The sequence below is a fragment of the Cygnus olor genome, chromosome 10 (assembly GCF_009769625.2).
Source record: "Cygnus olor isolate bCygOlo1 chromosome 10, bCygOlo1.pri.v2, whole genome shotgun sequence".
Classification (NCBI taxonomy): Eukaryota; Metazoa; Chordata; class Aves; order Anseriformes; family Anatidae; genus Cygnus; species Cygnus olor.
The window spans coordinates 15,175,790-15,464,147 of NC_049178.1; the positions used below are offsets into that span (position 1 = coordinate 15,175,790).

The 288,358-nt window shown below is 47.8% G+C and overlaps 2 protein-coding genes and 2 long non-coding RNA genes across 11 annotated transcripts in view; 1 reads left to right on the forward strand and 3 right to left on the reverse strand.

Annotated features, from left to right (window-relative positions):
* Nucleotides 1-10,830: 10,830 nt before the first annotated feature.
* Nucleotides 10,831-108,645, reverse strand: PRICKLE2 (prickle planar cell polarity protein 2). The gene is given in 11 exon segments (XM_040568627.1): nt 10,831-11,866; nt 21,200-22,054; nt 24,511-24,610; nt 24,612-24,698; nt 26,327-26,530; nt 26,850-26,987; nt 28,673-28,717; nt 28,719-28,787; nt 39,247-39,430; nt 108,129-108,214; nt 108,515-108,645. Coding segments are annotated over 11 exon segments (2,679 nt in total). The 5' UTR covers nt 108,557-108,645; the 3' UTR covers nt 10,831-10,997.
* On the forward strand, nt 63,479-65,491 carry LOC121075409. Its single transcript, XR_005822955.1, has 2 exons — nt 63,479-65,116; nt 65,264-65,491. It is a non-coding gene; the product is annotated as an uncharacterized LOC121075409 (long non-coding RNA).
* A 10,217-nt stretch (nt 108,646-118,862) lies between the features above and the next one.
* Nucleotides 118,863-195,987, reverse strand: ADAMTS9 (ADAM metallopeptidase with thrombospondin type 1 motif 9). 8 transcript variants are annotated; one of them, XM_040568614.1, is made up of 40 exons: nt 195,707-195,987; nt 195,171-195,577; nt 193,644-193,803; nt 181,148-181,434; nt 180,151-180,234; nt 179,927-180,048; nt 179,510-179,550; nt 179,283-179,388; nt 177,484-177,630; nt 176,472-176,613; nt 176,086-176,190; nt 171,988-172,133; nt 167,209-167,390; nt 166,981-167,117; nt 166,533-166,650; nt 166,178-166,273; nt 163,193-163,359; nt 162,954-163,083; nt 162,250-162,376; nt 160,467-160,677; nt 159,588-159,752; nt 158,297-158,461; nt 157,367-157,486; nt 156,492-156,596; nt 156,177-156,344; nt 155,699-155,983; nt 154,881-155,042; nt 154,170-154,346; nt 141,443-141,600; nt 136,267-136,450; nt 131,180-131,350; nt 129,687-129,881; nt 127,663-127,795; nt 127,332-127,426; nt 127,080-127,174; nt 126,851-126,984; nt 125,570-125,661; nt 124,033-124,137; nt 122,224-122,318; nt 118,863-121,791 (listed from the first exon to the last, which is right to left on the reverse strand). In XM_040568614.1, the coding sequence occupies exons 1-39, from the start codon at nt 195,798-195,800 to the stop codon at nt 122,229-122,231; spliced, it is 5,808 nt and encodes a 1,935-aa protein (XP_040424548.1). In that variant the 5' UTR covers nt 195,801-195,987; the 3' UTR covers nt 118,863-121,791; nt 122,224-122,228. The 8 variants fall into 8 exon arrangements, 7 of the variants coding, with proteins under 7 accessions (XP_040424548.1, XP_040424543.1, XP_040424542.1 ...); XR_005822950.1 differs by lacking the exon at nt 141,443-141,600 and having other exon boundaries at nt 126,885-126,984; nt 136,267-136,440; nt 176,086-176,193; nt 195,707-195,986; XM_040568609.1 differs by lacking the exon at nt 141,443-141,600 and having other exon boundaries at nt 136,267-136,440.
* Nucleotides 195,988-284,463: 88,476 nt separating this feature from the next.
* LOC121075613 overlaps nt 284,464-288,358 on the reverse strand; it is a 5,180-nt gene continuing 1,285 nt past the window's right edge. Inside the window, exon 3 of the long non-coding RNA XR_005823072.1 lies at nt 284,464-287,213. This is a non-coding gene — a long non-coding RNA (uncharacterized LOC121075613). The remainder of the gene's footprint in view (nt 287,214-288,358) is intronic.

Sequence of the window (288,358 nt, forward strand, 5' to 3'; positions counted from 1 at the left end):
GTCAGGGGAGGACCAAACCAAAGGCATCATTTTCTCTGCTCACCACAAAAATATCTTTAAAATACAGCATTTACTTCCTGAGATGCGGGCACTGCCGGGGTCTCCCTTACATTTCTGCCTCCCTGGTCCCTCGCAGTTCTCCCATGAGCCGAAGAGGAGGCAATTAGTGTAATTAGGGCTCGTTCGAAGTTTCGCCTTGCCTGCATTTTGCTCATGGCTCATTTTCTGGGGAAGCGTTTTGCAGCTGGAAAAAAAGAGACAGAGCCCTGCATGGGGTGAGGCTCTAAAATGGGGATCTCTCCCTTAATAATAATAATAAAAAAACACCCACTTTTAGAGATAATTAATTCCTTTTCCTCCTCCTCTTCCTTATCGCACCTCTGAACTGGCCAGGAGCAGCAGCAGCCAGGCCTGGGGTGGCCGCGGGCTGTGAAGCTGCTGCCTGGGTTTGCCCAAATCCTCCCTCAGAGGAGGTGAGGCTCGGGCAGGGCAGGGAGCCCAGGACATCCTCCTCACCTGCGATTTCACCACTCTCACCCTCAGGTGGGTTTTCCAGGGCTGGTTCTTTCCCAGGCCATTTCCCTCTGGAATTTTGAGGATTTGGAGGAATCGTTTCCTCCTAACATTCCAGGGAATAAATTTGCCTGAGGAAAAATTCCGGTATTGATTCATTGAGGTTTTTATCCATCCGCCTATTTCCTGCTACCTCTAATTTCATTCTTAATCCATCCGTCACCAGGCACAAGGCTTGCAGGACTCCAGCCCTGGGCTCCAGGTCCTGCTTCATGATGCAGCTGAACTGCAGCTGTGGCGAGGCTGGTTGGTACAGCCACGTATCCTAAGACCGTCAACCGGAAACAAAACAATAAGCTTCCATCTCATAAGCTCCTCCTTGGGTCTCTTACATCCGAAGTTATTTGTCTGTGCTCCTCAGTTTGGTTTATGTTCATTTGCATGCACGATGTATGGCTGGAGACGGTGAATTCTCCTGGTACGCTTCCACTCTCGTAAGAAATGTGATGGGAAGTGGAAGATGTGATCATCTCTCTCCCTAGTGGCACCAGTAAATATCACACATATCAGATTAAACCCCTGACATTTTTCCAACAGTGTGAAATTTGCTTGAAGACGTTGGAAAATGAGTTATAGATGTGAAAGCAAGGCTCGGGATATGAATGCAAACACGTTAACCCCAAAACCCAGGTAAGTTGCTCTCCCCAGTGTTCTGGAGCACGGAGCTGGATGGGGAGAGCTCCCGACACGGGGGCAGAAGCGGGGGGGTACATGGGATGAGCTCTGAGACAGAAATGCCCCTGGCACTTGAGCAGCAGTGGGTGGTGAAGTCCTGCCCTGGGGTGCTCGGGGACGGACGCCAGCAGCGCCAGCACCCCAGCATTCAGTGAGCAGCGTTAGCAGAGCAAAACCCAAGATAAAGGAGAAATACTGAGCATTTCAAGGAAGAGGCTGATCTTACTGCAGAGGAATCGTGGCAGCAATTACAGTACTCAAAGTAGCTTGATGCCGCTCATTAATTTCCTAATCACTACCCTGTTGGCCTTTCGGAGACGACCAAGACAGGACCCGATCCCAACTGCTCCTTGTGAGTGTGCTCACGAAAACTGCGGCTACTTACAGTGCCTGTGAGCATCGCCGGAGTTTCCATGGCGATGCCCAGGCTGGCTGCAAGATGCCTTCCTTAACCACCTCACCGTGCTTCCCTCCCCGGGGACACGGGCTGCGCAGCACCTCGCTGGGGCAGGAGGAAGCAAGGGGCTCGGGGGAGGCAGTGCTGCTGCTCGGGGGCTGACAGCGAAATCAGAGCGTGTACCGGGTGCTGGGTGGGTTGGGAGGGCACCCGAGTGCTGGAGGTTTGGGAGGGAGGGAGCTGAGCCCGGACCTACACCTGCAAATGGAGCTGGGGGAGGAATCTGCCATGCCAAAATTCAGGCCCAAATACCCCTGCGGGGTGCTCGCGTGTTGGCCTTGCTGACCTGGCCCGGAGCTGCTCACGGGTTTTTGTGTCCTCCTCAAAGAGGAGGTGGTTGCTTGGCAGGTGTGGAATTACCATAAATTATCAGAGAGCACACTGATGGGTGGCACCGTAAAGGTCGCCGCGTGGCAGCAGGTGGCTGGCTTCCGCGCAGCAGATATTCCAATTTTCTAAACAAACATCCCCCAGACAAAAACGTGAGGCGGTTACACACGGCTAAGCTACTCGTAGATCTGGCACTTGGGGAAACGGGTCCGCTGCTGCTGTCTGACGGGAAGCGTGTGCCATCTCACGGGCGGGGAGGTTTCACTGGTCATAAATCCTGCCCCTCACCTGAACGCAGGATGACTGCGTGTCCGCCTGCACGCCCGGCCCCTTCGGCTTTGTGTGCTCAGCCACTGCCTGCATTTGGCATGTTTAGGTTTGCCAAAGAGATCCAACAAAGATAACACTTGTCTGGACGGGCTGAGGCACTGCACAACGTCGCTGCATCGCTTCTCCCACGGGGCATGTCTGCTCTGCCAGGCCCTGCTCCAAGACCGCAGCCATCCATCCCCCTGACACACAAAGTTAGTGCAGTTCCTACCAATTCCAGTCCTCGGAGTGAAGGTCAAGAGTACCTTCTTTTTTTCTTTTGAGAGCAGTAATGGAAAAAAATCTTACCAGATATGGAAACGGGGTCAGAAAGCCATGGATAAGTGGAGCAGAGCATCAAAAGAAATGACAGGAGACCTAATTATGGGATTGAAGGTATGGCATGAAGGAGGTAAAAATCTCACAGGAACTTGTGTCTCCTTGTATTTTTTCGAGAACATGAAAAGCTCTTTCCTCTTCTTGCCTCAGCCTTTGAGAAATCAGTACATTTTTAGCTGAAAGTTGAAGACGGGGACCAAATGGCCTTGGAATTAAACAGCAGATTTCAGTTGTCTAGGAACAGCTGGAGAAGTGTTAGCATTTTCTTCTTCATACACAGGATGGGATGACTGACCTTGAAAATGTAGATGAAGTCAAGGGAAACAGTTGGGCTTTTTTTCCCACTTTTCCAAACTGGAGTTTGCAGGCACCACCACCACATGTCCAATAGTGCTTTCTCCCAGCTACCCACTCCGTGTGCTTAATTTAGAAGGACAAAGTTACGTAGCACCGAGCTATTATATCTTTAATGCCTCAGTAAGTTCATCCTCACTGCTTGCCCTGCTGGGCTGGCACGGGCCACGTTTGCAGAGCTGTATTTGCAGAATCACAAGCAGGCACTCACGTTCCTGCCTAAGAGCTTGCCCGTCCCTAGGTTCAAACTTGCTCGTGCAAATGGGGCAGCACAGCGGGGGCAGCCAGCCGTAAACCCCCCGCCAGAAAGTCAGCCTTCTGAAAGCCTCAAATCCAGGGACCCAACATCTGAGGGAGCAAATGAAGAATGAGGTTGTGTTGAGAAAACGTCCTCCAGACCGGGCTCTGGGGGAAAGCATAAGGAGCGTGAGCAGCATGGGTGGTGCAGAAGGGTCCAGGCGCCTTTCCCTGATGCAGGGAATTTCGGTTGTGGATGCTGCGGTGCTTCCTTGAGCTGCATTTCTGGTGTGGCTGCGAGCTGGCATCAGGCCCTTGCTGCAGAAGTAACCGTGGAGCACCAGCGAGAGGAAGGCATTAGGCTGCGGTATGCGGTCCGCTCCCACTGTTCGTGAGGCTCTTCCTTCCCCGAGGCACCGTGAATAAATAGTGCGGGATGAAAATGAAGCCAATGTGGTTATCGGGGCTATTAGATGAAAGCACGTCAGGAGCTGATGTGGCTTTAGATATCCCGGCTGCAGTTCGATGCAGTGGGTAATGGGGAAATCACTACTCTGGAAGAGCACGCGTGCCGGTGGGAAGAGGGTGCCCCGCAGTCCCCAGGCCTGCCTTATCTTTGGGAACGAGTGCTGTGGAATCTGGCTCCGTGTTGGTGAAACTTGATTACTGCCTTATCAGCCAGACCTCGAGGGATACAGGCATGCTGTTATTAAAATACGTTATTTCCTCGCAGCTCCTCATGTAAATGATAGAGGCTGCGATGCAGAACTGCCTGTGTGTCTGAGAGCGCATTGAGCTCACCCCTGCAAATGAAAACCCGTCTGTTTCAGAGCTGGAGGTAGGTGCTCACTGCAGGGCACTGCCTGCTTTCTTTGTCTTTTGCAGCGAGCCACGGTCAGTGACGGGGTAAAAGGCACATGCACTAGAAATAGGAAACTTGCAGTAACTCTCAGGACAGGTAAGTGGCTCCTCTGGCACCAGAAGACAACAAAAAGGCTTCCTGCTTTCTTCCAGCGCCCCCCGGGATCCCAAAAGCTGCCCGGTTTAAGCAGCTCAGGGTCCCCTGGAGATCTCCTATGTTCTGCAGCACGGCGTGTTGCTGCTTCCATGCAGAGGGCGCTGAGCTGGGACCAAGCAGCCCGGTGCTGGGGTGCCCCCGCGCCCCGCCAGCCTCATCCCAGCAGCCTGTGAGCCTCAGGCTGGTCCCCGAAACCATCCTGCAAACCTCAACACACCCAGGGGCTGGCCACCAGCCTCAGGTTGGTCCCCAAAACCATCCTGCAAACCCCAGCACCTCTAACGCCAACAGGCAGGAACCTGCTGGTGGTGCTGGGGAGGCCCCAGGCACTGCCTGAATATCCCCAGACAGTAATTTCCTCAAAGAGGAAAATGGTTTAAAACATTTTCATTTTGCTCGTCGTGTCTCTAAACTGCCTGCAGATTCCATCAAGGATTTGGGGTTGTTTTGACCTGGAAGAATCAAAGCATCTCCGTTCTGACAAGCTGGCGTACTTTGACTGATGCCAGCTAAAATCAGCTCTTTCAGACTAAGAAATTTTGCAGCATCATTTGCATACAAACAGGGATCCAGACAAGCACTTGAAAATTTCTTGCACATCCTGACACTTGAGACGAATAAAAGGAATTTTACACCGAGAGCCCAGCGGATGCTCAGCAGCATTGACGTCCTCATCAACATCAGTTTGAAACTCTGGATTATGAAAGTGGTACCGGGATAATTCCACCTTTCCTTCCTCCCCCCTAGCCAGGCTCTCCCGACACCGTGGCTGTTATCAAGCAAGCAGCACTAAAGCTGGAGGCCTCGGGGGCTGCCATAAAGCCTCCACAGGGAGCAGTGCTTGTTTGCTCCAGTTCTCCGTGCATCCCAAATCAACTTCCTCGCTTTGCATCTTTCACCGCCAGCGATCACCTTCATAAATATGCAAAGAGCTGCTTCCTCTGAGCACGGCCCTCAGCCAGCACCACCGGGCCAGGTGGTAGAGGCAGGCGGGGAAGCCAGGCGTGCTCACTCCCACCGTTACAGAGTCTGAAGCAAACTGTTGGAAACGTCCCTTCCCTTCCCTTCCCTTCATTTGGCCCCCCAAAAATGGGGATTTTACACCAGCACTCACTTGGCTCCCATGTCCTGCCCCTGTAGCCGCACAGCTGGTGCGAAACACGACGTGCAAATATTTCGCTCAACATTTTAAAACCATTTTTACAAGGTTCTATGAATTTAGCAAAACTCCTTAAATATTCATAAACCACTCACCAGCCACACCATCTGATGAAGGATGGAACAGGCTCAAGGGGCGGGAGGGAGGATTTACTATTTTGAAGAGTCATTCCATAAATTATTCAAGAGCTCTAATGTGACCAGCTGTATTTACTATCAGGGGCCAAGAGCTCCCAAGGCTGCTGCCTCCCTGCTCTGACCAGAAACCTCCCTGCTTCGCCCCTTGGCTTGGCGTCAAGGGGCGATCGAACCCATCCGGCCGGGGCAGGAGGAGGCTGGGGGGCTTCTTCTGATTCCTCCCAGCCTGGTGGTGAAGCCTTTTGCTCAGCACCTCCTCCCACGTGCCCTTCAGATGCCAAAAACAAATACACAAGAAAGAAGAAAGAAAAAAAAAAATAAATAAAATCACTTTTCCATTAGAAATGATGTCATTATATTTAATTATTTTTTTTTCCAAATGATGAGGATCATGAATGAGCAAGACAGGGGCACTTCCAGCCCCATGGGGTACCGTGGATGGGGTCCTCCCCCAGCCCCCACCCCAGCAGACCCCCTCCATTTGGCTCAGCAGCCACACGGCCCCTGTCCGTCGCCGTGCCCTGTGGAGCCCCTGTGCCTTGCGAGCAATCAGTAACAATTGCAGCACCTCCAGATGTTTTGCGTATGCTTCAGCTTTCATTTATTTGTTTTCTGGGCCGAGTTACTTGGGATACTGGAAATGTAAATAATGAATATGTGATGAGCAGCAAGAATGGATGTTGCCCCTGCCTCGCTGTTCCAAAAATCCTAATTAAACCAAGTACCAAAATAAAAGCTGCTTCAGCCTGCTCCAGCATCAGCCATAAGAGTACTCGTGAGCAAATAACTGACAATTAGAGACCAACTTACAGGAAAGAATCGAGGATTTAAATAATCTAGGATTTTTAAGCTCCTTGTGGGTAAAGACATAATTGTGCTGAAGCTTTGGAGTTGGGGAAACTGAGGCACCGAGCCCTGGCAGAGCCAGCAGCTGGGCAGGGGTGGCTGGGGCCAGCTGGCTGCAGGGCTGGAGCTGTTATCAGTCCCTGCGCGTGCTAATATATATATATATAAATATATTTATACATAGCCTAATGTACACACAGCCCAGCCGAGGGCCAGCATTCCCATGGGGGTGAAGCTGACGTGGGATCGCGTCCCGGGGGACGGCGCGCTGGGCTGCATGAGTGATGCGTGTGTATATCTGGGTGCATACAGGCACGTACGTGTGTGTATATGCTGCGATGTGATGGGCGCTCTTCAGAGCTTAATGCTTTATTTAGGCTGAATTAGCTCGCTTCACAGGGCTTTGTTTATCCATTTTAATAAATCAGTTCTTTCAGCTAAATCTCACTTTAAGAACTGATCGTATCCAGAGCCTCCAAGAGCGCAGCAGATATAAATATTTGCTTTTACAACGGGAAAACTCTCCTGAGAGTGCTTTAGCAAACGACTGCGGTTTTTGCCTAAAACAGGGATGTCGGTAATTCGCTGTGTTATTAATAAGGAGGGGAGCAGCAGCAGGGTGGGGCAGCAGGCAGGAGCTCTCGGGTCACTGCTCCCCCCAGGTGGAGCAGCACGGGGGGACGCACCCAGCCCAGCAGGCCCATGCCGAGGAGCAGAGACTTGAATGATTGAAACTTCTTCCTTTCTTCTTTTTTTCTTTCTTTTTTTTTTTTTTTTTTCCTGCTTGGAGATGCAGACGGGCATTCTTGGCACCAGCTGTGGCTCCAACAGTGTCTCGATGATTAGCAAGTGAGTGTCAGCATCCAGCAGTACCTGACTGGGAATAAAAGGCTTTTTTTTTTTTTAATGTTAATTTTTATTTTTAGTATTGTAGAATAGAAATACCTGTGGAAAATAGCTGGTATTTCAGCGTGGTGGCTCGCAGATGCTTTTGGAAACAGGTGCCAGCTCTCTCGTGGCTTGTTCGTGGCCCTCAGCATCCCTGGCCACCAATTCCCCTTTTCCCCTTGTACTCAAACAGGACCTGAATTCCTAAATAGATTTAAGGACCTAGGCTGAAAGTAGGTTGCACAAAGTCTCCTCTTTATCATCATGTCAGGTGGTGTGAGCAAATGGGATCCCCCACCCCCTACAAAAAAAGAAAAAGGGCATTTAGTCTTTAAAATAGCGCCCTGGAATTGCTCTTAGCTAATGAGCTTCCCCCGGCCGCGGAGGGTGGTAACCAAATAGGTGACAGCAATCTGCAGGAGAATGAGGACAGCCCAGATTCAGCAGCAGCACACAGCTCCCCAGGCTTCCCGTCCTGAAGCCAGCCCACCCGGGGGGTTAGCCCCAAGGCAGGGCAGCGGCTGGCACGAAGGCCTGGGTAGAAAGGGGGAAATGGGGAAGGAAACTGCTGGCTTCAAGTGGCTGCTTCCGAAAGTCGAGAACATTAAAAAAAAAAAAAAGAAAGAGAAGCCATTAAAATTAAAGTTGAGTGCTCCTTTGGATACTGCATCTATATGGGGGGGGGGGGGGGGGGAGATCTTTTATGGCAGAGAACTGTGGCAGCAATAGGCCTAAACAGATTTTTTATTTATTATTTTCTTGTAGCAGGGTTGACGCTGTGCCAGCCCGACTCTGGTAGCACAGCTGGCAAGGGCTTCCTTGGCAAAACCCCTACATCAGCAGCATCCCCGGCTCCCCCACCACCTGGCGCTCATCTGCATCAGCTGGGGCCACGTTAACCAAATTCTGGGAGATGGGGAAGACAGAAATAACTGTGAAGGTGCCCCAAGGTGCCCCCTGCTCCCCAGGCCGCCGGCGACCCGCAGCCAGTGGGTGCACGAGGGTAACCCAGCGGGACCAGATGGCGAGGGAGCGGAATTTCACGGGCTTGTAGCTCCAGCCCTCAGGCTCAGTGGGTTTGTCAGAAATGGTTAATCAAACCATGAACAAGGGGAAAAAAAAAGAAAAAGGAAGAAAGAAATTTTCTTTTTCCCCACGTGCAGAATCGTATGGGACTTCTGGAGCCCATATGAAGAGTAAAAATGATTTTGAAGTTGGGTTTAGCTGGTTTACGCTTTTATTGCTGAAATTCAAACCGACTTGGGGCTTTCTTCCTTCCAAAATGCGGCGTGAGATCTTTATGTTGGGCTGGCAGAGGGGAGCATCGCCAGAGCTGCGCTTATAGCAATAGCACGGGAAAAGGTGCAGCCCTGCTGACGGTCAGTAACGCTTTAACCCTGGTTGGGCACCAGGCAGAAGTACTGCTCTAGTTGAATCTTTGGAGAGGCAACAAGCGGTTAAACAAGCAAGCGAGGGATTAGTTCTCTGTCATTTGCAGAGCAATTCAGGGTTTGCTGTACAAACAGTCGTTAGTCCTCAGGCAGCTCAGCTGCACGAGGTACTTAGGGCTGATAGACAAGATTCATTGTGCTTTTAATCAGTGACAAAGAATTAAATGGTACATATTAAAAGCCAATTATATAATAACCTGTAGTTAGTGTCATACTTGTCACTGAAAGCTATACCCCTACCCTCCTTACCAGGCCTGTTTGGGAAAACATGCAAAGATCTGTGATCTTTCTGAGGAGAAGGCTGTTATTTATAAATTACAGGTTGAAGTCTTGCTCAGCACAAACCAGAGCTGTGCTGAGGATTTCAGCTGAGCTGCGCTGGCTTGCCCCAGCTGAAGATCTGGGATTCTTAAACACCAAGCCAGCAGTGGGGGCAGCAGCCCTGGGGGGCACGAGCCTCCTGCCTTGGGTTTCCCTGCCCGCCAGAGGACTCAGGGATGGGATGGAGTTGATCCTCATGCTTTAATTGTAGCACTGGCCTGGTGGAAATACAGTCTCGTACTCCCCAATTAACCATCACACCTTCAGAGTAAAATCATACACGTGAGACTCTTCCCTTTGGCTGAATACTTCCATTTATTCCAACTGGAAAAAAAAAAAAAAAACATTATTTTTTTAAATATACTTAAGTGTCATTTCTTTTTTTTTTTTTTGTTTTCTTTTTAAAGGAATAATAATTATCACATTGTCCTTTACAAACGACAAAAAAATTCCTAGCAATAGTTTGTGGTGTGGAGACATCCATCTTCACGATTTTCCTGCAGCTGCTGCTGTGGGCAGGCAACGTCGGGTCCCCACGCTCTGCAGGGATGCTCCTGCAGTGGGGAGGAGACGGGGCCCCTCGGTCCTCCTGAATTTCCACTGGGAAGTGGTGAGGATGCCGGGGACCGCTGCCACAAGCAGCATCGCCTGCGACCCTGCTGCTACCCCGATGGTTGAAAGCACGCAGAGAAAAACTCGTGTCCACCAGAACCCAGCTGAGCCCCACTGACGTGACTCTCGACCAGGGCGATGCTGTCGGTGGTCGGCCAGGGCAGGAGCAGTTTGCAGTCGGTCTCTGATGTGTTAGGCAGTAGGCAATACTGAGACTTCCACTTAGTAATGAACAGCAGTTAACATAACCCGGAAAACTAGAGCACCATAAGACAAGTCTATATTCAAAACAACGTCATGCTGACATCACACAATTGCACCATTTACACTTTTATTTACTCCAAATAATAGTTCAACATTTAGTAACTTCAGCATTCTCTACAGAGATGTAAAATTCCTTCTCCAGCTTTGGTCATTTACAACTTTGCAGACATTTGGTAGTTCTGTTCCTTCCTATTTAACAAAAAAGTCACTTTTGCAGCTGTCGGGATTCCTGTATTTGACTGAGAGTGTACCTAAAAACCACAGGTGTGAGCAGACTTCAAAGTGCCACCTAGGCCTCTTCAAGATTTAATGAATCAGCAAATGTTCTCTTTATTTACCAGGAACAAAACAAACAGAGAGAAAAAAAAAGGAGTTTTAAAAATAAAACAACTACTCAAACTCTCACTGATATGCTTAAGAGATTTGATGATGAAATGAAAAGTTGAGGGGGGCTAAAGTACTGTTTGTTCAGCTCTGGTGGGATACAGCTATGGATGTGCATGCATCTTCCCAGTGACTCCTAAGATATAGAAATTCCTCTGATATTACAAAATACAAAAATATTTTCTCCAAACTCTCATTTACATTGCATTTACAACAACCATGGAAATAACTTAGGCTCCCACACTGTCTGAGAGAGACAAAGACGTAACAAATTGGGTAATGGGAAATGATGGCATGGTGGAAAGCAAGAGCTACCAGCAAACGGATGGTGAAAGCCAACAGTGGTAACAAAAACGTACGGGCAAAGAGAACTCAACGGGTGGCGGTACTCGGGAGAGAGAAGAGAAACTACTAGGTAAATATTACAGGCTAAAGTGAACTTTTTTTTGTTTTCAAAGTAAGATGTGCAAAATATATTCACTGTGCCCACGATTATGACTATTTATAGAAGCCAGTCTACAACCTTCTTACAAACCCCTACTCCTCAGGCCTTTTTGTTACAATAAAAGCGCTTACATGGTCTAGAACAGTGCAAGTTTGTGAGTTAATCTACATTCTCCGAAGGTGCCCGGCAAGGATGCCATTAGGATATGATACAGTTTTTGCTCTTCTGTCTTTTCCGGCTGTGCAACTGTCCTCTGCCGCCCAAGGTGGAAGACTTGGGCATGCTGTAGGAGCCGTACTTGTGCAGGAGCTCCTCGCTGGTCACGTACCGGAGGCGGGCGGGCTGGGGAATCGGCTCCCCGAGGAAATAGCCCTCGTTGTCGGACTCCGAAGAGGAGGAGCACGTCGAGCACCAGTCGTACTCGGCGAAGTAGGGCCCCCAGCGCTCGCCCAAGTGGTTCTGCAGGGCGAGGTCCGACACCGTCCTGGGACAGTGGCCGTAGGCGTCCCTGCGGGGACCCTGCTCCAGGCTCTCTCTGCAGCTCCGCTGGTGCACGAACTGGTCGTAGTCATCCCTGGCTCGCAGCGAGGGCCTCTCCTTCAGCCGGCAGCACTGCTCGCTGGCCAGGTGCAGGGCGTTATCCGAGCGGGAGCGCCGGGAGCGTCGCGAGCGGTGCGGGCGGTAGTGCCGGTCATCGTCCCGCAGGGTAGTTCGCCGGCGCGTGCGCTCGCTCATGGGGGCATGCCTCGCGCCGTCCTGCGCCCCCAGCTTGCCCCCGGGCACCCCGCTGCCGTAGTCGAAGCTCTGGTGCAGGCGGCCGTGCGCCGGCCGCTCGCGGTAGCTGATGGGGCTGGCCAGGTCGTGGAGGTTGGGCTCCAGGTCTTGGTACTGCTGCACGGAGAGCAGGCTGCGGACGGATTCGGCGCTGCGGAACTGCACGGAGGAGTTGAGGGTCCCCATGTTGCTCAGCTTCTCCGAGACGTTCATGCCCGAGTCTTTGCTCAGGTCGGGCATGGAGAACCTGGAGAGATGCTCCTGGCGCTTGGCTCCGCCGTCTGCTGAGAGGCCTTGGTGGGAAAGGGGAAAGAGAGGGAAAAAGAGAGATCAGGAGGAGAATTTCCTGTCATCGGAGATGCAGGGAGAATGCTGGTTTTGGCCTGAACCTGTGGGTTTTTGCTTTAAAATAAGCTCTGTTTTACATGGTGTCCTGAAGAGCCCTTCAGGAGGATGCTTTCTGTTTTGTTTTATTTTTTAAGAGGAGACAGATCCTCCTTTGGGGAAATCACGCCAATTTAAGGTGTTTTGAGTAGGACTCCAAGGACTGTTAGATGCTTTTCGCGACTCCCTTCCCCATATGTCTACGCTGTCTGCGACTTGATAGGAATAACCAGTGATGCCAGCAATGAATTCATGCGTCAGAGGCAACCCGAGGCCTCCGGCACGCTGAGATAACTAGGGTGCCATGATCCGGCACCCACACCTTGCTCAACGGTGACATGTTTTGAAGGACTGGGCAATGTCAGGAGCAGCCAGAAACGGGGCCGCCGACCAATTCAGGCCTGTCACCGAGCTGTGCTGCGATGTCCCCAGGCGGGGTGGCAGGCGCAGCCTTGGCCATGCTCAAGGTGCTTGCCTCCAGCCCCGAAGGCTGCCGCAGAGAAGTGGGCTGTCTGCTCTGTACCATCTCACGGACAAGAAACTCGGCGTGCTCCCTGGTTCCCTAGGCCCTGGCCTGTTTTCTGGGTGTTTTCTGACTATTTTCTGACTGCCTCCACGTTGGCTTGACAACTGGCAGCAGTAAGCTCTTGCGTTACAAGCTAAGGACAACATATTTCGCAAGCTGTTTCAAAGGAAATACATTTCATCCCAAATCAAATGCAGAGTGTTTGCTTTGGCACTTCTCTCCCCGTCACTCTCCGACAATCTCCCCGTGCAGACCGAACTGGGAGCGCTGTGCACCATCAGCAGGATTTTCAACATGACGCACGCCCCTTATGCAATCGCCAAGAATTTACGACTTGGTAAATTAATTAAAAAAAACAACAACCCAGGCCACAATTCAAGAGTAAATTCTTTCTCCCTTCACAAAAGCTGCTTGCATTTCGTCAAGAGCTCGGCCCCTTCGGCACTACCCGCTGCCTGCCAAAAATGAGCAAGAAGAAGGGCTGCTGTCACTAACCCCGCTCACAATCCGCTTCGTCTTCTTTGGGACTTGGCCTTAAAAAGACCTACAGATCCTGCAAAGTTGGGCAAGGCTTTCCTGAAGTGCCCAGCCCAGCTGAATCCTATCCTTGGGGGCACTGGCAAGAGCTTCAGCACTCGAGCACAACCGGCTGCCAGTGTTTCAGCCCGGGTCTGGCACTGCCTGGCTTTGCTCCCCGAGTCCCAGCCGCCGGCACCATTTACGAAGCGAGACTCTCTCCTTGTTTGCTTTCCTGCTTTTAATTGGGAAGCTTCCAGTTTTTATCCCAGCAGAGCAAAGCTAAGCAAAGGCAATGCCTGAACGCCACGGGAAAAGGGAGAGGCTGGGCTAAGAAAAGCAAAGCTGCATTTATTTTTGAGGACGCACTTTGCACACCAGCTTCGTGCCTTTATTTTTTGCTGATCTCAGGTGAGTTAAACCAACCCTGCCGGCTCCTGCAGCTGCCCCCCGCCTCCTCTGTTTGGAAGCAGCCCTGCACGAGGCTTCCCAGCCCTGCTGCTGCCTTTGCAGCACCGTCTGTCTCGTGCCACCGGAGCATCTGCCTTCTGCGCTCTGCTCCTGGTTATGCCGTTTGTCGCATTATTCGCTTCGCCCCGGTCCCCTCTGTGCCACCGCAGAGGAGCCGGCGAGCCCCCCGTGAGGGATGAGCACCCTCACAGCGTGAGCAAAAGCCTCTCGAAAGGCTGGAGGAGCAGCGGGGTGGCCGGCTGAGCCGACCCAAGCGTGAATCACAGCTGCCGACAGCCGAGTTTGGCCTTAATCAGCTGTGTCAGACAATAGCTGATGCCAAAGGAAACGAGCCCTCGGTGACATTCATGCAGCCCTTCATTAAGAGAAGCAGCGCAGCCCCGTAATGAGGAAGAACGACACGGGTGCTTTGCAGAAATACAGCTCTGAGCATCGCAGGATGCTCCGCCAGTGGCAGCAGATCCATTTTGGCAGCAGCGTTCGCAAGGGGCCGGTCTCACCCTGCTCTGCTGGGACAGAGATTTGTCCCGGTGCACAGCCAGCCCCTGCCACAGCACCTGCACTCTCGGCTCCTCTGGGTCTGCATCCAGCGAGAATAACCTGAGCGTGCATGGAGAGGCTCCCGAGGCATGAGAGAGCTGAGCAGGATTTCCAAAACTAAGCACCACGGCACCGGCAGGAGCCCTGCACGCAGGAAAAACAACCAGCAGTGCTCAGGTTGAGTTTCTGGAGGACCCCAGCCCCTTTTTGGAGGTCTCCAGCCCCTTGCAGGCACCTCAGTGGGAACAGAGCCCCTTCCTTCCCCTCTTCGAAGCGCTGGTCAGCACTCAGGGAAAATTTTGGACAAGGGGCTTGCGCTACATGCACAGCTGAAGCTCCCAGCATAAGGTTCAATCAGCAATTATTAGGCCCAGGGGATGGTTTTGGCTGTTCATCCGGATGGCCTGAATATAATTAAGCGCACACATTATGAGGTCTTTAATCACTGGGAAAGCATTGATTGTACCAAGGCTGAACGCCGAGCCGGCTCTGGGAGGGAGCGTGGCCCCACCATGCAGACAGGGGAAACACCCAAGAGTTTCAATTCTGAGATTACCAAGCCTAAGCTAAATTTGCTTAAAAAGCACCATAAATATATTTCCCCACTCGGCTGGAGGCAAAGCACAACGGGTGCCTGCCCGTGGTCTGTCCATGCTCTGAAACAATCCTGCCCTCCTCCAGGGAGCCGCGAAGCCTCAGCGAGCCGGGAGCACTCCAGCCTGATTGCAGGGAGTCCAGGGGACAGCAATAACAAACGGTCTAAATGTTTGATCTGGAAAACGTGACCTAGGAATAAAGTTTGAAAGACCAGGGGTTGTTTAGTCTAGAGAAGAGGAGGCTGAAGGGGAATATAATAACAGCCTCCAAGCGCTGACAAAATGCTTGCGAAGAGGAGGGGAACGCGTTGCTCTCCAGGTCGGCCGAACTCCTGCAAGGAAAATTTCAGCAGTAAAAGTGGCCAGAAACCTGCAAAATGGGCTGCTGGAGGGCTGCTGAGCACAGGCAGCTGCTGCCGGTCCTCGCACCCCACGCTGACGGCTGCGGGTCCCTGGGGATGCTGCTGTGGTCCTGCGCTGCCCCTCCCTACCCCTCCTGCGGTTGTTTAGCTGCAGTACTGCAGCGAGGCCCGAGCTTCTTGAGTTACCAGCACTTATTTACAGCCACTGCAGCTCCCCCTTAATGAAGTGTTTCATCTGGGAACGCAGCTAATAATCCGATCGAGCCCTAACCTGGAAAAAAAGGGAATGCGAGAGGGGGACCCTGCCACGCGGCGGGTATTTTTCCAATAAGGAAACCCGAGAATCTGTTTCACGGGGCTGCGCGGGAGCCTCGCTCTAGCCTGCGGTGTGAGCCGGCTGCTTCTGTACAAACCTCTGGCCCCCTTCCAAGGGTGCAAGCCCGGGGGTGACACAGTAACCCAGAGACGGCTCCCGCGAGGCTTTCCTTCTGCGAAGGCACGAGTCCCCAGCAGTACGTGCAGCAAATGCACAGCGCGGGGCTGGGGGTGATGCAGAAATCCCAAATGTCATCAGGGGCTTCTCCCCACCATCCGTCACACCCCGAGGCTGCTGCTCCTGCTTTGCTGATGCCGACCGTGGCCAGCCTGAGGGCTCTGGCTCAGGCAGGAGGCGATGTGCCCGGCTGTGAGCGCGGTGCCGCTGGCGTGCCCGTCCCTGCAGGCCGTGCCCGTGGGCACAGCAAGCTGTCCTGCTGCTGCCCGCCGCTGCGTGGGGCTGCCAGGCTCAATATTTCACGCCGAAGCCATGGAAACGCACGCGTTTGGGATGAACACAAGCGAAAGCTGCAGCTCGTCTGCGGGCACGCGATTTAAAGCTCGGGCTGGCTACGGCTCTGGGAACACAGAGCGGGTTTCTGTTTAACATTAGGGTTTGCTAGGAACACGCTGTACGATCCCCACCCTGACTGCAAAGGCTGCGTCTATCCTATCGGATGCTTCCAAGGAAAATATAACGATGGGAGAAGCAAACCAACAGCACGAAGTCCAAAGAGCTGATGTTCCTTGTACGCATCACCTCTAAAGCCTCGCCACAACGAAGCTCCGCAACGCGCTCACGTCTCCCCGGCTGCGCTGTGCGCTCTGCTAAACCAGGGCTGCATTAATTATGGATTATTAAAACACCGAGCAAATGACAGCGGAGGGGCTACGGCGAGCACGTACGCTTGGTGTGAGGCTGGGAACGAGGCACCCACGAGGGGAGGCAGCTCCCGGCCCCCGTTACGCTGAGCTCCCCGAGAAGCTTGGCTCACGCAGGGCGGCACGGCCGCGGCCAGCAGCCCGTGCAGAGATCGCATCGTCTGTCTCTGCACGGGGAGGATGCAAAGTTTGTGATATTGCGAACAAACAGGGCTCTCCTTGCCTTTACATTTACCAGGGTGCAGGCATTTACCCGCACATCGCAGTCCTCAGCACCCCAGCCTCACAGAGGTGCCTGCACCAAAACCCCGGGCCCGGACAGGAGAGCTGCTGTGTGACAGGGACACAGCCACGCAGGAGGGGACGGCGTGGCATCCCTCGTTCCCCCCCGTCACAGCCTTGTCTCTCCCCTAGCACCAGGCAGGCACGTCCTCCCTGCCCCTGAAACAGGATTTATTTTAAGTTCAACCCCCAGAACTAAAAAGGGACTTAAGGAGAAACAGCCTTCCTGGGGATTTGTTTATAACTCAGCCTCGCTTCGCTTCTGACCGGCCTTGGGGTGGTGCAGAAATAAAGCAGAGCCCTTGTATAACTGGAAGTCACAGAACGTAAACAGGGCTGCGAGGGAAAGGCCAGGAGCCCTGCAACTCGGGGGGAACCACAGCGCTTGCCAAGCACATCATGGACCCGATGAAATCTTCCCATGTTGGGCACATCCCTCCCCAGCTGAGCGGGGGGAGAAGCGCCCAAGGGATGCAGCGGGGGGCTCTGACATCCCCCTGGCACTGAGGGCACAGGGATGGGGACCAGCCCCCAGCCCCTGCTCGCCACAAGGACCATGCCCACCATCCCCAACAGTGTGGGGGACGAGGTGTTTGGCGCCGGGAGCAGCACGGTCAGGAGCTGCTCCCAAGCTCTCAGTGCAGGAGATGCTGAGCCACTGAACTTTTTTTTTGGGAAAACATCCCCCAGCCCTGGGAAACAGCTTTTTTTTCCCCCATTTCCCGCTGCTTTCAGCCTGTCTGCACAGGGGTTGGACGCAGGCCGTGCCAGCAGCGCAGCCCTGCAGGGGCCAGGGCTGGCGCACACGCACGCAGGCATTTTCTCTCCCCACTTTCTGGCTATATCACAGTTGTTGTTTAGTCCTGGGAAAAAAGAAAAAACAAAACCAAACAAAAACAAAAACGAGCTGTTTGGGGCCTTGGAGCATCTCATAACCGAGGAGGTAACAGAAACGTGTGCCATACACGTGCAGTCACACTGCACCCTGTAACGGCACCAGTTTTTTCTTTTTTTCCTGGATTTATGCCCATGACAGATGAGAGGAGGAAATGAAGCTCGGCTGTTACCCTCACCCAAACATGTTTTCCCAAGAAATACTTCAAATCCCTTTCTCCTTTTGCACAGAGCAGCGTCACCGTTCAGCGCAGCTCCCCTCCGCAGCACTCGTGCTCCCTGCACGCAGCTCGGCTGTCAGCGCAGAAAAACATTCAGCCCGCAGGCCCTTGCTGAAGTGGGCTATGTGACCAGCTGGCATTGCGTGGAAACGACTGCTGGGGATCAGCAGAGATCAGCTCCTGATTTCTGATTCAGCTGCTAGGCGCACACGGCACTTGCAAAACCTTTTCAGAGGGCGATGCAAGCACCCCACGACTAGCAGCACGCTGGGCACACCGTGAACACCGGGGTTAGGGCCGTAGCGGACCGAGCGCCTTTTGGGAAGGGACAAAGCTCTGGTGGGACCAGATTCCTCTTCACGAGAACAGCTTCCCAGCCAACTGCGCCTTCGCATAGCCCCGGTTGCTTATGAAAGGAGCTATGGGGTAATCACTGCCGCAGCAGCCGCTGGTTTGCACAGTTGCTAATGACATGAATAAAAAAAAAAAAAAAAAAAAAAGCAACCACAGGAAAACAGATATAAAGGGTAATATAAAATACAGCAAAAATGAACTTGGAGAATATGCTTTCAGATCTTGGCTGAACATCCCGGAGCAGGCACTGGCCCCAAATCTCACTGGAAAACCCCCGTGACCCTCGCTGCTTCTCCCCACCTCTGCCTCTGCTGGCACCTGGGCCGGGGCAGGACCTGGCTGCCCAGAAGGGGCCGTTCAGTTCAGGTCTGTCGCAGCCTTCGGCTGAGAGCAGAGAGGGATTTCCACACTACAACGTGGGAGGAAGGACGAGATGAGCCCCAGCAGCAGGAAACTCTCCCCTTTGCCAGTGCTCAAATCCCGTCAGCATTCACGGGGATTACACAAGCACAAGCAGAGGCCAGCAGAGAGGCTGCCATCTAACTCCAACCCAGAAACAAAGCCCAGGGAAGGCTGTGCTACCTCCGACACTCGGGCACCTAACGGGAGCCTGCTGAGGCACCACGGCGTGGCCACAGGGCACAACGGAGCCATTTCAGGGTGAGTGCTCGGGAGCACGGGATGACCGTGGTGCCGCACATCCCAGCTAAGCCATTCGGGATCTGCTTTAGGGCAACTAAGCAGTGTCTGGTTCATAAGAGGATCCCCAGGACTTCAGTTCGCTTCTGTCCAGAGGACAGGAACCACCATCAGACACCAGGTTTGTTACCCACCCCTACTGACATCTCCGGCTAATTACTGGTTAAGTCATAATAGAAACGTCACGGCGAGAGCTGCTGCCAGGGAGGAACCAGTCAGCTTTTAATACGCACTCTGCAGGTCAGGGACTGTTTGCCCTTCAGCTCCCCATAAAAAAAGAACGTTTCCAACCATGCCATAAAATATCAGATGGATTCAGTGCTAATTATTTCATTTTACAAGGTGGAGCAATGTGCAGAGTTAGTAACTCAAAGGGAGCTCGCAGCTGGGCAGGAGAGAAGCTGCCTGCAGAGGCTGGGGCGTGCTTCACAAGGGTCTGCAAACCCGAGGAGTTACCGGTGGCCCCTGCCTGACTTCCAAACATAATTTACAAGATGTGCATAGGGAAAAGCATACTCTGGCACAAGCGGCACCGCAGCCTGGTTTGCAGTTGTATGGTGTTTGCCATGGAGCTCGCTTTGAGGGGACCAAGGAAAGGCAGTGGCTGTGCCCTCTTGCAGAATTTAGGCTTTGCACCTGGGTTCAAAATCCCACTCTCCCACAGACCTTGGCCAGGTCACCAAGGCTGTCCTCAAAACGCTGCCGACGAAGTGGGATAATTCTGTCTCTGTCCCCGATGCTCCCCGCCAGTGAGCGCAGCCCTGCGGAGCTGCGGTTATTAGCACAGTGCCCCTGAGCCCGAGCTGAGCCAGGTCCCAGAGCAATGAAAATTACTAGATCTTACACATTAATAAAAACGTTATCACCTCCCTCTTCAGAGGTACCGCTCACATTCGTTACAAGCCTCATCATGCTGAGCAACTTCTCCGAAAAGCAGGAAAGTAGCGAGCAGTTTGCACTGCCTGCAAAGAAACACACTACAACCACACGACGAGGATGCCTCTGGAAGATCTCTCTCCCAGGATTCCCAAACGAAATACAAAACGAGTTTTCACTTTAATATGAAAGATTTTCTACGTTTCTCACCTCTTGACGTGTATCTCAGAAAATTTGTTACACTTCAGCTCCAAAGCAGGAAGCAGTCGCTTCAGTATTCAGATATTGCTCACTGGAACTCGGTGTTACTCAAGACTGTTCGCACTGGCAGGGTTTACACAATATGGGTTTTCAGGAACAGGAGCAACTTTTGAAATACGGGGCTTTGTTTTGGAGGGCAATTCCCAGCTGCCTCTCCATTTCACATCTTATTTTCCTTTTTTTCTGAGGCTGTTTGAGCCCTCTCCATCTCATCAGCCTCTCCTCTCCCCCCATGCTCTTAACGTTTGCTGTTCAGAGGGATCCTGGCTCATTTCACATCTTGCCACGGGGCTGGCAACTTCCCTAAACGAACACACCAAAACCCATGAATAGGGCAAGGGTGTACCAAAGCAAACCTGCCCGTCCGGGCTGGGTGAACACAGACCCCAGGTTCACCAGCACGGGCTCCCCAGGGCCAGCGATGCTCCCTGGGGGGAACCCCTCAGGACCAGGCTCCTCCGGGCTGCTCATGGATGGGGGACAGTGAGGGAAGGACTCGATTTTGCAAGGGCAGGAGCAGGATGAGCCTGGCTCCAAACAATGCTTGGCTGGAACAGAAACATGCCGGGGGAGTGGTGAAGAAGGAGCAAGCCAGCATCTCTGGCAAGCAAACCAGGCTTGGTATTTTCTTTTCTGAGAAGTTTGCTGCTCAGGGAGTCCGAAGCAAACGCCAGCCGTGTCTGGTTTGGGATTGGGATGTACTGGGGAGAAAAGGGCTCGACACTCATGCGAGATGGGAAAAGCATTTTGCCTGGCTTTTTCCTGCAGTCGCAACAGTATTGGAAGAGGAGAAAGAGAGCTCCATAGAAATGAGAAGGAATTTGTCTTAACTAGCCGCGAGCTTGATGGCTGCCTAACAAGCAAAAGGGGTTGCAAAACTGGGCCTGTTTCAAAGCATTTAAAAATATTTTTAGCCCACAACGGCAGCTGACAGCAGTCCTCAAAGTGCTGAATGCTAGGATCTGTCTCTGCTTTAGCAGTTGGCCTTGATTTTTCCTCCCTCTGCACAAAAGGGAGGATTAAAGAGCTTGAAAACATTTGTTTTGAGCTATGCAGAAAAGCCAACCAGCTCTAAAGAGCTGCATTTGCTAAACAAGCAGACCAAGTGAGACGGGGCTGCCATGCACACCGGGGGCCGGGCAGGAGGCCGGTGGCCCCCCGTGATGCCCCCAGGCTGCCACCCACACCAGTGCCAGCACGTCTGGTGGCTGAGAGCAATGGGATTGGGACGGGAACACTTGCACCCCACATTAATTACAGTAACAGGCTGTAACGAGCCCAGCTGCTGGGCCGTGCCCACCCCCATGTGTCTCAGCCCAGGGTGACCAAGCACTTTGCGGGTCCCCGGGTCTGCTTCAGGGGGAGGAGATATGGAGGACACCCGCCGTGGTGACCCAGCACACAGGTCCCATCACACGGAGGGGGACAGGAGCCCGGGGTGACGTACCTGTGGCATTTGAAAGCGCCAGGGACTCCATGGAGCCGCGGGGAGTCTGCTCGGTGGGCGTCAGGTCCTCCGTGAACTTCAGGGCGTTGATGGGATGCCGGGTGCGGCACTGTGGCGTCGGCATCCCACCTTCCTCCTCCTCTTCGTACTTGGGGACTTTGAGGCTTCCTCTGGTCTCGGGGAAGCTCTGGTTGGACATGTCGCTGTAGCTCTCCTGCGAGCGAAGCCGCCCCGAATAGTAGTCCTCTCTGCAGTCCTGGATGAAGCTGCCGCCGTGCCCCTTCATCGCCAGCGAGGAGCTCCTCTTCGGGTTGCTGAAGTGCTTCGCCCATAGATCTGGCTGAGAGCCTGGGACCTGGCCGGGGTTGTAGGAAGTCCTGATATTGCATTGGCTGAGAAGCTGCAGAGGGCTTTGGGACTGCCCCTGCTCCATTTTACTCCCGTAGTGGTAGAGCTCGTCCCTGCTCCGCCACACGTGCTCCCTGTTGAGGCTCGGCGTCTGGCTGGCCAGGCTCAGCAAGTCCATCTGCAGCGAGAGCGGGTCCACGTCGGCGGAGAGGCGGCTGGAGGTGACCTGCAGCTGGCTCAGCGCGCCCTCCTCCGCCTTCCCCTTGTTCTTGCCGATCTTGGCGCTGCGGCGGGACTCCTTGGCCCGCGCGCTCTGGAAGGCCGAGTCGGAGGAGTCGGAGCCGTTGGGGTCGTCGCCGACGCTGCAGGCCCTGGAGCAGAAGATCTGCCCCTGCTTGGGCAGGAAGGGCCGGCCCAGGAGGGACTTCTTGCACTGCGCGCAGCAGAAGCAGGTCTCGGTGGCGTGCCAGTGCTGGCCGTCGTACGTCATCTGGCCCTGGTCGATACCTTGGGGGGAACCACACAAAAAGTCAGCCCTGAGCCCTTCCCAAGGCCTGGTGTGCTCACCGCGGAGCGTGGCACTCAGGCAGGCCGAGCGGCCGTCCCGCGCCAGCAGCACCTATACCCGCGCTCGCTCTCACAAACCCTTCGGAGGAGTTTCTCCAGCGTGTGAAGTTACACCCGTTCCTAATTCTTTGCAGGTTGCAGGCCTCTGCTAGGGAGTTGCTCAGTGCTGGGAAAGGCAGCGGAGTCGAGCCTCAAGCTATTTCACATTAAACGGGGATATTTCCGATCATAAAGCATAGGAATGCGAGTTCTCCATAAAGGCCTTGAAGCCAAAGCAATAATACGCTGCCTATTTAAAAAAACAAAAAGCCTCCAACCGAACCATAAAGAGGGATCTGTGCTGCCTCGGTAAGTACGTAACAGAACAGATCACATCCCTGCCCCTCGCTGCTCTGCTCCCGAGCGCCTTCCCAGCCTGACTTTATTCTGGCTGCTGGGGCCCCTTCCCCAGATCGGAAAGCAAAGAGCCTGCCCAGGGGATCTGAGCGCGTCCCCTTGCCTCTCCCCCAGCCAAATTTCCTGGCTTGCCCCTGCCAAGCCCCTTGGGATAAGGACTGAATGCACTGGGGACTGACAGAGAGCCTGTCCCCAGCCAGCGACACCCCGGGGCTGGCTGCAGGCACCGGCCAGAGCCGCTGCGGCACGTTTACTGGTATAGATGCAGCGCTCAGGCAAAGCCATGAGCAGAGCTCCCGAGGCTTCAATTATAGCATTTATTCGCCTGTTTAAGCTGCCGTTCTGGGTAAAAGCCCCCGTTACCTGAGAAACTGCTGCACAGGGCGCAGGCCGGCCAGGGCAGCAGTGAGCCACGCTGCATGTGTGCACAGCTCATGTTTGCATGCACGTTGCAGCCCCTGCTTGCACACACTGCACAGCTCGTGCCTGCACACATGCTGCAGCCCCTGCTTGCACACATACTGCAGTCCCTGCTTGCACACACACTGCAGCCTTGCTGTTGGAAGGGCCCAGTGCCCTCAGAAGATTTCCAGATTAACAGCATGTTCACAGTCCATTTTACTCCAAGCTAAATTTGCTTTAGCCTAGCTGTTTTTTTTCCCCTCCCCTTATAATGAACAAAATGCCTTTATAGAAAGCGCCCTTGTAGACAGAAGAGAGAAAAGACAGCGGGTGGGATTTTATCAGCTCCTTTCTCAATGCTCCAAAGCCACCTCTCAGAGACAGGGGCACAGCTTCCGTGCTCAGTTGCTCTACCAAACAACCCAGTCCTTCCAATTCTCAAGCACATGCCTAACTCTAATATATGTGGCTGCTAAGCCCAACAGCGAGCAACTACTCAGAGCGAGTCGCAGCAAAATGGCTGCAGTCCCTTGTTGCTAGAAACATGCAGATATGCTGCAAAATGGGAACCGGAGGGTAAACCTGGCAGCAAGCGGGCTCAGCGCCGATCCACCGCGCTAGCCCTAAAGAAGGTGAGCCCTCAGCCCATGCCAGGTATTCAGCTGTCACATTTACCTGTTACAGGCACTTTTCTTCTATCAAGGCCTGGCAGAATGAAAGCACGTCTGCCACAGGGAAGGGGATGCGAACGGCCAGCTAGCCAGGCTCGGTCCATGCAGGGCACTGCGGTGGAGCCAGCGAAGGGGATGGAGGGGAAAACAGGCAGCAGATGGGGGAAGCACGAGGGAAGGGAGCGTGAGAGGCGTAACAGCTGCTTCTTCACTGCTCCGCAGCTGAGCTTTCGGGAAGGATGTGCTATAGGTCGCAGCAAACACGTCCTCCAAGTGTTTTGTTGAAGCCCCGTGTCTTCCCCCGTGCCATCTGGCCACCGCACAAGAGCAAAATGTTTTTTTCTCTCCCTGCAGCCCGTGGATGATTCGAGCGCTGCACAGACACGTGAGCTCACCTCCACGGACAGATAAAGGGCCACCCCGTGCCGTGCTTCCAACTGCAAGCAAATGTTCAGCCAAGTGGCAAAGTGAGCACGGAGAGCAAGGCTGTGACAGCCCGGCTTGCTGCCCTGCGGCCATGTACTGGGGTGACAGCTAGCCCCAGCGTAAAATGCACCCTAAATCACCTCATCTCCCTGTGCTAGGAAGGCAGGTCAGCTCTGATCCATCACTTCTTTCTGTCTGAGAACATCTATCTGTGGGTTAATTAAAAACGGCAAACACAAACAATAATGACGCCTAATGAGCAACCATCTTTCCCATCAGTAGCTCATTAACTCGTGCGAGCCTTCAGCAAGCTCGGCTGGGCAGAAGCTGCAATTCAAAGAGCCAGGCTGCTGACAGGAAAATGAGTTTTAGAAGAAAAATGCACACGTTAAATTCAGCCAGAGGAAGCTCTCACTCGTTCCAACAGCTCCTGGGGCTGCTCTCCAACAGCCCTCCCGCCACAAAGAGGGATGCAAACCCGTCCCGGGGAGGAGCACGTACCGATGTGCTGGGCGCAGGTGTCGCAGTACTCGGCGTAGAGGGACTCGAAGCAGCTGCAGCAGTAGGGCCGGCCGTCCTTCATGATGTACCTCTGCCCCCCCCAGCACAGTCTCGCACTCGAAGCAGCAGAAGTGCTTCATGTGCCAGTGCCGCCCTTCGGCCTCGGTGCACTCATCGGCAAAAATGATCTGGGAAACAAAGGTGGAGAAGAGTTAAGTCAGAGAAGGGATCTGGGATGTGGGCACCAGTCTTTCCGTCTCCTGCCTGTGTGATTTGGCTGTGCCCCTTTGCTCACACAACCTCTGAATTTTACAGCTAAACACTCTGGCCCCTGCAGGGCTCCCTGGGTCTGGCTGCAGGCAGGTGCACCCATCGGATCCAGCACCCAGGGGAGCCTCCTGTTACAATGCAAATACACCAGGAGGGTGTCAGTGCACGGACCAGAAAGCGTTAACACCCAGCTTGCAGCAACGCGTCCTGGCGGTGCTCATAAGCACATCCATCAGCAGAAGGGGTCGATCGGGGTAATAAACACACTTATATACAACCTATCGATCCGGGGGACTTTTGAAGAACAGAACAGCCACTTATTAAAACACATCTACCCGTCTCTCAGACAGGGGCCTGAATACAAAGGATGATCAAAAGGACAATGAAAAGTGGCAAGTCTCTGGAGGGAAGGGAAGAAGTCGCGACCTGGCTCCTCACCATTGTCCTTCCCACAGCTGCCACCTGCTTGTGCCGAAAGCTTTCCCCTTTCTGAGTTTCTTTCTCACATGCTTCAGCGGAAGAAGCGTGTGTGAAAGAAGAAGCTGAATGAAGGACTTGTATGAGAATTTGCAAGGATAAGAAGTACATGAAAAAAAATTACCCAGCCTAAACCACGAGGAAACGGGGCCAGTTGCATGGTTAGGAGTTGTTTTTTCACTAGTAACATTACAAATTTAATTGGATACATACGTCAATGTTCTTTATATTTGAAGCGCATATAGCCTTGGATTTTTACTATTACACGCTTGCATAGATGGGACTTGCTATTTTATAGTACACATGGTTTTCCACACTACGGTTTTCATAACTTTAAAAGCCAGAACAATTTCCTTCACCAGCCTTTTAAACAGAGATTGACACTTGAGAAACGTTCAGAGTCAACTCTGCATGGTTTTCTATATTCGTTTTGTATTCCATTTGTTCAGCTTCCTATATCCCTTTAATCTCCTCTCTGAAAGCCAGTTTCAGGTCGGCGTGCACTCAAACACCACTACTTGTAAGAAACACAACACTCATCCTACCAGAGGCTTCTTTTGGGGGGGAGAGAGGAGAAGAACGGCGCACGCACAACCAGGCTAAAATTACGCAGCACGGGTGGGTGTGTTGTTACTGGAAACGCTCACGGAAAGCCCTCCCCGGATGCCTGTGCGTAAGTGAGGACCTATCTCAGAACAGCCCCAGGCAGATTTCAGCTGAAAATCTCACAGTAACCCCAGGATGCCAACTGGAAACCCCTGGAAAAGCTTGTATGAACCCTTGGCAAAGCCATAGCATCGCGTTTCGTACGTGCTCCCCATATGCACAGGGGGAAAATAAGTGTTTGTGCCATCCCCCTGGGCAGTGTCCATACCGGGGTGCATCTTTCAGTGGACAGAAGTGGGATATTCCCCTTTGGTCCACTTCTCAGCTCCCAGGTTCAAACCACTGCCCATCCCAGGACTTCGCTTTATTCTCAAGAATCACTCAAGAAAAAAGCTTCACACCTTAGAAAAACACGGTACAGGGGTGGGCAGCTGGGATTTTAACAGGGCTTGCGGGCTCTTACCTCGTCGCACGCTGCGCACCGGGGCTTGAGGCACTCGGCGTGGTGCCTGCCGCAGTAAATCTTGCCGTCCTGGTAGAAGTAGATCAGGTCGACCAGCAGCTCGTTACAGACGCTGCAGATGAAGCAAGGAGGGTGCCAGCAAACGCCGTGCCCAGCTCGCGAGGCAAAGACGGCCATGTCCCCGCCGTTGATCTGCCCGCCGCACTGTTGGGAAAGCCAGGGTATGACATGGGTCCGACGAGCCCGCTGCCGCCCATCCCTAATGAGTTGTTTTTCCACAAGTGGGAGAAAGTGCTAATTCACTGCTCAAGGGAATATCCCTCTTTTTGGTGTCTCTCCATCCCTTTTCACCCCCAGGATCGCAGCAGCTCCCCTCACAGGAGGCCAGGGGCTTTGGGATTAGCCAAAGAGACTGCTCTGGTCCCCCAAAACTATGGGGTGCTCATGGCACATACCTGGCTGACCCCAGCTGTGGTTATTGGGAACCCGCCCTGCTCACACTGCTCCGTCGGCCGCTACCCACCTGCTCACAGATGGCTCCCGTCATGGTTACAGGGAACGGCCGGACGTTGCCTCTCCCTAAGTTTTCCCTCTTCCTCTGATTGCTGAAGAGTTTGAGCTCTCTCTTCTCCTCCTCATCCAGCGAATTGCAGTAGCGGACCTAGAAAACAGGAGCGACGCTCGCTGTTCCGAGCCGCGGTCCCATAGGCTCTGCAAGCCTCACTAAGGAACCCAAGAAAACACAGAGCTACCTCCAGAGGTGGGATTTCAGCAGGAATCCAAACCCTTCCCGCAACTGCTTCAATGACGTATAAAAGAAAAACAACCAAAAATGCACAACCAGGCCCAGGATGCCTCTGGTGAGCAATAACTGCTGTGACTGTGCCGGGCTGGCGTGCCGCACAGCAGGTCACACAAAGGGACTTGGTCCTTGCCATGCAGGAGGTTGCTCTCCAGCTGCCAGGTTTCTAGGAAGGCTTGGAAGTCTTAAAAGTCGTGTCCAGACCCGGCAATCGGACCGATGGTTTCCTGCTTCCTCCACCAGCCACCTTATGGCAGAGGTTTTACAGCGGCTTCAAAATATTTTGTCGGTGTTTCTCGAGCACAGCCCATGTTCCCTACGTAAATGATGGCGTGCCAGCTGTTCAGGCCCTACGACTATTATTCCGATATAGGGTAAAGTTTGCGCGTTTGCAAAACCTCCTTGGAAAGCAATAAGTAAAATAAAAGGATATAAACAATGAATGTTGCAATTTCCCCGAAGCTTATAAAGCTGTGAGTTTTCTCTGGATATTTTCACCCCGCAGGCCTAGTTCTTGGCTGATCAGATCTCAGCTGAGAACACGAGCAGGGTCCCTCACGTGAGCACACCGCGACTCTTCAGAGGAGCAAAACCGAGCACGAGGGGGTACTGGCTGCAAAACCTGCCAAGGTGCAGCGAAGCAGCGCAGGCTCCGTGTTTATTCCGACGTCTTCCAGCTGCGGGAGGCCGTGGGTGTCCGCGGCTGCCAGGGAAGGCAGGCGGGCAGGTTGGGGCCCGAGGGTGCAGGCGAAGCCCCTGCCCGCTGCCTGCAGCTCCCCTCCGCGCCGGCAGCGCCGCCGTGCTCCCGTGGCACCCGGCCACGCATGGGCAAACTCGTTAACGTCTGACCTAGATGCAACAAGCTCCCTGCCTGCATTTCCCAGAGCGGATTCTTCAAAAGGAGCACGAAAAACTTTTTTGTTGTTGTTTATGCAGGGAAATTTCGCGGGCTACCCGAAGCCAGTGATGTCACTGATGGAGGAGCACGTCAGAGACCAGACCCTTCTCGCGTGCCTCTTGCGAGAGGCACCGAGGTGTGTTTGCTCTGCTGGTGTTGACTCAAACCCTGACTTCCCAGGCTCACAGGCTCCCTGCTCACACTCGAGAGCCAAACACCTCCTCGCTGCATGCGCTCGTGAGCTGGAAGCAGCGTTTGGGAAGGGCTTCTGTAACTTTGGACCTGGCCCTGACTGATCCAAACAGCACCCGGAGCCGCTTTCAGCGTGGCTTTGGCCTCCACGGGCTGAGAAAGCTCTTTTGTGTCAGAGACGTGAAGAAAGCCCGTTTCAACAAAGAAAGCTGAAACTTTAAAAACAAACAACTCCCAGCCTCCAATGGAATCCCACCAGGTAGCAAACGTGTCTGTTTAAACAGCAATGTCACGGAAATCCAAATAAATCCCCCCAAAAATCAGAAAGAGCTGCAGAGAAGTCCAGCCATGCCTCCGACCAGAGGGACCCCAGGAGGAGCACCCCGTCCCCTCCTGCCACCCCGCCACCGCCACGCTGTCCCCGCGAGGACACTCACCCCCCTGGGCCACTCACCTCATTGTCGTGCGGCGGCAGCTGGTGCAAAAGCTGCTTGATGCGAGATTTTTTCTCCCGGGCTGTTGACGTAGGGGACCTTGTCTTCTGGGAGGCAGCTGTAGTACTGGTGCACCTAGGGAGCAACAGAGGGGACTGTGGTGACGCTCCCGGCCGAGCCGTGCCCCCGCGCACGGAGCAGCCGCCCCCGAGCGCAATGGTTATTTCTCATCAGCTCAAGCGGGGCAGCCGCGTGCTGCTTCGTTTTTCCTGCCTTTTTTTTCCTCAAAAGAGGGCTCGGGAAGGGCAGCAGCCCCAGCCGCGGCCCCGGTGGCTCGTTACCGTTTGCTCCGTCAGCCTCCATAGCGTTAGCATGCTTCGCCGGCTGCGGGGATGTGTCGGCACCTGCCTCGGCAGGGGAGGTTAAAAAGGCTGCGCCCCGGCAGCCTCCGTGTTGCTGGCTATCTCAGCCTCCACCTCCATCAAAACCCTCCAGGCCTTTTCTGCTGCAATTTGTGGAAATAAACAGCAGATAAAATCTGTTGGAAGGCTCGCTTTTATTTATTTATTTTTAATTTTTTTTTCCCCTTCTCTTTCGTCTCGGAGCGTATAATTAAGATCAGTTACTGAAAATGCAGCACAGTGGGGCACGGCATGCCCCGGTGCAGGAAGAGCCCGGTGGCAGCCCAGAGAGGAAGCACACCCTGAACTCCAGTGACTCTGCTCCAGCTGCCACACCTGGGATGTGCGCTCTAGGGCTGGGATGAGGCTCCTGGGCTCAGGATCAGCTCCAAAGCAGCCACGGTGGCGTTCAGGCACTTGGAGGAACCAGGAGAATGTCAAGGTAAGGGAAAGCTCTCACTGCTCGGCTGCGCTCGGGTCTGTGCAGCCTCGGTCACCTCGGGACGCTTGGGCAGGAGCAGGGGGATGGATGCCTTCCTTAAATCTGCTCTCGGCTAGAGAGACACAAACTGCTTTCCCAGCGCTTGCAGCTTTCTGCCTTTGCCACGCTGGATGAATCCCCCGCTACGTTTCCCCTGCTTTTGAGCACTGCAGAAATTCATTTCAGAGCATCTGCACTGCTGGCAGATTTCACAGCGCTTTTCCCAAATGACACACGCTTTGCAGTGGCTTCACGTGAGCTGTTGTGCTACCTGCACGGTTTGGGCTTTGACCTGGGCAGCACCACCTGGGCTGGGCTTCCCCAGAGAAGGTTGTTCCTCTGCTGGCACAACCACACAGCATCTGCGGGATGTACAAGCTACAGCCGGTCACCGAGAGGGACAGGGCTGGCAGGAGAGCTCACCCACGGGCTGGCAGGCTTTGTTCATTTTTATTCTACGCTATATGTCCAAACCCAGCATTATTCTGGAATAATTACTCCGCATTCAGCTCTGTTCTCATTCAGAGCTACCTGCAGGCAGAGCTGCAGTGGTGCTTGCAATTGTTCTTCTTCTCAGCAGCTCCATTTTATGGCTCTTCTCTGAACCAACACTTAGATACGACTGTCCCTTCATTGGATTTTATGAAAAAGGAGATTTTTAGCAGATTTCTGCCCATAACTCTGCAGTGCTGACAAAGAAATTGCTCCTGCCATGAAACTGAGGAATGCACTGAGCGTGTGCCACTGCAAACCCCTGAATTTGCTTTGCTAAAGCACGGCAGAAACAGACCCACCAGCTATGGAAACCCTCAAAGCAAGAACGGCTGCTAAGTATTTTGTTATGTTAAAAGGGGAACAAACTACATACGTTAGAACACTTACTTTGCATTTATAGAGCATCCTTCATCCACGGACATCAAAGCACATTAAAAACACTTAAATTCTTACGGCGCGCTACACGAGGGAGCAAATACATCCACTGCAGAGCATTATTTGGGGCATAATGACATGTAACGGGCTGCCCGAGTTCATGCACCTAGTCCACAGTGGAGCTCGCAGCTGAAAATCTGTTGGCGATGTCCCCCCTGCCATGTCTTTTGTCTGGCTGCCAGGCTCCAGCTCTTCCCCGCTGGGCCGTCCTGGGCGCCCCAAACGCCTGCTGCCTTCTCCGGGCCAAACTTCCCACGTGCGGGTGGATGGGCTGCTCAGGTCGCTGGGTTGGTTTGTTTTCCTCGTGACAAAGTTCTTTCCCCCGTTGAGTCCTTGAAGTTGGCGGAGACCAGAAACGACTTCTTTTTGAAGAGCTGCCAAATTACATCAGGCTGCTCTGGTCCCTACAGTAATGAGCTGTACGACGCGCACCCTAGGCGAAAAAAAGCAGGGATGTGTGTGTTTTTTTTGTTTTGTTTTGTTTTTTTTTTTTCCATTGGCAGCCCAAGCAGCCAGGAGCAGCCTTCCTGCAGCCCGACACGGCGCTATGTGTGTGCACGGCTCCTCTCCTGCTTCCGCTGGGAAGTTTTCCATTTAATCCCATCAGGTCTGCGGGAACTGGCTCCCATCGCACCATCAACATAGCTCGGCAGGGATGGGCGATTTGGTTTGAAAAGCAAAACAAAATAAATACTACAGGCTCCAACCTGCGTTTCGTTGCCCAGAATAACCCGAAAAGTTTGCTTTGGATCCGCATCAGCCAGCGGGACCTTCTGCTCACGGAGGGGCTGCAGAGGAGGTGGCTGCCGGTCCTGGGGCCACGGATGGCAAACAAGCCCCACGGCCGCTGGCCGGGACTGCGGGCACGTGGCTGGTGCAGATGCTGGGTGACAATAATCCAGGCTCCTGCCAACAAAACCTCTCATTTATTGCTTCCTGGGATGTCCCTGATCCATGGGACAGGGACATAAGCTGCCAGCGAGCAGCCAGCGGTTGGGCTGGCACAGCCCTGGTGTGATGCTCAAGAATAGGGAAAAGTAAAGGAAAGGGGGGGATTTTCAGATAAATCTGGCTTTTCAGAGAGGAAGGCCTGCAGAAAATGTTAACTCACTGGAAACTAAAACTGCTCCGTCTGCACTTTGCTTTTGTACAAAAGGTCGGTATTTTCCATGAAAGTAACTGCTGCTCCATCGGTGCCGGTTCAGAGCACACACACAGGCCCTCGGAGCCACCACGGCCAGAGGGCCTCATCCAGACCCCCCAGGAATCAGCGGACGGCTCGTCGCTGACCTCGGGGGCTCTGCAACATGAGCTGCACCCAGATAAGGACAACAGCACGGGGCGATGACTCAGGATGGATAACATATCCCTTTTAAGTCGTGCGGTATCCAACTGCTTTATTATTAAATACTTGCGCTGTACAGCACAGCAGCTCAACTTCCTGCTATTTCCCCTTGCAACAGGCCTATTTTGTCCAGGATTATCCTCACAAGCAGCATTAAAACACACACACCACGTGAGGGGCCCAGCTAGATTTCCTCCTAGGCTTCCTCGCTTGCCCCTCTGCTCACATCTGGATGGGAGAAACCCTGGAGGAATCTGGAAAACATCAGAGCAAGTCAAAATAAGACTTCAGAGTGGGTCGGGGGCCTCAGATGCCATCGGGATGTGGTGGTAGGGTGCAGGGTGAGCCCCCTCCTGCCACGGGGAGGTCTTGGTTGTCCCATGAGTGCTCGGACACGCTCCATGCCGTGAGTGTCTGGGCACATAAGTCGCTCACCTTCCCACCCATCCTCCCCATCCCGGGGTGTTATCCTCATCTTCAAAAAGAAAAAGAAGTTATCCAAGTGCCCTGTGTTTTAACGAAGGCATGAAGGCATGGCTAACAACTGCTGATACACAATTTGGAAGTTAACAGCTCCTTCAAGCTAAAAGAAGGTGGGGGGCAAGATAGAAACCAGGAGAAAGGAAAGAACATAACGTAAAACGAGGGTAGGGAAAAGTCTTTAAAGTGGAGCCAACATTATTCAAAGGCACTGAGGAAAGTAATTACATTAGTTTACAAATGCCTTTGTATTCTGCAGCCTTCCTAGGTTTGGGGTGTGTTTCCAGTTTAACTTTTACAGTTTAGAAACCTACCCTGTCCCTGCTAAACACGGGCATGGCTGCGGCTCCTGCTGGCGGTCCCACAGGCTCCTTGCCAAAGACAGAGCACGCCCAAGCACCTTCGTGGGCAAACCCCACTGCACCTTCTTCAGGAAGGAAAAATTTGCAAGTAACCTGTGAACGTAAGCCATTGACGAAGGATCCCTTTGATAATGAATTAAAGGGGGGTGGGGAGCAGGGATCACATTTGTTATTCCGTGAATTGTTGGGAAGCAGCGCTGGGCATAGCCCCTTGGCAAACACCACAGTCACCAACAAGAACACACCTCTCTTACAACACCCCTACCCCGAGCACCCACCCAGCAGGGCTGTTCGGTGTGACTGTACCGCTGGATGGACCACAAAGGAGCACGAGGTGTCCTGGCACGCTCCATATAGGTAGGTGCTGAGTCGCTGAGCCACAACAGCTCCGGCACAGCCAGCAGGGCCGTCCCGCCTGGCTCTGACAAAACCAGCCCTGCGAGGGCAGGAGGCAGCAGCCTGAGTGCAACGGAGCACCAGGACGTGTCCCCAAAGGGTGACCCTGGTGGGGTCAACAGGGCCATGGGAGATTTGGGGAGATGTGATGAACTCTGGTGAAGTGGGGAGAAGGCAGCAGGCGGCTCCAACAAGCCCGTGCTGGCCTGAGCGAGCGGGGCTGTGCCGCCTGCCCGCCCGCTCCTGCCCAGTGTGGGTTTTTAACAGCACCGAGACATTAAATCATCTTTTACACCGAGCACCTAAAGCTACAAAGGAACGAAGCTGATGTCTTCGATATTTCTACCAACCCCGCTGGTCTGCCATGGAAAAACAAGGTGAAAAAAAAAAAAACAAACAAACCATACAAAAATAACTCTCTGAAAGCATCTGCAAAATTTTGCAAGTGCTTGCACACAGCCCTCACAAAAGAGCTCTACAGATCGCAGACGTGTACAGCTAGAAAACAGGTTCCGCTTGGCCCAAACCTGGCACGTCCTCCTTTTCTGTGGCCGTCAGGATACAAAGCACTTATTTCTGGGAGCAAAACAATCCTCGCAGTGAGGCCAGGCGCTCCGAAACAAAGCAGAGAGCGGGCACTGCACGGCTGGGGCTGGCTTGGGGATGCAGCTGGGCACGTCCCGGGACAGCCGGGCACCCCATGGGATGACCGGGGCAGAAAGGCTGCTCTCCATCTTCCTCCTGTGCCCACAAGCAAACTACTCTGCAAACAGGGAGCTGCTGTTGGGACACAAACCATTAAAAGGAATCTTTTTATGCTTGTTATTATTTAAAACTATCTGTTCCCTCTTATAACTGAGGAACCCCCAGGGAGAGTGTACAGGCCTGTGTCTCCAGGACTGGAAATTGTGCTGGCAGCTGATAAGCACCACAAATGAAGAGAGGTGTTGGGAAAAGCACACAAAAGCCTCAGGTGGGAGAAGATCTTTATCGCTCCCCAAATCCGTGATCGTGCCTGCGTGCTGACAGCAAAGACCATCCGCAGCGCCAGGCGGCCCAGCATCCCGCCGTGCTGTCCCCGCGCCTGCCGCTACGGGTTTGCTCTTGCAAACCCACTCCAGAGTCATAGGGACAAAGGCAGAGAACAAAGAGAAACAATTCCCATAAATTCTGTTTGTTCTGGCACACTTTGCAGCTCTCCGTGTGCTTCTCTCCCACAGCTAATGGCAGTGGATCCATTTGAGTGTTGCTGTTCCTTGGTTTCTTGTTGAGAATGACATCAATTTCTGTCAGGCTTTTGGAGCAGTTCTTGCTCTATAAAAGATCCTGCAGAGACATTGCTTCCTGCTGGCATTAAAGAAGAACATTTGAATCAAGGACGTACATCCACAAGTTTTAGACTTGTGAAAGCGCATGCCATGATTTTTCTTTTTCTAAGCAAAAATGGAAATTGGATTAAGCAGTCAGAAGCAGTGCTTTCAAAAGCTTTTGATGGTGGTCTTTTGGCTGCTACGTGCTGACCAGCAGCCCTGCTCCCACACCACTGAGTCCCTTGGAGCACCAGCAGTTATAAGGATCATCTGCTGCATTGATTGTAGCTGATAATTCCTCTGGGTATGCCACTTAAAATGCTCTTTTATTTTTAAGTTGAGGGATAGCATACTAGAATAATTCTGTATCAAGTACAAGCTGTAATTGTACGCTGGAATAAAGCTCCAGGACAAGAAAGGGTGAGAAGGTAAAATGCACTTGATCGTGATACATAGGCACAAGTGAGGCACACGTCCCCCAGAGATAAACGGCCCAGATAACTGTCTTTCTTTTACCACTGAGGTGGTAGAAGTTGTTATTTTTAGGTAAGGTGTAAAAGGGTGCCCACTGCAGGTTTGTCTCCACTGCCCTTTGCTCACTAACAACCTGAACAGCAACTCATAGAGCTTGGAGGTTTTGTAACTCAGGTACGTGCTATAGGCCTTGCAAGAGCTCCAGAACAGGAATCAACACGTACATTAGCCCCCGAATAAATTCCCCTGACACCTACGGTCTCACACCACACTGCAAAGCTCTTGAGCTCTTATCTGCCGGTGGCTGCCTTAGAAGAAAATGGCGCCCTGAATCATAATGCTACTAATATTAGAACAGATGAGATTTTCTTAACTTTTAAGGAATTTGATTTGACAAACCGTGCTGTCAGCAAGAGGGAATTACGTTCTTATGGCACATACGAGGGTCTTGAATGTTGGCGTGTTGAAGCCATACGGGAAGCCATACCACAGCTAAGGCAAGGCACATCTTTTGTTCAATTTGAAATCTGTGCCTGTAGCCAGCTGCTCCTATTATGGAGACACAATAAAGACAGAAATCCTCAAAAATCCCTTGTATCCAGAAATTCAAGTTGGCACGTTATAACCTCTTTGGATTTCTCCAAACCACAGGCCCGAGGAATTCAAGGCTGCGCATTCACATGTATTTGCACATGCCTTGCCTAAAAAAAATGTGAAAAACACATTAGAGAAGTGCTTATTTTCAAGCATTTGCCCCAGACTGGGTGTCAGCGTGAGGAAGGCCCAGCTCGTGGGCCACCAGCCCCAGCAGACACGCCGGCTCCTGCAGCCGCCCTCGCAGGCCTCACAGCCAGGCCCATCTTGGGGTCACTGGGATGGGTTTCCATTGCTGTCTGCCAATTTCAAGACTTTCACACTTTATCTGACCAGGGAACTGCAGGCAGGCAAAAAGAAGAATTTCTTCAAACCCTGAGCTTCTGTTTCTTCCTTCGTACAGCCGTATTTCTCCCATTTGCATCAGCGTCTTCCAGAAGAGAGCTTCCTCCTCTACCACAAGACGATTTTTCATCAGGGTCCTGATGCAGGTGGGATGAGAGCTCACAACAACCTCCCGGCCACCCTGGGTAGCCAACTGCTATTGCAAGAAACCACATTTTCTGAACACATTGTAATTTATGGAGCTCACTCTTGGGTTTTTACTCTCCGCCTTCCCTGTTGGCAGGTTGCCGCTGAGCCTAACACCTCTGATGGTTTGAAACCTCTTCCAATTTCCTGCCTGAATGCATTCAGAGCCAGTTTATATCTATGTTCATGTGCCAAAGTTTTAGCTTGAATAACTGCTCTTCCTCCTGTAATACATAGGGAGTGATAACAGCCTTTCGACTGGGGAGGCTGAGCAAACCGAGCTCTTCTGGGCTCCACAACACAATAACATTTTCAATCTCCTTCAAGTTTAAATTTCTTTCCTGAGCATAGGTTTCATAAATTTTAGCCCATTTTCCAGATGATTTTTTACCATACCTTATGCAGTTGTATTTTAACATTTTACATCACTATCCTTGTTACAAACATGCTTAGAAATATATAATATTTATAACTGTTGTGTAAAGCACTTTGTAGTCCTGCAGGCTAATCAGCTGTAATAAAAGGGATAACTTGCAGCTCTGCTCTTCAGTGCAACAGCTGGTTCATGATCCAACGGCTGGATCTGACTTGACCAATGCTTTTTTTCTGTTCAGTAATGGGCATTAAGTAATCAACAGGATTTTTCACACAGCTGGCATGTACCATGGACCAGCTGATCACTCCTGAATTAGCATCCAGGAATCCAGAAAGACCTTGCATGCTTAGGTTGATTCCCCTTCAGATTATATTTAATAAATATTTTAAGCTACAGATAGAAGGGACTCTCCAAATTCTGAAATGACCTACTGAAACTGCCAAAAACCGATGTCATGTTTGTTGGCCAACTTCCCCCACTGAAACCCTGTAAATTGCTGCGCTGAGTGAGACGTGAAAACCGTCTCCCAAGAACTGCGAGGTAGGAAGGCTGTTGTCCAAGTATAATAAGAAAACTGCATTAGTCTTTCAGGGGACTACTTACCTCCCCAGCTCATATGCTGCGCGGCGATTTTAATAAAGTAGAATATTGCAGAAAAAGTTGTTTCATTTCATCTGTTTCATGTCAGAGAAATACGACAGCAAGTCAATGGAAGGCAGAGAAAAATTCATTGCCTGCGAATATGCATTTTCACCCCAGCCTGACAGCAGTGTCCCCATCCTGCAGCCGGGCCCACCACCAGCTGCTTGACTGCAGCTGCAGGCTTCAGGCACCAGCCTTCGAGAGGCTTTGCATCACGTACGCACGCTTGACTCATCGAGCAGAAAGCCACATGTCTGTCTGCAGCCCTGTACAGCTCCAGCAAGTCACTGCAGAGGTTCCTGCTCACCGCACCGCGCTGGGCTGTGCAGGAGGCCAACCTCCCCGGCGCCCCAGGGCACCTCCAGCACCACTGTTATCTACAGGAGAAGCTCAGGGTGCTGCTCTCCACCCCAGCACCACCACCACTACCTACAGGAGAAGCTCAGGGTGCTGTTCTCTATGCAGGGACAATGCCTGACCCTTTGTGGCTCTTCTGAAACCAAACCTTGCTTTTGTCTCCCTAGAGGCGAGATCCCCAACGGGCTGATGGATGAGCTATGCTGGAAAGATTTCAGTGCCTGTCTTAGGCTCTGCTTATGGCTGCTCTTCATCTATCTCCATGGTGATTAGAGACAGGCCTGAAGTGGTAAATCTGCTGAAAGACCCAGCAACACAGACAGAGAAGTGTAGTTAGAAAGCTCGTGTTTGTATCGAGGAGCACAGTGACCTCTGAAAGAAACAGGTGCTGGAAGAATCTAAAAATACATTAACTTGGGTAACGCATCAGACGTCAGTACCTACTGCTAGGACCAATGGCCTTATTTTCTCCTGAGCATCCCAGACTCACTGAAGGGAAATAATTTCTTAAATATCACCTCAGGGATTAAAGAAGCATCTACATCTACTGGGATATATCACCACTGTGCTGGAGATGGGTCTCAGTTGCTGTCCATGGCATGCTGCAATCATCAGATAACATGTCTACGTGGTCAGGCGTTGCCCGTTGCTAAATAGCTGTATTTCTACCCAAAGCTACAGTGACATGGGCCAGTGTGGGCTCCAGAAGCCACTGGGCACAGGGCAATGCTGAGAGCAGGAGCCTCCAGCTTGGGTACGGTCCTGCAAGGAGACTTCTGAAACCCGCCTGGTTCGTGTCCCCTCAGCATGAGGGACAGGCAGAGCTACTCCAGGACCATCCGAACCTGGCCATGCACCCAACCTCGCACCTCCTGGGAGGCTCAAAGGGAGCCTCCACCACCGGGAAGGGGACAGAAGACAAGGCTGCTGCCTGACTGCCACGGCTGGTTGGCACCAAATGGTGCTGCAGAGCTGAAAGCAAGCACTAAGCCAGGCTTGTAAAGACAAGAGGGGAAAAAAAAAAAGAAAAAAAAAGAAACCTAAACAACTGGATTTTCTCTAATCAGACAGATAATATTTACAGCCTATGGGTGGTGCCAAAATATTTCAGGAAATGCCTAAGCCCTTTGAATAAATCTCAGGAAAACACAGGATTTAAAGACAGTAACTGTAACAATAAGAATGAAAGCCTTCCACCCTCTCCCAGCCTCCTTACATGGTTTAAAATGATTGCCATAGCAATTATCAAGGCTAAGCTCATTTTGTAGTCCCCACTGCAAATTAAGTTCTGAGCTGAACATGTAAAAGATCAGCATAAAAACTAAACGAATCGTGTAAGCTGCAAGGAGCAGAAATCAGTGCACTTTCCACGCAGACAGCATGCTGAGGTCTAATCCGTCCTGTCAAAGTCCTACACAGAGATACTTGAACTTCATTGGAGAGATTCTCTCCAGTAAGTGAAACTTCTTGCCCGTTTTTAGAGTGACCTGTTGGCTTTGTCCGTTTGTCCTGGGCTTACTGCAGGGGCACGGTGGCCCAGGAGAGCAGAAATGTGTGCCAGCTGCCCCAGGCACACTGGTGTCCCACCACTTCTTCCCCATGAAACAGTAATATGCATGTCTGTACCTGTTCCTTTCCACAACCACAACAAAATCCATCCCGAAAGTATTTTGTTTCCCCCCCCCTCAGTTGCCAGTTACGCCTACAGACGCAGAAAAAGCCAGGTCCCACGAGGACCGCATCCCGACGTCATTACATTTGTGCATTCAGACCAGACCTGCATCAGAAAGTTTCTACAGCACACGCAGAAACAGAATTGTACGCAGCAAGTGCTCACTCCCCTGAAAAATCAGGGCAATTATTTCCAAAGAGCAGATTCCCACAACGTATTTTGGCATCTCGGCGTTACGGTTACCTGCTCGGGTTTCAGGCCGGGGGGCACCCACGCGTACTCCTCCAGGGCACAGCCCGAGTCGTCGTCGGAGGTGGAATTCCTCTGGAAGTCGAACATGAGCTTGGTGACGGTCTTCTCCATCTCCAAAGGCATAACTGTCACGATGTGCTCTTCCTGGGAGCACTTACAGTGAAGGCAAATCTTCCTGCAAGGGGAGGAGAGAGCAAAAAGAAGAGGTCCCCTGGTGAGCTGCACTGCAAACGGGAAACAGCCGAGATCCCTGCCAGCCGCTGGCCTGCAGCTACTGAGCTCAGCCACTTTTTTTTTTTATGCTCAGGCATTTTCTAACAAAGCATTTGTCTCTCTTGCACGCAGGAAATAAAAAGTCCGTGTTTGCTGTAACAACACTTGGCAATTCAGCTGAGTCAGACTGTCAGACATTTGGGGCTATGTAATTGCTCGTCCCTTTGCTGCTCTGCAGAGAGCATTTCCAGGGGCCACGCGCCCGCCTGGCACGGACCGGCCGGTAATTGCGGAGCACTTACCAAAATTAGGACAGCCAAGCACTTGGCTAATGCATAAAATGGTGGATTGACCGGGAAGCTGTGAATGACGAGTCCTTTTAGCATGCTGATAGCATAAATTTGCTTATTAAAGTAGCATAAAAATTGATTATAGTCTGAACATATACAGCTAAATTAAATTAAGGGAGGCGACACAAGCTACAGGCGCACGCCAGCGGGATGCTAACGGCCCAGCTCGATGGCACACGCCTCAGCTCAGCGGCACGTCAGCTTGCACACTGCCCAAGACACGTGCAATATTATAATATAATATATTATAATAAGAAGTACAGAGAGAGCAACCAAAAGGTTGCCATTTGACACACGTTAGCATAACTCAGTGCAACTACTACCACTTAACGTTTCTTTTAAGTGTTTCTTCCTGCAGCTGGTGGTCCAGGGGAGATTTTTTTCATGGGCATGGACCCAAGTATCCAGCTGCTCTGCTCCTAGAACACCCCAGCCATTCACCAGGGGTGATAGCGAAGGACAAACCAGGCTGAAAACACTCCCCATGCTCCCAAACTGGGGTTAGAGGGCTGATAAATTGCTTTCTATTTCTGAAAACACAATGCTCTTCCACAATGTGGGTCAATGTTATCTATTTTAAAGTAATCGCGCAGGGTTCTGAATTAATTTGAGCTAATCAAACACTACTGACTTCCGAGGAATTGGGTGTCACTTCACGTGGGCAGCAGAAGGGGGAATCAGGCCCACATTTCAGAAATAGTAAGGTAACAGACAAAAAGCAGGAGAAAAGTTACTGCGACCATTGCAGCTCTTTCTGCTATAATTTCCCTACCCTCCAAAGAAAACTGGAGAGCAGGAACAGTTAAAGATCAGGGGCTTTAATTTTTCAAACACCTTTCCTTCTTTTTAAGCGCCGCGCAAAGGCCAGCAAAGCATACCAGTGCTCAGATCCAGCTTTGAGTCTAAGTTTCCACTTGGCCATTACAGCACAAAAAATGCACTCTAGCAAAAGTCAAGAGGCTCCGTTCAGCCAAGCCAGGGAGATTTGCCAGATTTTCCCATTTCCTGCCTTTCATCAGATCTAACGTACACACAGACCCAAACGCACCCCCAGCGTCTGGTTTGCGTCCAGCCAGAGAGTCTCGGCATCGCCTCTGGCCGTTACCTTAAAAAATAATCAAGGCACAATTTCACGCGAATCCTTTAATTAATCAGCTACTGTGGAAAGGCGCTCCGCCACAGCAAAGCTGCTGGTTTCTTAGCCGTTTCCATCTCATTTCACAACACGATTAGAAGCAGCTCGATATGCAACAAGATGTTAAAAATAATTAATAGCTCCAGAGCCTCGGATTCGGGGTTTGCGACTTGGGCAGTTATCCTAACGGAGTTTAGGGCTCCTTTGCCAAATTTAATTTTCGGGACATCCATCACGGGCTTCAAAGGGAGACAGCCCAGCAGCGTGTGTGCTCGGAGAGCTAATGAGAGAAATTGTGGTATCAGGTGGCAGGGTGGAGAAAACGGCACGGGGAGGGAGGCCGAGCGCAGGCAGCCTCTGGCCCGCTGCCGCCGGGATGCGCTACGTGCCAGCGGCCACGGGAGGATCAGGAGAGCAAAGGATGAGAAGGACACACGGAGCCCCTTGGTGATGTCCCCAGGCCGGGACAACGGGCTCTGTAAAAACTTTGCACCGTTAAAAATTGAGCATCTCCAGGCATGGGGTTCCTGCGGCCTCCCTGGGCAAACTGTACAAACTTCAAGATCTTGCCCTGGAGATGTTCAGTACTCCTCCTTTCCCCTCGTTAGAAACGGAAGATTAACAGTTTTAATTACAAGTATTTTCTTTATGTTAGGATATGCTGTTTCATGGGAACAATACTCAGCGTCCTAAGAGTATCTTTCTGCTCCTATGATATGGTTTCCATGACTTCTTCACATAGGTCTCACTTATTCAACTTCACTCGATCGTCTCCCAGCTCCCTATAATTAAAAATAATTCCCCAGAGTAAAAACTTAATATAAAAGTGTACATTTCAAACGTGAGATGAAACTGCAAAAGCAATATCCCCAACCACAACTCAAAGCAGGAGGGCGTTAAGTGAGTTAACGCCGGTGCTCGATCGTGTGAATAGTGACCAGAGCAATAAGATGCTGGCGCTGCTGATGCCCTGGTGCTGAGCTGATGGGTTTTGGGGACACGTGGGGCCACCAGCCCGCCCGGCAGCTCCCTCTACCACGTTAGGCATTAGTGCGGCCACAGGATGAGCGTCCGAGCCCGGAGCAGCTCAGCGCCGCCCCGGCGTGCTGCGTGCCTTTCCTTATACAGGGTGCTGAGCTGCACGTCCTGCACAGGGACAAACCCTCGACTTGGCCAGCCACCAGCCTCAGCTGAACGCCACCACCTTGTCTGGAATGGCTGCTGCTCCCCAGCTCGGCTCGCAGCTTCAGCCAAAGAACACGATGCTGCTGGGGCTGAGAGCGGGCGGTTGTTTTCTGTTGGTTGGGTGGTGTTTTTTTTTTTTGTTTTGTTTTGTTTTGTTTTGTTTTGTTTTGAAAGCAAGCAGGAAATAAGGCCAATCGCTCTCTGGAAATGCCATCTTCATTCCTGAGCCCTTCTGTCCTGCTCTCAGCCACGCTGGGGTGGCTCGTGCTAGTCCTTGAGAATGCAGAAAGGATCTGCAAGCCCCTCTTGGGGAAGTCCTGCCCCAGAGAGTAACGGAGATGCCCAGCAAGGGAGAGGCTGGAGATTTCGGTGCTGTTCCTGGAAGCTGGGAGCATCCCAGAACCTCACCCGACTCCAGAGCTGAGAACCAGCAAAGAGAAGGCCAGCGATGCTGTGTTTCCTAAGAAAGCAGGGAGAGCTGACAGCACTGCCAGCCTCAGGCGTGGAGAGCAAATCCAGGAGCTGCCAGCCGAGAGCAAAGAAGAGAGGGAAGGTGCTGAGGGAGGCACGGGCTGTGGAGCATCCTGGCACGTCCGCTCCGCGGGGAGCTGCATGTGGGACAGCCTGCAGCTGGGCCGGGAGGGAGGGAGGGGAGAAAAAACTGGGAGAAAATGACGTTTCCTGGTTTCAGATGGAGCTGGAGAGAGGCCCGCCTCGAACTGACTGCACATGGCACGAAGCAGCGTTGGCTTGAAAACAGATCGAAAAATTTGTTGTACTCAGGGTCAGCAATTCGTCGGGCGAAGTTACAAGACGGACGCGTTTGATTTTGCGACGGCTGCGTGATGTGGTGCTCCTGGCACCGGGGAGGCTCCAGCCCGTCCCGTTACCTCCCCACCCACTGCTGGCACACGCTGCATCCACCAGCCCTCACCTGAGCCCTCTTCTTTCTGCAGCCAAAACCAGACACAAAAGGGGAACGTAAAGGAAACAGGGCCAAACAGATCAAGTGGAGAACCTGGCCGCAAAGTCCCTCTTGCTTGGGATGCAGAAGCACGCTTCCAACCTAGGTGCACATCTGTGAGGTTCAACATGAGTCAAACTGACCAACAAGGTCTCTGGGACAAGGATCTCTCTTGTTACACATGGCAGTCAGCAAATAACGCAGCAAACGGCACCAAAGCGACCCGTGCCCAGTTTAGGACACTTTAAAGCTGTGGCAGAAACGTTAAAATTCCTCTTGGACAAAGAAGGAGCTCGACAAACTGCTCTTATCATCTACCCGCGCTGCTTATCTCTGTTCCTCACTCGTTTCTTCCGCGATGGAAATAAATGGGTTGTACCAGGGAGCGATGTGAGGAACAGAGCCTTGTCCGCAGCCGGGCCACGAGACGCCTGTGCTCCGCTGCCATGAAGGACTTGCGTGCATTTGTGAGCACGTTAGCATGCAAGGTTGGGAATCCCTCAAAAAGCAATCCTCTGCTCAGCTCGGATGTGATGTCTGAAAAATAATGGGACGATTCCCTTGCATCGTGGCGTAGAGCGATCTTTTTTTTTTATTTTTTTTTTCCAGGATTGAGCCATCATTCTGATTGCAATCAGACTTTTCGGTCAGTTGTATGTCACTAAACCACAAGGCTTCATAGGAAAAGGGAGAGGCTGCGGATTTGGGGCAGCTCATGTGACCCCTGAGCCTCTTAACAAGGGCTTCTTAATGTCTCTGCCTGTTATCTCCTCCCTTCGTTTGAGAGCTAATGAGGCATCCTCCCACCCCGAGCGAGCTCCAGCTACACAGACCCATCTCTCCAGATCCCACAGGCAAGGCAAACGTTTGTCCTGACTGAAAAACAACCGCAGCCCTTCACTCCTGCACCCAGCGCCCTGCAGCTCTCCTCCAGGGCGGGCGCTGCTCTCCCATTTTACAGATGGGGAAGCTGAGGCACGGCAGCAGAGCTCTGCCTACAAATTCACCATGGCAGGCTGAAAGAAGAGTCGCTGACTGGCACCCCACGTTGGAGCTGAAGCTCTGCATCCTCCTGCAACTTCTCTAACACCATGTTTACCTTACACATTACCCCAGGCAGCTGCTGCCCAGAGGTGCCCGGTGCCCACAGAGCTCAGCTACGAAGTGGCATCTCTCTGGACAAAACGGTTCTGCCACTTTACACTCTTCTAGACTCACTTCAGCCAGGAAAAACAAACACAACTATCAGCAGGAATGAGCCGCAAAGACTTTGCGAGACTCGGGTTGAAAAGAAAGCTTAAAAAAAGCTTTTATCTGCAAAACCGGGGTGCGAAAGGCTAACAGGGGTGAACTAGCCATGGGCATTTACAGTAGCAACAATCCAATGTCTGAGGACAAGGTGCCCTTGGTGGCCTCTAAGTACAGCTCAGTTGACCCAGGATGCTTGGATCAAGCAGTTGGCTTAAGAGATCACCATAAGGCAGCAGCAAGAGAGCAGGTAGCACAGTAATGCCACGAAACTAAGGAAGGGAGAAATAATCCAGCAACCAAACTGCTCCTACAGCTGCAGCTCCTCCTGGTCTCAGTGCTGACAGCCAAGCATGCACAGGCTGCGCACCTCCAGAAAGGCTTGCAGCACATTATTTTATTTCCCTCCGACCTTCACGGTGCCAACAGCAGCAATTGCTAAGGCACTCAGGTTGGTGTTGAAACTTTTATGACAAACCCCATTTCCACTCCTGGAAAAAATTCTCCCCTCCTGGCTGATGCTGTCCATGCTCGGATTCAGACTGGAGACTAATTTTACTTTTAAGACTTGGTAAAAATCCTTTACCACTGCAAGATTTGTTCGTGCTTAATTAAGCAGAAAAAAGAACTATCCCCACTATTGCCAATTTCAGCGAAATATGAGCAAACCAGCCTAGGATGGTTTTCCACTTGGTCTGCCTTCATGGTGAGTTGAAGCAGCAGGTGGAGCATCTGCCTGTAGGTCCCCACTGCTGTCCCCGAATCCTGCTCCCCTGGGGCATGGCCCCAGGCAGCCTCCAGTTTTGCTGTCTGTCGTCTTCAGCCCCACGGGGTAGACAAGAACCATCAACACACAAAGCTGGGCACCTGAACGATGAGACCAAGGAGTTGGGGCAAAAGAGTGCACGGTTTCCCGGGGGAAAAAAATAAAACCACCACCACCAAATCCCCAGTCTGGGTTCTCTTTGTGCATTCCTAGACAGGCAAGAAAGCAGGACTGCATCCAAAACCATGGCCAGAGCTCTCAGCGGCACCACAGGACGGATTAAAACACACCAACCTTCCCGTGCTCAGGTGCCACCCTGTGGCTAAACCCAACCGGAGGAGCTGGGGTGCTTTGTGGGTGGGCTCGTGGAGCCCAGGGGCGCCCCGGCTCTCTCCGGTAACACCAGTCCCCTCCCGAGCTGGGCGAGAGCCCCGTGGTGCTGAGCACGCTCCTGATCCAGATCCAGACTGCTCCCCCGAGCTGCAGCCCCCAACGCTGACCACGACAGATCCAACGCGTAAAGATAAGATGCTTACATTAAGGAGTACTAATAACGTGGCAGACCTCAGACGAAGTCTATTTGGAGTTCTCAAGATATTTTGCAGAGGATGCAGCACTTTTATTTCCCATAACATAGGACAGACAGGGGCGGGCTCCCTGCTAGCCGGTGCGAGCTGCAGACCAAGCCCGGGAGAGAAGAGCACGATGCAGCGAGCCCCATCCCTGGCCAGGCAGGCCAGCAGGAGGGAAGGTGTCCAACAGGCTGCTCTGACACATCCTAAACGACGGAGGCAGCCTGCCAGCTCAGGCTCACATCTCAACATATCTGTGTTTTTTTTTTTTTTCCCCTTAAAGGTCCAGCTCTTAGAATACAGAAAGGAAAACAACCGCCTATTTTTCCCCAGTCACAGAGATGAAATGCAAGCGTTAGTTTCCAAGTCAGAGAGCACAATAGGCTCAGTGACAACCCCAAAGCTGGTAGGGAACCAATCCTTACGACAATCTCATGATTTTGGGAAGGGAGCCCCGGGAAGGGGGCTGGGGACACCTGGAGGGGTTTGGTGTCCCCTGGGGCAGGACAAGCCCAGCCCCAGAGCTCAGCTCTGCCTGGCAGGGACCGAGCCCTCGCTCCGGGCTTTGCTCAGCATCGCTCCCTGCCCAGCTGCCCAGCACTGCCCTACGCCATGGGTTATCTTGTCGGATTTTTAATTACATCGTTCAGCGGCTTTGCAGCCCAACGAGACACAGAGCTGTATCTCAACGGGTTTCTTTTTTCTTCTGCTTAACTGTAGGAAGAGAACTGCCTCCAACCTCAGGCTCTAGCAAGATGTAGGCTCTACCTCTAGATCCAGAACCAGCTCTCCACGAGCCAGGGAGCAGCCCGGCTCTGCTCAGCATGCAGATCCTCACAGTCCTGTCTGCCTAACACCGGCCTCTCCATGAGCAGGATTTATCCCCCCGTCTCTCTCCCTTCACCCACCAGTTCCAGCTCCTGCAGTGTCCCCCCCCTGCAGTGGTCCTTGGCCAGCAGCAAGGCTGGAGCAGGAGCGGCGACGTGCCCCGGGGCTGTCTGTGCTGGCTAAAGGGACTTCACCCGCTCCCATTCGCAGCACGACAAGCAGAAACCAGGGGAAGCAGCGAACCCCTTTCAATTTCAGCACGTCCTAGGCCGCGTGTCCTAAAGGAAAAAAACCTGACTGACAGGCAAAATGCTCAGACGCGGGATAAGCTACGCTCGAGACTGTAATTATTTCAATAGTTGAGGCTCAGACAGCGTCCCCTGAGAGCGGCAGTGCTGACCCAGTTGTGCAAGCGATCGCTGCCGGACTGCTCTGTGTGTGTGTGTGCCGGCTCACCCCGAGCCGGGCTGCCACCAGCGAGTGCACGAGGCTGGGTCGTTTTGTTCAGCTCCATCCGCCTGGTATGAAACAAGCAGCGGGAGAAGATTAAAACGCGAAGCAAAACGTAATCTGGTTAGCTGCAGACAGTTTTACTTGACAAATCTTTATCACGGGCTCAAGCCGGCACCCTTATAAACACAAGGAATTAATGCGAGACGTTCGAGTGCTCCCACAGCAGGTGAAAAAATAGCGGAATAAAAATAAGTCAGATAAGTTACGAGATAAGGGAGCTAAAACTGAAAGGATGACACTGCATCTGGTGCGAATAATTATTTTGGCATTATTCTGCCCAGCGCTAATCCTCAACAGCTCGAACAGATTCAATCACTGTTTAACCAAGGAATCACGACTACAAAACAAAGAGTAACTGGATTAAAACCTTTCCATGGTCACAGGTCACGTCTGTGTCACATCTGCTTAAAATGTTCCTCCAAGGAATAGAAAAAAAAAAAAAGATTTGACTTTAAAAGATTGCATTGAAATACACAGCCTCCAGGTTTCAGTTCTAGCTTGGTTTGTACTTAGACATTCTGGCATTGCAAAGAAGGACGCATTATTACTTTAAAACTGTTCTCAGGAATCCAAACCCAGCACAATAAACATCCGAACAGTAATGTCATCATCCACAATACCAGCCTGCACACAGCCTGCTCAGAAAATGTCCAGAGAACCCAGGCTTCCTGAGGCTGCGCTTGCCAAAGCAATAAAATTAGCACTGAGAGATGAGGGTTTGTTAATACTTATTTAAAGCCAGCTGAGCCTTTCTGATTATTTTTAAAATGAAAAATCTGTTCGAGTGGCATCACCGCTGCTGACTTCCTGCAGCTGCAGCGACGCAATTTAACCATTAACCTTTTACATCCACAAACAACGAGAACAGCAAGGGCTGAAAAAAAAAACCCACGGCCCCTCTAAAGGTCGCCACTAACTAACGGTGCGTGGAGCAAAGTTATCAGGCAGCTACGTGCACGCACAGAACACCGCTCATCCCTCCTCCCTTCTGCTTTCCATTCCTCCCAAAAATGCACGACGACTCCGAAGCTGTTGCAAAAAGGCGGCCTCTTACCTGTCCCCGCCGCTGACGGTGGCTGCGCTAGTTGTGACAGCTCGCTTTGGGCTGGCGAGCTGCTCCCCGGCACGCCGCGAGCACCGCAGTGCAATAAAGCATCCTGGATGCTCGCAGAACAGCGCAACAGCCCGGCCGGGGCGATGGTGAGGAAGGCAGCGGGGCTCTGGCCGCTCAGAGCAGGCTCGTGCTCGACGTGGTGTAGCAGCGGGGAGAATCACCCCTGGAAAACCGCGCCGCCCCTGCCCCGCGCATCAAGCTTTTGCTTCCATCGCCTCGCTCGAATCGCAGCTCCGGGGGGGTGCCCCCCTCTCTGCTCCCAGCCAGCTGAATCCAGCAGCCCCCCGAGCTGCCTTCCCCTCAGTGACCCTTGGCGGTGGCAGTGGGGTGTCCGACTTGCTCTGCGAGCGCCGGGCACTAAGGAGCAGAGATGCAGCCCACGGAGAAGAATTGCGGGAGCGGCGCGGGGCTCTGCTGTTGCATTGCTCTCCTCTGCTGCATGCTAATGAGCAATGATGTCAGCCAGCCAAAGGCACCGCATCCGGACCGCGCGCCGCCACGGCCCGGCCACCCTCGCATTGATTTACATGGAAATCAGCCCGCTCCTATAAATCAATAAGCCCTGCGGGCTGCTTTGGGAAAGGGAGAGCAAATCCTTCCCTCTGGCTCGCATGTGCGCCTTTCAAAGAGTTGGCTCCGCACCAGCCGCCCAAATTGAATGGTGTGAAGACACTCATTATCCTTCCCCAACCACCGTCTCATTTGATGCCAACCCAATCGCAACTTGCTGTCAAACTTAAGGCACGGCTTCGTAGGTAAGCGGGCTATTAAAGCAACGATCTGCTGGCTCTGAGCAACGGATCATTTTTCTCCTGGCTTTCAGTGCCCTCTTAATTATTTTCTGCAGTCACTCGCTACGATTCCCCACTGGTTTTTCAGACGCAGCCTGTTTGCGCACCGGCAGGGCTAAATATTCTGGGAAACGCGAGTTATTAGCATGGCATTTCGGTTGCCGCATATTTTAATGCATTTTCTCTGCTACGGCCCCCAGAGGTGCCCCGTTCACACCTTTTCTGAGCGCCTCGGGCAGGCGCTGCAGCCCCCGGGGAGCAGCTGCCCCAGTGGGGATGCTGAAGCCTCCTGCCCCGCTCCTCCGCCCCGCGGGGGAAAAGCAAGGGCACGGAGGGATGGAGCTCCGCTGCTGGGAGCTCTCAGCTCGTTGCTTGGGAATAAGGTCGCAAACGAAGCTGTGGTGTTCGCAGAGTGAAATTTCAAAACCTCATTTCCGTGTTTTGGGATGATAAAAGAGGCAGATAAAACGTTCCCAACGTGCACTGTTTCCACGGCGTGCTCCTGGCTTCCAGGGCCTAGCTCCAGCTTTGCGAGCCCTTGCTTTTGGCAGTGCTAACCGTGTTTACAGAACACAGACGGGTGCAGAAACTACAGCTGCGAGTCTTCCTCCAGCCTAAAAATGCCTTAAATTATCATTATTAAGGCTCGTAAATTAGGTTTCACTACAGAGCATTATGCTCAAAGTACGCAGGGCGAGCCCTTCGGCTGGGACGCCCCAGCCCAGCGCCGCCCAACGCACCCGGCCCAGCACAAGGCGCAGGACAGACAGACAGACAGACAGGGGACGTGCAGAGCCCTCACCCGGCTCAGGCATCACGTTAGATGAAAGGCAATAGTCATGGCTATTAATGAAATACTTGAACACTTTCTTACTCCCCTCTCTTTTTGAATTAGAAGCAGCAAGTGCAGGAGTTGATCCCTGAATCTGTTCCTGTGCCCAGCCGGGTCAAAGCTTCCCCTGGTGGCAGCAGCACCACCACCACCTCTGCTGAGCGATGCCGAGGAAGATCCCCTCCAACCACACTTGCAGGAAAAAAAGCCCCCCCCTGCCCTCCAGCCTCCTAAGCTGCCACATTTTGTCCCCTCCAGCTTTCGCCGGCATTGCAGGCAGGCTGTCAGCTCGCCTCTGTCTGGTGAGCATGCCAAGGCCCCAGGATGACGTATTTTCCTCTTAACTTCAGAACATGTTAATTAAAATACAAAGGAAGTGAGACAAAACTGAACGGGGCAAAAGCAAATAAAGAAGCCTGCTTGTAAAATGATAATGTAGAGCAGAAACTCTGCAGAGCAGAAATTACCCGTGTTTACTGTAACCTTCCCTGGAAGTATGTTGTTAAAAGCACACAGCAGTAACAGGGGCTGCGGCTAGCACAAAGAACACGCACCACTCAATATGACAGGTCCTGTAGGTGCTAATTTTCACTGAATACATGAGTAAAACGCCTGCCTTTATCTGCATTAACTTCCAAGGAGCGAAGGCCCCGAGCTATAAACACTCGGGAGCAAGGCGTCAATTAGTGCGCGAGCACTAATAAAAAAATAAAAAATAAAAATAAAAATAGTGCTCGAGCAGGAGCCCCGCCGGCAGGGTGCGAGCTCCCGAGCCCACCTCTCCTACACGTGCTCGGCGTCACTCGCCCTGCAGCAGCTTGGAACCCCCAGAATCAGCCTGGCACAGCCCCGAGGGCAGGGAGATGGACGTGCGAGCCCCGGGCACCCAACCGGGCATCCTACAGCAGAGCTGAGTCCTGCAGCACGTTTCGCTTGGCTGTCTTGGCCAACTGGGTCATCCCAAAGGAAGGGATCGCACCAGAAACTGCAAACTTTTAAGCGTAAGCTGATGCACGAAGACGAAACGTGGGTGAGAATCATGAGCTGATGTAAAGGATCAGCCAAGCCACTGCTTAGAGCATCTCAGCTGCACGGCTACGAGCGAGAGCGGGTGGTGTCTCCAAACAGCAAGTCTAATCAGTTCCTGGCAGACTTCCTGCTCTGATGCTCACAGGCCTAAATATCCCCCAAATCCAATGGACGGGCTATTCTGAGACAAGAAATCAGATTACAAGATGCCACTTGTGGACACACAACTGTCTTCGGAAAGTGGAAATGAGCCTTCCTGCTCTGAGAGCTGCCAGCGCGTTGGCAATTGCTCCGTATTACTGCTACCTACTCAGCGCCTGTGAAAAGGTCATGCGTTGGAATAACTCCAGGAGGCACGCGGTATTTCTTGATGGATCCTGCACATTACGCAGGTGAAATGGGCGTTTCGTTAAGCAGCAAGGTGAGGACTGAGCCGGCAGAGCATATTTCTGAAGGTCACATGAAGGACTTGCATCATTACAGGGATGGATGCTGACAACTACCCGCAGGGAAGCGAATACTCCGAACGACCCGAGGTAAAACCTGAGCTACTGAAATAGAAAAGCAATTGCATCAGAGCAGGAAGCCATGCTCAGGTTCACAAGTGTGTGATGGCCAGCTCTGCTCGTAACCACAGCCACTTCGTTCTGCCCTTTGCTCCAGGTTTTAAAGGCAAAGACCCAAGCTTTAAACTTCCTGACATTTGCACAAACTCATCCCTACAGCTGGTATGAAAAGTCGCTGTAAAAGAGCCCACATCTTTCAAGTGCTGTCTTCTTTATCACCTTGGCGTATCGATCAGCCGCCAGGCTCCACGTGATGCTGTCTGTGATCACAGCGAGCTACAAGGCACGGCCACGTGCAGCCACAGCAGCCTGGCACCCTCAAGGTCACCGGCTGCTAAACCTGACAGATGTCAGGTCAAGTTGCCTTTCTGAATTATTTAGTGAACATCCTCTGCTTGTCAGGGACGTGCTACCTCGGGATGCTGTGCAGGCTCCAGCTTCTGCCATCCCAGAAAGCTGCCCGTGGTGCAAAGGCTGTCCCCTGCTCTCCTGGGCTGCTCAGGGACGGTGACACAGCAGGTCAGCAGCTCCCCTTCGCCAAGCCTGGCTTTGTGCACAGCAACAGCTTACTTTCCCACCTCTCTTTCTACCCACAGAAATGCAGAACTGGATATGTGCAGTGTTTTGTTGTTTTTCTTTTTCCCCCCTCCGTTCCCATACTCGCCCTGTAATTTGCACAGCAATCTCCGCTCTCCCAGCCAGCGCCGGCTCCGACGCCAGGACGGGCTGTGCTCCGCGCAGTCCCAGCGCGCTGCCTGGGGCTGGGGACATCTGGGGCACGAGCAGGGACACCAGCAGGACCTCCTGCCCGAGGCCACGGGGCAGCAGTGAACAGCAGAGCAAGCAGCTCTGCAAACACCGGGGGGGAACTCCAAGGTGCAAAGCAGCAAAGCCTCCTGCGGCACTGCTCCCAGGGGAGCCAGTCCTGTTCCACCCAGCCAGACGCTGGCTCTTGAGGAGATGCAGAGCATGCGGGGCTGTGCCCAAGGTGCATGGAAAGCTTTTTGGAGAACCCAAGCCATGAAATGCAGGTCAGACCTTTAAATTAGATTCAGCTTTTTCCTTTTCCTTTTTCCTTTTTTTTTTTTTTTTAAGTGAGGCAGCAGGCCCCCCCATACCTCTCAGCGCCAGAACTGGGGATGCCTTATCTCCAAAGAATTCTGAGCTAAAACGGGGTAGAGGGAGAGGCAAAGGAACTAGCATCCGATGCAGACTGTTAATCCCCAAACCCCAGCCTGCTCGGCTCTTCCCCAGGACTGCCGTTCGTACCTTCACGTGGCTGCTGCCATGCGCGAGACAGACACGTTCCTCCTGCTGTTCCTGCTGCTGCGCTTCACTTATTTTTGGCAGACGCACGGGTGAGGATCCGTGCTGTCAGTCTGCAAGGAGGAATTTAGTTTTTAAAACCGTATCGAGCCCAGCAGCAGACGACACAGAAGGAGAGGTACAGCCTGTAAATACCGCAGACGATTTCAGACAGCTATCGGTGCTCCCTGCTAATTCAGCCAGCGAGACAGACCCGATCCTCACTGCCGCTACCCTTCACATGCAGCCCACGTGCCCTGGCGCCCCTGGAGCACACAAACCTGCGATTTCAGGTGGCTGGTGACGAGGTGGGAGGACCTGGCACCATGCACACGCAGCCCAGCGAGCACACGGCCTGGGTGCACGCACACCGACAGCGCGCCCCGGTGCCAGAGCTGCAGGCTGGATTTCCATCCATCGCCGTATTCCACCGCCCCCCCCCTCCCCTTTTTTTTTTAATCACCTTAATGCAAGAAGCTTTACACAGCTTAGCAACAATAAGGCTTTTCATAGCCTCCGGCTTGAACTCTGTACTACTACGTTTTTTACTTTTGTACGTTAAAATCAGATTTGTAACAGAATGTGAACAACAATCTGCATGCTCATGTTTTGTTTCTTCCCCCTTTGCTAGCCTGACAGCATTCTCATCTGAAGGCTTTTTAATAGTGTCCCTTAATAATGTCTACAAAAGCCTCATTAGAGCACTGCGTCGAAACTTAGGCTAAAAAATAGAGCTTTGAGTTTATTTAATTAAATATTTTTCTTGGGGCCTTTCCACGAACAATAAAGCACTCAGTGAAAATATGCTACGAAGGAAATCCATAAATCTTCAGCTTATCTTGCGGTGCATTTTCTAAAGATCTAAACCTTTGATCAGTTACACGAATTAATTTTCCATTTACAAAAAATAGAAGCTGCACGTACAGGATAACCGCGCGCTACCACGTACGTCAGCAGCAGCTCGGGGCTCCCTCGCTGCAGCCCTTCTCACCACTACCTGACACTGTCAGGGTCGCTGTCACTGCAGATGATTTTTTATTTATTTATTTTTGCTTCAGACCTGTCTGATGGGGTGTTTTGGGTCACTGGTTGTGCCCTGAGGGTTTCATGTCTTTGCTCACAGCGCTCCCCTCAGCGCCATGCACGAGAAGGCTCTGCCTCCGCCCACTCCCCCCAAAACCCCAGGAAAGCAGTGTTTTCCTTTCCCAGCACGTTCAGCTGTCTCCACGCTCAGCAGCAAGTCTCGAGCCAGCCCAGGGCTCTGCCCAAGCAACACGAGCAGGGTTTGTACCCACCGAACCCCAACCGCGCCAGCCTTCCCTGGCTGGCGGCTGGATTTCGGCACTGCCCCTTGCCCGGGCTGGTCACGGCCCCGGGCAGCACGTGTTGGCCAAGCTGCCCAGAAACACCCAGTGGTTTAAGATCGCTGTGTTTCTGCTCTGACATGGCCAGCTAGGAGTGCTTGCTCTCGGCCAGCTAGGAGGAAAGACCTGCTTGGTCCCCAGCTGCATTAAATGCAGCGAGGTAACGCCAGCACGTTTTAGATTCATCTCCTGCTCCTGTAACATATCACACACCTAGGAGGAGAACGTGTGTATGTCACCAACATAAATGGGCTTTCATGATGCTGCGAGTCTTTTACATTTCCAAGTGCATCTGCAAACGCAGGGAGATCGGCTGTGGTCAGGAATGCGGTGGGGTCCCCACGTCGGGTAACGCACAGCCTCCTTAATGCTCAATGGGAAGAGAGGTGCCAAAATGGGCTTTGATTTCCTACCCTGACATCAAATTAAAAAATAAAATAAAATAAAATAGTGGCGACTCAACTCAATTTCACTGTCCCCAGCCCATTCAGGACCATAACCCCCATGCACCCTGCCTGAAGTGCACAGGGCAGGTCAATACCTTTTGGGATACTGCAAGGCTTACAGCCTGCCTGTCCTGGTACGAAGGCTGGATGTCCCTGAGACAGGCTGGCACTGGATACAAATGACAATAGTTGTTTGCTATCCTTCCCTTTGTTTTAATTAGGAACAACAATTTGTTATCGTGGCTTGACATTTGCTCACACTCAGGAATAAATTGTTTCCTCGAATGATATGCTGAGATTACAATGGGTTTTGCGTGTTTGTATTGGTTTTAGTAGCTCATAACAAACCATGAAATTCATTAGTCTTGCCACAAGCACCCATGAGATATGCCAACCAGGGTGTGATTTATACAGAGCTTGACTCTGAAATTAACAGGTTTTAGTGTTGCTTGCAAGAACTCAAGGATTCAAAGTTTTATACAGCTGAGTTACAAAAAAGTCTCGGGCTCAAGCTATTCCATTGTTTTATCTGCCTAAGGAGCCTGAGCATTAAAGTCAGGGTAAAAACAATTCACTAAATATTAATTAGTTTAAGTGGATAATTTGAACAGTCTTTTTAGCTATAAGCCTTCTGGCCTGCAAGTTACTTCATTATCCTCTTTAACTGCTTAGATGCTACATACAGGAAGATACTTAACAGCAAAACTTCTCTGCTCCAAGATAATTCGGCAACAACACCGAAAGAAATCGCTGGAAAACAGCCCGTGCCTCAGCATCCTTAGCAGAAAAGGCCTGTCAGTCATCTTCCAGCCCCGTTTCTCAGCGCCACGTCAAGCCTCGTACATCAAGCACAATATACAAATCGCCAGCCCCATCAAGACCATTAGAGCTGCTCAGCCCGTCACGGAAAGGTCAGGCTGGCGCTGCCGGCGCGGGATCAATCACAGCCCTCATCAAAGGCGGCCACGGCCGAGCCCGCGAGAGCGCGCAGCTGGAAACCCCAATCCCTCCCCTTTATAAGCTGTCATCTTCTAAACCGTTCTCCCTTATCGTAAAACATGGCCAAGCGTTTATCTTATCGCAATCTACAGGGAAACGCAGCTAAACCAGCTGCCGAACAAGCGGGGGAGAGCAGGACTCCAAGGGAGGGATTAAGACCGTATCAGGCCTGGGTCGAGCAGGGACGTGGCCCTAACCCCAGCGCAGCTCCCGGGGAGGCTGTGGGGTCCCAGCTCTCCTTGCTGCCCCTTGAGATGGGCACAAGCAGCGCACAGCCCTCGCTCCAACCACCCTTGTGCTGCTAAGCCTGGTCTTCCAGGTGGTGCGTCCCATGCAGGAGGTGCCCTTGGAGCATCCCTCCACGCCTTGTCCCCACTCGCCCTATATACCAGGCTAGAAAAAGGTCAAAGCCACCTTGCGAGGAGGTGCCGGGTGAGGCCACGATGGCAACAACGAGGCACAGGGTGCAGTTGTCCCCAGCCGGGGGACTGCACGAGTGCCCCACACCCGTGGAGGAGCACGGGGAAGACACAAACATCACCGCGCCGGGGTCCCCAGATGGGAGCCTTGGGTGCAGAGCTTGAGGGCACCACCAGCACCGGCTCACCAGGACAGTAAAACTCCATCTCTCACATTTAACGTGGAGACAACAGCAATACTGACTGCTATTGCTCCCACCAGCCAGCACAGACTGAAAACCACAGGCCATTTCTTCCCTTCCTTTTTTTTTTTTTTTCCCCTACCAAACCCTGCTGCACGCAGCATTATCTTCAAAGGGTAACGCAAACATGTTTGCTAAACATTAGCAGACTAAATACATCAGCCCTTTAGAACCAATTATTGCTGTTAGAGATTTAGTGAGTCTCATTGTTTCGTGGCTCAGAAAGCATTTTCCAGGCTGCTTTGGAGCAGGCCGATCTTCAAAGCGAATAACCCCCCGACTCGTCCCCCAAATAGAAACCAGGTGGGCATCCAGAGGAGCCGTGATTTCTTTTTTGTTGAGATTTAACTTGCATCGTCTCCTCGCAACAAAAGAACAGCTGCAATTTGGGGGGTCAGGGCGCTCGAGTCCGAAACCGGGGATCAAAACCCTTTGCTCCACTGTCACACAGGAGGCAGAGCCAGCCACGCTGCCATGGCACAGGACCTGTGCCACATCTCACCCTTCTGTGCCCTTATTTCAGGGCAGATCAGCAAATCCCCAACGTTCCTCCTACGTGCCGAACAGGATTATTCCCCCGCAGCAGCACGGGGAAGCAGAGGGGGAGGGCAGCCGGGCTCCCCGCGGAACAAAACACTTCAACTGTACCTCCAAAAGACAGTCCCCCTCTCAAAGATGAGCAACCACGGATGGCCAAGCAGACAGATGGGGGAAGGAGAAGGGAAGCTCACGATACCGGTGAGACTGTTGTAATTAGCGTAATAAGCAGCAATCACAGCTCAACAGCTGCCTTCCCCTTGCTGAGCGTCTGCTCCACGCACCAGCACAAACCCACGGCCAAGGAGGATTTTGACACTCCCTGTACTCCGAACATCGCCGCTTTGAGGAAGTTTTGACTTGACTGGAGTTTTCTTTCCAGGTGAAACGCCGAGGGAAGCAGCCTTCCTGCTCTCCCAGCCCCTGCCCACCTGAGCAAGCGGCACCCCGTGTTACAGAAGGGTCATGAAACCAGGCTCGGTTTTGGTGTTGACTGACTTCGCATGGGGCTTACAACAAGACCTCATCGCCCCTAAGCTGAGACCAACCTTCTGAAGTCCAAAGAGCCCCAGAGAGGAACCATGATACAGAAAACGGCAAAACATGGCAAATCATTTACTGTAGTTATGCCACCAGCCTTGCCTCCAACCAGTTTTAGGGGCTTGCTGGATCGCAATCGCAGCGAGCACTGGCACGGCAAAGATGCTTGTGTGACAGCTACGGGTCCCAAAGGGCAAAATATGTCGTGGCTTAGACGCAGGCTTCCTCTGAGTCCCTGGGCACATTGTGAACACATTCCCAGGGAGAACTGCTCCTTCTTGCTGCCTTCTGCCAGCCCTTTGTCTACAGGGATGGTCAACGGGAGCTGTCAGATGCTCGGGCCCTAACGGATGTTTTGGCAGGAGTTAAGCACGGAGCTCTCACTGATTTTTAGTGGGTGTTAGGCACTGGTTAAGTGTCTAATGTGAAGGTGTTCGGAGGTGTGAGCTCTAAACTCTTTATGCGAGGGTCTGTCTCCCACACTGTGGGTCCTACAGTGCTTCAGAAAATGAGCGCGCTGAGAAAACAAATAATGACAAGCTCGGAAAGCAGAAAATGTTTACACCAAGGAAATTTAACCCCTCCTTTAAACAAGCTCCAGACCAGGCTGGGCAGGAGAGCCGAGGACTAATTGCAAACAGGCGGCGAACTGCTGGAACCAGCATGTCAACAAACAGCGCCGAAGGGTTAAAAAACATGCAACGCGAAGCCAGAACAAAGATTTCTTTAATTTCCCCGTGCAAAGAAACAGGTTTGTATTTTCCCTGACAAGCGGCACGTCAAAGCAACAAAAGAAGAGCAAAAGAGCCATTTGTTGTGACTTTGATCAGCCCCAGCTCCCCAAAAGCTTAACGAAGGCTAACACGAGCAGCAAGGTGAGCCCAGAGATAATCAACGCCGGCTTACGCAGCGTGCGCCAACGCCTCGGCTTATGCAGGGTGACAAAACACGACACGGCAGCAGCGGTGAGCGACGCCGTGTCATTTTCCTGGCGGCTGCGGGGAGCGGCACGGCGTGGTCCTCGTGCGCGGGGCGGGACGAGCCGTGCTGTCGGGAGGCAAAGAGCCCCGGCACGCTCGAGCCTTTCGGTTGCAGCTCTGCTGCAAGGCACCAGTGGAAATTAACGGGGCTTTCAAGTGCATAAATGGATGGCGGAGTCATCCACAGTGGGTCTGTTAGGTAATTAGTTGAGATTGGCATTTATTTTATGCAAGGGGCATTCAGGTAAAGCAGACATTTTTCTTATATTCGTACATGTGCCATTTACGCTTGGCAAATAGTCCACCAAACCCATCTCCTGATGCTCTGAGGCTCACACCAAGACACACTCTTTCCTCCCATGCAGACAGCTACAGCTTCGCCCACGGGTGCAGCCTGGGCTGGGCACATCTCCTCCTGGGGCAGGTGGCCCACAAAGCAGGGAGGAACCCCCCATCTGGCAGACCTTTGCAACCTGTACAATCCAGAACAAGGTATCCCAAGACCTGACACAAGAGCTTATTTCAGAGGAACGTTTAACCTGCCAGGCTGCTGGCGCTTCAGCCCTTGCATCGCTGTGGGAAGTCAACGTCCTGTGCCCTGATCCCCTACCCGAGGACGCAACAGCCAGCAAACAAATGCAGCTCGCACACTCAAGTGGCTTCACTTGCAAAACCTAAGTGACGCTTCGGATTTATAGCGCCGGAGTAATTTGATGCCTCCTAGCCTGTTAATGAAGCAAGCCTTAATACCATTTTATCATCAGATTTAATCTTCCTGGCACCATTTCACGCCCACGGATAGCGCACTCCCTGTCTTGGTACCTTGGCGGCTGTCGGACACAGCCCCCGAGCAGCAGCTGACTCCCAGCCCCACTGAGAACTCAATCTCGGCTAATCCCGTCCCTTTAAAGCAACTCAGAGTTGAGCAATCTAAAAAGGAGACAAATGAAGTCACTTAGGCTTATCTCTCTAATTGCCTGCCTGTGAATTGGGAGGGCTGGCGTCAGCCACCTGCATTCACACGCAGCGTGGAGATGAATTAATGCCGGGCAGAGAAATCAGGCCTAAAATATTTACCGTGAGCATTTTCAAACCTGTGATTGGAAGTACTGAAACGGTAGCGCTGCTGCAACGCCAGATCCAGCCCTGGCCGCGAGGAATGCGGCCTTGCCTTCCCTCTGCTCTTGCACTGTGACAGGGCCTCGGCCACTCTCGACAGCTTTCCTACACTGCTCAGCACCAGAGAGATGAACATGTTAATGAATACGCCCCGTGAATATTTAATGCACATTTTCCTGCAGGTCCTGCTGTGATAAATGGCCACCTCACTACGAATGCCCACCTTCCCTTCATTTGTATCTTGGCGCAGAACGCCTACAGTTGGAACTACGTACGGGCAGCTGAACCGCTGGAAACATCAGCGGATAAACCAACACCAAGAGGGCAGAGCCCAAAGACAAACTTCAGGGGAACGTGAAGAGAAATCCAACCTGTTCAGAGCAAGCATTTCATCTCTGCCACCTCCCAAGATGCACAGAGAGAGGCCAAGGGAACAAGCCAGCACCACGCTTTCTTTTTAGCGCAGTTATTTGTCCAGTTTTATCATCCCTTGGCTTTTTCAATTGCACGTGAGGTCCCAGCCCCAACGGGGGCGTGCTGCCCATGCCGCACGGACACAGCCATACGTGGGTACCGTGCCCACGGCTGGCTCTGCTCCGACACCTCCACCCAAAACCAGAGCTGGGCTGCTCTTCCCACATCTGAAACCTGGGAGCGTGTCCACGACCGGTCCCAGGTTACACAAGCAAACCAGGAGGGACGTGGGGAGGGACTGGGGATTGCCCCACGCTCTCCTGGAGGCATCACCATCACTTTGAGGCATCACAACACTTGCCACGCTCAGCTGGGGCACCCAAGATACAGCCGACCACGAGGACACACCACCACGCTTGCACTTGCGGTCGCAGCCATAACCATTTAGGAGTCCTGATGTAAAAATACCCCAGGGCCACGCCAAAGGTTTGTTAGGGGAGGGGAGTCACCTGGCCCGAATTCACACCACGAGGCTACAAATACAGAAGACCCAAGGGAATAAAGCTGGGGTATGTTTGAACTGTCGGTAATTCTTCCCAAATATATAGTTTTGTTGGCACGGATGCTAAAAATTACCCAGAGGGCAAGCATTTAGCTCTGTTTTAGCTGGAGAGTCCCAGCTGATGTCTCTCCAACGTACACATGGAAGCAGTCTCGTTACTCAATCCACGTTTGGGCGAGTTCTGCATCAGGGGAGGCGTGAAGATAAGGCTAACGAGGGGAGCGTCGTTAACACACAGCACAAAGGCAAGAACAAATAGGCTCGTCTGAAGCAGGGGCTGCTGCTGCATGGGTCACGAGGAGCCTCCGAAGTGCCAGAGCTGAATCTCTCTACCCTGAGAGGGCAGCAAGTGGCGGTGGGGGGGCAACACCGGTGAAGAACTGGCACCAGCTGGTGGGGCTGCACTCGCAGTGCTGCGCAGGGATGCTGGGTGGTCAGGGCAGCGCTGGGAACATAAAGGAGATAAAAGATGCTTTCTGGCCTCCCGACCCAGCAGGGAGGCAGAAGTGGAGGCTTCAGCCTCCCGTCTCCTGAGCGTCCTGCTTTAGGCTCACCAGGATGCTCGCCCTTGTGTCGCGGGGTGCGAGCTTTCCCAGAGGAACACTCATCCCTCCCGCTCGCAGAGCACACCCCAAATCTCCACCGTCCTGCAAAGTGAGGAGCCTGTGACAACCCCACTGTTTCGAGTACTTGAAATATCTGAGCAGGTTCTGAGCATGAGCCCATGCGTTCAAGAAGACCACTTCTACACATTGCTTTGTCTACATCACCCCGTCATCAGGAACAAATGCGTATCTACACCCGGGTTTTAAATTCCCTGCTGCTGGGGGAGCAATTCCCCGAGAAGCACCGATGCCCACCTCCCAGTGTCACACCACCGAAGGCTGGCATCACTTCCACAGCCAGCCTGAAACAGCCGTGTGGGTTTCTAGGTCGCCAGCCCCCATCTGTGCCTTCGCTCTATTGGGAACCCCATCGGAGGACCCCAGCACAAGGGGTTTCGCAGGGGGGAGCCCAGCAAACTGCCCCCCAACCTAGGAGAGCCTTGCTTGGGCTCGCTTGTGCACCCAAGTGAGCTGGCAGCTGCCTTTTGGAGAGGAAAAAGACCTTTTGAAAGGGGAAAAAGAGAGAAGTGTTGTGGTTTTTTTCCCCTTCTTCTTTCTCTGGGTGCACAAACAGACTCATTTAAGGTGTAAGTAGATCAAGTAGCTAATTAAGAAAATAACCGATAACTTAATCAAGATCATTAGAGGAATCAGCATGTTGCTGCCACTATTTAAATGGTGCCAGAGCAAAAATATGCCGGCACAACCAGAGCTTTAAAAAAAAAAAAAATCAAACCCTGGGGAGGCCGGCTCTGCCAAGAGCTGAGCACGGGGAGACTTCCACGTAACACTGCTCGCTTGTGTTACACCGAAAGCTGCGCACCATCTGAGCCTGCTTCAGGAAAAAGCTCAAATCTCCTGGTAATTTCCTGCAGACAGGACATTTAATCATCCCCCGGCCTCCACCGCAAAAATGGCGAGTCAATGATTCACACTTGCAGAGGAATTCACCCCAAGAACAAGCGCAGTCTTCTGCTGCGGGACGCAGCCCCGGCCTCTCCCCGGTGGGGGGGGAAGTGACTTTTTAACAGAAATACAGCTCGACACGTCGGGCCCTGGGCATTCCTCTCCTTCGGCATCTTGTGCTGACTCTACTGCTCGGCGGGCTCCTGGCAGGACGGACTCCGCACCTCCACGGGGACGTGGCGATGCACCGACTCCCCGGACATGCTGCACCCATCCTTTTTGCATTCATTCCCACCGAGAATTTCTTTCCACGATGACACACAAAACTAGAAACATCCATTTTTCGACACCCAAACTCGCCCAATTCCTTCTCCCGACCAGCGCCACGCTCCTGTGTTCTGCCGCCCAATTATTTTAAGGCTCACTCCCCCCACGGTGGGTGTTTGCTCTGCGCTTGCTCAGCACCCTGCCTCTCCCTCTAATTACTCCACCAGTTGCACGGATAAAAACATTCGCTTCGAGAGAGAAGCACACAAATAATTTGCATGGCCTAAACAAACAGAGGATGTTGGTAAACAGCCCCGCAGGGGCAAGCAGCCCGGGTCCAAATTCCTGCTCCTCCTTTGCATGAATCCTTTTTTTTTTTCCCCAACCCAACACGTTGTTTGTCACTAACTGGCGGGGCTGTAAAACACAGCTTCCTCTCCGCTTAATTCCCGTAGTATTTGAAAGCAATTGAATCCAGCAAGTTTGATTAAGGGCTTAGAAGTCTTTGTTTCACTTAAAAGAAACCTTTGTTTTGCCTCAAAGAAATTGGACGTTTTCTCTGGAATTTACAATAACACAGGGGAAAAAAAAGAAACATCCAAGAGGTAAAAACAACCCTTTCCCCTCTATTAAACACAGCTGCCAAAGATTCAGGATTTGCGTTTTGTCATGCCACACAAACCCCTGCAGCAGCTGAGAAGACACACACCACATTTGGAGACCGAGGGCTAAAGATAAGCCTCAGACTCCCACAGGGTTTCGCACTTTGGATTTTTTAAACGGGGTTAAAAAAAATAATAATAAAAATAAAAGCAGGAGCAGCTCAGAAGGAGCGCTGCAAAGCCCCGACTGTGTCACCTAAAAGCTTTACGGTGTCCGTGGGTTCAAATGTGAGTACTGGGGTATTCCTGGTCCCTGCTCTGCCCCGGCACATCGAGGCCGTGCCCGGCAGTGAGCATTAAAAGCCGTGGGTAACGCAGCGCCGCTACCCCGGCAGCAGCGCTCGCGAAGGCAGGCAGAAACCCGAGCTGCAAAGAAAAAATCATTTCCCAACGCAAACATTTGTAGAGCATTAAAAGGGCTTATCCTTTCATACGCTATAAATCGAGCGTGATTACTTACCCGGGCTAAACGGGCACGCACTTCACACGCCGAAACGCCCCCGGGTGACGGGCAGTGGAAGGGGGGAAGCTGGGCAGAGGCGAGGCGAGCGCCTTCGCGCCGGGACCGGGGCGCATCCTGCCGCGGTGCCCTGCCGGAGGCTGCCTGCGAGCCACCAACTGGCTGAGGTCATCTGGGGAGTTAAAGCTCCCCGGCTGCCTCCCCAGCTCGCAGAGTGTGACGCCCACCGGAGTTTTAGCTTATTGGTGAAAATTGTAAGCCCTAATCCAATCCTGTCCCTTTACCCAAATTTAGCTCTCCACGGAGCCAACATCCCTTACGGTTTTGACTAGCGGTCTGAAAGCGAAGTTACCTCGCCCGGAAAATAAATCACGTCAAGAGAAGCAATAAAAAGCCCACGCTCAATTTGCTTCACCTCTTTCTCCCCAAAGAGCTTCTCGTCTACCTACTTCGGGGGGACCACAACCTCGCACGTGCCTCTGCAGGGCGCCAGCAACCCAGCCTCTCCGCACGCATCACCTGAGCGCAAGTCAACGAGCCGAACACCGCCGTGCCAGGAAAAACGAGATTTATCACAACGCCTAACCAGATGCTGACACATCTGGGTCACGACCGCATCACGCACGGGGAAGGTTTACAGAAAGTGCACAGTTCCCGAAGTCGTACCGAATTTCACAAAGGGAACTGCTGAAACATAAAGGGTTCGTGGCGAGTAACAGCCCGGCGGGCGCACACATATGGTTTTCCTTTCTGCCGCCTGGCGCAGACGCACGGCACGGCGCACAAACCCAGACCTCGGCTGCGGCGACAGCCCGGGGAAGCGGGGCCGAACCGGGGACTGCTGGAGGAGGCTCGGGAGCCACAGAGCTGCCCCCATGCACGGGGGCTTCCTCCTGCGGGCGGTGACCGGGGACCTTCGGCTCTCTTGCAAAAAATGGGTGGCGGCAGATGAAAGGCGCGCGTGCAATCGCGGATTTCTGCGCTCCGTTACAGATGTGCAGAGCCGGAGTAACTCCAGGACATGAGCCAGCATTTGGGTAAGCTTCGAATGCACTTGCACAGCTACCTCCTAACGAGAGGAGCTGCCTGAGCTCCAGGCTGCAGGAGCCAGATGCAGGCAAAGCTGCCCTGGCCATCGCAAGGGTTAGGGCCTGAACGAGCTCTGTTCATGGAGAGCAGAGCTTCTAGTAACTCGGATGCAGCGCTTCCAAAGGGTATTCTCATTGTAAGTCTAATAAGCCCCTTTGCATTTTAAAAGAATCCCCTTTGCAAGCTTCAAACGCGGAAATAATCAAAGCATGCATAAAAAAAAAAAAAAAAAGTTATTTTGCACTTGGCAGCGCTGAGCTTGGACCCATCCCCGTCAGGAGCGGGACCAGAGGAGCCTGGCAGCCGCAGAAAGGGCTGAGGCTGGTTCTCCAGGAACAAAAGCAGCTCACACAGCCCAGGTTCGCCACGTGAGAGCCTAATTAGAGACTGAAGCCCACACAGCAAACAGACAGACTACAGAGGAAATTGGAGTCTAATTTACATGGAGAACTATTACTTACTGCAGCCAATTAGTGTCAAGCTGACTGACAGACTACCCAAAACAGGCTTTCCCCGCCCTGCCTTGTACTGCAAGCCTGAGCTTTCCTTGCCACTTTATTTTCAGGAGGTGAGGGGCAGCACCTTGCCATCAGACACGAGCATCCCCCCAGCAAACAGCGTTGGAGCTGCCTGGGAGCCACCCAGCACAAGCCTCAGCTGAGCCAGCAGCAGAGAACAGAGCAGCATGCTCTCTTTCCTGGTCTTAAATCCTTAAATCACATCCCAAGGGTCCCGACAAGAAATTCGTCATTTTGGGGCAGTGTTTCCCTTTTCGTATCCTGCCTGCCTGCATCTGGAGCTTTCAGTCCCTGCTGTGCAATCACGCAGGGGACCCGGAGGTAAGGTTTGTGTCCATGCAGCAACAGAGCTTGCAAAGTGCCCAGGCTGCATGTTCTGGGTCCTGACCCATGCTGCTGGCCTCTTCTGCTGAGAGCAATGCTATCACAGCAGCAAAAAGGCCTGACGCTTTGTCATTCTCTACAAAGGAGGTAAAAAGACACCCTGTCTCCAGCAACGGGACTTCTTCCAGCTGCTTGCACGGGAGCAGGCGCATATCCTCAGCTGATACGCTGCCCTGGAAGAGGAGGACTTCATGTTTACCAATGTACAAACTGCTTGCTCGTACTACAGAAAAGCTGCCCTTCCTCTGCACTGAACTAGTCCAAAAACTGGTAAACAGACTTAAAAAAATAAACTGAAGTATACACATAGAATTGAACAAACGCTGTTTGCCTTCCATTCATTGTTAAAGAAAGAATGCCTCATTCTGTCATTACCATTTTCCCCTTCCCAGAACATGTTCCTTATGAACAGGACTAACTGCTGTCCTTTGCTCTGTACCACATCTGCATTCTGCATTTTGAACGCGGATTACAACTTGCTGCGTTATCCTAAACAAACTTCTCCTAAGGACAGGCTCTATGAGCAGCCTCTTCGCTCTTCAGAGAACCTTTGTGTGTGCATATTCAGGCATACGGGGGCTGCATTTTTCATATTTAAGACAAGCTAATCAACCCTTCCTTTTAGAAGCACCAATATAAAGCATATTTAAGGACTCTATGGGTCCTCTGTACGGGTAAGACACATGACTCTTTTCATCTCTGCAGGCTACATGGATATTTGGCGTCTTAAAGGAAACTTCTGTAAAAAGCTGACTGGGAGGAATCACCTTGTGAAGTACCTGTTAGCTGTTTGGCAGTACCTGGGGACAGCCAGAACCTCAGGTGGTTCAGCACCAGCAGGGATGCTCTGATTTCAGTTCACCTCAAGTCGATGGTGATAAACCAATTTCCACCACAGGAGCACCATCAGAAGAGGTGATGCCCGGCCACCTCACCTCCGTCTCCTGGGGACAGCCACCACGAAGGCTGCGAGTTGTGGTGGCCCTGCTCCCCCCCATTAAATCAAATCTACGCTAATTATCAAGTAGATGCAATGAAAATGCGCATGGCTCACACTCCCCAGAATTAGGCTCTTAATCTTCTGTTTATAATCAAATTCACCTCCTTCACATCCCGTTTTTCCCCAGGAACTGACTCGCTGCCACTTTATCTGCAGCTCTGAGAACACCACGCTGCTTCATTTTTGCATTCCCCTCCGGTGCTACTCCCTGGATCACCTCTTCAGGGACAGGGCTCCGCTGGCTGTAATCCCCATTAATTCCCGCTATGATTAACAGGTCAGCTCGCAGTCCTCTGATGACGGCGGGGTCCAGAAGTGCAACTCTATCAAAAATTATCTCCGCATAAAAGACGATAATTAGAGGAGCGAATTCCTCGCTGAGACTTCATCGGCTGCGCGCTTGCTGCTCGCTTTTGTGCTGCTGCTGACGGGTTTGGAGAGGGGCAGGCTGCAGCCTCCTCCCTCTGCAGCAGGGGCTGCAGGCACACAGCTGTCTGTGGCGGTGGGCGAGATGTTGATTACCAAAGGGTGGAGAAAATCACTCCAGGAGGTGGTAGGGGCAGGCAAGGAGAAATTAGAGAAATTTTCTGAGTGCATCCGCGCCGCTCCCATTAGTGCTCGTGGAAATTATGCCTGCTGATCAAGTAGGTGGCCTTCGGGAGCCTGCTCTGAAATTACAGGGCAGGGAGGGGAGGAAAGGCGAGAAAAGGGAGGAAAAAGGTGCAAAACAAATTAACCCCCAATGAAGGCTGCAGAAGTCGGCCTGGTTCCCTGGGAGTGGGACACAGAGGAGCAGCTGCTCCCTGCAGGCATCCCTGTGCTGGTGGTCACTGGGGAGATAAAAGGCGGCGAGACCAGTTGTAAAATACTTGTAAAAATGCTTATGGGCTCAGGCCCTTTGAAGCCATCTTGAGCACTGCTAAATCGCTTGTTTTATTTGTGCTCTGCCCGGGATTTGCTTGGGTTTGCACTAACCGTGTTTACGCTGAAGCATGGCACGTCCGAAGGTGGCGCGGACCCGAGCCCAGCTCCGGCCTCACCCCGCGCTCCGAGGGGGTGCTGAAGCAGCTAAAGTGCCAGGTGTGGGCAGCACCACATCCTTCTCCCTCCCAGAGAACCACAATTAATCTTTCCAGAGCAGCCTTTCACTGCAAACCTCTGTAGACCACCCTTCCCTCTTCCTTCTGGCTTCTCCACTTAGGTGCAGGGGAAGGAAAGCCAAAAGCACCTTCACAACATCTTCCTAAGCCTCTGAAAATGCAGCAGCAGGAGCCATTGCTGTAATAAAAAACAGAAGGAAAGCCGAGAACTTTAGTTGCAATCCTGACCCTGAAACTCCTGACAAGGTGACAGGTTATTAAGAAATATCCATATTAATCCCAACCGCGAAGCGCTCCGTTCGGCCAATTAAACTGCCTGAATGGCTGAGCACTCCCGCAGACCTTTGTGCTCCCTTTTTTTTTTTTTTTTTTAAATGCCCTCTTAGGGAAAGGAATGGCTTCTACAGAGATGAGCCGCCGGGCTCCTTCCCGCCTCGCCATGTGTGTATAAAATGTTCTTGGCTGCTTTCAAACCCTGCACATTAATCTACGCAACAGAGCCTGTCTCTTCCAGCGTCTGAATGATTTCTCTTTGGGGCGGGTAGGACGGAGCTGTTCCACTTGGCATCACATCCCCTCCCTGCCCCCTCCTCGCCTCGCTTTTTATTTTTTGGTACTGCCAGAAGAGCTCACAAGAAATCTCTCCGAGCGTGTGCGAAGCTGGAGAACATCTTGCTGTAGCAACACACAGATATATATATATATATATATATATATATATATATATATACACACACACACGAGGCAGCTACAATGCCCAGAAACGAACCAGGAGATCAGGCTTTTAATGCACCAAGTTATGAAGAATACAGCCCCTCCCTTCCTGCACCTTAGGACACACCGCTTTTTTCTCCCTTGGTCATTTCTTTGCCTGTGGCTGAACCCAGAGAGACAGGAACCGTTTCCTGAATTAAGGCTGCTGGAAATGAAATAGAGGAGGGGTTTATTCGTGGCGATCACCAGAATTCCTCCCGCACAACGCAAGCCCCACAATCCCATCTCAACTGGCCTCATACAGCGATAAATCCAAACATCCCCACCACACAAAGGGCTGTCTGGTACAAAGCCAGGCCTTTTTTTTATTAACACCACGCTCGGGGCTGGGATTTTCATACCTGCCTGCCCCAAATTTCTGCTTGCGAGGATCCTGGCTGCTCCTGTAGCTGCCAGGGAGCCCCTCACTGGCGGCTTCACGGGGCCTGGTGTCTGCTCTGGGCCTACACACAGAACTGATGAACACTTCTGACCCTTCAAAGAGGGCCTGGATGGGGCCTTCAGGAGCAAGGACGGGAAAGATAAAAGTTGTCTAAAGACATTCAAGCTTTTCTGAGCAAGCACCGTACACCCTGTCACTCCTGGAAACCCAACCCAGCTCCCATGGCACATCTTGAACCTTGGAAACTGCCACAGGAACAGCGAGCACTTTCCTGTACTTCCAAATATCCCCAAATCCCCGGCCTCTGGCGCTCTCACAATAATTCAGCACACAGTTCTCAGCACTGCAACCCCATAAAACAAAATCCATATGGGGACTGCCCCTGCCAGCCAGCCGATACCTGCCAGGAGCAGTAATCTTGGTGACACTGGATCTGTACAATAAAGAAGCCCATTTCACCAGGGCAGGGTTTTCCTATAACTAAAATGGAAACAAAAATTGGCTCACGAAGACGAACGATGCCTGTGACAGTTTTTTTTTGCTGCCCTTGATTAAATACAGCACACAACAAAACCATTTCTCCTTGAACGATAAACTCCATAGTCTAAAATTAAGCCCAGCAGGGTAAGATCCTGTACAGATTTCGAGATATTGCAAATTTCTTGGAAACCCTGACTGCACTGTGTACACACACTGCAAAATCGCTCGAGAACCTCTGGCACCAAATATAAACACAGCAAAAGCTGAAAATCATGTAGTGTTTTTATCTCGATACAGCCTGTACCACTGAGTACAGCTGTGGTTTGCCATTTCACGATAAACCACGCTTTGCTTTTGATCCTTTTGGTGTGTAACTGTGGATGCGAACCTAAGATATTATCATAAAAAGACAATGGGAAGAAAAAGCACAAACAAAGAAGTGTACCAACCCGAAACATGCTTTCCAAGGGGTATTTGTAGATATCAGAGCTGCACCATTTCTCTTCAAGACAACTGTTCCTTTTCATGAAAATATAATAAGCCCTAGAGAAATTCTGGATGATCGTTATTAAATGGACAGGCCTCATGCATTTTTCCAGTAAAACGACTGAAGCTTGGCTTTAGCATAATCCTGCAGATTATTTACATCTTCTGCAGTTTTTTCCATGGCTGCTGAATAATCAAAGCTCCTTAGAAAACCACTGTCAGAGAAACATAAATCCCTTTTCCCCCTCCTTTCCTTTCTCTTTTACCTGTTTTTATGCACCCCTTCTCACATAGGAGCAGAAAGGAGGCCAAAAGTCCCCTGCAAGTCAGCCCAACAGATACCCCTTGGACCAGCTGTGAGCAGTCAGCACTCCCCACGCCATGGCACTGCCCAGTTTTTGGGGCAATTCTCTTATTTCTCCTCAATACCCAGCTTTCAGAGCCACCCGATTAAATGGGAGCTTGGGCTGCCTTTTAAATGCATTTTCTTCAAGAAAACAGCTTAAAAGATGGCAAAACTGTGCCTCTTCTGCCGGCAATGAGAGGAGCTCCATCTCCTCTTCAAAGGAAGGACCTTAAAAACCACTGGAAATTACTTGAATATTGGGTGCTTTTCGGGGGAATCTTGCAGGGATGCTTCAAAACAAGCACTTTGCTTTCTTCTTCAGGCTCTGTGTCGTTTCCAGTCACACAAACCCCTTCCTTCCTTGCTTTTGCCAGTTACAACCATCCACCACAAATGGCTGCACACAGAAAACGAAGACAATTAAATACTCTTAAACAGTATGGGCTGCAATTGGCATGTTAATGAGATCTTTACGCTCCCTAATGTGCTTTCTAAAAATAAAATTACACCCAGGTATACAGCTCTCAGGGCTTTGGCATGCCCAGGGAAATGTCTGAGTGGAAATTCTCTCATAATTTCACTGTGCTGTCTTGAAGCCAGCCGGGCCCTGCCAACGCCCCGCAGATGCTCCACGCACCCTCAGAACAACAAGGGCTTGGCTGCCGGGCAGGGTCCCAAATTTTGCCTCATCTCAGGTCAATTTGAAGCCAGGAGATGTAGCGCTTGGCCTGCTCAGAGCCTTAGAGCCAAGGGTCACCTCTCGGCACAGCCAGGCCCAGGGCCCAGCCCCACAGTGGGGTCAGGACCCAGGTCTGCTCCCGCACGTGGCACGTGCTCGCTGCCACCCCCTGGGGACCTGGGGGGTCCCATCCGGAGCAGCAGTGGTTTGAATTACACAGCAGCCTGCTCTGCAGAAGGCTCATCTGCGGTAATCAGAAGCACGATGTGGGTGCAGGGGAGGACTTCAAAGCACACTGGTAGCAGAAGTCTCAAAAAGAGTGGTCAACGGGCAAAAATTCGTAAGAGCCCTCAAGCATCTCTTAAACCAGAATTATTCAGAATTATTTTTTTGGGGGGGGGGGACCTGGCAGGTCACTGCAGAGCCTGCTCCAAGGAAAGCTCGCGGTCTTCTTTCCTTTTTGTATCTTTTAACTCATGCAATTCGCACACACACACAGGCAGACACATGCTCTGCTTTTCCTCTGCCTGTCTCTAAAACCGAGCACAAACAAGGGCTCGTGTATAATGAAATCTGTAGGAAGCTTAACATTTACTTGGCTTTTGTGTAAACACTTACGTGAATTACACAAGTTTCAGCCAAGAGGCTCGGCACCCCATTGTGCAGAGCCATATAATTCATTACAATTAAAAGCAGAGAGCAAGGCAATCAGGCTTGCCCGACAGTGTGCTGTTATGGATTTGCTATTCCAAATGGCTTCCAATTTGTCTCCGCAGCAGCTCAGCCTCTCCAAGAAAAACCTCCCAGAGCATCCCTCCCGGCCCCATCCTGCACCACCATCCATCCCCTCTGGGAGCTGCTACTGGGGTGGTGGCACCCAGCTGCAGCTGATGGACGTGGAGGGAGGACCATGCCTCGTATTTTTCTGTTTATTGCTCACCCCAATGATGCAAGGAAGATGTGGGTCCTGACCCTATGGAGGTGAAGGTGTCCCAACAAATGCATTTAAATAACAAGAATCAACAAGAATGATGCAGAAAATGTGCATCACCCCAAAGTGCAAGGCAGTGTGTATTCCCCAAGTCTCTGCCTTTCTGATTCAGTATTCATAAGATGCTAAGCTATTACACTACCCTTCGGAAAGCGCTGTGGCTTACGGTGCTGCAGACAAGTGGTGTTATCACTTGGTATTTCTTCTTTTGTTATTACAGGGAATCTTCCTACATCTCTGAAAATAATCCAATTATTGCTTACCACTGGTAAGGTCACTGCTGCTTTGAACAGAGATCTGGGTAATACTCTGATTACTCTTAAGCAAATATTGCTAGGGCTTGGGCAGAAATTTCAGAGAGATTGAAAATCCATTTTTCTGGAAACCACAGATAGAAAAATATTCACGCTCCAGAGGATATAAACAAAAAAAAGGTATCATTTCTCAGCCGTATTAGAAAAACATTGGTTTATCTGAAATCAAGAGAATGGATATATTCAGCTATTAAAACAATATAATTTCTCATACTGTATAACCTTCAGAATAAGGCAATCATCAAGTCTTTATTAAATGTTCCCTTACAGGCTCCAAAATGTATTGAACTACTTAAATGCAACGTATGGAAAACAGCAGAGGGTTTGTATCACTTGTGGGAATAAAACCGCTCACAGAGAAAGGCAGATATCAAAGATCAATCTGTAATACGGAAAAGGCAGTTAACATCCCTCATAGCAGACTCAGAGGTTATTTTTCTGCATTGAGCCAACTAGATAAAAGAAAATTCACCTGAAACGCTTATGATGCCAAAGAAAAGGTGTCTATAATACGTCTTTTGGTGCAATTAATCACAGGTTCTTTACTGTCAGACCATCTTTAGGTAATGACAAAAAAAAAAAGGGGGAAAAAAATAGCCAACCCCTTTTTTCCTTAAGAAGGAATTAATCACTTTGTCACTGAAAGATGGTTTTTCTGCCATCACTTTTCTTGTACTGGCCAACTGATATTAGAAACAAAACCCTGCTAGCGCTCGCTGTCCTGCTGACAGAGGGGAAGGATGCTCAGAATTAACCCACACGTGTCCTCCCCGCTGGGAAGGGGCACATCTCAGCGACGCCACCAGAAGACCCCAAAGCAAAGGGGTGTCTCCGGACCTGGGGCAGGACAAGTACCGCCAAGGGCTGCTGGGGTGCCTGAACCACGTGCAGCTTCTCTTCGCCCCTCCGCAATGACATTGCTTGCTGTACAGTGACGTTACGTGACTCTATCCCATGGCTGGGATCTGTACCACGTCCTGGCTGAGCCCCCTGAAATGCCACCAAGGCCAGGGACGGTGAGCGGGCACAGTGCTGCTCCAGCTCTCCTAGGGAACCTGCTCCTCCTGCCTGACACATGGAAGTCCCCAGGGACAGGAGAGAGTGGGAAGCACGTCAGTGTCTTTGTCTCCTGCCTTCCGTCTGGGACCGAGAGAGGGAAACCCAGCTGGGATGTGCGTGCACGGCAGGGGACCACAACCGGGGCAGTCTCTGCAGGGAAGGATGCACAGGGGACGTGGATGCACAGGAACACGCAGAGGCACAGGGACGCTCTCGCAGACACGCTTCAGCTGTTTTCTATTTTGAACAAATAGCACGAAGAGTACAAACACTATCTAGCAGCAGCTGCAGCGACACGGGGCTAAAGATTTGTGTCTCGTGCGATCGTTCCTACAAACAGATAAGTTGCCAACTAATCCTCCCTTCTCTGAGTAATAAATATATTTGCATTTTTTGTGGCACAAGATCTGTTTTTTGAAGGGAAAGAATCACAGAAGCAGCAGACTTAAATACTGAAAACTGAATATTTAACAAGTAAACTCTGTTTATGCCTTACAAAGAGCACTGGCTATTTTAAGCACGTTAGATTGTTAAGTGAAATATCAGGAAACATGGGAAGAAAAATACACAGTGCTTTGTGCTCCGTTAACAGGACGAAAACCCAGCACACAGGAAAGCACACGGGGATGGATTTGTAAAACCTTCCAGCAGAATGACCTCCAGGTGAGAAGTGCACGAAGATAACTGTATTCAAAATTTCCCTGTCGCCTTGCACTGCTCCCTCCCAAAAAACAGCCTGGGTGAAAGAGGCTGCAGTGATGGAGTCACGAGGTAAAGGAAAAGGCAAAGTGGTCAAGGAGAGGTCATGGCAAAAAAACCCACGCGGTACCCATCGTTGTCCTGGCACGGCACAGCCTTGATGCTGGCAGGGTTTTCAAGGAAAAAATAAAATAAAAATCAACTGGAACATCAAAAGTGAAGTTGCTTTTGGTAATATTGGCTTACAACCAGCACCTGGTAGCACAGGCTGGGCACAAGGACTCACAAACCAACAGATGAACCAGAAGGATCCAGGAAGGCCCGTTACGCTCACGTTTGGGCTGCGGCTTTGAAGCAGAGCTGCTGAAAGGAAAGGGGCCTGGGGAGCCTGGCGCAAGAGAAAGCGGGACGGGCGGATCCACGCAGAAACCCAAGGCGGCTCATTAGCGTGGAGGCGAGCATTGTCAAAGAGCTCACGTCTGCACCAAGGCACGGACCTGGCGTAACTGAGCCCTGCTATTTAACCGGGAATGAATTAGGTTTTAGCGCACGGAGGTGAGACAGAGAACACGGCACAGAGCTGGCTCTGCAGCAGCCGCGGTGACCAGCAGACCTGCAACAGCCCAGCACCAGCAAACACCATGCATGCAAAACAAAAGGATTAAGTTTCCTCTTATTACCGCACGATCGCAGCCCTGCCAGCGCACACCCCTTACACCCACTGCTCCCCCGGTCTCCCGCTGCAGGAGCTCTGAGCTTTCCTGACGCTTTGCTTTCTATTGTTACGGGTTGATTCAGTCGTAACTGCACGCCCCTGCGGGGCTGTGGAGGGAAGTGTGATCACCGTCACCCCTATCCTATTAAATACTCAGGTTCTGGGGACTTTTCAAGTTGGACTAATTGCTACGGGTGACAGAGCTCCGCTGGAGCCAGCAGGACTTGGCTGCACAGAGCAGCCTTTCCAAGGCACAGGTATTTTCTCTCCCTGCCCTTCGTAAATCTAGCCAAATAATCAGTTTATTTGGCATGGAGCAAATGCATGGTGAAGTAACGCCTCTTGCGTTATCGAGGTTCTCTTCAGGGATGAGTATGTCATTAATCACTGCTGAAGCCAACATTAAAATGATATTGATGTTACGAATCCCAGGTGTCCCATTTGGTGCTCGCATAACATATGGTACATGTGAATTTTATAGCTTTTGTATTAATCTGCCCAGAATGCCATCACTTTGCAAGATTTCATAAAATATTAAAATTACGGAGGATAATTTACTTTTACAATTCCAGGCAAAGGCCCTGGGAACCATGAGAACCTCCCCATTAAATTCACACAGGTCTGCGACTCACAGTCCTAATATCTTGCATCTGTTTGCTGAGTGAGAGAAAGACGCGATGTCTTGCAACTCCATTACGTGATGGATCAGTCTGAATTTGCTTATTAAGGTTCCTACGATCCATTATCACTGCAGGGGAGAGAGAGAGGGAGAGGGAGAGAGACACGACAGACTAAGGATGTTTATCAAACCACATGAAGTCCAGACAGACACTCCAAACAAATACTCCATAGTCACTGCAGAGAAGTGCCGGGCATCTTTATTGACAGCCCAACCATGAATCACACGGCTGGCTTTTAAACACCCAGCAGAAGGCTATGATGTGTAAGGACACCAGAGGAAAAGAATGGATTTTCATGTCTTTTGGTTAATGTATCACCGCTACAAGCATTTCAAAAGGACTCCACGCACCTGCGTGCCAAACACTATTTGTAGCATCGAAAGGTGGCCGAGATGCTCGTGCACCAAGGCACGGAACCGACCACGGGGTTAGGAGGCAGCTCCCCGGTGCCTGTCCGGTTACTCGTGGCTGGGAGCTGTGTGGGAACCAGGCTCACGGGGGCTCTGGTATGGGCTGGTGGGCACAAAGTCAGAGGTGACATGATGCAAGGGTGGCTTCGAGCCACCCGATGGCAATCCCCACCGCACGTGCAGCAGGGGTTCCACGCTACGCCTTACGGAGCGGGCAGGACGGAGCTGGCCGGTGCCAAGATACTCCCTGCTATAATGATTACTGGAGGGAGTGATTTCTGCAATAGCTATCAGGAAGATTCAAAGCCAGCAGCTGCTGTGAACTTTGAACAACCACAGAATTCAATAGCAAATCTCTGATGAATGTTTAACACCTTGCAAATCTCTTTTCAAGATCAGGAACTGGTATAAAACTAGCAGCCTGCTGCAAAACTACGTGCACACGAGGCACAAAGTCAATATTTTGAACAACTAATCCCCCCCCCCAAAAGAAGGCTGGAAGGGATCGTGCAAGGTCCTTTGGTCCAGCCCCATGCCCCAAGGCTTCGGTGCACTGACTGCGTAGGCAATCGCCCACGCTGCAGGAAGAGGCAGGGGAAGGACTCAACTGCAACACCCCATTGTCAAGCAAAAGTGCGGAACTGCCCAGGTCGCACCTGAAAAAACAGTTAGTAATTCTCATACCTTAAAAGCAGCGCACGCAAACTTCTGCAAAATTTATGATTCCCCCGTTTATCGTTGCAAATGTGGCTTATTGAAATCCTCCAAGTCTTGCGACCAAACAAATCATCCTATTGAACACAAACTGAAGGAAATGGATGTGGCTGCATCTGCTTAAATGAGCACACAATTGGTAGTTACTAAGCATGCAATTATGAAAATTTGAGTCTGTATTTACAGAGATGTTTCCCATTAAAAACATCTTGGTAATACCAAGTATTCTTGGACCGCTTCTCCGCAACGTAAAAAAATAATGTGCAAAAGTACATTTTACTTCCAAGACACCATAAACATGAACGTCAGAAAACCAATATTCTGAAAAGGGAAGTTCAAAGTTTTCATTCTTGCCCCAAATGGCAGCAGTACAAACAAATGTGCAAACAGCAACAAAACAGCACGTGTGCGTCCAGCAGAAAGATCGGTGTCCCACAGCCAAGATCGCAAATGATAAGGACATCGATGACGATAAATGAAGTTGGACCAACAACGTCTGTGCTCTGAATTACACTTGGATTCTGCGACTTCCAGCTCCCATGGCACACATGCTAAATACATGGAGAATTTATCATGGGGACATGTGGATCTGTGCATCGGTTTCAGAGGTACGTATGTGGATTCACATGAGCAGAGCGAGAGCGTGTGCCCCAGCCAAGACACTCGTGGCTCTCTCATGTGCACTGACGGGTGGGAACAGGCTCTTCACTGCCGCTTGCTTGGTTGGTTCATCCGTAATTAACATCTGGGTGCCAAAAGAGAACAAAAGCTGACATAAGGCCCCGGTCTTCCAAAACTATGGAGCTCTCTGAACCCTTGAAAACTAAACAGTGAATTAAGTAATTCATCCCTCAACCTGAAAAGGAGCTTTCATTTCCAGTTTAAACACACGCTAAGTTTTATAGATGTGTTTGCACAGGGTTTTGACCCAGCATCCCAGCTGGTGAGAGATGACCCAGCAGATTGAGGGATCCACAGCACTGCCCTGCACCACAGAAACAAGATTTTGATTTAATGGTTCTTTTCTGGAAGAAGAACAAGTGGAAACATTCCCATTAAATTAATCAGGGTTGGAGAATAACAAAACAAAAAAAAACCTTGCATGCACCACCAAAATGCTACAGAGATGCAGATGGCCATTGCAGCTCAGCCTCCCTTTTTCCAGTGTGAGATGCTCATTGGAGAAACATCCCCCAAGGAATAAATCAAGTCCCTGTTCACAGTAACCCAACCTGGGGCCCTGCTCCCTCCCTGGGGTGATCACAGCGCACTGGCTGGAATGCAAAACTGTAACAGGAACCAAAGAATCACGAGTTGGCTTCACAATTTCATTTCTGGGAACTTCCCAGCAGCTCTGTCCTTCCCTTTTAGACAGCCCCATGCTGCTCATGTGTAGTTTCATTGATTCTCCTTGTTTTTACAGGTCCATCAGATATGACTAAAAGCAGGAAATGGACAAACGCACCTGGGAAAAAGTCATTACCATCCTTGTAACACTCCCTCAGACACTCCGTGCCGTGCTGTATTGGAGGACACCACATGCTCTCTGCATGCTGAGCGTTAAGCACTCTGGCAAAGGAAATAATCCTGGTGCTCTAAGCCACAGCAAATCAATCTGGATTATCCCATTATACCTGTCCTGAGAAATAAGGAGGCATTTCTCCAGGGCATTACCTATTCCCTGATTCCCTGACACCTCGCCGCGTTCAGCAGGGCTGGCTGCCCCCAGGCACAAGCAAGACCCCACTGCCCAGCCCTCTGGGGGGCTCTCGTCAAGCCCCCAGCAGCAGATAGGGCTCCTGCTCCATGACATTGCTTGTTCACTGCACCTCCACCAGCAACGTATCATGCCACCACAACTACTTCCATAACGCTCCAAAATTTTACATTTTTTTCAGAATTCCTGGCTGGGGATTACTGACCTCAGGCCACAGCCTCAGCCATCATCCCTGCAGGGTGATGGCTCTTCAACACATGCAACGCACGAGCGAGGTGTCCCTATCTGGTGGTATAACCCCACGCAAGCAGACACGACCCCTGCCAACACCTGGGGGAGATGCAGAGCTGAAGCTGGCACGGTTTGCTTTCGAGTAGCCGCTGGGGATGGAAGTGAAAACACGACGAAGTGATGGCACGTGCTGTCAGCAGCGCTGCGCTAACGTCACAGTGAGCAGGAGCACGCACACCTCCCCTGCGAGTTCACTGCCACGCTTTTACACCAAGCTATTTGGGATGGTCTCCAGCCACCATAAACACACCCTTTGTTTGCAAGCTTAATTAATGCCTCAGCAGCGATTAGCAGAATCTGCTTTCACCGATGCTTCTTAAAACCAAGGCTGGAAGAGCAATTCAGCTTATCCCAAAGTAGATTTGCTTCTCCCGTGCTAGGCACAACACCAATACAGGCCTTTGAGATACATTTTCAATCCTCCTCAAGAAAATATTAACCATTTTGGTGACTTACATTTCAGTTAGGAAGAGTCCCACTCCACATTTAAACCCAATTATCGCATACCAAAACCCAAAGTCGCTTACATGGCCTTGAGAGCTTCATCAAATGAGGAAAACAAATCTCACTGCCATTAGTGGAAGGATGCTCTGTCTTCAGCTTTTCAGATGCTCTGAACGTTTGATGTCGGGAACGCAAGTCAGTAAGTAATAACCACAGGGCAATGCTCCGGGTCCCCCTAGAACTACAGACCATTCACCGACAGCAAAGCTTACGCGCAGATTTTCCACGCAGTTCCTGTGTTGGATCTGCCTAACGTAACTGTCTCAGGGGATTTAAATAGGAACTGAAAACCTTCCCAAAAGATCGAAGCAGCACCGTCCAATTTGTAAATACCCTGGGCTCCGTGGAAGGTTGTTAATGTTAATACAGGGAATCTGTTTGATGCAAATGAAAAAAAAAATTCTCATTACAGAGTTTCTTGTAATGACAGTGCTCAAATATAACCACAACAGTCTGCTTTTGATTAGAGCAAGCCGTTTAGTGCCGCCGTTATTATTTGTTGTTTCTATGGTTCCTTGGGTGTGCATAACTCTTCCCAGACAGACACAGGGAAAGGCTCAAATGCTTCTTCACTGAAGTAACAAATTCTGCTGCGTTTCAGCAAGGTCAAGCTTCCTCACCGTGCTCCCCACTCATTTGTGGTCCAGGGCAGGGTTTGGTGGGTCCAGTTCAGACTGGTCAATTCTCCTTTTCTCTGCGTTTCTATATCCTGTTTTCTTTTTTTTGTTTGTTTTTCTTTTGTCTTTCCACCTTCCATCCCCCCCTTTCTTTTAGGAGCAGGAGCGGGGTTCCCTTACTCATTCATCCCTACTGGGAACTTACTGTGCTGCCCTATCGACTTCCAGAGGAAAAGGTTCCCGTTTTTATTAGGGCTGAAAGAAGTCATTCCCACCTTAAGGAGAATTGTTTCATGTTTGTTTAAACCAGCTCGGTGCTATGGATGTAAAAAAGCTGCTGGCCCAGACGAGCGCATCCAATTAAGCACGCGGTCCCCATCCAGCTACATTGGGTGGCACAACCAACACTGCAGGCTGGCAAAGCCACTCTCAGCCATCACATAGCGACATTTTCCTTCAGTCTCCTCAACGTGAGGCTTATTTTGATTTTAAAAATAAATAACGATAATAAAAAAAAAAAACTCCTCCAGCAATCTGTCAGGTCAGAGCGCTGCAAAATGGAGTTCGCGTTTAATTGCCCGGCGGTGGCTAACAGCCCCACAAGCATCTTGTGTGCCCAGATCTGCGACCTCGGCTACTTGGCACGCACTTTGTTTGGTTACAAGAGACGACACCAACCACACAAAAGCGACTGCACAGATCCGAGGTCAGTTTGTGCAGTATTAATGAAGCAATATAGATGATAAGAAATACATCCAACGCCTGGATATACTGTATGCTCAGGGGAACCGGGCTCATATTAAACAGCAAAATAGTGATCTATTGTGCAGGATGCATGTCTGGAGGAATGGCTTCCAGATGGGACCACACCACTCATAAACAGAGATTGCAAAAAAGCCCTCTTTTTAAATGAAATAAAATAAAAATATACATATACACTACATATACACATCGCTCACATTTTTCCAAAGGAGACTTTATAACGCCTCCCCTTTAATTTGTAAGTCTTTTGTATGTAGATTTTTTTTTTGAGCTTAAGGTGTTTTATTGTCACAGTATAGCTGTGATTTTTTATTTATTTATTTATTTACCTTAGAAGAGGCTAATTTAAATGAGAATTGCCACACCTTTCTTCTGCCCTGCCAAATTCTTCTCCCAGCTCTCCGGACGGCTGGGATGGATTGCAAGGCTGGAGCTCAGACAGCAAGGAAAACAAATGTAAGTTGTTTTAATTTTTATAGTGCTTCCATGTGCAGTGCATAACCCCCTATTCAGAGTAAACAAAACCATTGCGGAGCTGGAGGGGGTGATGATCAGAGTACACAGATCTCAATAAATACGTCAAACTATCAAACTGCCAAGCTTGGCTCTTTCCTTAGCTATTTGAAAGCAACCAAGCAAATTCTCGGAATTAATCAAAAATCCTTTACAAAGGCCATATAACAACGAGGCCGGTAATAAATCACATTAGCCAAGTATCACAGAACGAATTGGCACTTGTCTTTTGGAGAGACTGATACTGGGAGAAAAACGCTGTTCTCCACCCTCTGTAAACATTATTAAAAAGTTGTTTAGTTGCCATTGACATATTGTTCACAAAGCTGTTGAAAGATGGCCTGCTTGCCAGCGATGCAGGGAAGTGTTCAGCACGGGCTGAAGCCGTACCACGAGTCTGGGTCCCTGCTGGCAGGCACCAGCGCTCCTCTGGGTGCCAGGGCCGAGGACACCCAACAGCCACAAGCCGATTTTACCTCTTGCAACTCCAATATTTGACTCCTGCTCCGTTTCTTGCATCTGTTTGCCAAGCCCAGCGATGTGCTTATCGGTTTCATTTAAACATTATTTACCTCTCGAACATAAACAGTTTATCGCTCGAGAGCTACTCTACGCCAAACGCGGGCTGCGAGCAATATTCCATCCTCTCACTTATGTAAATACCATTTATTCACAGGAGGCACAAAGTGAAATGCCTGCGCCGAGGCCCACGAAGCTCTGCACCCACAATTTGACAGAAAATCTGAAAAATGGGGAAAGGCTCGATGCAAAACCATCAACAGGTATAAATCAGGAGGGGCCCCCCACACCACCAGGGCACGTCGCAATCTGATGCTCGCTGTGCGCCACAAGCCACCCACCCAAAGGTGGTGAGCGATTTTCGGCAATCCCAAGCAGTTCTGAAAAGACAATTTTCTGGGGGGAAAATGTCAGATTATGGCAAAGTTGGTATGGCTTTTTGCTTTGTGGCACTGTTTTGTCACACTCAGGAGGAGCCTGGAAAAATGATGGCCAAAACACTGTGACAGCCAGGTTGTGCTGCTTAGGTGGTGGAAATTGGTATTCCCAAGTAAAATGGTATTCCTGAATGACTGATGATACAACTGATACAAGTTCAGTGCCAACAACAACAAAAAATCCACAGGAAAAATTAATTCACATTCTAATCTCCGTTTACTTTGCTAATGGCTCCAAACCCTTCCCCTATTCACCGGCGTTACTACCTGTTTACTAAATACTGCAATGAAGAGCTTTTTTCCCCCCTTGTTTATTTATATTTCCTATTAAGAGGAAGGCAGCGCCTTTCGGAAGGGCCATATACCTGGTGGCTGCTGTCAGCAAAACAACAGCCACCACAGCCGCCTGCAGCCTGAGCAAGCTCCCGGGCAAAGCGCCGCGCGGCGGGGTGGAAATCAAGCAAAGTCGCGCCCGCTCGCCACATCCAACAACATCCTCCGTGCAACCAGCTTGGCAGCTGGTGGAAATAAAGCAACCTCTCACGGACCTGCCCGTGGCAAAGCCCCGAGCGGGGTGGATAAACGCCCCGTGAGTCACTTCGTTACCAAGGCTAAGCGCGAGCTAATTAATTGACTGTATCTGTTCCTCTGCTCTGTATTTATGAAATGCAATCTCCCCCCAGAAAGGCTGGCTGCCTTGCAGTTACAACATTCAGATGTTATAAATTCGTGAGCCAGAATCAGTAAACATGATGCAATTAGAAAAATAAGCTGATGTGGAAAATCAGCTTAAAGGGTCCTCGAGAGAAAAAGCACTTCTAGATAAAACAACTCATAAAAATGCACGCGATAGCGGCCTGGCTGCAGCACAGCAAACAGCCAGGGAGTACATTTTACTTCATCCTGAGCAGATCACACCCTGAGACAGGTCGTTCTGCCTTCCCATCACAAACGTGAAGCATGGTCCTGCTTCTTGAGCCATTTTACCCAGACTGGACCAAGGATTTGCGGCTGTATTTAGTCTGTAGGAAGACGGACAGAAGGGTTCTTCTCCGGCTGTGCTTCTTGCTGTTTGCCAACATTTCTTTGTGATTTTACTGTCACGTTAATTCTCTTTAAATCCCATTATAATCACCCTTAATCCAGCTGCCTGGATCCCAGCATTCGTTACCTTGCCATTTACCCTACGTGAGGTGTGAAGCTGCTTCATCCCACCCGAGTCAGATGAGTTTCTAATTGCAGAACCCTTCCCAGGTTCTTTGTTTCTACTTGCAAAACAATTTCCAGTCAGGAGGCAAGTAAACCCTTGCACAAAGCCTGCGCTTTCACACGGTCAGCACATTTCTTGGCTCCCTCGGCAGCTCCCCAAACCACTGACCAGCGGCCTGCCTCCTGCAGGACCCGACACGAGAGGACCGGTCCGTCCCTCGGTGGCTTCTCCCTTTTCAGAGGTCTCGAGACACCTGGGTGGGCAAACCTCTCATCTCCTCAGAGGGCTCCCATGAATCACAGCCTCTCATGCAAAGTCTGAGGTCACTCGGAGAGAGACCGAGAAGCATTTTTGGTTGCAAGATCATCATTTTGGGACACTCTGCCCTACATCTCCACCAGCGGGTGTGGAGGCCGAGGGGCGGGAGTCACTGCACTAGGAAAAAGCCCAGCTGCAAACCAGGCACCAAACCAACATAAGACCAGGGTGATACCCCTACCCTTAAGACCTTGTAACCTCCTTGAGGAGAGAACGGGTTTATCCTATTGCTTTTTTGGGTTATGTCGTGCAACCAAAAGCGGCCAGGAGCACTCCTCTCTCTTCTCCTAAAATAAACCCATAAAGACCACGGCGCGCATCACCGGGCTGGGGCCACAGTTACTGCCCTCTGCTCCACCCCCAACCCATACCCACAAACCCGCACCCCTCGAGGAGCCGTAAGCCACTTGCACATCAGGACTGGGGATTTGGGGGATTTTTTCCTTTCTTCTGGCTCCGAGCGATGCAAGGAGCTGGCTGAGCATTTGGGCAGATTGTTAACCCAACGTGTGTCAGACACCATGGCAACTGGTGCGCTAAGCTAATTATGGCTGTACACAATGCCTAATAATGAAGCATTATATCGCCTCATTAGAGAACCTTTGCCTGGCTTCGGCCCCGCTCCCCGTGCTGGCTGCAAGGTGAGGCAGGCACCCGTCCGCCAAAGCTCTGCGATGCTGGGGGGGGGGCACCCGGGCACGGGCCGCTCCATCCATCCCAGCAAAAAGGGCTTTGTGGGTGACAGGCACCCCGTCGAGGTGACAGAGCCAGCAAACTCTGCAGCTCTTCTAAGAAACAGCCGTGCCACAAGAAAAACTGACAGGGGCGAGCTCCGGGCGCAGGTCCCGCTGCCCACCTCCCTCCCCAGCACCATCACTGCTCTCCATGTGTGGTCCCCGTATAAGCACCATCTGTCTCGAGTTTAGCACAACACCACCGCAGTGCCACCAATTAAAACAGCCTGCCAGAGTTAAATCCTAAATAAATGCAAAGTTGAGTAAACGATCGGCAGCGAAGATAAATAGGAAGGGGAAGCCCAAGCACCAACAGGGTTGGGATAGGAGCTGGGGCAGGCACTGTGCTGATGCACGGGAATGGGACCCATCCTCAAATCCCACACCCACTGTGCCTGCAAACCCTGGGTTTGGCACCCCAAGGCCATCCCAACCCCCAGGATCCGGGGGTACAACTGGGACACCCAGAGACTCAGCCCCTCATCCATCCACTGCAGCCCGTTTGCTGCCTTCATCATCCAGAGTGAAAATCAGGTGCTGTTTTGAAAAGGGAGCGAGGAATAATGGGCTGGTTGTGCTGCACTCGTCTCTGAAATCCAGGTCAAATCAGCCTCAGGTAGAGTCATTTCCCTTCCTGGCCGTTAGAGTGGTGACAGCCCCGTCAGGAAATCGCTGGCTCTTTAATGCCGACTGAACTGCTCGTGGCTGCCTGTACCTCGCTACAGCAGCAGCAGTCGGGGGGGAAGGCTGCAGATCATCACACGTGGAAATGCAATTTGCTGTGAGTTAGGGGAAAAGCACCGTCAAAATGCAAATCTTGTTTGTTCAGGAGCAGAATGAGTTTAAAGGCTGAAACTCCAGACGCGAGGAGCATCACCTGGATGTTCTCCTCCGCTCACCTCTCGCTGACAACAAAGCGAGCAGCGATGCAAGGCAAGTTAAAAACACAGCCACATGTGGGCAAGACATGAAAGCGCAGCCTGGCCCTCACCACATTAGCAGGAGTGACCGGAGCAATGCGACATGAAATGATGCCCTCGAAATGTAAATAGGGAGCGACCATCTGCATGGGGCCAGGAGATGAACTCGGCAGTGCTCATCACCACGCTCGTGTTACCAACTGATGTGGTTTCCAGAAACCCTGACTGAAGCCCAACGCACAGCTGACCTCGATTTACTTTCTCCTGCTTACAAAAAAAGAAATGCAGAAACAACGGTTTCCTCTGCGGCTCTGTGAAGACTTGAAAAGTAAAAGGCGATGAAAAGGAGCAGAGGTGGATGGGGTTTGGGGAGCCACAGACAAACAGAGCACACTGAGCAGCCGTCACAAAGTGTCAGGCACCGGGCCAACCCGCCAGCTCCCCAAAATCCCTGCCAAATTCACCGTCAGCTAAAACTGCGAGCCACCATGTGCCGAAGAGCCTGCAGAAGACCCTGCCGCCATCCGTGCCCAGGGGGGTCCCACGGCCAGCTGGCTCCCCGGCTGACTTTCCCTGCTCTCAGCTTCCCCATGCGAGTGCCAGCAAAGCTTTGGGGCACGGTGGGGTGCTCGTGCATGCCAGGATGCACACACACACACACGCATGCTGCTGCCAGTGCTGCACAAGCATGCTGAACAGCTGAATTCCTGCATGCTTCAAGACACTGAGCCACTTGGAAACCCGTCTGGAGCAACAGGAACAACATTCATGTGCAGCCCTCAGCCAGAGACGAGCAGTGCTGAGGAATGGGATGGGGCTTGGGGGCTTTGGGGAGTAAGAGGAAAATGGAACAGCCCTCATCTCTCTCGTCCTGTCATTACACCTCTGTCACCAGCACAAGAAGCTCCTCTGGTCCCTGCTGCTCACGCCACAGAGCTGTGTTCACCCAGATGGGAGCACTGCATCCTCTCGGAGCAGCAGTCCCCCACCGTGGGTGGTGCCTGCAGTCACCCCGTGGCCCATTCAACCCCTGCAGGCAGGACAGGACATGTGCCCTTATAGTGGCACCGACCCCACTGCAGGTGTCCCACCGACTCCGACAGGAAAGGGACCGAGCCCTGACCCAGGGGACGCAGGTGGAGGCTGCTCGGTGGGGATGTTTTAGATAAAGATCACATAAAACAGCTCAATCCCGATTCCTGTGCAGCAATGCATTGGCTTGTGTTTACCACCCACATACCATTTTATTAAGACATAATCTCAAATAAGAATTGTTGCCATTGCTGAAGTTTATTTTAACATATGGCTAACCGAGATGAAGAAAAACATGTAAAATACATTTTAACGTGCTATTCTTGCCTAATGGTTTTTATAATTTTTTTTAATGCCCAATATATATTTATACATTCCAAACACTGGGGGGGATGTACGTTAAAAAATTATATCAGTCACATGGTGACTGCTAAATGAAAAAAGTACTGTGGTTCCTTTGTATTAGTCCAAAACCGCTAGCACTGTTCTAATTTTCAATAGGCGAAAGGTAATTTGTGGTTTCATAAATTCTGTGCAAGACATCATAATTCTTACCTGGTTACGGCTGTCAGATGCTGATACACCACGGTGAGGGGTTTTTAAAACCCGAGATGGATGTCTTGTAAAAAGCCCAAGGCATTTAAAAGGCAGAAACATTCTTTCAGTCCAGAAAAAGCCCAGTTCAAGTCTTGGTTGGGGTGAGCTGCTTCTGCTACGGTTCAGCAAGGCACTTAAACACGTGCCTAATACGAAGCCCAGGAGCAGGCTGTGCTGCCTTTGACAAACCACCCACGTGTGCGACTTCAGGCTCGCGACGTGCCATTTAATCACGGCACCAGCACACCAACAACGCGAACCCATTTGCAGAATTGGCCTCTCTGGAGAGGTGCCCCCGAGCGGCAGGCTCTGCAATCCCACCCACGAGCAGGGGTTTCATGGGGTTTCGTTCCAGAAACCAGGACTGACTGCCCTCGGGCCAGCACAGCCAGAAAGGCAGCGACCTCGCAGGGCAGCCCAAGCTTCCCCCGACAAATTGCATGGACTGCCACGACCCTCAGAGGCTCCGCAACTCATCCGTACAATGAATTGCTGACTTAATCAAGGGTGGCAACAAGTCTTGTTCCTACCACGAAGCCATAAAAACAAGGACACGCCAGGTGGAAGACGAGCTCCTAACTCATCAGCTACTACACGCCGGGGCTTTTTCCAGCTCTGGGTACCAGGACTGGATGAAGTTACAGCAGAACACCCTGCACAGTCCCTGCTTTTCAGGCTTGGAGGTACACGGCCCTAAATGCATTTATCCTCTTCTGAAAGCCTACTCTGCAGAATTTAATTGGATATATTCTAAAATGTCAGCTTTGTTTCTTCACCAATAAAGCAGAAAGCCACTCTCTCACATGTTTGTTTGAAATAGGGATTTAGCGGGTATTAAACGCGCCCCTCTCAGCTAAGGTTCCAGGCCAGGGTTTAAGTATCTGTGTTACAAGACGAATTGGAGTTTTAACTCGCAGTAAGCACATTCTAAAAATGGAATAAAATAATCAAGTCCATGTGCAAATCTCTGCCCCCCCGGTAACCCTGCTGACCCCAGCACAACCCACGCTCTGACCCGTGCGGGACGTTCACCTCTGCTTGCTGTATACATGAATTAAAACAAGCCAAGAAAGCAAAGACGGACAATACTCCCCGATTTTGTCGTTTTCAGCTGATTTCCCTCAAAAGAACAGAAGGGCAGAGTAACAGGGGATGAACTCGGACCACTCGAAAAGGCCGCCCTGCACACACGCAGCATTCTGTACGCGTTATTTACATCTCCGCTCGCATCCTGTTTTGATGTAAGTCATAACGTACTTCACCCCGTCTGCAAAACCAGCAAATTCCTGCAGATCTGGCAAAACACTTAAGCCGCTGCTTAGCTTCGAGCCCAGAAGTTGCTCAATGGGGCCATTCATGGGCGGTGCAGGGGCTTCGGTGCTTCCCGCACCCAGGGGTGCTGAGCTCTTTGCCTGGATGCACTCCTGAGCTGCTGGCACTACCCAGCCAAGCAGATATTTTCACCTACATGCCCTTAGGCTTTCTCTCTCCCTTTGTGCTGCACGTGACACAATGGCAAAAAGAAGAAAACCATGAAGGACACCAAGTTCTCGATTTGTTTTGAGCTGGTTGCCTGAAGGCAGCCGTGGCTCAGCACAAATAACAGGCAGCAGAGGATGGCATCGCCCATCCCATATGGAACAATGCTCCTAAAGTAGCATTTTTACTGGAAAACACTTGAGATTAGTCTCATGCCAGTCACGGGGTTATCGTTTTATGATGCGTCTGGTTTCTTTCCTTTTTTTTTTTTTTATAAGAGAAAAAGAACCATAACTTTTTACGTTCGGTGAATTGAACTCCTTATAATTAGGGTTGCTGGTTTCCACGGCAACGAGGATCCAGCTCCGTTTTATGGGAAATACAAAAAGAATAGCTATGCTCCAGCTGTCAGTGTGGTCTGGGCACTGCGAGCCAGCAAGGGGACAGCACTGCAGACACGACAGCGCTCAGGACAGCCCCGCTCTGCTCCTGGCATCACCATGCTGGAGGAGGCGTGAGCACCAAAAAGCCATGTTTTTGGCCAAATTCATGGTAAGAAGTGGAGATTGTGACTTCTCCGTCCTCCCTGCTGGAGCCCGGGGACACCACCAGCACTTCTCATTCTGGAAGAGCGGCATCGCCCCCACCCTTCCCCAAGGGCTCCACGAGCTCCTCTGCGATGACTTCACCTCTAATAACAACTTCCAGGGCCCTGCGGACTTCAGAGGAAAATAAAATCCAGTTTTTTTTTTTTTCCTTTTATAGCACTCTTATTTTAAGAATTTGATGTGGGTGTAGAAGAAAAAGACACACCTATCGGAGCTGGAATAAAGCGCTGGGCACGGTGCGACTCCGGCAAGCAGGAAAGTGAATCACACGAGTATCTGCGCCGATTTTCTCAAGTAGTAATTTGCCTGGGCCAGGCTTCTGTAACAGATGTTGCCTTAAATATGTAATTTTGTGTTGTTTTTTTCAGATACGTGAGGAAAAAAACAACATTATAATCCTTATCAGCAGGCCAGCACCGCTCTGCACATATCTGTAATGCTGATGACAAACAGGCAAAAAATAAAACAGGAGATGCAGGCACTCACCAGCACCCAGCGCCACGAAGCACCGCTGCAGGCCTCAGTTTGGGGTGAAAAAGGAGGATTTTACCAAAAATCGGTGATAACAGACACGGTCTCAGTGTGACACTGTTTGCAGCCTGCCATGAAGTCCACGCAAGCCGCGTGCAGAGGGAGATCGATGCCTGCATTGACTTCCCCATCGGTTTGCGGCAGATAACGCCACCGCCCTCCGCGCCTGATTTGATTTCACAAATCAATAGTGAATGCTTAAGAACGGAGCTGGCTGGAAAAGGCTTTGTTTGCGAATTTCCATGGGGAGAAAGGGAATTTTCTGTTATAATTTCAACGCTGACTTCTCAAACGAGCGAGCCCCCTTTAAACCAAAGCTGGGCACCTGAAAGGCTGAGATAACTGAAGGTCCGCAAGTCCCTTCTGAAAACTTGGAGCTCATTATTTCCTGGGGGGCTTCTCCCTCTCTCCCTGCTTCTGGCAACCCAGCACCAAAGCCTGGCATGGGCAGGACCCCCCAGCTGGACCTCATGCCTCCCGGCCTCCGCCTGTCCCTGGAGCTGGGGAGATCACTTCCAACCAAAGCACAAGGGACTCACGCAGCTCCATCGTGCCCCAGCACCAGATGTCAGGCCAGGGCTGTTTATGCAGCCAAAAAGTCTGCTTACATCCGCGAGCCATCCGTGCTGATAGCATCTCTCAAACACAACAGTTATCTGCACAGCGCTTGTGCCCTTCCGCTGAAGAAGGCCTGCAATTTTTAAATCCTTTCCGGAAAAAAAAAATTCACTTAACTTTCAACCAACCTTTTTTTTTTTTTTTTTTTTCTTTTTCCTATCATTGCGTTGATTAGGAATCTAAATTACAGATATACTGATGAGGGGGTCAATTTGGTAGTAGTAATTAAGCTACCACCACTACAGTATATTGCTATACACCAAACTAAAAGGGCACAGATATGACCTGCCCAAAGTGCCACGGGCCTGGGAGGCTCTCCCCCCTTGTTCCTCAGTTTCCTTGCTTGCAGGTAGAAGATGGTTGGACTTGCTGAAGGAAACCAACCAGGATCAAAACCAACAAAATGAGCTGGTGCCCACCCAGAGGCACCGAGCTGCACCGAGCGATGCTGCGGATGCCAAAAGGAAGTGCAGATTTAAAGGCAGAACGGGCAGCTCACGGGACAGAAAGGCACCTAGGGTTACCAAACACCTAAAATCACGCCTGGCTTTGAAAGCCCGTGAGCTGCATGCAGCTCCTCTGGGTGTGGGAGAGTCACGCAGCCCTTCTGGCTGCTCCCCTCTGCACGGTGCTGCCGCGAACCGCACCGCTTACCTGACTCACCTGCCCTGCTCCCAGCTTACACACAGCTCCCTGTTCCAAGAACAAGAGCACTTCATAAGGCATGAAATTACTGTTTGTTTCTCTGGTCTTTTAAACAAGAGCTTCAGTAGAAAGAACAGGAAGCCTACATTTGAGGAGTCATTCCCAGGGACCCGACAGACCTGTTTCTTCCCCCCAAGCTCTAGCAGGTTGCAAGCACCGAGGAAGTTTTGCCAAGGAAGTTTTTCAACCTAAGCCTAACATCAAATAAAGTCTAAATTCATGAGACACTCTTAAGCGAGCCCAGCAGGGACGTGGCGCGAGGCATTTGCAAAATTCACTTTGGAAACGCGCAGAGGTACTCACAAAGACATCCACCCCGATCAAAGTGATTTATGTTTTTCACAAGTGAGCAGTTCGCTTACTAGGAAAGAGACAATTTTTAATTCGATTTCCGTCAAAACAATATTTTCTTGTTGCTATGACAGCTAAGGGGAAAACCTCTTACCTCCAGGACAAGCAGCTAACGGGATCGCCGCGCGTCCCCCAGAAGCAGGGGCTTGGGGAAGGAACGCGGCCACGTGCATCACCGTTGGCTCTCCGCGTCTGCTTTGATGGGGCCTTTTAAAAGGCTACGCTGAAGCCAAGGACTAGGGAGCCTCTAGGGAGCTGGAGAAATATCTACAGACCATGGGAGCCTCATACAGCCAGGGACCCGACAGAGCCCTGGGGATGCTTCCCAGGGTTTCACACCAGGCTGCGTGCCCCCGATGCCGCTTGGCGCACCTCTGATCCCAGATGCGCAGCGCTGGGGGGAAAAAGGACATCTGCTGACCATCAGCAGATATGGCAGGAGTCCAACAGCAATAACAGAACGGGCTGAAGCCTGTAACAGCTTCTTCTCCTTGCGCTCCTCCTCCAGGGCGACCAGCCTCGCAATGCTCAAGAAGTGCCCCGATGAATAAATATCTTCTTTTCCTTAGCAACAGTTAGCAACGGAGTCAAGTCGTGTGTTTTTTTTGTTTTTTCTTGCTCAGAAGAAACACATCTCGAGCTAACACAGACGATTTAAACGGCAATAAATATAGGACGTGGGTGTAATCAAAATCACCGAAATGCAAATCGCACTTTTTAGCCTGGGTTATTTTAAAGCACGAGTAGAGCTGCCAAAGATCTGTAGAAACAGAGCGGAGAGGGCTAAGGGGGTAAGGAAAAACGCTGCAACATTTCTGGGAGGACAGAAAGATGCCGTCCAAGCAAAACCCAGCCCCGGAACAGCGATGAGATCCCTGATATTTGTCTTCAGCCTTTAGTACAACTTGTGTTGCTGCAACAGATTTCTCTGTCTACAAACTGCAGAGGTCTGAGATAGTCAAAAATCTGTTAAATGCATAACCCCAGCACACAGAAAACGTATTCTTTTCACAGCTCTATTCCTTTAACAGTTCATTTAAGACGTCTGCCTTGCATTTTTCCATTTGGTGTTGGGAAAATGTTTTCTTTCACCTGGCTTAGAGCCCGATTCAACAGAAAAAGAAAGCCCTTCCCGTTTCCACGGGGCCCTGCACTATAAGACACCGGACTCACTTTACCCTGAGCTGGGCACCTTTCGGCTCTGCTCCCAGGTATTTCGTGCCCTGCCCTTCTGCCTGGGCTCTTCCCCACTTGCCATTTAAAGGATCGCTTCATCCTTTGATGGATTGCTTCATCCTTTGATAGATCACATCTCCCAATCCTGATGCTGTCAGCCAGAGAAATCCCAGTGCAGCTCACTCCCGACATCCCAGCGGGATGGGAAACACTTCCCACAGACACAGGATGGTTTGGAGATTTAAATGAAACCTCACTGCTCCTCCGAGACCAAGGGCATTACTTGCAAAACAAAACCGTGGAGTGGTCAATTACAACACAAATTCTGGCCTTAAACATAGCTCTTTGCACAACCTGCCCTCCCCAGCCATGTTCCCATAACCTCGTCCCCTGAAGTACCATTGCATGGTAGTTTTGCGACAAAACCAGCCTACAAACGACCCTTTTAATTCTCTGATGGTTATGAAGACCACCTCACTGCCATCCCGCCTGCAGAGAGCGACAGCAGCCTGCTGTCAGCTGGTTTGGCATGGACCCATGCTGCCCATCACAGATTTGGGTGGTGACCGTGGTCACCAACTTGGATCTTGGGGCAAAAACCTTTGTGTTTAGAACACCACATTTCCTTTTCCTTTAAAAACAAACAAACAAAAAAAACAACACAAACCCTCCCATCACGTGCCAAGCCACAGCACTGATAATACATTGCTGGAGGGAAATGTTTGAGGGAAACAGGAGGGCCTGGCAATTCGATGGGGAGAAAACGCTCTGCAGGACACCTGGCTCCCGGGGCTGTGTGTGGGATGGTGAGGGAGATGGTAATGGAGCCGGGCAGCCCTGGTGTAGTGAGCCTTTATTTCTCTAGAGACCCTGAGAGATAACAGCATTTGGTTCCTGCTCTCTGAGTTTTTCAGGATAAAAGATTGTTTCAATTTTATTTAATTTTTTTTAAATTGAAGCTCAAGATTGCAGAAGGCAGCTCCATAGCTACAGACGCCCAGCTCCCCTGGCTGAAATTGTATAATGACACAACCCCTTCCCTACTCCACTTTATTCCAATAAGGGCAATATATCCAGTGCTTCTGTCTAAATAGCTGCCAGCTTCAGAGAAGGAGAAGTCCTTGACAGACGCTGTGATTAACGGGAGGCCGATCCCCATCGCAGCCACGGTCAGGACACCAGGCTGTAACGCCTGCTGCGGGGCCACACCAGACAGACTTACAGCTGAAATGATTCGGTAGGATGGTGTCAGGCAGCGCTGACCAAGGATCAGGCTGCTTTATGTTTATCTGTAATATGTAGACATTTAAATCCCTAAGCCTGAAGTAAAATAATTTAGAAGCTCCAACTATAAAAGATCAGCTCCCAAATCCTCCTCACTTTTCAATCCTAGTCTCTGACACATTATACTCTTTCTGCATTTAATGTGCCCTTAAGGTGGGGATTAGGTAGGCATTTGATTATGTCTTTTATGTTTATAGCGATTCATTTCCAAACCTTTACTAACTTTAATTAAATGCTACATTTTCACTGCCTCGTCCTGAATTGAGAGAGAGCAGGAGAGAAAAATCTGTCCTCAAACAAAATTTACATTTCTAAAGCACCTTTTTCTGCGCAAGCACCTTGGGGCTACTGCATGAAATCGTTCTGAGCTGCCTTAAGATGTATCGGCGCAGACATCAAAGCAGCTCTAATACCAAGACTCACACAGACCCACAGACATCTGAGATCACTACGTTCAAAAGCAAGAGAAGACCTAAACCAGCTCCTGCCAAAACCAACCATCGATCCCCTCAAAAGGCGGCCACGGGGAGAACAATGACAGTCAAGCTCCAGCAGCAAACGCTGACCTTCACCTTGGAGGAAGGGGCACGGGATCAAAGAGCACAGCGGCCTGCACTGCGCTCAGCCCAGCCCCACATCCTATTTCCGAGCCCTGCTCTCTGTGAGAGGAGGCATCAACATGCCCCCATGGGACGCGACGGGAGCTGGGTGACCCCAGCAAGGAGACTCAGCACAAGGAAACTCATCTGAGCGAGGTCCAGAGCTGAGAACGACCACGCCACCTCAAAGACAACGTTCCTCGAACATAGATGCTCCTAGTGGTTGGAAATTTTCGTTTCATTTGTCTAAAATCTGGATCGCTCTCTTAGGTTTGCTTGCAGTCACAGTCACCCCATCCTTGGATCAACACAAGGCCAAGCAGGGTCGTGCATTATTTCACACAAGGCACAGTCCAAACTCTCTTCCTTCAGCATTTAGGAGCTGGGAGATTGGACTTGAAGCCAAATTTTTAGCTACAGGTTGGAAATCAGGATTTTGTCCCATTTTGAAATCTGGGTGCAGCAGAAGCCAGATCAAAACCCCACAGACCTCATAAGATTAGCTGAGCTCGGCACCTTTGCCCTTTGGGGCCAAGGCATAAGAATGACATCAAACTTTTTTCAGCTAAGAAATTCAAGCCTAACTTGAACACCACCACATCTCTGCAGCCCATCGGAATACATTCACACAGCGCAAGGAGAATACTAAAAAGGTTTGGTGAAAATCTCACAGGTCGGGTAGCTCCAAGGTTGAAGCTGCAGACGACTCTTCACAGAGATGCACAAAATGCTGAATCCGTTGCAAGATCCACGTTTGTTCTGCTCTTGTGCAACTCCCTGTGTATCCCTTAAATGATATAAAGGGGTTCAGTGTCCGGCGATGCTGCACCCCGCTCACTGTTTCCCCATCCTGTGTGCTTCAGGCAAAAGGAGGCAAGATCTCTGTAGCTGTGGATGGTGCATGAAATCCACCCAAGCTGACACGTCACCCCGAGCCATCACAGCCCGCTTTAAGTCACCCAAACAGCTTTAGGGGGGATTTAAATCATTGATAAGCCTTGTGCTTGCCCTCTGGGTTCGGCTGAAATCTCACTCTTTGGGTTACCATGGTTAGAAACACAGCAAGTGTGCGTACCGTCCCCGGGTTGCAAACTCATCCACTGCTCACATCAAAACAGCTCAGCTTTTCCTGGCTTGCACAAAGGCATTTCCCAGTGAGAACCACCATCAGGATGAATTTTGGCCTTCTAGCTGCAGTTCTTGCCATTTGAGAGCATTAAGAAGATGTAAAGCTGTGTTTTACCTTGCCGAGAGTGCCTGGAAAAGGCCAAATATTTTTTATTCGAAGGCTGTCATCACCGGTCTCACACTAGAGGCCACAAGCCAGGTCCCTGGGAAACTCAGGGCACGTCTCCCAGTGACTTCCCCGGGGCCAGGACTTCACCCAAGCCTGGAAGAGTCCAGGCCAAAAAGAAAGCTTAGACAGTCACTGCGTGCACTCGGAGGGAGTGGCTGGAGGAAAAGCCAGCGTTTAACAGCACTAGCAGCCCTGCAAAATTTTACAATACACAACCCTCACGTTAGAAAATCCATTTCTTTCTTCATAAAATATACGGGGCCTTTCCACAAGCTCCTTTTATTGGTCCATTTGGCTACTTGTTCCTTTTATGAACTGCTTGAGTTCCAGCATCAGCTGGAAAAGTCCAGGAGGCAGCCGGGCTAAAGCAAAATGATGTGCTAGGCGCTGGTAAAAGCGTCCCCGCTACCAGGATTTGGGCACCACGTGTAAAAGCACAGGTGAGAAAAGGCAGCAGACAGGGCAGCTGGGTTTCATCACCTGAAAGGAAGCACACAGCATCTCTTTAACCTGTTTCTTCTTACTGTCTGCAAGGTCCCGGAGCTGCAATGTTGATGTGAATACCCCAAGCCTCTCACCTCAGCGCAAAATCCCCTCGGCAGCAAACAAGTGGTTAAGGCCGGGGATATTTTTACCAGCCTCCCATAGCTCTTCCATGGGGGTCCTTTAACGGCTACAGTTAAACAGCAATCTCGCATGGAGGTCCACACGCTAACATAACAACATATTTTAACTGTGTATTTAAGTAGTTTCATTTCTATTGACATTGGCTAAGGTGAGCCCTACGGCTCGAAGGTCTCTCGCACAATGCCGGGCTGCCCACGAGCACAGCCGTTCTGACTGCGCGCTGCCAAATCTGCTGTAACGACAAAAAGCTCCTGCAAAACATGCCATAACCCTCATTTCTCAGCAAGCTGGCTGCATGCAGCACTCGGGGTGCTCAGCAGGGTGCTTCACAGCATGGTCGGTCCTGAATAACGACACGTAAAACCTGCACGATAGGAAGAGCCAAGCGGCACGGGCAGAAACGTGCAGCAAACCGAGCTCTCGTGTGCCTGGCTCCACGTGTCTGGCCCCCAGCAGGGCACACACGGGGGTCCCGCAGTGCTAGCCATGCTGTGGCATCCTGCTTCTGCTCTTTGTCCCAGTGCTGGGGCTGCAAGAGTTAAGTCCCAGTGCCTCCCAGCCCCATGCAGGAGCATGCAACTGGTGGGACAGGACGCGCCAGGCTGATCGCCCAGCTCCAAACAAATCTCGTGATGTGGGAATTGCCCTAACGGGTCCAACCACCATGTCCCAGAGCCCCACGGTAGCAAGGCCTCCAGCAATGCTGCCTGTGGGCAATTATCTGGGCTCATCAACATCACCGCGCCTCTGCGCTGGTGAGAAAGTGCTCTACAGCACGCAGGGCAGCCCGTACGCTGGAATTTGTCATGCACATCATGCCCTCGCTGCACCAAGGTCTTGCAAAATAAGAGCACGAGGGTGAACGCTGCCTGCAACAACCCCTCTGAGATCCTGCAGCAGTCCTCTAACAGGGTCTGCTGCCCTCCCGGACAGCAGATTCTATTAAAAAATCCTTACTACTGTAATCTTAGGACTTGGATGTTAGGGAGTAATCTAATTGGCGCCTGTTATAAGGCCCCTGCAACATTTCCATGTGTCTCTGATCTTCACATTCCACAGACACCCAGCAGCAAAATCCACCTGGCTCTGTATTTTGCCTAAAGAGGTTATCTTCAGCCACATGCCCTCTCACTCTACTGGCTGGCAGGACCCCAAAGTGCCCACACCTCTGGTGCAGTACAGAGATGCTTTGGGGCTTTTTGGGAAAGCCTCATGCACCAGCAGCTCCCACCCCATCCGCTGGGACATCCAGCTCTGCCACCTCACACAGCCTGGTACTGCTTCCCCCTCCATCCAGCAAACACACTGCTTTAACCTGCCTTAAATAGCTGAAAATAGCTATGGGGAGACGAAAACCATCTCAAGGACTTTCCCACCAGCTCCATGCTGCCAGGAGCGAGACCACAGCATCGCAAGCTCCGCACCAACCCAGCACCAGGCTGAGCACTACTCAGCACAGCGTGCACTTCAACTTCAGCCACGGCCACAAACATTGCAGTTTATATTATGTGCTAGGATTATTTTTTATATATATACCACCCTATGCTTTTTTATATGCACACACACATATATACGGGCAAACACACACAGAGTATTTAATTTCTGCAAAGCATCGTGTGAGCCCCGTGGTTTTCTCCTTCAGGCAGCCAGCCTCCCAGCTCGACGATGCCGAGTGCCCTCTGCTGTACACGAAGACAAATGCCTCTTTGTTTAAAGAGATTATTAGTATTTTAAATAGGTATAACTTTACTTTGGACAAAATATTTATGAAAATTACGCGTGAGCACTTCCAGCGCGACACACGATACTAATGTCACAAGACTTCTGCTGGCAGGCACTGAAAGACTCGTGTCTCCTACAGGTTGCATCGGCAGAAAGTAAATAGTCTACGCTCAACTGCGTGGTCTACAGTTTGAAAATGTTTTATTTATACGTTTGAAAATAGCACAGGAAAATCAGAACAAACAATATAGCTTCATTATTCAGGCATTTATCAGATAGCCTTCACACCTCAGTGAATCCCACACCTATTAGAGGTACAAGCTGGAACTATGAAACGAAAACATGAAATCATTTTTCTTTTGTAAAACACCATTGTTCCTGCTCCTGGAAGGAAAGATAACATTAAAACATATTCAAATATACGTATTTGAAACCTCTACATCTTGTAATAAATTATGCACTCGATATTAAAAATCTGAGCTACACCGCACATACCTGGCTTAGGAATATTAACTTTTATCGTCTTCTCACTTCCCAGCCCTCCTCAAACCTGACATTTAAAGGGTCTGCAAAACCAGCACATGGCCTTATTAAATCTGTTTTCAGATTTAATAAGGCACGGACGCGGCTTCGTGATGAATGTTACCATTTGTTTGGCATGGGAGAAGGGAAAGCCGCTCAGCCTCGCCGCCCTCCACCTGCCTCTTCTTCACACGCCGGGTAGCCTTGAGCAAAAACCGACTCCTGTGGGGTTGTGGGGTTTGTAAAATCGGGAATTAAAGCTGCACAGCACCCAGAAATCCCGGTTACCTGTCCGTGCTGGCGATGCCTTCTGCTGGGAACAGCCCGAGACCGAGGACAGCCCCGCGCACGGCCCTGCTGGGCCACCCGTGGGCGCAGCTCCCACCCTCGGGGCCCACGGGCGCTCCCATGCAGCCGCCCCGTCCCGGCCGGCCCTGCATGACGGGTTCCCGTGACTCACCCCAAATCCTCTCCATTCCCAACCTTCGCGTTTGCTTCCCAGCTCACGTTTCCTAGAAGCAGCAGTGCCCCGAGACCAAGCCTCCTCTTCTACCCTCTTGTAAGCGTGCTCAGATGAAGCCGATCAAGAACTTTTTTTTTTTTCAACGAACTCATTTATCAATTTTTTTCCCCAACCAAAAGTTGGTATTTTTCACAACTTTTCATCTTGCTAGCCTAAGTGATTCTCGTCCTAGTTTCCCTATCTTGGTTGGAGGCCAAGCATCGCGGGCTGAGCCAGAGGGAGTATAAAAGCATCTTTCTAAGACACTATAAAAAGGAAGAATCGGATCCTGGCAGCCCATTCACTATCCTGCCTTGGGTATTTAAGGATCAAACATGCATTTGTAAGCTCACAGAAGGTAAGAGGTGGCTTTGAGACTTCATGGCGTCTAAAGAACCCTCTGAAAACAGCTTTTTACTAGCCAGACAGCACAAGAGAAAACGAGGAGCAGCGGCATGTCCCCGGGGACAGCAGGGCTGCTGGCCACTGCTGCTGGCACACGGGCACGCCGCGCTCACGCCGCTGCTCCGCTTGCAAAGCAAACAGCTGAAGGCAAGGAAATGGGAACCACCCAGGACACTCTGGGGAGGTTTCCTATGGTTACTGCTGCCATGGAAATATTTTTTTTTTTTGTTGTTGGCTCGATCTAAATAATATCTGGCTCCTCGGCTACAGCGCGTTTCTCGCGAGGTCGGCTTGACGCTCGGACGGCGCGTAGGAGGGGAGCGCTTTATGCACACAAGTCCCTCGCGTGCCACGAAGGATGGACACAGTGCAACAAGACCTGCTGTCACCAGCACCCCAACACCAAGGGGTGACTGCAGGGAGCAGGATCTGTCCCCGAGCTGACATGGCCACCCGAAGCTTCACCCCGCTGGCAAGGCACACAGCGCTCAGCCTTGCCGTCGGTCTCACACCCAAGTTGCTCCGGGCTTTCCTGCCCAGTTCCCCGAGGCCAATGGCTTGGTTTCAAGGAGAAGAGGAGGAGGAACCAAAATGGGGAGGGAGGGAGGAAGACATCTTTTACTAATTGCTCCCAGCTGTGGCCAAGCAGCTCCCATTTCGGCTGCCAGGAGCTGCAGCCAGCAGGGAGCAGGCTGGGGCGAGTGCGCCCGCTCTGCCTGCACGGCAAAGGGCTTGGGAGCAGAAGGAACCCCTCGTGGGGACTCTCCTCCATCCGCAGGCTCTGCATAGGGATTTCAGTAATTATATTTATACACTCTCCTTATCAGCGAGAGCAGCCATTATGCCTTTTATCACCGCGGCAGCAGCATCTGCACAAGGGCAACTGATAGGGGATGAAATATTTGCTGCGATGGCTGAGTACAAAGTGCCTCCCTCCACGCTAAGAATAATAATTGCGATACTTAGCGCTTGAAGTGTTAAGCCCTGCCATCAGGGCCCTTTGGAGAGCCACACACAAGGAAAGAAACGGCCTCTCCAGTGGCAGAGAGCACCCTGAATTTTATAGGATCCTCTTGGACCAGCACCGGCCCCAGCCCTATTTTGGTGAAGCTGAGCAAAGCTCTGGCTGTCGGCTGCCTCCGGGCTGTGCACACCCAGAGCCCATGAGATAAAGGCTCTGTACAACACCAGCCTTGCTCACCAGGTTTACCCCAAAATTAGTTTTCCTCACATCGGACAATTCTGCTTAATGTTCCAAATTCCTCCAACATTAGATAGTGACCACAGAGCAGAAAGATGTGGCACGCGTGGGGAAAGAGTCCCCAGCCTGGCTTTCCAGCCTAGGAGATTATTCATCGGAGAAAAAGTAAATATCCAAACGAGCATCGTGAACTGCAAAACCATCTGCCAAAGAGCTGAGCTGATGCTATCTGCTGTCCTTAAGCTCGGTGATATACTTACAAGCCAGACAATGAAAACGCAATTGATTATTTGAAGAGTGACTCACTGGTGTAATAAGGATGGATTACTGAGGGGGAGGTGGGAGGGAGCAAAGAAAGTCTTTGAAAAAAAAATAAAGGCCAGCAGATTGACTTTTTAAAGGCAAACAGAAAGGGAACAAAAAACAAGGGCAACTCTCAAAAGGGCTGAACAGCCCTCGACGGGGGAGAGCAACAAAGAGGAGGGCAGCGCTCTGCGGGTGCCGGACCCAGCCTGGGCTGAGCATCTTGGTCACCAGCCCCCGTGCTCCCCGCCCAGGTCTTTCCCAATCCGTGGCCAGAGGTGTTTTTCTCTCTCGTGACATGCAGCGCTTGTGATAAAGGCCTGTTGCAACCCCTCTATTAAGGGAGTAGGAGGCTTCCCTCCCCGCAGAGCAGCCTGCTGGACACGTGCCGCACGACCCGTGCGGACGATCGCAGCCGCACGTGGGATCCCTCTGGTGCTCCCCACGCTGTGACCCTCAGCATGGGGAGCCAGAGACACATCCTGGGGGGAAAGCAGACTGCGTAGAGGCTGCAGCAGGGCAGAAAAGCACAGGAAGGGGATGGGGACCACTGGACTGAGTGACCATTCATCCCTCACCCGCCTCCTCCTTGCACCAGCCTGGCGGAGGCTACAGTGAGCGATGTAAGGCATTAGCTCAGTATGGGGGGCTGCACAGGGACTGCGGGACCCTCCCCACCCAGCCGTGACAAGCTGTTAAATCAGCTCACCGCCTCCCACTAAATCACACCCGACACAGCACCTGAATTCATAACCGCAGCCTCCAGCACTGACAGCTGTCTGCTTGGAGGAAATCCCTCGTGCAAGCCAATCTACCCTGCCCCTGCATTTTGCAAGGTCCATCTCAGGCAATTTCATCCAGAAGGGTTCCGTGAGGGAAATGTGCTTGCTGGTGAAAATCAGCTCAGCTCCGTGGCTGAGGGTTGGACCCAGGCGCTAAGAAAGCGCTGGCTGCTGTGCTGCTGCCTTCAGGATAGCAAAACACACATTCACACTCGCACCAGGCAGGTAACATTTCACTCTTTGCATGCCAAGGTGCAGCTGTAGTCATTTTTCCAAAAACTCAATAAAAAAACAACCCATACATGTAAAAGAATTGTTTAGTCTAGGAATAAAATACCAGGTAAAATCAGAGCTCAGTGTTTTCCACTCTACCCCCTCACTCATCTGGTCCATTCAACAATCACCAAGAAAACAGAACAAACCCCCAAAACCAAAACCCACATCAGATTATTAGTGTTTTTTCACCCCATTTATAGAACTAGAGTTACACAAGGCTGCTTCAAAACAGAGAAAACATATCTACACGGTACTTTCTCTAGGAGAAACTTTGCTTTTCAGGCTTCTTGGGGCAGCCCGCAGCAACTCCAGTTACACCAGCTGCAGACTGGGTCTCTGTGTTGGGATGAAATTTAATCAAGAAGTGTCTCCAGCTCCTTTGAGCTCCTGCAATACAATCCTGAATGACTTGTAAAGGACTTCAAACAGGCTCCTTGGGCTTGCCCGGAAACAAGTACGTACCTCACCTGCTCTTTTGTATGTCATGTACAAAAAAATTAAAGAATTTATTTTGGGCTTTTTGCCAGCCACAACACTGCCTCCAATACTGTAGCACTCTTAAAATGGATATCATGCCTCGCAGCCAACACAAACAGGATACCTTATCAGTCCCGGCTGTTTTAGGCGCTGTTTCAGCAGCGGGGCATGAAGATGTGAAAGGAATAGGCCAAAAAATCTCCTGGGAGTCCCTAAACTCAACTGTTTGCTTGACATTTTTGAAGAAAAGGGATGTCCCAGGGTGGGTGGAGGTGGAAAACCCATGGGATCCTCGCTCTCAGATGTGCCCAAACTCACATCCCAATGCCAGGCTGCCCCTGACATGGTCCAGCAGGACCATGTGGGCAGGATGCGGCCACTGCCCAGCATGGGGCAAGGCTCCCAGCCTCTGTTTGGTGACCTCGATGGGACTCAAACACTTTCAGTGAACTTGGCCTCTGTCCTGGGGCTCCCAAGGCTGAAGCAAAGGCAAGGACATCTCTGAGGACACGCGGCAGCACCTCCCACACAATCCATCACCAGTTACATGGCTCTTCCTCTGCTGACACAGGGGTGGAAAGCTCAAAAAAAAAATCACCCCTGATTTTTCAAATGCTTGCACAAGTGCTTAATCTCACAGGTGCAGGCAAATGGGACAGCTGAGGTCATTTATGCCAAGGGAGGTGCAGGCTCCAGAGCCCAGCTTCAGCACAGGCAGGGGATCAGCAGCCACTCCTCCCAAACCAGCCCTGGCCCACGGCTGAAGGACACTGGCTTTGGCAATGAGTCACCTGGCAGGGATCGACTTCCCCGTGCCCAAACTGCTTACAACAAAAACCATCATGAGCAAGCTAACCACGCCATCCCCTTACATGTTGGGCCTGGAAATCAGCAGGCAGAAGTCACTTGAGTCTTGTTTGCACCCCCCTCCATCAGGTCGATGGCCTGCTCAGGGGCCAGGTGACTCCTGCCCACCACAGGGACAGCCACAGGCCCCTGGGGACAGCCGCAGGCCCCATAGGGACTCACCTCCATAGCAGCACACGGCTCCCCACTGGCAGAGCTTTCCTAGCCCAGCAGGTTCCCCGCTGCAAGACGAAAAGCTGAATAAAAACCACAGGAGCCGACAGTGCTCGCTGTGGAAGCGACGCGAGCGTAGAGCCAGTCTGAGATAAGGTATTGCTATCCTCGCATCTCCGAAGCCTTTCAAATAAACATGCAAGGAAGTGAGGAATATCTGAATTCGAAAGGAGGGAGAGGCACAAAGCATGTTATTCATGAAAGGGAAAAGCTGGGGCCGTGTGTGTGAAAGATACATAACCTACTAAAAATGCTGGAAACATATGGAAGCAATAATCTGTACTTTTTTTTTCCTGAAAAAAACTAATAACAAATGCTTCAGGGTTCGGCGTTATTCGTTCCTGTGCTACACTACAAACGTTGCTGTTTGTGCCTCGTCCAGAGAAGTCACCAGGCCGACGACCTGAACCAGCTCGGGTACAGCAGGGACGTCCCGGTGCCGGGTGAGCACAGAGCCAGGCAGCACAGATACACACAACACAGACGCACACAACACACACACTGCTTCCCATCGCGCCCACAGCCGTGTTTGCTGCTCTCCACGCAACAGCGGATCGGGTCCGGAGGAGTGGGAACTGTACAAACACGCAGGGCAGAGGAAAGAAAGAGCCACTGCCACTAGCAACTCCCAAGCTACAGTCAACAAAACAGAGGCATGAGATGCCAAGCGACCCAGCCGCCATCATCCAGAGACTTAAAACATCTTGGGGTTCTGGCTGACCACCTTGTTCACCAGGTTCCCCATCCTACTACATGTATCTCCTCTTTCCTTGCCCATCAGCTCAGCCTTGTGCACAGGTTTTTGTGACCCAGTCATCACTCAGGGCCCTCAGTCCCCATTATCTGGGGTTCCCAGGCAGTGTCTCCTGAGAAGTTCAAAAGTTTGTCCTTGCTAATAATGCTCCCTGACCTGACGAGGCCAGATGTCATCACACTTCTGTGGCACTGGCCGCAGAGGATTACAGTGAGGTGCTGAGTTATGGAAGCCAAGAAAGAGCAGATCTCCTCCTCGCCCAAGTGTGTTTTCAAGGTACGAAGATTACACAACAGACATGAGAGAAAAAAAAGACTCCAAGATAAGACAGAGAACACCATCTCACGTTGAAACTAAGAACTCAGCAAGCCAGTTTTTGTCCTTATGTCATGTTTATTACTGTAATTTAACTGCTTCTGCAAGAGAGAGGAATAACTATGGCAACAAAGACTTCTCCAAATGTTTCAAGACAATTTTTAAAATCATCTTATCTGCCACAGCCTCTGAAAGCCTTCCCTCTGAAACCAGCAGCACCTGGCTCTCCGAAGGCTTTGCAGACCAGGGGGGTTGTGTGCCCCCCTCACATCACGACACAGCTCAGGTATGGTTTTGAGACCGAGCTTTGCTGCATCCATGCTTCAGCTGGCATTTTTGGAGCAGGTAGAGATGGGGGAAGAGCCAGGTTTGTTAAAGTGGCAAGAGGAGCTCTTTGGGAAGGGCTTCCTCAAAGCGACCATACACACAAACAAAACACACCTGTGTGTGCTGAACACATGCCAGTCATCCAACGTGAAGAGCCCAATGCCCTCAGTACGGCACCAAGTCCGTAATTCTACTTCGCCCAGGATAAATCCCAAATTAAGTTCCTCACAGCAATCTCAGCGACAGCTCCAGTCACTCAGCTGAGAGCCATTTGTCACCTTTAAGGCCCCGCATGCTCCCACTAATTGCGCTAGGAACAGGCTGTAAATTCCCTTCCCTCCTCCCAGACCACCTCTCGGCAGGCTTTTCTCTGCACATTATGCAAAAGCCGCTCCTAATGGCCATTCAGCCACCCAACTCCAGTGACAGCTTTATTTAAAGCCAAAGCTTGTTAACAAGCTGAATGCCACACAGCTTAATGCGATGCAGATCTGATTAGAAAACAGCAACCGGACTCCTAAGGAGCTGGAGATTTTGATTGAATTTGATTTCACTTTTTCCACACAAAGCCACCTTTCAAGTATCAACCTGCGTTAATGGAGATCTCGTTATGTGTTCCCAATTTCCATCCTCAGGACCACAGCCCACACAGAACTCCTCAGTCCTTGCATACTTTACTGACAGGCTACCCTAAAATAAAGCGATGCGATCAGAGGAAGGAGTCATTTCGCTGTTCGGGCCATGAGAAATTGCAGGTTATCCTGGTTATGATTTGACAGCCGCATCCTCACATACTTCATGCTCAGGAACGATGGGATTCAATCCTCAGCCTTTTCAAAGAAATCACTTGCCTTCTCCTCTTTGGGGCTAAATGATTTCAAACTGAAAACTGAATTTCTGCCTTACAAGAGGCAGAGGTCTGCAGGACGCAAGTTGGGAAGCTTCAGAGGGGTAAGAAACACAGCGGGCTCCAGTCTAACCGTGCCTGTAAGCACTTGCGGTCTTCAACTGTTTGCTTACGCTGAATTTATGTAAAACTTGCGACACGTTAACAAGAAAATTCATCTGCTACCCCAAGCCATAATTTAAGAGCAAGATAAAGAAGATTCAGAAACATACTCCAAAGCCAGGGATATTTTTGCACTACTTGGGCATCCCCTTCCACCTTTTTCCTCACATCACCTACAGCACCGATTTTATTCTGAAAAGAAAACAGTTCTGCAGAATACAATTTATTTTCAAGTGGTTTCCTTGGCTCAGGAAGCATGCCTCTGCTCCCAGGAATGATAAATTCAACCAACGCTCAAAGCCATCTCTCCATCTGAGAAAAGTGGCTTTTAAGAGAAGGCACGGGCACAGAAATCTTTAGCGTCTAACAAAGCAATTTGCCTGCCTGATGGATTGGCCGCGCAGATCATACCTAAAATCACAGGTGACTAGAAAACTCAGCCCTGCATAATTGCTTATATGACAATGCGTGCATCAGCAGCGGGGATGAGCTCTGGTCTCAGTGCCTAAAAGCTCATACATTCTTTTCTCCCTCCCTAAAGCATGTCACCAGTTCCCATCTTGGAAGCAAAAAGCCCGATTCCCATTTCTCAGCAAAACTCTACTGTTAAAGGGATTATAAAAAGGCTTATGAATCTCTAGAGATTAATTGATCTGGGTTTGTATCCCTAATCTGCAGATCTCCTTGAAACCATTGTTTTCTTCCAATCCCATTCTGCTCAAGTGTTAAAGTATCTGCGAGCATCCCCAGCAGGAGCTGGAGGCATCATCCTGTGTACACGGGCTCCCAAGCAGGTCTGTGACCTACAGAGCTACCTGCTATCAGCAATCTGCCTGCTTACCTGTCCTGGGTGCTAATAGACTGCTCACTAGTGAAAAATGGATCTCCTCCCTCTCTATTGTGTTTGGGCAAATAGGTTGCCTTTTTGTTTTAATTGCACAATTACTCTTACATCGAGGCAATTAAATGTGAATGTGCAGGAAGGCTCTGGCTTGTCTGTCCAGTGTGAAGCACAGTCTGTATCTGTAGGACGCTCAGTGAGATGCAGAGCTGACAGCACCCATCCTTCTGCTGCCCTGGTGAGATAACCCCTTCCTTCCCCAGAAGGATCCATCTGTTTTAACCAAAATCTGTGCAGGGGGCAAGGGGGGAGCTTCAGGAAAGGGCAGCCAGGAGGCGGCTGCACATAGCCCTGCTGGGCTGAAGCCTCCTGCTCCTTTCTCCTGCACAAGGGGTTTTGCAGGATCCGGCACGAGAGGCACAGCGTGATGCTGCAGAGGTCACAGCCTGCACAGAGCTATGCATTTGACACCCCCAAGAAGCTCAGCGGTACCTTTTCTGCTCATTTGGCCTTCGACAAGATGGTATTGTGTGATAAGATGGTATCAAAACCTTGCTTACTTTTTCAAAATTAAGCGTAACATAACAGTCAGCAAGTCACAGCACCTTATAATTCCTCAGGCCAGAGGAGAAATACCTCTGGTGACCATCCCTTTTCTTCTTATCCTACATTTTAAAGTTCTCCTGACACTTTCAAGCATTATGAAGCACCTCTGCGACAACACCTGCTACCCCAAATTTAAGCCGTGAGGAAACCTGTGACGGATCGTGAAAGCATTTTATAAGCCCTTAAAAAAATAGGAAGAAGACACTCAGGGGTGACCTTATAAATCCACTAGCGCACACGTGGCAGACCCCGATTAGCAGGAGGGTGTCAGGAGACCGCAGCTCCCGTGGCTGTGACACCTTCACCTTCTGAAGGTCTGAGGTGGGACTCGGGGCATCGGAGGAGCTGCTGGCACCTGCAGAGGGCCCGGCTGGGGACGGTGGCAAGGGTCATCCATCACCTCGCTGCTGCACCAGCCACGCGTCCCCAGGGCGGACCTCAGCCCAAGGACCCTGTCCTGCACTGCCAGCAGCGTTGATTTGCAAGGCCGAAGCTTTAGATGGGATTCAACGCTAATAAATCAATCCAGCATCCCTCTCCTCGCTCTGGACCTGTGTTTTAATCTGCGGAGACGCAGCTCTGAGAAGTAGGGCACATGCCGGGAGAAGTGCGGCAGATGTTGGATAAAAGGAGATATCCTATAAAATAAGGCTAGAAGATCACCAAGGGCTCCCTGTTAAATCTGCACCAGCTCCTGGAGCCCACGGACCAGAAGATTTAATATCACCAAATCCCAAATCACCCACGAGCAGAAACTCATCTCCAGGCAGCACGATGGGGGGAGATGGGGCTGATCCAGCACGAGGCCAGGGACCCCACCCCTGTGCCTCGCAGGTGCCCGCATTCCCAGCTTTATGAAGACACACAACACAGATGGAAATACCTGTTTGTTCCACACACACACCCACACCCTGCTGCGGCTGGGGGGTCCCATCCATTCCAATACCTCGAGGGGGCAAAAACCCACTGTGGGGGCACGGGGAGAGGCAGGAGGTTCACGCAGCCTTTTGGGGCAACCCTTCAGGATCCCCCCACGATGTCCCCTCCCCATCCCAGCCCCGCTGCCCCCTGCCCGGGGCCCAAAACCACCCAGGAGCAGCAGCAGCAGGAGCCCCTGACCACAGCAGGGACGGGTGGGCTGTGAGGGTGCTAACGGGGGCGCTGGTGACCCCAGCCCAGGGCTCTGCATCCACAACAGACTCCAGCACACCTGTGGGCTCCTCCAGGGGGATGGAAGCACCCTGGACACCACCTGGGACAGAGACCCACCTACCAGGGCGGGGGGGCATTCACACCAAGACAAGAACACCCCAAAAATCCCCCTATTTGCACCCCAGCCAATCCTCCACGGAGCCACAAAACCCCCACGCTAGCTGCAAGCCCTCGGTGGGTCAAACCCCCACTGCCCCCCATGGGTGATGAGGGTCAAAGCTGGGGGGGGGGGGGGGGGGGAAGGGTGGTGTTCCCACTCATCCCTGGGTGCTGGGAGTCAAAGGGGGGGGTTCCCACCCCTCCAAGGGGAGCCGGGCAGTGGGGTGTCGCCGAGCCTTACCTCCACTTGTGCAGGGCGAAGCCGGGACACTGGTCCCCGCAGGTGGTGCAGGGCTGGCCCCGCTCCGGCTCCCCCGACGCCGTCAGCTGCAAGAAACGCAGAGCTCAGCCCCGTCCCCGAGCCGGGGGGGGGGGGGGGGGGGGGGGGGGGGGACGAACAAGACAGGGACAAGGACAGGGACCCCGCGGGGTGGGGGCACGCTTAGGGAAAAGGTGGGGAACCAAAAAAAAAAAAAAAAGAGGGGGCGCTTGGGGTGGCGGGGGCAGGACGCGCACCGGGATGGAGCCACAGGTTGGAAGGGGGGGGGGGGGGGGGGGGGCTGAAGGAGGACACCCCCCGCCCCAAACCACCACCACCGTCACCTCCCCCCCCCCCCGGGCACTCACCGAGCGGCCCGAGAGCCGCTTGCGGGAGCCGCGGCCGAACATGGCAGCGCCGCCCGAGCCGAGCCCCAGCGCCCGGCAGCGGCCGCCCCCGGTCGGTCCCCGGCTCCGTCCCCGTCCCTCCACCGCCGCCGCTCCCGCCCCTTCCTCCCCGCCCCCGGCCCCGCAGGCACCGCCCCGGGCCGGCCCGGCCGCCCCCCGCCCCGCCCGCCCCGCCCGCTGCCATCGTTCCGCTCCGGAGTGAACAAGCAGCACGACCCCCGCTGCTGGCACGTCGTGCGCGGGGGACGGGGGCAAAGAAATAAGCGGAGATCCGCGGGAGATGGGATCCTGCAGAGCCCAGGGGGCAAACGCTGAAGTTACAGCTCTGAGCGTGCTGCGGGGGGGGGGGGGGTTACTGGCTTAAATAAAGCAGGGAGCAAACAGCCTGGGTTACCTGCTGGGCTCCTGTTCCCCACCTCGCTGAGGGCAGATTAAGTCTAAAAAACGCCAGGAGAAATGCAGTCGTGTCAAATGCATTTGCAGCTTGAGATCCCGGGTGGGACACGAGGCACCTGTTGCACCCTCAGAGCTCCCGGGGCTCCTGGGGCTGGGGACCGTGGGGCTGGGGGCTATGGGGCCGGGGGGGGCAGCCCGTGCACCAGCTCTTGTCATCCGTACAACCCCCTCCAAAGGGATCCCCCCGGCCAGCCCCCAGTCCATACCCCTGGGGGCTGCAATCTGGTGCAGGGCAGAGCGAAGCGACGTGGGGAGAAGCGTGAGCAGCAGGCGGGCTTCGTGCAGCAGAGGGGCCTTGGGAATGCTCGGAGGGAGAGGGAAAAAGAAGGCGCTCATCCTCGCCGGGGAAGGACCAGCTTCACTATTAACATCTCACAGCCTCACCCCGGTGGCTACGGTTGTTCGCAGATCCTGTTGTCTCCTTCCCCTCTTCTTTGTTCCTTTGCCTTGCTGCTGCACAGCTGGTTAAAGCCGTAAGGCTTTGATAATTCTTCGTTTAAGCAGTTTTCTTTTTTTTTTCTTTTTTTTTTTTGTCATTTTTTCACTCACATCTTCCTCGCTAGGAGACCGAAATGAGGCTAGGAGCTGCGTGGTTGGCTTTTGAATGTCTCAGGCAAAAAAAAAGTTTCAGGGTGATTTTCACTCTTTCCTCCCATAAATGTTGGGCTTCCTTTAAAAAAGGAAAAAAAAAAAAAAAACAGGGAATTTTATCATGGAAAAAATTTCCTTTTCCATGAGATTTCTTCATGTCAGTGGGAAAAACTGACATTCCCTCCTCGTTCTGTTCTGTGGTTGCTATTTTTACCCCTCCAAAGCCTTCCAGCTTCCCCTCGTTGCTCCCTTCTGCCAAATTTTCTCATCATGTTCCTTCTCAGTTTCCCTCTCAGTTTCCTGCTCATATGGCGGTGCAAGAATACATCCTAAACTCTCAGGGATGGAAGCAAGCTCTTCAAATACACACACGTTTTGTCACACAGTGGGCAAATGCTTGCAGGCTGAGCTTTGAGCTCGTATGAAAACATCCCTACCGTCATGGCTTATAGGATACAGTAATATCAGGGGTGCAGAGTTGCTGTCATCTCCACTGAAGGGCAACAGGATTTTAGGGAATGAGCATCACGCAAGAGAGGACCTGAAATTCGCCAGCACTTGGGGTGTCTTGCATAAGATTCAGAATATTTAAAACTCCAATTAAAACTGCTGAAATAAAAGCATTAATGGATACAGGACTTATAACAAGACTCGACGTGCTGTGGGAAATGCTTTAAAGGTGACCTGCAAATCCTTTTAATTGCTTCGCTGTTGCAAGAGTTGCCGTGTGCCCTCAATAACAGGGCTGGCGAGGACATCTGCTATAAGTTTAAAACAGCAAAAGTAAGTCAAAGTTGGAGGGTGAAGTCCTTGGAGGTGTGGCTGTGCTGAATCACGGCTCCCGTCTTCTGATGAAGAGGCAGGTCCTGAACTTAAAGCAAGCAGAGCTGGCCTCCTGCCCTCCATGGTGTCGAGGTGGCCATGGGGCCACCAAAACTGCCTGACGGCCTGCAGGGCCTCTATCCTCCAGCATCAGTTCAGCAGCTGCTGCAGATGCTGGCGGGCAACTCCTCTATGCCCAGGGAAGGTGCTGAGCATTAAGACTTGCAGTGAGGTGCTCGGAGGGAGAGGGGCGATGAGGGCTCAGCCCTCAAGTGCTTCTGCCCTGATGGTCCTGGAGGGAGACGTGGGGAACTCGCATACACCCAGAGCCATAAAAAGGTTCAAGTGCCGCAGCCCCCAGTGGAGGCTTAGCAGCTTCTAGGCATCTAAATACCTCCTGGGGCCGGCACTTAATCTCTCTGACCCAAGGCATCTGGGACAAAGGAGGGTTAATGGTCCGTCCGAGGTCCGAGGTCCGGAGCTGTCAGCAAGACTTAACTCGCATTTTTGGGATGCTCAAATGCTGCGTGAGAAGAGAGTCGGGCCAGAACAGCATCTCTGGGATGTATTCGGGAAAGGGAGGGGAGACATTATCTCACTGGCCTGAATGCTCCTCTTCTCTTTCCTCCCCCAGAAAAGCTGCCGAGAGCGAACACAGCTCAGGAAATAAACTCCCACTCCCTTGTGCTCAGCATGTTCGGGGGGATGATGCACACAGGCTGGGAGGGCAGGGGACAGGCACACAGCTCCAGGCCTACCTGTGCTCTCACACTCTCGCTGGAGGTACTTTCAAAAGTTTCTTTTTTTCTTTCTTTTTCTTTTTTTTTATTTTTCTAATATATACACCTGGATCTTCCTCTTGAGAGAAGCCTCAGCTCGGAGGTGGGGGGTGTCAGATACTGCTGTCAAATAGACTCAGAAGCAGAGACACGCGGATAATATATGCCAGACAGTTTGTCTGACAAATTATTGTTTCTGCTGCCACTTAAATTGTTCCGCACGTCATCTTTCCCTCCCATTCCTGTTTCAACCAAACCTGCCTAGGGATGACACTTCTCTCGGGACTAAATCAGCCTGAATCCCATTTTCCCCTTTCATGCACAGCAAGAAGGACCATTTTCCTTTTTGAAGTTATGGATGGTGGCAGAAGTTGGAAAGAAGAAACCGGTGACGCTGCGGAGCTGTTCTGCTTGCCTGACCCTGTGGCATGTGCCTGACCCGGCAGCTCTGCACGAGACCTTGGGACAACAGCTTGAGCAACAGCAGGAGTGAAGTCACCTGTGGCCAAGCCCAGGGGACACACACGAAGAGGAGCTGCAGTAGCTGCTACCAGTGGCTGGGAAATATGGGGACAACGTTCCCAATCCTATGGAGCCAAGAAAGTTTGCTAGTCTCTCCAGAAAAGTGCCCCTAGCTCATCTCGTGTCTTGCAAACCATGTCTCCTGTTAGGAAGCCACCTCCGAAATAGCTGCAGAAAACTCTGAGCATCCCTCTGCCAGCTCTGCCACCCCCTACGCCTGCTGCCTGCTGCCCTGGCCGTCAGCACCAGCACCACCAGCACGGCCCCCTGCAATCAGGCAGAAAGCAGGGCTTATTTTGCCCGCTGGACCCGTTTGCTTCTCCCCACCACCTTGACAAGGTGGATTTGGCTGTTAGGGACTGCTCCATCAGTCCCCTTCTGGTTCCTCCTGCCGGCAGCCTGCGCAGGTGAATTACAGCTCAGCGTGGATCCTGTCACCATCCAGTACCCTGAAGGTGATAAATGGCCAGCTGTTATTAGGCAGTTATTGTCTGAAGCCTTTCGACAACAAAAGGGGGGCTTGGAAACTGGCTCTAAATGCCACAGCTGCTGAAGACACATGCTAGGGACCAGGCATTTATTTTCCTGCGCAGTTCTTCCCCCAGACCTCCTTCCTGGGTAAACGTGCCCCCATGAGGGCCTTTTAGGAGGGAAACCATTCAGTGTTTCCGCTCATTCCAGCTTCAAGATTTGCAATTATTGCAGGCAGAAAAGATTGCACATAAACCCCAGTTTGAGGTGGGGATATGGAATTTCAATCTGTGCTGTGCATTAACAGGAACTCGGGCCGGGATGAATCATGCTATGTTACTTCACTTTGATTTTTTTTTAAATTTTTTTTGCACTGCGTAGGCTTTTCTAGGGCATATTCCATCAGGCTCATACTGGTCAAATTTACTTTGAACGTTTATTACACTGTTGATCTGTGGTACACATCTTTCAGATGTCAGAAGCAGTAACAAAGTGGGTTTAGCATCTTAACAAACCCCCTCCATCATTTCCACAGATCGCCACATGTTTTCAGTGTGCTCTTTAATCACAGCCACTCGACCACTGCAAGGATTTTTTGTTGTTGTTGTATTTGTCAGTTCTGAGGTATTTTGATTAAAACCGCACCGAGTAATTTCACCTTTTCTCCTTCATCAATACAGTAATTTGTAAATATCACATGATTTTTTTTTTTGTTCTCCCACCCAGGAATGCAAATGGCCATTATGTGCTCCCTGAGGTATTGCCAAATAACCCTTCTCCTTTTAACCTTAGGATTTTATTGTGTTAGTTGCTAGGTAACTGAGTAAGATTTATAGTCATCTATTGTTAATTTTGAAGGAGTCTTCAATTTCCCTGTAAATAGCATTTAGGAGTTGGACTCCAAACCAATAAAACTTGCAGCCCGGTCCCGCTATGCGGAGGCGAGCACCTGCTAGGAAACACGGAGCCAAGTGGAAACACAAAGCTCCCCCCCCAGCAAAAATGAAAAGAAAAAAAAAAAAAAGAGAAAAAAAAAATACAAAATCTCTAAAATCTGTGCTGTGGGGTTCGGAAGGTTCCACACGGGTGCTGTGCTCTGGGGACGTTAACTCAAGCTTCAATGCCCTCTGGTGCCAGCGCAGCGAAGTGTTCGCTCGGCGTGGAGCGCAGCCCCCTGCCCGCTCGCTGCCCCTGCTCCCACTAACATCAGCCTTGCAATTTCTCCCAGAACTGCATTTTTTTGCCGTCAAGCTCGAGAATCCCTGGGTGCAGCTCTACCTCGAGCCTCTCGCCGCTGAGGGATGGGCGGTAGGTTAAGCTGCTCCGTGCCTTCCCCGAATGCTGCTCAATTTGAGGCTAAGCAAAGCAATGAAGTGGGTCGCTGTCAATTTGCGCAAAATCTCCTCGTGCTATAGCAACAAGTAATTTTCTACTATTCCCCCTTGCTCCCTTGAGCTCTCTTATGATCCAGCAGGATTATTTGCTTTGCGCTGTAAAGCCACACTCCTTCCATGCTACCTTAACTTTTCAGGACCATTCCCGAAGATGAGAAAAACCAAACCTGTTTGGAATAACTTGTGGAGAGGTGAGTAAGAGCAACCAAGGTAGGAGAAGGGCTGTCAGGGGACGAAGCCATCCTGCTGTTTGCTTCCCAGGGCACTAGAAGCACCACACATTGTTCTGTGCTCAAATTAACCAGGCATTTGCCATCCCACAGGTGGAAGTATCATTTTATTATATATTTTTTAAGATGTTTTCCAGCTTATTCTCATTGGAGGAAAAGAAAATAGCCTTTTTTTTTTTTTTTTCCCTTGTGCAAGACTGAAGCTGTTGATAAATGGGGGTATGAGATACCTGAGAAAACCAGACTGTCAGTGGTTTGGAGGATGGCAGCTCAGAGCAGGCAGACGTTAGGTAGCTGCTCCAAGGGAAAACTCAGAGAACCACGTGTGTTTTCCCTGTTTGCCCTCTTCTAGGCATAAATTTTTGCCAGGTTTTTCATTTGTGTGATTTTTCCTTGCTGGAGATGCTGGTTTTTTGGCCAAGGACCTACTCGCTGTCTAAACCTTACAGTACTCCCAAGGTAAATGCTTCTGCGTGTTTAGGCTCCTGAAAGGCCCAGGCACATGACAAAATGGGAAAAAACCATCAGTGAAATCCGAACGCAAGTCATATCTAGAAAGCTTCACCTTCCACTTGCATAACCCAGAGGAAAGATAACGAAGAGGAGGAAATTATCAGATTATCTCAGGCACCTGACAGAGGCAGCCCCTCCCAGCAGAGCGGCACAGCAGCACCAGGCGCACCCGCGGCTTTTCCATGGGGAGCTGCAGACATTGACGAGAGCACTGGAAGGACTTTAAGACACTCCAAAGCACTTAATGCAGTGTAGTCAGCAGAATTTAGGAACACCTGTTAAAAAAAAAAAAAAAATACCACTGTATCTGAAGGGAAGCTTGTGCTGGCATGGCCACCTCTCCATCCAGGCAGGGTGAGCAGCAGAAGCGAGGCACAGCGGCCTGGTCCTGCTCTGGTGGCCTTGCTGAGGTTTTTCTCAGCTCAGCTGTGCCACAGCCCCTGGTGCTCTTGCCCTTGAGGTGCCAGGGCTCAGACGGACCCGGGAAGGGGGCAGACGAGCAGGGGTGAAGTTAAAACACAGTGGTAACTTTCAGCAGCTGAGGCCCAGCACAGGTGGGAAGAAAGAACACTCGGTGCTGCCCCACGGGGCAGGGCTTGGACCTCCTGGGCCAGCAGGCAGCCTGCTGTGGTGGCTACCAAAATAGCAGCTTGTCCCACACCATCTGTGGGTAACTATTTCAGAGCTCATTTGCCAGCTCAGCTAGCACAGGTGTGTTTTACCTGCCGCTGAATCTCCCCAGGCAGGACCAGGCTGCCTCCAGTGGGCACTGGCCTGCTCCAGCTGAGCTGCAGCAAGGTGCAGGCCTCAAGGGCAAGTGTCCAAGTGCATGCTCCCAGCACCACAGCTCTGTCCCCTGGACTCAGCAGGACTGAGGTTTTCCTGGTGAAAAAGGGCTGATATACATGGCCGGGCCTCAACCTCGGCGCCTCGCATCCAGCCACTGCCTTCAGGGACCGACCGCTGTGTCGGCTTCGCAATAAGAAATGTATTTCGACCTCCCCTTGCTTAAACCAGCACCTACAGCAGATCTCCGTGCACTTCCAGCCAACAGATCACATCTCCAAACACTTCGGAAGTAACATTTGTAACCAGAGAGAGACAGAAATAATTTCATGGAAATTTCACAGTTCTGAATTTTTTTTCCCCTTTTATTGAAACAAACAAACCAAACTTCCCCCTAGGAAATAAAGTATAAAGAGCATATGTGTTAGGTCAAAACAGTATTCTGTTCTCGTTCTGATTTTTTAAAAACTGTGCCTTATGTTTGGTAATATAAAATAGCTTAAAAATTAAGCCAACTTTGAAGTGGAAGCGCAAACTCTTCTGTGAAGTCCAAAAATAACTTCTCGGCATTCTTCATCTCACTGCTGCAAAGAGAGGTCAGAAACTTGTCAACTAAATCTGCTTCTGGAAGGCTGCGATCCCCATTGCCTGGATTACTCCAGAACAGGCAAAAAATACTTGGAAAACGCTGGTGTGAGCCTGGCAGGCAGCGCCTGGGCCTTCTGCTCCTGCCTCCTGCACAAAGCGAGCTGCGGAGCTGCAGCCAGGAAGCAGCTTACCGGGATTAGCGACTTCGGGATGAACTCAGAAGTCATTCTTTCAGAGCCATTTCTCTTGATGCCAAGAGTTCAAGTGATGGGAGAGCTGGGCTGGTCAGCTGCTAACGATGGTCATTGGAAATCACTGCTGGTTTTGTCTGAATGCCTGCCCCTGGGAGAAGGGAGCACTGCCTCAACTCTAGGCAGAAATGTTTCCTCTGAGCCAGCACTCAGCTGTCGGAGAACTTGTGTTAGAAAAAACAACAGACCTGCTCTGTAAGTGTCTTGGTGGAAAATGTCCTTTCCAAGCCAGACTGCCCTCCTTGGTCATTTCTGCCTCTCCCCATTTCTCAATACACTTTTCAAAGCACGCCTATGAGGACAAGACAGTTTTCTAGTGAACATCCCAATTTAAATCTAGCTCTCTGAGACAGACATTTCCAAGAGTCTTCAACAAAATGCTTTTAATTTCTACATAGAAGAGAAACGCTCATTATTAGGACAGAAGAGAAGGCTGGAGAGACGAAGTGATCGACTCCATCTCTGAAGCAATTAGTCCTGGTAGGCTGTACAACAAGGCTGAAAAAGAGCACTGTAATTTTCACAGAATTACCGGACCTAAGAGTCAAAAGTGTTTAAATAACCCCCTCATTATATAGGGCTGGAAAGTTAAATGCTATTCAGGAGCCATGCACAGCAGCATGGCTCCACAGCAGCCCACACTAGGAGTCTTTTTAATCATTTATTAAAGATAAATGATAGCAAAGAATGACACCTTTGAGGTATTGGTGAGGTATCGAAAGTAAGAGCCAAGGTTTTGAAATAGTGCATGGTCTGTTCTGCATTTGATGATGGTTGGGAGAGTACAAGAAATGTATCCTCTCTCTTTTTGGAATAAAAACACAGGAGCAGAAAAAGGCTGGAGCTGCCAGTATCGAGAGATCTGCTGCATCTTCTGAGAGAAAAAAAAAAAAAAAAAAGGTGGACATGTACAGGAGGTCAGAAAAATGCAAACTCCTCACTCTGACCTGCAGCCTCTGCAGCAGAGGAAGCCCAAGCACTCTAGCATGTCCATTTTCTCCAAAACCTGCCAAACTTTGGTGCTCAGAGCCAGTGGGGTGGCAATTACATCCTGCAGCTGATTACAATCAGACACAGATCCTCAGCCTGACTCCACAATTCTCCCCAAAGCAGCTTTATTAGGGACTGCCTTTTTTTATTTTTATTTTTTTTCCTGATAATTAGAGCAAATTTCCAACAAACCATTTATAGGTCTTCCGTTTCCAGGTCTATTTCTACTTCCATTTCAGAACCTTGTTTTTTAAACTGTAAATCTGACTTGGGGCTGTGTTGACTTAAAATTGTTTATAGAAAGTTAACTAATTAGTAACACTAATTGGGACTTATGTTGCCTGCCACAAGGCAGAAATAGAGACCTTCAGCTCAGAAACAAATGCTTTTCTGTCAACTGAATTTTTAGCCAGTAACCATGTTTTTTTGCTAGCAACATTGAAATTACCAAGTGAAGAGAGTTGCACCACACTCAAAATTTTCTAAGAATATGTAATCTGAAAATGGGTAATGATATGTTATAAAGAAAAGTATCCTTTAAAATGTATAATTGCTGATTTACCATGATGACAATAAATTAGGTTATCTTTTAGGAAATAGTCCAGTCTATTTATATCCTTACTGCTACGTAATTGCAAAAAGCCTGCTGTAGGAATGTGCTTTTGCATGTAGCTTAACTCCTAAAGCAGAACACACACTGCAAAAGTCTTTGGTTTTCCAATATGCTAAATTTGGCCTTCAAACCTGTTGGTGAATGTGAATGGAAACAACATTGGTTATCAATCAGGGCAAAGCCTGATTGATGGAAAGCTTCAGGCCATTTGGGAGCAACTATTTGAAGACAGTTAATACAATTAAGGAGAGAAGTCTGGGGAAATAGGTATGGGGCTGAGCTGTCTCCCTGGATGCTCCGAGGGATGCTCCTGGTGCTGGCACCATCACATCGCTGAGCTACAGGGACGGATGACACAGCTCCGCGTCCTCTTGGAAAAGGCAGCTGGCTGCAAGCCCAAAGGAGAACTCTGACACAAATGACTTCTGTGGGATTTCAGTACGTGCTTAAAGGCGCTGGTGAGCCACGGCTTCAGGTATGCGCTTCTGCTGCGTTCACGCCGTGGGCCGCGTGCTCCTCCTGTGATGGGGCATGTCAGAGCTGGACATCGCGCGATCAGGGTGGGTGGGAACAAACCTGGAAAACTCTGAAGCACCGGGACCTGTGGGAGGTTGAGGGACTGGCCAGGAATCAGGGGGAGCTGGGAGAAAACCCACGCATTTGTGATTGCTGCCACATCTCTGTTATTGTCTGTTTTGTTAACATCAAAAAGAAAAAAAATAAATCCACACAGGGAATACTGCAGGAGTTGTGGGAGATGACAGCTTGCCTGCTTGGAGGAAAGCAGCCTGGCTGTGTGGAGGCTGAAAGGGCTCCCCAGGAGGCATCCCCCTTTACCATCATCCCAGTTGCAGCCTGTACCACCCTGCCTAAGGGCAAACCAGCAGATGCCAGAATCTGGCTACAATTTGCTGCTTGGTTGCCTTCCTGGGAGCCAGTCCCTGTGTTTGCCTCCTTTTAACCCAACTTTGTTCCACATACGTTTTCTTGTAGACTTGAAATGATTTTTTTTTTTTTCCAAAATTTTCTGTGTTGCTTTATTTTTGCAGCATCTCTAGCAGGTCCGGTATCCCAAGTCATCCTTCAGGCACATTTGTAGAATGAGGGGTACACCTTGTACCTGGGGCTGTTCCCCCCTGGCCAGGAATTGGGAGCATCAGCCCAGGCAGAGCTCAGAACCCTGGACCACAGGGCAGGGCTCTGCACGAGCAGCATTCCCGCCTCCCCCAGCTCCTTTTCATGAGACAAGAGAACAAGGCACCCAAAGCCTGGAAATAAAAACCAGCGCAGAAATAGATGTTTACCATTCACTGTATTATTCCCTTGTGTACAAAGTATTTTGCCTCTATAATAGCACACAGGTATTGAAATACGATGGCAAATGCAGAAAGACCATACAGACATCTCTTACAGGTCTCTTCATTTCCTTTTGAATATAATCAGAAAGAAAAGAAATACTGTACAGGAAAGTGCTCGCAAAACAAAACAAAACAAAGTTTGTAGAAAAATAATGGCATTGATATACAAAACCCAGAGTTGTTTCCTGAACAAGAAATGTTGAAGGCCTCTGGTCCTCAAAGTCTGTTCCTATTTAATGAAGCCCTTTAATGAATCGTAATCTAGTGAATCAGTGATCTATCAATTCTTCCCTTATACTTTATTTAATATTTTTTTTAGGTTTCTCTTGCTCTGTTAATAGCTGTTATGAAACTATATGGTAGACAGGAATGTGTACAGGTCAAAATAATATTTCTTTTTATAAATAGCCATTCACTTCATTACAGAAAATATAATAAGCCTGTACTTTCTAAGCACCACTGTTTCTCTCTAAAGTTCATAGTGCAATTTTCCCTTTTCCCCTACAGAAGTTATACATGAGCAATTATCATTGAAAAATCATTATTCCATTACTATTGCTTTTCCCTTTTTCCTCTCCCTTTCCCATTCCCTTTTTCCCTTTCCCATTCCCTTTTTCCCTTTCCCATTCCCTTTTTCCCTTTCCCATTCCCTTTTTCCCTTTCCATTTTCCCTTTTCTTTTCTTTGACTTTTGAAATGGTATTTTTGGCATTTTTCTCAGAAAGGCATAATTCCTCATTGCTACTCATAGGCATACAACATAGGTGAAATCAGTCGTAAGATATGATCGTATCTACTTATTTTATGTGCTATTAAACAAAACAAAAAACAAAAAAAATCACCCCAAATGATGAGTAAGATAGTCTCATTCTTTCCTCTAAGCCTGAATATTAACGAGAGCAGCAGAGGCACGCGTGGGTAAGTGCCGAGCACCAATTCTTTAGCTGCTGCCTTTTAACAGGACCCTGCTCACACATTAGATGTCTACCGATTTACATGAATATGTCAATACCTGACTGTCAGGCTGACGGGTTTCATTCTGCAGGCTGGATGCATGGGTTATGAATCCAGGGATCTGATGATTCATCGCTATTGATCTGACTATTTTGTAACAGACTGATTGCTCCTCCTCTGGGGAGCTGGGTAATGACAGGTAAAAGACTTGCAGAAGATCCTGAGGTTGGGTTTGCTGAGTATTTGCATCCAAAATTGAAAGATTTAGCCAGATTAGCAGACAAGACTCTTTGGTCTTCCAAACTGCTGGCAATTTTGTGCTAAAAAGCTTCCTTTCCTTGTACTTTGTGCTGCTGGCTGCCCTGACATATGGCAGCGGGGCAGCGTCTTCCTATAGCTAAGTAAAATTGTGGAGAAAGAATTATGAGACATAGTCATAGACTACAAAAATAATCTGGTCACATCACCCCCGTTCAACGTGCTACGAAGCTCTGCGAAAAACGTGGCGTGCCGCAAGCAGCAGGCTATGTACAGGCGGAGCTGCAGTCATCACACAGCCGCGGTGGTGCCTATGGGAGCTTTCCCCTCAATTAAAAATAAAATAAAATAAAAAAACAACACGAAAAAAAATTAAAGGTCTGGTTGTACATTGGATTGCGGACAGCAAAGAGCGCAGATGCCCTACCAGGAAGACATGAAGCAATACAGAAGTAGGCGTAAAGCAGGCTGTTTTCGAAGGGGGGGCAGAGATAGCTGCAAGTACACGCTGATCTCGCTGCTGCCGCCCGCCCGGCCCTGCGTGCTTGCAGATGGGCTGCCAGTGAGTAGGAAGCCAGGAAGCATCGCGGGGCAGCGGGGCAGGACGTGCTGTCCCCAGCCCCTACGTGCCCTGCTCCCTCCGGCCCCCCCAGCCACGCAGGCAGGTGCTCGTGGGTGGCAGGAGCACGGTGGAGATGCTTTGGGCTCCGCGTTTGGATTTTGTGACAACGTCCCTAATAAGCTGCGGTGCTTCTCAGCCCGGGGAAACATATGGGCTCATCAGCCTGCCTGGATGAGTTAATACCCCGCTGCCAGATGGAGCCAGGAAGCACGGTGGCACATGCAATTAGCAGAGAAATGTATGTTGTTTTTTTTTTTCTGAAAAGCGAGTTTGCTTCGGAGCCCTACCAATAAAAGGGACTCAGCTGAAGATCCATCTGCAGGAATTTTCCTAAACCTGGGGTAGATCTCAATCAATTTGAATTGCCTGACAATTTTTCTGCTTTCTTCCTTTTCTCACTGATAAAGGCACTGGATTAACTAAAACTACAGAGCGTTAATAAATACCATGTTAGCACCAAACCAGTGCTTTAGCACTGGCCACAGAGGTCATGTGAAATTCAAAACATACCTAAAAGATAAAGATTGCTAATGCAACTAGCACTGTATTCATTGTCATGTTTTCCTTGAGTGCTGTTGGCCTAATCACTAACATCAAATTTAAGCACATCTTGTCTATTTTCCTTACAGAAAGACAGATTGAAATGCCAAAAATACCCCTATGCAGATTGTGTAGCACCGTAGAGGGCCAAAGCAGCCCGTAACTGAAGGAAAATTACTGATTGAAAGTAAACAACTGAATACAGTGACAATAAAGTATCACTTGTCATAATGCTACATATAATGTAGAGTACGCAAAATGCAGTGGTTTGACTGCAGGATTTAACAATAAAAAATAAAAATAGTAAAAGCAGCCTTAATATAATGATTTTACGTACAAAAATATTAAATCAAAATAAATAATTCCAAACATAAATATTATACTGTACATTAAGAATATGCGATCTATATACACACATAAACAGATAAAAAAAGTGGAAGGCAGAGGTATTGCATCGCTATCCTTCATCCATCTCGTCTCCGCGGGCTGCTCCCAGACAACCTGCAAAGCACAGATGAGGAGCACGTCAGAGTCAGGCCATCAGTTTTGCCTTTGAAACCTGTAAGTGGTGAGACCAGCGCGGGATCTGAGCCGGAGCAGATGCCAGCAAGGTGGAAAGGTGCTTCCCCTTGACAGCATCGCTCCCATGGGCATTACAGGGAGCACTGGAGCTGCTCCTGCTGCACAGGGTACGCTCGCTGGCCCCGTGCGAGAAGCCTCTCACAAAGGAGCGTGCATCCAGCAGTCCCATGGGACTTTTCAGGCATTTTTCAGATTATCACTGGAGCAAGTCTCCAGAAGATGTGCCCCAGACCTGAGTGATGAGCTGCCTTTGGGGAATGGGAGCCGGATGCTTTGCAGCCATGCCCTGCTGTGTGCCTTCAGCAGGACGTTTTGGGGAAGACTCCCCGTTGCTCTCGGCAGGGCACTTACCATTGCTATAACACCTGGACATCGAGGCCTGTTCCAGACGATGGAGTACACTTCCCACAGTAACCACCGCATTTTCCTACTACTTTGGTACCATCCTGCAGGCAAAAACAGAAGCGACATCTCATGTAAGGGCTCAGGAACTTCAGGCAGTGAAAAGGCCAGATCTGGGTTATTCCAGCCAGGGCTTTAATAGAAAATGTCTTGGAAGAAAAACAAATAACGCCCAAATCAATCTACAAAATTACAGTTATATTTAAATGTATGCAAATGTAATTCCCTTTAGTACTGCCAGGTCAGATGGTGAACACAAATAAGAAAGGGTACTTTTGACTTATTACACTGCAAGATGCCCAAGGAGAAGGCCATTTGGAGGGATATCTCAAGGACATCTGCTTTCTCCAATCTGCCCTACAGTGAGTAACTGCTTGTTCCACTGTAATGAGTGGAAAGCTTGGATCACGAGAGAGAAATAACACATCTAGACAAGAACAGCACCTCGGTGGTGAGCGAGCATGTGAAGGGCACAGAGGACATTTGCAGACATTACTGAGAAACGTCTATTTGGAAGGGAAGAGCTGGCGTGGCTCCAGAGCAAGGACACGACAGGGATGTGGTGAGGCTGTGCCATGTGCTACGGTGCTGTTCCCCCTCAGCTCTGCACCTCCAAATCCAGAAGAGACCCAGGAAAACGCAGTCCTGGGCTGGCCTGGTCTCCAGCAAACACGGGGCAACTCCAGCCTCAAGTCAGTGGATTGATGTCAGCATCGGCAACACCTCCATGTGGCCTTCCTCGCCCCACCTCTGCACAGGCTTTCTCCTCTTGGTCACTACCATGGACAGACAGTCCTTGAGGGGAATTCAACCCTCAATTATCAGAAAATTGGGCTTAAGTGCAGGACAGGCTTGCACAAAGCCTTTATTTTTAGACGAGCTCCCTCCTGCCCCTGACACTATCGATCTGTGATTGCAGCAGACTGCTATCATCTCTTCTCGCTATGCCTTCCTTTCTTCTGCTCCTGCTGGCAATTAAACCCCTGGAGCAGCGCTTGACAGATGCCACTGGGTGAGGGAGGTAAGAGCTGTCTCTTAGCCTCCCTTGGCCCTTAAAGTTTGTTTTAATTCTGCCAACCGTGATCGTGTCTGCCCTCTGCAACCCCGAAGGTGGCCGCCCGAGCTTCTCCTCTCTGTAGTGGAGAAGAACAGCAAACTACCAGCCAGAACTAATGTAAGGGGTCTGTGCTAGTCCTCTTATACCTGCACCGGGGCACGGACCAGCAGCATCCAACCCCTCTGCTGAAAAGGCTCCTTTACGAGCCCCAGTACTGACAAGGCTCATGGGCTTGAGGCAGCCCAGGAGAGGACATTTTACAAACTGCTTCTTGTTAAAGGGCTGCAGTGACCTCTTTAGGACAGTTTTAACAGGGGCAAACATTCTGGGAACGATTTCTTCCCAGGGTACATGCTTCATCCCTGCTCAGCATCCCTGCCCCAGTGCCCCCAGCCCTGTCTGCCACGCAATGCATGCTCTGTGCCCATGACCAAAGCCAACTAATTACAGATAGGTCTGCCCCACAGCACTCACAGTGTGCAGATACAAAGCTAAGCAGACTTACTAATTAATTGCAATAACCTGGATCAAGTTAAACCCACTAACATCCTCCCCCCTACAATTATGGACAACACTTTGTTTCTAATGTCAGATGTTAGATTTTTGTTAGCATCTAATTGGAAGATATTGCCACAAAAGATGACATGGCAATTAGAAATATCCCACGAGTGGATATAACCATAATTAAAATTACAACTTACTGGGGATTTCTGAATTTCCGACACTGCGTAATTCCCTTGCGAGAGCCACTTCGCTGTTCCCATTAAGGACAGGCCTGTCCCGTACAGGTCTATGCTGAAGCGACCCTAAAAAGCAAGCAGACCAGCCTGGTTATCCCAAAGCCCCGTGCCTCAGCCACACTTGCCACAGCATCACTTCTCTAACAGGATCGTGTCAGCAGTGTTTCTAACTTTCCCATCGCTCTGACAGCGATTAGCACATAGTGTACAAATCACAGCATGTCTCAGGTCAGGAATTTCATTTTCGTTTGTGGCTGCAAGGAAGGAGGGGCTTTTGCTTGTTTTTTCACTGCTTTTACCCTTTTCCGCTGCCTTTTCGTGGTTTGCCGATTGAGGGCATTCTTGGCTTTTCCATGGCAAGCTGTGGAGCCTGACGTGCTCCAGCGGCTGATGGAGAAGGTACCCCTGGAACGTGCTGCAGCTGCTCTCACTTCTCCCTCCTCAACTGGAGAGGGCACACTTGTCCTTTTTACTATACTTTCCACTGAGCTTTTTTTTTTTTTTTTTCCCCCAGACTTCAGTAAAATCAAAACTCTTTCATTTATTTCTTAGAAATGTCCTTTGCTTCATTCGCCCGTCTCAAAATGCACAAAATGGATGGAAAATTCAGGGCTATGTCTACATCCACCCGAGATCCTCCAGGAGACCCCAGCCTGGCCCATTTTGGGACAGAGAAGGCACCCTGTGGGCACACCCCGAGGGCAACCCATCACGGTACCAGGTGCCTGGGAGCTTTGCTCCCCGTGCTCACTGCCCTGGCAATGAAGATGCTCTGTGAGGAGTGAGCTGTCTGGTCAGGAGGATGGACATTAACATTCATGAGCCTTCCCGAGGTAAGAAGGCAATCCCTAAGCTGCTGAGCTGTGCAGAAAAGTGCCAGAAGGAGATGGAGAGGTTTGCCTTCTGCTGCCCGTTGCTGCAGCTCCTCACCTAATGCCCTTTGCCAACAAGGTCTGCATAGTCCAAGGTATTGGGCAAACACATCACTCATCATCCCCCAGCTCCATAAAAGCGAGGTGTGCCAAGGACAAAGAGTGAGCCACCTGTAGCACGGTGTTAATTAGTCTCCTAATGACTTTCAAGAGCACATATTTCTTCCAAGCAACTGAGCTTGACATCTTGCATTACCTCCCAAAGAAGCTGAGGGTGTGACTCAGGCTGTGCCCAGCTGCACTCCCTACCTTCAAACACACGTGCGCACACCAACCCTTCTCCCAGTCTCATTTCTTCTCCTTTTCCTCCTTTATTGGTGACTTTCTGAGCACCCGCAGGGACTGCAGGCTCTGGGAGATGTCCCTTAGCTAGTCCTGCTGCTTGTCTGATAACAACCTGGCACCCTCCTAAGAAATGGGAAGAGCGGCCAAAGGGAAAAGTTTCCGACTGCTGATTTGAGAATGTGATGCTCACTGGAGTCTGCTTGATGTGACCAGCAGTAATTAATAGAGGACCTGGACATGACAAATGGCACCAATTCCTGTGAAATGCTATTGTCAAATACCTGCGGGCATTTGGCTGCGCTGTAGCAGTCCCCAGCAGTGGCATAAGGAACAGGTCGTCCATCATGTGTCCGTGCAAACTGTAAATCAGTTGCTGTGGAGAAGAGTTGGTGAATAACATGGGAAGAAAGATGCAGGGAGAGACAAAATACATGTAAACATGCTCTTTGCTAATGTTTAAAGTCACTAAAGCTCATTTCATGCATTAATCTTGAGAGTTGAGACCTCATCTGCTGGATTTTTAATATTAAATCCCCAATTCATCCCACACATGACTCCCAGCACGCTAGTACTGAATTTCACAGGACGCTCATACGCTCGGTTTTACAGTTGGGTTCAAGTATCGGTGATTTAGGGCCTAGGTATAAATAACAACAAAACCAGAACCTATTCCTTTCCTTTTATTTCTCTATCGGACAATTTCCCATTTTGATGGGGCAACTTCTAAATCTTCCTTTTGAACAAAGCCAAACAACTGTCCCCAAACTGCCCCTAGCCTGGGTGCTCCAGCTCAGGTGTTCAAAGGGATTTGGGGTATTTTGCAGTGATCTGAAGTAAGTGAGACTCCTTTTGATGGGGATGCAAGATAGCTCCTGCCTGACAGAGGTGGGTGCCCAGCTCCTTTTGAAATGCAAAGGGAGTTGGTATCAAATTCCCTGAGGGAGGCTCCTAGGAGCTTTTACAGACTCTTAGAAGCTTTTTACAGATTAATAGATGGTAAGGACTCATATCTTGAAAATAAAGTGATAAAACCCCCTGTCAGATAGAGAGTCATTTTACAAGGAAGGATTTTAATCTGCTAAAAACCTCTGCTATTTACTGAATGAACCCCCAACGATATGTTGCATTTTTAAAACATTTGCTGGAAACTAAGAGCATCCCCAGAGCCAACGGGACTGAAACTGTACCTGAGCAGTGGGGATGCCTCCCAGCTCCCTCGCATGCTGGGTCACAGGGTACCACTGGTGTGGCACAGCTACAGTTACCTCCCCCTCTGCAAACCCACAGCCCCTTCTCCATCCCTCTCAACACCAGTTATTTTCCCAGGTCTGACTCTGCCAAGAGCCTCCTTCACTTTCCTACTGCCCCAGTGCTGGCACCGTGCATCTCTGATGTGCTTGGGCTGCAGCCTTTAAGTGCAAAGGTGACCAGGTCTAAAAGCAGCTTTTAATAGGAGAGCTCAGGAATAACCTTCACTAGACTACCTCTGCTTGCTTGTATTACAGCTACATTTGTGTAAAACAAACATTGTTTTTTAATGGCAAGGCCCTGTTTTTACTCACTTATTATTTGCATAGTGTTCAGGTCCAGCCTTACTTTGCTGAAGGTGGAAAACCCAGCTGCTGTGTAATCTTTCCTACACTGGCAGTCTTCTCGTCTGCTCCCATTATACGGACACTCAGTCGGGTTATGCAATCTAAATCAAAAGAAAACCCTTTCTACTCATGACAGGAAAATATTGCTATAGCAAACAAAAACATTGGAAAGCTCAGAATTAAAGGGATTTCTTACCTGTATCCATACACTTCTGAAAAATTCTCTGCATCCCCATTTACAAGGGTCACATACTCCTTTGGGCTGTCAGTCTGCATCCCAGAACAATACACCTGAAAGAGAGAAGCCGTAATTTCATCAGGCATCACAAGCAAAAGGAATACCTAGAAAACTGGAGGTAGAAAATGCAAGTGGAAATGAGGAGCACACGCAGGGTCCTCTTACACCTTTGGGAAATGCATAAACCATAAATCTGTTGCTGAAACGCACCTTTAATGTCTTCCCTTTGACTTTAAGGAAATATTCACCATCGTCGGTGACACCTTTGAGATTTTTAACATCTTTGCAACTCCTTGGTAATTCACCTGAAACAAAACAGAAATACTTACAGTCACTGAGCAGTGGTACATCAGGATTTCTTTTATGAGACATCTACAGCCTCAAGACAGGATGTTTATTTTTAAGAGATCTCCCTGAAGTGCCTTAGTGCTTTGTTGGATGGCCCCAATGCTTGGAAATACAGCACATCTCCAGGACTTTGACGAGAACAGAAACTCAAGGAGCAAGAAAAGCAAAGGAAGGTGCTAAGCTGCAGACTCACAGTCATGGACGTTGTGACACATCCTCCTCTCTTCGGGTTTCAAATCCACGTGGCACAAGCTGCTGAGCTGGTCATCATTTGTCAAGCACTGCACTGACCGGTGCATGACTCCAACTCCACAGGTCACAGAGCACTGCAAGGCCAGACAGAGGTTCCTATTTTATCTCAAGGGCTTCTGGGCTCTGGACCAGAAGAATAGAGGCAGCCAGTTTCCCGTGTATAAAGAGACAGCAGTAAAAGTCCCAATCGCACAAAGGCTTAATTTTAATCAGACAAGTAGTCCCTTTGATTACTAATCCTTTCATTATTATCATCATCCTTAATTATTTCAAGAAGACTGTACTTCACTTAGCACTTACATACTTTACTGGATGAGACCTGTGCTCAAGCAAAAACGTTCATGTTTTGCAGTGGGAAGGCTGCACAAGGAAGAAACGTCCACCAGAAGGCCTGAATGCTAGAAGGGCTCCCCTGCCACTGACAGGCCTCTGAGCAACCATGGCAGAGTTTGTTGTCTTCTAACCAAAGTGTACCAAAAATACACAGCCCCCAAGCCCTCTTGCTCCTCATCATCCAGAAAAATGACCAAATTGTGTGAATTCTGGGTTGTCCTTCCATGGTCCAAACCAAGGCTGCAATACCAGAGGCCACTGGAGGTCTTGAGCAGCTTGGCCTGGCCAGCTGCTGCAGCAGGCCGTGGGCTGTGCCCAGATGCTTGCTAACCCTCTGTACCTTGTTCTTTCTGTACCTGAGAACTGAAAATCACCTCAATCTACAGGCACCAGCTTAGGCCACCAAGAAAATGAAGGTGCTCATCTGTTTGGAAACGCTTTGTGTGCTTCAACACACCGCAAAGGAGACTGCTTTCAGCAGCTCGCGCCATTCGCAGCTTGGTGTTTGCTCTTTATCAGTTCCAAATCCATAAAACCTCACGATGGAGCAGAGCAGCACGCTCTATTTGTCCATCAAAGGTGATGGTAATTTACACCGAACCCCTTAGAAAATCAGAGGTGCGAAGGGTCACGGCACTTTGTAGTCCCTGGTATGTTCAGCAGCCCCAAGCAGGGATAGAGATCTTGCTCTCTGAAATGGATACCCTTCTCGACAGAGGTGCATTAACGAGTTGGATATTTTGCACTGAAGTTCTGGGGGGAAATGCCAATTAATCGAGGCTGAGCTCTTTGCTGTAATTCCTCTGCCCTGACTCACAGGGAGGATCTGAGGCTTCCTGTGGGGCGCGAGGAACTAAGGTTTCAAACAGCTCTGCCATTTACTGTGACAGCTTCCACTGCATTTTGCTTGACTTGACCCTCATTGCCTTGTAAAGGTTTGACAAATTCCTACAAATCTCTGAGCTGGGTTAATAAATCAAATTTATGGGAGAAACAGCACATTTCAAAGAATGTCAGAAGCCCAAAGAAGTGAAATGTTATCACCTTAACTAAAATCTGATCTTGTAGTTCAGGCCCCAGAAATGGGTCGACACAAATAACTTTTCCAGAAAGGTTAAGTTCCTTCCCCTGCACTGTCCCAGCATTTGGAAGGAGGAGGAAGAAGGTCGGGGGAAGAAAGAAAAATCCTTTTAAGGCTCAAATTACCAGTCTTTTGGCCTTCTGCTGGCTCCCACATCTTGCTCACACACGGACAGGCAGGAGCCGGCTGCCAGCTATGCATCGCTCCCTCTGTTCTAGCACAAGGGGTTCAGGCCCTTTTCTGGCAATGACCCCACTTTCTGACTAAGCATTCAGTATGGCCACAAATTTTAGCTACAGCTGAATTTTTATGGAGATCATGACTTTCGTGGCTGCTGTAAATCCTCCACATGATGGGGTTCATCATGGAGCAGCAGGCCCTATTCTCACCCTACAATGCACCAAGGCATTCGATGCATTCGTTAACACAACTCTTCAACATCCCCCTGCCAAACCTTAGGAACGTGCCTCCTGTGTAACAAAATAAACATACATATAGATAAGTTTGTTCCAGTTTCTTTTGGTTAAAAAAAAGAAGGTCACTAAACTTACGCTTCCCCAGTTGCCAACACGCCACGAGGCCGAGACGGGGCACTCGCCGAGGTAGCAGGGCTGGATGTTGGGCGGCTGCGTGCCGGGGCAGTTGACCGTGTTCTGGTACCCGTACTCGTAGTGGTCCTTGCCGGTGTAAATCTCGCTGCACGACACCAGGCGCTGCCTGTAGCCCTTGCCGCACGTCACGGAGCACTGGGAGCAGAGGAAGCGCCTGTCAGTGCTTTACGCTCATGGTGAACAAGGCAAGGTGCTGCGAGGGATCACTGATAACTATTTAACCCAGCCACAAGCACTGGCTACACATGGATGGGGCCTGACGCTGCCTTTGATCCCCAGCGCCTCCCTGCACTGCTCCTGCAGCTGCTCCAGGACCCCCTGCCCCGCGTGGGCTCCAGGCCACAAGTTCCCTTTCCACGAGCAAAGAGAGGAGAAGGGGATCCTGAACTCAGAAATGTTTCCATTATTGGGGTTTTCTTTCTTTCTTTTTTTTCTTTTTTGGCCATGGGGTGCATAGAGAAAGAACACAGTCAAGATTGATCCTGAGCTGCAGGTGCTTGGGAACACCTGGAAAAAAAAGGGAAGGCTTTCCTTGTGAGCTCCAGCTCTGCCTGCCCTTGCCCACCACCTCATCTTCGTGGGGCTGAGCGTGCACAGATGGGTCATGGGCAGAGGGGCAGGGCTTGCAGGCACCCTAATATTTCTCCCAAAACACCACCCAGGAGACCGGGCTGCTGGACATATTCCTATCTCCGCGTCTCTCCCTCCTGTGCTATCTCGGGCTACATGCCTCTCCTCCCCCTCACTCCCGGCATGTTTGCTTTTTCCCTGCTCTTGCTCTTTCTTTTTAATCAGTGCTGTGTCAGCAGCTGCCTCGTCACTTCCCGCTGCTGTTCCTCCAAGTGGAAAGTAATCCTTCGCTCGCTGCAGAAGGAAACAGCCTAAGATTAGCCTGGGTCCTCCCGCATGGAGCGCCTGCTGCGAAGAAAACCCATCTATTGTCCTTGCCAAGCCCTCTGCCAGTGTGAGGGCAAACCTGCTGCCTCCACTCAGGCAGGTCCTCACTCCTGCTAAAGACGGCACTGAGGAGGATGTGTCCCCAGGGTCACATCCAGGCGTGCCTTTCCAGACCTGGACCCTGCACCTGGCTGCAGACTTATGGGACCCCAGAGATCCCAGGACGAGGTGGGAATAATAATAATAATAATAATAATAATAATAATAATAATAATAAATGGCACAAAACCAAAGAGGGTGCCTGCTGGATGTGATGTGCTTTGGGAGAAAATTCAATATCCCGGTTGTCTCTTGCAGTCCTTCTCCTCTCTGTCCAGCAGGGAAATTGCACAGAGAAACAAACCAACAAATAATCATTTAACCACGCAGCGCTGCCCTGCCACCTTTGATTTGGGTTGCAATATCTCAGCGAGGCTGGCGGCGAGAGGAGGAGGGAGTGGTGGGGACAGGGATGGGGACAGGGGATGGGGACTCACCTCCGACCACTCCCCGGTAATCCAGACGTACTCGCAGGGCGGCAGCTGGCAGCTCTCAATCTCGGGGGGCCGTTTGCTGGCGTCGCAGTAGGCGCTGCTCTGCTCCTGCTTGCTCTCGTCCATGCAGACCACCTTGCGGTACCGAGACGCCTCACCGCACGTCTTCACGCACTGCTTGCAGGAAACAACAGCTCACCCAATGCACCAGGGACTGCAGCAAATCCACTCGCACCCCAGCCCAAGCACATCCTTCCTCTGCCGGCCTGAGTGAGCCTGTGGCTCTGGGCTTGGTGCGGGCATCTCATTGTATCAATTGAGGCAAATCTAAGGGCAGGGCCAGCCTGTGCCCGGCGTGTGACAAATCATCCCTGCTCTCTGGAGGTGCCTAGGCAAAGTGTAGGGATAGGGAGGAGCAGAGTATGGGATGGGGCAGGTGAAGGATCCAGCTGTGACAGCAAAAAGAGATGCAGAGGGGCCACGTCAGGACAAGGGGGGGAAAAAAGGGGCCAAGCCTCATCATTTAGTCCCCTACTAAATAGAGCCGCTGGGAGAAAGACAAGGCAGCTGCCCCACGCATGACACAGGTCGTCACGCCCCTCATTGTGCCTTGCCAGCACCCTTCTGCTTCCTTTCTTTTCTGAGTGCTGCCCTGACTGACGCTGAGACCGACCCAGGCTGGCCAAGCACAAACGCTCCCCGGGGTCTTCTGGGGACATGAAGGGCTCGACTCTTTCTCTGCGCATCTCGGAAAAACAGCCTGGCTGTGAGGCTGCGCCTGCCACCCGCAAAGTCCTCGCAATGCTCCCGGGAGCAATTTGTCTTGCAAATAAAAACAACAACTAAAGCAAAATAAATCACTGGAAGAGTGACTGTCCCAGTAAAACCATATTTTCTTAAAGTTCTCATCTGTAATAGGCTTCTAACGCTTTCAACTAACTGGATTAACAAAGAGAAAAATGCATGAAAGCAATTATTTTATGGAACGTGCAGGAAACTTCTTGCCCTAAGGAAAGAATAAGACGTCCAACCAGACCATTCCTATCAGCACAGGAACACCGTTTGAAGTCACCTAGGCTTGGAGGACCGTGTCAGCTTAATCTAGTTACAGCCTTGCCATCTGAATGCTGCCTTCAGCCTCCCTGAAGCAGCTCCTGCTCTCCTGGCTCACCTGCAATTAGCAAATCTTGGAGGGTTCACCTAATTGCAAAACGTAGGCACCGTCAGGCCCCGCTTTCCGTAATTAGCTGTCAGGATCAAGATGGCAAATTATTTGAGGGCTTTAAAACCCCAAATCAATACACAGCATAATATTTGTCATAAATACCCAGTAAGCACGCAAGCCAGGGGGCGGGAAGGGGAGCCAGCCCTACAAAGCAGAGCTTATTCCAAAGGAATAACTTGGCAGCTCTTAGGCAAGAGGCAGCATTGCAAAATCTGCAGTTTGCCAGAAGACCCCAAGGGCTTCGTGCGCTTTCAACCTTATTTACTCTCTTGCTCTAAGTCCTCGCAGTGGAAGTTGCTTCTAGGTCTGTGCCGAAACACGGCGGTGCTACGGGAGCTGGAGGAATTTGCTGGAGAGGGATATAGCCGGGGAGCAAAGAAACTCTGCTGTATTTGCCCATTTCTGACATATTATATAAGGAAAATATGGAAGTGGGCTATTGCAAATAACCCACGTGGCTTCCCTGAGCAGGCACTCACTGCAGCGGGGCATGGCTGTGGGATGCTCAAAGCTCCCCCGGTCTCACATTTCCCCTTCCTCATGTAAACTTAAACCTAAATTTGATTAACTTTAGGTGGGTGAACAATCTCTTTGCCATCAAAAGGTCTTCTGACACTGGCCGGGTACAGCTCTCACATCCCAAATGAGCCCATCCTCATTTAAAACCATTGATTGCTGATGGGAGATTGGCACTCTCAAACATATGCCACCCTCCTTTGTTTTTTCTCTGCAAATAATGGTCATATGGATAACTGAAGCTGTGCCAGCTCTGCACATCTTGCTACCATCAGTTAATTGAAGTTTGATTATTTGTATTTTGGGGGATAAATGGCAATTAAAATAATTCCGCTGAGATATTAAATACAGTACAAAGACAGAGAGACCATAATAATACAATTCAAAGAAACATTGCGGAGGTTCCAATCAGCCACAGCAAGGTTATAAAACAACCCCCAGAGAAAATGGACAGCTCAGCTAGCATGGAAAGGTTGTTTTTGTCCTTTGGAATGGGGACAGATTTTGTATGAAATCTTATGTTCATGACCGATCGAAACCTCACATAAAAGAGCAGCAGCAGGAGTCAACAGGGGTGGACAGCAAGAACTTAAAAACAGGCTAGGCATGTGACAATATTTGTCTCTTTTGCCCCATTTCCCAAATTCTGAATTGTTTTCCTGGCAGTTCAAGTTAAGGACTGTTTCAAGCAGCTCTGCAGCTATTTTAGACAAGTAATAATAACAAAAATTTTAAAAATCCCAAAGGCATTGCTTTGTGCAAGCATTCATTGTGTTTCTTTTTTTTTTTCTTTTTTTTTTTTTTTTTTTTTCCCCTAAATCTAACTCTGAAACACAGTTGGGAAGAAACCCCCCACTTCAGACATCCCCTGGGTGACTCTGGAATCCAAATCATGCAAGGATGGCTTAATTTTCCCCTGAAAAGAAAATGTCAAAGATTCAAGAACTACATTGCAGCTTCCAGAGCTGGGCACTGTCCCTCCCCACAAGCCCATGTAAAAAAACTCTCTATCCACCATTTTCCCCTCTTTCTCTGTGACCCTGCCCTCACTTTTACTCTGACATTACCCAGGCCCTTTCTACTGATGTTCTCGTCCCTGGTGTGGGCACAGCTAATTAATGGCGATACTATAACAGATCAGTAAATGGTTCCCAATAAGTTCCCTTTTACTTTTCATCGGCAAAATGAACTTTTTCTAAACAACAACAAAACGGAGCAATAAAAAAAAAAAGAAAACCTCTTGACAGATTCCCTTTAAAGATCAGAAATCAAGAACAAGACAGCGCTGGGATGTTATTTTGCATCCTGCCCTTCATGTCAATTAGGGCTCGTTGCTCAGCGAATGCTAATGCAATCTGTGTCTCCTCGCTACAGATAACTTGCAGCCAGGACTTACGGCTGGGGAGGAGGTGACGTTGCTTTTTTCACCGGGTACATCAGAACAAAATAAGAAGTGCTCAGAAGAACTGTTTGGGATCAGCCGAAGGGGGGAGCTCGCATCGGGTGACACTTGCACGTTTCTATTAACCATCATTTATGGATGAGGAAACTTTCAAGTCACCCTGCTAACAAAGCTCCCCTGGAATAAAAAGCTGGGTAAAACATTAAGGATTTCCTTGGTGCAGCGGGGAGCCCTGCGGCTCCCCTGGCTCCCCCCTAGGGCTTGGGGTGGGGGCAGGCAGGGGAATCTCACCACCGGGTTGAGAAGCTGCAGAACTAAGGGAAAGAGGACCCAGGGACGGGGTGGGAAAAGTGGCATTTTGACTCGGGCACAGCAGAGGGGAGGAAGCTGAACTTGTCTGCGATGTCCCGGTGGGGCTGAGGCACAGCAGCAGGTTTGTTGGATCAGCAGCAGCGAGCTGGGCACGAGCCAGCAGGGGAGGAAAGGCTTCAGGAAAGCACACACTGCGTTCACCGTGATTTATTTATTTTTTTTTCTGGCTGCAGTGCTTGTTGCACAGCCTCTGCAAGCATGAAATACTTTTTCTTTCATCAGTAGATTGCCTTTTCTTATCCTCCCCCTCTTTTTCCTTCTTCTCTTTTTAAATAGGGGCTCTGGAAGCGTCTGAACAGAGAGACTTTGCGCTGGCAGCACCTCCCCATCCTTTGTTACTGGAGCAGGAGGCCCTGTTTTGCATTTCCACCGCCTGGGCAGGGGAAGGCATCTCAAACAACTTCGTGCTGCTTCAGGACGCCCCCCCGTGCAACGCAGGAGCAATATAAAAGCAGTCTGAATGCCAATGAAAGCCAAGCCCCTGTTTGATTAATGTTTGTCCTGCTCCCCAGCGCTGCTCACCGCAGGCATCGGGGTGATGAGGACCAGGCTCTGATCACTCAGCTCCACCACCAGCGGGATCTTTGCTGCTCTCGGGGTGCAGGACCCAGCCCCTGCTGCCGAGCCCCTGGGGCCAGCCCTGGCTTTGCAGGGAGGGTGATAAACCTGGGGGGGCTTCTCACCTATGGGACAAAGGCATCCCCTGCATGGGAGTGGATGTGTCCTGCACCACCAGAGGCAGCTCCCCAAGAGCTGGTCCCATTCCCAAGGCTGGCAGTCCCCTGCACCGCGAGGAGGGGCCTGGGAGAGCGGCCCTTTGTCCTCCAGCCACTCACCTCCTCCTGCCCCAAATGCTTCTGACCCTGCCCTGCCTCTCCTCGATAGCGATTTGGGTAGCCATGGACAGCTAGCCACCTCCCGAGGACCACCAGCCCACCACCAGCCTGTTCCCCAGGACCACCAGCAGGCAGCTGGGCGCACACAGCCTCTGGCCATCCATCACCTGCACTGTGGGGTGCTCTCTGAGCCACCCCGGCTCTATCCCTGCTCCTGGATGGCTTTGCTGGGACCGATTCTGACCACCATCACCCCTGGGAGACCTCATTTCCACACTGCCCTTGCTGAGCAACAAGCTTTGGGAGCATCTGGGGCAGCTCAGTGATGGCAGCAGCTGTCAGACGGAGCTGGGGAGGAAAGGGACAATCACCGATGTCCACCCGTTCTTTCAAGAAGTGTTCCAGCCGAGGAGGGTCGCAGCCCAGCCTCACGGACCAGACCCAAAATCCGCTAAATATTTGCATAGGTCCCAGCCAAACACAGGGCAGCACAAAGCAAGAAACTAACTCTACTGGGGTATTTCTCCACTCCCCCTCCAGCACGACGCGGAAAGGGGCACAGCCAGCGTGCATTAGCATCCCTGCCCTTTTTTTTTTTTTTTTTTGGCAAGCCCTGCTTGCAACCCTAAACCCCCAAATAAAAGGAGGGCACAGGACCCAGACCCCCACCCTCATCCCTCCTACAGCATCGTCTCACGCTCGAGAGCCCGAGGGAGGCGGCGCGGGGGGCCCCACTTACCGCTTGCCATTCACCCGCTGCCCAGCGGTGCGTGGGGCACTCGGGGAGGTGACAGTCCCGCTGCGACGGAGGCCGGCTCGCCGGGTCGCACGCTGCCGCCTCGGCCGCCGCCGGGGAGCCGCCGTGGCAGTGCACGGAGCGCCGCTGGACGCCGCGGCCGCAGGACACCGAGCACTGGAGGAAGGGACAAGAGGTGAGTGGTGGTGGCCGTCGCAGCCGTCCGCGGGGCTCGCTCCCTGCTTTGCCTTCGGCGAGGCGCAAATGCCGGAGCTGAAACTTCCAGGCATTGCACTGCTCGCTTTGCGGGGGAAAATTTTTGCAAGGGCAGGGCAGGGGCTGGAATTCCTGCTTCGCTGAAGCCAGCGGGAATTTTGGCCGCTGGCTTCAGAGGGGTCAGGTTTTCCCAGACGGGATTTATGTTTGCGGAAACCTCTGAGATAGCAGCGGTGTTAAATGACAGCGAACCAGAGGCAGCAAGGCTCTGTGCGTTACTTCTCATGCACTCCGAACAAAAAGGAAGAGTTCAAAGTACATCGACTGCCACGAGCATCGTCGGAGTGGGCTTTAAGGAAAAGCAAACTTGAATGATAGAGAAGAAAGAGTGCGGCAACAGAGAGGTAAAGTTATACAGCTGGAATTCCTTTCAGCACGCATCTGAACATGCACAGAAGTCAGGACGTGCTGTATGATTGTGAAAAGAAATGTCTTTTTTAAATTAGCTACTCTTTTCCCCCCCTCCCATTTCCTTCATTATACTGTGGGCACATTTCTGCCCACTTCTAGGCACAGCGAGAACAGCCTGAATTTCTCTTTCTCAGACATCTTCAAATTATTCTCTGCACTGCAATGCTTTTAACAGCTTGTTGTTTTTTTTTTTCTTTCACACAACATTTCTTATTGTTGTGACTGCATAATGTAACATGTATAGCAATACTTAACTTCTCTCTGCTATGGATTCTTTCTTGCTAGGTCTTAAAGTATATTACAGAGATGTGGAACAGAAGGAATTTGTGTTTATAAAAGAAAGTGTGTAAAAATCAAAGGCGTTCATTTAAAACACAGCTATTACAATTAACTTTTGCTGAATTAACAATTAGTATAAGCATCCTTATTAATATATTATGGGGGAACCTAGCAAATGAGATTGTGGCCTGCTATTTCAACGCCCCTTGAAGCGAGTTTTCTCAAGGCAGGGAATTTAGCGGCGCATAACAGGGAGGCAATCCTCCCCTGTCTAGTTCTGGGGAGCATTCCTCCACAGTGCTTCGCTATGCAAATACCCCATAAAGCCAAAAGGACCTAAGAAAGCTGACTGAAAACTTTTGCCTGGCTTCAGAGATTTGGAAGTTTTGTTTGTTTGTTTGTTTGTGTGTGTGTGTGTGTGTGACTTGGGAAAGTAGCAGCTAGATTTCTGTCACTGCTGATGCAAATGCTTCCCATATGCTGCGCTGCCTCCCTGTGATTAACAGCGCTGTTTGTCCTACGCATTCCAGAGGGGATGCTTAAACTGAATAATGGCAACGAACTTGCTGAATAATACGCACCAGGATGCATACCATGCTCTAAAACGCATTTTGCATTTATCACCCACCTAAAAACCACGTGTCCAGGAACCCCGTGATAAGGGAGGTTGCGCTGGGGTGCTCCAGAGGGGCTGTGCCGTGTGCGATGCCCGGACAGCACAGGTTTGGGGAGCGGGATGTCAGTCCCTGGCAGTGCAAGGCTCCAGGCAAAGCCCTCAACTTGTTCTGCTCCATGCTCAGGGTGAAACTTTCCCCCCACCATGAAGCTGAGGGGGCAAATATTGCCACCTGGCCCCATTAGCAGGCAGCCATGCCATGGGAGCACTGCACGGGCTCAGGGAGCGAGATCCCCGGGACCGCCGTGTCCTGAAATGTCCCTTGGGAGAGATGCGAAAACACCCTCCTGCAAAAAGCTTTTCCTTGGCTGCTTGGCAGCGGGCACAGGGAGGTTCCCCCTAGCCGAGGGCTCAAAGGCTCTCCCAGGGCACGCGGTGGCCCAGGAACCACGGTGCCCTCCAGCCGCACGGGGCACCAGCGCTGCTGTGCCCCGGCTGCATTTACAGCAGGCTTCGAAATCCCAGAGAGGCATTGCAGAGGCATGAAAAGGCAGCATCTTGAACCAGTTTCATCCCAGCTGCTTTAATCCAGAATACCGGTCAGTAACCTGTCCTGGGCAAACACAGCCAGCTGGCTCTGCTGAACACTACAAGCAGAGTGGATCTGAAGCTACCCAGGTTGGGGCTGCCAGCTTGTGCTGTACCCGTATATTCCTTTCCCTATGGGATGCCAGGAGCCAGGCAGCCTGTTTATCCTTCCTGTGGAGTCCATACGTTTCCCCAGGACTGCTCCTTTTTCTACTGAGCAAGTCTACCAGCAAGCTGCAGAGCACCAGCGCGGCTGTGGAGAAGCTCTACCTTATGAAAACACAAGGTGGGATTTCAGCCCGTAGCTGAAATATGTAAATGCCAGACGGCAGAATAAATATTGGTATTTTTACAAAGTGAAAGGTAAATGGCCATAATTGATAGCATTTAGGAGATACAAACACATTAAATCTGACATTTCGGTGCAAACACAAGCAAATTTAAACCTTGGAGAAAAAGACTTTTTCTTCCCTTCTGATTATTAAGAGATATTAAAAATGCTTTGCTGTGGGAAAGCAGATTCATAACAATCCAGAAAAGAATTACCCAGCCACTGAATACAAAACATCCAGAGAGAAAAGCACCTGGGAGCAGAGCGCTTGGCTCAGCCGGCTGCTGACGGGGATTCGTCTTTAATCTTTTTGAAGCATTTCCCAAAAGGAAAGGAAAAAACTAAAGGCACATGCAGCACATGTTCTGTGCATCGACAGGGAGGATGCACTTGTATGGGAAAGCCTTGCCTTAGTTCTCACACAGACTTTTGCTGGCTTACCCGTGAGCCAGCAAAGGTGCCCAGCTCACAGCAGCTTGGCTTTGGGATTATCTTTACGTGCCAATCAGGCCTTCGGAAAGCTTGTTTAATAATACCTAAAGCAAACTGACCGGGCTCCTATGAACAACTTCAGTGTCACCTCTGATGGGGAAGGTGATGCCACATTTCCGTGCCCACTTAGGTCCCGACCTACTGGCTGTCAGGGTGCTGAGCCCCTGCCTGTTTCATAGCCTTACCCAGAAGTCTGGCACCTAAATCCACTTCGGCGTTAAATCTTTTGCAAAACCCCACAAGCCTTGCGCATCCTCTTGCAGGGACAAGCGCGCTCCTCTTAGAACTGGCAGAGGGTGCCCAAACTGCTGCCCTGTTTCCAAAAAATGCTTTGGAGGAGAAACGGAGGGCGGGATAACAACAAGCCCAGGACCGAGCTGGTGGAACCACCGCAGCTGTGCCGCTCCCTCCGGAGCCCCTCTGATTTTCGCACGCAAAGACAAGAGCTGAGTTGCATTCAGCACGCTGCGCTTCCTTCCAAACTACTTCTATTTCCTCTGAGGGAATAAAACATAATTAAACTACCCCGGGCAAGCTGTCTCTGCTGCGTTTGGGGTTTGGCTTTCCTGCTCATAAGCGCTTTGAGGCCGGGGTTGATGTTGCAGTGGGTGCTTCCATGCCGAGCACCTGCAGCACCCTTGGTGCGGTGCTCAGCGCTCAGAGTGTGCTGGGAGCGCGCTGCCTGCTCCTCGCTGCTCATCAGCATACAAATATTCCTTAATTGCCTAGTCACAAGAGATTACCTCAGGCCATAAATCACCTTGTCCTCCAATTAAGTTGTGTTTCTTTCTCCACTTGCATAAAATTAACTCCAATCATGCGGAGGAATGTTGGGAATTTTGAAACACTTACTTTTATCAATTAAAATTAGCGCGTTTTAAAGCAATCGACAGACCATTACATTATTATGTTTACAATTATTAGCCTTAAAAAAAAAATTGCTTTCAGCAGCAGTCACTTTAAATAAGGTGCAAATCGGATATGACAAGTGCATATAATAGCCTTTTATTTTCAATCTAGCTTCCTATATAGAGTTGAGGGTTTAGTCCTGCAGATAATAAAGCAGGGGGTTAATTGTCAATATGGGAGCAGTGCTCCCATACAGAGGGTGCCCCTGGGTGCTCTCAGTCAGACCTGGTATAAAGGACCCAGGTCTCAGTAGCTGAAACTCCACGGTGAATGTACACTTATCCCTTAACAAATGCAGTGGCAAACACTGCTATCGCATGAATTCAAAGGTAAGCATAAAAAATAAAATACAAGTCTGAAAACAATCATAAACATCAATGGGTTTATTGCCTTTCTTAACAGTTGACATTAAACAACAATATGCTGTCCTAGTCCTAATGTTCACCTGTGTGCCTGTCGACACGTTAAGGATTTATCTTTTAGGGAACTTGCATACAGTGAGAATTGGTGTTTTGTACCTGAATGTAGAAGACAGATCGCAAGAGAACACGATGTTTTACAAGGTAACAGTTCATTTAGTCTGGGATTTCAATAATTCTGCTGATTAGCACACTAATGAGGTAGACAGAGAATTGAAGTTCAGAGCTAAAAATGTGATGCAGCAGATTCAAGGTGAAGACAAAGACATTATTTTCAGGAAAACAAGGATTCAAGATATGCTTTCAGCAAACAAGATGCTTAATAACTCCAAGCGCTTTCGCATTTCCAGCAGCCTCTGCTCTATGCATCAGTGCCTGACTTTTTAATGAAGCAAAATTAAGTGATGAGCTTATTAGGAACAAAAGGTAGTGAAAAGCATTTTTAATGAACAGCTCTGACTGTTCTTTAGGCTTTCCCAGGAAGCGGATAATAAAATTAATTTCAGATTTCTCAAAACTAAGGAAGATTTTGCTTGGATGTGACACATTTAAATAATGACAATATTAAAAACATGAATAAATAGTAGATTCTCTTAGTATTACATACTGTTGGCTTCTCTAGCGGGAGCTTAAAATATACAAGGAATTTGCTTTCAGTTAGACACTAAAAACAAGCTGCCACGTTTTCAGCATGAAGCTACACTGTTTTACGCCACCTGAGGAGCTGGCCCAAGACTTTTACCCTTGTAAAATTCAAGAGGACAGAAGTGATGGGAAAACCAGCTTCTAACCAACTTGACGGAGGAGGAATATCAAAGGGTGTAAAAGGGTATACAACGTGTCTCACCTGTCCCCAATCTCCCCGATTTCCACTTCGGACATCTGCCCCCTCTGCATTTCTTTTGCACATTGGGCTTAGCAAGGTGCTTGCAATAATCTTCTTCTATATGCCTCCCTTCCTTTGTCAAACAGTACACAGTGCGGTGCTTTTGGCCCCTTCCACAGGAGACAGAACACTGTAAATATAAAGTAACAACAAATCAGCTCTCACACAGGGCCAGCTACGCGGTTCCACATGGGCCATGACTACACAGGGCATTTTTGTTTCAACCGGACCAAAAAGCACATCCCCAGGCTCCCGGCAGCCCACCACAAAGTTCAGAGGGGATACGGAGGGGCAGTAAGTAACCCGCTGGAAATGTTCCCATTTGTACTTCATATCTCACGATGTTCGTGGTCAAGCCCCACGAATGCCAATATTGAATTGAACAAAGAAGCTGGCACTCAGCAGGGATAACGGGCTTTAGGGCTAGATTCCTGGCATTGCTCCTGTGGTTTCAAAGGAGCAGAGTCATCTTACGGGGATCAAGGCAGGAGCCCTCAGTATCTGCTCACCACTTGAAAGGGACCATTTCCATTTACCTTGGTATAAAAGGAGGTCAAATGTTGGTAAAAACCGAGAGTAAAGTGTGATATACACCTTCAGAGAGGGAAAATAACTGCACAGAGGACAAGGCAGAGGAGCAAAATGCAGTCTTTCCATGTTTGTTTTACTCTGTACCAGTGTAGACTGATTTTATTTTTTTTTTCCTGAAAAAGACTGAAACCAGGACATGCTCATCCTGAAGATTTATGCATTTTGAAAACAACTCAGAAGAAGGCAGAGCCTGAAGAATCAAAGCAGAAAGGAAACCAGCAGGTATGTTAGCTGCAAGCTTTGTAGTGAAGCAACGAATTTCAACCTCCCTCTGCAGGTTCACTGAACTTTTTCAAATGTGACCATTTCTGGCATGCAAACCCCAAGCAACTTCACTTTGATTTCAGATTAGTCTCCTCCAAAAGATTTAGGAATCAAAGGGGTCTAGAATCACGACAAGAATTTAATATGACAGTTTCTTGTAGAACAAGCCTCTTACTCAGCATGATGCACCCAGAGACTCAGTTTCAATTGCTTCATTACACGTTATGCAACTCATTACATACTGTATCACAGGCATCTTGGCTCAATCCTTGAGCACAAACACTCTGCTCCAACCATCTCTCCATATAAAATGCTCTGCTTCCATTACAGAAAGGAGCAAACATGCAGAGATAAAGCTTCCTCCTTCTTTTTGAAGCTACTCCATCAGTATATTTGCTAAGAAATAAATTACAGCCCAAATTCTTCCCTGCCTATGAATACATTTGAAACCTAACAAACTACAGATTATATATGTAGCAGTTCTGGAAAATCCATTAGACCAGAAATTGGCACTTGCATTGACAGCCGTGATTATTTTAAATTACAGCACTACTTCCAATCATTCAGCCCCCGTTGTGTTAAGAGGTATACAAAGAAACAGTGAGAGAGCAGTAACTTGCTCCAAATGGAAAAGTTCAGGCAAACGTGAGAGAAAGGGATGTAACTCATAAGATCAGATGTTGCTGCTTAACAGCTTATATAAAAGCTTTATGTACAAAAGTGATGCCTTGAAAAAGGCTGTTTTCCCTGTTGTAAGACCGCTACCAGACCGACACATCCCCCGAGGTCAATGAGATTTAAGGGCCCTTTAGGAGGTCAGGGTGGATCCGGCTGTGTAAGATGGGTGCCCCAGGGTGACACCGATGGCACAGCCCTGTCCCCGAACCCTCATCCCCACATGCCCTGTGCTGGTGTACGTGGTGGTGGGGCTGAGCTCTCCTCAGCCCAGCTGCTATTTCACAATTGGCCAAGAACCCAAAGACCACAATCAACCATGCACTGGAAAACAGAGGAAACGCTGTCCCTTTGTTCCAAAATAAGACTTTCACAAATCACTGAGTTTCATAAACTTCACTTTTTTTTTTTTTTTTTTTTTTTTTTTTTTTTTTAGTATCAACAGGAAAAAGATCGAGTTAATGTTATTCTACTTTTATAAGCCTTCAAATCTCATCAGAAGTTCATTTTTTCATTCTTTCAACATTTCTCCCTGGGCAATGACCATCAGCAACGAGAAGAAAACATCAAGTCCCAACAAACTAAGTTATGAACTTCTAATACGTCCATCCTTACTGTCTTTGGGCTAAATGCCAACAGTGGTACTTCAGCAAAAATTCAAGTGCTCCTCAGTGCTCTCCGTACAGGTCAACACCACTTTAAGGTGACAGTGAAAACCAAAGCATAAATTCACACACTTGATCAGGGCTTTGTCTTGCCCCACAATCCCGAGCCAGTAAATGCAAAGTGCATGCTTTCTCTAATTTAAAAACACATTGGGCCTGGTATTTATTGTAAAGGAAGAGTAACAACGTCATTTTATAACACGAGTATGTTTGTGGGGACCTGAAGTTGTCTGATAAACATTTGATCTTGCAAATAATATGGTACCAGTATTTCCAAAATTGCTATCCCCCTTCTACAGATTGCTTACCTTTGGTGTGGAGCCAGATTCTGACATTTATCTTGGCATTCAATGCCACAACATGGCAGGGCTACAGGCACATTTTGGTGCACTTTGAGGTTGAGACATAATCAGACTAATTTGTTAATACTTGAGTGTAATTCTCAAGATGCTGCAATTAATCATTTTCTATGTCTGCCTTTATATACATTAAAGTTAGGCAGCTGTACGTTTTTAGATCTAAGACATCCATTTGGTTTCACGCACATGTGAGTTATGATCTCATTTGCTCTGACAGAAAATAGAGGCCGAATGACCTGATGCAACCAAGAATTAGAGAGCGAAAATTTCTCTGCGAAGGGCCTACCTCATAATTGCCTTCTAATTCTTCTCAGCTATTTCCAACTTTTATTTGGCACGTAGGTTTAGGCACATGTGAGCCATATGCACAAAATAATTCGATAGTGCTTAATCTCACTGCCATGTGACTGAGGGGAGCAACACACCTAGCTACTGCGGTCACCTCATCAGTTATTTCTGACCCTGGAAAAGCTTTGCATTTCATTAGCAGGGCTCTTTTCATCGCTGGAAACGCTGCCGCCTGCTTACAATATCTATCAATAACAATGCCACAGTGAGGTAAGCTTTGACCTTGCCTTCTTTAAACATTTAAAAGCACAGACAAAAACACTCCTCTCACCGACTCCTTTCGTTCGTTCTTCTTTCCTTCCCCCCTTCCCTGTAGAAAATACTTCAAAGTGCTGGGGGTGGACGGGTGGCTGGCTGTGGAACAGCGGCCTCATCCAGGGCTCTTTGAAGTCAACAGCGAGGCTCCTACTGCTTTCAGTTGTCTCTGGATCCAGCCCTGAAGGCGCAGCCAAGGTATTGTATTGACTTTGTTCACTGACCAGCTCCCTAGAGTTGGGGATCACGTGCACTCGGACATGCCCATGGCCAACCTGCCTCTGCCAAAGTGCTTGGAAACATCACTCTGAAATGCTGTCTCCAGCCTGAGGCAGAGGCACGGCAACAAATATCAGCACCCCTAATATCTGGACCTGGGAGAGCAGCCATCCTCTCCCCAGTGTGTAGGATGGTGCGAAAACAACACATGGTGGTGGTTCTTAATGCGGCACATAAAATAACAGAGAAGGACTATTTCAAAAATAAGCCACAGCAGTTGTGCTAAGGATGCTAGTAAACCTTCCTCTTGCAATCATCTTTATTATCTCCTTAAAAGGACCGCAGTCACACCTGGTGCTTTACATGGAAAATAAGAATAAAAGGACTTTCCTTACAGCATTAGGATCAAAGCTTTTGAGCTCAGATTTAGGGGAGTTATGCTTATTGGCATGTTCACAAAACTGATCACGCAAGTACTGTGGATGGCATGCTGCTGATTTCTTCAAATAAATACACCACTTAGTTTAAATAAATGCCAACAAAAAAAAAGTTTAAATGAATACAAGAAAAATATTTCCATACCAACTGTTTCCAGAAAGGTCAGAACATGTTGCTAAATCTCTCCTGCAATGCATTTGCTCTGTTCCAGCACACGCTTGTATTTTTGTTTCCACAGAAATTTGTTTTCTGTTTCAGAGTTTGGGAATGACGAAGATTTTTCTACTTTACCAAATACGTGCAAAGTGCTTTATACTAATCCTCACTGCATTTCCTACTCAGCCTTCCTGGAAGATGAGGGTACACCTTGTTGAGTAAGACCTTTCTAGAATAAGGTGGCTGCTACCTGATTCACTGGCTAGGAGCAGGGGAAGGAGCAAACAAAAAAACAGAATACATATCCAAAACCCTCTTAAAAACTTGTACACAGTTTCTGGCTGGCTGGGCCCGGGTTCTGATCCCGTGCCAAAGCTGTGCTGCTGAGAGTATCGCCAGCCCCCCCAGCACCAAGGAGCGGAGAAGCTCTGCTGTCGTTAACTTTGTGCACCAAATGTCCACCTAACCGCGGGGCAGAAATTTAAGTGGCAAAAATCTGGGTAAGTTCTCCACCAAACATGGAAACTTTCAGAAAATGCTGTCAGACTGCTTTTCCAGGCCCTGTGCATCAATGAACGATTTGGGAGGTATTTGAGATAATAAATGCAAGCTGTGGTGATCACCCAAATGAATTCCCCAAGATAGGTATGCTCAGATAGCTCGGGAAGGGCAGCGGAGGGGGCTGGGAAGAATTAGGCTAAAACGTCTTTATCAGATTCTGCCAGGAGCAACTTTTCAGAGGAACTTAAAATAAATCCTTGTAGGTTTAGATTTCCACACATTAAGGATTATATGGAAAGTGAGCGCTCGTAAGTAAGCCCTCATTCATCCTTTCCAACAGTCTGAGCTGAAACATGTGCTAGATGAAATAAAACAGAAAAAACCACGAAGTCCTACAGCACTGTTTCATACTCTTACATCCCCTTTGCATTAGGAGCTGTGCTCCTGAATGTCAGCAACTTCTCCCACTGCCAGCAGAGTCCGACCATGCACCCTCACAGTGACATTGCAGCATCCCGTTAGCGTACATCAGCCTCCTGCTACAACTTGTGCTGCTGCTACCAGGTGCTGGAAACTTTGACACAGCCTTGTGACATCTGTACCCCTAAGTCTCTCGAGCACAAAGGACATCAGAAGACATGCCACCAAGACAAGCCTGGATTGTCCCTAGCCAGCTGGCCCCTTACTGGAAGTCTTAAAATGCCCGAGCCTTTGTGTTATCCAGCAACAGGGGCTCCGTGGCACGCAAATGAACTCAATTAGCTTCAAAGCAGCAAGGCATTTTAGCAGGTAATTCCTTAGGCATTGGTGGGACAAGCACCAGGGTGCAGCTCCACATCAGGTATTCTCCAGTGGCTGCAGCCTTTAGGAGCTGGTTAGGAAATAGTTGCCCCTGGTTTTGCCCTACAGTTTGGGAGAACCTTTAGAAATGCCTATCTAACCTGTGCTGGCTTCCCAGAGAACCGCGAGGACTGAAGAAAAGGCATTAACTCCCGTGATTTCTTTCAGGGGGCATAGCCCACGTGTGCTTATGAGCATTGTCCAGAAATTGCTGTGGAAAACGTCCCGAAGAGCAGCACGTGAGGGCAGGCTGTGTCCCCTCCTCGCGCTGGGCACACCGGCAGGGGACACCCGCGCTGGCTGGCCCTGGCTCTGCGTGCCCCCCGTGGCAGCACCTCCAGCAGCACAGACTGCCCCAGGGGAAAGGATGTATGTGGGTAACTCTTAAAATTGAACATCCTGAGCACTTAAATCACTAAAATAATTCTCCGAGTTACGGTACCTCACGGGATATATTGGAAACAGGTACCTGCAGAAGCTGCATGCACCTCCCTTCTACAGCATCCATCTGCTAGGTAGCACCTTCTCCCCCTCTTTCTCCCACTCACAGCATTGTTACATCCCCTACAAAGACTGCCAGGTGCGGAAATCAGCAAGGCTGTGAGAGCCTGCTTTAAAAGCTGCATCCCTGCCCCCCTCCAAGCTTTTTAACTTAAACAGCAAACAAGCAAAAATCACCAAATAGAGACTGCAGGAGGACTGACTTGAGGAGAGACTTTTCCTCAATTAGGAGGAAATGTGTGAGCTACCTGAAGAAGCCTGCATAATGGGATGTGGAAGGGGCTGATGGATCCTATTTTTCCATGCTGTGGCACTTTTAAAAAAGTAGCAATTGAAGCAGCAAGCAGCCTCGGCTAACTGACACCTCGTTTTTTCAGTGAGCAGATGTATTATAATACCACTTAGAAGTACCATTCAGGGATAGGATTTCTCAGTGTTGGATGGAGAGAAACACAACATAAAGAGTTCCTCAAAGAATGCCAGCCCCATTCACAGGTGTGCATCACAGCGGGTGCTTGTAGGAGCAAGGGGCTGCTTCTTACTCCCCAGTTTTATAAAGAAAAATCTTGCCTTAATGCACCAGTGATCAAACACTTTGTCAGCCTCCATACAGTCTTGGGCATCAGGCAGATTTTCATGCGTGCTGCAGGCTCACTCGCCTTCCTGTGAGCTAGTAAAAATTAAAACATGAATAGAGCGTTAAGTGCCTTTGGAGCAAGATTAACTGCATTGTGTTTTCCCTAATGACTGCACAAATCTGTCACCATGAAAGGTAGAAACACAGTAAATATCTTTATGCTTAATATCCCTCATCACCACCCATTCTCGCTTCTAAATGGTACAATCCCTAGGATCTGAGCAACAGCAATTGTTGCAGTTTGGGGTATGCAGTGGGAACCTGGCACGCGGACAAAACACAAGCAGACTTCCCAGCTCCCAGCCCAGGGACCTGTGGGAAGTTGCTGAACTTCACAGCTCATCCTTGGAAGTGTTTCTGCTCGGATGTGTCTGCTGCAGTCAGACACGGATTGCAATCATTGCACAGAAAGCTAGTGCTTTGGGAGAGAAATGTTCCAGAAATTGCCATTTTATCATTTATTTCTCCTGTGTGTGTGTGTGTGTGTGTACAGCAGGTCTGCCCGCAGCCACGAAGGGGCCATCCATGACCAGGAGACCGAAGCCACTCCTCACTGAACAGCAATCCCCAAACCTTTTGGTTAAGCTCAGGCCAGCTGTGCGTGGCCTGGAAATAAACCGCCTCACTGAGAAAATGTGTAAGAGGGGAAGTGTAAAAGGCAGCCAGGGAGGCACATGAACTGCAGCCTTCCCCTCCATGGGGTCCTGCATCTCCCTGCTCAAGGGGCATCGCGTAACATCCCAAGGGGAGCTGCTGGCAGGGGTGGAGAGACCTGCTCGCTTCGGGAGGAGAAAGGTGAGTGTTTTACGGCAGGTTAGGACAGAGGCATGGATTGGACTATTCATAGGGTAGGAAACATCAGGGATTACTGATGCAGTTACCTGCTCTGACTGGGAAAGACACTGGGAAGAGAGGCAGCACCTGGGGGTGGGGGGAAGAGAAGAGGTTCAAGACACAAGGAAACACCTTTCCTGAGCCAAGCCCCTGGTCCAGCGAGCTTCTGCCAGTGGCAGAGACAGCAGGAGAGGCTTACGAAGAGCAGATGATCTGGCTGTTTCTGCAGCTCGTACCCTGGCTCTACGCTAACATTCACCCCTGGACCTGGGGGCTTTCGAGAGACCACTGCTACCTACTCCTTTTACTTCTCCGTCGGCCCAGAAGAGGTGAGATTCAACCACCAGACCAGATCCCACCAGGCACAAAGACAAAATATGAGGATTGAAACAGCAGAGAGCTGTTGCAGGAAATAACCCTGTGAGGTGCTGATGCAGCAAAGCACCTAAGCACATGCTCAGAGCACCGCAGCAGGGTCCTCGCCTGAGGTGTAGTGGGCGGGCTGCGGTGCTTGCAGTCCTGCTCACACAGCATCGTCACTGGCCAGGGGGGCAGCAGAACCGAGCCTACACGGTTATCATTTAAGGAGAAGAGGCAGCAAAAGACCACTGGTGATAATGGGCAAACAGCAAGAATGGGATGGAAAATCAAGGGCAGGCAAGAGGAAGGCAGCAGGCAGGCACGGCTCTGCCCCTCCGGCGGTGCTGGGGCTGGGTGAGACTGCACGCAGTAATGCAGGGCTGAGGCGGGTCTGGTTTGCTTATTTTTAAACAAAGCAAAGAGGTCTGCACTGTCAAAGGCCTTTTTCTGACGAGAGAGCCAAAGCAGACAACTTTTGTCTTTTATCAGCACACCAAAGAGCAGTCCCTGTAGTCAGAAGGTCTGCCTGACCCCAGAGAAGAGACAGACAGGAACCCAAGGGAGACAGCAGCTTTGGGGGCCTGGCCTGAGCAAACAGCTCTGAGATGGAGACAGATTGCTGAGGATATCCATAGGCTACAAAGTCCTTATTTTGGTTTGTATCAGCTTTATTAAATCTGTACTACATCTATTTCTACATGTTTTTCCAAAGACATGCAAGCCCGCACACAGAGCATCCCTCTGCCTGGGTTACGGGTGCTGGGACCTTCTGTGCAGCCTTCCTCTGCTGCATTTGTCCTTACCCCCAAGGCTCCCAGGGGTAGGATTGTTATTATTTGTTTTCTGACAATCCCTGGCACTACACAGAAATACAGGCTTGCTGCTGCAGCCTCGGAGCCTGAACCAACATCGTATGAATGAAGGAGAGGAAGAGCAATGTGAATCACTGGCTGACTGGAGAGTTCAGCGTGCCCATCACTTCATTTTCAAGGATGGCTTTGTTATTGCAAAAACATGTGTAAAGGATCATGCCGCAGCTCGGTAATGCTGCTGTCACAGCAAATTCATTTTCTGCAGAAGAGAGGAGGAGAACAGCAGAGCTATATACACTTACAACCCAATCTGCCCCTGGTTATCACTTGTGCCTTAGCAAGAGCTGACACACTGCCTGCTAAGAATATTATCAGAACAACGACAGGGAGAATATTGCTGTTGAAAAGCCTATTTTCAGCAAGCTTCACGGGGAGGGCATTTTGTAAACAATGGGTTGGGGCTTTGAGAGAATTAAATACAAATAACCCAAACTTTGCACTGTCACCCGTTTTCAGGTTGAAATTCCTGTGTGCCAGGCAGCCCTCGTGCTCCCACGTCTCCAGAGAGACTTTGCCACTACCTACAGCCCTGCACACAGCCAGGGAACCCTGCAAAGCCACTGGCTTCCAGCATGGGCTAATGGACTACAGCATCCGAACCCAAAACTGCATTCCCATTGACAGTAACAGGATTTGGATTCTAGCCAGTTAACATTCTAATTATTCATTATAAGCTTCCAGTTCTTCACTGTCAGCTCAAAAGGCCTGCCAAAAATCATGATAACCAGCACTTCTGCCTGTTTGATAAGAGCTGGGAAGCACACAGCACAGCTTCCCAGGCACCACGAGCTACCCAACCACTGCATTAGCAGCTCCAACTCTTGATACCAAAGAGCGATAAGTACTCGGCTGAGCAGATTACCTTTAAAATTATTATACTCTTTAGGAAGTAAACCACCCATCCACTGTCCATGGGTCAAATGCAAATGATTACTGTCCCACCACAATGAAGTCCAACAACTGACCCGCCCGACCCAGGGCAGGGTGCTGTGAGATATAACTGTATTTCCTTATCTGTGTCTGTTTCCTAACACGGAAAGACTGAGAAGCCCGTGACAAGGGAATTCGGCATTACTCACAAGTTGTATCAGGATACAGCGGACGTTAGGGTAAACTCTCCAGCACCGAAATTTCACAGAGGCTATTGCAAGGAGCAGATTTGCTCTGAGAGGAATGGGTTGAGGATTGGGGTTTAAGGGAAGCGACAAATAATACTCCATGAGCATCTCCCTCATTCTGGAGAACATGGCGAGATTTCCTCTCGTTATTCAAGAGCATGTATAGACATCTGTGTTCACATCATAAGGCATTCAGAGGAGAAAAAAGACTCTCCGTATCCTGGTGACAGTCTCTGCATATTTTCTAAAGCATTATTTAATAAAAAAGTCAGGTCTATCACACGCTTACAGTTCTGCAGTGTTTAAATACATGTTCTTAAATAGCAAGGAAATAAAAGTATCACCTCCTCTCAGTCCTCTTTGAAAGTACATTATAATAACAAGGCACCTCACCAGTCTCCTATTATAAAATTATCATTTCCATACAGAATCTGTTTATTCATTTAATTGTCTCTTTAAAACCTGGATTTAACCAGCCAGATAAAATCGTTTGTTTACTGTATAAACTGCAGTGGAATTTTGCCTGAAGACTGAGGATTGGACTCTTCAGATTCTCTTGGCTTTCATTTGTATGTATTTTATAGCACTTATTTTATTCCAACTTGTGTGAAGCTAAGCCAATCAGATGCTTGCAAGAAATGAGTTTACCCAAACTTCATGATTCATACACTTTTAACTGTTTTTTTTTTTTTAATTATTAAGAATGACAGTTTCTGTTGGAGAACAAAGCAAGTAAACCATTTCAGAAAATTTAGTAAAAGTTACCAAAAACTAAGTATATGATCTTAATTTAGCAAAAGACTCAAGAAATCATTATACAAATTCATTTATGATTACATTCTACTTGTCTTTAATTTTTTCACTGTTCAACATTAACATTAAACATTGTAAATGTATGCAATATTTATATAAAATTAAATAACAATATTGGAAAAATAAATACACTTTTACATAAATACATAAATCCATACTGCTGAAAAGTTTCAGCTAATACTATACTCTTGTTTCAAAAGTGACCAAAAAAATATGGTAGTGACACTCCATCCAAACAGATGAAGTACGTACGGCTACAGAATGATGTTTGCAACCGATGACAGAGCTAAAGCAAATCAGGTGCTTCCACACTAATGAAAAAATTTGGACACTGCTACCTACAGTAGTAGCACGAGGTAGACATACACGTAGAGCATTTTGTAGGAGGGACACGACGCCCTGTTGACCTCAGAGATAAAATGCAGTCTTCAAACAGCTCTGGGGTCCCCTACGTCAGAGCCAAATGACACTTGGGTAGCAAGACCTGAAAAACCGAGTCACTTCGTGGCAGTGACTGGAGCTGGGCTTGGCGGCCCCTGCACTGGGAAGGGGAGCGAGGGGGTGCTGAGCACCAGGGTCCACATCCCCTAGGGGAGACAGGAGGAGATGCTGCGGGAAGGATGCCCCTGCCCCGACATCCCAGCTCTCTCTTCCCAGGAGACCGAGCGAGGGACAACCCACCAAGGTTAATACAGGCAAGAGATTTAGTAGAGACAAAGGATTTTTTTTCTGGGTAAAAAAAAAAAAAAAAAACAGAACAGCCAAATACAGGACTGCATCCTGCATTAGGAGCGCACCCTGCATTTTAAGCAGAGGAGCAGACACAGCCCTGCAGCCTGCTGCTGAACAGCCGTGAAGAGGCTGAACGCTGAGTGACACCAAAACGCAACGCAACTCTGTCCACGCCTGTGGTTCTTGCAAACGTCCCCACATGGGTAACAAAGGCTCACAGCACTTCTCAGCTGGTAATGCTGTGAGAGAGCCGCCGCACGGGTTGCTAGTTCTGCTTAGCTCTCCTCGCTCATTTGTAGCACCAACTATCAGCGTACAAGTGATACATTAGCACCTCAAATGAAACATTTCATATCACTGTCCCTTGTACTGGTGAAGCACCATATGAATACTAGTCCAGCAGTTTTATGGCTATTGCGTATCACTGAGGTATGAGAAAAATATTGAGAAACGTTACTGAAGGCATCCGTGTTACTGAAGCATCCACAGAAACTAGTGAGGTTATGTTCTAGCAAGACAACTTTTCAATCAAACCATGACGATTAAGGAAGTCCGATACATTATAAGAGAAAAAAGGCCTCTTTGTAAAGTGCTTTTGAGTCAAATTATCTTTTTTCTTCCATTTTTTTTAAATCTTCTTGAAAAGCTGTTATAGCAAAACACCCACTAAAAGTTGACATCTGTTTGAAGGCCACTCCAAAATGGGCCGGTCTGTGGTTTCCAGCACGCCAGAGGTGCTCCACACGGCACTCGCGCTGGCACGGGGGCTGCTGCTCTGGGCAGGGAGAATTTCTAAGCCGCAGGACTCAAAACAACATCTTAGATCCTGGCTCAGGATCTAAAGCCACTGCAAGAGCATCTCTGTAGAGGAATGCCGGCCAGACAAACTCTCCAGCAGCAGCAGAGAGATGCGTGAGGATAGCTTATAGGTGCCTCTGGGCGGTGCATCACACTCATGTTTTATATGGGAGTAGAAATACATGGTACGAATGCACACGTTTCTATGTAAGTGTGCGTGGGGCGGCTAGGGACATGCACATGCATCTATACACACTTGTACCTGCAAGGAAGTTGATGCCATTTAGGACAATTTTTCCCCTGTCAGCTTGTGTTTGGCAGAGAACAGGCAACTTGTAAACCAGTAGGCACACAGTGCAGTGTTGCCACGGAATATCAGCACAATTTAACTTCGATGCAAAGGTACTGCATAAATGCCAGGTTTAAATCCATATGCAAAGGACTCCGTGAGAACCAAGACTCGTACTGCACAGCACTGGCTCGGTGTAGCAAAATGGACAAAGTTGACTACTTAGCAGAAAACGCCTCTTAAATTAAAGGACTTGAGCTCCCCTAATGTAAGCCCTTCCTGAACAGGTGTTATTCTGAATATATCATCAATAATCCTCTTTAAGTGCAGTTTTAAGACACGAAGCATTAGCACCTTGGTTTGAAGCAAATTAAATTGGTTGTTATGGGATATCCACAAAACGGTTCACAAAGAGAAAGAGTTTATGGCCGTACCGAGCTCCAAGGACCAGCGCTCCAGGCAGCATCTCTAGGACAGTCCTGCACATTGCACTGCTCTCTGTCCGGTGGCTTGTCAAGGATTTCGCAGCTCAGATCCGTAAACCTTTCTCCGTTGGGGCGCTGACACACCACGAGCCGTGTTCTTGTCCCTGCCCCACATGGCTTTGTGCACTGGAAGTCAGCAGAGGACAGAGGATCACCACCTGGGCACCTACAACTCTCTTGAGTCCCCAGGGTTGTTTCTGTTCCCACCTCACCCTCTCTAGCCATGTCCCCACAAGCGGATGAGACATCAGCTTCTCTCTCCCCAAAGCCATTCACGCTGCTCCACAACAATATTGCCAGACCCACCAGGATTATCTGAGGTTAGCATCTCCAGTTGCTCATCTTGGATGAGTTTTCAGAATGGAGCAGTGTTTTTATTGCAAAGAAAGGCCTTTGGTTGAACTAGACATATCTCAAAAAAAGAAACCTCAATTTCTGTTTCCAGGCGAAAGCAAATTCTACAGATGTTTTCCATGACAAATGGAATCAAAACCACCACCAAGCAGTTGCTAGGGTTCACTCGTTTATCAGAGGCTGCCTTTCATGCTCCAATATTCCTAATTTGTAACCGTGATGTCTCCCCCTCCTCTCCCTTTTCTCAGCCATCCCCTAGCAAAACCCTTCTCTGCACAGGGAGCACAGGATTAACGGTGTACTCACCTCTCCCCAGTTGCCGTAAGCCCACTGAGGACAGGGACCGGACTCGCACGATCTCTGCTCCATGGGTTTGGTTTTCTCATCGCAGTTATTCGCAGTGTATCCGTTTTCATCCTGGCACACCACGACCCGCCGCTGGAACCCCCCCGCACACGTGCTAGAACACTGCAAGACACAATTGCCCATAGCTTCTCTGAGTCCAGGAATAATTGAGCACTCCCTGCTCCTTCCCAGCGCACTGCACCGTGGGAATGCACGGCTAGAAATGTAATACAGCTAACAGGCATTATTAACTTCAAAACTCTGCTGTTACTAATAGCAGTGCAATGACTTAGGTGCTGACTAGGCAAAGAAAATAAACACGAGCCCGGTTCTGAGCAGGTGAGTAATCTCCCCTGCCTTTAACGCGGTGTTTAACATCACATTCGTGCTTAATTCCCTTTAGAGACTTCCATGATAAAGTGCTTCAAACTGGCTGGGGGGGCGAGGGGCTGGCATTAAGGCTCTACTGTGCTTTGGCAGCAGCTCTGCACAGCTGTAAATGCCCCAGGAGACAGCCAAGAAACAGAGGCTGGCTTTTGCCTCATGGAAGATGATGTTATCTGCATGGAGAGCCTGGACGATGTGTGCTGTGAGGGAATGAGAAGCAATGCCTTCACCCTGCTGCAGCACTGGGGGGAGCGAGCAGGGAGCAGAATGCAAGGAGAGGGGTCCCTCTTTTCCCTGCACGGTGATGTTAATAATAATAGTAATAAATAATAATAATAAGCCTGAATTAGTCCATGAAAAATAAACAGAAATAAGAAAATCCTGGCACTTACAGCACCCCAGGGACCGATTCTCCACTGATTGCCTCCTGGTATATGTGCACGGTTTCGGTTGGGGCTGCCTCCGGGGTGCAGTTTCAGGCGATGATCGGGATAGAGGAAAGGGTGGATGGGCCTGCCGTAGTCATGGCTGTTTGGATGACAAGGAGACATGGAGCAGTCTTGTTCGGTGGCAGGGAGGTCGTCTGGATCGCACTCACTCCTGTCCACCAGCTGATCACTGTAATTGACGCAGATCACTTGTCGCGTTGCCTTACCTTGACCACAAGTCACCGAGCACTGCATTACAGTGGGAAAAGGAGACACAGTCACATTTCAAGCTTTGAACACCAGATCGACCACTATCACTAACAAAGAACAGCTGAAAACCTTAATCTCCCTGCTTATAAAGGGCCGAGAGCGACAGATTAATGAAGTCTATTTCCAGTACCCAGGTCTACAAGGCTCTCCTGTGAGAGGCAGCAATGCTTACAGAGCTCCACTCCAAGGCCTTCCACTGCCCACACGGTGTCACGGTGCACATTTCTGTGGCTGACGGCTTCGGCAGGTGGAAACAAGCGGACTCGTCGGCCACCGAGCCCTGGTCATCCCGACAGCTGACGTATCTCATCCGCGTCCCTTTCCCACACGTTGCGGAGCACTAGGGAAGAGCAACAAGCACTCCACTAGAAAGCTTCCTGTTATATGCTACACAAGGGCTTTGGAACGAAAAGCCAGTCAAATGCACTAAAAAGTATCACTGCGTCTACTGTAAAATAATCCTGAAAGTATTATGACACACGCTTACCGGTGTCCAGGATCCAAATCTCCACTGAGTCCTGTGAATGCCTGATAGGGATCTCTTGGCTTCGGGACTGTTTGGATGGGGAGGACAAGCTGCTATCTCACAGTCCTGTAAGGGAAATACAGGAGGGAAATAAAGCAAGCAATGAAGAATTTGCAGATGTTTCAGTTAAACCACCTTTTCTTCAATGCTTTCTCCTTGTGTGTTCTTGCTGAATCAGCAAAATTTGGAACCAGTGCCCCTAAAGGCTTCATACGCAGCATCTCAGTGGACTTTTAAGTTATTACAAACTCTAAAATCGGGATCCTCATAACTAAGTGCCATCTTCGTGCATTAAAACCAGATGTTTTGAGGCAAGAGATGAAAGTTCATTAAGAGAGCTCTGGTATGAAGCAACAGTTTTGTCTCCCTTCAAAGCTCCCAAACACTTCGTTCAGCGCAAGACCTGCAACCTACTTAACAAAGGTTATGTTGTTGAGCTGACTGCAGCCCTCTGGCTCCCCGTAGCCCGCCAGACTGCCCATAGCCACGTGCTGGTCTTCTCCACACACTAAGTGAGAGAGGGTTTGGGGACAGACACCTCGTGTTCAGCCTCGGTACGCTGCCTCGCAGGGGGCTCCAGTCCTATCTGGCCCTCCTGGGAGGTCTGGCAATAGAAATAACACACAGCCAGGACTTGATTCCACGAGCCTACAAATACTCAGTGCCAAACAGGAAATTAATGCTGATCTCCACTGCAAGAGAGAGATCGCCCGGCCCTTGACAAATGGCCTAAATCATTTCCGCATTGCTCTGATTTGACCTACACTGGAGATGTGCGCGCCAAACGGTCCCATGGTGTTACTGAGGCCAGGTGGGACAGGAACAGCAAGATTTACCTGGGTGTCTGTTGGCCTGGTTGCAGCATTGCACTCATTGTCATCCACCACTGACACGTAGGTGCCCAAGACGCACTTCACCGCTCTCATCTGGTAGCCTTGGCCACAGGTCACTGTGCACTGGGAGAGGGCAGACAGGAGAAGTGCTGGGTCTGAGGAGCTGCTTCAGTTAGAGAGCATTAATCAGCCCAGCCTGTGTTTAAGCATGTAGCATGAGCAGCAAAAATAAAATCCAGCTCCCCTTCTGCTTTCTCTCTACACATTTCAGCTTTAATCTAGGTCAAAGTTTTAATTCACTGCGCCCATCAGAGCCTCACATGCTTCACTTACTGTCCTCAGGAATGAAGGTGCGAGTGTTTACATGATTTGCTCTTCTGCACACAGTAAATCACAGTCTGGTAGAAGCTGCACCATATCCTTCTTTAAAACTGGTCGTTCAGCCCCACAGTAGCACAAACAGCTAATGAATATTTTTGCTGATGGGCAATAAGTCTGGCTGGGACAACTGGCTTTGCTGCTTTTTTTTTTGTTGTTTGTTTGTTTGTTTTTAAGTCAGAAGTTAACAGCTTTGTGGAAAAGAATATGCCAGAACACTCTGGGAGAAATAAGCAACTTGCATTTGAATAGAAAAAAAATAACTCCTCCCAGAAACTGGAAAACATTAAAAGCAACAACCACTACTCAGTGGGAGCAGTTTTTTTTGGTGAAAATTAGGCCACATATTTATGTGCCTAAATATGGATTTAGAAGCGTAACCTTAGCAACCTTTTTCTGAAAATCATGACCACTTTAGTAGGACACAGATCAAATTTAGCACAATGGGCAGGTGCTGTTATTGCTGCCCCCAAGTGAACAGAGGATGTGCACATCTGTGTGTGCAAATCCATTCACACAGTTAACATCACCGGGATGAATCCGTTGTGGAGGTACCTGGCCCCAGGGCCCCACTTGCCACGCCGCACACTCCTGCTGCTGGCACGTCTGCACCGACTCCGGCTTCGTTTCGGGGTCACAAAACCTGTCGTTTAACCGATCTTCTCCAAACTGGCACCAGGTCTGGCGATGTTTGTGCCCTTTCCCACAGGTGACCAGGCACTGTGAGGGGGAAAGCGCAAGCTCAGGTGGTGCCCAGACAGCACCTCCCCAGAGCTTGAAAACAGACCCGAAAACATTACTTGAATACTGCTGGAAAGATTGCTCTGGCCAAACACCACATGCACTGGAAAACACGTGAGTGTACTGCAGTGACACGGGGCTGCTCGGGAGCAAGGAGAGCACAGCCATGTGGGGAACTGCACCAAGGTCAGCGTGAGTCCCTGGAGGCTCTTCATTTTCACTAAACTCAACAAGTGGCTAAATCCTGGTGTAAGACTGGTTTAAAAATGTCTCAAAATCAAGGTCCGCGTACCATACCCTGGCATAATGCAGCCTCATGGCTATTTTCATCATTATTATTTTTTTCCAAACAATAGTTCTTTCTATGTGCCAAAGGACACGGAGAAAAGCACAGCAAACGTGAGTGCCAAGCAGGATGGCCAGGGAGAGACAGAGACAACGATGCTTTTCCCCCTGCCAAGGCAGATATAACCTGGCTCCAGGGATGCTTACATCTTCCAGCAGCTCCCAGCAGCTGTGAGATGTAGGGCAAAGCTGCAGCACTGCCCTCCGGGGTTCCAGTGAACACAACAGTGTGCCAAAGGCTTGCAAAAGCAAAGCATACTTGCTTCTGAGCGTGCATGATAAAGTTGCGTGTGAGTGCCTCTTCCAGCATCTCTTCTACCACCACAGCACTCATCCCAGCAGACACGTAGTTTGTGGAGAACAACAGTCAGTTAATGGTCTCCCTTTCCACTTAATTTCTTTCATTATTTCTTAAAACAATACTTTCATAAAAATCAGAGCTATTTGGCCACAAAGGTGACGAGCAGCCTTTGAAGACTACTTCCTACATCCCCAGTCCTGCTGCAGGGAAAGCCTATTAAGGTACGGCTTTGTTGCATTATGAAGGACACCAGCTGCAGTGAAAGCAGTAACGGTAATAAAAGGCAGGGAGAGGGCTGAGCAAGATATTAGTAGGGTAAAATCCTTCCCTGCAGTGGCAGCCAGAGCTGATAGGGCACGGCACTCAGGCAATGCACACAACACAACAGGGACGAGCAGAAGAAGAGGGGATGTGTCTCTGCTGGCAGCGGTCCACTGATGTGGGCCCACTGTCCCCTACCTCGGACCAGTCGCCAGTTTTCCACTGGGGGCACAAGAAGTCGCTGCAGCGCTGCACCGTCAGCTTCTCCTGCTGACTGCACTTGCTGTCGTCCAGGACGTCGTTGTAGGTGTTGACGCACATGGCCCGCCGCCTCCGCGTGCCCCCGCCGCAGCTCTTGGAGCACTGCAAAGAGGAGGCACTAAGCAAGCATGCTCCGCCGCCCTGTCACGGGCCGGGAGCCCATTCATCTCCTCCTTTCTTGCAGTCAGGACTATAGACTGCAGAAAACCTCCACAAGAACAATTTGTACTCCAAGTAACAGGCTATTACTTTATATATTCCTTTAAAAATCCAATCTCGCTAAGCTTAATAAAATCTTGCAGCAATGGGTTTCACAAATTCATCTCAGGTTATAACCCCATTATTACTTTTACAAGTGTTGCCTTTCAGTTCCCCCCCGATGGCTGATGCTTGTTCTCATTTTACAAGAGATTAATTCCCCCTCCCCAGCCTGCCCTCCCTGGAAAGCCCTGGGCTCATCGTTCTCTCGGTGTCAGGTCTGCACTCTGGGATATCCTTGCCCAGCATCCTGCTGAAAAGGGTAAAGGTGACAAATTTCAAAAGTCCTTGGCTGACGGCAACACAGCCTCCCGGCCCCCCAGCAGCACGGCCGGCTTTGATGGGAGCGCACAGCCTGCGGCGCTTCATGTAACAGACAGACCTCTGGACGTTTAAAAGCATACATTAATTGCAGAGGAAAATAAGAAGCATTGGGCTCATTCGCACTGCAGCGCCCTCCAGAAACAGCAGCGAGAGTAGAATGGCTGTGGCCAACTTTCACAGCTGTCTGCAAAGCAAATAAGCCCCAAGCGAGGAGGCGAGGGAGGCAGGCCTTACCTCGGTCCAGGCGGAGTACCGCCACCCTCCCACATTACAGTCTCCTGTGCACTTCTCCCTCGTGCTCGGCTTGGGCTGGCTGCTGCAGAAGCGGTCGTCGACCTTCTCCGTCTTCCCCTCCAGCCTGTTGTACTTGGAGCAGTAGATCTCCAGGGTGCGGTACCCCAGCCCGCACTGCGCTGTACACTCGCTCCTCCTCGCGATGTGCCACCTGAGCCGGGGAAAGCAACCATCAGCCCCGGCGCCACAAAAACCCACAAGAGGATCAGAAGAGCACTCTTAAATGGGAAGTTTTGACTCCTCCCAATGCTCTGTGGTCTCCAGGCACTCCAGAAATATTAGGCAATGACCCCTGGCATTACTTCTTGGAGGGAAGGAACAGTCCCCATCTCCTCCTTACAGGAAAGGAGCCATGCTGTGACCCTATGGGGTCCATGGCCAAGCACAGAGCTTTGATAGCTTTCTGCCCCACATTCCAGTGCCAGAGAGCCGCCTCAGCCACTAAAAACCAAAAGCTGAAAAACACAGCATCAGAAAGCAACCTGTACAGGCTCAAAGCTGTGAAAAGTCACTGCGCGTGGCATGAGGCCTTCACAAAAGCTCCAGCTCCCTGAAGAGCGAGTGCGAGCTGCCACAAGGCACCCAAGGCCCAGAGGTGCCAGCAGGGATTAGGCGTGCTCCCTCCAACCAGTAGGGACTCCCAGCCTGTTCCTGCTTCCCAAGATGGGCAGTACGGGGAGCTCACAAGGGCCCACGTGGGGACGTTTTTGGGAATTAAAGCCCCTGCTTCCCTGACTGGGTCAGCGGGGCCTGCTGCACACCCAGCGCCTGTCAGGGGCAGCTCCCAGGGAAGATGGCAGTGACATCCCTGTGGGGCCTGGGGACCTCTGGTCAATACAGCCGCCTGTGCAGGCACACAGCCCCGCTCCTAAGCCCAGAGAGCAACCGCAGCAAAGCCAGAAGAATAAGATCAAGGGGATTTGGAGTCAGTAGCAATCACAGGAGCCCTTGCATCCCTGCCCGCTTTTCAAACTTGGGCATTTCCCCTTCTCAAGTTTCCAACCTGTCGCAATGGCAACAGCTGTTACCGCGACAACCCAGCCTGCAGCAGCTCCGCAGCCGCCTGTTTTCACCCCAGATTTAACAAAGCAAGAGAAACCCCTCAGAAAACCCAGCAATGCAAACTGCATCGCCAGCAGCTGCTAAATGCCACCATATTTAAGCTCCCGAAAGGAAAACAGATTGCTGCTTAAAGGAAAATGGGTTGCGATGATTTAGGCCACACTCCATCGATTCCAGCTCGCCAGGAGCTGTCTGGGGACAGCCCCAAAACCACTCCACACTTAAGCTCACTCTTCACCTTAAGCAAATGATGATAAATCCAAGCCTTAGTGACCCTTTTACTTTGAGCACGTTTTTTCTTTGCAGGCTGTTTGTCGAACAGCGCTGAGCATTTCCTCATCTAAACAGATGCAAATTTCAAGCACTATGTTGCACAATAAGATTTTTCAACCGTGATTGTTTAAAAATTTTATAGTTAGCACTAATTTAATTCAACATGAGAGACGTGCAAATGTAGAAAAGTGCCTCCTAAAACACAGCTGGTGGGCATCGACCCCTCTCGGTTGACAGGGAGGCAACTGTTAATCCTTTTTTTTTTTGGTTGTTTTTTAAAACCTGAGACAGGCTGCTGAGAAAAGGGATTAAGGCCAGAGGTGAAAGGAAAGAGGAGTAAACAATAAATATATGATGTAATGTATATACATGAGTGAGTAGAGTGCACCTTAATTCACACTCCGTGCCACAAGGCTCAGTTATCTGGTCAGGCTGGGGAATTCGATCACATCTTTGGTCTGACACCGTGAGCTGGTCTGACTCTCTAGTACACACGGGTTTCCTTTTTCGTTCTCCTACACAGAAAAAAAACACATTGTTTGAGACACAGGATAGCCATCAAATCAGTTGTTTCTTTACCTCCTTTGACAGCAGTATTTAAGAGGTATTTAATTATGCTTTTAAAATCTCTTTCAGGAACAGATGTACAAGAGGAACAGGGGCAGGAGAGCTGCAGTGTGCTGCACTGCATTTAGCAGGATTTGCATAGGTAGCTAGGAACTGCCGGATGATAGACCCAGACCAGACACCCATAACCTTTTGCACCCTTAGGCAATGCGCAACCTTTTCAGTGCTCCAGCTGCCTCATCTGCAAACCAGGCTGCAGGACTTACCTAGCTCAGAGGGGGCTGTGAGGGTTCCCTGCTTTGCAACTGGAAAGCAGCAGCACAGTGCTTCAGCAGCACAGAAAGCAGCTACCCCTTGCAAGCTGGTATGGGGCACCACAGGCAACCTACTGCGCTGCGGCCAGGGAAACGCTCAAACACATAATGTGAAAATCTCCAAGGAGGCAAATGGAGAAGGATTCATCAAGGCTGCCGAGATTCCAGATGTACCCACTGCATCTTCTTTAAAGCCTTCCCAAGCACCTACCTTGGCAGAGCTTACTGCAGGGCTGCCAGGGGCCATAGGCATTCCAGTAAAACTGCTGAGGTTTGTCTTCAATGGGGATATTAAAAGTGTAACGAACGTCAGGATTGTACAAATTGCCCACTGATAAAACCTGAGAGGAAAAAGGGATAAAGCAGAGTAAACTAACAGACTTCACTGCCTACTGTTTTCAGTCCAATAATGCTCGGCAGACTTTTCCACACGCACAACATATACTTCACCTGAAGTGTTATTTCTTGCTCAATCCGATCTGTAGAATTAATCCTTTCAACAGTATTATCCGATCCGCTGTATTCGATCACAGCATTCCCAACTTTGATTTCCCTTTTAAACATACTGACGACAAAGTCTCCATTTAATATAAAGTCTCCTTGACTGTTAGATAAGGCTGCATAGGTGCAAAAAACAAGAACTAAAGACGCAGAATTAACTCAGAGGTACATAACAAAGTGGGTCATGCGCTCTCAGTGCTCCCTTCCACTGGATTTGGAGGAAAAAGTTAACTGGCACCCTTAAACAGAAGGGACGTGACGTAAAGAGAGCAGCAGAGGTCTTACAGACATCATGCCTACTCCTTTTTCCACTGGAAGCCTCATTAAAATGAAGGCTGAGTGCCTGAAGGTGTTCCTAAACAGTTCACCCATAACCTAGGGCGAAGAGACACCGAAAAGGCGCGCCACGCAGGCTGCTGTGGGCAGTCTGGATCCCAAGTGTAACGCAGAAATAGTTCTGCCCAAATCTTTTCATTTGCTGTGCAGATAGGGTGACTTTCATGTTGCTTCCAGGTGTGTTCTTAAGGTAAATTTCTGTGCCCAAATTGCCTAAACTTCATTTTCCAGTGGATAATTACACGGAGTTTGGTCAGCATCTCCCTCCCTCCTCCCCTCTTACTTTTTTATTATTCCAAATCTTAAGGTATGTGAAAGCACCGAAGGCTTAAAGCCTAAATGCTTTATAAAAGGAACAGTTTCCTGAAAACAGCAGTCTGCTGCACAACTTCACACTAATGCGATTATGTAGCTAATTTCCTAAGTTAGTTTCCCCACCATTTCACCCATCACAGCTACATTACTACAAAGCCTCTGTACTGAAAAAATCCAAACTTAACACCAAAACACCGAAGGGAAGGTTTTTACACCAAATGAGGAGAGAGAATGAAGCAAAACACTGCTTGGTCGCAAACAGTTGTAGATGGAGAAAAGCTTAGAAAGCAGACTCTATACTTAACCAAATTCCATACTTTGGAGGCTTTAATGTCATTAGGCAGTAGTAAAACTCATTAAAAGATTCCTTCCCATTACTGTATCTTCCCCCAACAGTAGGTACGCGTCTTAGACTTGATGACAACATCAAATTCCTCCTAAATTGTTAAGCAACTACAGGGTTCACAGTACTGAGGGCCCGAGATTTCACACTCAGTGAGCTGCAAAATAAGTGGACACATGCATGCTTCTCATTTGCTTCTCTTCAGGCCTAATATGAAGAGATGCTTTCCCAGCAATATTAAAGCAACATTAAAGAAGATTTGACTTCATTGCTTCCCAAGAAGATTAAGGGCCCTCCAAGAAGAGCTGAGAAGTTCCTTGGGGCTCCTTCTGGGGTGAGCCACTCTGAATAGGCACCACATGGGGAGGACTGCTTTTCTAGAAAAGAGGAGTGATGAAACCTCTCTCTCCCTCCCCCAGGACGGAAAGCTATCACCCCTCAGTGGGGTTTTCTGATGTGCATCCATGCTGTCCCATTTTGGTGCATTGCTGTGAAAGCAAGGGCTATGGCAGTGCAGGGACAGTCTGGGAATTGGCGGGGCAGTTTCTGCCTACATAAAGGGTTTGGAAACACGGACAGCCTTTCAGAGCGACAGCCAAAACTGCACAATGGTCTCCTCTACCTGCTTCCCAAGTGGCACAAAGAAGGGAGCTTCTTCACTCCCCTGACTGGGCTGGGAACCCCCAGTCCTGTTCCTAATGCACCCAGTTACATTGAACTCTTAGACTAAGCTCCACATTTTGGGAAAAGGTGCAACAACTCATGGATATTGCTGTCCCTTCAGCCTCTCTTCAGTCTGTGGGAGTTGTGTGTCCCTGCTTTTGGTGGATGCAGCTCGTCCCCCCCACACTGGTGCTGCTCTGCCTGGCTCCTCGCTCCCCTCAGAGCAAAGATGTTCCCCTCCGCACAGCCCTTTCCCAAAGCATGCATGGAAATCCCCACAAAGCAGCAGCACCAGCCTCTTGCTGAGCTGTCTTTGCAAAACGAGGCGCAGCGAGCTCAGAGATCTAGTAAATAAGTGACCCCGAGCGGCCGGAGCCAGGCATGGGGTGTGCAGAGGAGGGGACGCAGAGCCAGAGCAGCCAGCCTCCCCCACGGGCTGCCAGTGGACTCTGAGGGACACGGGCAGGACTTGCTGGCAAACCCAGCCCGCTGCCAGCAGGGATAGAGTCAGCCACAACGTGTTGCCTCCTCTACTGAGCCCAAGAAGGTCTTGCTACGGATTACTGCCTGGCATGGTGAAGAAAACAAACAAATAGCCATGCTAAAAGCTACGTGGTCTAACACAGTACTGCAAGCATTCTTCATCTGGCTCTAGAGATGTGCCCACAGGTTAGAGAAATCACTCTCTATGAATAGCCAACAGCCACAGGTCAAGGTATTGTTAGGTCTAAATCAAACCAACTTCCTTGGTGCATTTCCTTACAGCTATACAATATTGGGTGGCAGAGACAAGAAAGGCTCAGACTAAGTGAAATCTGAATTATTATTCTGATACTGCAATAGAAAATGCTTTCTACCCGCATCTTTCTAGGTATGTCACATTTACTGCTCAGCCAAGGCATGGTGACAGCAGAGGAGTATTAATTTGCAATTAGGACTCCATCAGAAGTCCCAAGTCTGGCTGCTCCCCAGCTTTGTGCCTCTGCTCCCACCCCACAGCCTGGGCTCGATCATCCCTCCTAGCCCCAGAGACCCTGCAAGAGGACGCTTCGCATCACCTGAGAGCCTCCCAGACTTTGCTGCAAGGATAGCAAAAACGAAGAGCAGGAGCAGGATGAGGCTGAATGTACTTGGCTGACATACAAGATACATTCTCGATAAGAAAACCTCCTTTAAATTAATTCTTCATCTCCCTTAGCAGAGAGCAGCCAGCAGATATATCAACACGAGCAGAAAACAGAGCCAAACTCGGGACTGAAAGACGCACTGCAACTCACCCAGATAGTTGTCATCCTCTGGTTTCCCTGAGTAACTGTGCTGACGCACATCAATATTTGTTGCACCAGCTGGGATGCGGACCACAACGTTATAGCCTAGAACAGATTTAACACCAAGTCTATTACACAGGCATTTCATTTGTTTTTTATGGGGGAAGGGGAGATGAGCAAAATTACCTCACATTACACAACCCAATACTCTTCATTTAGGGATAGCATAAATAGATATAAACTAGAATTTGCTATAGCTAGAAGGATTTCGCATTTTCCATCGGTGTTTTTGTAGATTAAGTGTGGTAATGGCTTTTATAGACCTGCATTTTTCACGATAAAGTTTTTAGCAACAGATTCTTACCATAATGCACCGTGTTAAATGTGCCCGCAACAGTTTTGCATGAAGAATTATCCCCACCACAAACACCACATTTATCTCTTCTCGCTTTTGAATTCAGCACATGATCACATCCAGCTTGCTTTAAGAGAAAAAAAATTGAAAAACGAGATTGAGCAAACGCAGACTGGAACAGCATTTACAAACCTCCAAATTAAGCCCCACAAAAGCTTTGTGTGGAGAAAGCTGCCGCGGGACAAACTGCTTTGCTTCCCCACGTTTCTGCGTTGATTTATAGTGCAGCCATCCCACACTGGTTACAAACAAAAAGCAAGACTCGGGAGCACTCTTTGCACCCGGCAGTGCCTTAGCTGGAGAAAACTTCTTGCAATTCGTCTTTCCCATCGAGAAAAGTGCCGCCCTGCCCCACAAAATGGAGACCATCATTGCAAAGAGAAGGGAAAATCATTACCCGGCAGAGGCCCTGCACGCAGATATCGTTGGTGTCGGGGCCACAGGGCGTCCCGTCGATGACGCGGTCCCGCAGCTGGTAATATGCTGTGTTTCCCGCCACACGGCAGAACAGCTTGCACCGATCCTTCATCAGGACTGGGGAGGGAGGAAGATCAGGAGAACGTTACCCACTTGCCATTGCTCCGATGGGCCCCCCGGAGGAAGGAGCCCAGTCCCTGTCACTTACTGCCGCTGTATTTGGGCACCCAGCGCACGTTGGTGGGCAGCCCGTTGATGTTGAAGTGCTTCCCGTCGAAGTCAGCGCACTGCTCGTCTCGGAAATCCTTCTTCAGCTTCGAGCAGGGCTCGGTGTTGCAGGACTTAAATTTCATTCGGCGCCCCACGCAGTATTTCCCACCGTTTTTAGGCCTGCAGGAAAAAAGGAAAGAGAAGCTGGCTGCACTGTCCCATCAGGGCTGCATTTACCAGTGCCTCCTGCATCGGTTTCACCTCTCCTCCTGGCCTCCAGACCCTGCCTCGGCCTCCTGCCTCCAACCTCCATCCCCAGCAAGCTTCTGCACGTGGGATGCGGCGCAGCGGGGAGGTTTTGTCTTATTAAAAGACAAAACAAAACATAAGCGATGCTAAAAAGGGATGGAAAAAGGGAGTATTTGCCCTCCACAGCTGTAGTGGGAGAAGAGAGGAAGAGCAGCATTTTCCTCCCCAGCTGGGGATTAAGCTTCAAGCTGAAGGATACCATAACGGGAGGGACCATCCCTCCACACCTCATCGGCCCTCTAGATTTGGAGGGTTTGCCTCTGATCTACTGGCTTGCAAATAACTGAACATCACAGCAGAGAGCTGCTTCCCTGTGGAGGCTGAAAGGCCAGGCAGCACTTAGGGATTTATAGCCCAAAATTGTGGAAATGGTGACACTAGACACTTTTAAATTGCTTCATGTCCACATGTTCCAGAAAGCACCAAAGACAGCCAATAAATACTTTACCCCCATTTCATAATAAGATGACCATGGTATAAACTGGGAAGAGCGATATCTTCCAAACCACATAAAAGCCAGTGGATATGCTGGGAGAAATCATCCTTTAAAATTTTTCCAGTCCCAGATTCGGTGCTGTGGTCATGTAACTACTGCTGAGAGCAAGTGGGCAGCAAACCACTGTGTACATACGAGGGTCTCTACACACAGCAAGCCCACAAGCTCCTCCAGCTCAACACAACCTTTCGGTGCCTCAAAGTACAGGTGCATCGACCACCTAGGAAGCCCAGCAGTGCCTTTCCTCCCACAAATAACAATTCCTCCCTCATATTTGAAAACTATATGTGACAAGAAGCAGAGTTCCTGTGAAATCTCTCAGTCCCATCCCAAATACAGCCGGGTATGATTTGTCCTCAGGCACAGCCTGCAGCAGGAGCGGTAACACCAGCTCCACCTGCTCCGAGGGCAGCTCTCACGTGCCTCCTGGAAACTCAGCACTGCCACTTGCAAAGCTTTCAGGTGCTTGCAATCAAGCAAGTAACAGTGACACAAAGCCCAGCCGACCACGCAGCACTAACGATAGATTTCATTTCACAGACTGCTCTCAAACTGCTTCCTAGCAAAGCGAGTCTAAGCCTGGTTTCTACCTCTACCAACTCAGCCTGTTCTCCACCTTGGTTTGACAAATGACTTGGACAAATAACTAGCTCCTGCCTGGCCCTCTCCAGCCCCAAAGGGAAATCCTGACCATCTCTGGAAGCCTCCTAGCAGCAGCATCACGCTCCAGACCTCGGTGAGCCAGAATCATCCATGGGGGAGTTAATAGGATTCATCGTTTTTGCTTTGAAAGCATTTATACCGCAGTAGGATTGTTGCAATCTGACAAAGCCTTTAAATAATGCAAACCTCTAACAGAGCTTTTCTTAAAAAAAAAAAAAGCTTGCAATGATGACATTTTTATGGTAACCACATGGCTTCCAATTCAAATCAGTTTAATTAATGAGACTTCTAAATACTGTTAATTAAAAAGAACGTGCAGGAGGCTTTTTTCTTTTTTAAAGGGTATGTCTAACACGATCCAAAGATCCCAAGCTATAGTTTCCTTTTCTCTAGACACGACACATGGAATTGAGATAACATTGAACACATGGGCACACCACAAACCAAACGATGCTAAAAGTTGCCATCGTGTTACAAACCATCAGCTTTGTAAGCATGGCAGTAAATCTCCCCACAGCAAGCATTTGGGGCTTAAGCACACTCACATTTCAAAAATAGCCCCAAAACAGTCTGACAATTTTAGGGTGTTTTTAAACCAGTATTGCTTTTCACAGAGTCTGAGTAAACAGAAAGAGCTGACCCTAAAAAATAAATCAGCCTCATATACCATCAATTTTTAGTGCCATGAAGAAATGCTGGATTCTTCAGCGCTGTGTAGTATTTTTATGGATCATCAACACCGTACCGCAGAGATGGGAGGGAAGCAGTGCACGCATAGAAACCTCCTTGTTCGGGCTCAATTTCCCTTATCTCTGACCCATCTATTTTATTAAGTAATGGCCAGTATGGACCTGCATCCATTCTGGCATTGCTCCCCTTAAAAACTCCGCAGCCCTGCTTTGCTGACCCCTCAGCTAGAGGTCTCCTTCAAGGCATCCTAAGAAGCCTTGGGACACGAGCTGCCAGCTCATTCATCCCCACACGTGCCCACATGGCCAGCTCAGACAGCTCCCAGCACAGGTACAGACTTTGGTGATGGACTAAAATGCAGACGTGACCCGACTCGCATCCAGAGATAACGCTCACCCATGCTGAGAGGCACTCCTGAACACGGGGCTCCTGGCATTGACATTTTGAGAAATACGCCTTTCCCCCGTAATTCTGTAGCTATGCCTTGCTTAGAAAGCAGGGCTCGCACCACAAACCCTCTACGTGATGTGCTGCAGCCCGTGGCTCTGTCGGGACCATCCAGCCTCAAATTCCCAAGGGGCTGCCCTGCCCTGGTGGGATGGGTCTGGTCTGGTCAGCGAACACATTCCTTAAACCTGTGTCCAAACACTGCCTGCTTCCCCTTCAGAGGCTCACAGCTTCCTACAGCCCTGCAAAGAGCTAAGCCATGCAGGTGTCAGAGCAACACACAGAGGCAGGAGCTGCAGCATGGTATGGGGAGGTCATTCTGAATGCCAGATTTAGCATAATGTTTTATTGGCATGCAAGATGCCACTCCAGATGCCGGTGCAGAGAAAAAGCTTTAAAAAGGGGAAACAGTCTTTGAATATAAAAGACTTGAAAAGTATTACTCCAGGTTGGTTTTGCTGCTTTCAGCAAAGCAGGAAAAGCAAAGACGAGACCTGCTCTGTACATTTCTGAGGTACTTTGAAAAACAAGAGAGGCAGGCATGTTTTGTTCTCGCCTCATTCACTTGCATCATCTCAGCAGCACCACGCTAACAGGAGGGAGGATAGCGGGAGCCCACACTATGATGACAAATTTTGGGGACAAAACAACAGATTCAGCACAAAGCTGTGTGCATGGTGCTACAGCAGATGGCTCCGTGCAGAGCCCTTCCAAGGGGTTTGAGAAGGGGCCAGCATCAGGTCCATGGCTCAGGACAAGGAGCTGGAAAATAAACAGTGGGAAGTGCAGGGGATTTCACAGGCAGCTTGGTGCCTAGTGGATATAGGTGTTTTTGAAAGTCCCAGGCAAAGCAATGTGCCTCATAAAACACCAAGACACAGAACAGATGCTATAAAAGAAGATGGAATTTAAAATCCTTTGGCTAGCCTTTAGGATAAAGGAGATTTTCTATCAGGAGAGCTATCAGTCCAAACAGACGCTGCTCCAGAAAGCAAGAATACATCTCACTGACAGCATCCGAAGTTTTGGCTGCACAGCTATTTCTGTGCGCAGAAAGGTATTTCATTTCTGTGTATCCATGGCTACTGGAAGACCATATGGCACGTGCTGACTCAGCACAGCGAGACAAGAACTCCTTCACACTTGGGTGTTTCTCGGCATCGTTTTAATTCATGGGCTGGTGTCCGGCTCCCTTAGCCTCACCCCTTCTCTTCCCTTTCAGCACTTGCCCAGCCAAGCTGAGCCAGCCCCTGCTGTCACTGTCACCGCAGGCACAAACTCTCCCATCAGCACTCCTCCAGCATGGGCTTCAAAGGCTCGTAGCAGGTTTTGCAGAGGGATGCAGAAGCCGTTACGCTGCTGATGGCAATCTCCTCGGCAATAAGCAGTTTAACACCAAAGGCGAGGAAACACAGCCCCTTCCTCCAGCCAGCCACTGAGCTGTCTGCCCTCCATCACCTTGCTCTGCCCCAGACGAGAGGCCAGAAAGCATCCTGCCCACCCCTTCTTCTTGCTCTCGGGGGACAAAAGGAAACAGAGAAACCAGCACAGTTCACAATTTGTGCAAACACCCTGCTTTCATACCAGTTGCTCAACCCATTACTAATATTTCACAGGCCACACATTCATCTCCTCGAAGCCCATGGCCAAATTCCCTGCCATTTCAAATAGTTCAGGATTTTGCATTCCAGGCTGATAGCAAACATTTTCACGCACCACTTTTTAATAGGGCACAGATTTCAACTGAGGTTTTGCTAGTCTGCACCAGCTGACACGTACCAGCATAAAGGATCAGCTGCGAAAGCAGCCAAAAGCTGCAAAAACATCCAAAGCAGGAGAAAAATGGTAGAAAACCACGTAAAAGATCTGGCCTGCAGGAATAGGTGCAAAAGCAGGGCTAAAATGGTGAAAAACGGATAAATAATGCAGCACATCTTATCCCCAGACTCCTCCTCTCCATCCAGCATCTTTCTGACCCACAACTTTGAGGAAAGAAAAACACCGCTGAGACTAAGCAGGACCCCAGTTGTACCCACTGGGAAAACAGGAGGCAATAAATAAATGCAAATATAACAGCTCTTCCCCCCCCCCCCCCCCCCAAACTGAATGGATCCCTTTTTAGCACACTCTACCCCCCAAAATAGAGCAGCACGTCCCTGTCTCACCACTTACTCGGGCCGGTTGCATTCCCGTATGGCCGTCTTGATGCCGCCGCCGCAGGTTCTCGAGCACGTCCCGAAAGGGCTCCAGGTCCCCCAGGCTCCATCCACCACCGGCGCCTCTCGCTCCTTGGGCACGCACATCCCAAAACGGCAGTGCTGCATGCAGAGAGATGGGGAAGGGTTGCATCACCTTTCCATTACCAGCTGGGCACCAGAGACCAGCCCTGACGCCAAAACTCACAATGCAAGAACAATTCCACAATGAAAAAGAACGAACTCATTTACTTTTTTCTGTCACCTTCCTTTTTTTTTTTTTTTTTTTTTTGAAAAAAAATCCAAGAGTTATAGCAGAGTGAACACACAGGGATGGCCTCAGGCAGTGATTTACAGAAGGAGGATTGAGGACAACAGCATCCACCAAATACTCCCTGTTTGCTGGTGCCGAACAGCATGGCAGCACTCACGGCACTGGTGTTTGGAAAAGCTGCTTATCTGATTTCCTGGAGAGCAGCGGGAACCGCAGAGCATCAGGAGAGGAGACAGACCACAGGGAAAAGAAGAGAAAAAATGCAAACCTCTCCACAGCTGTGCAGAGCCCAGAACAGAAGAGAGAAAGGAAATTTCTAAATCCAAAGGGCAAATTAAAAGAAGAAAAATGAATTTCTCAGTCCAAACTACTTTTTTCTTTTTTTTTTTTTTCTTTTTAAACTCAGCCATAACACGGGACTTGCCAAAGCCTGGTATGTGCTTGCGTTTTCCAGCTATAACCCTTGTCTTTTGTTTGGAAAACTGGTTTAAATTATCTCGGCAAGCCCCTGTCCCTGATTTTTTATGGTATAAATTGTGTTTCTTTGGGGTGTGTTTGCTAGCACAACTACACAGACTTCTGGGAAGGCAATACCTAGAGGACAGCCACATTCTGTGGCTGCTGATCGAAATGGATGGATAGAAAAATGGCATTTCACTCCCAGCGAGTAGTTCTTGTTAATGCAGATTGACACCCATGGACATGCCTATCTGCTGTCAAACGCCTAAACCTTTGCAATTTTGTGAAGCCCAAACGTTGCTGATTGCTCACAGATTAGAAAAAGTTAGAGACTTAAAGAAGAAAACACGTAGATGTATCACTAAAATATTCCCTTGCAGTATTTCTCCACACCTGAAGACCTTCATGGCAAAGGGGCTGAATTTACTGATGTGCTGCATTTATCCATCCTCTTCACTAACACCAGAACAAGGTTGCATCAAGACACACCAAATGCTCACCCCTCTTTAGACATCCTTATGAAGCCCCTTAGGGAAAGCAAAGGGATGGGGACCCCCGTGCCAGTCCTGCGCATGGACAGAGGTCCTATGGCTATCACCAACGAACAGAAACACACAATAACAATACAGCAGAGCTGTCCTGGCGGCGAACTTCTTGCAGAAATGTTGATGCTCCCAGCTAAATATATAACCGCAGTCATGCCTGGCACCACTGACCCAGAGAAGACGACCGAATAGCTAACTAGTGAATGTACACAGCCTTCGGACCGTGACGTGACTTAGACGTCTCCCATCCCATGGTTGAGAATTAACCAGGAAATCACCTACATCTCTTGATTTTATTCAGCACTGGGGGTTTGAGGGTGATAGGAAATCAAGTGGGAAAAAAAAAAAAAAGAGCAGCTGTTTTAAATAAGCAGCAAGATTATCTTATGGAAACGCAATGGTGTTTCTTGGAACCATGCTGTGAATAGTCTGGCTGTGCAGCCTTCGTGCCTTTTGTATTTTAAAAATAATTTCTATGTTGAATTACAACAGAAAACCAAAAAGTCTGCCAGGGTTCTCTTTCCTATGAGCTTACAGATCAGACAATGAAGAGAATAAAAGAGTTTTTGTCTGGAGCAAGTTCAAAATAACTAAGACGGACACAAAGTTGAACAGGAGAGCAATAGCAGGGACAGGAGACACTATAACAGACTTTCCTTTCCTTTGTCTTGCCACAGGAGTCCTAGATAATTCACCAAATCCAGCTCCCATCCACAGGCTGACTTTGGCTGAATAGATTAGCAGGGGGCAGACAAGTGCTGTGAAGCTTCATGCATGCATAACATATACGCTACCTGCTGCCCAGAAGGCAGGAGACAGAAATGATTACTACCCGTCTACTCTTCTTTTGCCATTCTTTCAACAAACCTGAAAACCGCAAGAGATAGAGGTCCGAGTTTACGACCCTCTTTATTTCCTTTCTTTGTGGCACGTTGATTTACTTCTCGCCCGTAACGCACTGGTGCTGTGAAACACAGTAAACCATTCTGACTGGTATTCACCCAAACGCCAGGCTGAGCTTATTTCTTGGGCCAGCGGTATCAAATTCAGTGTCCTCACATGCAAAATATGCATAAGCTAACGCTCCCATGTTGTTTTAGTATCCCTGATTTAAGAATAAAATTAGGGCCTGATTAAATCGACATCCCAGCAGTTTTAGCCAGACTTTTCTTAGCTATTCAGGCTCCCTCATTTCCAAAGATATCTCCATAAAAAAGGCATGGTATTTTCTCCATCTGCCAACCCATATATCATGGACTTTAAACATGCAGACTTGAAGTAAGGCATTAGTCAGCAAGCAGCAGTTTGATGGGGCTCCTGGCCACAGCAGAGTACCAAAATAGTGATTTATTCCAAGGAAAAGCACTCCAGACTCACACCTCAGCACTTTACAAGCCCAAGAAAACACTCAGGAGGAGAGAGTTGATGACAATCCAAACTTTAAGCTTGAATTAGATCAACACAGAGATATAAGAATTACTCCAGAAAGCCTTTTTTGAGAGTACATTCAAACGCCTAAGCACGATTGGACTGTGTTATCCTTTCTTAAGAGCCCCTCTGCTCTCTGCTGAGAAGTTCAGGTCACATTTGTCTAAATTTGTCTAGCCTTGTCAGACTGGCTAAATTTGTGGAGTGAAATGTTTTCCCTTACATAGGCTTTAAGAGCCATGCAGATGTACACGGCCTCTCAGCTAATGCATGCTAACTCAAAGGAAGTGCTAATGTGCTGAACTGCAGATGCTTGAACATCGCTCTGGTCCCTATCTGAGGGTAACAATGCTTGTCTGAGAAAAAACTGCAGCCCAGATTTTCAGCCTCAAAGTAGTCATTTCTGAGCTTCCAGCAGTGACCAGCACTCACAAATGGAGAAGTTGAAGATACAAGGTCTAAAGTCAAGGAGACTCCAGGGATGCCTAAATATTGGTGTGCCACTGGCTCCAAAGAGTATCACAGGAATAGGATTTCCAACCACAACTCTAAAGCACATTCTCAACGACAAAAACAAATGTGTTGACTGCTCTTTTCCATGAGAAAGGAAGGCAAATTGATACAGTGCCTGTTGTTTTGAATGAAATCAGTCAAGTTTTGTTGAACAAATGATTTTTCAGGCATACATATGCAGCAAAAGATTAATTCCAAAAAAAATGATCCACAACCTTTGTTTGTTCTAGTTAGGATTAGAAAACTAGTTAGGAGTTTTTTTTCAAAAAATTCAGCAACTCAATAAAAGAGAAAAAGAAAAAAAAATCCAGCTACTTTTCTTGAGATCTGGACAACTGAAAACAAAAAACTTATTCTAGAAACCACAATACTAGTTGGAAGCTAACATTGCACACAGAAATTGAAAGTTCCTATGAATTACTGCCAAAACCGTTCCATACAGAAAATGTCAACCAGTTCTATATTTTACTCATAAGTTGTCAAGATGAGAAGCCAGTTGGCAAATTTACGTTATGCAGAATTACTAATTACTCACATCACATAGGAAATTTCTAATAAAAGCATAGGGAAACTTTGCAAAAGTTTAATCAAGAGTTCATTTAAGGGCATTAAATTAAAAACTAACATAAGCACTCCAAAAAGAATACCTGCTTTAAACAAAGTTATACCAAGTAATTTTAATCACATTATCAGGGGTAGAGTTGACCCCTGCGTACCAGGCTTAAGACACACGGAGATGCTCTGGACTTCCACACTTGCAGGCAGAAGCTGTGCCCCATTCAGCCATTGGGATTAGGATGATTGTGACAGACAAGGGAGATGTACTACAAGGGACAAAACACCAGGTACTACAGACCTTTCCAGGCTCACATTCTGTCCCATCAGCCCAGGGTGTGTGCTGGGTACGACATCCTTTGTGCGCGCCGTCAATGTTAATGCACCAAAGTCGCCGGCACTGCATCTGCTTAAGTTATTGAAAACATCAAAATATTAAATAAATTCTTCCCATATGCCCTACTGGATAGAGAATCCTTTATGAAATTATCCCCCTAGGATTCATCTTTAAATCAGAAGCTTGACGATAACCTGATGGCTCATCCCACCTCTGCAGCCAGCGGAGCCAACAGCCAGCTGGTGGGAGCAGCCTTCGCACCAGCCCCCCCCCGCCCTCTTCACCCAACCCTGGGAGCTTTATTTCGCTCTTGCAACACCAGCAAGACCTAGGTGTGGAATTGCACTTACCATGTAGGGACACACTTGGGATCCAGGTCCAAAAATTAACTCGCATTGCTTATTGACATCATAAATCAGCCCGGGAAGCTGCTGAGGCAAGGCGTAAGTTCTTGATGAAGGTTCATCAAGCAAACACTCCCCGTAACCAGTGCTACAACACAGAGCAGAAGAATGGCATTAAACAGGAGGTGATGAGACCAGAACCCACTGCTTTTTATCTGAGTTAGCCTTAGGGCAGATGGACACCGCATTTACCCTATTTAACATGCTACAACAACTGCTGTGGGCTCAAGCACAGGGGTGTAGGAGGCCGTTTACCCATTCACCAGCCCCTCATCATGCTGTGCTAACAACTATCTACCGTAATGTAGCCAGCTACACCGACAAAAGCATGTCTGAGCGTGCACGACCTGCACTTAGCTGCTGAGCAAGCACCGATACACAGTTAGGAAGAAAATCATTGACTAGCAGAAGAAGCACCCAAGGGACCGAACCCCTGGATTTGCCAGGACACCATCAAGGGTCTTGCTCTGTTCCCCACCACAGCTTCTGGAAAGGCATCACGGCAAAATGGGCAATCACCGTGCATCAAACTGACCCGAGGGCTCCTTCAACAGTGTTTCCACAATGGACTACTGCCAGGGCTTTCTCTTGACCTGTGGAGCAGAAAGGCAGATGCAATCTGCCTCCCAAAACACAGCTCCGTATCTGGGCCACAGGGCTTGGAAAACTCACTCTTCAGGTTAGAGGAGAACACGCATTCCTTAAAAGCAACATCCATGGGGGAAGACTTATTCCTCCCCTTAGAGAGGCCAGCAGTCCTTGCCAGCTTATCACGAGGCTGAACTGGCAGGGACTGGATGCCAGGGCTGCATTCCTGCCCTATGTAAAGGATGCGTGCACACACAAATCCCTCTCATTTCCTCCAAGCTCTGCACACCAGGGTTTCAGATTAACTGATGAACCCTGTGGGACACATGCACATGTAAAAACACCCCGACACACAGATGTAAGGCCTTACTCCAGAAACTCAGTGATGTATTTTCTACTGCATTTTGACCACATCCAGGGATTGGTGTAGAAGTTCAGCGTCGGTGCCATAACGTGCTGTTGATTTTTTCCTCCATCTTCTTTGCACTTGTGATTGTCATCGTGTGGCATGTTAAACCTAAGAGAAACACAGCAGTGACAGCTTCAGTTGGATAAATTACAAAGTATTTAGTGTAGAAAGATCAACAGCACAAACTGAATATAAGCAAACTCAAGATTTTTCCACAGATATGCTACCGGTAGGCATTACAGCATAAAAATAGATGATTCTTTTAAGGACTTTAGGGATCCTTTTTGGGGTAAGACACGATTTCAGCTGGGGCTTCCTTTTCGGCTGACGGGCTTGGCCCTGCAGGCAGGCACCTGGCCCCACCTTTGTAATAATACAACCTCTCTGGAATTGATCCAAAGAGACAAGAGATGATCAGGGAATAGGTCTGCAAAGGAGAGGGATGACTTGAGCCCACGGACAACCAGAGCCCGAAGTCCCTCATGTATGTAGGCAGCACCCTGTGCTGGCTGTATAACGGGCTGCACTGGGGACAGACTTGGCTCCTATACTTTATGTGGCAGGTTTACAAAGTGCCATCGAGCATCACTATCAGCACAAACCCATGTGAAGCTTGCAGCACATGACACATTGAGGAATGCAGCAAATACGCAACGGAGACAGAACGGCTTAAACCACTTTGCTGTTTGAAGTGGAAAAGGGGAAATGACCCGGTGTGATCCTGCGTTCGAACGCTGGGGAGTTTACATCCCATTAAGATTACCTCCAGTGAACCACCTTGCCACTCTGCTCCCCGCAAAAGAGCAAAGAGGCATTTCCTGGTCGGCAGCGCCGCTAACCCCTCGAGCAGCTCTGGGGCAGCATTAGCAAGGGAATTAGCCACAGGTTGGGTGTGGGGAAGTCCTTGGGGGACTTTCTGTCGGGAAATCTCATTTAGATAAATACTACTGTGATTTGTCTCAGGCAGCCCTCTGTGCAGAAAAAGGGAGTTTAGGACAATGAGCAATCTGTGCCTGGGTACTCGTCCATCCCACACCCACAGCTCCCGCTGCAAACCAGACAGGAGGTGGTTTCGGACTGAGTCAGCTGCCTAAGAGGGCTGTACCTGGGGACAAGGGACTTTGTGACCTAAAATGACTTTTCTAATTATTCATTCTTGAAATCAAAATGAGTTAAAAGAAATTTCCATTGGAGGAGGTGAATCTTCAATGACAGCATCTCTTCAGGGCATGTCAGTAGCATGAGATTTACCTTCGCAAAATGGCTCAGCAGGTGGGTTGGGCTCATTTATACATCCCAACCAACTGCCACACGCCCTGGGTAACTCCCCCAATTCCCACAGCTGCTGCTTCACCAGCAGCCCCATGTACGGTTGTGGTCGCAGGCTGAGGACCTGCTCTTGAAGGAGACTTCAGTCCCAAAGGCCCGGTGAGTTGTGCCCGTGTCCCTCGCCTTCGTCCTCCCCACTGCACCCAGGGATATTTTGTTAGCTTCCCCCCCAGCTTGGGGTACCGTCACTCATCCTCCCCAAAACGTGGATCTGCTGTTTTTGCTGCTCTTGGATAAGCTCCGCAGCACTCCACTGCCTCCAAGTCACACCACGGCTTAATCCTCCTCAGTGGTATGCCTTCTACCCAAGTATATTTATCTCCTCTCAAATACTTAGGCTCAGCAGGTACTGAGTCCTAGCCTGGCTGGCAAGTCCCAGCTAGTATAAATCTCAATCTATTTAAATGTAATCATATTTACATAAAACATACACATGGCCAAGTTCATGTGCTATTGTGAACGCAGTGCTCAGTCCGTTATCTTCACTAATTGAACAGCTCCTGTAGGGGTCACAGACAGTGCCCAGCTCTGCCAGACCTAGGAGAGAACAAAGGTTCACAATAGAAAAGGAAATATCACCCACAGTTCAGCACAGGCAACTAATATTGTCACTACAACAAAAAAAGTTTTTAAATTACAAAGAAAATGTTTTCCTTACCCAGAGTATCACACTTGTCATGCGCTCTACAAATATCCTGTCTGAAAGCAAAACAGACCTGACACGTTAGTTTTCAATGCGGCAGTGAGATGAAGTACAAGCACAATAATAAAAAACATCCACAAAGCAATTCTTGGTCCTCCAGCAGACCTTCTTTTACTGCTTTGCCACATCGCCCAGTCAGAGCCCAACCAGGGGGTTTCACACACATTGAGACCCTAGGCAGTCCCAAACCCGAGTCATCTACCACCCTGGGGGACATGTTATCCCAGTTCTGCACATAGTTACACTGCTTCCACAACTGCATGTGATTACACCCACATCAAAAACTGAACGTTTCACACAGCTACAGATATTATGTGCTCACAGCCTCTGGTACGCGACTGGCCATGGTCTTCATGAGAACATCCACCATACCTGGTGACAAGGACGGCCGTGTCGTGCTGAAGGTGACTCCCTTCAGGGTGGTTCTGGGATTGCTGCCACTGGCAAAAATTTTTTAATGTTGTCTGGGCGTTGTAAGATATTGCAGGACCATCCTAAAAAGCGATACACATAAAAGCAGGTATTTAATTATTCATCTCAAGGCTTGCTACAAATGTCACTGTCAAACAGATGGAGAAGAAAAACACTTCCTTTACCTGTTCGTTATGTATCACGACCAACTTCACAATAACAATATTAATTAAATTTCCAATGCTTGGGTCTTTGTAGATAGAAGCCACCTGTTTTAAGAAGAAGCACTCAGAATTATTTAAGGAAACAAGACAACACTTGCTTGTTTTCCAACTTGTAACCTTTTTTCTCCTGAGTTGCTCTTCTGCCCTGCTCTGTGCCCTGATGCTACCTGGCTCCACACGTACCCATGACTCGCTGCACACCTTGGAGAGACCTCCTGCCAGCAGCACAACTTTATATGAAACAAACTGGTGGTTTTGCAGAAACCCAATGCTTCCCTTTGCTTTACCACATCACCAAATTACAGGATCATCCTGCTCCAAGACCCAATGACCACTGACCAAGACTGTCAAGAGCAGCTTATTCTCTCAAGTGCCTCATTTTGACATGGACAGTTTTAGACCACGATATCCATGGTGCTTCTGCACTCAAATAGGATGAGAATCCCTGCAGGCACATGACTGGGTCGGATGCTCCCCTCCAGTCACCTTGTGTCTGTAGAGCTGTCCAGGGACTGTAATACTGCATCCTACTGCCAGCAGCTACTAAAATGCTTGTGCTCAGCCTGGAAAGCCAACCCTAGCACTGTTCTGAGGACCAAAGTGATCACAATCTCTTTCTCCTTTAACAGCAAGGGAAGCCAAGCAAGTGCATAACCTACTAGCATCCATCCCTAGGAAGGCTCAGTCCTCAAAGCACATTTTTAATTCAGCTGCTATTTGATGTGGGCCTAAAAAAGAAGTACAATCTGTAGGTTAAAAGGAGAGGTGTGGGAAGGGTCAGGAAATGTGATGGGTCTGGGAAGGAAGAAGACTCCAAGCGATGCTTTCCAGCCAAGCTCTACCGAGCTTTAAACTACACCTAGCTGAGGCAAACTGATGGCATTCACATAAGAACGTGGCAGAAAAGAAGTTCTTTGGCCACCAGGGGTGAACCCACTCCCCGCAGCTGCATACTCACTATTGACATCAATGTTAAGACATAGTGCTGTAGATTAGCTCCATGGTAGGCGACCATCCTGCTGTCAGCCACCACCATCACTTCCACAAACCGAGGGTAGGAGAGAAACCGCTTTGTTCTTCTGTGGCTCTTCTTTTCACTGATGGTCCCGGTCTTGTTGCCGTCCGCAGAAAATGAATTCACTTCCAGGCTGTTCCTTAACGTCTCCATGTCAGATAATATGCTGCTGTCTACCCACTGTTTTCTCCAGTGTTTCCGCTTGTTCTTTTTGTGACTATGTTCATGATCTACAATTAAAAAGCAGACGCAAATATAAAGTACATTCTGGAGTGAGCAGAGTTAATATCCCAAGCCTTTTACGTCAAAATACCTATTGACTTCAACCAAGACATAGTAGGCTTGCTCTAAACAACTAACCAAAAGAGAAGCCTTGTGTGGAAGCCTACCACATAATCCAATGTCTTTAATTCTTAAAGACTGAAGCTAATGACACTTCAGGTAAGGGCTTTCTAGCCACAGGGCCATCCCGTGGCCATGCAGGAGGCCCCGAGCCCGGTGAGGGTAATTAGCCAACGTGGCGGCAGCGTGAGGATTCTGGGCACGTCCAAGGTGGCCAGGAAACCGCAGGAAACAAAGGTCCAAACCCTGTATTTCTAACTCAGTCATGAAGGACAGCAGGATTTGGCCTTCATAGTGAAGCAATTATATATGATTTATTTCTGTCTCTAACAATAACATGGCTGGGCTTCAATTCCCCCCCCCTCCCTTTATTATTCTGTGCTACAGGAATGGTAAAGGTCATCTAATAGCCAGCTGCCACTGGCTAAAGAATAGAATTCAGGAAGTTTCACATATACTGCTTTTGATATTCAATTAGGCCAAACATAAAAGCAGCCTGAAAATATACTTCATGCTGACACAAAGACGGCAAAGCGAAGAGGGAGAACAGGCAAATAAAACATATGGAACGTGTACAATTAAGATTTACCATCTGATTAGTATGTAATTATGGCATTATTTAAATATAAGAGCAAAATCAGTCTTATTTGATGCCACTTAATTTTTAATCATTTCATCATAGGAAGTTGCTAATTGAATGTGATTCATCCACGAGAGTCTGTTCGCTTCTGCATTTAATATAAAGCCAGATCTGAACTACTCATCTAAGACTCCAGGCTACAACCTTCACGGTCTTTGTAGCTTTAGTTTAATTTAGTCATGCTGGTGAAAAATATCACATTTCCTTATCTGACCCAGTGAGTAGGTTAGAGGAAGCATAATATTAGGGAACAAAGGAATATTCAATGCTCAAACAAGATTTAAACGATAAGAAACTTCTTAGCTATTTCTCATGTGTGGTTTCCTCCTAGGATATTTGGTAATAATTTCCAAAAAAAGAAATATGAAATATATTCTCTAACATCAAGGCAGGCAAAGGGGTTGGCCAGCATCTAGCCATCTGAAAAATCCTGTTTTTCCCCCCCATGTACATAGGCGATGGAGTATTTAAGAATTAAATTCCGTTTACTCTTCACTACCTAAGCCCTGTGAATTCCCCTTTCTTGATACAGTCCAGACCACCTTAATACAGCAGAGAGTCCACAGTTATTTGAGTAAGAATTCGAGAAAGCCAATGGCATTTGTGGTTATAATTGGATTGCCCTAGTTCCTCTGCACTAATCAATGCAGTTGTGCTGGCAAGGTTATGCTCTCATGCTGGCATGGCTTCGTGGGCAACCGTGACATTATCCCGACTTGTGCAGTGCCAGTCAGTGCAGGGAGCCAACTGTGCATACAAATAACTTAAAGGTGAGAGGAAGACCAGACGGGGAGAAAGTGCTGACCTCAGCCCTTCACCCAGTCCCCCACACGCTACATGCCTCCTCTCTGCACCCTTGGCTTGTCACTTAAATTTCCCTCTTAAATAACTGACTTCCAGAGGGATCGGCCACTCGAGGAAAAAACACATTAAGGGCTGCGAGATGCTCAACAAGGGGGCTGCAGCGAGGCTGGAGGTAGGGCTGTGGTGTGAAGGACTGCAAAAGAGGGAAGTGTAAAAGATTGTTTGAAGAGACACCTGTTATGTTGGAGGTACTTAAAGAAATGAATTCCTATTTACCAGGCTTGTGCTGCTCAGGAAAAACAGGAAAAAACACCTTTTTTTCCTGTTACACAGGTCTCATGGTGCTTCCTCTCTCCAACACACAATTCATCCCTTCAAAGCCCAACGTATTTTTTCCCACGTATGAAGTCACTCCAACACTTACAGCATGATATCTGGACACCGGTCACGCACAGTATGTTTGCCAACCTAGTTACTGTAAAACCAAGCACAAGCGAGTGGGGATACATTTCATGTCAAGCCCCTCCTGGACTTTGATAGTAGTGAGCTGTTATCTTCACCCATCTTGCGTGTAACTACACTCAGAGATGGTGCACATTCACCTGTAAAAGATTAAACACTAATGGCAGTGTACTGCTCTCAACCCATGCATGAAAACTTCCACCAGCCTCACTGGGAGTCGCACCCAGGGACTGCCAGCACTCTGCTGTTGCTCTCTCCCGTTGTGTTGCGATGGCCACAACACAAACACTTTTACTCAATGGCGTGTCCTACTGCAGCTTAATTAAGCACAAATGAAAAACTCACATCATACAAGAAAACTGTAGTCTTACGATGCCAGCTTCCATTGCAACACCGAACACCAAAAAAGGGTGTGATATTTTTCCACTTGCTTTTGCTTTTTTTTTTCCCCTATCATGTTAATATGTTAACAGAAATCAGGAAGCAAAATGGTCTGCTTGGCAAGCTCTCAATCTCTGCAAATGACCTGAAAAACATCTACCTACACATGGCAGTAATTGGATGGGTTTAAGTACCAAAACATTTTCTTTAATTTGCAGAAAAAACAAAACCCCAACGAGTAGACAAACACTTCAAAAACCAGACAAACTGCAGATCAGTAATTCAAGTACTAGGCTTGTCTATGCACTGATTCAACAGTTAATATTCATTTATGAGATGGCTAAAAGGCTGCTGGAGTAATGCCCATTTTATTGCTTGCTTTACTAAGACAATACATGGTAGTCCTACTGTCTTTAGACACACCTAAAGGTATATGATCTTTCTTTTTTTCTTTGGTTTATTTTTTGCTATGTGAAACTTAAAAAAGAGGTCTGATCCTGTGATATTCACTGTGACAGGGATATTCCTTCCCTGATGGCATCTTCCAACACATGCCGCTCATGCTTGCTTAAGATGCCTCAGCCCTGAGCCCACTGAGCTGATTTATGGACGAATCCTGGTGATTAATGGACTATCCCAAAGGAGAGGGTAGGGGACAATCAGGCCCTCCACGAGCACTTTGCCTGCATGAAAAGGTGACAGGGCAGGGCCAGGGACTGCTTTTGAAATAGTAGCTATTGTTATGCTAAAACCAAAAATTAAAGGAGAGGGTGATCGCTTATCCCAATAGTTCTAATCCTTTCCATTTCTGCATTAACTTGTCCTTGGAATAGAAAGCAATTTGCACAATTAAATAAGACATGTGACAATGAAAGCAATTCCAGTTCAGCTCCAAGTTCATGAGAGCTCTACATAGCAGGGGAAAAATAAAAGGAGAAAAAGCAGAAGAGGAAAAAAAATGTCTATTTCTAGAGCTAATAACATTAATGACCTCTTCCTGCTAGAAAAGGAGCATGGTCCTTTCAAATCAGCTTACTCTTGTGAGTTTTCTGAGCATGTGACCTAGAATTTTTAACACGAAGTTTGCTACTCTGTGACTGGCCCAGAACACTCCTAGAACTGCTCTGATCCAGCCCTCCAGATGATAACACCCTAGTTTGGGAGTTAATTATTTATTGCACACCTTCATCAAGCAGATCAAAATTCAACTGAGCTCCCTGCGGGCAACGCGTGCCCTGCCTCCCTTGGCTCCAGCACAACCACAGCAGCAAACCCTGCCCTGATACTTTGGTACAAGGTCTGGCTACAGTCAGCTTGCCCAAATTTGCTGCTTGTAGAGGCTACAACAGTGGTTGCTGAAGCGGCTGCCACCCCTGGAAAGGAGATGCAAGAGGCAAAATGGATTTTCTACGTGCAGAGGTCAGGATTGGATGACATCCAACTAGGCTCTTCTTGCCAAGAAAGGGGATGGAAACTGCCTCCTCTTGAGGACCCCCACAGGTCCTGAACTGGACCAAGGGATTTTTCTAGCCCTGGTTCTGCAATATAAGCAGGAGCTCCGTTTTCATTCTATATCAATACATTATATATCTCTATCTATAGATTTATCTACAAATGCATCTCAGATGAATTTATAGGTGGCCAAATGCTCATTTCTGTTACTGCGGGCATGTTGCTGGAGGCAGGAACCCCACGCTTAAACCAGCACAACCTAGAGCAGAACACCCTTTGCTGCTGGCAGCTTCTCACTCTGGATTGCCCCTTGGCTTTGCATCCAGAGCTGCTGCCACCACCAGAAAAGGAAAATAGCCTTTATTGGTAGAGGTGAGATCAATGACCCGCACCAGGAGAGAAATGAAGGATCCAGGTCAGCCAGGATCCACTGAGAATGGCATTCTGCACTAAGGGTGAAAAAAGGGTGAAAATGAAAATTTCCTTGATTTTCTAATCCCCAAACCAGAAAGTGCTCAAATGCAAATTAATCTGCACCACATAACCGCCAGAAATCAACCGGAGTTTCAAACTTTATGAGCGAGAGCTGGACAAAACCACATGAATCAAACTTTTATGGTTGGAACTAATGAAAATGCAGTAAAATATCAGACCTTTCATAGGTGCCATTATTAGAGCAATGAAGAAGGGAAGCTTTAATTTTCCACGTTCTTATTTCCCTTTGAATTAGGAAATAACTTTGGCACAGAAGAGCTCCCTCTGAGCCTCTTCCAGAAGAATAAAAATATTGACCTTCAAAACAAATTTTTTCTTTGCTGCTAAGAGAAACGTTTGTTTGCTACCCAAGCATACCTGCTTGCTAATTTCCTTTCCCTCCTTCCTTTTGAATTTCGCACTTACACTACTAAGTGGCTTCCTAGGTGCAAAGCCAAGATCCTCAGAAGGGTCCATGCCCAGGAGCACCTGCTGCTACAGTCAGTGCCTGCTTCCAGCCCACAGCCTGCAATTTGAAAGACCAGCAAGCAATGGAGCAGTCCCATGAGCAGTTTCGATGAAGCATTGGTGATGGCAGAAGAAGCAGCCCCATCTCCGTTCACCCTCCGCAGCTCCGTCCTTGGAGGTGTCAGGGCTCAATGAGGCAGAGCTGAGCCAGGGCTGGCTGTGCAGCGCTGCCAAGTCCTGCTCAAACCAAGCAGGATGCCGACCTAGGTGAACTCCAGGCCTCCTCCAAGCGACATTTCTGCCAGTCTGGGATCCTACTCATCTCCCAGATGTCCTCTTGGTGTCCCCTTAAGCTCGCAGCCATCCCATACTTCTCCGTCGCTGCGGCTCTTAGCTCCAAAGCTGCACCGGTCCTGCTCCTCTCCCCACAAAAATCCATGCCTTTTCTACAAAACCCTCAACTTCAACTGCCCAGCATGTGAAACCTTTTCCAAGCTCCTCACCGTGTGACAGAGCAGTCCCCCCAGCCCTGCTAAGGGACCACACGCTGCAGAGGAGGCCAGGAGACTTCAGCAGAGATGCTGAACCCACCTCCACCTCTCGGCTGGATCCTGCCTTTTGTCCTGCTGCTTGAACCAGACAGCTTGAGAACCACGGGCTTGCGGTTAGCACCAATCAACTTCCCGTTGAAAGAAAAATATTCGCTGTTTTTACACCATCCGAGCACCAAAGACCACACGTACTCTAGACATTTCCTTTCCTGATGATGCATGAGAGGATGCATTCCAGCTTTAAAGAACTTTTCTCTGCCTACGGTAAAAAGCTGTATGTGAAAGCAATCAATTTTGCACAGTAGACAGAAACTAGATTAATGAACAAAACAATAAATTGCCTTTTTAAGGCACATGCGAGTTAAGCATGTGGGGGGAAAATGATTCAAGATCGTCTTGCAGACAAAATAATTAAATAACTGCAGGGCACAAAAGCATCATTGAACTGATACAGAGTTGGTTTACAGGATGGCTGACAAAGTTACAGAGCTGAAAATCACCTGTACCAGTTCCATAACCCACAGGTTCGGGAGGAAAAATAAACTGACCCTGTAGAATGACTAGAAAAAAACATTGAAAAATACCCTTAAAAATCACCCTGACCCTGAGCCCAGTGTTTCATCAGTGAAAACACACGTATCTCAGCCAGGCTGTGGGTCAAACCAATACGTACCACAGCCACAGAGACACAACCAGTGGCGTTTCAGCCTGCCAGGAAACCAGCCAGGGCCACTGATGCCACACCAGAAGAGCTGATTGAGACCACAAGCAGACCATTAGAGCAAGAGACTCTCCTGCATCACTCTGAATAAACACATTTCCTGTTTGGTGACTGCAGCAACAAAACAAAGATTTCACAAAGCTGCCTTTGCCAGGGCTTGAGATGTTGAAACAAAGCCATGGTGACTGACAACTACTCATTTACACCTATTACAATGGTTCTTGCATAAACGACTTGGTTCAAAGATGTTTTCTTGTTTTGCTTTACCAAGTCAGTACAGCTTTGTGATTCATGCAGGCAGCGGAGACCCCGCAGCAGTCATTAATTACACATCGTGGATGTTGCCACTTTGAACACGCACAATACACAGTGTTTTCCAACTCCAGCATCTTCCAAAACCTGCCTGAAGTTCATCTTCACCTGAATGATGCTACTGAATCTGAGAAGACGACAAACACGTGGAAAGCCTAAAGCACATCTACGTATCGGGGCCAAACATCACTTCAGACGGCCAGATCAGTCATTCACAAAGGACACGGCTTCTCCAGCGGATTGACACCCAAGGCAGACCATGTTCTCATGGTCACAAAAACTCCACCACTGAAAAATTTGCTAGCTTTATGACCTGCCCCTAATTTTCATCACGTGAGGAGCAATGCAGCATTGTATGTTTGCCCTGGAGAAGACAGGATCGTTAGGATACCAGCATATTATTCACACTCACGCCTAGCAATACCCCAAATTGAGGAATTCCCTTGCCAACTGGAAACAACACTGAGACCACCACACATCTTTGTGCTGGCACTCTGTAAAAGATGAGGGGAAATATCCCATCAGAAGGACAGAAACTTGGCCTAATGGTTAGCCATAGAGATGCTGGCAGTAACAATACAGGCACGTGGGAAGAAAAGCCACAGACTGCTCAGCCTGCTAACTTTCATTAGGATATGCCATGGGGTCAAGATGGGAAGTACCGCAGTAACAGCTCCCTGCCTTGCCCACCCCACTTCTTCAGCAGACATCCACACAGGCAATGTAAAAGTAGTTGCCAAATCACACATATATCTATACATCTGTTTTGTCTTCAGGAGATTAATTTAATTCTGTTCATTTACCACGTCTAAATGGCAAAACAATAATAAATCAATAATAATTTGTTTAGTCCCGGTGTTGGTCTTTCACTGTTACAGAATTAACTTCTCTTGCCAGGTGGATCTTTGACATATTTTCAGTGCTAAGAGTAACAACAAAATGCCCGCACCTTGCTTCCAACACTTTGAAATTTTCACACAAAACTGCAATCATGGGATCTGCATCAGTGTAGATGATCCAATTTTTTAAACTGAAGTCTGCCTAAAAACTTACTTCACTTGCCAATACCGCAGCGAGATAGCACAAATATTGCAACCAGATCCCTTTCCCAAGTCAGTATGGGAAAAGCTCGTGTCGGACATCCCAGGCCCATCTGACCAGTACTAGTTGGCTGTTACTGTGCTATTACCTCAATGGGAGGCCAGAAATAGAATTAATTACATTAGCATACAGGATCCGTGACGTAACTCTCTCATTTGCTGTTTTCGGGAGGGAAGGAAACCTGAAATAATTACTCGCTGGCTATAAATTACAATCCGCTTCCTTACAATGAAAAACTTTTCTGAGGGAAAGAACGAAGTCAATGCATTACCCTGAAGCCAAAAGCAAAGCTGACAGCTTAAACAGACTTCTGAAAGAGCTCAAGGATCGCTCAACCTGGAAGCAAAGGCTTAGGAAAACCTCCCCGCAGCTCTTCTGCAGCCCCACAGTTACGTGAGACCCAGCAGTACAGAATTTGCCTGAAGACCTGCCTGGAAACCAGACACCTACAACGCGAAATACCACCGGATTAAAGACTTGAAAACCAAAACAAGAGCATGGTTGGAGGCACGACAAACAGTCCAAAAGAAATAGCAAAAAATGTGAAGCAGCTTTATCCAACAGCGTGATGCAAAGCATCCAGGGCTTCACGACTCATAGGAGCGTCAACATTGAGTCCCGTGGAAAAGGCATTCAAAGTTTGTCTCCCAAAACTTCTATAAAATCATTATATAACGCAAATAAATGGTCTGTAGAACAGGTATGAGATTTTCTACCGCTGTTCTCCAGTGGTGCCATTTCTAATCATTGGTGCACACCTCAGAGCAGAGCACGGACAGGAGCAAGTGCTCACGGCAGGAGATGGTGTTACATGGAAAGGGACAAAGCCAGGCATTAGCCATGGCATTCAACTCCTACCACATCCCTCTCGGGTCCCTCTGGCCACAGCACCACTGGCACAGTTACAAACCCACACCCTCGCATCCTCCACCAGGCCACCCCTTCCCATCACGCGGCAGGACCACCTCCTGCTTGCAGCACGGGTCCACGACTGCCTTCCCACACAGCTGGGTGGCATGGGAAAGAGAAAACAACCACCTCAAGGGCTGAGCGGGCAGGTGCTAATTAGCACGCGGGAACAAGATTCCAATCATGGAGCTGGCAGCACCAGGCACCGGATTGCTCAAGACTCAGGGCGGCACCCCTCTGCTCTGGTGACTCCCCAGTGCCGTGCTCAGTGGTGAAAGTTGTTAAAGTTACTACGAAAGGGTAATCTATTACAAATTACTCATTAATGCAACTAGAAAATCAGTGACATATTACTGATTATGCCTGTGTCACGCTAGCTCGGCCACAGGACCTGGTTCCCACTGCCAATTTGTCTTGTGCCTATTACAGCCACTTTCTGAACACTACTCGCACACACAGAGCTTCTTTCCACCTCCTTGACCAAACGAGCACATGGGCCATGACTTTTCAGAGCTGCCATGACTGCTGCAGGAGCCAGAGAGCAAGGTGCTGCCTCCTGAGCTTTAACGGCTTGCAATTAAACGCCCGGCTGCAAATCTGAGCCCCTTCTGCACTCACACAAATAAAACACTGCAAGAGCAAAGAAGGCCGGGAGCAAGACCAAACCTTGGGGGTTTCACATGGAACCCAGTGGGAAGGTCTCACCAGGCTGCTCCCGGCAGGAGGTCAGGCCAGCCTCCTGACAGCATCCACATCACCCCAGGATGCAGCTCCGTGTCTTTTATCATCCCAGTCAGATGGTTCCTCTGCAGGGCTCAGGAAAGCCCTGCTCTCCAGCTACGCAATGAGCAACTTCCTCCGCTTTCTTTTTTAGGATCTGAATATCTTTTCTCTTCCTCCTCCACCTCAAAAGAGCAGATATTAATAATGTGGATCGGAAGAGCTTGCTATCGTGAAGCAATGGGTGGTAGCGGCGCTGCACCTAGTGACATCACGCAGGCTGCCTGGCCAAGTCTTCATCCCATCAGGGCTATTCAGTAAAACACAGCTAATTATTCCGCCAGATCCTCGACCAGATGACAAATTGATTCACGGTAGTAACTAAAAGAAGGGAAGGAGGAGAAATTGCACCATTTCCTATGCCTGAAACTACATTACCCGTTGCCCCAAGGAAAACTTTTGACAAAAGTTTTTATTGCAGCTGTTGAGCTATACACCAGACGGCTGAAGTGCACTGCCAGGAGACCCCAGTGGTGTGCTACACAAGTTTATATGCAGAGTACAGCTTGCATTTGAGATCCATCAGCATCCAGAGGAGAAAGATTTTTTTTTCCAGAACATCTGCAGTGTCTTGTGTATAAGGGTACCTAAACAATTATCAGAAACTGCTAATTAAAAATTAACAAAATCAAAAACCTGTTTCTCTACATTGACCTGAGGATGCTGAAAACTAAAAGCAACGCAAGGGAGGCTGCTGGAAATGAAAGCTTTTACTCTATCAGTCAGCTCACAAGGGACACTTTTACTGAATTCCACCAGAAGTCTATAATTACATCATCACGGCAAGGGCACACAGTATGCTGCTTATTAATCATTTCCAGGAAGAACACTATCAGAAGGCAATTCTTAATAGCACCACTGCCTGGCAAGGCGCTCTCCCTTGCTCACTGCAGGGTGGGTACTTAAGACTTCCCTCGCATGAATTTCCTCTTTGAGCAAATTAAGATCTCTGCCAGGAAAAGCCTGCCATGCAAACGCACCTTTTCACACGTTGCTCTGACAAAAGGCTGGGTTCACACAACGCCCTACAGTGATACCAAACTCTCACAAAACCATTCTTCTCTGATAGAAGTGACAGACACATCTCATCCAAAAGTGTGAGCACTGCTAGAGCTTGTGTTTTCCCCCTGCTCCCAAGGCACATGAGATACTTTCTCTCTACCAGCCATTGTCTACTCTACAGTTGCTCCTTGAATGAAGTGACCAAGACTTGTTCACCAAACATGTAAAACCAAAGCAGCTTTCCCTTTCAGCAGCAGGAACAACAGCACAAGAGGACGAAGGGATGGAGGGGAAGAGGATGGGGGGAAAGCAAGGCGATCATGGCTATCTGGAACCCCTACACCTGCATTTGAGAGGCAAGACCTCCTCCTTCCACTACAGGAAGGAGCTGAAAACAGAAAGAAAACAAAGACAAGCAAGAGGCAAAATTTGCTGGAAAAGGGGGGAACATGGGTATGTGTACTTAATACCATCTATTGAGTATTATTATTGTGATCTGAAAGAGTAATGAAAACTACGAGACATAAAGGGGGTGAAATACAATGGACTACACAGAGTCAAGTCCACAAACGATTGTCAGAGCCCTCCCAGCTACCTTTGGTTCAATGAGTCCTGTGATCTGCTGCTCCGTTCCTCCAAGGGCTACTGATGAATTGTGCCAGATTCCGGGTTTCTTTCCAACTGTTCTGAGTCTCCTGCATCTGATCTCAAAGAAGGGAGCAGAAACAGCTGGAAGAGAGAAACCAGAATGGCATAGTCCAGCAGCAACCCTTGGAAGAACAGACAACAACAGCCTTGTAAGAGGCACCATGGTCCCCCAGCACGCACGTTTGTATGTGGACATATATCCACACGTCTTCTAGCAGAAGAACCACACGTTCCTAGTGAATCAGCTCTAAACTGTCACAAAGCACCAGAGCCGCTTCTGACTTAGCTGAACCACCGACAGCTCAACAGCATGGCCACGATCCACAGTCACGGGTGCCAAATGAGTCACACGTGCTAAATGCAGGCCAAGTTTGGCACCACACTTCTGCTCCGGTGGTACTCTTACTCCCCGAGCAGCTCCACCTGCTCTGCAGCACGTGGGCGACTCTCAGCCCATGCAAGGGAAGGCAGTCAAGGTCTACTTTGCTTAGGCTCTAAAGCTCCTGTGGATCTAGCTTCAGGCCAAAGGAAGAGGGAGAAACAGCAGGTGAAACAGGAGACCGAAGGAGTGAGCTTCTTCAGAGGGAACTTGGGTATTTGCTGCCAAAGGAGAGGATTAGTTGTGAAAATCAGGAAGTCAACGAGGCAGGGAGCAGCAGGAGGCCACTGCAGATAATAGGGACAGTAGGAGCAAGGCTATTGCTCACCAAGGCACGTGAAGGGGAGATGAAAAGGCTTATGCTCTTTCATATGTGCAAAGACTAGAAAGAGGGAGTGAAGAGGTCAGGAGACGGTGCTGGTGGAGGAAGGGCCACAAGGAAAAAAAGAGCCTTTGAAAATGAACCATGGAAAAGTGATTAATAAGGGCAGAACTGCCAGGGTTGGTGTCAGTACCTTCTCATTTCCACTAGAAAGAAACAAGACGTTGCAGCTTGCACTAAGACCTGGGGAGGGAGGACCAGGGGCACAGCAAGACCAAGACAGAAGGATGTCATTAAAAGGACAGAAACAGAATTTCAGACAGAGAGCAAATCAGATTAGGACGGTTAGGAATTACGTGGAGGTGGGGACAGAAAGCGAGTTTAAAGGCTCGTGGGATATTTACAGCGAGACAGCCCAAATGATCTCCTGCCAGGAGGGATGAAATGGAAACCATAACATTTTTCCTGACCACAACTTCCTTGTAACTGATTACTAGAAAGCACAGGCGCATCACGTCTCTCCAGGACAGCAGTACCACTGTGAGCCTCTTCCTAACACACGCCGTACCACTTCTAAAAGGATCCTCGACTTCACATCCCTTCTGCCCTACGTGAATCAGGTGACTTTTTACTGCAAATTAGCTCCCTTTTGTAAGGGCCAAGTCATTAAGAGCAGAAACAAAACAAGTACCTGGAGTGTCACAAATCTGCCTGTCCCCTGAAGAGTTGGTTGGAGGTGTCCGGTGTCGGTAGACTAGGTGTGGTTTATTGTGCTCTTCCTCATACTCCTGTTCAAGCGATAGCAGCGGCTCGACAAAATAGTCCCCATCATCAGACTTGAAGGTGCCTAGCTGAGAGGGACCAGAGAAGGGTAGGCAGTCAGCTTTGGGCAACGACAAGCCCGGAGCAGGACTACCCAAAGCAAGCACTAAACAAGGAGATGCGTTAGCTGGGTCTGCAGCAACCCCCATGAAGGCAAGGCTGGAGCTCCAGCTCCCATCACATGGGTCACACCCCCATCAGGCTGCACTGCTTCCTGCAGCTGTCCTGCTGAAGCTTATGAAAAGCAAGCTACTAATTTGTAGGAGGGAGCGTGGCAGGGGAATGCCTGCCAGATCCTACACCAGTGACCAAGCCACCCCTGCCCAAGGGCACACGGTGCTGCAAGGCACATCAGCACAGCCCCAGCACATTGTGATGCTTTTCATAAAGCATCTCTCCCTGAAACAGGATTTCAATTCACACGTGAGGATCCAAGGGAGGTATCCAGCCAGTGTATCCCCTGCTTATGAAAAGATACCAGTGCTCCTAGTTGCACCTAAGTATGAATGTGATTTGGTGGGTTAAAAATAAATAAATAAATAAAAAGAAAACGAGAAGTACAGCCAGGACAAAAAGCATCCTGTGGCCATCCTAGGCTGGGAAGCAGGGCTGGAGGCTCGGACATGGTGCTGGGAGGAAGGCCTGCCCAGCCACACACGTGTGCCAGCCTGGCTCAGCCCCCAGCCTGACCTGTGGGGCAGCACTGCTGCACCGGGATGGATCCTAGGGCTGAAGGGCTGTGTGGGCTCATGCACCCAGGGCAGCCCCTGGTCCAGGCAGGGACCTCCCAGGGGAGCACCCGGGACAGGCACATCCCCTCCTGTGCATCACTGGTACCCTGGGGTGCAAGGATGCCAGAGGGGTCTGGGACCAGCACTGCTGGGGTGCTTCTGCTCATCCCTCTGCCAGCATTCCCAGGTGCAGAAGGACACCAGGACAGGCTGCAAGGAAGCCTATATTCCTCTCTCCTCGGGTCATGTCCTTGTCCCGAGCTGCAGGAAGGCTCTGGGGTCAGCACTGCCGGCTCCCCCAGCCACCCCTTCCCAGACCCCACCAGCACCCCGTGCTGCAGGACGGTGCCCTCCCCGCTCTCCCTACACCCGACCGTCTCCTCCCTCCCTCGCGGGGTGCCGCTGGGGGGCAGTTTTGCCCCAAAACCCGCGGAGCTGGATGTCCTTACCCCATCCCCTGACCCCGACGGGCTACAAAAAACCGGGGCCGGGCGAAACCCCAGCGCGGGGTGAGCGAGCCACCCCCATCCCGCAGCCCCAGCCGGGGGCGGGGGCAAGGGGCCGGCCCCATCCTTTCCTAAGCCACCCTCCCTCCCCCTGCTCCTCCTCCTCCTCCTCCTCCTCTTTGCTTCCGCCGCGGCGGGGCCGGGCAGGGGCTCGCTTACCATCCCGGAGCAGAGGCTGATGACGGCGGTGTGCCGGGGCCGGGCGTTGACGTGCCCCCGGTAGAAGCAGTGCTTCACGTCCGTGTCCGCCGCCGCCTCAGCGTACAGGCGCCGCTGCTCGGCGGAGGGCTCGCCCAGGAGGCTGACGGTGAAGAGGGGGGCGATGAAGGCCGAGCTGGCCGTCAGGTTGAAGAGGAACTGCTGCCCGAAGGCGGAGAGCCTGTAGTGAGCCTCGGGGGAGGACGAGGAGGAGGAGGAGGAAGCAGCCGCCGTCCAGGCGTCGGGGGCAGCGCCGGCGCTCCGCCGCCTCCTCCTGAAGTGGACATCGGTGGGGAAGGGCTCGCCGAACTCGTCCACGCGGGTAGGGGTCACGATCTCGTACTCGCTCAGCTTCTCCAGCAGCTTGGCTGCAAGGCAACGGAGGCGCAGACCCCTGAGCGGAGAGGCCGAGCGCCTCGCCCCCCCCATCCCCCGGGGCCGGCAGCCCAGCATCCCCCTCCGTGCCCCCCCAGCCCCAAATCCCCGCTGCCCCGTACCTTGCCTGGGGTGCAGCTTCTGCCTCCTCGCTGCCGTCCTCAAGCCGTCGATGAAGAGCGTGCTGAGTGCCAGCGCCAGCGGCGCAAGATGCATGGTGCTGAGCGCTGTCCTCAGAGGAGCGCAGCCTTCCCCCTGCGGCGGTCGGGCTCTTCTCGTCCTCTTTTTTTTTTTCCCCTCCCTTAGTTTATTTTTTTTTTTTTTGCCCCCCCCCCACCGCCGCCCCCCGGTGCGCTGCCGGAGCCGGGCGGCGTTAGGGGCGGGCGGGCCGGCAGGGCGCGGGGCTTTTGGGGCCGCGCATGGGGCCGGGACCGCCGGGCCGGGCCGGGGGAACCGGCCGCCTGCCTGCCTGCTGCTTCTCCCTCCCTCCCTTCCTTTCCTCCTCTCCCCCCGTCGGGCTGGTGGACGGGGCGCTCCCGGGAGCCAATTTAAGGGGGCGGGCTCCATAGATCAAGCAAGGAGAAAAGAGCCCGCCCTGTAGGATCAAGGACAGCCCTTCCTCCTCCCACCCCCACGCCCCCCGTTCCCCTCTCTAACATGTCACTTTCTTTCATTCCCGAGGAACGCCGGAATCGCAGGTTTTCGCCAAGAAAAGCCCTCACTCACCGCGGCTCCGAGCCTGGACGGGGCGGGCGGGGGGTTCGGGGGGAAGGGAGAACCTCATCGACCCCCCTCGCCTCCGGGAGCTAAGAGGGCTTTTCTTACCCAACTTGGCCTTTTTCTTTCTTTTTTTTAAGACGGCTCGAAGAAACGGACGCGAAGAAGCCCACGTGTGGCACTTTTTATAGCATTTGGTGTCTCCTGCGTTTGGCAGATACGGAGCACTTGAAGCAGCTTCGGGCAGGGTTATTTTTATGCCGGGCAGTTTTCAGCACCCTGGGGGAAAAGAGAGATTATTTCCTTATCTAAGGTGGTTGGTGTTTTGTTTTACAATTTGGAAAATTTCCATAAAAATTTAAGACATCCTTTAAAGCTAAGTGCCACTCAACATTGTTTTCTGCCCTTTGTCAAACCTTTGTATTTTTTTCCCCTTGATGGGGAAGGATGCTATGAAATTTAAAGCCTATAGCAAGGCAAAAGAAAAGAGATGGCTGTGAGCTTGACTTGCTCTTCCACAGAAAATGTCAAAGGTTTTTTTTTTTTTTTTTTTTTTTTACTTCACTCAGTTCTGGGACAAAGAGCAGCAACACCAGTATTTCCTGCAGAAAGGGAATTTACTTTAAGATAGTAAGTTCAGAATTCACTTCTAGACAAAACAGCACCTCCTGGCTCTTCTAAACTAACTGCTGAAGCCCTGCAAACCTCAACCATTAGCAGCAGATTATTCGCTTCATACAATGAATGCAAAAGCCCACGTAAGCAGATCGTCATCCACAAAGTCACAGCTGAGCTAAGTACAGGATCTCCATGTTGGTGGAGACCCACATCAGCACATCCCTAGGTCACCCCATAACAGCACGTAACCTCCCAATGTGCCTCTGCTTATAAACCACGTTTAATTTGAGGGTGCTTACGATAACTCACCCATGTGCCTTCTGGGGCTCGGCATGAGTCGCCTCATGTGTGGCCAGCCCTGATGACGGCACTTAGTCTCGCTGCATCCACCTTTAGGACTGGTGCGGGCACAGCCGTGGCTGCGTGATGGTCCTGGCCTCTGGGGAGCAGAGATGTCTGCCACAGGTACAGAGGAATGGGGACATGCCCCTCCTTGTAGGTGTCACCTGCTCTTCAGAATAACCAAGCACAGGTGGACCTTCATGCACTCACCTGCTTGTGAACAAACCTGCACCAGGCTTGCTTTCGGTGCCACAAAGGGCCTGCACGGTCACATCTTCCTGTCCTAGCAGCCAATTGGTTGCTCACACACACATTAAGAAATCTGCAGAATAGGAAAGACACCAAACTATCCTAAAATAGCTTCCGTCTGCAAAGCCTGCTGGGGCTACCGTGCAAACCCTGGCTACCATGGCCTCTCCTGGCTCGTCATGAAAGCGTGGCATCCCCACCCTTCCCACGCTGAGCAGTGTCCTGATCGCGTCTGAAAAGCCAACGAGGTCCTTGGGCTGCTGGAAGAACAAAAAGGGGAATTTTGAAACATCACCACATAGCAACGAGGCTTTCCTCCAGGCTTGTCCTCTTGGCTTTCTCTGCCTCATCATCAAAGAAATGACTTAACACATTGCAATATCTGGTCCCTGAGCTGTGGTGCTGGACTAGTGGGAGCACAACACATTATCAAGCCCCTGAGAGTCTTCCATCACCTCACCATTTCTACACGTGCCCCAAAACTTTTAGGCTTCACGTGCAGAGGGATGCGGTGTGATTGAGCGTGGGCAATGGCCCCAGTTGTGACAGGGAGGAGGAGGCCGTATCCTGCACTCAGGTGGGCGCGGACACGTACCGGGAGCATTGAGCAACACCAGGCTGCTGCCGGTCAGTGAGGGAGTCAGCGGGAGCAGGACAAGCAGCGGAGTTGCCTGAGGAAAGAGCAAAAAGCCGAGCATAGCACGGGAGCTGAGTCAGAGGGGAGGGGAAGAGGCTTACCTGGAGCTGGTCCTGCGGTGTCCTGGGCGAGGGATGCAGCCCTAACTCATCTCCTCGCCCTCCCATCAGGGGGCGTTGGGAAATGGTCTGCTGTTTTATCGGAGTGCCCCCAGGGTGTGGGGATTTCACAAGCACCCCCCGTCCCCCTGGTCCCAGCCTCGCTGCAACCTCGCACCAGGGCGGGTGTTGGCAAGAGATGGTGCAAGAATATCTATCAAAGCTTTACTTTCTTGCTCGGTTTTCTACCAGATAATCAACAAATTTAGCTCTGGGGTTGGGGTCGAGGAGCTCAGGAGCTGGCATGGGGTGATGTGGCAGCACGTACCTGTGACATGGGGGGGTCGGACACCTCCTTTTGGTGCTGCTAAGCTGGATGGAGCCAGGCTGGTGCGTGAAGAAGCATCCCCATGGGTTCTGTCTGACCTGAAACCTCAGCACCTGCAATCCAGGAGAACAGGACCGAAATGAAACTTTCCTTCTTCAGAAGTGGGGAGCTGCCCCATGGAGCGACCACAGTTAGGTCTTGCTTCTGGGGCAGAGCTGGGGAGTGCACTGAAGTGCCCCCGGGACCAAATTCAGACTTTGCAATGGCACTAAGTGGTCTGTCCTTCCAGGAGCACGGCATTGCCTACATACAACACTGTTTCCATTAACAGACAGAAAAGTTGTATGTTGTGCAGCATTCTGAATCTTTACAGCTGGAGATTAGAAAGCACAGAAGGAAAGCTGTAGCATAAGTAAATAGATGATGTGGAGTTTAGAGGAACTAAGCTACAAACTTAAATAACTTTCCTATTAGGAAGGATCTATTAATACTTACGGTATGGTAATTGTGCAGGCTCCAAAGTCCTCAGCCAGCCAAAAAGTAACCCCTAAGAGCCCATACCTACTTGTGGAAAAATCCCTTTGAAACACTGGGAATTTTGCCTTCGTAAATACTGCAGAAGTCGAGCTGCAAAAGCTACAAACAACAAAATGAGAACTTGATCACAACAGCAAAACTTCAGTAGGAGAATTCAGGCGATACACGCTGCTGCAAGAACATGCTGGAGGAGACCAAATCTCCTGAAGGCTTTGCGCTGCTTTTCGCCCTCCTCACCATTTCCTTTTCCTCACAGGTGAGCACAGTTCCCAGACACCGATCTTTGTTCCTTGCTGCTCTGCCTCTCTGTGTGTCATCTTCCTTTATCTGCTGTATCCATTCGCTTGCCCAACAATTATCCCGGGAGGCAGAGAGTTTCTCTTTGATGGTTTCTCTTCAATGGCAGCAGATAACCCAAGAGAGCAAACATTTTCTCCTGGTGTCTAATCTGCATGGTCAGAAAGTGAAAGATTTCATTCCCTTCAAACAGCTGACCGCTGCCCGGACCTCAGCCTCACTTACTTGCACTGCCAGCAAAGAAACTGCTCTGTGCTGCTTTTCTCTCAGGTTTGGAAGGTGGTCTGCTCAAATAAAGGGTTCTCTTTAAAGGACATTTTCAGAAATTGTGTCAGTGCTGTTTATTTTCAAAGTTGTTTTAATATTTTCCCATTTATTTGGAGGGGCTGAGACTTACAGGTTCACCGTACGGTTAATATTCAAACTTATTTTCAGTGCCAAGCCAACTCTTTTGATCCTGATTAAAAGGATTTAAATATACTGAGTAATTCATCTACAGTAGCTGCTTAAGCTCCTGCTTTCTCTGTTGGGCTCTCTGTTCTCACCTTGAGCCATGCTCTGCGCAGCACGCTGCTGCCGTTGAGGTGTGAGCCACTTGGTGGATTTGGGGTTTGCTCCTCAGACCCTTAAGAGGGCTGGATGGCGGTACCTGCATTTCAGCTGCATTTCAAAATTCAGCTCAGTCCCGTCCTGGTGCCCTGAACACTGAGATGTGCACGTTGAGGAGACTCATCCAAGATCACACATCCAAGGCCCAGATGTCCTCCAGCCTGGGCTGGGGTCACTGTGTGCAAGCCTGGCGCCTTCCCACCCAGTGTGCTGCATGTCTGGGGGAGACGGAGCCACAAGCTGCATGCGGTGGGAATGTCCTTGGGTCCCTGCTCCTTCCCTGGTCCGGGAACCAAGGCTTGAGAACAGAAGGTGAAGGTGGAAGAGAAAACAAGTGCCACAGAGCGCTCCGCTCACACGCGAGGAAGCTGCCTCTCGGTTTGCCTTAGGAACAACTTTGACCCTGAAAACTCATGAGTAGGAACTAGGGACTGGGCGGGGGGAACAGCAAAGCCTACATGGACACTGCTAATCTGTGGGATTTTTGGTTTCAGGTCAGCACGGATGGACGTCATGATCCCTTGAGGCTTTCTGATTGAAACTGCTGGTTCCAGCTCGCCCCTCCCCGGCTCCCAGCACTGCCGCTGACCGCTCGCACGCTGCGCCCTGTGCTTGCACCTCTTATCTGCGGTGGGGGACACGCATGCCCAGAGCAGCCCAGCTCCTGGGTCCCACTGCTAACTTGCACTTACAGCCCCCATCCCTACCCTCGTTACTGCAGGCAGCAATCTGAGGCAGGTCCCAAAGTAGCTGAGAAACACTTAGTGCTGCATCTGCCCAGTTTTGTGCAAATGAAGCCATCGAGTGAAACATTACAGTGGTTTATCCTTTGTGTTTGACACGCCATAAATCAAACAGGACCTGAGTGCACTCCTTTTGACTTTTGATATTACAGACATGTGCACCCGCGCTAAGTTCCAGGTGCCTTTGCCAAAATATTAGCAGTAATGCTGGGAGGACCAAGCAGAGCAGATGTTCTGTAATCCCACACCAAAAGGCAACCTGGGAACGTTGCAAATTCTGCAGGTACAAAAAGTTTTGCCCTTTGAGCCACGTATTTATATTCACATAAACTAATTATCACAACAGCTCTGCAAGGTATCACCGTCACCTTATGAAGAGGAGCCTGAGATGGTCGATTTGGCACAGGACACGGAGCCCTGACACCGTGATTATTTCTACCCTCCCACACCAGCCTGCACAGAACATAAGAGTACAGCTTAATATTTCAGTGCAGGCATCGTTAAACTGTAAAACTCTATTTTAGGAGGGTTGTTTTCATTCTTTCCCTAAATAGTAGATTGTCTCCAGAGATAATAAGATACAAACCTCTAATAGAGTAGGGAAAAATCTAAGCAGTTTTACAGATACCAAGCTCTTTTTCCCTAAGGGTGTCACAAGGTAGCCAGCTACAAGCAAAGACATCTCCCTGGGGGAAGCGTTGGCGATGTTGTATTGGTATAGTGGTAGGAACTCTGTACTGGTTATAAAACCACCAGAAGCCCATCAATAGCTAAAAACCATGAATGTTTTAGGCTTAATCCAGCTCCTGTCAGAACTGACTGATAAAACTTCCACTGACTTGGAGAGGTGCAGAAACAGTGCCATTTCCAGGAGGCATTTTATAGCACGATGTCATGCTCATTAATATCCACCTGGCAAGCAAATATACCATGCAGTATTTTGTTACCAACGTGCAACAACTCCTACATGCACTCCTGTTCTTTTACCTCTGAGAGCAGCACCGATAAGGAACGGACCAGGGATGCTGAGGCAGTGGGCAGTCAGTATAGAAACGTGACAAAAAACAAAAAAGGGATTGGGTCTCTCCCCAGCTATGTTGTGTTTGCCATGGATGAGTGAGAGGTGAGCACGATCTATTTGCAGATGTTCAGTCTGTGACCAAGTGCCTGTTTCTCACAATGGCCATTGCCCAGCCTGAGCAGCCGGACACAGCTAATGCAGGATCCATCACTCCAGGTTTGTGCCTGGGTCTTGCTCTGCTGTCAGGTGCCTGCAGCCTTGGCTTTGTCACCTGACTTTACTGTCAACCTCTACTTGTGGAAACAAAATAGGGCACTTCCCAGTAGGAATTCAGTGTTTCTTAAATGGTGGAGTTTAAGAGATGTTAAGGAACAGGCTCAGAATTAGTGGGGTGCAACCAAAGGAGAGCAATTTCTGGCTGATCTGCAAAGCTAAAACAGTTGTCCTCTCCTGTTTCCACCATCCATTTCTGCTCCACGCCTTCCTGCCTTCTCACTCACTAAATACCTTTCTTGATGGCAAAGGCTGTGTAGGATTGAACCTGGAATCCCCACGTTCCCCTCGCAGGTGCGGGGAGAGCTATGCGAATGATGTGAATTGGCTGCAGCCTTCATAACCACATTCATGTCGTGCCACTCAGCCTGGGCTGCCATAGAGAGAATTAATGGAGTGTAAATCCCTGTTTGGAAGTGCACAGTGTCTCCAGCTTCTCCCTGTAACTCCTTCACTCCCTTTGCAAACCACAGGAGAACGAGAACTCCCTGGGGAACCCCGGCTGGACATCTTGCATCATGATAGAGAGAAGTGGAGTATCCATGCAGCCAAAGCTGCCTGGCTGACAGTTTCAGAGCTAGCTGTGACAATTCCACGAGAATCTGTAGTGCTGAGACTAAAGCCTGCTAGAAACAATCTTCTTTTAAAGTTGCTGTATGGCTTGGCTACAAAGATAAGGCACCAGATGGCTTAGGAAGAATTTTTAGGAGACAGTTGTGCTGGTATGCCTGGAAGGATCTCGAGAGTTTACATTTACAATAGAGTACTTCTTTGGAGGCGAATGTTTGTCAGGATCATCAGTTTTAATTACCCAAAATGCAGGCTGCTTCTAAATGCAGGCAGTCAAGAGGAGGATTTCTTCTTTTCCTGCCTTTTTTTTTTTTTTTTCTGAAGAATCCCTGCCTTTATAGGTAACAGATTGATTAATGGAGGCTAACATTGAGCAGGTTTCATCCCAGAGAGTATCCTGCAGCACTTTCTTTCACTGATGAATTATACATTGCAGAAAAAGGTACTTTGTTTTACCTGTTTTCAACCAATTGAATAAGGTGCTAATTGTGTCAGCTCTAAGCATACAAATAGATCGGTCCACAAATTCCCCAGACCTTTAAACCAAGCCTTACTTGGCCTTTTTTGGTCGGAGGAAGGATGACCTGGTAGGATCACTCTCCGTGAGGATGCCAGGAGAAATAAGCACCATTCTCCTGTTTGGGCCTTGCACGCCTGCAGATACAGCAGCACTACTGAGGAGTTAATTTCCTGTCCTGCCATCCAGGAGCATTGGGATACACATGCCATATTTTTCAGGCCTCTCTGCTTTCTGTATACACTAGAATATAAATAACATTACTGAATGCCGGTGATGGGAATCAGGCTCGGGTTTTAAGCCAGCTGTTTCCACGTTTTCTCCCTGTGTTTTATCAGCTTAATTCTTAGATACCTCTAACGTTTCCATCCAGAATTTTTAAAGGGAGGAAGCATGACTTAGAAATCACTGTAATGTGAATGGCTGTGTTGACTTAACTGACATTGTTTTGACATGCCAGGGCCTACCGAGGGACCAAGACCCCTTTGTGCTAACTGCAGTACAAACACAGGCCTGAAAATGAAGCCGGTATCGGAGTTCCCCTGCCTTATCACACTCAGTTAATGCATTACTCCACGCTAGCTAGCCAGCTGAGAGTGGCATTTGGTACAGGGGGAGGGCTAGCTTGGGCATAGCGGCACCATTGTTTCTCTGTACTGTTTTCATAGCAGGTTCCCTGCCCGCGGCCCTTTGTAACTCAAAGCCCATATTCAGAACAGATAATTGTCCAAATCTGAACCATTTCACCTACCAACAAGTTGGGCTTTTGTGTTCATACAACACCAAGGCAGGGAGATGCTAGTCCCTGGCCGAGAGCCCTGGCCCCATCATAGCTTGTGAGCCACGCTGGCATCTCTCAGCACCCACAGGTGAGGCAAACACCACAAGAGCCAAAAGGGCACCCTTGAGCAAACAGTAGTACTGGGTTCATGAAAACAAACTCATGCTTATCTTGTTTGGTTCTGGGAATTAACTAACTCCTCAGAACAGTAAGAGTATAATTGTGTAGCCCTAGCCAGGTATGTATAAAACCACCTGGTTAGAACAGCAGCACCTAATTGATTGCATGACATTTTACTGAGCACCGCAGTGGGTGGAAAACAGGCCCCAGGGGCAGGAGTCAGCAGTTTTCAAGACCTGACATGCTTCTATTGAGAACATCAGGAAGGACCTGGAGTCACCACCTCTCTGCTGCTTTGGAAGCTTCATGAGAGCACGGACCAAGAACTGTCCCTGTGTCCCTTCTCCCCTACAATCTGCTGCACAGCACAAGGAACAAAGGAGGAGCTTCTGCATTGCTTAAACACACAAGAACTGCTACCCTGTTAGGGGCCAGCTCATGCCATCTCCAGGGCATGCCAATGGTGACCATATGACAGTGACAGCATAAGAAGGTGGTAAGCTTACAGCAGTGCCTCACCTGAGCACCAGTCCATCTTCCAGGGACGTGCCGCTGGGTGATCCACGCCAAAAGTGACATCTTTGCATTCTTCTGCTGAGGTGCTCCAAAAAAAGAGGGATCTGAGTCCTGCCTGGGGAGATGCACACACCATTGTAACTCTCACCAGTTTGCAAATACAAAGTTCGTGTTGAAATGCTCAGCCTTACACTCCCCTACCATCTTATATTGATACCAAACATGACAGCTTAGCTCACACTGAGCACCCAGAGCAGACATGGCCAGGGCAGTCTCAGAGTAACAAAAAATCCCATAGTGTCAATGGCCATCATGTGCAGCCAGACTAGGATTGCCAATGGCTGTGAGCTTTCAGCAGAAAGGGCTGCGAGAATTTTGGTGCACAGAGCTACTATTACAGTTGTCAAGGACAGAAATCCCTTTCACTTTTCTGCCCCATTCCCTGAGTCTCTTTGGATACTCTGCCCTCTCCTTGCATCCTTCCTTCAGGCCACGTACTGTCTGCCCAGGTCACCAGAGAGTCAGGTTCCTGCACACAGAAACCAGCTCACCTTACTGATGGCTTTTTCTTTCTGCATCCACCAAAACCTACACAAGTAGATTGTTCTTACTTGGCAAAACCTTAGATATTTTGCAACCAATTTATATGACCCAGCAAAGAGCTTCCAGGAGAAAAGACATTAGGGTGTGATACAATGACTGTGATCTCAGTTACCAATGTCAGTTACCAATTATTTTTTTCTCCTGAAATGCTTTAGAAGTTTGCAGTTCCCTAACCAAGCCCTTCATCAAAAGGTCACAATTTTTTTTTCTCAATCTGGGGAAAAAATGCACAAAAGCAAACAGCTTCACACTGCTGCTGAAGGTGTCTGGAGTACCCTGCAAGCATGGGTTCAACCTCGTCCTGCCATCGTGCCACAGCAATGAGCTGCCTGGCCCTGGGGGATGTATGAATGGCACAGCAGTTGGAAAAATTCACACAGAAGATTTTGCAAGCTCATTTGCTGGATGAAACTTTGCCCTAGAGACTCGAGCCTCCTGCAACTGTGAGAAAGGAGGTCCCTTTTAGTTTATAGCTGAGGTCAGTGGAGGGCCAGAGCAAGGAAGTTTGTATTGCAGCAATTTGTACCTTATCTTGTTTATAGATGTAAACAGAAGGTTTACGCTTCCGTTACTGAACTCTTCTACACCAGAAATATTCAGTGCACAGAGGAGGGGAAGGATAGGCAGCGTGGACACATTTCTTGAGCATATTTCGAGAAGCACAGTTGAAGTATCTGGTGTTTCTGAAGCGTGTGGGAAGTAGGGTGCCCTTGCAGTGACTGAAAAAAAAAATAAAAATCACAATCAGCCCTGCCTCCCCTTTCTGAATAAAAATCCAAACACCGAAAACCCCCAAATCAACCACAACCAACCACAAAACCCCAGCAATCTCCTTGTGGACTGCAGGGGTCATTCCAGGATCTCCATAGGGTCTGGATGTAACTCAAGTCTCGTATGGACTTGGGTCAACTTCCATTGAAGGCAGGAGTCCTTTCATGAGCTTTAGGTCACTCCCAGTTGCTTCTGAAGTCATTGCCCAGGCTTTTCTCATTTTAGTCACAGTACCAAAGTTTTGTATCGTTTGAAAAGCTCCAAAGCGAGGGACATATGGAGCCTACAAAAGCATAGTTATTGTGCTAGCTAGCTCCAGTCCCATGCCAAGCAAATTATTCATGCATACTCTGTGGATAGAAGGCACAAGCTTTCATGTGGTTACATGGATAAAAAGGGAGGAGAATTTGGGCCACTGACTCAGCCTGTCAGCAATGTTTCCCCCCTAAATACAGCCGTGGAGCTGCAACGCAGATTTCTCACAGCACTGACGGTGGGGTAGTACTCTCTTTGGAAAATGTGACCTCTTATTTACATGCCACTTGGAAATTGGTATCATGTAAGGGTGCCAAATGCTTCCAGAAGTAAGGCCTTTTGATTATAACCTTTCATGAAAGTGACTGATTGAACAAAAGCAGCTTAGAGATAGCATTTCAAACAAGAATCAGACAGCTTGCCTGGAACATAAGCAGTAGCAAACTGCCCAGCTTGTTAGAAGAATGGCCATGCTATACGATGCTGCGCTCCTGCATCCAAAAGGAAACCTGACATTCAACAGGTGTTCTGCTTCTTGGGTAGTCTCATGGATGGAGAGGGAGTCTGAGGAGACACACTACAAAGAGGTCGTTTAAATGTACCTACTTTTCTATTTCAAGCTCCACAACCAATTCCGCCACCCCCCCCCCCCCACTGTCAGCAGATTTTATTCAATTACTATTGCAGTGGCCGCTGCAGAGTATGGGATACATTCCTGCTTCAGTCATCTTTGTGTCCACTTGACAGGAATCCTGAACACCCAGAAAAGCAGACAGTAACTACTGTCCACCATTTTTACATTTCCTGTAGAAATATTTCTTATTTCACCTTGCCACACTGACCAAAAAAACCAAAACAACAAAACCACAAAACAACAACAAAACCAACCCACAAGCAACAACAACAAAAAACCACCCTTACGGTCTTTTCATAAAGTAATTAAATTTACTCTATTATTCTAGTTAGTGGAAATAGAAAAGCCAATCAGGTGACTGCAGTGGTAAAATAAAGCCAAGAGTAGTTCATTTCAATCTTTGTTCTGTAATACTTACATAATTCAGACCTGCAGACAAAAGCACTAAGGTCATGGATTAACTGTGGCTTAAAGTTGAAAATAGCCTGAGGAAGTAAGGATGACAAAGTAATTACTAGTGGGCAAATCATATGTTAATGGGTATGGGAATGATTTAGTGTATAACATTTAATCAATGTAAATGGAAGGAGCATATAAAAGCAAATTCAACTTTTAAGTCTTCCATGGATATGTGTATATATACATGTATGGCTAGTTTCTATAATTGAAATAGATCTACAAAAAATTAAAACAAAGTTTCCATATATTAAAATAACTCATTTTGTCATAATCATAACAGCTGTTGAAATAGAGATAGTGCTCATGAATAACGCTTTAAATATTTGCTTTGCTCCATGATGTAGAAGACTAAAGCCTGTACCATTCAACTGAGGCACCAAACAATAGAAAAACACTATACAGAAAACCATTCCAAAACACCTGTCAGGAACTGCACTTTTCTAGATAAAACATCATAGTTCAGAGGTAAATTCACTTTGATATAGCATTTGAGGTAAATCACATCAAAGCCTTCCTGTGAATACCCAAACAAATTAGTTAAAGTCTATAATAAAAGCTCTGGCAGGGTCCATATGCACCAGTGCTGGAGGTCACAAGACACTGCATTAATAATGCATAATGCTGCATTAGGATCCCCTACTGCAAGTAGTACAGCTGGTACAGAAATAATTACTGTGCCAAACATAATTGTGGAGATTGCAAGAGTGCAAAATGCAGGAAAATTAGAAAAGGAATACTGTGACGAGAATGCCATGCAGTAGTTCCCACTACACACAGGGAGAAAATTAGATTTCTGAATAGAGGCTGAATATTCATTTGCCAGATTAACAGCTCCTGCCTGCACTGAAATCAGCTCTGAGAGCCCATGGGATGTTCAGAGTTAGGAACAGCTGAACACACCCTAGGAGAACAGCAACCATTATTTTTCTAGTGCTTCTGCAGGTAAAGAAATTACACCTGCACACGTTATCGTTGGGTGGAAAAGCACACATCAGTAAAAATGCTCGTGAACTATCTGTAACTGAACAGACCACCTCCAGCTGCCTCTTGCTCAGGACAACTCCTCAAAGGCAAGGGCCTGCTCTTGGTTGGGGCCTACTCTTAGAAATTCATCTTGCCCTGAATTCTTAGCTCAGAGCAGAGAGTTTACAGAGAGCTTTTGGTTCTTTGTAGCAGCGTTAGCAATAGAAGAAATAAAACCACTGTTTTGGGATGATGCACCTTCTTTTATACAAACATTTCATCTCAAACTCCTAAGTAGGCAATAAAGTGATATTCAGTCATATAAGTCTTTTTTGTTTAGGTTCGCAGTGCACCAGCTTACCACATACATTCCCCACATTCAGAACACCTAGAAACCTCTATTTATCAGTGACCCATACCACAGTAAGTGTGCCATTCGATTCAGAGATCATCTATTCTGAAGAAGGCTGCTAGCCAGGCCCTGTGAATAAGGTGCACTTGATTATTAAAAAATAATTAAAAAACCAAATTCAGTCATGAATTTTTGCAGACCATGATTCAAAACCATGCTTTCTTCATTCAGATACAGGGTAGGACCTTATGGAAATATCCATTGAGACATTCCCTGCTGCCCGCCTTTGGATGCCAACACTGGGAAGCAGATGAGACATTGCATAGCGTGCTTGTACACACAGCACAATATCTCAGGCTTTTTCAGGGTGTTTTACCTGTCCTCCAATTGCCCCTTACAGAAGCAAAAGATTGTTAAATATCCGTAACACAATATAAAGACTGCTTAGCAGGCTGCTTCTGATTCCGTGTGTCCTAGGAGCCACATAATCCCATTGAGTGTTTTAGCTGTTCCATAAACAAATCAGTAGCTCTGTACTCTTCCTTCTCCAGTGGCAGCAGATATTAATGCCTTGAGCATGCAGCACTCAGCCAAAGCAAGCATTGAAAGTGTTAACTCAAAGGCAGGATAATGTCCTATTTGGTTAAAGCAAAAAGTAAATAAATACAGGATTTATTGCAATTTAAGGCTTAAGATGAGATCAGATGCCTGTCATCTCCAAACACCTCTCAATCAGCAAAAAATAATCCTTCACAAAATAGATTGTTATTTTTGCTGCAAGTTTTTTTCGTGGAGAAAATGGAGCCATATATTATTCCTCTGTAGGCTGCAAGTAGGCAAAGCATAAACTCAGCTGAAAACTTATCCAGGGCTTCTGGCAAGTGCAGGCCAGAAGTATGTGATTTGTGCTGCTTACCACATCTCTGCAGTTCATGAATCCCAGATGATGTGCAGGGGGAATCTCTTTAAATGGACGTAGGAAGCTAAAACTGTCAGCAGCTAATGAAGAGGGCAGGGAAACGAGAATGGAGCAGAAGGGAGAGTGGGTCCAGCGCTCTGCCCCAGCCATGCACGACGGAGAACTTGCTCACGTTGATGGGAATTACTGCCTTTAAGCCACCTGACTACAGGGTTAATTTTCTTCCCCTCTTCATTTCAGATGAGGGGAGTCAACCTGACCTTTTCTGTCAGATCTAAGAGAAGCCTTGAAAACAAGAACAGCGAAGCAGTCCAAATGCAAACACTGGCTACAGTAGACCTATTTATAAATAGTTTAGAAGAACACCATGAACTGCAGAAGGAGGGGAATTTTCTCCACCCCCCCCAAGCTTGCTGCCTCGGTGAACATAGCGGCATGCTTGAATTTGCTTTCTTACATACCGGGAGGCCTGCAGCAGAAAATGAAGTTAAAGCCACATGCACAGCCCCTGATTCAGCCGCGTGGCACCAGCTCCAGCTTCGCTGCAGTGCATGAAGCTGCACAGCAAGCCCCTTGTCCCGAGTGCCCCCTCCAGCACAGCCCTCCAGCCCTTGCTGGTCATCCTGCCTGGTGGGAACAGCCAGACAGGGCTGCCCAGGGGAAAGTCCTGACCTGGGTCAGCCAGCAGGGAGGAGATCTGCCTCTAAGGAGAGCCTCCCAGGCTGCCTCTAGCCTTTCCTTCCAGCTCTCTCCAACCTAAAGTTTCTCTTTATAGGGTTCGTAAAGAATAAACAAGCGTGCCCCTCATCTTAGCTGTGTGCCCTAGTAAAATGACAAATCTGAAAAGTGGAAAAATAGCCCAAAATAGCCAGCACCCAAGCCCTTACAGATGCTCGTACCAGTTCAGATTTTTCATAGCTTGAAACACAGCTCTTGCTCACACGTACGACTGGCACACTTTTGCAGGGCTGCTACTTTCAGTTTTGAACCTTGGCTCTACTCGGACTCTCTGACCAGATGGCTAACCTTTGCTTTAAAAGATGTCATAAGTAAAAGCAAATGCTGGCCTTGTGAAGCTTTCATCTTTGTACTTTTTTTTTTTTAACCACAAAATTACTTGGAAAAGTAATCCAATAGATTAAATTTCCCTTTCTGAGAAGTGTTACCCAAAGGCAAATCAGTACTGATGTCACCGGACAGATGATACAGTCACTTCGATGCGGCTACTTGGCCAGAGGAGACCGTTCGGATACTTCAAAGAGCATTGCAGAATGAGGAAAAAACAGAACAAAAAACACTTCCAGACCTTTTCATTCTTTCCTTCTGCAGCTCTGACATTTATCTTTCATTTCATCCCTTTTCTGCCCATGCCACACACACAAACACAGAAGTCCAAGGGAGGTTCGTGGTGCCTGACAGGGCTAGAGCAGATCACACAGAGTTGGCTGGTTGTACTTTGTATTATTGCAGAACAATACCTATCTACCTGCAATTATTGATCTTTTTCTCTCCTACCTGCAGGCATCCCAGGCTCTCTCTTACCCTCATTCAAATCACTTCACAGGAGCACATGAGGACTGGTAACAGAAGTCAATTAAAGGCGAGATACAGAGAAGAAAAAAAGCACCTCTCTGGCACATCACTGTAAACAAAGGTTAATCCACCTGCCCCTCTTTTGCAGATCACTTTTAAAGTAGAGGGATTTTACCAACCCAGCCATTTCCATTTACCTTTATCTTCTTTTTCCCATCTCGTTTCTCCTTAAACCTCTTTAACAAAGTTCACGGATGATTTCAGGAGCCAGAGAGGTGTTCTTCATATTGGTATTTCATAGCCATCAGTAGAATTGCTTTCCATTAACTCATTTGGTTACTCCTGAACTCAGGAAGTTCACAAACAGACAGCTTTAGAAAGGAATAAAAATTATATAGTTATTATTATTTTTTTTAAAACCAGTAGTAGTTGCAGACAGACTTTTCTCTCCAACTGGCTGCCTGAAACATCCCATTCCATTTCGCAGGATCTTCAAGCTCAGATGAAAGGGTCGTCGAACAAGTTGTTGGCTACCTCAGTGGCACACTTGCTCTTCTAAGACAGCTGCGGCTAAGTTACATTTGTTTCTCACTCTTGAATTCAAGGAGAATAAGAAAAAAGGTGTAAGAGGAGAACCAGGCCCACCATGTTGACCAGACGTGGCAGCCCTCATTTTGGACGACCTGCTGGTGAGGAGGCAGAGTCCCCAGAATTTCACACATGTCCCAGGGCATCTGCAAATCAGCTCCAACAGGGACCCAGTAACCCAAGGGTGACAAGGGAGGGAGCCCCGAAACTGCTGTGCCTGCACCAAAGTCCCGGACATTACTGGCAAAGCACCCCTTGAATTTATGGTCCTTGGATTAGGCTGATTTGAGAAACAGCTGGAAAGGTGAGTGTCTTTAATTAAGTGGACAATAATTTATGAACTGCATTGGATGCCTCAATGTAAAAAATAAACTGTTTATTAATAATGGTTTTAAGGCTCAGTTCCTGTTTTTTAGCAAAATAAATTCAAGTAAGCAATCCCAGCTGAACTTCTGGAGGGAGGGAGTTTACAGCAAAAATTAAACAAATTAAAAACAAAACAAAACAAAACAAGAACTACTCAGCAGTTACTTGTGTTCGTTTGCCGCCTATAAGCTTTTAGGAAGAACCTCATGCAACGCAGCTCTTACACTTTCGTGAACAACTACCAACAAGCATAATCCTCCTTTGGAGGAGAATCTGGAACCTCAAAAGCTCTCTTATTTTCTTGACATTGCAGGTATATTTTATACACACACACACACACACACTTATTACTGATGCAAGGCTTCTTGGTACTTTTCTCCAACAAAGAATTTGGCCGCTGAAATGTGCCCAGCTCGGACTGGCTAGCTCTCCCAAACACACCACAGCAGATGGAAAGACCAGCAACTACACACTATTTTGTTGCTGAAGAAGGATCAGTTCCCTGTGATACTTCAAATTCCTTCTGTAACCAGGAGTAGATGATTTAGTGCCAGGCATTCAGGGGGATTTAGGTTTGCAAAGATACAGACAGAAAATGTATAGGAATTTCTTTAATGCCTGGTGCCAAGGGAAGCTGGACATCTGGGGAGAATTTTGAGATCTGCTCTGTGTGCTTCTTTCTCTCCTAATTCACCTCAACAGATTTAGTTCTCTCTGCCCCAGCTCTTCCTTTTCAGAAAATGGCAAAAAACAGTCATTTCCTCCCTTATCAGGAAAGATCAGGAGAGCGAGGTGCTCCAACAAATAAGTCGGCCAAAAAAAGGAGACAGAGGAAGGAAAAGTTCAACATATTGCTTCTCCCCTTTACCATCATGAATGATTTATAAAATACTTGCTGGCAGAAACGTATGAAGAGAACATCAAAACAATTCCCTCACATTAGGCCATGATACCTAGAGCCTATATGGCATCATAGCTTCCTGTACATTGTCTTTCCTTTTACATTTAACAACAAATGTTTGTGCAGACTTGGAGCAGAGCTTTAGACCTGAAAGTGGAGTTCAGCTCTAACCCCTTTTCTCAGCAATGATATGTCAAGCAGTTGGTTATGAGGGTCTACTAAACCACCGAGCTGGAAAACAGCTCCTGTGTTCCCTGCCATGAAACATGCCTGCATCTAGCACAAACACATGGTTTTATCAGTCTTCTTTACAGGACCATTATGGTCCAAACATCCATGTTCTGGGATCACGGAGACGTCACACTATCATGAATCTGGCACGTTTGCATTTGGGACTTACACAAACCCCTGCCCCAAACCCGCAATGTTCTCAGGTCACTATCCCATCTAATGCAAGAAACCTTTCTCTGCCCTCAAGTTTCTTTTCCTTCTGTCTTTTAGAGTTATTAGTAAAGAAAATACTGGAAATGCCTCTTCCAGGGCAGTTGCACAATATTTAATAGAAAAACTATCTTTGTATATACAAAAAAAAAAAAAGGAAAGGAGAAAAGAGCAAAAAGCTGGCATGCATTTCTGAAGGTGAAGTTAGGAAAGTATTCAATCATGAGCCAATTCACAAGCAACAGAGGCTGCTAAGCCTTGTTTCCTTTGGCTCCCTGGCTCAGGGTTGGGCCAGCCTCTGGATAGTAAAAATCACACAAAAGTCAAATCCAAGCATGTCCTATAGAGGAAATATTCTCTCCTATGAGTATTCTGTGGTGTTTGAGATTTTCTTGAGATTACAGGCCTTTTTTCTTTTTTCCCTCTTGTGGCAGGGGGACACATGAATTTCATCTCTCCTTTCCTCCATTGCTTATCTTAATATTGCTGACATATCTAACTGTCAAACTTATATGAAACTTGGCAATGTATTCAGATGTAGAACATGACCAACAGTCTGATGGCAGAAATCTTCTCTTTAGGAAACCAGGCTTTAAAAAACAAAACAACGACAACAACACCTTAACTATGTAATAAGTAGTTTGACATGTCTACTTCAACTGCATCAGCTCTACTGGTAATTCATGGGGAGTTACTGAAACAAGTTCACAAAACATGATGCACAACATGGGAACTGATTGCCAGTACTTGGGGGATTGGATAGAATATTAGTCTTCTATTAGGATAGAAGATTAGAGTATTAGTCACTTATCAGGATAGTAAACACACAGAGCTTAGCATTCCTGTAGGAAACACCATCAACTTTTGATACAAGACAAGGGACCATAGAAGATCTTTCCTTGAAGCTACAGTACATGCAAAGCAGCAAACATATTCTCTGCACCTGAATAACAACATGTTTCTGAGTAACATTTCCGAGTGAAGAACCATCAAGAAATCCAGACATTGTCCACTTTCTCCCCAGGATACATCCTGCGGGGGTTTCCTACAGGTCATTATTGTGTTATCTGCTGAGCCATAAGACAATAAGCCGAGCCAGAGAAATGCTGCCTAGTGAAATGTGACGTGAGCAGAGGATGCATCAATTTGCTACTTAAATAAATAATTGTTTAAATATTTAAACAAAACTTTTGGTTTAAAAGGAAAAGCTCTGTGAGAGAGAGATGAAAGCTGACATTTTCTGGACCGACAACAGATATAACTACTGATCCAAAAAAACTTGAATGCGGGAATCACTGCCAGGTTCCTGTTTGGGTGCATAATGAATGGCTAAAGTAGTTAAGTGAAAAGAGATGTTACGCGATGCTAATTTCAAAGCTCCAAAAGAACATAATTTGACTTCTTTGATCAAGTGAAGAAAGAAGAAATCCCCACCTTGGCTCTCCCCGCAGCAGAGTGGTTGTCTTGGCAAAGCTGAGAAGAGATGGCTAGGCTTGCTCCAAACCGGTGCCTGCCCTCTCCTCCAGGCTCTCCATCTGACCTTGCACAGGAAAGCCTCAAGGCAGGAGAGCAGTAGCTTGAGTAGGAGGACTTTGGTGAAGTCTTCCAGGCAACGCTACCCACCCTGAAGGTCAGGTTTTGGAGGTTTATGCTACATTGAGAGCAATGGCACGGGGAGCCCCTGTTTGCTACACGCAGCCAGGAATCTGTGCAATGAAGCCCCAGGTGCCCCTCTGAAGGTGAGTGTGAGACAGGACCATTCTGCTCTCTACATTGTACTAAGAAAGCTTGGTGTGCTGGCAAAAAAAGCTACAGCTGGGATGTAGCTCTAAACATTAGCAACCAAATAACCAAAGCATGCATTATTTCACAATCCTCTCTCCGGGTGATGCCAGAGTTCCAGGAATTCTGTCATCCCTTCCTTCGTATACTCACCAGAACATCTTACCTACCTCAGTTTTGCAGTGTTTTTACCTCCCACATCCCTTTCATTCCAGCTGTTTACCAGACTCCAACCACGCCATAAGACAGAGCTGGAAGAACAGGTGAGTGTGTGAGTATCTTGAGGGACTGTAATTGGTGACTGGAATACTGTCAATAAAAGTTATTCAGCTATTGTTCATTCAGCATCATGCTCAAGAAAAAAAAATATAAAAATCTGACCTTAGGCTATTTCATAACCTTAAAACTACTGTTAATACTAACGGAAACATTTTGCGGCATGTTTCTGAGAGTCATCTGCCGAAGTCTAAGGAAAGATTCTCACTGCTTTAGAGTTTAGGGCTTCAAGGCAACCAAAGCTTTTGGAACAACTTGCCGATGTCCACTCTGTCACCACTAAAAGGTGCACTCCCATTTCATGGAGGTTCATGTACCAAAAATCAGGCATCTTTGGCTCGAGAGGAAGGTACACATGCTCAGTGGAGATAAGAGCTTTCCTTCTCCTTTAGAGAAAGTTCAAGTTTGTTTTCTGGTACTGACTCAGCACCATTACCAGCTACAGCCCTAACCCATATCACTGTGTCTGACTACAGACCAGAGTCTGCAAAAGCATCTGCAACCATGTCCTGTCTTCATAAATCTGAACACCAAAACCTTCAGTTTTGTAAGCTATCTTCAAACTGAGCAGATTTTACAATCTGCAGCTTCAGAATATCTCACTACCAGTACATCCATAGATTAGGCTGGAATATTAACTCAATAACTGTACTACATAAATCCTGACAGCCTTTTTAAAGTCTAGCTACCTTCCAAAACCAAGCACTTCTCAAAAGGTTCTTGTTCCGTTGCAACAATATGTACTTCCTTAAATAATGCAGCATTCAAAATTCCAGTATATTTTTAAAGGATATAAAATGTTTCACATGTCAAATTAGAAGTTACACAGAGAACTTCATATAGACCATCTGGGTTTGACCACTCAGTTAATATTCATTGCTGGAGTCCTGGGTCACAAAATTCTATTCATTTCAAGAGCTGGCTAAAACTTCACTTGGATTTTATCCTGTTGGCATGAGTCTTGTATATCTTGTACAATTTCCTGGCTGTGTAGATGACATGTTGCAGCAGTAAGCACAGAACACTTAGAGGAATAAAACTGAGCAGTCTTTGGATACTGGGACAGTTTTCAAAGGCCATTGCAAATACACTCAATCTATCATTTGCTTTGCATTACTTTAAAACATGCATATTCCCTGGGATATATAGATTTTTATTATTTTTTTATCTATTTATTTTTGTGTGTGTGTTTCTTTATTTTTCGGGGGGGGGGGGGGGGGGAGAGACAGGGTGGTAAGGGGAAATGGAAGAGGACAAGGGAGGGAAAGTAGGAAATTGTAAGTATTCAAAGTGAAAATTAATATTGTATAAATAACTATTTGTGCTAAACAACTATTCCCAGGCTGAACATTAAACATTTTTCTACTAAGTATAAACCAAGCTGCTTAATGTAAGTATAGCTGAAATAAACTCTTTTCTCAGCTAAACAATTTTTTTTCAATTAAAATAATCACCCAAGCTGTGAAATACCCCAGTCGATTTTACAATGATTTAACCAAGGCTCTGCATCACTGTTAGTATCTTTGCACAAGCCTTAAGTGCACACGGAAGCATCAGAGGATAGAGTCTGTCCTACTGCTGAGCGTTGCTCCTAGAAACTCTCTTCAGCCAGACTGTGAAGTCCTGCACATGCTTTCTCCTCCAGCATCCCCATCTTGTATCTCAAAATAGAAGAACCTGAGCCTTTGTGTTGTAAACTCCATTGCTCCTTGCCCAACATAAATGGGATCGAAGAGGGAACATTCAGTTCACCTCTTTGCTCCTCTCTTGGCCTAGAAGAGCTCCAGCAGACATTTTGTTAGCCCTGTCCACAGCTCCCTCCCTCTTTTATTGGGAGCAGCCATGAGGCTGTCCAAGTCGTGCTGCGGAGGGTGTTACAGAAGAACCCTTCCCAACAGACATCTTACCTGCTCTCAGACACCCCTGGAGATGGAGCCTCACACCCTCCAGAAGCAAAATATTCCTGTACCCAAACAGCCTTGAAGTTACAAAGCTCACCCTATGGCCTACTCTGAGTTTTCCCTGCTACATGTTAAGCCCAACAATTCTTGCAGCGTTTTCTGTAATGATTTCTGGTTCTCTGCCCTGCTTCTGGAACTGGAGACAATAAAAAGAATAACATGTTAACTGTGAGATGCTTGGGCAGGGGATAAACTCTCCCTGGTGGGCTTTCAGAGCAGACTGGCTCCCTTTAGAACTCACCATGCCTTGATACCCTACATCTCTATTAGTCCTTCAAGGATGGGAAGAAGAGATGAGCTTCCTCTGTTCCTTGGAGATGATGCTCAGGGCCAGCAGCATATTTCTTAAAACAGTTGCTAGTGGAAATCCCAGGTTTCACTCCTCGGTCCCTCTCTAACACGACACACATTCAGCTGGCCAGTAACACAGAGTGTCATGGGGAGCTAACGAAGCACAGCATCAGAAAGACCAAACAACAACAATCGGTGCAAATCAAGTGCTAGCACGAAAAGCCTTGCTAGAATGAAATGGTTTCCAGACTGGAGAGCTCAGGGAACGTTATCTTCAGCAAATTGGGTTTCTTAGTTGCTTTGATCAAGTGAGTTTCAAAGGTGATTACAGACCCAAAAGTGTTTCCCTAAGCAGTATCCTGTGGGATGGGGAAGGCCAGAATTCAGGCAGAAGCTTTCTCCTGTACAAAAGCCTTGCCACTGACATTGTCAAAGGATCTGTTGCACTCCATTGTGTCCATAATCTTCAAATTAAAGCTCCCTAAATCCACAATAGTCTAATAAACCACAAGCCTGTAACAGCCCCTTCAATTTTCCACGTTAATAATCCATGGATTAGGAGTCTCTCTGCTGCTACAATAGACAGAACTGATCTTCTCTACTGTGTCAATGACCCATGAATTATAGGGCTGTGTCTCAGATGGTTAGATAATACTTCACTCAAGTCCCTAAGGTAGATTTTTCTAACACAGCAAATTCAGGACTCTTTGGAGTAAAGGCACGTTGTAGCATTCTCATTTTTTGGGACCGCTCTTCCTATTCCTCTTGGCAGGATCCCTACACAAAAGTACAAACCCTTTTTTCATCATACCATTCATTTGTTTTTCAGTAAGTGGCCCAGTCGCCTTTCATTTACAACTGAACATTTAATATGGCATATGAAAGCCGAGTGAGACACACAGTTTCATAACTAGCTAATGAACTGATGCAAAAATCCTTCAATTTTCTTGTAATAGGGTCTTATAATAACCTAGAATATTTTATCCTGATTTGTGGATAGCACTTCTTAACACATTTGCATCACTTAATAACCCTTTGTTATATCATTTGTTAGTAAGTACGTACAGCAGCTACCACGGCTCAATCAGAGGGCAAGAGGAAGCAGAGTGGAGTCACTTCAGAACTGCTCAAACCTATCATCCATAAAATGCTCATCGACTTTTCTGATCGGGAGCAAGCAAGCTTCTTCAGCAGCTGCACAATTTCACCTCTGCAAATACCACTGCAGTCGGCAGCCTGGGCTTTGCATATGGATGGCAGCGCCCCGCCAGCCACTGGCACGGAAAGAAATGTGATGGGTAGGAGCAGACAGATTGTCTCCATGGCATTTCCGCTGGGGAGCACAGCCCCGATAGCACGTTGTCTGCCAGAACAGAATGCCAATGCGATTTTTCCCTTCTCTTTTTAAAAGCAGAAACCTGCACATCGAACTGAATGCTGCACATATCATTGCACATTGTAGCAGGGTTGTTAAAGACAAGGAATGCCTGTTAGGTTAGCCAGCCATGTCTCCATCAAAGCCTGGCTGTTCCATACCATTTCTTTTACAGCATTTTGTCCAGACTCCTATTACCTGGGACACTTAAAACTACACTGTTAGCTCAGATGGGCATGGGAAGAGGCTCTGCAAGTAATCGGCTGCTTCAATCTCTGCTCTCTCATCTCAAAGCATACTGAATGAAAAGCTTGGTTTTCTCTTGCCCTTGCTAGGGCATCTGGTTAAAAGTCAGAGCAGATAGTGCTTTTAGGCAGGTAAAACTGTGGCCATGACTTAAGGGCCAGGGTGATTCCCAATAAAGATGGATCCATTACTGGCTGAAGAAATGTTTGCTGATACTCTGTTTTTTTCGGAAAGACAGTGAAGATAAGTTTTGTAAATAACCCATAGTAGCTATGAGAGTCTATTAAATAAAATAGTCCCAAATAAAGACTTGTTAACATCAATTCTGTAGCTTCACTCCACCGTTAAATCTTTCGGTGTCAGAATAAAGGTCAGTGCAGCGTAGGCAATTAAAGTTACAGGCGAAGTAGTAGTGGCAGCCACAGCAAGAGGGCAATAGGAGTATGGAACAGTAACAGATGGTGCATTTTTTTTTCGGTTGTACAGCAATTGTGAAACAAGTGTTGAGCCAAAGTAAGGCAAGTTCTGTGCTGCTGGCTACCACGTATGATGTGTTTCTGCTGCAAAAACCTGCAATGCCACAAATAATTGGGTGCACCTTAGCTGGCTGCCTGGTTCACAGCTATCAGAATCTCACCTCTTATTTCACCCTGGTGGAGATTTTTGTGATTTACTTTATTGTCCTTTAGATGATGATAAAATAAGGCTCTGAGTTGCCTTTATCTATCTATCTAGGGTTGCAGCTCAGATTTGTGAAACCAGACGTACTAACTGGCAAAAAAAAACAACTGACCCATTTGCTTCATGGAGAGGCTCTACAGTTCTGTCCCCCATTCATTTCCCTTTTCAAACAGGTGTAAGAACAATAAGTGTATTGTCATTAGCCAACACATAGAATAAACAAAAGAAACGAGCCCATGCTAGCTGGTCCACATGCGGCAGAAAGCGCTGCTTTATCTCCTGCTATTGCTGGGACCTGTGCGATGAGCCTCCCCTGACTGCGACACAAAGTCCGCATTGTCTCCTGAACACATTTCTGCCTTTAAGTTGACCATGTAGTATTTCTCTTGGTTGTCATGCTGAGCGCAGTGTTTATCTTGTTATGCTGTTTATACAGAGTGGACTACTTTTCCATCAGGGAAATATCAAACGTTGAGCATCTGAAGTTGCAGGGGGCCATGCACTCAGGCTGGGCTCCCTGCCGCAGCCACAGGGTGAACTGGGAACTCCCTGCCCAGGGTGACGGCCCCAGGACCTTCTTGCGATGCAGACATGAGAAACGTCTAATGCATTTACTTATTCAGCCCATGTTAGACGAGTATTGCTATCGTGAGACCTACGGTAGCTTTGCTATTATTCCTGTTTTACGCTAAAACAGTAAGCCCAGAGAAAGGAGGACAGTGTAACGTGTCTGTTGGAGCTGGGGACCGAAGGGATGCCTGAGGACAGCCCCAGATAACCTCAAGCCCCCCGCGCTGAAGGGCGCCGGGCATGGTGTGGGTTACACGAGCCTTCACACCCCTCTGCCCCCCTGCCTGCTCTTGATATCCACACAGCTTGTTAGCAGCCCCGCGGGGGTCCCCAAGCAGTGAATGAAGGCACGGCAGCCGGGACTGTGCGATCATAACAAGCAGCCCCGTTTCTTCTGCCTCTAAACTTCCCTCCTAAGCCCAGGAGGAGTGGCTCCCGAGGAAAGGCCATGAATCTTTTATTTCCCTGACCAGAGGGTGGTTTTGCACGGCCTAAGCTATCCACATTGTTCCGCGTTACTAAGGCAACAGGTACCTTACAAATGCTGATAATAAACAAACTCATACAACTCCGCGGTCTGCTTCCAGGGCAGCTTAATAAACAGCGTGGCCGCTGCCGGCTGCCTGTCCCCCGCTGGGCTGGAGGAGCACTTGAGGAAGCATTATCTGCCTTCCAGCCCCAACGCTGTGGTGCATGCACAAAGACGAGGCACTGAGCTGGGAAGCTGGGCCGCTAGCAAAAGGTAAAAGGTTTCAGAAAGCTGCAGGGAGGAGCGGGAACGGCTGCGGGATGGTCACGGCCAAATGGGAAAGGGGAGCGGTGAGAGGAACCCCCGGTCTGGAAAAGATTCTTACAAGCGTGCTGCAGCACTGCTGCCTTCTTAAAAGCAGCAAACGATCCCTAGTGCTCGCCATTCAGAGGGAACACATTGCTTTTCCACTCCCATACGGAAAATCCCACAATACAGACTCTTCAGCTGCAAGTTGTGCCCCCACCACCAGCATCCAGAGCTGATGGATTAAGGACTGTTTGTTAAACTTCCCCTTGCTCCCCACATATGCTGCCTGATACAAACACCCAGTTATTGGGTGAACACACCATGTCCCCACTGCTCTCGGGGTGAGAGCAGGGTTAAAATGCTTCGCTGGTCTCCTTAATCCCTCTCACATGGTTTAGTCAACACCAGTGGGGGGAGAAGGACGGCAGGTTTTGCCTCCGTGGCTCCCACCCCCTTCACCTTCAGAGGTCAGGAAGAAGAGATGAATTCAGTGTCACACTCGTGCTGGCTAGGGTAGGAGCTGCTGAAAAGTCACAGAACCACAAACATCGAGTGCACCCAGTGGGTGCTGGGGGATACATCTGCAGAGCCCCCGACTCCGAAGTTAATCCTGCCCCTACCTCAATGCCGGCTTTTTTCACTGCTCAGCACCATTTAAATCTTGAAATAGATAAAAAAAGCAAGTGGAATTTTAAAATAGTGATTTCTGCTTCTGCCCAGAGCTGCTGAAGTATTAGTTGAGTGACGGGGAGATGATCACTGTGTAAGAGAAAAAGCCACTAGGTGAGAGGAGCAATTGCACACAACTGCGTGTTGTGTGAGTTCCTTCTCAGTGGACCTGATATACCCCAATATACCAGTGATCTACCTACAGAACATCCTTTTCAAGAGCAATTGCTCTGTCAGAGAAACTGAGCAAGCGGCCTTATATCTGTGGACTGGGGGTAAACAGAGAAGAGCAGGATGGAGCTGTACAACATGCTAATGGGAGCTCAGGAGAAACAGAAACCAAAACAGCTCAAAACTTAATGACTGATCTTCAGTCCCCACCCCACCCCCCTTTCATTTTTTTTTCCCGTCACTTTTCCCTATCCCACTATTTTTTTTTTCCCTGAAAAGAATCTATGGCGCATATATTTCAACTATTTTACGCTTGCTACCGGTCAACCCCTTTGTCCTGATGATCTAACAACAACAGAAATAGCTTAAATGCTGTATGTTTAACTTCCTTCCAAAAGCAAAACACAGGATGGGTAGTGCAGCCCTCTCAAAGAGCTTTACAAGCACAAAACGAGGACAGCTTTACAGACCCCATTCCTGTGCTGGATGACTTGCTGCTGCTGCACGACAAGGGTCTTTTATTGAAATCCCAGCAGAAATGTAAACATTTGAAATAAAGCTAAACAAGAGTTTAGTTGTTGAGGAAAAGACAGTCATCTGTCAACATTCGGCAAACATGCTTCTCTTAAGAGTGGCCTTCCACAAGGCTGGGCTGGGACTCCGGTGCTGGATTTCACTGCTCCACTCTGAATCCCTTCTACCTAATGAGAGGGCTCCCTGCTGTATCAAATTTGCAGCACTGTTGGCTGCTGGAAGCGTTATTCATTTGCCAAGTAGCTCTTAGGAAAACAAACCCGGGTTCCAAGTCTCAGGAGCACCGAAATATGCTACTGAAGGAGTTTGCCTAAGAGAAAACACTGCGGGCTACCACCTCCCTTTGAATGCCATTAGTGAGCGGTGTCTTCCCTCTTGTTGTGCATCCACTGCCTTTCCATTTTGCCTCGCCAGACCTTGTACGCACTATCCTCTACCCAAGCCGACCCTTCAGGGTACATGTGGAGACGTGTGGAACAAATAGGTGGCCTGCCAGGCTCAGAGGGCAGTGCTCAGTGACTTGATGCTTGACTGGTGACTGATGACCAGTGGAGCTCCTCACACCTTTTTTCAAACAAAAAGAGTCACAGGGCTTCTTCTCATTTACCAAGTCATCCCCTCGAGCCTCTGTGCGACTTGCCAACCCAAACACCTGCTTCATATGGGTAAGGTGCAACAAATAGCCGACCCATATTTGCAATTAATCCTGAGGGTGCTTGGAGTTTTCAGAACATAAATACACCTAGTGTTCTCAATAAAAACAAAAAGCCCAAACAATCCAAGCCTTCTTGAAATTGAGCAAAACCTAAAGCAGATGGGTAGACAACAGTTGCAAAACAAATATTCCGTGGTTCAGCTGAACTTCAAATAAGTTCAGCACTAAAAGTCTGAGTAAGCAAAGATAGTGTGTTACCTTTGGCAATCTGCGGGGCTTCGGTTTTGCAGTATCATTTCTGATCAATGAAGCCTGCTAATCAAAAGTGACTATTCAGATTCTAATCAAAACAAACCTCCAAATTACTTCAGATGTAAACCATGGTTGAGACTGAAACATCAACTGCTCAAGTATTTGAAAAAGTTCTTTGTCTGCATACCCTAGCTCAGTCCCCTCACGCCGACAGATTATTCAGTCTTTGGTTACATGAAGTGTGTGAAAACTAGTAAGAGGAAAGTGTCCTGACAGCCCCATTTACAGCTCTGCTTTATCAGAACGACACAATTTGATCTCATAAAGAGCAAGAGACAGTCCAACATGCCCAGGAAATAGTGAGACCAGGACACACTTATAATCATGAGCTGTTTTTTCTTTGTGAGGTATTTGTCATAAACAACATTGATACAGGACTTGAAACAACATGTTCCTTCACTGAAGAGTCTTGAGAGCAGTCCCAACTTTTAATATGCAATGCCTTATGTCCTTTAGCATGAACCTCCCTCCTCCTCAAGATGTACTTTTGAGTCATTTGTTCTAAATTTTAGTTCAGAAACCATTCTTTTATTCTCCTTCACATCTTCAGGTGCTCCCCAGTTTCTCTGGCAGAAGAACAGCAGTGACAGCACATCTTATAAATAAGGCAGAAGTGCTCTGGGAAACCCAATCACTGGGATAGATGGAAGAGAAGGGAAGAAAGAAACCACAAGCACTTCACACCCTAGAGGAAACTAGCATCATTGTATGGACCCTTTGCACCATGATTCCTAGAGGTGTTGAAAGGCACAGACAATTTTGCCTGGAATGGAGAATGAGGGAAGGAATGATTATGGCCCATGTTAGTGCATCTGATCTCCCTCAGACTGAAATGCCTCTTCTGAGGTTCCTACTGGGGTGGTCCCAGTGGAAAACCCTGTTGCCAGATATTTGATGCTTCCTTTTTTTAATGCTTTCTGGTATCTACCAGCAATATAATGGCTCACCTGCACAGATATATGAGAAGACAAGTTTCTCCCCACTGTACACCAGCCCCACTGAAGGCAACTTAAGGCCATCTATAGCATGTCTCAAACATGTATCTTTTTGTTATGAAATTTTATGCTATTTTGGTACCAGCCTCTGGCAGACACAGCTTAAGTTTCAGCATATAAATCAAACTCCTCCACAGCCTGTCAGCACTCACCTTGGCACACAACTACTTCTGTCTCAGGGACTTCTTGAACTCTGCAGCCTGAGTCTACAAAAATCTCCTTTTGTCCCCCAAAACTTAGGGGAAAGATTCACTTCTTGTGAGGTGTGCTGAGAGTACACCCTCCTAGCAGAAGCGGGCACTGAGAGCTCTTCAGTGTTAGTATTACTACACTAGAGAGTACGTTACTGCTAGGACAAAGTCTAAAGCATGCAACATGAATAGCACTGAAAATGCGAGATGTCTTAGCTAGGTCAGATTGTTCTTTTCTGGTTCTTGGCCATGCCTGCAATGAACAATGAAAAGCAGGGAGAGAAGATACAGCCCCCCTTTCTCTAGAAGGATTTCATGGATTCCCATGACAAAATATTTCTGACAGTTTCAGTATCCCTCCTAGGTGTCTCCAGTTGACTCTAAAAATTCAGTTTGGAAGTGGAAAAGTGGTATCCTGGCCATAACATACATTTCCTCACCATACTGTGTCAGAGTGCAAAGGCCAAGAGAAGAAAATGCTGACGCCCCCCATCCATCCATCTCACTGGCCCTTGGTTTTTTCCCCAGTCTTACAGAATCATTTAAGTTGGAAAAGACCTTCAAGACCATCAAGTCCAACCATCAGCCTGACCTATCAAGTCCCATCACTAAACCATGTCTGCCGATCTCAAATGTCTCTGGGGAGGAGGGACTCCACCATTTCCCTGGGCAGCCATTCTAATGCTTGACCACTGCATGAAGAAACTCTTCCTAATATCCGATAACCAAATTCTTCCCAATATCCAGTCTAAACCTCCCCGGCACAACTCGAGAGCATTACTTGCTGCTGCAAGACACTGCTAGAGCACTGCCTGTACTCAGAAACGTTGTATACATCCACATGTATAAGAGCTCCTTTGATCTTCAAAAGAGCTCTGCTCCTTTGATTAGGAGTTTATCAGTAGCACATAATCAGGCTGCAGACACACACACTCGGTTTAGTCTTAAACCATTTTGTTTGCAGGTACATAGCCAGCAAATGTCCTTTAAGCTGTATCCAAGTATTTATTGAGATAAACTGTCTTAGCTTTTCCAGGAGGCAGTCTTTCTTGACAGGTGTAACAGGTTTAGTTTCTCAAGATATCAAGAGCCATCACGGCTAATAAACTACCTGCTCTGTGACTTTTCCCTCAAGATGAACTTTTAGATACTCCATATCCCATGTTGATCCTGATAGCAGTGCATTAAACATACAGCATCTTTGCATGTGGTTTTGCTCTCAGACCACATTTAAGTAAAAGCATGTCAGAAAAACAAAAATAAAACAAATAGCAAAATCCAGAATTGGGGGCAGGAAAGGATGTTTCCTCTTTTGACTCACATCAGGCTAAAAACAAAAATACAGATGCTAACCTGGAAACTTTCCTCATAGACAAGTACAGCCTGTAATTAAAAAGAAACTTAATACCTGCAAAGAGAGAACAGAAAAGTACTGCAGATGTAATTAATTACTTTGTGTCAGTATTTGGTAGCTGATTTGGTTTCTGACTCATATGGAAATGCTGGCAGGGCAGTTCAGAACACCTGCTGCCATTTAGGCAAAAAATAAAGGCATCAAAACAAGGGCAAAAAAGCAATCTGTTATTCCATGTTTGCAAGCCCACAGCTAATGCTCTGAAATCCATTAGATTTTAATAGCATCCAGCCCAGCTTCATTAGGTGGAGATGAAATTCTGCTCAAGGTACACGTGATGAAGTTGCATGTCCCCAACACTTGGGGAAGAGGGACTTTAAGCAAGTTCCTCTGGCTGTGCCCTGAAGTCTGATCTCTTCCTGCTCTCTCCAGTCCATCACTGATTTCCCCAGCTTTTTGCTGCTATGTCAGAGTCACGAGCTCTTGGCATTTCTTTTCTGTAGGCAACATCGAACCAAATACAAGGATCCTGTCTAAATGGGACTTTCTGAAAACTTTCTGAAAAGTATTCAGAATCAAAAGAAGGGTGAGATTTTTTTCGGAAAGAGTAAAAACCCCTTCCATAGCAGCCAAGACAACACTTTTTAAAAAATTTTTTCTAGAAGAGTGCAACATGCTGTTTAACACATCCAAATGCCTCAGAAAACCTGGCCTCCATTACGAGTACCGAACACCTGGAACTAGCCATGCTTGTTTTTGGACGTCTGGTCTCTAAAGCAAAGATAGCTTGTGCTGTTGTGGGTAATTCAGTTTTGGAAGCAGAAGCCTTGTTTTATATGAACTCCATGCTAATGGAGAATTACTTCCAGTCTGTTACGGATTTCAGCACTGAAATTAGGTGGCTTTCTTGCCAAATTCAGGACCAATGTGATTCCAATCGAATGGGTCTGAAGAACTCCAGCTCTATTATAATACTGCATTATAACTTGCAACCAGCTTTTACATGTTTGGGGTTACCCAGAACTACAAATTGTTATTTTATCAGATGCAGCTGACTGAAAAATGAATAAAAAAGTCCACTCCCTCTTTCTCCCACTCCGCAAGCCTTTAAAATACAGTGTTTCCCGGAACCTGGCTGGCTGGAGGGAATTGGCAGAGTGGCTCATGCTGTATAAAATATGGAGGGACAGCTGTTTGGCTGATCGCTTTAACAGATACAATGGTGACACGAGGATGACAGCTCTATTAGATTTCAGGAGGTGATGTGTCACTCGTTCAGTAGGCCACTCCACATCTTCATAAAAAGCACTTTTTATGGGGTGAGACAAGAGAGATCCTGATAAAAAGCGACATAAGAATGCTAGCCAGCCATAACCATGAACTCGATTCTGATTCAAGATTTGCTGGAAATCACATTAAATGGGAGTTCAAGTCTGCAGATCAGCTCTGTGGCATTCCCAGTCGGCAGGAGGGCTTTTCTCTTTGCAGGCTGCTTCTCCTGGGTACATCCTTTCTCCTTGTGCTTGCACACACATGTAGGTGCTACTCTTTTCAGATGTAGGGGACTGCCCGTCGCCCAGAGCATTGCTACATGATGGACATTTAGAGAGGATCCAGGCCTGACCTAGTAATACCACAAGAGCACTGTTATTATTGCTAGTAATAAAACACAGGATGGAAATCCACACAATCCGTGGGGCAGAAACAGCCCCATTCCGAACAATGCCTTCTCCTCCATGCTATTAATTTTAGACACTTGGTCCTTGCTCTTTGCCTGTGACCTTCTTACACTTCAGCTTGTACTTCCTTTGTGAATGGATTTTTCAGCTCTTGAATCCCAGGTGTTTCTTTTTCTTCAGCTGAAACTCAGGCCGTGCATCAGGCAGCCATCATGTCTTGGCAAAGGTTTGATGGGTCAGTGGAGGAAGACCCTCAGATCCAGATTTTTGCTATTATAGTTGTCAGTCATACAAGTCCCTAGAGACTGCAGGAGTATGGAAATTAAATCTACAGATTGAATTATCCTGCCTCTCCTGCCCCCCCCCCCCCCTCTTCCGTAAGTGCACATGCAGCCTTGTCATATTGTCATTTTTATCATTGTTAGTGACAGTCCTCTGCAAAACACAGGACAAGAACATCAAATTTCGTTCTCCTGCTGGGAACTGAATACCAAATATGAGCTCTGCAAATTGCAGCAACTTATTCTGCTTTGTCCATTGCATTGTAAAAAAGAACATTTATGTAGCATTTGCAATAAATGTAGCTAAAAAGATAGGTTTTTTTTCCAGGACAAAACAAGGATGGTTACTTATTTCAGATTCCAGTGATACTTAGCTGAGATTCCTTAAAAATAATAATAAGAAGAAAATTAGGTCAACAACTCAGAGCACAGAAGGAGAATTATGCCACAGGCAATAATGTATAAAATGATGCCCTGATATCGACAAGTGGGGCTACCTGAGAACATCTGCACCCTGCCTGGCAATTGATCAGGCTGGAGGGAAAGGTCCAACTAATATTGTGACTCTGACCTCTATATCGCCGTCCTTGGCCAACCACACTCAGTGATTACTAACAAAGACACTTACAAGAGCCCCTGGAGTTCCTGGGCATGAATATACAGTTGACAGCTATGGAAAAAATGATGCTGTTCATTTTAAAGACAAGTTCATTTCTACCAAACCTTCAGTCCAAAATGTCTAGCCAACAAAGATGAGACAAAGACACAAACCCATGAAAGCCTCTGCTTCACATTCATGAGTATTCAGCAATCTCATTTTTGCTAATATTAGCACAGCACCCTATTAAAATAGACAAAGAAATCTATACAGCCTTTTTTCTTAAGAAAAAAATAGAAAGCAGATAATAACCAGCTGCATGCAAGAGCCGCACAGCACACCACGCTATGAAGACCCAGGCAGTATGCTGGGGATGGCTACAGAAGAATATGGACTGGGCTTTGGTACCTCTGCTGTAGGCATACAGGGCCTGAACAGAGCCAACACATTTTTTGTTTGTTTTTTGTTTTAAAGTGACTAATCAACAGCCCAGAGTTTCAGGTGTAATGAATGAGTTGTTTACATGATTTTTTGATTGCCTATTTTAAGCCTTCTTGAAGGACCTAAGAGGCTGGAGCACCCCACCCTTGCTGGAAAATCTGCTTCAAGCTGGGTAATCTTAAATATCGTAAATAACTCACAGACACCAAGGAAAAGGTTAGTGTACCACAAGTCTGGGTTTCCTATGAAACTCTAATAACAAAGGACAGGATTTGGGAAGTCAGAAAATCAGTGGGCTGAGGGCTATTGCCTTCTTCCCAGGTCACCTGTCTTCTGTTGAAAGTCAGATCATGCTCACTTTGTCAGGTTGAAAATCAACGTGAAGGCGGGTCTTTGTAAATCAGAGCAACAAATCTGAGCACCCCACAAATGGGCATCAGGAGACAAGAAACACTTCATTAAAAATTTAACAGATTTCATCTTCTATTCACTGTCTGGGACTTTCATCAGTCTCAAGAAGGACAAGCATCTTACATTGATAAATGACTTCACCAAGTCAAGCCTGACAGCTAATACTGTTGTGTCTCTGCAGCTAAGCAATCAATCTGGCATCTTATGTCAGCACTAAATATTCATGTAAAATTGAAAAGGAAATACTTGAAGGAGTTGGCTCAGAGAAGCGAGCTAAGCTTGCTTCTAAGGTTTCCTAAGATGTTCTCCATACAACCTCAGAGTAGAAACCAACTGCTCCAATACACATCAGGTTTTAGAGCTCATCTCCATGCTGAAAGTACCCCCTGAATGCCAATTACAAGGAAGAATTATATATGTAGCTCCCTCAGATGTGTCCCTCCAACACTTTGTGTGTTGAATGTGCTCTCAGCTTCTCCCACCATTTCCAGTATTTGCTGAACCCTGGTACACAGAAGTGCAGTTTTCTGGCAGGTGATATACATATAGGTGTGCTCCGTCTATTCTAAAGAAACAACAACCTTAACCCATAAAAAAACTTGGTGCTAGATCCATTGTGGCAATTACAAGACATCCAGCTCCACAGCTTAGTCACATCTACTCAATGTTGAAGGCTCTGGATAATCAGACAAGAGAAGGAAGTGCCTTGGTTAAATTCCTCACCTGATGTGGAATGAGCACAGGCCCACTTTTGACCCTCCATAATGAGGAATTTCTTTCCTAATTTCTGAAGTTTAGACAGGCACACAGTATCAATGTTAATACAGCATTAGGGATTTCTACATAGCGACTATGTTGCTAAATCATTTCTATTCTGCCTCCTGGCATATGTCCGACACCCACATTTATTTCTGTATAAATTGTAATTTTTATGTAAGAATTGTACAACTGTAAAGTTGCATTTACTTGCAGTTTTGTATACGGCCCCACTGGTGCTGGTTTTTTGAAGAACCCCTGAGTATAAGTAAAAGAAACGTTGTGCAAAATGTCAAGGTTGTTTTAGTAGTAGGTTTCTTTTCCAGGCTGCATTGCAGGAGAAAGGTAGTCCCGTGGGGAAAAAAATTGAACATATGTACTCAGTAAATTCTTGACGCTTTATGAAAACCTTGGCCAGGATACAACCATGGCTAATAGCCCAAAGTAAAGCTAGTGGGGAAAAAATTCTCATCCTCAAGCTGAACGTTTTAAAAGTTGAACTTAAAGCCTTCTGAGTAGACATCCAAACCACATCAATTATTTCATACACCAAGTAGCTAGATGAAGAGCTAAGAAGCTAACTTAGACTGAAATCCACCCCCGAGTCTTCTGTATTACAATTATAACTGAAGGTATCTTACTACTCTTACACTGAGATACAGAGTGCTGCCCTTGCTATGGACATTGACAAAAAGCATAACAAAGCCAGGGATATTCAAAATCAAATGTATTTATCTGAAACAAACAACAACAACAAAAAACACCAACATCTGACATTTGAAACCAGGCAGAGGAAAGTTTTGCATTCCTTCCCATATGGGATGTCAGTCCAGCCTGGGAGCCTGGCCCACAGTGAAGGACTGGAGCATGAATCCCTCGTACTCCCATAAAGAGCAGTAGCACCATTTTGAATGAAAGTGTTTAGATTTTTAAATGAAATATTATTGTGCTCATAGGAAATAAATTTGGGCTGTTCCAATAAAAGTTATTTTCTATTAAGGAAGCTATTTAAATTGGGCTGTTTTACCAGCCACAGCAGAGGATTGTTCCTTCCTGTATTCTATTTGTAGCTTAACCCTATCTCCACAAAGAAGAAAACAAATATCCAAAGTCTTCTCCTCACAAGAAAGCTCTCTCTTGGCTTGATATCTTAAGAAAAAAATCTCTAACAAAAGAAGGGAGAACAGCTATGCCCATTTACAGCAAGTGAGATTTGGCCCTCAGACATGCTGAAATCAAAAACACACACAGCAGATGCAATTTTGTCTCACAGCAGAAATGAATATTCAACTTACTACATGAATGTCCCGATGGACAACTTTTCTAGAAATAAATTTCAACCAGAATTCATTTAGTTTTGCAACAGATGCTTTGAATTCGAGTCTGCCTGCTCTCAAAAGGATGAGACAACAGATGATCATAAGCCATATTTTTCTATCACCCTCATTCTCATATCAATTTATAAACTGCTGAATGAAGTTAAGAATAGAATTGATCTCGTATTTAGGGTTTACAAATTACTTGGAAGGGTTCAACCTGCCCTGACTTTATTTTGTTCCTGTCACTAAGATGATCATTAACTACTGTTAAAGAATCACCAAATAATTTCTAGAGATTGTAATACAGCTATTAAAAGCCTTCTGGATCCAAACAGTAGTTATTCAACACCAATCTCTCTCCTGACAGGCACCATATAGGCAGACGTCAAAAAGAGCCGAGAGCCGATGACATTTTTACGGAACAGTTTGCTAGAAGCAGTAAGGTTGTGCACCTCCAGGGTTTGAGCAGGGTCTAGCTTAGGGTGCACAGACTGGAGGTATCTCTGATGTACCACCACAAGATCAATGTTCCATGCTTTTAAACGTTCCCTTTGAAACATGAACAAATCTAAATCTTTTCAATAAACGTTGTTTATAATCTTGGGCAAAAAACAACGTAGGAGTTAACGCGCACATAGGAAGGGAGTCTTAAATATGTATTCTACTCTCCTATTTGTTTGAAAGGGTCCTGTTTGTAGCCCTGTTCTCTCTTCTTTCAGTTATTTGTCAAAGGGAAACATTTCTGTGAATGCCACCAGCTGTTTTATATCCTAATTAGGGGATTGGTTTGTTATTAGTACTTGAAGAAAAATATATTTTACTGATAACTACAGAGTAAATATTTATGCCTGCTAGTTGCTAGAAAGAAATAGTTCGGAAACAGCTTTAATCAGTTGTTACTCTACCTGCTAGCAGCATAACTCCTAAAAGTATCATGAATGCTAAACAGAAAATCAGTGATGAAAGCAAGGGAGTCTCCATACACTCTTCTCAAGAGAGAGATGCTAGCCCAGCTTTTACTGTACTCTGTAGGTTTTTTTCTAATCACAAACACGTTGAAATGAAAATGCTGTCAGTGAAAACCAGATGACTGCTGTCTGTAGTAGCTTGTGTGCATGTATCCTACCTTGCAAATGAGTTTGCTTCAGTTGTGCTGCTGTGAAAGCATAACGTTAGCAAATCTCTTTGCTAGGAATTTTGCAAAACCAACATATTTCAAGCAAATAATGGAGCATACTAATGAAAGACAACACTTACACTGCCAAAATATTCACCTGAAACCGAAGTCCAGATACCACAAACACAAAGTTAACTTTGTGCACATTAGAGATGTACAGAACTCAGGACCGTCATGGTGCATGAATAAATTGACTCACAAGCAACATTTCAGAAAATAGTTCAGCATGAACTTATAGTCATTTATATCTAGAAAAACACTCGTTTACACCACTGCTTTTAAACATGTATTTAGGCCTAGGTAAAGCATGCTTAACTGCACAGGGGTGAAATTTGATTCAGAGACCTGATGAGATAAGAAAACTTTGACAAGAAGCGATTCACTCACAGTTGGAAGGTTGTTTATAACTAAACAGTGATACACAAAGCTTGTTTGCTAAAACTGCTGAGCAAAACCATGGCTTGGTCTTATCCTATTTCTCATAAAAAAAGAGAAAGCAGAATTCAACCACAGCCTGATGACATTCTTGGATTATTGAAAACATGAGTGAAAACACGTACTTAGACCATTTCTGAAAGTAGGAATTGTGTGAGGGAAGAAATCAGAATTTTCAAAGGAACTCTAAAGATCTCCTGTGGGGAATTGCTGTCTTTCTCCCCTCTGCAGATCTTTGTGGGCTGAGGACGGGTTTGTCTCAGAAACTCTGTGCTCCACCAGCTCCACTTTTAGAATGATAAAACACAAAGAAATGAAGAAAATAAGTGGGAATTAATTGCATTCAAGGGAGGTAACCTGCTCATTCTGATCCCTATCAATCACAGTATAGCTCAGCTCAATGGAGTCTGCAAACAAAAAAGATCACAGAAGACAATGCTCCTTAGGAACAGCTCTCGTGCCAATACTTGCTGAATGAGATCACTTCAATACCTAAGTTCTAGTAAAACTCCTGCTACTACATTATTTGTTATATAACAGTATCTATGTAGTGCACATGTTTAAGTATCCTGAAGGATCAATACTGTTGGAAAATGAGCTTATACTCCTCAGCCATGCATTTGTGAACATACAAACTCAATGTAAAGATGAATTATTTTGTGCTGGAGATGACGTTAATGCAAGGTGTTCAAAAACATCTCTTCACAATCCCCTGCAAAGATGCGTGCATCTTGAGTTGCAGGCTTTGCTGTAATGCAGTCACAGAGAGGCAGATTTCCCATTGATGACAGTGATGGCAGTGGAAATTTTATTTCAGTAGGTAACTGTAAAACTGGGTAGAAATCTTGTTCAAAATTCCTATCCAGCTAGAACATTTTCATAGCCAAATAACTTGCAATTGTGCCATGTGCTCAAGCCAGGGATGATGAATCTTGTTGATTTGATTAGATTTGTTTGGCACAGGGAGCTGACAAAACAAAAGTAACTAATGAGAACAGACGTGCTGTCCTCAACTGTAACCACAGGCACATCCGATAGGCCTCATCCTGAGAGCAACAAATAAACCTGCTTGGAAGTCCCATACCTTTAACAATAGATTAATAGTTTTAGCCAAAACAGTTACATTGTCATCTGGAGCCTCCTTGTATAAGAGTCTGATGGCGGTGGTAACCCCAGCTAGGGCATGCCTGGGCACTACCATTATTTTATACCATCCTAACATTATTTATGCCCATCCCAAATTCTACACAGCTGCAAAGAACAGGCCACTGGTGACTGAAGACATGATTGATTTGCATTGTCAAGGAAACGACTAAACAGAAAACAGAAGAAAAAGTGCAGCCCTCCGACTGCTGCTGAAAAATTATCACTACACAAAGCTTTTTTCCAAGAACATTCCCATCCCAAAAAGTCAAGATCATGGCTTTCAAATAACACCTCAAGGCAAGCCTTTGTTGTTCTTGGAAGCTGTCAGTCAGAAACCTAGACCTGGGCCAAAAGGCAGTCCAAACTTCTGGCTTCTGGGTGGAAAAAATTCCCAACCAACACACAGTTCACAGATATCTGTTATCTGTCACCACTTCCCTGTTCCATGGATCACCACTTTTATTCTCTGAGAGAACCTGGTTGTGCCAGGTATCTCCAGCCCCGCGTGTGCATGAGCTCATCTTTCCTTTACTGATAAGGAGAGTGCTCTGTGCGGGGCTATGGCACAATCACGAGATCAATTCCCTCTCCATTCCTCCTTGCTCTCCCCTTCTCTCAGGGCTGTGTTCCCTACCCCTGAGATACGTGGTCACATAACACTGGCATTCTGCACCACCAGAGCCATCTTTCACAAGAAGAGTTATTCACCAATCTACACTACACATAAGAAACGCACAACCAATATTTCCCTTTCTAATTTAAGTCAGGTTTCATTAAGTCCTTCACTTCTGCCACCTGAAGCAGGAAGCTTTGAACAAGGTATTATACATGAAAAATATTTTCCCTTCACACCTTACAGATTAGACTGCTGACTTAAATTAAAGAAAGAAATCAGACAATAGACAATGATGCTATTAAAAAGTTCCCTATCACTGTAATTTGAAGGCATTTTCTAAATGGATCAAGAAAGCATAACAGACAAATAGCTGAATAATACCTCAGACAACTGTCTAAACAAGAAACATTTTTCTTATTTTAATCTGTGTGATGCATACACGAGCATTGATAATGACTGCAAGGAAACAATTTCTGTAAGTACTGTGTGATAGAGTATAATAGAGTAAATTGGCTATTGTTGGCTGGGATTAGGATCGGATGGGTACCTCAGGACAAAACCCCCAAGATGTGGCTGGACAAACACCAGGCACAAACACATGCAGAAATTCCACGAAGCACTTTATTAGCAGGGCCATTCACTGAATGGCAGCTGATAAGGTTTTCAATAACATGGACACTGCTAGTTGTATAATGCTCTGTAATCTAAACATAATTAAAAGTGTTAACAATTTTGTAGCCTTTATCTGCACACATTTTTCCCACATGCTTTGGGTGACCGGGTCATAATCCGAAGACAAGCAACTCTCTTGTTTTACACTATTAGGCTAGCAAGCTGCAATTTTTCTCCTGTGCTTGGAGGTCATTGTACCCCAGGCAACATCTCTTGTCGGTATCTTCCACAAATCCAGGATGCACAAAAACAAACACAGATGGATTACATGGTGTCTATTAGCTCAGCATTTCTCTTCCTTTCCCCAGATGCCAAAAAATAATTAAAGAACATTTGTGTGCAAGTGGTGGTAATGAATTCATATAATTTGACAATTATCTTGTCAGCTACCTTTATTAGATTCTCAGTACTGTAAATTGCTTTAAAGTATGTGCTATATGGCTCAGCTATACTTGCTACACCATCTCCTACAACTGCACGCTCAGAGATAACTTTTAACAGTAAACAGATTTTAGTGCAGTTCAGGATATATTTAAGAGCTTTTTTATTTGTTCTGTTTAAAGGATCTAAATCTTCTTTAGGAGGTTAAGAGGGATTTTTTGCTTTGCTTTTTCAAGGGGAACTCAGTTCCCTTCTAGCCACATACACAAATAAAGCAACTTTGAAAGATGCAGTGTCCCAAAAATCTACCCTTCAGGCATCAATAGATACACCAAATTTTTCAGTGGATTTAGAAATCTGGCCAAAATTATATCACCATGAAACAGGGACGTAGGAAAGGAAGTGAAGACGCCTGACTCTGTGACAGCTCAACTTAAAAGACAAGACTTCAGTCCAAAAGAGAAGGCAAAGGTACAGGGGCACCAAAGCCTGAATCCCCACCTTGGTAGAGTGCTAGAACTGGGAACAGAACAGGAGCAGAAAAGTGAGATTTTGTAGAGAACAACATTACTTCTGGTAAATCTGTTGGATTCATCAGAAACGATGGACTTGGTGTAGTGTAATCACGATCTTAATGTACCCTAAAATATATTTCCCCCTAAACCAGTGAATATGAAAAGCCACAACAGCAACCATGAAGTGTTTGGTTGGCTCCGTTTCCCTCATTTTAACTACATATTTTAAGGAAAAAATTATCTGTCTCCAGTTTCCAATGCTTACTGACATACTGAGATAGACCATGACAACAGCAAAGCCAAACTCCTGCTGTCATGCTGAGAGGCACACAGTGCATCTGAGCCAGTAAAGCCTACTTCAGGGCCACTTGCAGAACTGAAGGATAGTTGGAGGATAATTACTAGCTCACTTTAATTTGCAAAAGCTTCTCAGGAGCCAGGATATTGAATGCACTATAAAACTATCTGAATTGTTTGAACATTATATTCATACTCTAATGGGCACCTAACGAATGCAGATGTGATTTCAGGTATCTATTCCCTACTCTCTTAACTAACACCTACAAACATGCAACATTTTTCTGCTCTGTAGCTTTTTTTTTTCCTTCTTTAGAAGGAAGAGACCAAACATTACTTTCCCCATGGAAAAGTTTCCTTCCTGGATTAAATTCAACCACGTCCTTTGGATGCAAGAAAATTACAGATGTGTGAAGGGCAAGTAGAGGTCCTCGGAACTGCACAAAAAAATAATTTCAAATGTATTGGTCACTGCCCTTTCCATCTCCATATGAAGCACAGAAGTGAACACACCACACTTGATTTCACAATGAAGCACAACTGCCGCAGTCAATTTGCAAGCCTTGATTTCACAATGCTGACAAAAACACATCACAGAAGCTAACATGCTCTTCTCATTTCTATCAGTGTTTTGCTTACATGATGGCACACGCATAAGGACTGCTTCACAGCCAGGCTGAGACACCTTTTCCAGCTGAATACATCCTCAAGCATGGGGTCTTGCATCTCCAGCAACCCTGGATGGGATTTGTGTACCTGGCATCAGGCAGGGACTGCAGGTGACCAGACTGCTGGGATCATACAGGCAACCTGCAGGCACTGGTGGTCACCAAGCATGCAGGAAAATGTTGTGTTACCCCCACATCAGGTAAAATGGTAGGGATGAAAGAAATTACCATAACAGTCATTGGTGCAATGGGAAGCTAGAGCTGGAAGTCCCAAAGATGGACATATCTGACCACGGCTCTTTGAGGATATGACCAGCTACAATGCTAGTAGGGATAAATCCTATGGCAGATCCCTCCAAAGTTCAACTCATGGATTTACATGCAGTCTGTTCTCAAAACATTACAGCCATTAGAGGAGGTTAAGATGTTAAAAGTCATTGCAGAAAGACACTGAAGTTTCATAAACATACAGAAAACATACTTGCAAAGTTTATAACCAATAAGGTTCAAAACAAAAGTTAACAAGAGTTCATTTCAGATATGATGAAACAGAATTGAGTATTTGATGTGTATTCATGGCAATTTTGTAACAATACCACAGACTTTCCCAACTTACAAATGAAGTGATAGAACTTTTTTTAGATAGACTAAATTGTTGTCTTTATATGACTTTTACTAGCGATTTCTATGGATTGTCTGTATCTGAAAGATTTAAATGGGGAAAGAAAAAAAAAAGACCTATTACTAGATTGGCCGAAGTGTTTTGTTTCCTTCTCCTCCCTCTTTCAAATGTTCTTTTTCTCCCCCCTTCCCCTTACTTCACTGGGAGTGGAAACATCCCTGGAGAGACAGTCTCCTGGTTAGAATACAAGCCTGAAATTTATCAACTTCTGCTTTGAATCCCTGCCCTATTCCAAGAGGAGCAACATTAACGTGACCTACAAGTGACTAAGGTGCCTAGGAGTCTAAAGGTTCCTTTCATAAATGGCTTAAAAACAAATCCAAGGAACTTTTTTGTTATTTAAAATGCCAGACACCTGATGTTTCTGGTGTCCTGGATACTTCAGAAAAAAATCTCACTAGGACCATACCAACTTTAGATAGATATTTAGCTATCTAAATAGCTAAACATACAAAAGCACTTGGGTGCATTGACACCACAGCAGGATCCAGTGCCCTGACCCAGACAGGTATCTTGCGTTTAAACAGTACCATATAATTTCTAGGGCCTGGATCCTGGCGTTTCCACTTCCAGGTGAGTGCCCTAACCAATACGTTCCAGACTGATTTCATTCTTTTGCACTTTCTTTCTCCTGGTCTTCTTATTTAATTTCACTTTTTTCCCCCCCTTTTTTTTTTTTTTTAAATCACTTAAAATTTTCACTTATTCAATGAAAAATCAGAATAGTTGTAGCTGAAGAGGCCCCCCACGCTGCCTGCTTCATAACAAAATGGTTTGGGCAGCCCTGGGAGAGGCAGAGACAGGAACATCAGCCTCCTGTGGGCTGAGGAGGGACCTGCTGAGCATGGACCCATCAACCAGAGGGAGGACCTCCCAGTCCTGGAGCTAGTGGGTTTAATGGGACCTGGCTAATGGTTGCCTTCTCTGCTATGCTACACGGGCACACCAACTTCTCAGAAGTTTAACAGTAGATTATTTTCTGTACGATATCTTGACCACCCAAAAATGTAGATATCATTGTTCATGTACTGCATTAAGTGCTGCTAAACCCAAAGGCAGTGCGTCCTCCATTTGTAAAGGGAGGAAATATTGCAAGCTAAACAGTTCAGCTTTTTCCTTGGCATTACTCATTTGTGTAAGCAACCACCGCTTAGCATTGCCCAGTCAACTCCATTTAGTATGACACTGTCAAGACTGCAGATATTTCACAATACGAACTGATCTCTGCCAGTTTGCTCCTGAATTTCTACTAAATTCAAGCTCGAGCCATGTTGTGTCTAATCCCCAAAACGTCATTACTAATTACAAGTCTGTTAATGCAGCACTTAAGCCATTGAGTTTTGGCTGCAGCTTAGCACGTCCCCCCCAGCATTGATGCCACTTGCTGTAGCTAAACAAACTGCCTGCAGAATCGTCCCCCGGGATAAAGGGCACCCAGGTACTGCTGCCCCCGTCCCACCAAGATAGTTGAGGTGGGAGCCCTGTTTTAGCAATACCGTTGCTTGGAAATGGGATTAAGGGGAAAGGAACAGCAATTGCAGAGACTCTGCTAGAAGTCAGCTTGCACATGCTTCCCTGTATGGATCTGGCAGCCTCAGAGAGGCAAATACCTAATCACAGCGGTATGCAATCTGTATGGAAAGTTCAGACCAGATACACTTACACCATCAGGAAGCAAATAATCGGCGCTCATTTGCAAAAAGCCACATTAGGAGGGGACAGTCTGATACCTCCCCAATGATTTATAAGCTACAATTGTAATTACCTCTTTGAAACAGTACAGAGAATGGCCTTTCACCAAATGCACATACAACACCCAGTTATCATTTCTACCCTTCTTGAAGAAGAAAGGGCAAGAAAAAAAACAAAGATGATTATTTCATTCTAACAACAAAGACCTTGCACAGAGGGAAAATGATTCACATTAATTTGCAAGTGGTGAGGGGCAACTGGTGAGTAACAGTCCTGCCTTTGAACCTGGGGGGAAAAAAAAAATAGGATCCTGTCTAGTAAGAAAAAATACCTGCCCCAGTGCCAGAGACATCTCAAGGTGGACATGACTAGCAGCTCCTTGTCCAGATAGCTGAAGCCTTTGAAGATGAAGGCATTAGCTGAGCTCTGATCTGGAGCTCTACCACTTTTTGACTGTTTATTTATGTTGGTACATGAAGAATAGACGAAGAGTAGCCAGGAGAACGAAGTAGAGGAGGAGGGAAAAATCAATTAAAACATACTCAGGAAATTGCTAAAGAGAACAAAACAAGCCAGTGAAGTACAGAAGGGGCAGAGGTGAAGGTCAGGACGCGGTACGCAGCGCAGGACCCGGACAGAGGAAGCAGAGATGACCATACACCACCGAGTAACAGGGCTCCCCAGGGCAGCAGGTGAAGTGAAGCTGTGAACTTCAAGCCGATCTTGCCACATAGGTGGTACTCCCCTAGAACTCCCTTTTCCCTTGAAGGAGAGGAGGAGACTGGAGCCCGGCCAGCTGCACAGAGGCCAGCCCTGCAGCTCCAGGCCATTGTGCTCCAGCAGCCTGGAAGACTGCTTGCCCCAGGACCAGGGACTGCCTTCACTGATCAACTTTCAGTCACCAATTTATCCAAGATATTCCAAAGGAGAAGGGTTTTTATCATGTTCCACAGAGAAACAGTAAAATACCAACAGTTTTCAAGTACTGTGATGCTAGACTTACTGTTGAGAGCACATTGCAGGACACTCGTTTGTATGATGTATTTTCATTGGTTTTGTATTATTTATGCTCACTTAAGACAATAGCAAGGAAGGAAGTTATCCCTAATATCACTTCTATAAAACAAAGATTTATGACCAGTATTTCCATCCCATCCCTTTCTGACATAGGAGCTAACGGGCATTGCCTCCCCAAGCCACCCAGACTGTGTGTTCCAGGATTACAACAAGAGCTTTTCTTTGGGGCAATGGAACAACTTGGAAGCTGAGCATAGAGGAGGGTGGGAGGCAGAAGAGAAAAACTACAAGTTGCTTCACATCCTCATCCTGAGGGCTCATGAGATTTCTGGAGATTTAACGTCAAACCTACCTTCATTAAACCGAGATAAGAAAGGATATCTCCCTTGCCTGAGGGACAGCTTCCCTCTTCCTCCATACCACCTCCCAGACCAGTCACTTAACAGCCAAGGTTTGATGTCCTCTGACATCCTACAAGAGCCAATTGCATCATAAGATCTGCATGAATGTCCCCAGAATGCCTGCAGTCCCAGTGCAAAAAGGAAATGGGTATCAGATCCATTGCACAGAATCAAACTTGAATTCTGGCTGGGCACATCTGAAAAAAAAAAAAAAAAAAAATATGGAACTTTCCTTAAATGGAGGGTTGGAATTCTTAGAGCACCGTGGTGCAACTTTTGCACTCAAATATCTGGCACAGAGCTATTTCTAGATGGATAGAGCCAAAATGCAGGGAACATCACAAAAAAAGGCGGATTTCCACAGCACACTGAAAAGGAGAAAACCCCTCATGAACATTAGAGTAAGACCCTGATCTGGGCCCAAACCAAAAGCCCCAAAACTGAATATTTCTGCCCAGAACTGATTCCCCCAAGCCCAGACCATTTTTCCCAATTCTCCACAGAGGTTTCCCCATCCCGAGCAGCTGCTGCAGCACGGTCATGCCTGGGAACAAGGGGCCAGGCTGAAACAACACAGCAAGAAGAGGACATGTTTTTAGCACGTTTCACCTGAGTGCAACACTCTCTTGCTCAAGCGATGCCATGTGTGTGGACAATGTACCCCCACTTCATTTGCTAGCTGTGAGTCAGAGAGAAATACAGCATCCCTTGGTTTTAATTAAAACGAAAGGTCACGCAAAATCCAAGATGTCAGGCAAGGCTCAGAACAGAAAAACTATTAACAAATGCAACTGAATTAGCAGTTCTTTTCCCAAAGACCACACAATAAGTTTTTTTTTTCCTCTTTTTCATGAAAAAAAAAAAAAAGAAAAACTCTGCTTCCCTGGTGTCATTAAGCTGATTCAGAACCAGCTCCTGCTGCCAGTGACTTCAGCTAGCAGAGGGCGGGGATGTACTTTAACAGAAACTTCTATTCGTAACTTGCCTGAGGTTACATCATTTTCCACAGACACCACAGAGACTGTCCAGGTTACAAGAAGACTGAGACAGCTGCTCAGAAACAGCCTCATACATCCCTAACCCTGACAACTTTCTTTGATCGTGCATTTTAGGGTGCAGAGGGCAGATTCATCCCAGGCTCTGAATGCCTGTACAGAGAAACCCTCTCTGTAGCCAGCACAGAAGGAGATCCTTATATTAGTTGTGCCATCACTGGTCCTTGGAGGTCAGACTTCACCCATGTGCCAAAAAAATACTTAATTTTTCTTCAGCAGGGTGAGAGCGACCAGCAGAAACAGGATGACCGCTCTGGCTCTGAGGACTTGCCTGCCTTTCTGTCCCTAGCAGCCTGGGTGACAAGCCTGAAGTTAAATGTACGAGTTAACAGTCAATTCTCCACAGACACTTTGTCTTGCTTGCATGTGCACAGAAGTCAAGCTTTGGAGGCACACTGCAATGCCCTGTAAATATTACTCAGGGGTGATATTGAATAAAGTCATATAAAAAGGCACAGGGCTTGCAGCTGGACTGTGGCTTGTTTCTCCTAACCCTTGCAAATCAGAAACAAACTGTGCAATTAGAAACTAGGAAAAAAATCAGATTTATTCTGGCACCCAGGTCTGTGGACATAGCTCAAGAATATGAAAAATTATGTGCAAAATTCATATAGGGGCATAAGGGACTCTGAATTAACCATGAAAAATGTCCATGCAGTTCCACAACTGCGATGTGTACAGAGTGAGGAGGATGAAGGGGACATTCTGGGACAGGGAAATGAAAGAGGCCCCCAAGACTGAGGGAAAGGGTGGGTGGGGGCTGGCTTGAGGATGCATCTAAAATTAATAGAGCTGATGAGAGGGGAATCTTCAGCACTTTCCTTTGTCTGCTTATCCATCTTGCCTCTCCTCAGCAGTCCTGGGACACTCATCAAAAGCACTGAGTTCATGGTGGATGAGTTAAGACTGCAGCAAACCTCTGGGCAGATACCTTTATTCAGAACTGAAGCCAGCTTCCTTTAACTACAAGGCAGTGCAGCCTAACACCCTTTTAAATTTACACTGAAATTACCCTAACTGGGTCAACCTGAGTGCCCTCATGCAGACAAGCCATTCTAGAGTACTAGACAGATCCTCCAGACAGCTTTTCACAGTAACTGTCGCTCTCACAGCTCTTTGTGGCACATGGAAAACTTCTTTTCACTTGGAAGTAGGCACAGGCTAAGAAGAAGGGTATCTCGCTGCCAGCACCCAAAGGAGGTGAGCCATCTATTCACTATTCTCTGCCTTGCTGGGAAATCACAGAAAACCCCTGAACTTGTCCCTGCTCGATGACCCACTTGCCAGAAGGCTGCTCTCCCTGCCTGGGAACCACTGAAGCAAATCGTCTGGTCCCGAGGCAGCTGCCAGCCTGGCCTGACCAAGGGATAAATAAGGCAAAATAAGCTCAAAGCAAGAATCCTTGGCCGCGTGACATTTCCAGATTGACTGCCAATGAGTGCGTCTCCAGCAAGGTGCAAACAAGTGAATGGCCCATTCCTTCTGCATGTTAAGTGCTCCTGCCTTTGAAGATGAGCAGGAGCTGGAGACAATGCACCACATTATCTATTGCTTATTTAAGATGGATGTTACAAAAGACTTTGGAATTTGTCTTCTTTTAAAAAAGTAAAAATATGGTTTTAATATAAACAAGGCTTCCAAACCAAGATTTTACCCTGGACAGAGCTAATTCAAGTGCTTTCCGGCCCTGAATTCCCAGCGGGAGAGAGAAAACTGTTGAGTACAAAACTACAAGCACTGTTAAGTTGGGACCTCTTCAGATAGCTAAGAAGTGAGTCATAAGAGACACCACCACTAAGCTGGTCATTCATCAAAACCAATCTGGCCACAGACACCACAAGTCCTGTTATCTCGCTGCCAGACACTACATTTCCCATATCAGTCTGCCTTGCAGCCTGGTCTCCTCACGGTCTCACAGTCTACATCATTTCGCTCTTCGATGGATTTCTTTCCTCCTTTCAAGCACTTTCACTTTATCCACCAGGTAACAGAGGAGAATGCGCAGAGCATGTCTGCATTTTTAAAAATTAACTTACTGGCTCTTTGAAAAGCACAGTAAGTTTTTGCTAGCTATCTTCAGGCATAAAGAGAGAAATGACCTGCATAAAAGCAGTGACCAGGTTCATGTTACTAACTTTCCTCCTCTTCTATTGAAAAAAGTACTCAAAAAAACTAACAAAAACCTACCACAAACCAAGAAACCCACATCTTTAACCAGGTCTCTTTTCTGAAAGAGACAGAGCAGCATACAAATTTGGAAAAACAAAAAAAACCTACCCCTCCCTAAAATTAAAGCAGTAAGCAGATAGTTGCCCCCAGATGAGAAACACACTGGAATTATATTTGCCATGTCACTTAGTGCATGATTAGTGAGCCGGTGGATATTGCAGCAGTGAGACAACTGCAATAACATACACAGAACTGCCAGGAAGGAAGTTTTATTTTATTTTCCTAATACAGACCTAAATTATACAAGTGCCTCTAGAAAGAGCCTTTGCAGAGCATCCTGGAGTTTAAGATGGCCAGTGACATGTGGGCAAGCCATTATTTGCTTGCACAGTATAAAATCAGACATCCTGAATGGCAGCTCTTTGCTTCTTCATTTTCAGCTTTAGGAACCAATTCTGCATTTGCTTCTTGTGTTCAAAAAAAGCCACAAGTTGCTCTGTGCACTCATCCAAGATGTCTCAGCAGCTCAGCACGCACATCTTGGAGGCACCCCACAACACAACGCATGTCCTTGCGAGAGGCTCTGGGTAAGCAGCAGACAATAGTTTGCTTGCTTTCAAACCTCTCACTTGGAATGATTTCCACCCAGAACAGCTTCCAACCACTGCTTTTGCTGACTGCAGGGGAAAGAAAATAACTCCCAAAAATATCTGTACCAGTGTTCCTGCTCAATTTGTCTTGAATGAGAGCAACTGTAACACAAACACGCCATCTTCAGCTGGGGAAAGTGGATATGGCTCCAGCGACCAGCGCTGTGCTGAAATCATCTTACACCCACTGACACACGGATCCAACGCGTTTTCCATTATGTTACAGCAACTGATACAACTTCCATTCCTCTTTATAGTGTCTGTGCATATCTGATTAATTCTTCTTTCTCACAGGAAGTCCAGCAGCCATAGACTACCGTTTTATTAGGTAGAGTATATCCAGATGATTTCAATAAAGCACTTTAAAAAAAGGCTGGTTTCCTGGTATTACAATAAAAAACTACTTGGAAGGAATAATTTCAGATGATAAATCTGCTGCTATTCATCAACTTTTGTATAGCTGATTAGAAACAGTGCATTGTCCCAAACATGTCCCCTCCGACTCCCCGCTGGGAACACTGCAACGCCCAGAAGTACAGACACGAAACACAACCCCCCACAGAGATACTAACATGGGTGATAAATTGGTAACATTCAACAGCTTTTGCACTAGATCTCTTGACTGCTTGCGTGTATCCTTTTATACACATTTATAATATTTAGGTCCAAATATGTCAGTCAATTTCCTATCATCTTAATTTTTTTTTTCTTTTAAATTTAAACTGTCAAGTCTGGAGAAATCAGAACAATCCACTGTCTATGTCAAAACCATCAAAAGCTAACAGTATATTGAGGACAATGACAAGAGTGTCACTGGTACACACAATAGAATCCAACTACATCCATTAAAAATAGCCTATTCTAGCCTGGGTCTAACTGGTGTTTTATTATGCAGCGTACTAGCAGCTTGCTACAGCAGTATACAGGGAAGCACACAGGCAATGGAAATAAGAGCATGAACATGTAAGAGGAGAGGAAAAATAATAAAAAAATAAGATAACCCATGAGCATTATGATTGCATTAAAAATGGGTTTGTGCCAGCCTTATTTTTTCCATTGGTGTTTGCTGCATCAGTGCTTGGAGTGAGAATGTTAAGCTTGTAAACCCAAGAATTGCCCCAGAAATCATTTGGAGGACAGAGCACTGCTGCTAAAGCAGCGTGAGATACTTCTCCCAAAGCTGCCTGGGATTCAGAAGAGGAATTAAGAGTGACATATAGGTGGAAAACACATTTCACAGAACAACCATGCAAACACACACAGTCAACTTGTAGGAAGAGAAAAGCCAAGCTCTGCTGGCCCATGAAGGAATGGTTTTGTTTGTGTGTTTTAGTGAACACAGACATTCACAATCTCTCTTATTTCCCACGCAACACTGCCCCCCAAATTTCTGCAAATAGTTTCCTGCTTTGACCCCTTTACAACACAGCTGATGCTTCTATAACTCTGCACATTGAACTCCCAGACCCAAAACACAAATGTAACTGATGAGAGAGGGTGAATTGAAACCCCATTTTAATGCTAAGCTTAAAATATGTGGAGTCAGGGTTCTGTGATTAAGTTCAAATAGCCTTTAAAAGTGTTATTACAGAAGTTTATTTGTAGGACAAGAGGAAGACATCCTCCCTACCCACAGATACACCAAGAACAGAAAGCAGAATAAATTGTGAAATAGGAGTCTCTGTCTAGCTAATAAAATAGTGGCTAAATTCATGGGCACGCAACTGACATGCGTTAGCTCTTTGGTTATCCAAAAAATACTAAGTCTTTGAAGAACGCCTGATATCACAGCATGCAAGCAGAATGCAGTACATGCATCTTTCTGAGCATATCTATCATACCTTGGAAAGCACTGCTTTAATTTAGACTTGAGTTAGATGACTGTTTATGTAGGTTGCAGCTCTGGGCCATCCCCGTAGCACTGAATGTTTGTGGTCTACTCAGCTTCCTGTCCTTCAGTTGCTTCTCACTTGGTGCTTGCCATGAGATGTGTCAGATACAACATCCGTGCATGTAACATCAAAGATCCACTGTAGTTTACATTCTGGTGAGATGAAGTAAATGCAAGTTGTTTGGGTCTTTTTCAAATTTATTTTTCCTCCTCTTATTTTTGCTCTTAGAAGAGAGCCACTGATAGGTCTCAGTTCAGTGACAGATTAGCATAGCAAAATGTGGTGGTTGTCTGCCAAGCTTGTTGCATGTTCTCCCCATTGGAGGGGGAAAATAATAATAAAAAAAGTCATTGTACATTCAGGCGTAGGGGGTCTTTGCAGGAAAAGATTGTCTATTCAAACTCCAAAATAGAAACTACCCTAGCAGTAGCACTTCTATTTCAAGTTTACCAAGGAAAAAGCAAATTTGTTTACATGAATGTCTACAGTAAGGAAGAGGAATCCTTCTGCTACACTTACAGGATGAGACAGCTACTTATGAACTGTTTTATAGAAGGAAAAAAAAAAAAAGACCAAGCAGGTCAGATGATAGTCTCAGATTTAAAGTGCCGCATTCATCATCCTGTCCTTAATTAGGGACCAGCATATTTTGATAATCTGGATGTGACTCCCACTACTGTCATACTGCTAGAATGAGAACAGTAATATTACGCTACCTTCTGTATTAGAGAAAAACTACATTAAAGTCACAGATTCTTAGATATCACAGTGATGGGAGACAATGGTACCAGCAAGAACTATATGGCACAACATCTGTCCCCTGTTCATGCAAGAAGTCCAGCAAGAAGTTCATACCAAAGTTGCCTATTTTCAGTGTCTCTTCAGAAGTTATTATCGGTAAAAGACTTTTTGGGATACCACTTATCAGTAGAGGGACTAGTGTTAAAATGAACAGAATTGAACCACTTAGGGCTTTAACACACAACCTATTTGCAGTAGTTCAAAGGAGCAAGAAAACCTGCAGCATGCAAGGGAACTGCAGAGCTGCTGCCAGCAGCCTCGTCCATCCTGCAGAACCGCCAGTGTCAATTCTACCAGCAGCAAGTCATGGGTATAGACACTCCTAACACACCATTAACGTATATCCTCAGGAAAGTGTGCCTGGATTAAGAGTTCTGCATTTCTCCCTTTATCCACAGCCACATAGCAACATTTTGGTTATCAGAGTTAGGCTGTTCAAAGGGCAATTTCTGGCTATTTTCACATTACCAGGTACCGTAAATAAGAATTGCAATTCCTTAGCTGCATAAAGCCCATGCTGATGTGTGCAAAACACTCGTGGCTTAAAAAAAAAAAAAAAAGAAACAGTGCCCATAAAATCTAATTCCTCTTTGAAATTTGCATTTTTCAATATAAATTCTGTACTTCTTCCTCATTTATATACACACACAAATGCATTTATTTCTATGTGCAATTATAACTCTCTCTGAAATTCTCTTTTCAAACATAAAGCAGGAAAAAGCCACTGATTCAACACAGAATATTGACATTTTATTCTTACTGGCCTGGATATCTGCCCAAACAAAGAGCTGGTTAAAGGCAAAATACAAAGAACGCTTTTGTGAGGGGCTAAGTTCACCTGGGAGAAGTATTAATGAAGTCCCACAGGGGTGGGGACTCAAGCTTCCCTGCTTTCAACTAGGAAAGAAGCCAGACTGAGAACACCAAGTTCCCTGCCTTCCTCACCCCTTTGTCTTTAAAACTCGAGAAGGAGTGCTAACGTAATTGAGAATTAGGGACCTTTCTGCCATTAATCTATAGGGTCTGTGATGAAAGATATTGGATTTTCAGGTGGCAAGCCAGCTACAACATGGCAGCAGAGACCCTAAAACAAAGTTCATAAGCAGGTCATTACAAGAGGGCTGTTAACTCTGACAGAAAGACCTTTTTAAAGAAATCAATACCATAAGCAATAATTACACGTGGTAGCAATACAAGTGACTGAACTCAGAATATGGATGTTCTAGTGTGTATTAAGGTATTAGATCAATTTTTTTTTGCTACTACAGAAGACAAGAAAAAAGAGCATTGCTCTACCAGGAGACGAATGTCTACTCCCATCAAATATCATCCCTGGCTTTACTGTGCAAAATATAACTCTCCTAATGGTTAGTTATTCATCAATTGTGGCAGGAAACATCTTTCTGACCTCTTATTTTTGTTATTTAGTTTATAGCCTAAAGTTAAAATGTTCAAATATCTTTGCTTTTACTAATTTTTTTTTTAACTTCTTTGACTCTTGATGTACTCTTTGTCTTAGCTGTTGCATCAAAGCATGCTCAACATTATAATTGTGTGTTATGGAATATATATTTAATTTCATTGCCTTTTTCACACATTGAAAAATAAGATAATAGACTGCTCCTTCTTTGTGTAGTATCAAGAGACCCATGCATGTGCATGAACGAGGGGAAGTCTACAGAAAATAAGTTATTTGCAAAAGGTGATAGAGGTTAGCTTACTCCAAGAGTCAACGCTTTATACTGACTCTTTAAAAAGGGCAGGGCAGGTGGCTGCAGGAGCAGCAGAGCATCCCAGGGGAGAGGGAACAAGGACCCTCCTCTCTGTTCTGCTGGTGCCACAGCCCTGGAGAGCCAGGATTTTGGCTGCTTGTCTACCAGTAGGAAGAGCCAAACAGAAAAAAGAGAAGGGAAGGCAACACAGTGCTGCCACCCCAGTCATGGCAGAAGAGGAGAGCCAGGCTGATAACCTTGTCTTTAAGACCAGAGAATTGTACAGTGCCTGAGCTGCTGAAAGCCTTAAATCAGCCTCACCCACCTGTGGGACAACCCTACCACCTGCTGTGGTATGAACACAGCCCTGTTCTCATCAGAAACAAGTCCCATTTCCAAGGTTTTTGTACTATAAGTTCTGCTCCTTCTTTAACAGAAGCATCGAAACCGCTCCCTGCAGCACTTTTCCTGTTCAAAACACAAAGAAATCCACACAAGGTGTGGGGATCCAGCTACTTTAGCAGCAGTCACAGCTTTAACGAGGGGGGCAAGTTTCCAGATCATCTCCTTCATTTTGAAGTCCACCACTTTAAACTGCCCAGCAAGTCTCCTTCTCCATCTCTGGAATTACGTTCATTTCCAGGTACACAGTACATCATCACAGCTTGCTGAGAAGCGCCGTGGAACAGCCCTGAGGTTGTGAATAACAGCTACTACAAAAGTTATAGACACCTACACCTCTACCAAGCACAAGCTGCTGACATAACTGCATGCCTCCCTCTTGTAAAGGCTAAAAATCACAAGTGAATGATATTAAGAGTACATACCTTGAATGGATGAGTGAAAGCTAGGAACAATTAAGACAAGTTACCAAAGCAGAAAGATTTATAGCATTCAGGAAACCAGTATTTTGCAGCAGACATTCTTCAGACTTGCATAAAAAATGAAGTAAAATTGTTTGGATGAACCAATTTCTTTTTCACTTTCATACCTCCCCACCATGCATATGCTACCTGGATTTTCTATTACTTTATTTCCAAGAAACTTAGATATACTGGGAGCACACCAGCACTTGACATTGATGCACTGTCATTTCAAGTAATACTCATCACTCAAGACAAATACTGCAACAATGACCTTGTAATGTGCTTTTAAGAGAGGATCTCGTTGAATGAGCACTGTAAAGGCATTTAGACTGGACTTGAAAAGTGAAAATTTCATAGCTGGTAAAACGCTTTTGCTCTGAGTAGCTTAGTTCTTTTTGATTGCAGAACTAAATCAAGATGAATCTGGTTAGTGTTCCTAGATAAATTATTCTGTCATTTAAAAAACAAGTCTGTGTAGATGTAATTGAAGGTTACTACTTTCTGAAACATGATAGAGGGTATAATGACTCCATTCTAGCTACACTAAACAGGCAGTCTGTTATAGTAAGTCAATATAACATTAAACAGGATATATTATACTGCCATTGTTATGAAAAACCTATAGCAAGAAAAAAAGAAGCATTTTTTTTTTTCAAGAAGCGTAATTCAAGGCTTTCTGTAAAGACTCAGAAGAACTGGATGGGGATAGCTTTCCAGTTCCATCAACACTCTAGGTTAAACGTACGCACACGTTCATTACCTTGGATAAACACACATACACACGTCTTCTGTCTTCATGTAGGAAAGGGCATAAGGTCACCTAGGCGCTAAACTTTCTCCTGCAGGAATCCCTTTTCCACTCCAGTCTCAACTCCCAACCAAAAAGATCCCCCAACAAGAGCCACCTAGTTTCCTCAGCCTCCTCTCTCAGAGGAAAAGAGCTGCATTTGTGTTAATCACTGAGTGAAAACACCTTGACCTGCCATTCAATCTGAAAAGATCCCACTTGCACAGAACAGTGATGGGCTACAGGTGGGCAGCATTGCCTCCTGCCTGATGGCCTTCCCTATAGCCACCTGCTTCAGCACACCTACAAACACGGCCTGACAGGACAGCACTTTTACTTGAGCAAGGGCTGCTGGTTTGGGCTGTAGGCTTACTGAGTCAGGCTAAAAAAAATGTTAAATAAATCCAAGGTTCCTTGACATCTCACATAAATCAAAGAAGTAAGCCAACTGCTGCAGCCTGTGCTCTTCACTCACTCCAAGCAGCAGCCAGACCAGAAATCAGGTGTGGGTTTGGCTCAAAGTACCACATGTGAAGTCTCTAAGTCTCTCACACGAGTTCTCCAGTAGTTCACCAAGAGGTCTCTAAGCAAAAACTTGGGTGCAGTCTGTGGGAGCTTCACACTTCAGGTCTGGATCCAGAGAGCGGCCATAAGCAAATGCTTCGGCCAGCGAATATTCAGCAAAACACAAAAACACTCCAGTCAACAAGCATGAACTGGAGTTGCTTTGGCTGAAATGCTTAGGTGAATCGGTGGATCAGAGAACATGAATCACCCTAGCTGCCATATAAAATGCTAACCTTATAATTCATACAAAACATGCATGTGCACATATGTATTCATATATAAAGTATATAAACTAATCCCCTTTTTGACCAAGTTGGAGACACGCAAGAAAGTCTATACGTATCAAATTTAGTAAGAAACTTGCTTATATTATGTACTAGGATTTGTCCTTTGACCACCTTATTAAAATTTCAGTGCATGGCTGTTTAAATCATAACAGTATCAGCACAAGCTTGGCTTTCTTGGTTTAACCTGAAGACTGATGGGTATTCTCTCAACTCTTGCTGAAAGATTTTAGTTTATTAGGTCATATTACAGACCTATCTTTCTGAAGAATGAAATAAATTCATCTCCTTGGTGATGGCATGCATGACTGGCATGATGCACTCACCAACATCTTGTAGACAGCTGTGAACATTTGCTGTGGTGCCAGTTAATCTACTATAGCATCAACGGTGAGAAACAAAGAAGCCAACACAAAAAGCTCTATTGAATAACATAATAAATGAGTGATGCAGGTGTTCTGTGACTTGGTTTAATTTTTTCAACCTTACTGAAAGGTAACACTTGAGTCAACAGTGGCCAAGGTGTTTCCCAGTCACCACTGCCTCTCAAATGGCAATGCACAGCCTGTGGGTTTTACACTCAAGTACAAAACTTGTGTATACAAACACTACTTTATTCGTGGTATGACTGGACGGACATTGGTTTCTAAAATGGCCTTCAATGCTCTGACTTTGATGATTTTTGCAGGAATTTTTGTGGCATTAAAAAAAAGATATAATTCAAAGTAACCATTAGAAACAACTGTAATGTCCAATGAACAAAATGGCAAAATTCAAAAATCCAAGCCTAAAGCTCACTAAATTTAATGGGACATAAGCACGTGCTAGTTACTTTGCTGAAAGGGGGCCTTGCAGTTGTAGCTTAATGAGTTGCTTTGTAAGCTCTAAGCTAAATGGAGCTTGGAATCTTTAATGACCAATCTGTGTAAACAGCAGCTACTAAATTACATTTTAATGCCCTGATGATCTTTTAATTCAATAGACAAATGATGAGGTAATTTTAGCTGGCATCATAGCATTAATGCAGCAGGGAATGCACACTGGGAAGAACAAACAGAATATGCGAGCACAAAGGATGAACAGTATCTGGTACAACTCCGGTGCTCTGATCTGCTTCCCAGAAATCAGATATCCAATGTTTGTCCCAGTTTAGAATGTACCTATTTTAGCAGAAAAGCAGCAAGGTGGTACTTTAATCATGATGTACACTGGCCCAGGGTTTTAGAGCCATGTTTCCACTAATGCTGAAGGATGCAATGTGATTAAAGCACAGTATTGAAAAACCATCTTGGCACGCTCACAATGAAAACTGAGATGTGAAGGCCCAGTCTGGTAATATCACAGCTGAGTCAGGAAGGGCTGTGCAAATGAGGGGTAATGGAGCAAGCTGGTGGTGATCGGCACACTCAAAGTTACAAGTCCTACTGCCCCAGCCACACAATTGGGTTAGTTGTCAGTCAAGTAGTGAAATAAACTCTTTATGAAAAAGGTGCGGTTGAAGCCACGATGAAAGCAAAGCTATGTACTTACAGAGCACTGCAGTGTCTTTAAAGAAGTGCCGGCCGTTCTCCTGGGGTGCGTGAGCCAAGAGCTCACCTAGGGTCTGCATTTAATCTGCTTATGTGCTTACGGCGACTGCATGTGTAGTATAGCAGACTGCAGGTGCAAGTGCTTTGTCAACCCACACTTCTGAAACCTGGCCACAGCTCTTTTCTCTTTAAAAGACATTACCATCAGATCCTACTGCAGATGCCAGCTACCTATAGGGTCACTCAGTCTGGATCAGGCACGTGAAAACACTTCCAACACATGTTCAACTATCCCCAAGGCTCTCTTATCTGCTGTACACTGAAGTCTCTCAGTTCAGGCTGCTCCTTTCCTTCATCGCAGCCCTGCGTTGTCTCCTTCTCCCCCGACACGAACTCTTCGATCCCTACCAAACTCCTTAGTGCACTTAGTGTTTTGCTGGGTGATGCTGCACTTCAGAGCCTCAGCAGGTCTGGTGCTTTCTCTGTGGGACTCGATCAAATGCTGTTTCCCAGCCTCATGATCTCTGAATAAGCCTTGCCTCAAAATATATTGTCACTTTTCCTGACCTCAAGGAAATCCATGAGCTTGGGAGGTCCAAAGACAGCATTCACTCTCTTACTCAAGTGGAGTTCAGGAGAGATGAAGTCCCTGGTGATTTATATGGGCCCTTTCAGATAGCCAAAACGGTTTGGTTCTGCCCTGTCTTGCCCTGAGATGGGGCCACTTCCTATTTCCTTTCATCATGTTCTTCCTTTCTCAGGGAAGAGAAACCAGCAGTTTCTTCAGTGCCTCTGCACTGAAAATATCAGTGTTTGTACTGGCCAATATCTGAGAAAGCTTATTCCATTGCACACGGGATGAACATTGTTGCTTACCTGTTGGAGAGCAGATACCAAACTTTTATTTCTCTAGTTGCATCTGGAGGCAGCTTGAGAGAAAAAAAAAAAGGGTCTGTTCAGAAGTGCAAATGTCAGCCTTTATGAACCGACTCTTGCGCAGGCAGGAACAGAGGGGCCTGAAGAGATGAGTTACACATTCCTTGGAAGCTGTAGGCTCTTTGTGACTGGCTATTGATGCAATGTGGCCAAGGAGAATCCATGTCAGACTTGTCAGCATCTTCAATGGACCTGCGGGAGAGACCTGGATCCCTGAGGGAGGCCAGGAGACACAGAGGAGGCCAGGACGAGGGCAAGCACATGACTGAATCCGAGCAGCATTAATCTTTGAGTTGTCAGTGCAGCAGGCTGCGTTACACACAGCAGTTCCCTGCTTTGATCCCTTTTGATTTGTTATTGGCTTAGTACCCTAAGATATTTTATGTATCTTTCAGCCTCTTCATTCGGGGCTGATTTATACCATCCATCCCAAGAACTAGAGCAGGAAGCCAAAGGAGGGTTCAGAATCTGTGGAAAATGCATTTTCAGGCTTTTCAGCACAGCTCTTCTTTTGGAAAGCTTGCTCCCCGAGCTGGCTGGCCACATTGCTCCCGTCTGGCTCAGGGTGCCAGCAGCTGCCCTTGATCTCCCAGCTGCAGGATGCTTTCGCTCTGGGTAGACGAGCTGGCCTGTCCCAAAGCACTGATAGTGGTGAGAAACTTCATTTCGATGTTCAGCTAAGTGGTTCCTCCAAGTAGATAAGCTGTTCTTTTACTTTTCCTGGATTTTTTTTCTTTCCTTTGTGTGGCTGCTGATCGCATTTTATGTTGGTTTTTATAGGTGCATTAATGCCCCTTCTTTGAAGGTTTGCCAGTTCATTATTTAATGGCTCCATCAAGACTAAGGGAAACTCTCCCCCTGCAAAATAAGGCCCAGCAAAACTGTGTGCCCCAGACAAGGTACAGAGGAACAGTAATCCCATGTTTAAGCTGAGCATATCGCGGTGTGGTGCTGCAGCCGTGCCCATGCCTTCTCTGCACTGCTGGGGATGGCACCTCTCTGTGCCAGCAGCCCAAGCAGTAACATCGCCTGTCCTGGAGGTTTCTTATCAGCAGCCTGCATTTCCTTACTGCCCTCAGAATGGTTTGATTATATTTCTGCAGCTTAATTTTTTCTGCTTATCAGATGACAGTCCAGCTGGCAGGAAAGAGCTTGTCCATTCAAAAATTCAAGTGTGAACGCGGCCGAAGGGTTGGCAGTCCCTCCTATCTCATTGATTTATTGAGTTTGGATCTGACAAATTCACACTGTAGCATCTTCCTTTGCACTGGTTTCTTCTTTTAGTTCCTGCAGTCACGGAAACTTTGGGACAAAGCAAAGGTGCTCTCCATGTCCCTTGCACCATAGCTCAGAGAGGGACCACTTTTCCATGCCCTCTCCACAGGACATACTGTGTTCCACAAAGCTTATGCTTCCAGATGGCTTCTGTTTGCCTTTTGCATCCTGTTTGACCTGTGTTCTTTGCTTCTTGGGATCTCTGTACTTCTCTCCCAGGGCTGCTGGCTCTCAGGAGGCGTTCTTCCAGGGTTAGAGCTGCTCATCTCACCACTGCCTCCTGCACGATGGGGTCCACACTCCATAAATAACCCTATCTGTAGTTAGCCCGATTTTGTATCTCCAGACTTGTGGTTTTAGCCACTTCTTCGCTGAAGCTGAAAACATCGCTCACCTCCTCTGTAAGACTGACACGCTCATGTGAGCACATCACATGATGGGCCCGCCTGGGCAGCAGGTCCAGGAAGTGGGGCGCTCACCCTGAGAACAGCAGTTGGTTCAACTTGTCCTTATCTCCTCGCCATGAGATAAAGGTGAGACAACAGACAGGGTTTTTCTATCTCCCCCAACCCTGTTGTCAGTTCTGAATGCAGACTCACCTCTTACCACAAGGCACACATGAGACTTTTTGCCTGGTTGTCCTGGGAGGCTGAATCCCTCCAGATTGCCCCTTTCCTTCCCATCCTGCCTTTTCCACTTTCCAGCACTAGGTGCTGTTTCATGTTTTGAAAACTGAACTTCTTTCTTCAGCAGGGGACTGAGGCACATGTGCCAAGCATAGAGGTCCCCAGGACTGCTAACCGAAAACAACCTCCTGGAAGAAAACCACCTACAGACTCACTTCAGCCACTGCTCAGCACACAGCCAGGCCATCCACAGGCTGAATCCCCCAACCAGGGTCTCCTCACCGCCTTTTCCACACATTTGTCACCCCATCAGAGTTCATTAGCACAAAGTAAACGATGGCTGTGGTCACAGAAAGGCTCTGGAGCCCTGAGCTGCAGAACTGCATGGAAGGAGCATAAGTTCACTGATGGCCTCCAGCTCTGGTGGGCAACATCAGCAACTTTCTCTGAATTCTCTCTCTCTCTCCCCCCACGTGTCTAAATGTGTTATTACTTACATCCTGGCCTCTGGAAAGATTTGCTTCCTAAAGCTACTCAGTCTGCCAAAAATCCTCCCCAAATTTAAGTGCTGCTGCTTAAATTGTTTTGTTATTTATCAAAGGCTACTTATGATAGAAGAAGGCATATGATAGAAGAGAATTATGGTCTGCATTCAAAATTATTGTATAACCCCCTCAGTAAAACATCATTTGGATGTTTTTAGAATTGCTGGCAGATTCCACCAGAACAGCTGTCTGTACCAGAAGACCAATGACTTGGGGCTGCCACATCACGTGCCCTTTGTGAATTCTGCTACTGTCAGGAAAGATGACCTCAGACTTGAAATTTTGGATTAAAACAGCACCCAAGCATCAGAAATATTCTAAATTCAAACTAAATTTGGGTGAGAATGTTCAAGGTGCCTCCTCTAGCCTCTAGAGATGAATGAAACATCAGTGGATTTAGATATATACTTACATCTGACCTCCCCAGCCTCTCAGAAACTCACACCACCAGAACACGACTCCTTTCAGGAGTATCTCTGTGTCCGTGACTTTTATCTGCACAGAAACCAGCCCAGCAGGAGGGGAACTGCTCCAGTGCCTGTCCCACTGTGCTGGCTGTGGTCTGCTTGCTTGCAGCCTGTGCACGGCACCATCAGAAACTGAGGCTGTTCTGGAGGACGCTGCTGTGGGAGCACAAGTCTACTTCTACTTATAAATATAAAAGAAAAGCATTCTAAGAGGACGTAACCTCCTATTTCCTGGCCATATGTATACATAACCAGAATGCCCAAGCAGAACCAAAGATTGACAGTCATGACAGGCTGATGATACAATTTAATTTTGTCAGAAGCTGTCTGCTGATTGCAATACAGAGAACTGGGAGCTTTCCAGGACTTAGCATGTAACAGATTTATCAAAAAGCAGACAAGCAGTGTAAGTGAAATTCTCTGGGAGACTTAGCAAACAAAAGGCAAAATTAACAGCCGTCCCTTTCACGGCCATTAGCAGATGAATTGAAGATTTAATTAGGGGATGCTCTAAATATTTTCAGACAAATATAGCAATACTTAATACATCTTCATTTCACTCAAAATATACAAAGGTTATTGAGTATAACAATATTTTTAAGACCCTTTAAATCATCTTCAGTCAAAAAATCTTAAGATATAACAAGAAGTGATGGTAGGGACAGTCAATTTGTTATGAAGGACTAAAGATTTTTCTTGCAAAACCCTGAGCTCTTTCCATTGTTGCTGAAACCTGTAACAGAGAGGGGTGCTGGACCTGGCCTTACACACCTATCATGGGGACACTGGGCATTACAACTCCTACTGCAGCATCTTCAGGGGGTCCAAGTCTCCCCTGGGAACTGATGCAGAAACATCAGTCACCCCTACTACTCACTCTGCCAAGGTGGGTTCATCTGTGCTATAACAGTAGCTAGTTAGAGAAAAAGCACTCTTATTTTCAATGACTGTATGCGTCCAGGGATTTTTGATTTTGGAACTTGGTTCTCATTTTCCAGAAAGCCATATGTTTTTTTCTGCACTCTAAGCACCCGTATTTAATATGAAAAGTAGAGTATCTTTTAAAACAGAAACCAGCTGTGCAGTTTGTGGGTATCATCATGTGTCTCTGCTTTTTGTTTCTTTACTTAACTGGAGTTTGGGGTTTCCAAGTTGCCAAACTGCTAACGCTAGTAAAAGGAGTTTATTAGAGACAGTGTTTGTTGAACAATAACATTTTATATAGTCTGTCACTGTCTAGTACCTTAGATGAGTTACACATTTCTGGCCTCTATTTTTGACTTGATTATTTTGGCGCTTTAGATCCTGTTTTCAGCAGCGTGCTGAAAAGAGAAAAATCAAAGTCCTGATCTTGTGCTTTCTTATGAAACTGCAAAACCCTTCCCAAGCAGAGTCACCCAAATGTCTGAAGAGAATCAGGTCTGCAAGGGTTAAACCCACAGTGTTTTTTGGCTGAGCTTAGCCAGCAGGAAGGGATTGGATGGCAGATGAAATACCTCCCCAGGAGATGGGCCCCTTTGCCCAGTTGTAAAAGATAATGGGTCCATCAAAAGGCTGGAGTGGGTGGGAAGGCTAGGAGAGGTGGGGACCCTCCAGCAATGTTGCTGTCCGCTCCCAGAGCCCTCCTCAGCCTCTCCCTGGAGCTTTGGGGCATCACTGCAACAGGAGCAAAACACGCTTGCGGTCTAGGGCATCTCTGGAAGTTGTTCTCAGAAGGCTGAGCTTGCGTTTTGCTCCAACAAACATCAGAAAATTCAGACCCAGATGAACAGCCAGAAGTGAGCACAGTTTCTGCTTGGGCCTTTAGTGGCTCAAGTGCCTGCGTAAAGCACAGGAATGAATCAAAGCAACTGAAGTGTTAGGGGACAGATGAAGGGAGGGTCATTCATAGCTCCCCATTTCTTCCTTGTGCTCTACAAATATCACGAGTCAGCTCTGGTAGATATCTTTATCTTGTTATCTGCTGCTCTTCTTCCTCTAATCACAAAAGTTGTGCAAGGCCAACTTTAAACAGCAGGATTGCTTTTAATAGCATGTTAGTAACTTCAAATATAATTAGTGCTCCCTTTCACCAGGGTTCCCCTAGGTACTGGAGGAACTAAGCTTTTAAACAAACGCTCTGTGGGTGCAGCGTGCGGCCAGCGAATGGATCAGGGGTTACACTGAGTTCCTCCCGGTTCAGGAATTATGGCTTCAGTGACTACTGCTAACTCAGCTCTGAAGGAGGTGATTTATCTTCATGGTTCATGAAAATACTTCTTGAGAAATTTCCCTTTTCCTGTCCCCCTTTGGAATAGCCAGATTGCAGCATGTCTCATTTAAAAACAAGTATGGCCTGGAAAATAACGTCTTTGGATTTCCCCCACTCATACCTTCTACTAAACACAATGGCTTCACTCCCAGCTTTAAATTAGACAAGTGCTATGTTAGCAGTATACTTCACATACAGACTGAGAGCAAGGCATAAATAATTCCAGCAAACGTGCTCAGTAGACATTTGTTTGCCAAGTATAAGCTGTTGTTAGAAGGTAATTTTGATTCCTGATTTTAAGAGGCCCTTGCCAATAGAAAAGGTCTTACTGATTTCATTTCTTTGAATTATCTTTAAAAATTAGAAAAATTACTTGTACTGAGTTCATCTTTTGAAATTTTTTTAAAGTTTATAAAAATATTCAGTGTATATATTTTAGCCCGTGCACCTTAATCAGGATGCATGACTCCTGTGCAGCAAGCACTCACTCTGCTAAAGCAGCTCTTCAGCTATACCTCTGTGCAGGAGGGCAGAGTGCATCTGTGGGTGCTCTGTTGCCTTTCTACACAGCTATTTAGTCACTCTTCCTTAAATAATTACAGCACACAGGTACAGAATTCACAGGTCAGGAATCCATAACTAGGCACTGTTCAGGCACAGAACAAAAGGATTGTCTCTGTCCAAAAATTAGTCTTTTTTTTTTGAAAGGGGAAGACTAAAATTCTGAACCTTCTAAAAAACGTATATGCCTAACAATGCTGTACATGCTCCAGTGGATTCAATAAAGACAGTAACCCTGCAAGAAATGGAACATATGAATGCACTTTTGCAAGTCTGAGGAATGAGGAAAAGCAAATGTATTCCCCTGGGCTTTAGCAATCAGATAGCATACGTATTAATAATGTGCAATTCCCAACACGGTGCATGGAAATACATAAAATTGTGAACCATTGGAGATGGGTTCCTATAGGCAGAATTCCCTTGCTCTCAGAGGTATATCCATTGATATCTACAGACAAATCAACTGTAACAATAAGAATGTTTGGCACAGGCTTCTAGCAGCTAATGGATAACACAGACCACAAACCCTTCCCTAGCCTTTTGTTAACTCTGGAATGCTGCTCGTCACTGGAGACATCCACAGCAGAAACGTACCCTGGGGCTAAACTGGGAGGGTAGCTAGAGCTAACCCATCTTTGTCTATAGAAACCTTCAAGCCACATAAATGTGTTTTACAGATGTCCAGTGGTAATTTACTCAGCCCAGAAGAATACGCTTAACAGCACGAAGAGGGGTGCTGGGTTTAATGCACAGCCAGCAAGCTGCATGTCACCACCACCTGCAGCTAGAGCAGACACTGGAGAGCTTTTTACAGCCAAGGGGCCTGATCTGCTTTTGTGGACACAAGGTGGTGCCAGCCCCACCTTTCCCATGGTGCCAGGCATTGGCCAGCATGAAGGGCTGATCCTGCCTTACATCCTGGGGTGTGCATGCTGCTGCTGGAGCCACAACCATATTTTGGAGCAAACAGAGCAAACGTGGCAGGGACTATCATGATCTAAGCAAAGAATATGGAAAAAGGATATAACCGTACTGGGAACTAGAGAAACAGAATTATCCTGCCCTGTGTGTCTGCCTCCCAGCTCAGCTCCAGTCAACAGAAAGGTTTGAGCCTTCCAGCACAGGCATTTGTGACCTGCCAGAATCTGGCACTGACCTTGGAAAGGGAAATTACTAGTCCTTTCCTGAAAGTCAATTACTGCTGGTTAAATCCCAGATAAAATGGAAAAGACCTGCCAAGAAGCCTTGAGTACATTCGAGGCCATGTTTCTACAGGTGTCCATGCAGTTAGTCAACTTTGAGTTGCCACTGTACAGAGAGTCCTGGAACAGGGACACCAGCTAGTGGGAGTTAAAAAATCAGTATTAAGGAAGCTATTAATTTCATGTCCATTTCCTAAGAACATTGAGTCTAATTTGTGAAAACACCCCTAATACCACTTGGAGCAAAAGGGGTATTTGAGGTACATGCTGAGAAGTTGGATGAGCACCTTAACTTCCCCCCAGCATCTGGTGAGATTTACATCTTTCTAGTAAAGGATACAGAACAATTTAAAGGGGGAAAAGGGGCGGGGGGGAAGACTTATTAGAAGATTAAATGAATCACTGAGCCTGCCAAAGCTGACAAATGGACTCAAAGCTCAGGTACTCCTATTTGGAATGAGGGATCAGGCTTCTGGTTAGCAGGAGTGTCAGTACCAGTTTGCAGGGGTTTAGGACAATGTCAGCAAGCAGCAGAGACCCCAGGTTCTGCTTAATAAAGGAATCAACTTACAGAAAACCCACCCTTCTCCAGCTGAGCCAAAGTCCATGGGCCTCTGCAGGAAGGAGATACCAACAGCCAACAATTTAGAAAGGAAAAAGGAACAACTTAATGGGAAAAGCTTGCTCTGCCAGGACATGTCCCTGCTCTCGCCCACGGAGAGGTCTGCCATTGTCTCCAGGAGGGCAGGTCCCCTGCTTGTGGTCCCAGGGTGGGACACGCCAAGGCAACCTTAATGGCTCCTAAAATGTCCCAGAATTGGCAATTATTTTCTCTGCCCATGTATTCAATGCATTGCTGAGCAAGGTTTTCCATCCTTAGGCTGTCTTACATCATCCCTCTGCACCAGGTATTGTAATGAGTGCCTCTGCACTGAAGAACATGCTCAAAATCATTAGCTAGTTCTTAGCTTGAAGATTTTCTGCATCTTGGGTCTAATGCTCTGCACTTTCATCTCTGTTTTAATCATTTCATTATCAACCTGTGCAGCTGCAGATGGGAGATTTCCAGTGTCTGGTATTTCTCTTGGTGAAATGTATCTGCTATAATGCTTCCCTTTCCTTTTTTTCCCCCCATGGTAATCCCACTGCATTTCATTTAAAACAATATGGCTTTCTTGGTACAAAAGGTGATACAAGTAATAAAACATTGGTCACTGTTCATCTCCCACAACAGTCATGCATTTAGGACCTATTTGATTTCTTTAAAAAAAATCAAGAGAATGAAGAGAAATAAGGCATTTTTCTATTTAGCTTTTTTTTCTTTTGCATATAGAAACTTGAAGGTCATGTTTAAACTCAAGATGAACTCAACCAAGAAGATTAAATACTTTATATTGAAAAAGAGATGCCGAGGTTTTTAGGGAAGCATGAACACACTAAGAAGCTTGAAGTTATGGGCAGAACAGCAATGAAGCAGCATCTTAACAACAATGTTCTGATAACACTGCAGGAGTCATTAGTTTATAATAGAGTTTATTTCAACCTTATGTGAAAAGGTTCAGCAACAGAGTAGCTATAGCCATCAATTTCTGAAAAAGCTACAGAAGTTTTAGGGAACTTATCTGTAGGTGAGTTTCCCCCATAAGGCTGTTATTAGGCAAAATAAATTCACCTGACGCACTACACACAGTACAGGCATACAAGGCTGAGGTGAATGAGGGTTATTAGAGCAGTCAGAAGGCTTCTGTCCTGATGCATCTCTCAATTAGCTACAAACCTCAAGGCACCACAATCAGTAGCTGCAGGTGATGGAAAGCTTGAGCAGTCTACAAGGAAACTGCTGTATTGCTTTACAGGATGATCCCATGAAAGCACCATTGAAGTTTGAGAGGCTATAAGAATATTTGTTTGAATATCTTTCATCAGAGTTGGTGTTTATACTGCTGCTAAGCCTGTTAGAATATTTTATTTGGAGGCTGGGACTCCTCCCATGAAACATCTACACTACAATGTCAGTTCATCACAAGTCTTTGTGAGACCAGGTTGATGCTGATGGCCCTTTCACCAGGAAAGGTTCCTCAGCTCCTGGCCAGTATTCCTAAGCAAAAGCCAAGAGAGCCTCACTGCATAGCGAGGAATTTCCTATTTTTTGGTCAGATCATCAGGAACATGGGAGAACCAAATTCAAGAGCCTGCACTGTAACTCAGAGCCAGCTGCACCTCCCAGATCCCACGCTACTGGCCCTGCCCTCAGGCTCTGCGTTATTCCTGAATAGGCCTCTTTTAATCTTTTTTATGCTGAATCATTCGGGAGGCCTTGAGTTTGTGTTGGTGCAGAAGAGAAAAATGTCTAAAATCTAGAAAATCTTTGTATGTGGATAGTCTGTTTCTCTCCCACCTCTTCGCATTGGTTTCTTTTTCTTTAAGCCATTGATTCGACAAGAATTGGAGATTTTGAGGAAAACTGCATCATTGCTCCTCTTCACAACCACATTGAGAGCTGTAGTATGCCAACTAGACCAAGGCTCTGGAGCTATTGCTCTGTTCTCAGCTGTGTTAACCCACCATCGATATCACATTATTTTCCTTTTACTCTAAGTCTGCCTAAAGGAATGGCTCCAAACCCCTCAGGGAATCTGCTTGTTGCCTTCAGTCCTCTCCTTAACATGGGACCCATCACCCCTAGCTGGGTCAGTCACATTTCCAGCCCCTGACTTGAGGCTCCTCCAGCAGCTAGTAGCTTGGCACACAGCCCCCAAAAGCCTCCTCCCATACCTTGGCAACGATGCCCGAACACTTCAGACATGCCTGGCTTCTCCTCTGGGGAGCAGGGCATGACCAGGCATTGCAGCCATAGAAAGAGGCGTGGGGGAGGCAGGAGAGGGCTTGTTGCATGTCAATGAAGGGAAAAACTTTGTAATTCATTAAAAATCTCTTTGGAAGGCTCTGTTCAGATTCAGATGATTCCCCCGGCACGCAACCAGCATCAGACCCTGTTGTTTCTCACCAGTTGAAAAGATCATGGAAGGATAAAGTAACTAAGAGGTGAAATCAGATGCTAGTAGTGCTGTCGTCCTTCACTTAGTTTTCCATTTGAAGCTCAATAATAAAATAGAATTTTTGGGAAACGTACCTTTCCAGGTGTGGTGCCTGCAGGTACGTGGTGTCTAGACCTGTAAAAGCATCTCAGCATCTCAGGTTTGAGAATTTCCATGGGAGCTGAGGTACTACAGAACCTTCACGACACTGCCTTGGCATTAATAAAAAGTCACGGTTGTCTTAGAAAATTCAGGCCTAGAGAAGAAAAAAATGCACTTTATTAGCCTTCCCCCCCCCCCAGCAAGATGCTCTTGAGTGGATCCTGAGCTCTAGGAAGGTTTATCCATTTTCAGAGACTGTTTCAGCTCAAGCCCTTGGCTACATTCATGCTTCATCAGCACATGCGATTGAAGCACTTGCAGACATGATTTAGTTTTCCACTAGCTCTCTCCCACAATGAGAGCACTGACTCAATGTAAGAGCAGGTATTAGCTCAGATACCCAAACCACACGCTTAACACCTAAATCTGGTGCTTCATTGCCATTTGGACACTATTTCAGGACAGTATTTTGTCCTGAATGCATCCCACTGTACTTGCTCCAGCTCAACTCCTACCCATGCCTTCTTAGATCCCCTGAGATTTGCTCCATCACTGCTCTGGAGCTGGAGGGGCAGGAGCATCAAACTAACCTCAGTGAGGCACAGCCTTCTTCCACCCCACGCCTGCCACCAGCTTGCTGTCCATCCCACTTCCACGTGATGGGGAAGAAATCGCATGCTTTGCGCCTCTTGCAAGGCATGATTCATCTATGGAAGAGGTAAAAAAAAGAAAAAACAGCCTCAGTTGAGACCAAACCTACTTAGCATCCAAGCAGAGCATGGGCAGAGAACTCATGGCTACATCCATCCATGAAGCATTTCACAGCAAGGGCCAGTGCAAACATCTATTGACCCTCTTGTGATTACTGTGCCGATGGATGGGCCCCAGCTTCAGATCTCACCTTACACACAGGCATGAGAACTCCATTATTCTGCGAATTTTTACTTCTGGAAATGCCATGAGATTATTCCCCTCCTCCCCCCATGAAAAGCCCAAAGCCTCTTCTCTAGAAACCACAAAAACTTCCTCAGTAACTCCCTGCACCCTACACCAATGTTATTGCATTACTCCTGGCACAGGGAAAGAATGAAAATGGGCGAGGGTAAGATATCCGTGTTTCGTCCTGGTTGCTTTTGCTGACTCAGAAATTTGAGAAGAACAACAAGCAGCAGACAGCGTAACCTAACCTTATCATGCTGGAATCCAGTTGTGTGGCTTGCATGGAGCATTTCCAAGGCAAGCTATCGCTCTTATTGTTTATGTTGCATCACAGAAAACAGCTGGAAAAACTGTAAACTCCTTAATTTCAATAACTGTATGGAAAGTTAGTTGTTCTACTCGAGAATATTACACAACAGTGGCAAAGACTTTCTTTAAGCTTACAAAAAGAGAGAGAAAAGCTTTTTTTTTTGTTGAGACTGCTGCAAAGGTTCAGACTTGTTTAAAAAAATAGAAACACTGATGGCTGCCAACTATAATTGCCAAAAATGTGCTTTCAGTTATTAAAGTCCTAATGAGGTAAGTAGGGGAAAGGACAGTTTCTTATTTCTTGCTTATGACAAAAAGAGAGAGACAAAGGAAGAAAAGCAATAGCCTAACTGGTGCTGAGGGGTGCAGATATTCCATGACCTACTGGAAGAAGCTTTAGAGCCATGACTGCTGCAGTACCAGCCATGCTATTTTTTTTTCCTGAGGAAAAAACTTTACTTGCTAATAACAGTAGCGAGGTATTGCCCTGTCTCCAGAGAGGGCAGAGCACGTACACAGCCATTTTCCTGTGGCTGCTGAGTGCCTCCTGATGTGCTAGGAGAGGCTGGAGCATGGAGGGAGGAAAGCAATGAAAAGGCAGGTGAGGAACAGCCACATTTTCTCATTTCCTGGCCACAGCTTATTCCCAGCAGCCCCAACGAAACATGTTACTTCTCCTGTGTGACTAACACAGCCACAGCTCAAATCAAAAGGCACCTGGACTACACAACAAAGCCTAAATCTCCATACAGCCAGGGAGTCCCAGTGGTGAAATAGGATGTGGTCTTCCCCTTAGCATCCACAGTCTCAGGACTAGGGGTGAGAATTGCTGCTGTAGGTCTTTATATGAGAAAAACACAGCTCTGGAGTCCGTTAGTTTTTAAGAGTCAACAAGCGGCTAGGAGTTTTGGAAAGTTGGTGGCAGAGGTCGCTCCATGCAGCTGGAGATGGAGGCCAGAAAGGCTTCTATGGCTTTTGTTGGAAGCCACTCTAGGTGGAAAATGCAGCAAGACATCACACCACATGCACACTCCAACAGCATGGAGACCTCTCTGGTTACATTGGCCAATGCAGGCTTATCCTGCAGCTCTGACCTTCTGCTTGCAGGTATTTTTGCCCCCCCCCCGCCCCCAGGTGGCCCAAACAACAGACACACATCTGCTAGGCCAGCAGGCAAGGAGAGCCCTCACTGTAGATCCATGATTCCACCAGCACATCAATACTCAGGGCAGCTTTTTAAATGGCATATTGTTGGCTCTGCCTGTACATGAAGAGAGAAAGGCCAAGTTATAATTCCCCAGCCTGTGCTGTCTAAACACTCACTTCCCTGCTTAGCCAGCCTGCACTTGCTTTGTCCTGTAAACAGCAGCTTAGTCTTTTGTTTCAAGGTTATTCCTAGAATTAGGAACTGAAAGTGGCCCAAGCTATTCAAACATCTTTTTACAATTACTCAGAGAAATGCTTTTGGAAGTACGGTTTCCTAGAGTGGCTTCAGGTTTGGTTTCTTATTCCTATTTTCATTTTGGCATTGACTAACATCTGGACAAGTATGTGTGTCTGAGCTCACGTGCTGGTCTTTGCCTGGGGATTTGTCCCCATAAAGCGAGGCAGGAGAACTGATTTGCCATATGTTTTTTTGCAACAAGCAAGATGAAGCATTGCTAACAGCAGAGCAGACAGCCTCCAGGGTCTGAGCCCTGCAGCACCTGGAAGCAGAGCCAGGATGGGAAGAAGAGGAAAAGATGGGCAGCAGCCACTTGCCTCTCACATTTCTGCCTGTAGGGGATACAGGGGAAGGGGCAGTGGAAATGCTGACAAGAGAATAAGCAGCAGATATAAATTAATCCTGGAATCATCTCAAGTCCCATACAGTTTGTAATTACCTATCATTTTCCTGATCCAAACATTCGCTCCTCTGAAAGACCCTAATCCATTACCTGCCATGTACTGCCCCTTCGTAATTTCCTCATCTGCACTGCAATGCTCCACTAAGCTTTGATGTTCTGGCAAGACCAGGGAGGCTCTGAAATTTGGGATTAGCAAACATCCGCAGGCATGATGTAGGCTCTCCAGCATCAGCACATGTTCCAGCATCTGAGTCTAATAATGACATGCCAAAATTTGCAAAAGACAGTGAGGTGATTCCTCTATTTTGGGTAGCAATACCTGGGCCAGGAGCAGTATTTGAAGCCAAGGCAGGCTAGAAACACATGTAGTGACAGCTACAGCTACTCTGCTAACGGGACATTACACACCCTGCCATCATCTGGATGCCTCCGTCCTAATGAGGGTCAGTTCAGTTAATACAGAAATTCATTCTAGGGAGAAAGACATTAACCCTTGGGCAATGCTGCCCCAAAGAGGCAACATTCTGGGTGTGTGTCTGCAAGCTTTTTAAAAAAACTGGGCACATGCTATCCTTGAAAAAAATTGTACGTAAGATTTCCGACCCGTGATTTACATGTCCTGTTCAGAGACTGAGAAACAGTGCTTGCAGCATGATAGGCTTTAAAATTCAGCCACTCCCCGAGATGTTTGCAACGCTGTCTGTTGACTCCTATGTGCACATAGGAGCTACAGCAGGAGTAGAGCCTGTTTGTGTGTACATCTGGACTGAACAGCAGCATGGGAGACAAAAGAACACATCACGCTAATCCTTTAAACAAAGTGTTCAGCATCCCTTGCATTAAAAGAAACCTCTGGAGATCCAGAGTAGTAATCATAAATGTGAGTAATTGTCTCTGAGCTGAGAAGGTGCCTTTGCTGAGCTCTGGGCTGGCATTAAATATATGTTGCCTCAGACTGGGGTAATGTCTGTTTATACAGTTCAGAGTGAGGGGGTGTAAGTAGCTCTCCAATTTTGGGATAAACAGCTGCAAACAAAACAAAAAATAGTTTTGTTTTTGACTAATTTGTATTTTCTGAGAGCATGGGGCTTGTTCCTGTTGTTGCAGCTGTAAATTTCAAGGCAGCTGCAAGGTAAAAAACTGAAATTGTACAAGCAATTAGCCCATGGTAATGTCTAATTGCTGCTGGCATCTGAAAAATATGAAACAGCAGGGACAGTTAACTTTGAAAGCCAACTACTGCACAGATGCAGGAACTATGTTCAGGAAGTTTTACTTGGCATATTGATGTGAACTGTAAGAATTGGCTCAAAACACGGTGACATAAAGGCCACAGAACTGTAGAAGAAAGAATCATGGCTCATCACATCAATATTTGAGCACAGCTCCCAGGAAACCTATTCACATGAATCAAATGGTTCTTAAGGGTCATCAGTCTCCACCACATCGGTTAGAAGATAATTATTCTCAGCTGTCCTGAGTATGCCTCAACTTCATGCTCCTCTTAGCCATGAAGACTGCAGGTGTGATCCTGCATTTGTCACTTGCAGGGAAAGGGTTTTTTTCCCCTTTGCATGGGCTCTGCATGTGAGCAGTGGCCAGCTAGGCAAATAAAAGTCACAGCATGGCCACAGCCACCTATCTCTGACCCACAGGCACAGCTCCCTGCCACTGTGGTGCTGGCCAGGAGAACCAAAGCATCCCCAGGTTGATGAACGCATGGCAAAATGTCAATTTGTTTTCACTCATTTGGTGCTTTGTGACTGCTGTGATCTCCTATGGAGCAGTGGGGTTGGTGCCGAGCTCACCACATGAAAGAGCACTCCCTGATGTATGAGGACGCTGCCATTGTTTTTCCTCACAAAATTGCAGATGTGGTTTTATTGCTGTCTCCAGAAGTGCATCTCTTGGAAAGATGTGCTCCAGAATTTGAAGATGCAGCAGTTGATTCCCTACTTCTCAAAAGTAGCTGTTAACTACTGGAAAATGTTGAGGGAAATCAGGATTTTCTAACTACTGACCCAGAAAACCAAGCATTAGTATTCTGGGGGCAGATAACACATGTACATAGAGCACAAGGAACACCTGTGTTACCCCTATGGTGACACAAGAGCCAGCTTTAAGGAGAAAGACCTATCAGTCCTTTCTGCTTCTGGTCCAACCCAATGCTAGCACCAACCTGTGTCAGAACACATCACCTTGCATAGCATGCTAAATCCATTCTGGCTTTATTATTATTATTTTTTTTTTCTTTAAAAGTCTTCCCTGCATTGATTTTTATCAGTACAGGCTAATGAAACAAGTGAGGGCATAATAACACTTCTGCACCAACTGCTAGCCCTAAATTTTCAACTGAAGCAAGAAAAAAAAAGAACAGCACAGAAAGCCACCTAAAAGTGTACTAGGAAGTAGAAGAGCAGTTAAATCTCTCTGCAAATCTCCTACCTGCTATAGCTCCCTGGTCAGAGAGGGTCAGAGCAACACTGCCTCCACAGAGCCTCCTCCACCAGCAAACAGCAGAGGGGGAGGCATGGATGCTTTTAAAGGGTTTCCTGTGGCCACCTCAACCCCCTGATGCTCTGCCACAGGTGGGTGAGCGGCAGGCTGCTCCCAGCAGTAACTCATTAAGCACTGCAGTGTATCACCGGGGCAGGTGCAACCTTCCAGTAACTGGCTTCAGCTTGGATTGATATCTCTGGGGAGTAATCTAGATAAAACCCATCTTTTCCAGTGAATGAGCAAGGTGACATCTGTGTGTCACTGCATCCTCTATGATCCTGAGGGTGAGGTGTCTCCAAATGTGCCTCTGGAGCCCTTCCAGCTCTATCAAACACAAGAGGTGCACAGGGGCAAGGAGCTGTGTGGTCCCCCTGACCCACAGGCCAGCAGGGTTAGCCCTGCTCTTCCCAGAGCCTGCAGCAGGCACAGCTGCAGTGTCAGTCTGCAGATCTGCTCACACACCAAATGCACATCCCTGCAAAGCGTTCCCAGGGGGAACTGGTCACTGATCGGGTCATGAACAGCAATCAGAGCAAACAAGAAGTTGAATGGTCTTTGTGGATGGATGAGTCCCGTACACCATCACTATCACTCTGGGGAAAATTAAGAGTCTGGGTTGCCAAAGACCCCTTCCTCATAATAAGTATGGGTCATTTCTCGAGCTGATTGCAAAGCTTAATTAAAATAATTTGAAATATATATATATATATCATTTACAGCTTTAATTTCTGTCTTCTGGGATTCTTTTTCTGGCTTGTTCTTTTTTTTAATTATTTTTTTTTATTTTTTAAAATTACATATTTGTCTTTCTCCCTCAACTATCATAAGGTTTTATGACTCTGTAAGGCTGAAAGTGGGATTCAACCCAAACATGTGATGGTTTTGTTAACAAAATAAAACTGGAAAAGCATCTTGCAAAAATTGTATGGAGAGAGACTCTGTATACAGTATTAAAATTCATTAATTCATAGTTGGGTGTGTTTTCAGGGCAGAGAAAAGGAGATGAAGATCTAAGTACATTTTACATAATCCTCTAACATCACATAAATCATAGAAGCAAAAACCAGCTCCCACAAAACACAATCTGAAAATGTGTGTAGGTAAATCTGGTGGTTCTACAAATCTGACGGGATTTTGCTGAGCAAGTCAAATATGCAGGTTCAAGGCTGGCTGAGCATCAGTATTATGTTCTAGTCTAGCCCTACTGTCATATATTTAATCTCCAGTAATTAAACTTCTAAATGAATCCATTTCACAAAACCTACAGTGCATAGAGTGAATCGGTGAGTAAATTTTCATAACCTCCTGTCTGACCCCAGATCGGGGTGGAGCTGCTCTGTGCAATGGCCTATGGAACAGATAGAGATGTAACTGTCTAAATAAAGGCAAAACTAAATGAAAAAATACAAAGAACTCCCTTGGGTCAGTTTTCAAGTTCTTCCCTTTTACTAAAAAATATTTTCTGAGCACACATGATATTGTTTTGCTGCAGTTCCTGATTAAAAAAAATAAATAAAAAAAATAGGAAACTGATTAGAAAATTCTGATTAGAGGTAAAAAAAATATATATAGATATATTACTGCTAACATCTGGGTGCAAAACAAGAATTCACAGTATGGCAGACATGGAGAGAGCAGCCAGTCACCTGGACTGCCTGCTTTAGTGAAATCAGATGAGTTTCACCACGGCCAATTCCAACACAGGGAGCTGGGAGCAGGACAGGAGGTTGCTACTCCCAGGGAGAGATCTGCCACAAGGCTACAGCAAAAAGGGGTTCGTGTGGTCCCACGAGGGGGGCACAGCCTTCCACAGCTGTGTGGGAGCAGTGCTGCAACGCCACGGACAGTGCTGGTGCTTGGCTGATGAAGGACATAGAAAAATAGGAGTTTTTTTTTTTTTTTTTTTTTTTTTACATGAGAGGAGGGCAAAGTGAGCTGAAGGAAATGCTTGCTCAGTTCTTGCTTAGAGAGCTTGTTCTTTAGACTAAGATTCAGAAATACTTTGACTACAGGGCAGAAGAAACCTTGGGGAGAAAATACCAGATGCTGAAAGGCTATTTAATAACGAGGGAAGACAGCAAGAATGACTGGGTAGGGACTGAAGCCAGACAAATTCAGATGAGAAATAAGGTATCACATTTTCAAAGTGAGAAGGATTAACTTTTGAAATGAACTACCCAAAGAAGTGATGGATCATCTGTCTCTTGGTATCTTTAAATCCAGACTGGATGCCTTCCTGGAAGACATGTGCAAGCCAAATACAGGTTTCTTGTTTTTCTCAGGGATAGATGGGTGAAGTTGAACATCCTGAGATATGAGGGGGGTAGTCTGGGTAATCTAATGGTCCTGCCTAGTCTTTAAACTCTCCTAATGTGTGACTCAATGGACACATTAATACCCTTGTTTTAAAATAATAATTTTAAAAGAGGAAAGTTTCTTTCCCCCACCTCTTATACAGCATGTCCTGAACCAACACCTATGCCTCGTGTATCCCAAGGTGGCACGTACCTGTCAGCTCCCCTGCAGTCAGCCCTCCCTGCTGCATAGGTGCTAACTCCCTTTAGCTCTCCCTATTAAGAAACAAGTTCATCCAGAACAACACTGGTAAGAACTTTCAGTAAATTCAAGCACAACTTAAACTTCAGTAAGAGAATAATAAAGAGACACCTGAAGGAAGAGGCTGGAAGTGTGCCCCAAAAAGTCAGACCTCTAGGCAGGCACTGCAGCATGAAGGGTAATACTTCCATCAGTGATGCAGAGTGGCAAACCCAAAAATTCTTCCTCAAATGTCCAGAAAATTAGCAACATGTGGCAAACAAGACCACGTAGTGCTACCCCCCCCCCCCCCCCCCCCCGTGTTTCACTTTGTTTTTTATCCATTCCATGTGTTGCTTTCTTGCCATCTAGAAACTTAGTTCTCATTTATCAGCATTTTCACATTTCACTTCTGGACACTGCTATCCATGCATTATCCAACCTTTTTATCTTGCTGTTTGAACTGTGTTCTGCAGCTCTGTTTCAGTTTTACCATTCATTCGTCAGCATGAAGTTAAACAATTACTAAACAACTTGGGTAGCTGGCAAGCAGCGAGGAAGCAAGATCCATTTCTGCCCAGAAGGAAGAAAGATTTTATACAATAGCATGGCCTTTGTTTTGCATCTCATGGGCAATGCTATTGATGTGAAGGTTATATCACATTATGTGCCAAACCACTTGAGCTGGTTTCAGATTGCAGCTCCCCTTGGGGTATTTCCACTCGATATATAAGAAGATAACCAGATCTGCTCTCTGTCCACTCCTAGCCTGGACGGTGCTTAGTCAGCTCCCCCAGACTTGGCAAGCTGAAGCGAGAAAGCAGAGCTGCGCTCCCCCTGTTATTACCATTTTATCAATGATCATTCCTCAATGCTTTGGAGCACATTGCAAAAAAATGAGCAAATTGCTTGTTTTCCTGCGGTGAACAGAAAGCGGCTACATGACCGTAAAACACAATGCCCTGTATGTGTCAACGTATTCTGCTTGTGTCTGCAGAATAGCAATACGTTGTTTCAGCTTTAATTTCTGACCACAAAACTGTTGACTTTCTTGCTGCAAAGAAATAGGTTTTGGGTGCATGACACAGATGCAGTTCTGCTTCCCACACATCGGGAACACTGGGATTCAGGGAGCTGACCTGTGCCACCTTTTTTTATTTTGTTTTATTAGTATTTGCCAGTTAGTATTTCCCACTACTAGGAAATACAATATAGATAACGATGATCTTAGCTTTATTTTATAGACCCTGATTTTTCCCCCTGAAGCTTTATTACATATTGTAATTGCTATTTCACTTTATTCTTGCACAGTGCTAAAGTGAAATAAAGAGATTTTTTGCAGAGCTTGATATCTAGTGGAATGACTGCTGCTGGTGTGCTTGGGCTGAGCGTTAACTCCAGAAACAAAGCGTGAAGAGGGGCTACCCTGCTCAGGGCCACTCCACGGGCACGTCCGAGCAGCCACAGCTCAGCAGACAGGATGTGTGCTCTGACCCGGGGACGCTGTCCAGACCTTGTGCTTGGAAGAAGATGGGAATGGGGTCCACAAGGAGGAGTTTAGGATCTTGTTGATTTAACCCTCTCAAGCTGTTTAAAAATAACATTTCCTGTACTTAAAACATATCTCTGCTAATCCGGCGTCCCTTGGTCTTTTATCACATTTTTTTCTTTTTTTGGGTTAATGAGCTCTCAGAAAACAACTGGAGGCATGTAACTGCTCTAGCATGAAGCTTTGGGTTTAAGGGACTGGACCTTGGGGCCCCTCTGTCCAGGAAAGATGCCAGATATGGGCTTTTGCCTTGAAGGGTATCCAAGAGATGCAGAGATGGTTATGGGATCAATAACCAGAGAGGGTTTCTCTAGCATGAGGGGCTGAGCCAAGGTTAAGCACTGCTGGAGATAGACAACAAGTCCAATCGAGATCTGGTGGCAGAGTATTAGTGTCAAACAAATGTCACGTGTGCTAGGGCAATGGAGTCCATAAAGGTTTTATCCTAGTGCCCCGAGTCTGGAAATTTAAGAGGTCATTTGGAGACTACAAAGGGAAATGCCTTAAAACTTGAGGCCATTACTAAAGGGCTGAACTAAAAACCTTGCTAAAGAGCCTGAAAGCACTGACAAATCCTTCATCTGAACTCCATGGGCTGGGTTTACTGATGGTCAAAATCAGAATTGCCTTTCTTTTCTAAAAAAATATGCATGCGAGTACTCATCTCAGCGCAGGAGACTCAGCAGCTTCAGGTCCTGTTTCTGCTCATTACAGGATTTTTTTTTTTTCCTCCCTCCTGCTGGAATTGCTTAATTTGTATGACCAGCAAAGCATTCACCGGATTAAAGCGCCTGCCAGTATAATCTGGTAGTCGGGACAACACCGGGGAGATGGAAACCCCCGTGCAGGTCTCCAAACCAAGCACAACAAGGCCTCCTGCATTTCAGGGAGGCATCACAGCAATTTCTGAGCCAAAAGTCCATCCTAAGGAAGCGCTTCCCACTGACGTGTTATTGAACCTGGCGCGTTTCCATTAGTCAGCTTCGCACAAACCCTGGTGCAGGGGGATGCTTCTCACTGGCTCTAATCAAAGTCAGCAGAAAGGGGACCATGATTTCATCCCACTTCAAGCACAAGTTCAAAGGCATCTTTGACTCAGAGTATCTGCTAGAAGAAGATGTGGCCAATGTTTGTTAGCAATTAGACTGCGTTGCTTATCAGAAAACACAACAAAATAGACTTATTCTGTTTTCTTGCCTCACCCAATGCATTCTTATTGTTTACTTTGATTCTAGAAGAGAAACAATAGAAAAAAAGTTCACCAAATGTAAAGTTTGCTGATGTTTTTCACAGAAATATTTGCCACTGGAGGTCAACTCCGCATTTCCAGCTGTAATTTAATAACCCGAGTCTATCACATTGGAAATCCCTCTGGACTTTTAACAAACTAGACAGACATTCGTGGGTCATTTTAGAAACATCAGCATGCACTTTGAAATGACTCCAGAATCCCCTCTGTGCTATAGATTCTTGTTGGACAAATTGTCCCTGAATCTATTTTTTTTTTCCGCAGCGTTATGAGAAAGTGTTGGTTTATCCAGCTAGAAAGGTCTAGCTGTGGTCACACAACAACACTGACGTTTGGCAGAGCACAGCAATGTTCACTGAGAAAACAAAGGAATAGACAGGAAGCCACTTGAGAAAGATCTTTTTACTGAAAATTGTCCAGGATAACAATAAAATTTAAAATCACTCAGAAAGCAAAACCAATGTTAACAATGGTTTAACTGAGTCTCACTGCTCAGCCTGCCTGAAACAATGATCTGTGCATTTCTTGAATGTCTTACTTCTTTCAGTGCATGTGTTTTTGTGGTGAATTTTTTTTTTTTTTTTGTTCCCCCTCAAAAAATTGATGTGCTCAAACCTAAGACAAAATAACTGTCCAAGTTGATGCAGGCTGGATTTGTCAGCCTGCAGATTACACGGGGCAGCAGGCAGGCAGAAGCTGAGTGGGCACACAGGGTCCCCGTTGGAGATGCTCGAGGCCAAGTGCCTTTTTGGCTAGTCCAGACTCTCCTGGCTCCTGGAGAAGAGCCATGGGGCAGCACCACTGCCTTTTTTGATCAGAGGATCTGGGCAGGAGCCGGCTGCTGGCCCAAAAGAAGAGGAGCAGTTTTCATCCTCCCTCATACCTGTATCATGAGTAAAGGTCACCGTTAATTTTCTTGTCTCCTCCTAGACCAACACACACATCTAATATATATTTTTTTAGTAGATGAGAGGAGGCCCTATAAAATGAGCATAACCTCTAAAAAAAGCTCCTTGCATTGCTCCAGACAATATGCAGCCTTTTTGGGATGAGCTGGCTGCAGACCTTGGCTGGAATTACACTAATAAAACAAGAGCCCAGGCGTCCTCCAGCTGCCTCGGGAAAGCTGTCCAGCAGCCAGAGGTAAATCCGCCACCTGCGGCTGCTGCCCGAGGGGCGTGCGGTGGTCTGTCTGCCCGCCTGTATGTCCGTCCCTGCCGGGAGAGGAGCTCCACACAGGACAGATGGCTTTTGTTCAGTGGGTGAGGACGGGGTGGGTTTCTCCGGGGCAAGAACTGGAAGCGTGTCCCTGGATAGTCTCTGGAAACGCGTGGGTGTCTCTGCGGGCTCTGAGGGCCCGGCTCCACAACATACTTAGGCACATGTGTAACCAGATGTGACGTCCAACAGAGCGCTGCCAGTTCCAGCAGGATCCAAGCAGCTTCCAGGGTTCCAACTTTCCAAGAAGTTTTTTTTTTATTATTATTATTATTTTTTTTTTTTTTAAGACACTGAAACCACTTCCTTTCTATTAGCTGGATTAAACTCACTTTGAGGTAAGGCAGGCCCTACCCCCCACGAGGAAAAGTATCCATAAAACAAGGTAAGAGATTTTGCACTGCTAAATACTGGCCAGTTATAAAAACAGAATTAATTCAACTCCAAAAAGTTGTGAGAAAGTCTGAGCAAAACCAGCAACAATTATAGGTACCACCTCATACCACAGCTAATTTCCAGCAATTCCACTTTACATTCCTTGACCAGCAGAGCTTATTGAATAATGAAATCACCAGGTGACACACAATCGAATTGAGAAGCCTTGAATGTGAATGAATATCGGTTTCCCAATTCTGAAAGGAATTTAATCATGTAAACTTTCTACCAGATTCTAGAGACAGCTGAAAAGCAGCAATACCCTTGGGCTCATCTTCGTGGTACTTTCGCCGGTACTGAATGAAACCCAAGCTGCTGCCTGACAGGAACTTGAGCACAGGGCACAGCTCCTACAGATTTTGGAGGAAAAAAAAATCTCTTATTGTCACCATGTAAAGTAGCCTTTTCTGGCTGGGATTCACATGTCATTAAAACAGACACATCATTAAAGCAGACACTTCATTAAAATCAGAAAGACGTTTAAAACTGAAAGTGTGGGGTAGCTTGTTAAAACTTTACAGAGAAGAAATCAATTACAATCCTAATAAAAGAAATATTTTTTTCATCTAATAGTATCCAATACACATTGTATTGTAAACAGTGTTTTCTCTTATATAAAGACAGTGTTTCTCAGCATAAAAACCACTTAATTGCACTAATGACTCACTTTTCAGCTGCAAAGCTAGACATGCACATTTCCTGAATGTGCCAAATAGGCGAGATACTAGTTAGCCTTGGTATGTAGTTAGAAGAACATGCTTAAACCACATGTTAAATCAAACAGGAAAGTTTAATTATTTTTGTGTGTCCCAATATTCACTCAATTAACACATATTAAAATGAAAGTGTATCAAAAAGTGTTCGTGATTCATCCATAGAGTGAATTTACCCACCGTCTGAAATGATGCTGGAAATTTTAAAGAGTGTCAAAGCATACATTTACTCACATATATTTTCCTTCTTATATTTCAAAATACAGACTAGTCCTAAATAAATGACAGATTTAATCAGACAAGTTTTAAAGTGAAACCATGAAAGATCTTCCATTTTGTGCTGAAAGCCATTGTAAGAGGAGCTGCACAGAAGCAGCTTGTGATCTGCATTTCCTTAAATGTCGTGTCAAGTGGCTTCCATGCAGATGAATAGTCAACACAAAATTTAGAGGAACTCCACTTGTCAGCAATAATTACTACCTGAAAAATTTTTGAACTTGGTAAATTAAAACTTTCCTTGCTGAATTTCCATTTTTTTTTATGTCGGGGAACATTCACATTATTCATTCAACTATATCACCTCTGATAAACATACTTTTCCATAATACCTTTGAGGCCCTCCTTAAAGAAACTACTGAATCAAGGCCCAGCCCCATGAATCACAGAGCCATTGCATGGGAGCTGGTGGGGAAAGAGCAGTGCGAAGAGGATCGCTGCTTTCCAGCAGCCCAGGCTTGTGCCAGATCAGTGACTGCATTACCATGGCCTGATGTAAACAGAAAATATATTTCCTGTCCTGGATTACATGGCAGGGAATGGGGGATTTGACTTGTAAATGAGTGGAAAGTAAAAGGCTAAAGCCTCCAAGTCCACACAACTGCAAGAGGTTGAGTAATGAGCCCATGTTAGAAATGCTTGCGGAGATGCATGCTTCCAACAAGCTGCTTTAAAAAGATGACATTTGTCATCAACACACCCCGGGGATGCCCTACAGAACAGCAATATCTTGTCTTCCAGCCTTTCCATGGAATAAACACTGGGCCTCAGGCGGGTGTTAGCTGGTGATGGATTTGCGCCCACCTACCAGCTGTGTCTGTTTACGGGGGATCTGCTCCTGCTAAACACAACGCTGCGGTGCTGCCGTTACACGCCATGGGTCAGCAAAGCTGGCGTGAGCCTTTCCTGCCTCTCCATCGCTCAGCCCTGCCAGAGCAGTCTGCATCTGTTAGCCCAACTGATACCTATTAACCTGCTGCCCCGAATGCAGAGGCACCCGTGCAATCTGCAGGTTAATCCTTGCAAGGCATCTTAACGCGCTTACAGTAGGGCTATTATGACCAGCAGTGTAGAAAACAGCTGGCAGGAGGTTTGTGAAGATAATGTCTGGGCTTTTGCGTGGGACGTAGGCTTACAGAGAGGGACCAAGGGAGAAGAGGGTGGTCAAGACCTCCCCGCTGAGATTTCTGCATCATTTGGCACAAAGAGGCAGGAGCACAAGACAGACCTGCGTTAGGATACATGGGATCACTGCTGTACATGGCACCAAAAGTGACCAGTCTGAGCTGCCCAATACTGCGAGGATCTTCATTGCTGGGATCTTGTTTGAAGCCTGCTCTTACACTTCTGGCTGTCAGATTCCACTTAAAAACTGTATTTCATTCTCACTTTGTAGATGCAGCATCTGTCCCGCTTGTTCTACTGGGGGGAGGGAGGGAGATATGTAATTAAGTGCAAATAGGGTTCTCATGATGCAATACAGACTCACATAATACTTCCCAGGTGCCACTGTCTCAAACGACTTGGCAGGAGTTTCCCAGTTGCGAGGCAAGGATTTAGGAATAGCAGCGAGCTTGTGTGGTCCTGCAGAGCTCTCCTCACGTGCACTGCTCCGACACCACGCTTGGGAACGGCTCGGCAAGTCCCCACTCATGGCTGGGCTGGTATTTTGAAGGGAAGTTTGTTCTAGTTTTTGTGCTCGCCCTGCCCTTTCCCTTAAGACAGCCTCCACTTTAAAACCAAATTCCCGGAGTTTATCACAGGGTGATAGTGCTGTCAATCTGCCGCAAGTGGCTGGTTTGTGTTGTGTTCAAGAAACACAGCATTAGGACTGAAAAAAAACACAACAAAACAACAACAACAAAAAAACAAACCTTAAGTAATCCTCACAGAAAGCAAAATGTAGACGAGTACAGTAGGTTGCATCAAAATACAGGATGGCAATTTAGGAGGAGCTGACTGATTTGCCAGTTGCAGACACTTTGCAAACTTTCTGCAGACAGTTTGACAGTTGCAGAAAGATGGAGAATGAACTGCCACCAGACTGGGATGAGGGATGTGGCTCCTGGGTCTGCAAAGAGACTGAGAATAGGCCACGCTGCAATTTCCACCTCTCCCAGGACAGACGTTTCCTCTCTGCCATGGCCGTACTGGGTACGATAGGCTTATTTTTCTAGCAAATTCTCAGTTGATGAATTTCAGCAGCTTATCGTAATCTTTGCCTTTTGGCTGGACCCCAAAATCATTTTAGCTGTTGGCAATGGAAATTGAGATAGGTGCTATGTTATTTATTTATTTTAGTTAGTAAAAGTACAAGCCAGCAATTTCTCTGCAAAATGATTGCTCATCCCAGACTAAGTTCCTGCTACTGCTGCTCCTGTCTCAGGCGTGGCAGGTGGCTCAATACATTGATAATATGCTGCAAAGTCTGACAAGGAGCTTTATCAATCAAAACAAGCCCCGCTGTTCAGCCTAACAGGAAAGTTCAATCACTCTCCTCCGGTGGAATCAGTCGACACGGAATGCTTTCAGCCTGAGATAATGTTAGGCTGCAGATTTGGATCTGCTCTCACTGCTCCAGGGCTATTTATATCTTTGTACCTCGAGGGTTTACTAATTAGCAGCCTTCTTCCACACCCTTTGATATCATTAAAGTAATCTCAGTGTAAGCGACTAGCTTCTGATGATATCTCCGAGGGAGTGGAGAACAGCTGGAATCGTTTGAAATAGCATCGCTGGAGCACTTCTCCCCGAGCAGCGGCAGCAAGACCGCAGGAGTTTTGCCTATGGAAGCAAAGCCAGCAACGCACCCTGGTTTGCTCAGGGTGGCTGCTGGGCTGTGACAGAGCTGATTTCAGCTGGGTCCAGGATGTGTAGGTACTAAGGGGTTAGCACGGACTTTTTCCAGAAAAACATCTTTGAGAAAGCGGCTGAGAGCTCTGTGTGGCCTGCCTGGAATTACTCAGCGGTTCCCACACTGTGCAGACTCTCTAGGCCCCAGCTTCCCACACCGGAGAGCTGGGATAACTCATTTAGAACCCAAATCTGGTGAAATCTCATCTCAGGTAGTGTCTAATAACGCGCTGGGTGAGGTTTATTTAAACCACAATTGCTGTGTTTTTTTTTCCACATTACTCGCTCTGCTGCTCCACAACACGGGTTAATTTAAAGGCCTGTCACTAACTGAGCAACGCACCCTGCACAGCACAAAGCTGGAGATGGGAAAAAGTTTTCTCCATGCTACAAATGCACTTCAGACCAGGGCGGCTCTGCTGCCTTCCGATCGCAGCTCCTACTCAATAAATGAGCCCTTGTAGGAAAACATGCGGTTTCCAATAGCCGCTTTGATATCTGCCATTAATTCCCTGCTCTCGCTTGCGTGGTCTCTTAGCAACTTTCTGCCCTTTGCTCCTTTTTATTCTTGTTCCTGTTCAAGCACTTCCTTTTGTTGCCGGTCTCTTGCTCCCCTTCAGGACCGCTTTAGAGAAAGCTAATAAAATCCTTGTGCAGATAGAAAGAACCAGATACAAACGACTATGTGAGCATATTTATGTTTATAGCACGAAGCAGGAGAACAGGCTGTCCTGGGTTCTGGTTTCCAACTGCAGCATAAATCCATCAGCAAATGTGTTACAACCCTGGAGAAGGAAGCAGAAACACAAGAGCAGACACTGCAGGACATCCACTGGAGCCCCGGTTTGGAGGACTCCCCATCTCTCTTAATTCTTGAGAAGTGTGAAAGATGCTTTCACCCTGAATTAAAAGAGCAGGTTTTATTTAATTATTTTATTTATTTTTATTTTTTTTTGGGTGGTGACTGCAGAAAGGAAGGAAGCAGGGACCAATACCAGCACTAAGGACCTGCTTGAAGTCCTCCTTGGTCGTGAAAGCACCAGGTGGCCCCAGAGCAGTGTCCTGGGCCATGCACAGAGCTTGCAGCCCTCTGACCAGCCACCCAGCTTCTGGTCCCCCACCCTTTGATTTGAGCAGTTATTGATTCAGGAATATCACCCCCCCCTTAGTCATCCAGGGAGATTCATCTAACTCATGAACGCAGAGCTAACTTCCCTTTGCTAGGCTTGGTGCCCACTCTGGTTTCTCCTCCACAACCCTGTCTCAGGATGCTAGCAATTTCCTGCAGCAAGCAGCTGTTTCCAAAGGGAAAGCTGGCACAGGTGGCTTCTCCGAACAAAGGAAAAGACATGACAGTGGTTTTCTCTCTCTCTTCCTCCCCCCCTTTAAATGTTTTGTATGCAGAGCCATGCTAAGAACAAACCCCACGACAAGCTAAGAGGATCATTTTGTCTGACTCAGGGAGTCCATCCCTGTTCTGGTGGAAAGAGATGACAGCAACATGTGCAAGAAAGCCTGGCTGAGCTGAAGCCTTAATGCGAGATGTTCACATCTTAATAGACTTTGAGATAAATGGCCTTTTCTCATCTCCCATATGGTTTTGCTTTCCATGCAGCAAGCGAATCATAACTCCGCCTGAAGGAGAGGAGCTGTCCGGCCACGGAGCTGGGAGCAGAGGGAAGGGGAAGTAAAAGGACAGGAAAATTGGAGGGGAAGAGAGACCATCTCTGGAGAAGTCATTGTGCTAATGAGGAGCGACAAGGTAAAGATGATGGAAGAACTAATGAGCAGTGCAGGAGGCAGAGGAGAGCCTGCCCAGCAGTTAGGGTGAAAGGCAGTGAATCCACCTGCAAAGCCACCATCCCCCTGGGGTGTTGCACTCTCAGCTGGGTTTGCACCAAACACCCTCACCTTGAGGGGCTGAGCTTCCAGCCCCACACGGGTCCATCTCACTCTCCCCTTTCATATTTTCTATACTTTCCACTAAACTCCTGGTTTAGCCAAGAATGTAAATACAGGCTTTCCTGGAGCTAAGTAAGTAAATCCTACAGCAGTCGGCGTGCTCCAGGCCAAATGCATGCTTAAGCACTCTGCTGGTTCGGGGTCTCAGGGGAAAGGTTTGAGGGGAGGTTGTCTAATTGCCACTGACGTCAGTGGGAGTTTTGCTGGGGATGTCACTGGGGCCATGATCTCATTGTTGCTCTTGAAAAAAACCTAGAAGCAATGCATGAATGGGCCGTGCTCCAGCAGTATACTTACACTACTAACACTGCGTGTACGGAGTAAGTTGGGAGCTCCAAACACAGTCTTTCACCCTAGCAATGCTTTATACTCTAACATATTAGTTATCAAGGTTAAAAAGATATAAAACATATTAAAAGCCAAAGCTAATGCACTCAATGAGAGGGCAGATCCATGCTTCAAGAAGTCTTCGGTTTTATAAACCAATTTAGCCCAGGTCTATTAAGAGCTTTTCCTGGTGACAGAGTGAGAGCATTTTCTCTGCTATAATCATATCAGCCTGTATTCTGGGTTAATAGAGATGAATATTACTGCCAGATTTTCTTCTTTCCCTGGATGTAATCTAATGCCAGATGGTTCTGAAGGGGTATTAAATCCCCCATGTGCATGACCTCCCTGAGGTTTTTATCATTAGAACCTTAAAATAATTCAAGGAAAGCTTTCCCAAAGCCTGATCATAAACCTCCTAATGAGGCACTGAAGTCACAAAGAAAATCCTCTTGTTAATTCCCGTTTGGTGTTTTTCCCCCTTTATGACAAATAAGCAGGAATTCACAGTAACAGAGATGCTTTTAAACAGTTTCAGTGGAAAACACATAAAAATGAGCATTCAGGTTAACAGTTCAGGTTCCCAGCAGGGTCTGGAGATGCAGTAACTGATCAGCCGTCTTCAGCCTCTAATGCAAGGCCCAGTAACGTCACCTTCCATCACAGCAAGTACAGCTCACTCTGTCAGCAAGTGACTGCTTTATTCCTAAAGTAACATAACACCTAGTGTCAGAATAAATATGATCCAGTGTCAAGACAAGTGGCTGAAATTGGACCTCATCTATTTAATAATACAAGGACTAACATGAACACCATCTTCACCCTAACTTGAGTTCAGCTGCAGCAGCTAAGTTCCCAAAGGTTTTCCTCAGAATTTTCTGCGCCTCATCTGCACAGGGTGGATGGTATGTTTTAATGATCTTACGTTCAGTTTGCTGCTTGCTGTTTACTGCATGGCACCGTGCCTTACTTCTGTGCTCAAGCAGCAGTCAGCAAGACAAGATTGTTTGGAGCCTCATGGGCTTTCTGTACTTCTCATTAACAGGTCATCCAAAAAGCAACATAAGTATTCCTGCAGTTAAATCACATGCTGTGAGTATAGGGAGGAATGAAAAATAATCAGATTAAAATAAAATAAAAAAACACCACTTTGGGGTGTCCAAATCAGCCAGAAACCGTGTTTTTTTCAGAGGCTTTTCCACTGTACATATTAAGCCCAACTTTTATTAATACTTATTGCAACTGGGAATACTCAACGCCTGCAAAACCCAACCCTTGGCCAGAAACACAAAAGTAGGCTTCAGGTAACTGAGAAAACTGGATCCAGTTCATCAGGGTAGCATTCAAGTGCATAAGACCTTAATTGTGGGATGACCCTGCCTTGCCCTGAAGCCCCAGATTCACCTCCCATCACGTAGGGAGGGGGAATCCAACAGACAGCATCCTTCCAGGATTCAGAGCCGCTCAGGGCAGCAGGAGGCCAGCAGAATAAGCAATCAAACCAGCCCTCTCCCAAAAAGCAGGAGTACCTGATCACATCCCCAAGCTCATCTCTCTGTGCAGTACATAGTTCCCTGGACGAGACACATTCTTACAGGCTGGACAGCATCTCCCTGTCCACACACAGTGTGTCAGCAGGCATCTGCAGTGTGTTGGCTGAGATTCAGGTAGTCTCTTGAGGGTTTAGGGAGGGACAGGAACACTTTGTCATGGCAAGGGCTCAGAGATGAAGCCCTAAGCTCCGAACAAGCACTGGTGAAAGCAAGATCCTGGTAGACAACAACTCACTTCATTGAACTCCTCAGTACAAGTCTGCCCCTCTTACCTGCAACCCAACCCTTATCCCTATTTCCTAATTTACCCTAAATTCCACCCCTGCCTCATACCCACTCTTCATGTCCAGGTGGCCCTCCCCACACTGCCTCCAGCCTTCTGTCCCATTTGCTACTCACTTCATTCACTCTCACAGTTCCTTATCAGCCTCGTTAGCAGCCCTTTGGCTCACAGCATCACCTCAGAGTCCCATACTGACTCCAAGCCTGCTTTGCCATGGTCCACCCCCTGCTCACCCACCCCTGATTCTCCCTCTGCCCCTGCTTTGCTCCCACACCTCTCTGCTTTGCTCACACATCTTCACTGAGGACAGCCTGTCCCACCCAAAGAGGTAACAATTTTGTTGGTAGGGTAGATTCCCGAAGACTTTAGGGCCAAAGACTTTGCTGGGATTGGAAGACATCAGGACCGAGAATGGAGCATGATCAGGCCTGGCAGCATTTGCCACCATCACCTCTTTGTGTCTCTCCATGGACCAGAGCAACAGAGACAAAAATGAGCACAGGAGAAAGCAGTGACAACGTGCAGAGCTTTTCATCCTGCAGCCTGTGAAATCCTGCCCTGCGTCTCGTCTTTTACAGCCGCCTGCAAGTTATTCATTCTCAAAGCCAAAAAAAAAAAAAAAAAAAAGGAGTTGATTGTTTCTGTCCACTCCTTGGATGCCATGCTCCAAATGAAGAGAGGAGCAATGCTGCCACCAGTCCTGGTGGGAAGGGACCTGGTGGGGCAGGGACAGGGCTGCTCCGTGCCCCTGATGTGCCGGGGGGGCAGCGGGGACCAGAGGACTTCTCCCGCAGCACTTTGGGGACAAAGTGATTTTACTAAAAAAGGAGCTGGGAGAGCTGCAGTCCAGCCAGGGCTGCGGAGGCCGGGCTGGCTCTGCCTGCATCGCCAACAAAGTTGTGGCTACATGAGAAATATTAGCAAATTGTAACATTTCCCTTTATAGCTGTGCTGCAGACCGTGTTTCCACATTGCTGAAAAGCCTGCTTTCCTTTGCTTTTTGTCCCTCAGTGCAATTTGACAAGGTTTTTTTCCCCCTTAATATGTGGATTTATTTTATGTCACTGAGCGCTGGCAAGGACGGAGAGACTTTTAATTTGCAGTAATCTGAATTCTTGAAATAACAAGCTACAAAGGTCCATGATTAAATGCGGAGCGTAAGATATCTGCAAGAACGAGTACTCTGTGTTCTTTAAAAGATCGTTTAGATAATAGTGACATAACCTGAGTACCCGGTCGCGGTCCACTTTAATCAGGAAATATGTCTCTGGAGCAGAACCATCCAGCCTAGGAAAAGAAACAGAAGTAAAGCCCCTACCAGTAGGAGAAATTAATGCATTCCACTTAGACAGAGATTAATTATTATGAATCAGTCCAAAAATACATTTGCCCCAAGTGGGAGTACACGCTTTTCTATTCATCAAGTTGCTTTCAAATAATCATTAAACATCTTAAGACAGAAGACGATTTTGCTAACCCAAAATAAACATCGCTAAAAGTTACAAAATGAGGAATATCTTTTTTTTTCCTTTTTTTTTTTTTTTAGCGTCTGCAGCATTTTGACCGAGGGTGGTTGCCTGCAAGTGAGATAGACAGAACATCTGCTAGAAGAAATGTGTATATGTGCAGAGGACTCTGCTAATTCTAGTATATTTCTTCTTGTTTGCCTGTCAATGTTGATTTTTCCATATCATTTTTAATTCCCAAGTCCCTGAATTAAATTTATATTTGCTAATAATTTTGTCCTGTTAGAGATCTTGACTATAGTCTCAATGACATCTCAAAGGGTTATAAATCAGAGTTAAAGGACAAAAATCACTTCTGTGGTATTTTGCAGAAGGATGATGATTTTTTTTGGTGTGTTGGGACAAGCACTTGCAGCCTGGCTCCCTTGCATCACTGGTCATTTACACTTGATTTTCCATGTGTCTCTTGGTAGTCCTTGGCAGATTCGTCCTGGTGGCAATGCTCTGGTTGAACATTCCTGGGTAAGGGAATGTTCAAGAACAACAAGTTAGGCAAAATAAAAGGGGAGGGGGAGAAAAAAGAAAACAATGCAACATTAAAGAACAGCAGGAAACAACCGTGTTGCCAACTGGTATTATTTTTTTTAACTGAATTCACATATGCAGAAAGTTTCTCCTGTGAAACATTCCCCAAACCATTGTTCCACATCCATGGCTCAATACTTCTGGTGGACCAGGAATGAGAAACTTCTTCCCTTTGGCTTTGCAGGGCCAGGGTGAAGTGCAGAGCAGGCAGATATCATCTACTGTTTAACCAGAGATCCTGTGATGTTAGTGAGGTTGACTCCACAGCTACCTTTATCTGGCAGAGTAAGAGATGGGCCTCTAGCTACAGCATTTTCAGCAGTCCTCCTTTTCTTCAGTATTAGACTCTTATAATTTAAGGTTTAGTACTCATCCAATCTAAGCAGTGCTGATAGGCAGTGCTTCCACTGATGCTTTTTCCATTACAAAATAATGTTCTACCCAAACATACTCTGTTTGACACCAATAAATCAGGGCAGCTCTTTTAATCAGATCTTAGATTGAACTAGGCCAAATCTTTTTTAAAGCTTATAATATTTGGTGACTTTTCAAAGAAAACCCTTTTTATTTTTATTTTTATTAGTGGCACAGCCCAGCACTCCCTGTTCCTGGCAGCAGCTCAGAAGTGCTCTGAGAAATGCATCTCTTGTGGCAGCTCTGACCCAAATGAAATCGAGAAACCTTGGAAATCTCACGGGAGATGGATTTTTGTGAGTTTTCCAATTTAAACAGGTGGAGATAAACTAAGATAAGTGTCTGAGACAGATCTGCAACATGTGGAACGTTCATCTCTAACCAGAAATGTCTCTCTCTATTTTTATGGCCTTACCCCCTTTTTTTTTTTTTTTTTTTTTTTAATGAGATAAGCCTACAGACACTTGATTAATGGTGGAGAGAGTAATATAAAAGAGTGAATGGGGAAAATAGATGTAGTAGAAAGGAGCCTTCATTCTTAACTCTGATGAACACTAGCTTTCCAAAGGAGAGATTATTTTAATTGGCCAGCTAATGCCTCAGGAAGGGTTTGAAATGACAGGGAGAGGTTCTCCAAAAGCCCAGCAGTTCTGATGCTTTTCCC

What these genes read in the sequence shown, in the direction of transcription:
- ADAMTS9 (XM_040568614.1), bottom strand. Translation starts at nt 195,800, where the DNA reads ATGCATCTTGCGCCGCTGGCGCTGGCACTCAGCACGCTCTTCATCGAC. An exon ending in TCTTAACATTGATGTCAATA is followed by an intron (nt 180,235 to 181,147) that starts GTGAGTATGCAG and finishes TTCTTAAAACAG; the next exon opens with GTGGCTTCTATCTACAAAGA. An exon ending in TCAAAGGGAAGACATTAAAG is followed by an intron (nt 127,175 to 127,331) that starts GTGCGTTTCAGC and finishes TCTCTCTTTCAG; the next exon opens with GTGTATTGTTCTGGGATGCA.